This window comes from Xiphophorus couchianus, chromosome 13, assembly GCF_001444195.1.
Source record: "Xiphophorus couchianus chromosome 13, X_couchianus-1.0, whole genome shotgun sequence".
NCBI lineage: Eukaryota > Metazoa > Chordata > Actinopteri > Cyprinodontiformes > Poeciliidae > Xiphophorus > Xiphophorus couchianus.
The window spans coordinates 19,872,737-20,126,116 of NC_040240.1; the positions used below are offsets into that span (position 1 = coordinate 19,872,737).

Genomic DNA, 253,380 nt, shown 5'->3' on the forward strand with positions numbered 1-253,380 from the left:
CCCTGAGGGTGAGTGCGTCTTTGAACAGGATACACCCGGTGGACCAGGAAGCCACTTAGTAACACACACACAAACTCTCCCTCCTCTGTACCTCTTCCTGGAAATGATCACCACCCCCCCCACACACACACGTTAAAACACACACACACTCCCTGCCCTCCACTCGTAACTCTCTTGTTAATGAAAAGACTCATTTGTGTATGTTTCTCTTGTCTGATGAACGAAAGCATCGACTCCAGACAAACACCGGGGGTCAAAGGAAATGCCTCCACTGGGTTTCATCAAATTAATGGTTCAGAAAACTGAAATTAAAGTTTTTTTTCCTTCCTGAAAGTAAGGAAGGAAAAAACGGAAGGATTGGGCGAACGAGTTTGAATCGAACCGAGTTTGATTGGGGATCAAAACGGAAACATTTGTTACATTTTCAGCTGCTGTGGTTCTCTCTCTCACTGCACTGTCCATCCATCCATCCATTTTCTGTTCTTCCTTCGTCCCTAATGGGGTCGGGAGGGTTGCTGGTGCCTATCTCCAGCTACGTTGCAGGCGAGAGGCGGGGTACACCCTGGACAGGTCGCCAGTCTGTCGCAGGGCAACACAAAGACATACAGGACAAACAACCATTCACACATACACTCACCCCTAGGGAGAATTTAGAGAGACCAATTAACCTAACAGTCATGTTTTTGGACTGTGGGAGGAAGCCGGAGTACCCGGAGAGAACCCACGCATGCACAGGGAGAACATGCAAACTCCATGCAGAAAGACCCCGGCCGGGAATCGAACCCAGGACCTTCTTGCTGCAAGGCAACAGTGCTACCAACTGCGCCACTGTGCAGCCCTCACTGCACTGTCAAACAAACCAAATTAATTGAAAAACCTGTTCCCCTCCTTGCCTGTGGGGGCGCTGCACTAACAACCACTGAAGGAAACGACACACAAACCTCAAGAGATGACATGAGCGCAACTTCTTTTGCACTTTGACTATTCCTCAGGACTTGATTTTATTTGTATTAATGGTGAAATTTCAAGAAGGGATTTGAAAATGTTATTTGCACTTTAAATATGAACTATGTTATAATCCTGTCTTTTATGGGAATTTCAACTTATTTCTGAGGCCATATTATGACAAAAGTAAAGCTTAAAAAACCACACAAAAATAACGTTGACCAAAATAAAATATGTTGGCCACAAAAATAGATGCCAAATTTGAAAAAGGTGCCACAAAATCAGTAATTTTAAGCTGCAGAAATCACAACATCTTAGAGGGAGAGGAAGTATGACGGTGCCAAAAACCTCTGAAATTTTCTGATTTAGAAAAGGCTAAAGAATTGCTAAAAAAAAATGTAAAAAATTTTTGTAGAAAAAACTTGGAAATTTTGTAGTTTCAAAAAGTCAAACATTTTGAACTTCTGGAATTTTTCTGATTTTCACGTCAAACATTTTTGTCTGAAATAAAAAAATTTCTTTTTCTAGAAAATTTCTGAAGTTAATCTCAAATTTAATTATTTTCTTCCAGCAAATTTTCAACTTTTGAAAATGTTTTGAATTTCAGGTCAATTTTTTTTTACTTTTAAACTCAGAAATGTAAAAGTTGTTTCTTGAAAATGTCTGAGATTGAACTCAATTTTTGAAATAAATATTCAACTTTTGGAATTTTTCTGATTTTCATGTACATTTTTTTTGCCTTTTGAAATACAAAAAAAATCGTAATTTCTTTTTCTAGAAAATTTCTGAAATTAATCTCACTATTTTTTTCTTCTAGCAAATTTTCAACTTTTGGAAATTTTTTTTTACTTTTAAACTCAGAAATGTAAAAGTCTTTTGTTTTAAATTTTCGAGATTAATCTCAAAATTTCTCCTCTATTTTGCTATCTACAATGACACTAATATTCCATCAGACTGAATGAGTGTCAAGAAATATCAATACATTTTAAAATGTCATTAAATGCATTTTTTCTGTGCAGCTTAGTAATAGAAATCACTTCTTTATGGGTCTGGTGTTGTAAAATAACACATGGAAATGCTTTTCAAGAGCAGTATTTGCTGTGCCATGCAGTCAGAGCTGTACAAAAAGAAGTCATATATAGATTTTATTGTCACTTTTATGGTTATCCCATCAGTGTGGAACATGCTGCATCGTTACTGAAGTAAATGCTAAAGTGGACAAAACATCTTTAAATTAACACTGGAGCTCTTCTGCAAAACCAGCCATCAACACACAGTGCAGACCTTACATTCCTCCCCAGGCGGTTTGATGAGCACGCTCTCACTGATTGATGTGAAAACACCGTCGCAGATTATAGGCGGGTAAGTAAACAGCCCACTGGCTGCAGCGATCCACAGGTGAGTCAGGTGAGAGTGACAAGAGACGTCAATGGTTATTAATGAGTCCAAATACCTGGAATTCCTCACAAGCCTGTTCAAACAGAAGTCAATCTGCTTTGACAAAAAAGCAACAACAAAAACACAGACATACACACACAGACTTGTGGGTATTAAAGTAGTTGTTTCTCAGAGTAATTAATTAACTGTCCATGTCCTTTTAGTTTCTGCTGGTCCACATTTCTTGCGTTCAGTAAGCAAAATATTTGGTTCACTTTGGATAGACACCCAGAACTGTGAGTTTAGTTCGATTTGGGTCCAAAGTTGCAACATTTGTTCCATTTTCAGCTGCTGTTCCCCTCCTCGCCTGTGGTGTCGCTGCACCACAAACCATTGAAGGAAACGACACTGAGAGCAACTTCCATCTTCAAGAAATGTAAATAAAAATGGACGTTGGTCAGATTTTAGCGGTTGTAGGATTCCTCTGTTGTCTTTGGTAAAATACCACCATCCATTTCTCCTGCTAGTGCTAAACTCTCATCTTTGTTCTGGTTGTATTTACCCAGAATGCCCTGCTTTTGGATCGGTCTGATAGGCCTTCACATATACATTCATACCGTCCCATAGTTCACATCAACGACCTAGAGGCACCTGAGTTCACTTTTTTGGTCCAGGTCAGAGTTCACATTAACTGAACTTTCTAGGCAAATGAATTTGAGTTCTATTAAAGCAGATTAAACTGGTGTGATGTGAATGCACCCTTAGACTCCAGGTTTCCCAACATTCATGTGTTTGGACTATAGGGAAAAAGCAAACCTGTATAAATCCCAAACATAAAAAAGAAACCTGCAGCTGATCAGGGATATGAAACAACTGTCTTCCTAGAAAGCAACCATCACTCCTGTTACATTCCTTTAGTTTTTGAGTCTTTTTCTTGTGTTTGATTATTTGATTTTGGGTTATTTATGTTCAATGGGTCTTGCCATATACAGTTAATTTCTGTGGTTATTATTGTTGTCAACGTGTTGCCGTATTAGTTCATTCCTTTGTGTTTAGCTTCATTGTTTCTTCTTCTCTTCTGTGTTTGAATCTATTTTCCTTAGATTGTTGTCAGGCTTTTTGGTTTCTAAAGCCTCCAGTCTTAGTTTAACTTCCTCTGTGTTAATTAGTCTCCTCCCTCGGTTTCCCTGCTTTATCCTCTCCTCAGTTCTATCTCGTTTCCTCTGATTAGCGTTTCTGGTTCTTTTGTCACTTTCCGATGCTGCCGCAGTATTTTAGCTCCTGGTTTTTCATTGTTCATAACTGGATTCTTCCGTTTTTTTTCTCCATTTCAAGCCTGATTCTTGTTCCATTCTCCAACATGGCAGCTCCACCCTTTTCCACGATGATATCAAAATTTGTCATAATACACCTAATTTAATTTAGACAGACAGAATATTGAACATATTGGTCCAAACCAGCGACATTTTTCATATATCCAGAAAGAAAATGTTGTAAATAACAAAGAAATCAAACAAAATCTGTCCAAAAATGAAGTTATGGGTAAAATATGGAAATTACATTTGACAATTTCCAGAAGGGAAAATAAAACTGAATGTATTGGTAAAAATATATTAAAATACTGTGTGGAGAAAATGAAGTAACGACGCCTTAAAGATGTCTCAGATGTCTTTTAGAAATCTGCACATTTTGCTATAAAATATGCCCAGTTTTGCTTTGATTCTATCACTAGATAGGAAAAAAAAATATATATATATATAGTTTTAATTATATAAGGGGTTTAATTACATTTAATTATATTTATAACTCACCCTTGGTATAATCTGACCAGATTATACATTCTCAGTATTTCACTTGTTATCCAAATCTTCCACAGCAAACTTTAATCAAGGGGGCAGATGCTTTTTCTTCAGCAGTGGAGTCTTGTGAGGGAGTGTGAATGGAGGCCGTTGTGGTTTTATGTACTATTTTTTGTTTTACTTTGTTTTTTCCAGTTTTTTTAAAGGTTCCTTCGCAGCAGCAGCTGGGTTTTAGTGACAGAATCGTCCTTTCACGTTTGGATTATGGCTCAGACAGCGATCGTTATATAACTCTGTGCAACACTTCAGTTATAAAAAAGCTTTTTATTGGCCGCCAGTTAATGTTAAACCAGTTTATTTGTACACATGCATGCTTTCTAAAAACAGATGGTATCTAAGCCTCGTTGCACATTTGTTTCTTAATGTGTTCAGAATTTATCAACTAATTTATTCACATTGTGTAGATTATTTGGTTGTTACAAACAGCAAGTGTGAATTTAATGTCACTAGAGAGATTAGACCTAAATTTACTATTTTCTAAACTTATTTTACCTGTAGTATCTCAAAGTTTTATGCGTGTTCTTCAAATATATTCAATTATTTATCACTACAGATCAGAGCTTCCAAGTCAGGATTAGATTCTAAATCTTCCAATTTAATCCAGTCAGAATCAGTAAATTACTGGCTGTAAATGATCCAGTTTAAAAGTTAAAGTTTGTCCGTTTTCTAAAAGAGAAGTAAGCCAGTGATAATAAAGAAAGAGGAGGATGAATCTCTCAAATTAAAGCTGAAATGTTTGTTCATCTGTTCCCAGTTCACTGTGGATAAAGTAAATGTTTAAGTCCACTATAGGCCATCTTCACCTTTGATCACAGAACTAATAATAGATTTATTGTTTATAAACTTAAATGTAATAGTTTATATGATTAGACAATAAGGAAGAAGTGCAGGTTATATGTGGCTCAAAGGTTTGAATCTTCCTCTATGTTTTAAAGGTCCCATTTCAACAGTTCAAGCTTAAAAGCTGTAGTGACATCTGGTGGAAAAACTTTGTTACATCTCTGTTTTTATTTTTTACTGAGCTCTTCAAGTCCAGAAGCTTCCAGATCTTCACATTCAGCAACAGTTAAAGTAAAACCATCACAGAGCCGCTTAAATCCGTAGCAAAGATGCTTACAAGTCAATTTTTCAAGTCTAATTTATGTCTCAAATGACTGTTATTAAAATGTTCTTATCAAATTTATACTAATTTAACACATGAACAACTAACACTTTAAATTATTTTACATTAATTCAACAATTATTTTAAAAAAAATTTAAAAGCGATAATCTAACATGTAAAAAAAATTACAATGTGCTTTGAAAATAATTTTTTTAATGGATTATTATATAGATATGGATTTATGTTCAAATTAAGAAATGATCAAATTAAAAAAGATATCTATAATGTAATCCAAAGCAGTTTCAATAATTTCTATACATTTACAAGTGTAATATTTTATCAATAGTTAAAATTACGAAATGAGAAAAACTTACTGGTCATGTGTACAGATTCAACTTTAATCCATTAAAAACAGCAAATACATGTTTCTCATGTCTTTATTTTGAGATAAAATGTCTTGAAATAAAAAGCAGACTGTAAATTAGTAATAATGTTTTGCACAACTCTTTATTGGTTGTACAAACATAAACAAAACATGTGATGCTACACGTCTCCAGCTGTTTAATTATTTATATATTCAACAATATTTCGATGCAGAAAATGGTGCTCTCAACTTTCCTACTAAAAATACCAAGAAATTTTGTCGAACCTCATTTACAACTTTCTCTCTTTGGTAAAAACTAAATTATAGCAGATCTTTGAAAATAAAGACTGTTTAAATTAATGAAAACACATTTAAGGGCCTTCAAGATAATGTATGAAAACAACTAAAATGTCAAACTCAGTAAAAACTCAGTAAAAGATCAAGTCTGTCATGACTGAAATGCTCAAATTTCATTCAAATAAACTCAGAAAATCAAAAAAAAAAATTCTCCATATGAATGCATTTTGTTTGTTTTTCTGTAAATGTTAAAGGAATAATCTGAAAATAAGATCTTTGTATTCAAAAGGCTAAAAATTTATTATTTGTAAGTCTAGTTCTCCAGTTCTTTCATTTGTTCTGGTTTAAACTTAAACAGTCTTGTCTCTCATGTGATTACTGTTCAACAGGTAATAAGGTCTTATTATAATTTGTTATTTATGAGTTTGAACTAATCTGACTCTCTACAGCTGGATGAAGTCTGTCTGGAGACCCTCCTGCCCTCTGGTTGACTTCCTGCTGTTATGGACCACCTGGTGCACCTTCATGTGAATGTCTCGAGAGCGTTTCTCCTGGTAACTTTTCCCGCATACCTGGCAGCTGAAGGGTTTCTCTCCAGTGTGGGTCAACAGATGCTTCTTCAAGTCATTTTTGGTGACAAAGGCCTTCCAGCACAGGTGGCACCCGAAGGCCAGCTCCTTCCTGTGGAAGCGGATGTGGGTTTCCAGGTATCCTTTGGTGGAGAAGCTTTTGCCACAGAGAGTACAGCTGAATGGCTTCTCTCCCGTGTGCGTTAGCATGTGGACGTTAAGCCCTCCCATCTGCCGGAAGGCTTTCCCACAGATGCGGCAGGGGAATGGCTTCTCGCCAGTGTGGATCCTCCGGTGAACTTCTAGGATTTGGACAGAGGCGAGACTCTTCCCGCAGGTATCGCAGGAGACGCGGCTGACAGTTCGGTTGGTGTTGTGGCTCCTGATGTGCGCCGTCAGAGAGGTGCGCTCGATGAACGTCTTCCCGCAAAATTCGCAGATGTACGGCCTCTCCCCACTGTGGATCCTCTTATGTCTCCTCAGAGCACCGGGTCGAGGAAAGCACTTCCCGCAGATGCTGCAGGAGTATGGTTTGATGCCCGTGTGGGTTTGCATATGGATCTCTATGTGTTGAAAGGTGTTGCCACAGATGTGGCAGACTTTCCCTTTGTCTTTGTGGCCCTGCAAGTGATCGGCCAGCGTTTCAGATGGTAGCAGATCCTCACCGCACACCCCACAGACAGACTCTGAAGCGTGGCTCTTGGCATGTTTTCTTAGATTGCCTTTGCTCTGAAAACTCTCCCCACAGACTTTGCAGCAGGATGACGGACTACCTGACATCTCTGCTTTTTGACCTTCTGTATTCTGGACTTCCTGTTCTCTGTCTAGTGGACGCTTGGCGCTGTGGGTCTTCCTGTGTCGCCTCAGAGCTCCAGATCGGGGAAAGCGTTTGCCACAGACGGGGCATCGGTATGGCTTCAGCCCTGTGTGGATTCGCATGTGCGTCTCCATGTTCTGGAAACTCTTCCCGCAGACGCTGCATGTCCCACCAGCCTCCATGTGAGACTCCAAGTGAGTCTGCAGAACGTCTGATGAATCCAGCTGCTCCCCACACACTCCACACACACATCTGGAGTCGCTGCTGTGTGTTACTGCGTGTTTTCTTAAGAGGCCTCGACTGTGAAAGGAATCTCCACAAACTCTGCAGCAGAGTGAATCATCAGGGAGTGGTTCTACGTTTACTTCCAGTTTAGCCATCTCTGAACTATCATCCTCCCCTTTGCGGTGATCTTCATGTGTCTTCAGATGCTCTAGAAGCATCTGGTTCTCAGCAAATGTCTTTCCACAGATCTGACAGGCGCTCGGTTTGTCTCTGCTGTGGATCTTTTTGTGCCTCTTCAGTGCGTTGGCCCGTGGGAAGCTCTTGCTGCAGAAGTCACAGCTGTACGGTTTTACCCCAGTGTGGCTCCGTACGTGAGTTTCCATGTTCTGAAATGTCTTCCCACAAATCTCACAGAACCTGCTCATGCAAACGGTTTCCCTGTGGGATGCGAGGTGGTCGGATAAATCTCCTGAAGCCTCCAGGTGTTTTCCACAGACTCCACAGAGATTTTCAGGTGAGTCTGCATGAATTTCCGAGTGTCTGATGAGATTTACTTTGTGACGGAAAGTTTTCCCACAGATTAAACATTGATTACTTACAGATTCGTCTCTTTTATCTGCTGTGTTTGTCTCTTTCTTATCTGAGGAGTTTTCAATCCGTTCTTCATCACTTTCAGCAGCAGAAATGTCAGAGGAGGCAGCAGTTACTGCGTCTGAATGCAGCGGGAGGTTTTCATTATCTGTGGTCATCTCTTTGGCAGAGGAGCCGATTGAGACTGACAGAGAAGAAAACATCTTTAGTTCATACAAATATTTCAACTTTTGTTAGTTTTTCACATAAATACCAAATAAAACACAATAATGTCCTTAATAGTAGTAATTGGGCCTGTCGCAAGCAATACATCAATTCATTGCATGAAAAATAAGCCTGATCATTTTTATTTGTGTGATTTATTATTTTTCTCTTTCAAAACCAAAACCTGGATGACAGAAATCTTCAGTCTGGTGCTTTCGTCTCAACTTTTTGTTTTGTTTACAGAAACTAAATAATTTTATTTGTTGCTTTGTTTATTTAACATTTTTTAAATGTTCATTAGAATGTAAGGTTTATTGATCTTTGAAAATGTGTTCTTGCATTATAATACTGTTTTATCACCTGAAAATGGCCTCAAAACAACATTATTATCGCAATAACTTCTGGGACAATTTACCATCCAATGAAATTTGTTATTGTCACAGGCCTAGTAGTAATGTGACAAAACAAAAACGGTTAAAGGGGTGCACATGCTTTCACAAGGCCCAGTTTATTTACTGTTTACATTAAAAAATGGATGGTAAAAATGTTGTATTTATTAAAGGCATTAGAAGACAGACATTCATGAAAGCAATGACGAAATATAATTTAAAATGTAATTCAAGTCAAAAATAATCAAAATCAACCAATTTCCACTTGACTAAAAGGTTATGTGCTGAAAAATCTTATTTTGTTCACTAAATGCAGAAAAACTGAAATATTCCCTCTTAATCTGTCACTTTGTTTAGAGAAAGCTAAATTAGCTCAGGGAGTCATCTTCTGTTCGATTCAGAACTACCTAAAGTACGGAAACTGCAGCTCATTTTTGTTGTGCGTTTAATGTTAGTTTCATTTAATTGCTGAATTAAGATACACTCTACTCATCTGAGCCTATATGGGTCGTAGTTCTTGGAAACATAATGAGACTCTGGGGCTCGGACCTCGAAGAAAACAGGAAATCAGTATCAGTCAGCCATCAGTAATAAAAAACATTTATGCCACAATCTGGGCCAGAAGGCAATGCTGCAGAGAGTTATCGGTGGAGCAAATAAGTTAATTAAGTTGTAATATAAAGCTCCAATTTATTTACTTTGTACAGTAAAATTTAAGTTCTGATTTTCTTATGATAGTCAAATCACTCTGCTGATCAGAATGAAATAACGTACTGATGGTATCACCAAATCTGGGAATATTTTTAACCTTGTTGAAACAACAGATTTCCCAGAAAAAATGAATGACGAGAAGAAAACTAAACATATGAAATCAGATATATGAATAAAAAGACAAATGACCCTTTCCTCTCACTGTAAGATTAAGACCAAACATTTTCCATTCCATTTAATTAAATGGGTTTTTTTTTCAAAGACGGGTCAATATAGCTAATTAGCATTAAATAGAGCAGTGCAGTACTAAAAAATGTTTTTTTAACTTTTATATTTAACTGAAATTTAAAGGGGAAAAGCAGTACACTGGGGGACCTTTATAAAACCATTTTAAACTCTAAACTTGATGGTTGATGCAGGGGCCCAGGAAACTTGGGCCCCATGACAATTTTTTTTGTTGTTGTTGCTTTTTGTGAATAGTCCGGGATTAAAAGAAAATGTCTCTTTCAGGGGATTAAAAAACAAACAAAAAATAGCAAGTGAAGTATTTTTAATTATAATAAAATTGATAATATGTATAATAATTAGTAATATACCCAAAATGTCTACATCAATTTGAATTGCTTCTCTTGTAAATGATCAGCAGGCTGATTCTGATTGGACTCTGGTTGCCTAGCAACAGTCGACCTGGGCTGTAGCTTCAAGCTAGCGGTTCTCACCCGTCCGCTTCAGCAGAACCACCGGGCTCAGTGCGGCCTCCAGCAGCCGGCTCTGCCGCTCCAGTTGCCGCCGGAACTCCTCCACCTCCCGCTCCAGAAGCTGAACAATCAGCTCCGCGGCTGCCGCCATCCCGTCCGTGAGAAGCGGCCGCAGGAGCCGCACCAAGCGGCCCGAGCCTCTGAACGACCCGGCTTCCCCGGCGCGCCTCTCCAGCGTAGCCAGGATCTCCTCGCCGACTTTGGAGAGCAGCTCCGACACCGAGTCGGTCAGTGGCCGGAGCCCGCAGCTCTGGGGACACACAGACAGAGACATCCCGATGCAGAGCTCCGTCCACCGGACTGCAGGAAGGAAAACAGTCCAGATTGTGTTGATCTGTCCGGGTCATTGAGAGGAAGCAGAGAGACGTAGCGCCCCCTGCAGGACCGGAGGAGCACAACATGTCCAATTATTTCTGTGGTCCTGGTTCATTCAACGTTCACTACAGTTAAAAATGAACAAAAGTAATTAAATATAAAAATATATACTTTGCTTTCCATTGATTTTTTTACCCATTTTTTGACGTATTACAGTACATTTAGTCAGTATGAATATGAAACATCAGACATATAGTGCTTTACAAAGGGTTCTCAAAGACGCTTAAAATATGTTTGTATTCTTATTTTTAAAAATCTCTTAGTTTTATGATATTCTTCTGTTTTCTGCTCTACAATATTCTGTTGTATGATGTTTTAATGCTTTCTGAATAGGTAGATGTCAGTAATGAGAATTTGTTCTAAACCTGGTTCAAGGTTAAATAAAGAAGAAATAAACCTTAATTTTAGACAAAAATGAATAGTAAATAGAAGAAAACCATAAGCAGTTTTCAAATGATTGATGACCGTTTATTAAGGGAAAACATAAAACCAAACAGTTTTCCTCTCTCAGTAACACTGTCCACACTGAAGAGTGTTGCTACCACAAACTGGTACCATTTAATTGCATTCACTGGTTGAAAACAAGACAGGATTTTTGAGTTTCCGACTGTCTGATCACCGGTCAGGATGATGAGGCTCAAAATGGGCCCAGAGTAACTTTTAATGTCCAACAACATGTAAAAAAACTTTAACAAATAATCAACATATCACACGACCTGTGACGGCTTTAAACGTCGGTTTTTGGTTAAACCAGGTTCAGAGGAACATTCTGCTGAATTCACGAAGAATCCTTCAGCATTGAGTCTTTAGAAAAAACAGAGACTGCATGCCAAGAAACGAAAAACAAACACTTTCAACTGCTTCTGTTATAAAACCTTCATTAAAAAAAGCAAAAGCTGCATCACAGATTAAGATCAATGCTCAGTATTTTGATTATTTAGAAAAGAAAATTATTTATTTAAGTAGAAATTAATATCTAGTCAGTTTTTTATTTGTTTCAGCTTCCACACTGTAAAAACACTAAATCTTACCAAGTATTTTTGGTTCAGTTTCTTAATATTAATATTAAGTTAATAGTTACTTTATATTAATGAAAACATACAAATTACACTGGGAGATTATTTCACTTCTAACATGGAAAAATGTCTTGTATTAAGTGAAATAACTACTTTTTTAAAATAAAATTAAGGAATTATTTACTTGCCCTGCGACAGACTGGCGACCTGTCCAGGGTGTACCCCGCCTCTCGCCCGGAACGTAGCTGGAGATGGGCACCAGCAACCCTCCCGACCCCATTAGGGACAAGGGTGCACAGAAAATGGATGGATGGATGGAATTATTTACTTAAAACACATTCCTTTATCTTGCTGAAAAATTATTAGTAATTTAGTTTTGTCTTGTTTCAAATGTAGTAAGATGTTTTCACTAGAAACTAGACCAAAAATACCTAATAAGAGTTTGTTTTTACAGTGTAGGTATAATAATTAGCACCAAAGGTCCAATTCATCCAATCTCAACCTAAAACCTAAGGCGATTATAATTAGGAGAGATGAACAAAATCACCAAATTGTAACATTTGACTAATAAAACAGAAATATTTACATCCTGTCTGAAATTGTAAAAAAAAAAATGCATCAACTGTGGGACAAAATGTCAAACAGAAGACTAATAAAATCAGTCTCATGCTTGCAGCTTCTACTGGAAGCTCTTGATGCTCCAAACTGGTTTTACATTAAAATAAAAAAAAAAACTGAACCAACCAGAGAACAGTTTTACTTTCACACCAGTTCCTGCAGATTCAGAACTGATCCTGGTTTTTCTATCCAGGTGATCCAACTGTGAGCTACATTGAGATGGTTTGACTATATGAACCTCATTTGTTATCTTGAGATTTAACACTAGGATTACCTAATCCTATATTATCCTAATATCTTCTCAGGGTTAATTTATCCCTCCACCAATTTGTAGTCCCATATAATCCCAATAAATTAGAATTTGGCAGGATAAATGTACTTAAATCAATGCTTATCAGTTTATTTTGACTTTGCAATCAAATATTTCTACTAATAGCAAAGATAAAATATTTAGAAAACGTTTAACTTTTCTAATTTCTGCGTCCATTTCTTTATTCTCTCGACCTCGTTTGAGTCAGTTTATCGTTACGGTGAAAGTAAAGTAACAGTTACAGGAATGCTGAGATGCTAACGCTAAGCTCAAATTAATGATTTAAATGATTAAACTCACAGTGGAATGGGGATTTGCTTTTTGAATTATTTTTCCACTTCAGGATCTGATCATCAATTTATTCCATGTTTACACTAAAAAATCAGATTCAACAGATTATTGATTATTATTTAGCAGCTCAGTTTCAGTCTTGAGTTGAAAAACTCCTTTTGCTTCATGTTTAGTGTAAGATTTTAATTTCTGCTGCAGCTCTTCATTGTGTGCAGTGGCAAAAAGACTGACTTAAAAACATTTTAAAAAATTATACCAAGTTCAATTTCCAATTTTTCATATTTTTCCACCTTTCTTTGCATTAAAACAAAATTACAAATAATTTTAAAAATCTTGCTTTTATTTCTATTGTCTCTTTTAGGGGATTATCTATTAATTCCTCCATTTCCTGCTGGGCTCAAACCTGCAAACTGTTTTTAAGAACCTACAGCATTTTTCCTGCTTTTATAAGTTTGTAGTTAGAAAAATTAATTACTGTTTATGTCCAGATCAAGAGATGAGACCACAAAGAAATCCAGAAATCTGTTTTCAGAAGAAGAATAAAAGACAGCAAGTTGGATGTTGATTGAATTTTTGGGATTTGAAAGATAAAATGTTTTGGAAAATCTGGATTTTTTTCCATCAATCCACTTTGTGAGTTTCCATAGTTCAGAGTGATGTCAGCATGCCCAGGGCGGCCATCTTGTTTTATTTATTTGGATTTTGAATTCAGGTCAACTCTACAACAGAGTGTTAGCATCAGGCTAAGTCTGGTTTTTGAATCACGAGAATAAAGTTGTAACTTTATGAGAACTCCAACATGAAAAATAACACAAAAAAAAATTAAATGAGGAATATTGAGCATCTAGTAAAATTATTCTTTAGAATAGGTTTTACAGATAATATTTAATGGTAATATAAAAAATTTTAATCAGTAGCAGGACTTTGAAATGATGAGCAAACAACTCAGTCCATTTCGGAAAAAGAACCACATGGACTGAACTGGTCACAACAAATCTTGATAGCTTTATCAAAGCTTTTTTCTTATTAAAATTATGCTTTTCTCTTAATATTCAGATGTTTTGTCTGGTAAAACTGCACCTTTTTGTAACTAAGCTAAAATTCTCGTAGCCTTGCCCTAATTTCTCCTTCATAAAACTCACAGAAGGTATTATCAAAGAAAAGACCCCTTTTTGAAAATGTTTTCTGATATTTGTAAATTGGTTTTTAGAGAAAAAAAGTTTTATAAAATTTGAAATCAGATTGGGTCTGATCATATCAGAGATTTAATTTTTAAGCCGCTTTGTTCAGCCCTAGGTTTAGTTTCTGATCTACAGCTGGAAGGGTCCGGAGAAGAAGCTGTCCATCCTCTGGTTCTCGGTGACGCCCGCCATCCCGCCAGCTTCATGAACCTTTAGGTGACCGTTGAGCGAGCGCCTGGCCTGGAAGCTCTTCCCGCAGACCCTGCACTCGTATGGCTTCTCCCCGGTGTGGACAAGGATGTGCCTCTTCAGGTCCACGTCCTGCATGAAGCCCTTCCCGCACACCTGGCACAGGAAGCGCCTCTCCTTGTTGTGGAAGCGGATGTGCGTGTCCAGGCTGTTCTTCTGGGTGAAGCCCTTCCCACAGATGCTGCAGGAGAAAGCGCGCTCGCCCGTGTGGATCTTCAAGTGCATCTTCAGATTGCCGATCTGGTTGAAGGCCTTGTCGCAGAAGCTACAACTGAAGGGTTTCTCCCCGGTGTGAATCCTCAGGTGCATCAGCAGCGCCGATCGGCCGGGGAAGGATTTCCCGCAGGTTTCGCAGGTCCTGGCGGCAACCCGGTGGAAGCGCAGGTGAGCGTTGAGGCTGTCGATGGAGTCGCACAGATTCCCACAAACGCCGCAGCAGCAATTGGGCTCCTGCGCGTGAGTCCCAGCATGCCTGACTAGCAGGATCTTCCGGTCGAAAGCTTCGCCGCACACCTTGCAGTTGGTCAACATAGATGTGCGGCTTTTATTCGCTTTAGGGACGCTGTCCTTGTGATTGGTCGCCATGTGTTTCCGCAGGTCCTTCCGCTTGCTGAACTCCTGACTGCAGATGCTGCAGGAGAGGATGAGTGCGTTGTTGTGCTCCTCCATGTGGCGCTCCAGCGACGTCATGTGGCAGAAGGCACGTGGGCACTCTTTACATTTGAACGGTTTTTCTGCCGCGTGAACCAGCATGTGAGACATCAGGTTGCTTTTCTGCCGGAACATTCTGCCGCATTCAGGGCATTCATGCGGCTTCTCCCCCGTGTGGATGCGGAAGTGCAGCTCCTGAGCCCTGATGGAAGTGAACGTCTTCTCGCAGACGGAGCACTTCTTTGTGTTCTGCTGGTGAGCCTGCAGGTGAGCCATCAGGCCATCAGCAGAGTCTGAAAGCTCGCCGCAGAAGCCACAGCGCCGGTCCGGATTGCTGCCGCAGACACGCAGCGCATGCTGCAGCAGGAAGCCTTTTCCCGGACAGAGGCGTTCGCAGACATGGCAGCTGAAACGCTCTGTAGGAGGAGTGCGCTTTCGCTTTTTCACAATAATTAAAGGTTCAAGACCAAGAAGTTCTCTCTTCTTTTTGCCCAAAGATCCGAGAGGTCGTCCTCGTTTCTTCTTCCCAGAAGATCCGAGAGGCGGACTTCCTTCCATTTTCTCGACGGATCTGCAAGGCCGACCTCTCTTCTTTTTCCTTTTGCCCTCTGACCTGAGAGACTGACTCTCCGTCCAGTCGTCGTCATCGTCGGTGCACGTAGAGGCCGCCAGGTGGTAGGATGGAGAAGAGGAGATTGGCGACGACGGGCAGGAAGCATCGCTGACGTTCTCAGAATCGAGCGGATTCAGGTCCGCTGAGTCGAACTGGGCTGGCAGGTTAGAGTCGTCCAGCGTCACTACCTTCAGAAGGCCTAGAAACAAAAGCTTCATGTTTAGACTCAAGAGATTAACAGACTTTAAAAAAAACACAGCTCTAAAAACTTGAGTGTTTTTCTGACCTTTTCTAGAATCCAAATGTTTCAGACATTCTCCCCAAAATGACTTTATTTCATGTAGGGGTGGACAATATGGACTTAAAGTTTTATCACAATATTTTGAGACACTATTGCGATGTCAATAAATGTGAAAATAACTATTTATTGCATCTTTTTTAAGTAAGTACGACTGTAACTGTGTGTCACAGCAATCTTAACAAGTTACATCAATAAACAAATTATTCAACAAATTCTTGCTAGAAATCGGTAAAAATTTAGGGTTTGAAATTTAGTCAGAGTGGGACATCTGTGTTAAAAATCTGCTTTGTTATATTGCATTTGTAGAAATATGAGAGAATGTGCGCTCTTAGCAACAAGCTATCTTTGACGTATTTTTTTCCGGTTACCATGTCAACAAGAACTTCGGCAGTTAGTTAGGAGAAAGTAAACGGCTTGTAAACACTTTTTTGGAAGAAGGATGGTGTATTAATGCCATCGTAGATGGAAAAAAAGAGGAATAAATTTCTGCCAAAAAACAAAAACTCAAAAATTATTAGATTAATTTCAGAAATTCTCTAGAAAAAATAAGTAGATTTCTAAGCTCCAAAAGTCAAAAATGCGTTAGAAAAAAATCTGAAATTTTGAGCTTAATCTTTGAGCTTTTCTAGGAAAAAACTTACAAATTTCTGAGTTTCAGGGTATTTTTAGTAGTAGTTTCAGTAGTTTTATATTGATAAAAAAGATATTTGGAAAAGAAATGTCTTCTTAAAACCTATTTATTTGTATATTTGTTCTTCATTTCAATATGTGAAATACCAGAATTTGCACACAACCGTATATTTTTGGCTGTTTGATGACAACATTTTTAAAACAATTAAATCAGATGTTATGATTATTCAGTACTCAAGTGGCTCTTTTTAAGTAAAGTTTTTCTAATTCTGGAGTAACTTCTTAGACAGCGATTTTGTACTTTCACTTGGGTAACAATATGTTGAATAAGTGCCACTGTTAGTTGAGAACATTCTGTTGGTACTAATTTTTATTTCAGGCGTCTTCATCGCACCTGTGTCTTCAACTTCCTCTTCACTCTGATCTGCAGGGCTTTTACTGTGAAGTTGACCGGAACTGGATGAGTAAGCGCTGGCCGCAGCGGCTCCTGCGGCTTTAAAAGCCTCCATTTGCTCCGACCTTTGTAGCCTGACTTCAGGTTTCAGCAGAGCGTCCAGCTGCTTTCTCTGGAGGCATATCTCCTGCTCGGACTGCCGCAGTCTCTCCTCGTACCCCGCTAAAGTTTCCTTAAACAGTCCGAAGATTTCCTCCGCGGTAGCCGTTAGCCGCGCGGTTATCACTGCTCTCTGCGTCCGGAGTTTAGCCGCTTTCTCCCCGTTTTCCAGCTGCTGTAGGACGTCCTCAGCGGCGGCGCTGATCCGCTGGTGCACCGACATCCGCAGCAGCTGAATGGCGCTCATTCTGCCGCAGATTAGCCTCCCAAAGCCACTAAAACACGAGAGAGGATGGGAGCATGTAAACACAATTTTTTAAGGAAATCTGTGGAAAACGCTTCCGTTTAGTGAACGCGAGGCATAAAGAGGAAACGGCGACCTCTGCTGGTCAGGAAGAATCTGTAAATACCTTTATTAACTAACTTAAAAATCCACTTTCAGCTGTTTTTATGTAGGAAAAAACGTTTTATAAGCAACACAATGACAACAAAAACTCTTACTCTAAATTTATCCTACTAAGATAAGAGATAAGATAAGATTTATTGTCATTGTCATCAACAGATTACAACGAGATTGAGATTTGCTCGACTCGAGTTAAGATGCAGGTTATGTGTATATACATAATATACAAAGATAAAGAAATAAATAGTACAAAATGAGAAATAAATAGACATCAGAAGATGGTTGCAGCGCCTGGAGGTGTCGCAACAGAATTTACATTTTTAACAAAGTGGTCTCAAGAGCAGAAGTTCTTATGCCTTTGAATTTAGTGCCATGATTGCCATCGGGTAAAAACTGTTTTTTAGGCGATTTGTCCTGGTTTTTATTGCTCTGTATCTCTTGCCTGATGGCAGCAGCTGGAAGAGACCATGGCCAGGTGTGAAATTAATTAATTAATTAATACATAATAAAATATAATAAACACAAACAATAACCCCCAACTGTAAGTGATTTAGTCTGGAAATGTATCACAAGAACATGTTGGAAATAATGTAATACATTTATAATTGGTAATGTTGACAATACATCTTTGGTTTTCATGGAAATATTGCACATTCAGGCAGAGTACTGGCAATTAGTCTTATTATATTTGGCAAGTTTCATATTTACAAATGTAAATTTTCATAATAACCACCCTTTTTGACACTTTTGGTTAAGGTAATCAAACGATATTTATCCACTATTTCCAAAAGTACAAACAAAAAAAGCTGTAAACACACATGACTGTATTGTTTACAGTTTTACATGTATTTAAAATACAATGTAATATATAACAAAACATAAACTAAGAGGTGGGAGCGCAGTGTTTGCGTTTGTCTATAATGTAAATAAACACGAAAACGCAAAGCTTACATTTACTGTTATGGTGTAACAGCGACCCCTGCTGGGTGAGCAGTGTCTGCTTTCTGTCTCCATGTTTCAGTGATCGATCGATCTGATTCCCCAGTTATTGACGTTTTTCTCCATCTTGATTTGACTCTGCATTTCTACTAACCATTTGTTGCAAGAAAATATCAACATGAAGCCAATAATTACAATCGCCATCAAAATTTTACCAAACCGTTTTTATTTTTTTGAAATTTCACACAGTTTTAGCAGAAGTAACTCAGGATAAAAGACAATCCAGCATCACCACATCATTATACAACTTCAAATAAAAGTTCTGCAAAATAAAAGTTTCCTCTTAAAGTCAAACAAAAAGAGAAAAATACATTAAATTTGCAGAAAAATAAAAACACTAAAAGCTACTACTCAGTCAAAACAATGCAGGGAAAACACAAAAACAATTTTAATGCATTAAACTATTTTACAAGTTTAAATTGAGTTTATAGCAAAGATACGTTTATAAGTGAGCAATAGTCACGTATTTGATCCTCATTTCTTTTCATAACAAAAAAGGGGGGAAAAAGAATCAAGTTTAAATTATTTTACAAGGTTCCTGTACAATAATAAACAATTCAGGAGATTTTTATAAGCTCTAGAAAATATTTTGTCTTGATCTTTTCACCGCTGATTGTTTTGGTTTGAGGCCCAAACTGTTTAAAGAAACTGATTTTAAAAAATTCTTCAAATTTGTGTCCAGGAAATAATAAATTTTGAAATATGAAATTTGTATAAAATATGCTTTTTAAAGCACAAAGATTAAATAAGATTAAAATAGATAAAAATAAAAATGTTAAAATAGTTTGTATCATATGTTGTAAGAGAAACGGTTCTTTTTGGGTATTTTTAGGAATGGAGTCAAGTAATAATAACTGTTAATGAAGTTACAATAGTAATATAATTCACAAATTAATCACTTTAGGTGATATCTAAAGTTTTCTCAGTATTTTGAAAATTGTTTTTAGGATTTATTTTTTAATGTTTTGATGTCAACAAAATTAGTAGCAATAATTATTCTGTCAGCTTTAATAAAGCTTTCAATTAATTTATAAATAACTCCAGTCAACAGCTAAGAGTTACTTAATATTACAGGAATAGTGTAGTTATTTTGCTAGTTTTCTATTCAAAATGTTCTGATCTTTTTTTCCCTATTTCTGGATAAATTACCATAAAAAATGTTTATTATGAAAGTGCAGATGACACAAGTCGACTCTTTGCTTTACAGAAACTCTAAAAACCAGTTAAATCCTCCAAGTTCAGGAACGAAGTTAATTGTACAAATTAAACCCAAATGTGAAATATGTACAGCAGATTACCTTAAAATAGCTATTTGCAGCTCACTTTTGTTTTTTGCACACAATAAAGCACAGAACTGAACTTCTTCAGGGGACCTTTGTACAAAATTCATTCAGAATAAATAATAGCAGTGATAAGAGTGGAAATGGCTCCAATTTGCTGTCAGAAATGTAAAATTATTTACTAAACAGGAGCAATAAAAAGCATTTCTGCTGTGACTAATCATTAACCTTTTAAATCAGAATGAGAGGTGACGTCACACTGTGTGAGAGAGAGAGTTACACAGCTCTGCAATCAAACAGGCTTTGATTGAGGTTTTAAAACAAAGACAAAAATACTACCTAAAATGTATTTTTCAAATTGCCTTTCATATTTTTTATTAGCAATAATTGTGGTTAGCGTTACTGCTAGCGGTTTCTGTGTATTGACACGAACAAAACTTGGAACTTGGACTTTTCAAATGGATACAACTAATCTAAAAACAAAGTCGAAAATAAAATCTTTGAATAAAGTGAGCATTAAAGATCTGCAGAATATTGAAATAACTTCAGGAAAATTAGAAAAGGAATGTTTTAAAGTTTTTCTAAACAATTTGTGAATCTTTAAAAGCAGATTTAAATTATTTGAAACAACTATGACAGTTCTAGTTTGGTCTGAAAAGATTAATCGGAAGAAATAAACTAATTAATTAATTAGTTTGCCTTGAAACGGGGATCACATCCAGAAAAGATTCAATTCAGCTGTTATAAATGTGTTTTTACTCAGAGTTTCTGCTTTCAGACTCTAACTTAGTGAGAGTGAGCTGGATGGAGCTGACCTTTACAGAAAGCATCAGAAACAGGAAGCTCTGTCTCTTAATGTTAGAGCAGACTTCCTGTTTTGGGCCATTTTTCCTATATCAGACAGGAAGGAGCTGAGTCGTTTATATACAAACAGCAGCAGATCACAGCTGAGTGAACTGAGGTTGGACCTCCGCCTCCTGCTGCTTTATGTGTGACATCACAACTGGGTCCTTGGCGGCCTGCTCCCCCGCATGGACCTTCATGTGCGACTCCAGCGAGCGCTTCTCCTGGTAGCTCTTTCCGCAGGCGTGGCAGCTGAAGGGTTTCTCACCGGTGTGCGTCAGCATGTGCCTCTTCAGGTCGATCTTCTGCACGAAGCCCTTCCTGCACACCTGGCAGACAAACGCCTTGTCCTTCTTGTGGAAACGTTCGTGCGTCTCCAGCGAGATTTTCTGGCGGAAGGTTTTCCCGCAGAGGCTGCAGATAAATGGCTTCTCGCCCGTGTGGATCCTCATGTGGGAGTCCAGGTTGCCGATCTGCCTGAAGGTCTTGCCGCAGACCTTGCAGGGGAACGGCTTCTCCCCCGTGTGGATCCTCTTGTGCACGTCCAGATGTTGGCTCATGGTGAACTTCTTGTCACAGGTTTCGCAGGTGTAAATCCGGGGCTTCTCGCCGGTGTGGCTCTTGATGTGCCGCTTGAGGACGGTGCTTTCGATGAAAGTCTTCCCGCAGAACTCGCAGATGTAAGGCCTCTCGCCGGCGTGTAGCTTCAGGTGTCTCTCCAGGGAGCTCTTCCTGGGGAAATCCTTGCAGCAATCTTTACACCTGAAAGGTTTTTGCCCGGAGTGCGTCCTCATGTGGATCTCCATGTCCCTGAAGTTGTCTCCGCAGATGTCGCAGGTCTTGTTCATTTCTCTGTGACTCTGGATGTGGAGCTGCAAGCTCTCGGACGACTCGGCCCGCTCTCCACAGACGCCACACAGGAGGTCGGGGTGATTTAAATGTGTCTCTGTGTGTCGCAGTAAGTTCCCTTTATTGTGGAAAGCGTTCCCACAGACCTTGCAGGAATGAGAAGGAGTCAGACTCGGCTTTCTGCGTTTGCTCTTGTCGGTCGGCTGGTTGTGGCTCCGAGCGTGTCTCCTGAGGTCAGAGGTCGTTAGGAAGTCTGCTCCACAGACTTTGCAGGTGAACGCCGTCTGTTCACTGTCGGTCTTCATGTCTTGCTCTGGTGAAATGCTGTGGACGGAGTCTTCAGAGAGCTTTTCTTCTACATGGGTTTGTAGGTGAGTCATCATGTTGCCCTTCTGGCTGAAGCCTTTGCCACAGTGGCGGCAGCTGAACGGTTTCTCACCGGTGTGCAGCCGCGCGTGCGTCTCCTTAGCTCGGATCGAGGGGAACTTTTTGCTGCAGAAGTCGCAGGTCCAGCAGCTGTCGCGATGCGTCTGAAGATGCCGTTTCAGGTCGGCGCTGGACTCCAAATGTTCCCCACACACACCGCACCGACTCGCCTCTTCCTTGGCATGTTTCTCCACATGTTTGATCAAAAAGCCTTTTGTGTCAAAGGATTTCCCACAAACTTTGCAGCTGGGAGATGTTTCTTCTGCTGCAACTGCATCATCCTCTTCCTCCTCAGCTGCCGTGTCATCGTCTGGAAAAGCCGCCTGCTGGTCGAGTCTGGAAGTGGAACCAGATGGTCTTTGGAAAGGCTGATTCCTAACACCAACAGACAGACACAGTTCTGCAAAGAAAATAAACAACAAATTAATTTGCTGCTGATAATACTAGCTGCAACTGACAATAATAAAAACACAAAATCTTGCATGTCGGTTCAGTTTCTATTGTAAATATCTTAGTAAACTTAAAATAAGACAAAAGTAACTCACAGGTAACTTTTCAGAAAGATATAAGAGCTTGTTTTAAAAAATAATTCATTAAAATTGATGAAATAGTATTAGTTCCACTGGCAGATTGTTTCACTTATAACTTGGGAAAAATGAAATCATCATGTAACACACAAATGAAACACACTGTGATTATAAATGTGACAAAAATGTGAAAAAATTAAATTATATTAATACTTATGCTTTATTAGTGTCAGGTGACTGATTTTCCACTTTATTGCACAAAAAACTGAATTTTATGATCACATAATAAGCAGTAAAAAAAACATGACTAAACAAACAAAAACGCATGAACTTACAACTTACTACATACAAAAATAAAGAAGCTAAAAAAATATTAGAAAAACTGGTATGATTAGAGATATCTAACCTTAAACAATATAATTGCTTCTATCTTACGTGTTTTTATGACAATGAATGTTATTATTATCTGGTGGCTTATTACTCCTATATTGCCCCCATCCAGGGATAAAACCTTAAATCAATCTGTTAATTTTTTGCATATGGCTGAAAGCTCCACTTGTAGTAGGTGGATCATGTTTTTATGAGTTTAATATGATTTTTCTGGTTGTAATTCACTACAGGTGAGCTCACGGACCTTTTGGCTGCTCTCCGCGGCCTCCTCTCCGCCTCTCTCCCGGCTCCAGAGTCCCTCTTTCTGCCGCTCTGCTCGCTTCGAACGCGGTGAGGATGGAGTCCACGGCCGCTGCGATCCGCTTCATCAGCAGCGCCCGCAGCTCCTCCAGCTCCGCCTGGCCGCGCTCCTCCAGCAGGCCGAGGACCCCCGAGGCTGCGGCCGCCAGCTGCTGCTCCACACAGGCCCTCAGGCTGCCGCTCTCTGGTCGCTTTTTGGACATTTTTAAGAGGTTTTTAAACACAACAAAAGGGCGACATGGAAACAGAACGAAGAACTTCCGGCGCGGGCGTGACGTCATCTCGAGGGCAACAAGGAAACAGTTCAACTGACTGATGAGTTGGCGTATCTACCGAAATAGTACTTTGTTATGTAAGTTCAGCGATTCATTTTAACATTTTATCTTTTGTCTAAATACGGTTTTTATTTTTTGGTTGTTATTTGAGTTTAAACACGAAGCTAAAGTGGGTTTGAGATTCGGGAAGTGCCTAAAGGGCTATTCCACCTAATTTTTCACCACCTTCTCTAATCTACTTTAGTTAACAAACTACAAAACATTGACACTTCAAACCTGAAATAGATTATTCTCAACTAATATCAGAATATTTAAAACCATGTTTGTGATTTGTGAAACTTCAACATAGGCCGATTTCAGACCCTTTGTTGCATTTGGATCAAACTAGAACTGCTCTAATTCCCAAGCTAAAACTCCTACACTCTTCAAACCTGGACTGGATTATTCTGCTCCAATAGCAGAACATATAAAACAATGTATGGGATTTGTGAAGCCTTTTTTTAATTTGAGAAACTTTACTAAAATTCAGATTACTATTCACACTTGTTGCATGCAGTTTTCTTCTTTCAAATTCAATTCTAATTCAAAAACACTTTATTAATCCCAAAGGGACATCAAATATCAATGTAACTCATTGAAGCTTCAAAGAGTTATTGTAGATGCTGATGGCTGTTGGATGGGAAGATCTTCTGCAGCAGTCTGTGTTGCACTAAATCTGAAGAAGCCTCTGACTGAAGATACCCTGCCTTCCCAAGACAGTCTTGTGACAGGGGGTTTGCTGAATCAGTGTATAATGGCATCATCAACTCCAACTCCACTGCAATAAACAAACTGCAGGGGGTCTTGATATTTCCTTGTCTGCTTATTCAGGTGGGCTGACAGGAGTCTCTCCAGGACCTTCATGTTGTGGAATGTCAGGGCTACAAGTCGTTGATGACTGATGGGTAATATTCTGCTATTAGAGCAGAATAATCCAGTCCAGGTTTGAAGCGTCAAGGTTTTGTAGTTTTTTAAGCTACAGCAGATTAAATATTCTGAAGGTGGTGAAAACTTAGGTGTAATCGCCCTTTAACCTTTAACCATTTTCCAACTCGGAAGCTGGAATCAGAAACCAACTTCAGCTTCATTGATCCAGACTTTCTTAGAAAAATATTTTGTTTTAATTTAATCATGTGAAGAGCGACATACATTTACAAACATCACCTTACTTTTTTTATACTTAAGAATATCCTCTGGTGAATTCGGCATATTATTTAAAGAGGTTGTTTCAAGTAACCAGGGGTGCCCAAAGTCGGTCCTCGAGGGCCAACTTGCTGCACGTTTTAGTTCTCTCCCTGGTAGAACCAACAACCTTTTCAGCATGTCAATGTTCTTCTTAGGCCTTCTAATGAGCCATCATTGGATCCAGGTGCGTTAAACCAGGGAAAGAACTAAAACATGCAGGATGCCGGCCCTCCAGGACCGACTTTGGGCCCCCCTGTAGCACTGGGAGAAGGCAGAGGAACTCTATCACAGATTATCTGTTTCACACTGTCACAACATTGTGACAGTTTTAACAAATATCTAAAAGAATATTTTTTTTATAAATACTGACATTAAGACTGATATTGCAGCTTTGTGGATCTTTCTGTGTTTCATGTCTTAAAGTGTCAACTGGGAACAGAACCCTCCGAGGCGTAGCGATGTCTCAGCAGCAGCAGCGGAAGAAGAGGAATAAGAAGACGGGCGTTCCTGATGGGTGGCTGGACTACTGTCCGGTTGGATCGAGGATCCCAGGAACCAGGTTCATTCCCTTCAAGGTTCCTCTAAAGGCCACCCTGAATTGCCAACTTCCCGCCTCCCAGTCCTTTGATATGTGGGACCTGCTGGACTCGGTGCGACAGCAGAACCAGGAGCTCGGTCTGATCATCGACCTCACCTTTACGACCAGGTACTACTCAGTGTCAGACATCCCGCAGTGCTGCGCCTACATCAAGATCCCCACCGAGGGTCACCACGTTCCAAACGACGGAGTCATCCTGAGCTTCAAGCGCGTGGTGAGGCACTTCCTGAGGCAGAACCAGGACAACAACAGGCTAATCGGAGTCCACTGCACCCACGGGCTGAACCGCACCGGCTACCTGATCTGCAGGTACCTGATCGATGTGGACGGGTTGGACGCCGCGGCAGCTCTGGAGCTCTTCAACTCCAGCAGAGGTTACCACATGGAGAGGAAGAACTACATTAAAGACCTTCAGCGCGCCGCCAAGAGGAGCAACAGAGGCATCGACCAGCCGGAGAGAAACCCGATCATGGGGCTCGCCGTGGGCAAATAACCAGCAATGCTCATAAAGCACGAGGAGAAGGTGGAGAGCAACACCGCGGCACAGCATGTCAAGGCTTCTGGTGAAAATGCAGAAAATCAGTGAGAAACAGACGAGCCAGAAACAAACCAAACGCAGAGCCCGACTTCGCTCCGAGAACAGGGACAAGAAGCCTGCTCATAGGTCAGCGCAGGGTCGCGACCCCGCCTCTTAGACTTAGCTTAAACAAACTTTATCTTCTTTTACAGTTTCTGGGTGATTATTTATTTCCTGCACCAGAAACACAAAAATGAATTTAAAAGCTGATAAACGATTCCTGCAGATAACAATGAACATAACTCTGATTCTGGATCAGAGTTATGGTTTAGATCGGATGATTAGTTATTATTTATTCCCATTATTGACAGCTGCACTTATTTACTGCAGCATCACAACTGATCTGATTGTCAATATTAATGATTCTAACTCGTTATTATACAAACAAATCTGTTTTAGAAGAAAAAATAACTGTTTAAAATTTTTATTTTTATGAATTGAATTTTAATAAAGTTTGGCACGTGAAAAAACATGTTTTCTCTAATTACAATAAACGTTTTAACTGGATTTCTCAGATTGAGGAAGGTTTAAATTCAATAATCTTTGAGCCACTTCAACTGGTACTAAAGTTTTTAATGTGGAACCAAATTTCTGCATCAAACAATTAATTAAAACTGATCTCATCTGAGACATAACTGATAAAAAACATAACTTTGTGTTTCAGAGTTATGTTCACGATCTCTGGTTCTGAATGGAAACTCCTCTTAAATTAATTTTAAGAGGAGAAGTTCAGAAAAGCAAGTCGCCGTCCTTCCATCTCATCTCTGTTTATCGTCTTTAATCAGAAACATTTTCATGTTTAAGACCTGAAGCTTTTAGGTTTTTCTTCTTCTCTTTATGGTCAAACTTTTCCATCAACCACAGATGCTGTTTGGAGGAGGATTAGGGCCAATGATAAAAAAAAATATGACTTTTCTCACAAGATTAAAGACAGAATTTTGGAAAAAGTCAGAATTTCTCTGGAACTTTTTTCCAGAAAAAAAAAGTACTTTTTAAAAGTAGAAAACCTAATAAACCAAAGATCAGAATAGAAAATCCAGAAGTTAAAGTGAAAACCAAGCTGCAGTCGATATGTGTGGAATAAACTGGATTAAAAGCCGGGATTAGAGGTTTAGAGTTTCCTCTTCCTTTTTTTCAGAACTTTCTGACTGTCTGGGTCTTGGTTGTCGCTCCGAGGCCGACCCCGGTTCCTCTTCTTCAGGCCAGTCCGGTTTGGGTTCTCCTCTTTCTGGGCTTCCGGCTCTTTGACGTCAGGGACCTGCTGGAGCCGCCTGGCTCTTCTCTGGGTTCTGCTTCGGTTCTTCAGAACCTTCTTCCTGCTGTGGGTTTGGAGGTGAAGCTTGAGTACGCGAGGGACCTCAAACTGCTCCCCGCACAGACCGCAGACCGGCGTGGGGTCCTGCAGGTGGCCTCTGACGTGCCTGAACAGAAACCTGCGGGCACTGAAGGCGCGACTGCAGGCCTGGCAGCTGAACCCGTCGCCATGGCGACTCGGCTGTTCCCGAGGGGCTGATCCGGGGTCGGGCGAGCCTTTGCTGTAGTCGTCGCTATCTTCGGTTTCCGACGACAACACAACCGGGACGTCCGGGTCCGGGTCCGGCACGGGGTGGACGCCGTCGCGTAGCCTCGCGGACGGCCGGGAGCTGTAGGTGAACTCGATGATCTCCGCCGCGTCCAGAGGGGGGAGAGTCTCCTCGGGTTTGACCTCAACATGGCAGGAAGGCTCAAGAAGCAGGTTCTGGTCCAGACGGGTCAGGAGCAGGTCGTCTCTGGGATCCAGCAGCTGCTGTGTGAAGACATCTGGGAAAAAATAAAAGTAAATATGAGATTCACTTTGAGTTCAGACAGAGCACATCCATGCAAAACTAGGACTGCAACTAAAAACTACTGCAGTAATCGATTATCGATTATTCTGATGATCAATTGCATAAAAAGTTGACACATTCTGCAGATTTTTCACTTAAGCCTAGTTTGTAAAATATTAAAAAAGAAACATTTTAGTCTTTTTTAAAATAAGAAAATAAACAATTTATTGCTTAAAATGCAATAACATTTCATTCATTTATTGAACTCTTGATCATTTGTAGCAAAGAATCTGCAGATAAAAAAATATTCTAACAACGTGTGAAAAGCTCAAAGTTTCATGTTTGACTTAATACAATGTAGAGATGATCTGTTGATTAATCTTTGGATTAAGAAATCAATAATTGGATTGCAAATTTGTATTTTTACAGTATGTTGAGTTTTCATTTTTAACAAATGACCTTTTTTAAGAGTCTGTATATGACAATTAATGATTAATTGATTACAAGATTAGTTGGGGATTATTTCAATACCCGATTAATCACCATTAATCGTTTCAACCTTATAAAAATTGTCCTTCGTGGTGTGTTAAATGTGTGCTTGTCAGTCTCTGTGTGTGAGCGTTCAGCTGCTTGGTTTTAGCATTTGACAGAAGTTGAAAAGAACTCCGAATTTCAGATTTCTGATGCACTTCACAATATTTCTGTTTTAACTTTCCTGGTGCAGACGCTCTACATACAGAGGTGGATAGAGAAGCCAAAAACTGTTCTCAAATTAAAATACAAAGTAGTAGTACTGAAAAAAGAAATAGAGTCGCCAACATCTTTCTGCCTGGTTTTCTGCCTGGTTTTCTAAAGAGGAGCGGCAGGTGGATCAGAAGTGTTTCCCAACAACCGATGCTGTCATCCGGGACATGTTACTGTGGAATATCGTCTTAGCTGCCCAGAAATTAAGCTTCAGTCAGAGGCTTCTTCAGATTTGTTGCAAGACTGACTGCTACTGCCCACAGCATCTACTGTATGTGAAGATGCTAGAATGACATGGGATTCGACAACATCTAATTTCCTTTTGCGATAAATAAAGAACAATTTAAATAAATTTTATTATAAGTTCCTAAAAAAACTTTCATTCCTTTTTAAAAAGTATAAATTCAAACACCCGCCTCAATTTAGTGTCTTTCAAAGGTACTGAGGAGTACTAACAGCCATTTTACCGGACAACTTGAGCTCCCCCTGCTGGTGGAAGTCTGTCTGCATCGCAGAAGGTTTCATGTCCCAGAATCCCCTGTGGACTGACAAGTGGAGGCTCACCTGCGGCCGGTGCCTCCATCACGGTCTTGTCCAGGGCGCAGAGCAGCGCGTGTTGGCGGGAGATCACCTGCTGGCTGAGGGCGGCTTCCTCTTCGTACTTCACGATGGTTTCCTCAAAAGCCGCCAAAATCTCCTCGACCGCCGCGTTCAGGCGCTGAGTGACGAACAGACGCAACTTCTGGGACCGAGACATGTCGCCTTCCGGGGGGAAAAGGTTGGAGTAACAGGGCTATTCTGGAGAAAAGCCGCTCCGAATGACCGGCTGCTGCTAACGAGCGCTACGGAAGTAAACAGAAGGACTTCCGGAATTCTTCTTCTTCGCTTCTGCGGCTGCTTGGATTTATTTTAATCACTTTTCTGCCCTCTTTTGGTTTTACTAAAACCATTTGACCTGAAATAAACCCGAGTGGAGTCTTTCGGCACTATTATAACATGTTTTCTGATACATCGTGATTTATGTTATAAACTGCGCTGTTCGTGTTTTAAAAGCTGCTGTGACAAAATATTTTCTCTTGTGAGATCAATAAAGTATCTATATTTCTGTTTCTGATTACAGATCAGTATAATAAGCATTATTTTTACAGCATTGTGAAAGTAGCAAATCTAAAATTAGATTTGTTTATTTTCTCCATCGTATGCTCTGACTTACCTGGTTTGGTATTTTCATGATTTAAAATGTATTTTAAAAAGTGCCAAAAATAAATTAAACCATCAGGATTAAAAAACTGAAATTAATTATAATACATTTTCCTTAACTTTAACCACAAATATCCATCCACCCATTAAATCTTAAAACATTAAAAACATTTTATATAGACTTTAAATAAAAATATATATGTAGAAAATAAAAGTCTGTACAATTTGAAAATAGACAATGTTTCAGTATTTGATTTCAGTGGTTTAGTCCTGTTTTTTTTTGTTGCCAGTCTTTAAAGTACAGAAATGAAGTTCCTATTTCTACAGTGATCAGTTTTAAAGTCTAAAATCTACAAACACAAGAGACTGATTGTTTTTCCCCAGCCTGATTTTTGTTGCTTGTCTTTGTAAAACCTTTCCAGACTGTTGAGGAACCCAGTTTTTATGAAGTGCTCCATGGTGTATGAACAGATCACACAAACACAGATGAACTGCACTCAGTTTAATGATACCAGAATGTGAAAACTAAGATGCAAATAACAAGTGAATGGAAAAACATTAAACTGGAACGAAGGTGAAGAGTTTGAGGAAGGACAGATGTTTTCATTCATAAGGATTACTCAGTTTGACCATCTTTTGCCTCATTCTTCACTTCATCTTCTGCCTCATTCTTCTCTTCATTTTCCTCCTCAATCTTCACTTCATCTTCTGCCTCAATCTTCACTTCGTTTTCTGCCTCAGTCTTCACTTCGTTTTCTGCCTCAGTCTTCACTATATCTTCTTCATTCTTTACTTTATCTTCTTCATTCTTCACTTCATCTTCTGCTTCATCATTCATTTCATTTTCATCGCAGGCCTCTTCCTCCTGGAGGAAAGAGTGAAACAGATTATAAAACAGATGTGACCAATAAGAATAATAACCAAAGGATCCTCCGTCTCTCCTCACCTGTGGTGCTGCCGCTCTCCTCTCTTTCTCCCTCTTCCTCATCTCTGTTTCCACCAGGCTGTAGAAGTCGCTCTCAACCTTGGCGAGGAGCTCCTCGGGGTCGTCGTCTCCGTCCTCTCGCCCCGCCTCGTCCTCTCTGCTCTGTTCGGAGCGACTTCTCTCCTTCAGACGGATCTCCCTCTGACGGGCCTCCAGGATCTTCTCTCGCTTCGTCTCTCTCTCAAACATCTGCAGAATAACGCAGGAAAATGTTTTCAGAGAATGCTGGTGGATAAAGTTTATTCCAGTGTGAAACAAAATCTTAAATGCTTTCCTTAAAAACGCAGGAGTTGTTTTAGAATATTTTTACATGGCACTACATTTACTAGTTTATCTTGTTACTAAGTGAAATCTCTGATCAGGAAATGCTTTGTTTTTCTTACAGCAGCCATTAGACTCTTCTCGTTCTTCTGCAGGGTGGACAGTCCAGAGGAGATTTGCAGCAGCGCGGCTTCGCCGCTGTGGGAGCCACACGCCAGCACCTGGCCGTTGTCCTGGATACGGAGGCTGTACAGCGGTTTGTCACTAACCTGGAGACAGAGCAAGCGTCACGGTGATTCTGACTCAGCAGAGGAGACGCTGCTGGGAGTTCTGGTGGGATCGGAGCACCTTGACGCTCAGCGTGGGCTCTCTCTGTTTGAACAGGAGGTCCCAGATGTCCAGCACACCCTCCATCTTCACAGTGAAGAAGACAGAAGGTCTCACTGGGCTCCAGCAGGCATCCATCAGGTAGGACATCTGGTACCTGGAGCGCAAAACCCCAGAGGAATAAAACTGAAGACTGGTATTTAGTAGAGATGCACCGAACAGATATTAATATCTGTATCGGTCACGATATTGGAAAAAAATCTGGATCAGTGACAATGTGCCTGATCTATTCTGTCTAATTCTGTGCTTTGTGCTCTGAGTGGCGTCATGTTTATTATTTATTTCACATTATAGAGAATAATTGTACTTTCTGAGCCATTTGACAGAAGATTTAAACTGAGATGCAGTTTATTCTTTCAGTTCCTTTATTATTTATTTTACATTGGCTGTTATTCTCCTAACTGCACTGATTGAGCAAATTAAAGAATTGTTTTTACATATTTGACCAAGCTTGGTGCAGAGTTATGAAATAGAGTTTTAATTTTAAAAAAGAAATCTTTTACGTCAAACCAGCTGTTTCTCTGTATCAGACTGGCATCGTCTGAAACTACACTGCAAAAACACAAAATCTTAGCAGATATTTTTGATGTGGTTTCTAGTGCAAATATCTTAGCAAACTGGAAATGAGACAAAACTAACTTACAAGAACCTTTTAAGAAATGATTAAAAATAATTCCTTAATATTGATGAAATAGTTTCACTGAGGATTCCTACTTGGTCCACATGATGGAGGACTCCTTGATGTCCTCTGACCAGATGCGGGCCGTCCAGTCCCCAACAGTCAGGAAGTTTTTGGGGAAGAAGGGATTCCTCTGAATGGCGTAGATGGGTCCGTGGTGGCCCTCGTAGGTGCAGACGATCTTCTCGGCTGGAGTCTTCGCCTTCCTGTTGCAGGAGACCACCATGCCTTGCTCTGTGCCCACCATGAACTTCGTTGGCTGAGGGAAACATCAACATGATCAGGATGTTGACATTTAGCTTCCAGCAGACTTACATAAAAAAGCACTAAAAATAAGTCAGTCTTGTTTTTTGTAACTTAAGCTCTAAACATCGATTGATTGCTTGTGCAGAGGTGGATGTATTATTATTATTATTATTATTATTATTTTAATAGATGAAAGGGGAGAAAATAAAGGTAAGGTAGTGAAGTCCAGGTTATTTGAAAAGCACATTTCAGAAACAAGACAGTTTAATGTGCTTTATGTGATAAAAACAAAATAAAAAAGGTAAGATAGTCAGGTTGTTGACAAATAATAATGTCCTAAAATTATAAGAGACACAATTATTGATGAAATTAACTAAAGGCCGGCCTCAAGCTGAAGATGTTTCTTCCTGTTAAGAACATATTTTAAACAGGAACTAACTGCGTTCCTACACAGATTTGGAGGAATCTGGGAGAGGCGGCCATGTTTAACTGGCTGAGCTTAAAAACAATCTGTGATAATTGGTTATTATTTGCTGAGATGCATTATTGGCTAAACTGACCTCAAATACAAAGATTGAACTCATTGCATCAGATTGTAGCTATGGTAACAACAATTAAACTATGAGGACTATTATTTGGAACGTGGCAGTTCCTGTTGACGTTAAATTTTAAACAATTTAAAATGTTTTAATTCATCAATGCTGAAATCATTAAATCTAATTTAATAATGTTCTAATTCTGAATGGATAAATGTTAAAACTGCAGTTTCGGTTTGTGAACAGAACAAAAACAAAGTAACAGAAACAAACAGTCACCATGGTGGGCTCAAACTCCAGAGAGATGGCACCTAAAGCCCGGTCCAGATTCCCCTCCCGGCTCGGGTCCAGAACCAGACGCTCTGTTGGCTCGCTCAGCTTACGAACGTCCCACCACAGAATCTGACAAGAGAAGATAAACCGTCCTCTCAAAGGCTCATTACTTTAACTAGGACATCTCCATTAATCCATCAAATGTCCCTCCATCATTCACTGACCGGTCCGGTTCGGTCTCGTCCAGCCGTCTATGATCTAAAGCAATAACTAACGATCATTTTAGTCATCAGTTATTTTGAATCAGATAAGAACAATTTTTATACAAGCAAAAACATTTAAAAAATGCAAATAAACAAACAATTATTTTTCTTTAAAAAAATGTTTTGTCTGAAATGCAACAAAGTAGCATTTCTTCAGTGAACGTTTGAAAATAAGTAGCAAAGGTTGAACCTGCAGTTAAAAAATATTTCTAACATCAACAGGTGAAAAGCTCAGCCTGACTTATCAATGCGCTGTAGAGCTTACCTTTGGATTAACCAATTAATAATTCGATGGTAAAAGGAGCTCAATGGATTTTATTTTACAGAATTTAAATCAGATGAAGCTAAATCTATGCTACTTGAAGAGTTTTGAATTAAACGTATTAAAAGACAAAGTTTCTTTTGTCTTGAATGCAAAACTTATATATTTTTCTGTACAGTTTTGGCTTAATATCTTAATATCTGGGTTGTTCTTTCAGCAGATGACCTTTTCTTGAGTGCATACCAAAGTTAACAATTAGTAAATTAATTAACAATCATTTAAATAATTGATCAATCGATTCAGTCCCATATTAATCCACCTATAAGACATGATTTCATCTGTGTGGGATTGTTCCACCTGTCCGTCGGTGGAGGCGGAGAAGGCGTCCGTCCCCGTCTTGGACTGCAGCCAGATGATCTTGTAAACCGGGTCTCTGTGGTTGTGCTCCAAAGAAGAATACTCCACAGGCTGGCTTCCTCTCCGGGTGTCCCAGAAGGCTAAAACAAACGCACCCACAGATAAATCTCCACCCTGGGAATGATTTGAATCCTGAATGTGAACGCACCAATCTGCCCGCTGTAGCTGCCCCCCACCAGAGTGTGGGGGTCCTTCGGGTTGTAGTCCAGACAAACCAGTGGAGATTCTGGTTTCAGAGCCATCTCAGGGTAGTTTGGGTTCTCTGGAAGACAAAATATCCAACAAATCTGAGGTTGAGGTGGAAATACGTTTCTACCTTAGAACTGCAAATATCAAAGCTTTATTTTTTGACAGACCAAGAGGAGCTCGGAGCTGTGAAGTGAAAGCAAAATAACGCAAAGTTGATTTTTTAAATAAAATTCTTTGGTCTAATGGTATGTATTTTTTTATATTATATTATATTTTTATATTCACTCATATTTATACAGCCTTTCCCATTTTTAATCTGGTTCTTATTCTATTTTATATTATTTTGTTCTATAGTTTATCCAGCTGGTTTCTGTTTGTGACCTAGCATGCATCTCTGATGTTGTGTTTAATGACACTAAAGATAATCTGAATTCTCAGCTCCTCTCAGTCACCAGATTTACACACCTGGATTCTTAATTTCTGCACGTTTGTTTTAATATCCTGCCCTCTGTCAGACTAGATGGAAACATCTACATCTGAAACTAGAAGTTTACATACACTAAATTAATTTTTTACCCACTGTCTGAAGTTAAATCAGAAACAAACTTCTCCTTAGGGCTGCAACTAATAATTATTTTACGAACCAATTATTCCACCTTTCCATCATCTATAACCACCTTCAATATCCCAGCTGAAGAAGAGCATCCCCACAGCATGATGCTGCCACTACCACTGGAGGTTTTTGGTTATATTGTGTTGAGAAAAACCACAGGAAACTTCACCAGGCCTCTGTGACTGAAGTTCGACCCACCGAGGTCCCAGATGTAGGAGTCGAAGCTCATGTCTGGGGGGCTTTTTTGGAAGTCCAGGCTGCAGTACGCCGCCGCCAACTTCCTGCCACCATCGGGATGCCACGACAGGCCGGTGATGGTACGCTTCACCTTGTTAGGATCTCTGAGGGAGACGTGAAGCATGGAACAAAGTCTGAATCAGTCTGACGTAGGACTGAAACTATTAATCAAATTAATGGTGATGAACTGATTATTGAAATAATCAACTAATTTAATACGAGATTGATAACTGCCGTATACAGACTCTAAAAAGGATCATTTTCTGAAAGAACAACACACTGAGTTGATATTAAGCCAAAATTGTACAAAAAATATATAAATTTTCCATTCAAGGTAAAAAAAAAAATCCCTTCTTCCTTCTAAGAACTCCTCAAGTGGCAATTTTATCTTCACCAGGTTCAAATTCTGTAAATAAATCTCTTATTAAACACCTATTGATATCCAATTAATAATCAGTTAATCCAAAAATAATCACCAGATCATCCCTACACCGTATTGATGTTAAGTCAAGCAGAAAGGTTTAAGCTTTAACATGTTAGAAATATTTTTCAGCTGCAGAAAAAATTCAATGAATTACACCAACATTTAATTTCCCTTCAGGAACAATAAAGTGTTTTTGAAATGAATTGAATCCTTTGGTACAAGCGTTCACTAAAGGAATGCTGCTATTGCACTTTATGCAAGAAAATGTTTATTTTCTTATTAAAAATTGAACTGAATGTCTTGTTTATTTGCAGCATTTAATGTATTTTAATACAATTTAAAAAGGCTGAAGTGGTTATATAAAAAATCTGCATAATGTGGAAATTTTTCCTATTAATCGTCAGAGTAATCGATAGATTAATCAATAACTAAAACAATGGTTAGTTTGAGCCCTGCGCTGATGCTTGGTCAGATTTACCTGAAGACGCACATGGTCTTCGCTGTCGGTAACTCCGGTACTTTCTCCATCGTGTCTTCCTTGAAGTGCTCCTGGTAGATGTCTATGGTGTTGTTCTGCCTGATGCAGTGGTCCATCACCTGGTTGTCATGGTGACAGCAGAGGGACAGCGGTTAGGTAAATCGATAAAACAACATTTTCTGTCTTTACACGATCTTCACCTGAATGGAAAGACTTAAAATCAAATAAATGAAAGCAGCGGTGACTTTCAGTTGCTGATTGGACCAAAGTTGATCTTACGTAGCCCAGGTGCACGAGGCTGTTGACGTAGTTTTCCTCTTTTTCAATCTTCTTCTTGAAGCGGACGGTTTGTTCCAGGTCCCTCGGGTTGATGTCTTTTGGCCACGCACCCTCCATGTGGTTCACGCCAGAATTGTTGGACTCAAAGCGCTCAGTGTTTACCTGAAAACAGCAAACATTTTACCCAGATTAACACGGCTTAATCTTTAGTTGCTGAAAACTTAAAAACGTCAGATAGTTTCACTGTTTCCTCCAGACACTTTTCATACTTTCACAGCTAGGAATAATTTTATTAAGTCCACCAGAATATGCTAAAATTAGACTTTTATCCACTTACATGTCGCTTAAGCAGAAGGCAAAGACAACATGTTTCTCAGAGATGTTGCATCATGTTACCGTAATGTGAAAAACGTTTATTAACTTGGCTCGTTTAAAGTTCATAAATTAACACGACAAAATAAGGTTCAATGTTAGAGGTTGGTCTATAAAGCAACAGTCCAAGATCTAAAAGTATAAAAAGAATATTAATTTACTGTAAACCTGCAATACGCATAAGAATTTAAATTCATTTATGTATAAAATGTTCCCATCTTTAATAGGGTTTCAACTAACTTAAATAAGTAGTTTCTAATTACTAATCAAATGAAAATATGGCATAGAAAGCATGTTTATACACTATATTAAATTATTTTATTAGATGTTTAATTATTTTTTTTAAATTTATCTTAAATGATTTTAGAAAAACTTTGATAATTTTCAATTGTTTGCATATTTCTGTTGCTATATGGAGGGGCTAAGATTTCACACACCTGGTTTGGTTCACCCAGAAGCTACAATTATTTCGACAACATAAATAAAAAAGCAGCTAAACACTAAAAAAAATATTTTCCCCTATTAATGTTAACTTTCTGCTCATAAAAAGAGCCAAAGATATCACAGCATCACAAGCAGAACCACCTGATTGCTCCATCTAGCTACTAAAAAGCTGAACAGGTGTTCAGATTCTGCACTTTATAGTTTTGCATTTATTTTGTAGGTTTCACCTAATTTGCTGATTTGACATTTACAATGATTTATTTTCCCTTCTCCTAAATCTCTTATAATAATAATAACAACCCCACATAATTAAGTAATAATGTCAAATAGGTGATTTACTATGAAACGGTCAGAAAGTGTTGCCAAAAACCGTTATTTAAAAATGAATTTAAAAGGCAAACCGACCGGGTGCTCACACATGTCCACGCAGGCCTGCGTGGCCTGGTCTCTGGGGGTCTTTACGACAAAGTTGGAGATCAGGTTCGGATTCGGCTGGATGTCCACCATCACCGTCTCAGCCCGGTCGGAGAACAGACCCGGACGGCCAAACTCCCGGCGGAACTTCGTGTAAACGTAGGTGATCTCCATGGCTGGCGGGATTCGCCGCGCAGCCGCCGGGGACGAGCGCCGAGAAGCAGGAGGACGGACTCAGAGCAAACCGGGCTAAAAACTTTGCCCAAAGAACCGAAGACGAACTCTAACTGAAAGGGGAAAAAAGACAATGGCGGCGGAGCGGCTTGTCGTATCCTAGCAACGCCGCCATGGCAACAACTTCTTTTAACGGCTAGTTTTCAAAAATAAATAATGTAGTTAATTTCACCAATTATTATTCGGTTTTACCCTATTAAATTGAAAATATGGTATGCGGTAATTATAATTGTAAAAATAATAATAATAATGGTAAAAAGTTGACATTAAGCTTTTAATTGATTTTAAAAGTCCAAATTATAACTCTTTGTCTCGTTATTATTTGTTTGAATCTCTAATATGATATAGACGTTTAATTTTCCAATCTCTTAAGTAGCAGGAAAAGACTCAAAAACACGGCAATATGTATTATAACAATTCCAAACAAAATAATCCAAATTTAAAATGACTAATTTTACATCTTAAAAAGCACAACCTTGGTTAGTTTGAGTTCCAATACGGAGAAAAATGTTCTGCTCTGATGTATTAACTGTCACAAAGATGTCACAATCAAGAGTACGCATTCAAAATGTTGTAAGCATGTTCAAATCTCTAAAACGAAATCTATTTTTTACAACACGAGTCAGTGGCAAGTCAATGCAAAACCCAGATTTAGAAGTAAATATTTTGCATAAATTTAGACAAAGACGTCTTCAATTCAAAATTTACCTGGACCAATACCTGGAAAAATAAAACAAATTTTAAAAAATCACGATGGATTTAAATGACAAGCAGTTGTAAACAAAACACGGAGGTCGCAAATTGGGGCTTTTATTTTGAAAACCCACCCGGAAACCGTTCTTTTGTTTACTCAAATTAAGCAGAAGGATGGTTCGGTTTGGTTCTCTGGTCTAAAACAGCCCAAAAAACGCCAAAGTCTTCAGCTGTAAAGATGTCCAGACTCCAGAGTCTGAAGGTCTTCGTCAGCCAGCGGCTGTCCGCGGCCGTGGAGGAAATCCTGGGACATCTGGAGGAGACGATCCTGGAGTACGAAGAGGAGACGGAGCGACGCCATCGAGACTTTCTGGATGTGATTTTAACGGCTGAAATGAAGCATCGCAAAGCAGGTTTGCATCGACACTAAATTCTCATTTACAAACTCTTAACAGCAACTACAACGTCTGAAGGAATAAAATGCTTTACATTTAGTCAGAAAACAAAAATCTGACGTTTTGTTATGATTAAGAAGTGCTGCATGGTTTTATGTTGGGGGTTTTTTCTGCAGCAGGAATGTGATATAGATAGAGGTCGGTATATAGAGTACCCAAAAATTGTACACAAGTAAGAGTACCTTTACTTCAACGTATTTTTACTTAAGTTAAAGCAAAACGTAGCCATCCAAGAAATTACTCAAGAGTAAAAGACAGCAATGTTAAATGTCTACAAATTAATATTACGGATGGCACAATTTAAGACGGAACTCGGCAAAAAAAAAAAAAGTCATGTTCCTTAAATTTTTCACATTTCACAGCTCAGATGGAAAAAATATTAAATGGATAATTTTTAGATATTTACTCTACAAATCTGACATTTATAAGAGAGAGACAGGAGCAAATGTTGACAGAAAGCCAAATGAAATCTGTTTTATTGTTCTCCAAATCCCACATTTTCCGTTTTTATCATTCTGATGTTCATTTCAACCACATATATCAACCCAAAAAGAAATTTAATCATGGTGCAAATAAATAAGAACAAATAAATAGCTGGAGGTCAAACAATTCATGTTATTCTGAATTGGCTTAATAAGATGTTAAAAAGTGTATTCCTCTATTTTTTTTAATAATTCAAACATTATGTTTTCTACATAATAATGTTTGTCAACATACTAAAATAGATCAGTTATAACCAGTTGTGCTTACAATTAAATTACAACTAGCAAGAAAACAAGGTTTTAATTAACTAAAACTGGCAACATAAAATATTACTGTTGTTAAATTGTAGTGCAGAACTCTTCACAGTAGCAAGAAAATATATTTTTATTACTTACTGGAGAAAACACTTCTGAAACACCGAAATTGAACTATGTTCAATGCTGGAGCTGCTGATGTTAGTAACTATTAGCAAAAATCCCTCCCTTCTTTGTGTTTCTGTGCTTTAGGTCGTTCAGATGTCCAGCAGATGTTGATGAAGCTTCACTCTGAGCAGCAGCAGCTGGAGAAAAGCTCCACAGTCGACCAGGAGGAACCAAAGAGCCTCCAGTTTAAAAAGGAACAAGAGGAAGTTGAAACCACCAACATGTTTAGTGGTTCTGTCCATGTGAAGACAGAAGAACAGGAGGTGGAAGCTCAGTCTTCTGAGCTTCATGACAGCCAGACTGAAGAAATCGTAATCATTCTGGAGGAAGACGACAGTGGAGAACCTGAGACTGGTATTGGTTACACTAATCCAGACTTGATGGCACCAAAAACTGACCCTGGAGATGAGGAGTGTGATGTAATCCAGGATCATGAAAATCCTCTGAACGACATTGGGTCTAATGTTCTGAACTCGTTCCAATGCTCTGAATGTGGGAAAAGATTCAGATCCCTGAGCTATCTGAAGCTGCACATCAGATGCCACACAGGAGACAGACCTTTCCGGTGTCCAGTTTGCAGGAAGTGCTTCTCATGGAGAGGACGTCTCCAGAAGCATATGAGAATCCACACAGGGGAAAAACCTTTCAGGTGCTCGGTGTGCGGAAGAAGGTTCAGCGAGAGCGGCAACCTTAAGGTCCACATGAGAATTCACACAGGAGAGAAACCCTTCAGCTGCACCATTTGTGGAAAGAGCTACGCACAACGAGGGAATCTCAACATGCACATGGCTGTTCACAAAGGTGACAGCATAATCAAATGCAGTCTTCGTCACTCACAGCAGCTTCATCATCACAGCCAGGCAGGGGCGAACAGAAACATTGCGAAAGGACAAGAATTAGCCCCTCAAGAGAATTTAAAAGCAGGACCTAATCTCAAAGTTGATGAAAGTGGATGCGGTAAAGTCCATGTAAACTGTACAGGATGTTCTACCTGTAAGAAACCTCTCAATTGCTCTGTGTGTGGGAAAAGATTTGGCTTTAAGGGTCAACTGAAGGCTCACATGAGATGTCACACGGGGGAAAAGCCCTATAAGTGCCCCATCTGCTGGAAGTGTTTCTCGTGGAACGGCTGCTTGCAGAAACATGTGAAGATCCACACGGGTGAGAAACCCTATGAGTGCACTGTGTGTGGGAAAGGTTTTATTGAAAGTGGGAACCTAAAAGTTCACATGCGGATTCATACAGGAGAAAAGCCCTTCAGCTGTCCGGTGTGTGGGAGAAGATACAGACAGAAAGGAGGTCTGACTAAACATCTGGAAGTCCATCAAGACCAGAAATGAGTTCTAGATGACAAACTTTACATAAAATCGGATGCATCTTATTTACAGCTATTAAAGCTCATACTTTATTGAATATGTGTGATAATATTTTCTCTAATTCCTAATCCTGTAGAATATTATCCTATTTAACCCAAATAACCTTTTTTCTACTATGATACTCGACTCATTGTCTTCAGTTCTTTAACTGCAAATAAGTCTAGGAAATGCTAAAAACCTTGAACTGTCATGGGTATTAAAAATAATTGGTGCATTTTAAATAAAATAAATATGGATGCAAATCATGAAGCAGTGCAATCCGCTTCATTTTTTCTGAACCCCATGCAAGAAGAGGATTGAACTGAACTCAAACGAACCCAAGGCATGCATCAGATCCAATAGCAGCAGCATTTATGCTTCTCTTTTGCAGATACAGACATAATCAAAGCTCCAGGCTCCTGACTTGAAGAACATCTAACTGGAAGAATTGTGTGTAGATGTTTTCGAGGCACTGAAGCAGAATGGAGTGGACCCAACACATCATGTCCTGATCTAAATACTGTAGATTCAAGAAAAGATTAGAAACAGTCATTGACGTCTAGTCTGGGATCCCACTTCCATTCTTCCCAGCAGTGGTCAGCCTAACAAAATTACTCCAAAAGCACATTGACGGCTCATCCAGGATTGGCTTAAAGATAAAAGGTAACGACTGATGTTAAAACTGTATCAGATTGTAAAACGATCATGTGGGGTCCATACAAATATGTCCTGAACTAATTTGTGACATGAGAATAAATAAACACTTGCCTGATCAGATCCTGGTAGCTTCACTTGAAATGTAAGTTTTTTTTTCAAGTGTTGATCAACAGATGTTAATTTATCTGAGTTTCACAATTATAATAATCTTTAATCACAGTTCTGCTTCAAATAAAGAACTTCATGTTTACTAGATTAATTAATCATTTACAGGTCTGTATTACCTTCATGAACAGTGATTTAAAAAAAAAAAGAATTTAACCTGTAAAACTGTGATATAAAATTTAATGCCTGTTGAAAATCTATGTGCAAATAGTCTTTGTGTTGGTGCAACTAAAAAACAAAGCTAGGAAAATGATTTGACCAAAGAAGAAGACAGGTAAAAATGTTACTTAACATTAGGGCCGTTACAGATTGGAGGAGTAATTTTCTGCCAAATAAAATTATACATTTTTATTTTAATTTCTGATATGTGAAAAAACAACTAAGTTTATTATCTGAGGTTCCTTTTTTCCAGTAAATTCTTGACTTTTTACATCAAAGAGTATTAAAGTTTTTTTTTTATTGAAACTGTTAATCTCTTACATTTCTTTTGGTGGAAATTGACTCCGCTATGGCCAGTTATCCACAATATCCTCATTACTACAACATAAAATGTTAATCTGCAAATAAATTAAACAAAAATAACAAAAAGCAACCTTAGCATCGTCCGTGTCGTTTTATTTAACAACAGACCCACTACAACCTTTCATCTGGAAAGGCAGCAGTTTGGACTCATTTCATTGGAATATTAATGATTTAAATTAAAATACAAATTCTAGCCCTGAAACAGAAAATCTGACTCAACCTGTTGCATTAATCAGCACATTTCTAAACCACACAGCCTGACAAACACTTCAGGAAACCTGATTATTTCAGGCAGCCTGACAGAAAACCAATGATCCCTGCTTCTGGAACAGCTTTATGAAGAGATTCTCAGAATAGATTCGCTTTGGTGATTTTTATCCCAAACTTTCAGGATTTCAGGTAAAACAAACACAAATAAATAAAAACAATAGTAAAAAAAAAAGTTTAAACAAATAAAAATACTATTTCATTAGAGTTTTATTCCTGACACAAGTGGAGCTGCAGCTTATTTGGTCATATATCAACTTTAGTATGACAGTATTTCTTATTCCAAGATGCTCTTTATGACAATTTATCTTAATATGATGAGTTTGAAAACTCATCATACTGAGATAAATGTGTAAAACAGTTGAGGGATACAAAACATTGATTTCTCTTGAATCAAACTCATTCTTAGGTTTGAAAATAAAAGACCAGACCAGACTTAGTCTCTGGATTTTTGCAAACCTCAAAAAACTTTAGATACAGCATAGCTGAAGATTATTAAATAAATAATTTTGTAAATTCTTCAGTAAAAATGGTGTTCAGTTGTAGAATCAGATTTCCCTGTAAATCTGCTTCTGGTACTAAACCAGCTCCATAGGATGCAAGAAGACACTTTAACTTGAACTTCATTTATTTTTTTATCAGAAGGTGGCACTACTGAGCTCTTCCTTAAGAAATTAACCATTTCTGAGAATATTTTTCAGTAAAAACCTCACTGTTTCAAGAAGCTTCAGGAAATAACTGACATACAATTTTTCAAACCGAAAAAAATAGTCATTGAAGCAACGTCTGCAGATGAGTCACTTCAGCTGTATAGCGTGTATTGTTTCAGGTTGATGCTCGTGTCCTCCTCGTGTGTTTGTTCCCCTGACGACTCACCAACACACTGATGGTATTTGAGCTCCGTGAACCAGGCAAAGCTTTTCTTACACGTGTCGCAGTTGTACTTCCTTTCCGCATCGTGGATGGACATGTGAGACAGCATGCTTGCCTTGTTTGTGTATTTTTTCCCACAAATCGAGCAGCTGAACGGCTTCTCTCCAGTGTGAGTTCTTATGTGAACCTTGAGGTTCGAGCTGGAGGTGGATTTGTGTCCACAGATGGAACAGAAGTACCTCTCTGTGTGTTGCTTCATGTGGATCTTCAGGTAGGAGCTATAGCGGAAGGCTTTGGCACACTGAGGGCAGCTGTATGGTTTTACGTCCGTCACGTATTTTACTCCTTTCTCCAAAGGCTCTTGTTTCTGCGGGTTTGAACTCAACTGCGGCTTCTTGTAGTCCTTCCAGAAGTCGCTGTCGACGCTGTCGTCGCTCTCGGGTTGCAAAGACTCCGACGGTTTGTTATTGGAGCAGCTGGAAGGATTTCTGTCAGAATCGCTTTCTGAATTTGAACCCGACCCAAGTTTTGTTTTCGGTCTCCAACATTCACTGTCGTCCGTGTCGGGGTCGGAAAACTCTGAGGTTTTTTCCGTCTTACCTGGTTCCCCTTCTTCCACACAGTCTTTATGCTCCTCTGTGGGATGAAGCTGTAAGAACTGAGGCTTCTCTTCGTCTTCTTCGTTCTTCATCGGCACAGGACTGAAAGTGAACCTGCCGATCTCCGTTTCCTCTTCTTCTTCTTTAATCTGCGGACGCCGCAAATCCTCCTCCTTCACCTTCTTCTGTATCCTTGTGATCCTGTAAGTCTCAGAGATGTTATTGGGTCCATTGAGGTTGAAATTTGGCAGAAGTTGACTTGAGTCTGTCCACAAGTCATTTTCAGTTTTAAAAGACGCTGAAACCTCCATGTTGGTCTCTTTTTGCAGATCAGAATCTGTGTTCACCGGGTCTCTTGTGCCAATGTCATCACCCTCAGCCGCCTCCTCGGTCTGTTCCTGAGGAAGCTCTGATGTCTGATGAATAGTCTTGTGTTTAGACAGCAGATAATAGGTACAAAACTCAGCGCCACACACTCTGCAGCGGAACACCTTCTTCCTTTTCCTGTGCACCTCCATGTGTTTGGTGAGGTGCCTCCTCCAGGCGAAGTCCTTCCCGCAGACGTGGCAGGTGAACTGGGTTTGTCTGGTGTGGAGCCTCATGTGCTGAATCAGCGAGTCTTTGTCGCTGCAGCTGATGTTACAGACCGAACAACTGAACAGTTTTCCTCTGGAATGATGCCTGAGGTGCAGGTCGAGGTGTTCGCTCGTGGAGAATCCGTCGCCACACTGAGAGCAGCAGAGCAGCTTGTTGGTTGGAATCTGTTCCTCGGTTTGTTTATGAGGATGCTCAAGAGAGTCGCACTCATGATTAACAAGCTCCGACTCTGAACTGACGGTTTTCTTGCAGATAATGCAGGTCAGCAGCTTCTCTCCTGTATGATCTGAGGTGTGTATCGTCAGCAGGCCTCCTGTTGTGAATTCTGCTGCACAGAAAAAGCAGCTAAGCCGTTTTGTGTCAGAATGACTTTCCGAACCACTCGCCCCTTCTTTTATTTGGCTATTTAAACTCAGCTGTGCAGAGTGGCAGTTTTTAATGTTCTCCATATAGTCTTCACTTGTATGTTTAAAAACATTAGCTTCAGTTAGTCTTTGAGGAGAATGCAGACTGTTTTTCTTATCTTTATAAATCTTGTCCTCCTGGTCCAGTCCAGAGCTATTAATCTGCTGATTCGGTGGAGTCTTTACTTCAAACACCTGCAGGGTAGCTAAAAAACAGAAACAACAAATTTATGTTTGAATTAGTGTCTATACATGAACAACCTGCTCCATTAAGCCTCTCAAAGTTTGATGTTTATAAAGTGCTTTAACAGCCACAGCTGAAACAATGTGCTGAACATCAGTCATAAGGAAATAAGACAAAAGAAAGCATAAAAATAAAGTGACAAAGCTAAACACAAAATAATTAATTAAAAGCTCAATTCAAAACACAATAAAATGATGCAGTTAAACAGACAAATTATTAAGTAAAATTAAGTCTCCTTTGGGTTGAAGGCCAGCGAAACAATAATGTTTCAGACAGGTTTTAAAAATAGACATGGTCTGTCAAATTTAGGGCCAAATTGAATAAATGTTGATCATTAATGGGATGAGTTAGTGATATTTGGCAGTAATTTAAGTTACAATCTATTAGAGTTCACTCACTATATCAGCGAAACTTTCTTGCCATGTTTAAAAATGTATTAGTAGAACACAAAATGGATCTAAGATAATAAAAAACAGGCAAAAGCTGACAGAAAAACATCTAAAGAGACTTTTGTGACACCAGTTCGTGAGCTTTTTTTCCGATTTATTTATTCCACATAAATAACAGTTGTGGGCTGCAGGGTGGTGCCGGTAGCAGCCTTGTTGCCTTGCAGGAAGAAGGATTGTGTTCCAATCCTTATGCATGGAGTTTGCATGTTCTCCTTGTGAGTCTGTGGGTTCCCTGCTGGGAACTCCAGCTTCCTCCCACAAACCGTCCAAAACCTTACTGTCTGGTTAATTAGTCTCTCTAAATCAGAGGCCCACATTTATCATGTGGGCCAAAATTGTCAGTTCACAAGTACTTGTGAGCCTAAAAATAAATGAAAATAGCAACAAAAAAACATCAGCAGACTGAGTCCGCATGTATCAGAAGTAACATTTGTGTGCATAGTTACTTTATGTGCAGTAATTGCACAACAGTTCCCCTCTCGATTAGATTTAGGTACCAACACTATTACACAACCAGTTACAGAAACTGTTGTCTTAGTTGAGTTTTTGTCAATGACAATGAGGTAAATGTTTTACTCTTTGGGTTCTCCTACCATAATTTTCAATCACTTTTAGCAAATAACACAAAGTAGCACAAACTGTTAAAGGGATCTTCAGATTCCCACAAGATCGATGCTATTTTATAATATAATCATTACAATACACAATAAGCATAAAATACAGCGCATTACCGATAGAACTTTTAAAATGTTAATGCATAAGTATAATTAAAACGATATCAGGTGCGAGGTTGTGTTCTAAGAATAGCTTGGCTACCTTTATCTTAGCATCGATTTTAGATATAAACTTCAGAACAAACTGATGAATGTAAAACAAAGAGAAAAACGGAACCGAACCTGTGTGTCCCGATCCAGTAGATGGTCTTTGTTGATATAGATCCATTCTTTAAAAATGGTTAAAACGGCCAAATTTCACTCCGAACGACTTTAACCTACCAACATAAACAAATGCGGAACGGTTGAAAACTACTTTCCGGTAATGATTTTCAAAATAAAACTCAAACTACGGCAATCCTTTTTTATTTTGATCAGGTTTTTTTTTTCAAATTATTAATAATAATAAAAACCATTAAAAAAATTATTTAGATGTAATACAAATCATGGTGGTTGAGCTTATCCTCGATAATTCTGTTTCTGCATGGCAACAGAGAAGTTGTTAATGTTTTATTTAATGAAATAGGTCATAATAATGAATAAAGTCATAAAAACAATGTCTTTTTTAAGAGTCTGTATAAAATATGTAGTTTCAGCTGTACATACATTACATAACCACTAAAGTTTAGCACAAACTAAAACCAACCAAAGTTACGAGAATATCGTTCGTCGTGCGGGTTTACTGTATCCAAATCTGAGCTCTTATTTTGAACTCGCACTGGAGAAAACAAAGAATAACGGAAGTGAGTCCGTCGTTGTCAGCAGCTGCTGCTGTACTGTATTCCCAGTTTCTCCACGTATATCCCATTTAGAGGGAGTTAGTTTGACCAATTAATGTGTCTAAATGTAAGTCCTTCATTGTTTTAACGGTATTTTCTTTTTATTTTTTTCTGGCAGCAGCTAAGCTAATGTTAGCTTAGCATACTGAACGACAGGACGGGACGTTGTCACAGCGACGCTTTGGCGGTGATCAGGCTGTGTTCATGATGGACTTTATGGAGAAGTTCCTCTGATTGTATGAAGATGTCTGAGCTCCAGAGGATGATGAAGTTAGACACCGAGCAACCAGAACCAGCAGCGGAAAGACCGACTGGAAGAAAATCTGGGGAATATCCCCGACTTTCTGGTAAAGTCTCTGCTTTTTCTCTTTGTTTTTAATCTTTTAGTGTCTGATATCGACTTCAAGGACAGCAAATAGTGGGTCATCTTTAAAACCAGACCCATTCTATTCAGTCTAACAGGTGCACAGTAATGTTTTTGAATGACATTATATTGGGTAAGTTTACCTTTACATTCTCTTATATATTTCCCAGTAAGTGAACCAATCTGTATCCACTCATCGTCCCCAAATACAGTAACAAAGTCCTTTTCCCACAGTACAGTTAGGATTTTGCAATCTAAACCAAAAATGTTTTCAGTAACACTTTATTTGACGGGTTGTGAATAAGACTGTCATTAGACCGTCATAAACATGACTTAACACCTGTCATAAACATGAGTAAGTCTTCATAAATATTTATGACTGTTGTCATAAAGTGTCATTCGGTAAATCATAACACTTTTAATACAAAGTTGACATTATTCAAAATGTCTTTGTTATGACAACTTGGTATTAACCAAGAAACCATGATCTGACATAAATTTGTTATAAAAGTATTACTGATTAAACTTTAAAAACTATGCAAAAGTTTAATCAGTAATAGTTTTATAACATTATGTCAGATCATGATTTCTTGGTTAATGTCAAATTGTCATAACGAAGACTCAGTCTTATTCACACCCCGTCAAACAAAGTGTTACCAATGTTCCTTTACTACCAGATTATAGTTCTCCGTTATAAGGCATAAACCCTCTGCAATATTATCATTTATCGCAATAACTTTTGAGACAATTTATTGTCCAGCAAAATTTGTTGTGACAGAAATACACAGAAAGTGCAGTGATGTTTTTGCTGTTGATTGTTGTGTTATAACCAAGAAATGTGTGAGTTCTTTGGTTTCATGCATTTCTTGTACAGCAGATAGTGTCTGGGTCAACTCTGTAGAAAAATAACCCAGGGTGTGTTTCTGTTTTCCTGCAGGCGTCCACCAGGTCAAACAGGAAGTAGTTTCTGAGGAGAAGTGGAGTCTCAAAACAGACCAGGAGGAGCAGAAGCCTCCAGAGATTAAACAGGAACAGGAGGAGAATGAGATTACAGAGTTAACTTTCAGTCCTGTCCTTGTGAAGAATGAAGATGATGAAGAGAAACCCCAGCTCTCAGAGCTTTCTCACTGCAAGACCGAAGAGGATAGAGCTTCTATTGGACCAGAACCAGATCAGTGTGTAGAATCAGACAATGAAGACAACACTTCAGATTCCTCAGAAACCGACGTCAGTGATGGAAACTGGGAGGAAAGCAGCGACTTATTGGATACAAACTCTGTTGGAAGTAATAAAGATTCAGTGGATGGTAAATCAGGAAACGGTGAATTCCACACCTGCGCAGAATGTGGCGAAAAGTTCAGCCTCCAGATTTATTTATTAAGACACCAGAGAATCCACACAGGAGAAAAACCTTTCAGCTGCTCTTCTTGCCGGCAAGCTTTTATATTGAAACATGCCTTAATGAAACATGTGGAAACTCACAGTGACGACAAACCTTTCAGCTGCTCCATCTGTGGCCAGAACTTCAGGAGGAAGGGATGGTTAACTCAGCACATGAGGAGACACACTGGAAGAAAACCTTACAGCTGCTCCATCTGTGACTGTTCTTTTGTGTGCAAGCGTGAATTAGCTGAGCATACAAGGACTCATAGTGGAGAGAAACCTTTCAGCTGCTCTGTCTGCAAGGCACCTTTTTCAAGTGAAAGAACGCTGGTGGTGCACTCAAAAATCCACAGCGGACAGAAACCACACAGCTGCCCTTATTGTCCAACAACTTTTAGAAGAAAAGACAGTTTGAAGCGACACTTAAAAACCCACAGTGGAGAGAAACCGTTCAGCTGCTCTGTCTGCAGCCAAAACTTCAGCGTCAGGGAGAGCCTGAATCGGCACATGAGGCGTCACACAGGAGAAAAACCTTACAAGTGCTCTGTCTGTGAGGCCCGCTTTCAGCTAAAGCAAACTTTAGTGGAGCACATAAGAATTCACACAGGGGAGAAACCGTTCAGCTGCTCTGTCTGTCAGGAAGCCTTCAGGAGAAAACAGGATTTTGTGAACCACACAAAAATTCACAGCAAGGCTACCTGTGAGTTGTGCGGCCAAAGCTTCGACAAAGCTGTTCGCTTGGCTCGGCACATGAGATTTCATGACAGTGAGAGATCTTTCAGCTGCTCCATTTGCGCAGTGGCTTTTATCAGGAAGAATGCCTTAATCCAGCACATGAGAACCCACTCAGAGGAGAGACCGTTCAGCTGCTCCGTGTGCAAGGCCACCTTCAAAAGGAAGGATGGCTTGAAGCTGCACTTGAGGGTTCACACCAGAGAAAAACCGTACAGCTGCAAGGGCTGCAACAAGAAGTTCAGCCAGCTGTCCTGGTCCAAAACGCATCAGAAACGATGTTCAAGCTTACGCAGCAAGCTGAGCTGATGTTGGCTTTCAAGCTACAGATTAATGAAGTTTCATCAAAATTTATCATCATGGCCTCTAACAGAAAGTTTTTGCAGCATGAAGGGGCAATAGGACCATGCTAAGAATTTTTTTTACATTTGAAATAACAGAACAATATCAGAATTACATTGTATTGATATGAGAATAAACTCATAATAATATGAAAATTAAGTAGTAATTTTAAGAGAAATCTGACGTGAAAAATAAAACGTTAAATTGAGGAATGTTGAGCATCTTGTGAAGTTATACTCTATTGGTTGTTAAAAAAAAGAAAAAGAAAATATTTTTAACACATTAGCATCAAATTACTATCAGTAGCATGACTTTAACAGGTTTGTGAAAACGACTTCTCTGTTTTCTCTCGGCTGTGTCTCAGATTAAAGCTCCTCCTGCCTGGACTCAGAGTTTAGGCGGATGGATCACGTCTTGATAAGTTTGTAATTGTGCCTTACTTTTGAATGGGATGTTAAAACAGTAGGATTGTGTTTTTTAACTCCAACTTTCTTAAAATGTATCGACAGCTTCCTCCCTGACCTGTAGCTGTGTTTTTTGGTTTTATGTTCTTGTTTGTTCATAAATCTTCTCAAACAAACTTATGAGGCCTTCAGTGAACAGCTGGATTCATTAAATTACACACAATTTGTGACTTCCATGGGATTTTTACATGGAAACTTGTTCAGACTAAGTATAATTATCCTTCCTTCAGATTCATGCACAATATTTGAACATTCAATGATGTTTGTAGTTATGGCTGCTGCCTTTGAAGGCAGAATCTCTTCACCCCACGGGTCATCTCTGAATGAAAAAAACAGTTGATCTGATGGAAGATTATTAGTTTTATTCATTTTAAAGAGTTTCATTTAGATTAATTTGATTTATCCTAAATCTGGGCTGTTTTACTTGTTATTTATATACTTTTAAATCAGTAATTGATTTAAACAGTTTTGATAATTTCATAATAAATAGTTGTTTGCTAAGCTTTTCTTATCTCTGTTGTTTGTTTTTAAATATATACCTTATTTTAAAACCATTTAAGTTTGATAGTTTTGTGTGGTTTGTGTCCAACCTGGGAGCCAGTCCATTTATTAGCCTTTAGCTAGAAAGCCTGCAGCTCCTTAGATCCTTCACTGTGGACTACAAAATTTAGCAATATTTTAAAAATGTAAAAGTAATTTTAAAATGCTAGCTTCAGCAGTTTTTCCCTGGTGCAACATATGAATAACATTTCAAGAAAGAAGGGTACAAATAGTGTTAGAAATATTTGTTATGAATGGATTTTCTATAAAAAAATAAATGTCTCATTAAAGAAAACTTATTAAATCTAAAAACTAAAATACATTTTGTTTCTTGGACACACTGGCGTTGGTCATTTGGAGAACCTGCATGGAAAAAAAACTTAACTTTGAAGCGTTCAAGTACCATTTATTTCGAGCTTTTATTTTGAAGGCCATTAGAGCCCTCTTATACCGGAAGTGTTTGTCTCCTAGCAGCATAAGCTATCCGAACAACGTTTAGTTTCCTCCTGACAGTGTTGGGGAAATATCCTGGTTAATGTTGCCTTACCCCGTCACTTATACACACATTTTGAAAGTCGCAATGGTTTTAATTATCTTTGACAACTTTGTTTAGTTAAATTTTCTCCCGAAAGCAACAGAAGCTCAGAGTGTTAGCTTAGCTTGTTAGCTTGCAGCAGACAGACAGTGTTTCTGATGGAGTCGAGTGAAAACCTCGGATGTTCAAAGCCTTGGAGAAACGTGAGCTAACAGAGATGGAGGAACCGACACACAGTGAGCGGATGGACTCTCAGCTGGATGGTAATTTAGCGCTTCAGTTCTGTAAATGTTTAGCATTCAGGAAATAACCTGCAAAAACACAAGACAGAAGTGGACAAAATGTCGATGCTTGTTTTCATAAAGCTGAAAGTGGTTTTATAAATAGTGAGACAGACAGAAATTAGCGACAGTCTGAGTCACAGCAGGATCTATTTAACCATAGCCAGGATTATAAAGAAGTAATACTTTTAAAAAAAAGCTATAGATATAATAAAAAATGCAAGTTCTTGCAGTATTTCCTTTTTTTCATGTAATAATTGAATTTTCACAACAGAATGACACTTAAAGTAGCGTCATTGTGTTGACGCTACTTTAAGTGTCTATTTGTTTTTAGATCCATTTTCTGCTCAGGCTGGAAATTTTGATTTTCTTTTTTCTTCCTTTTAATATATAATTTTCCACAAATAACATCCCATTGCAGAAAATGTATCCATCCTCTTATTGCAAAATATTTCTTTAGTTTAAAAATGTAAAAATATAAATAAATTTGTGGATTTTTAAAATAACAAATTTACAATAGAATATATTCCTAACAAAAGCAGTCTTTTTTCAAAAGTCTGTGTGACATTTTTGGCTCTAAATGTGTTTTATCTAGCTGGGCTGAGGGTAAAAATGGCTCTTTGGGTTGTAAAGGCTGCAGGACCCCTGGTTTAATTTATAAGAGTCACAAAGAACAAAAACAATATTTTCCTTTGCAAGTGACGAAATAAGACAATCAAAACTACCACAAAATAAACTAAATACAGCCTCACGCTTTAAGCTGTTCATGAATTTAATCCAAATTTATGGCCAATTTTAAGTAAAATTATTAATGATAATACAAATTCCTTTTATTTAATTTTAACAGTAGTTTTTGCCCTTTTAACTATAAAAACAACAACAGAAACTACCCACTTGATCCTGATTGAAAGTTTACATATCTTAATTCTTCTTATTATGTATTGTCCTCAGCATGAACAGCAGCTTGAGGTCATTTCTGGTAGTTAAAGAAAACTGGATGAGTCTGGATGGGTTTGTAATCAGATGGTAAAGCTTCATGAAAAAAACATTCAGTTTCTATAAATTGTTGGTTTCCTTTGCAGGAGTCTGAGATGGCCAGTTCAGATCTTCTGCTTGGTCCTGTATACTTGATTATAGTTGCATTGGAATGTTACAACTATATATACTAGACAGCTTTTGTACCGATTAGTTACAATACTTCTTTTGATATCATGCTGGCGTCAACCTACCAACTTATTTAATTAAGTTCCCTTTGTCTCTGGAGCTCATATGTCCTCAAAACGTCAATAATCCACCTCCTTGTTGCGTTTATTGTTATGGCTGTAAAGCTTGTTGTAATCTGGATTTGATCTTCCTTTGTATTTTTGTTTTATTTGTGAGCTTCCTGTAACTTTCCTGTGTTTCTGTTTCCTGCAGATGTGCAGAAGGTGTTGGTTTTAAAAGAGGAGCTTCCTGCTGAGGAGGAGAACTGGAGTCACAACCTGGATCAGAAACACTCACAGATCAAACAGGAACAGGAGGAGAATGAGATTACAGAGTTTATATTCAATCCTGTGAAGAGTGAAGACGATGAAGAGAAACCTCAGCTTCACTGCCAATCTGAGAAGAAGAGAGACAGAGGTTCAGAATTAGGTCATGCAGATTCTTCTGAGACAGACGTCAGCGATGGAAACTGGGAGGAGAGCGGTGAAACTCCATCTCATTTAGACTCTTTAGGGAACAATAAATTTCCTGTAAGTGAAAAAGGCAAGCAGCTCCATAGCTGCAGTGAATGTGGGAAAGCATTTAACCAAAAGTCTGATTTGTTGAGGCACAACAGAGTTCACACAGGAGAGAAACCTTTCAGCTGCTCCATCTGCAATGCCTCTTTTACATGGAAACATGTGTTAGTGCAACACCTGAGGACACACAGTGGAGAAAAACCGTTCAGCTGTGTTGTTTGTGGTCAGACATTTAGAAAGAAAGAAACTTTAACTTACCACATGAGGTGTCACAGTGACGAGAAACCTTTTAGCTGCTCTGTTTGTCTGCAAGCCTTCAGCAGGAAGGAGAGCGTAAATCGGCACATGACGTGTCACAGCGAGGACAAACCTTTCAGCTGCTCCATCTGCGGACAAAGGTTCAAAAGGAAGGAAAGTGAAACCCGACATAAGAGATGTCATTCGAAAGATAAACCTTTCAGCTGCTCCGTCTGTCGCAGGAACTTCCAATCCAGGAGAACCTTGAAAGAACACACTAAGATCCACTCAGAGAACAGACCCTCAAATGTTCTGTCTGTGACGCTGCTTTTAAAAAAAAGAGAACATTGTCAGAACACGCAAGAATCCATACAGGAGAAAAGCCTTGCAGCTGTCGGATCTGCGGCCAAAGCCTCAGTTCCAAGTCATACCTAACTGTTCACATGAGAAGTCACACAGGAGAGAAACCTTACAGCTGTTCTGTCTGTAAGGCCACTTTCAAATGGAAAAAAACCTTTGTAAGACACTCAAGGGTCCATTCAGGTCAATAATGAAATCCTTCAGAATGGTAGTGTTCATGTTGGTAGCAGCTTTAATACATCAAAATACTTGAAGAAGTGTTATTTCCGTAAACCTTAGAGGAAATTTCCCCCCAAAAATGATCATGTGAAGCACTTTGAACTGACTTGTTGCTGAAATTTCCTATTTAAATAAACTTGACTTGATTTAAAATTGGTGTTTTAGCAAAACTACAACCCCAAACACACCAGTAAGTGGTTCCACATGTTACAAATTCCAGAAGTTGATCAATTTTGTGTTACACAAATTCAAATCAGTGATCAGTATTTTGTATTAATATTTTTAATGTCTTTATTGAGAGCAAAGTTGAGCCAAAGTCAGATATTTGTTGGTGTGTAAAGTTGTTGAATAAAGCTGATTATTATTATAATGTAACTAAATATTTGCTTGGTTTTATCACAGAGAAGTTAAATATTGTAAAACGTCCAGATTTTACAATAAATGTGAAGAAAAATATTGACTGATGTTTATCTCTCTTCCTGTGTGGACTGAGACGGTTTCTTCATGTTGTGGTTTAGTTTAGAGCATGCCGGTTTCCCAGTGGTTTGAGTGCTTGGAATTAAAAGCAGTATAAGAGTTTTAATCACTTTAAACAATGTGTTTAGAAGTATCTCATATGCAAGCACATAGGACCTTTTCAGGCAAATTGATCAACTTATGAGTTTCTTATTTCCTGCCATTTTCAGGTTTGACCTTATTGACTTGTTTTTTAACAACATTGTTGGAATAGACCAATAACAGATCCGACTTGCTTGGTTAAGTTTTTAAAATAAGTTTTTATGATGTACAGAGGCAACATGTGTCAAAGAGCTAACAAAGTGACCTAGATAGAACATGTCCAAAGAACTTTCCTTTTTTTAGAAGATAAGAAAAAAATTTGGATACAGAATTTTTTGAGCTTCCTTCCCAAGTTCAATTATTGTTAAAGTGACGCCTAAATATGTTAATCAATTAATGATTTCAACCTGCTTAGTATCATTTTGTCTTCTAATACTCTAAAGTAAATAATGTAATTCCTCTGTATGCTGTGATTTGAGTGTAACATCTCGAGAAAAGATGCTTTTATTTATTACTAGAATGTTTGAAATTTCACCAAATTCTGATTAACACTATATAATCCTCATTTTTGTTTATGTTTAAAGAGTTTTCTATAACGCATTATTAGCTCTAAGACCTGTACTGTCACTTTAAAAGAGCGCATTGTTATGACGTCAGTGCTCTTTACCTGAGACGAGGTAAAGTCTCCTTGTTCTTCTTGAGCTCACGTTTTATGTAAATGTGACCACACGCAGTTGTGAGTGTTTATATATGTTAAAACACAAAGAGGAGTCATTTAGCTGACGTCACAAGTACATTTCCCCCTAGTTTACAGCTGATGCTATGCTACAGTTATGGAGTTTCTCCATGTGCTTATCTGTTTACAGGAGGATTCTTGTGTGTGGAAGAGCTGCTTGTTACCGAGCATTTTTATTTCCATTTGTTCAGGCCTCCACCAGCAAATACTGTGGTGCGGGTATTTTCTTCAATATAACACAACGCAGAGCATATAACGATGGCACGTGTCCAGGAGCGTTAGTATACACCGGTTACCCGAGCTTTTATTCTGAAGGTCAATTCGACCCGAAAACAAACGACCGGAAGTGACTTTCCACTATCAGAAGCTACGTGAGCAAGTTTAGTTTCCTTTTTTTCCCCTTCGGTATGTTAAGTCACTTCGTGGAGAAGGCCATACGAGTATAATAGCTTTTCTATTAAAGTTGTTATTAATAGCTTCGATTATGTTTTTAGTGTTTGGTTTAAATGGTTTTAGCTGAAGTTTCTTCCGGAAGTAGCACTGGGTCCGAATGTTAGCTTAGCCCGTTAGCTGGAGACAGACAGCAGCACAGCGAGTCAGAGACACTTTGATAGAGAATAAACTGTTTCTGACGGACTTTAAGGAGATAAAATATTCTTATGCGATTGTATGAAAACATAGGAAGTCCAGAGTGCAGGAGAAAGGAAAGGACGATGGAGGAGCCACCAGATGGTGAGCAGACAGACTCTCAGCTTTATGGTGATTATGTTTACATCTTTCCTTAACTTTAGCATTTTAGGAACAATATATTTCTTTCCAATTATAATGTAATGCATTCAAACACAAACTAACACTTATTAAATGTAAGAAATGTAAACAAAACAAACGGGGAAAAACAATATAACAAACAAGTTTCTGAGCATTGTCAATCACTCACTCACTATTTACATACAACCAAGTTCAAGCAAAATGCTTCACAATTTTTCTATTCAGGAATCCTTTGAAACTCTTGCTGTATAATAACTTTTAACAGAACACGCTCACTGCAGTTTCTCAAATAAATTAAGATAGTAATGTAACGTCTGGTTTTATTTTCTATTGCTTGCAGAATATATGATTCCTGTGGTAATTCTTTCTCTTAACATGATTTGTTCTCTATTTGTAAATGTATGTGTGACGCCGAATGTTTTTTAAAAGGCTACCTTAACAATGATAAGACTTTTTGATAATTGTGCTTGTAGCATGTTTTTCTGTTGGTGCGGTGCTGTGGTCAGATTTTCCCCAAATAGTTTAGTACATTGATTTGTAGTTTTTACTGTCAAAGTTTGATAATAAACACAGTTTTCACTTTATATGAAAACTGATATTACTTGTATTTGTTTGAGTTTCCTGCAGATGTCCAGCAAGTGTTGGTGATCAAAGAGGAGCTGGTTGTTGAGGAGGAGGACTGGAGTCCCAGACCAGACCAGGAGGACCAGAAGCCTCCTCAGATTAAAGAGGAAGAGGAGGAGAATGAGATCACAGAGTTAACTTTCAGTCCTGTTCATGTGAAGAGTGAAGATGAGGAAGAGATACCTCAGCTGTCAGAACTTCTTCCCAGTAAGACTGAGGGGAACAGAGACTCTGAGGAATCAGATAATGACAAAACTTCAAATTGTTCTTCAGAGACGGACGTCAGTGATGGAAACTGGGAGGAAAGTGAAGCTCAGTCAGATTTAGACTATGTGAAAAAAGATGCCGTTCCTGTTGGTGATAGAAAATGTGACAAAAGTAAAAAGTTACACATCTGTCCCGACTGCGGAAAAACATTCAGAAGCAGGCAAGGTTTGTTAGGACACCACAGAATACACACCGGAGAAAATCCTTTCAGCTGCTCCATTTGTAACAAAACCTTTTCCTCAAAAGGAAACTTGCAAAAACACTCAAAGGTCCACACAGGGGAAAGACCATTCAAATGTTCTGTCTGTGGCGTGGCTCTTAAAAGGAAAAACTCACTAATTGAACACACAAGAATCCACACTGGGGAGAAGCCGTTCAGTTGCTCCGTCTGCGGCCGAAGCTTTGGTTTCAGCTCCTATCTAAAAGTTCACATGAAGTGTCACTCTGAAGAAAAACCTTACAGCTGTTCTCTATGTGCAGCTAGTTTCAAAAGGAAAAATACTTTATTGGCACATGTAAAAACTCACACTGGAGAGAAGGCTTACAGTTGCTCAGTATGCGGAAAAATGTTCAAGTGGAAAGAAAGCGAAATCCGACATATGAGGTCTCATACAAAAGAGAAACCATTCAACTGCCCCATCTGTCAAAGGAACTTTCCTTCCAGGAGAACATTGAAAGAACACGCTAAGATCCACTCAGAGAACAGACCTTTCAAATGTTCTGTCTGTGACGCTGCTTTTAAAAAAAAGAGAACTTTGTCAGAACACATAAAAATCCACACGGGAAAAAAGCCTTGCAGCTGTCGGGTCTGCGGCCAGAGTCTCAGTTCCAAGTCATATCTAACTGTTCACATGAGAAGTCACACAGGAGAAAAACCTTACAGCTGTTCTGTCTGTAAGGCCACTTTCAAATGGAAAAAAACTTTTTTAAAACACTCAAAAATCCATGCAGCTCAATAATTAAGTCTGTGAGAATTGGACTGTTCATGTTCAGCTTCAATACATTAAAATACTTGAAATGTTATTTCCATATACCTTAGGGCAGGGGTGTCCAAACTTTTTGCAAAGAGGGCCAGATTTGATCAAGTGAAGATGCCCGGGGGCCAATAGTTTGTTCGGACATTTTTTAACTACAAAAGTTTCACACACTGTTATAAAACAATTTTCATTGTCACAATTATCTTTATTTTTCAAATGACAAAAAAAACAAAAACAAATATAAGCCACTCAGGCAAATGAGAACAACTCTAAAAACCCAAATTCTGCCTTTCTTTCATATCTGGAGAGTCAGATAACATTGAACAAACTGTATGAAATACCTTAAATTTACATGAGTTTAAAAATATCTTTGCCTCAAGAACATTTTAAACAGGAGTTAAAGTAATGCAAAGTTGTCTGTTATTATTAAATCTTAAAACAAGTGAATTTTGCTCGTCATTTACTATATCTACAGGTTCATAACCAAATCTTACTCAAGAGTTTAATAAAAATAAGTGCCATAAATCCAAGTGCATAAATGTTCTTTTGGCTCTTCACTGCTGATAGTGACAGATGTTGCCGTTCAAAACACTCAGTTTCATGTCCTCAACTCTCAGTGCCACACTGTTCTCTCTTGAAAGCGGCGGCCCTCACTGTAAACTTGTTTTCTTTGCAGTGGCCATGGCAGAAATGAGTGGAGAGAGGCAGAGACTGATAGTATTAAAGTGGTGCTGCCACCATTTGGTGAAAGGAGGAATAACAGTTTCAAGTTTTATGATTTATTTATTCTGTTTCACGGTGCAGGCGGGCCATAAATAATACATTATAAAACCCAAGCTGCGGGCCGTATGAAATCTGACCGCGGGCCGTGATTGGCCCCCGGGCCGGACTTTGGACATGCCTGCCTTAGGGGAATCTCCCCCCAGAAATTATCATGTGAAGAGTTTTGTACCACCTTGTTGCTGAAATGTGACATACAAATAAACTTGACTTGATTTAAAATTTATGTTTTACCAAGACAGCGACCCCAAACACCACTGTAACTGAGCAGCATCTTGGTTCCAGAGTATCAAGATTAATGTTACAGATTCCAGAAGTTGATCAACTTCATGTTAAACAGGTTTAAATCAGTGTTTTATATTAATATTTTAAATGCCTTTATTAAGAGCAAAGCGAAGCCAAAGTCAGTTCTTAGTTTGTGTTGTTGAATATAGTTGATTCTGATTGTGATGTAACAAAATATTTGTTTGGTTTATCACAGGGAAACTAAATGTTGAAACATTTTCCAGATTTTTAATAAATGTGAAGATGAATGTTGACCCGTGTTTTTGTTGCTTACAGAGTGAGATGTTTTCGTGTTTTGGTTTAACATAGAATGTGGTTGTTGGAACATGCAAATGAAAGCTATTAAGAATTTCAATCACTTTCTAAAAGACAGCTATTATGATTATAATGAGTTTCTTACTTCCTGCCATTTTCAGATTTGACTTTATTGACTTATTTATACTGACAATGTATTATAAACAAAGTCTATTCCTTTTCCAACTTGCTTGGTTAAGTTTTTTCATGTGTTTTTATCATCTACAGAAGTAATAATTTGTTAAAGCATTAGCCAAGTTGCCTTAATAGAAAATGTCCAAAGAACTTTGCTTGTTTTAAAAGGTAAAAAACTTGAACACAGACTTTCTTTAAAATTTCAAATGTTGTAAAAAGTCGATGATTTCAACCTGTTTACTATTTACCATCACTTTGTCGTCTAATCTCTAAATAAGTCACGACTTCCTCAGTAATGTTGAGATTTATTGCGAGCTTTTATTATGAAGGCCAAACCGGTCCGAAAACTAACGGCCGGAAGTGACCTTCGACTGTCAACAGAAGCTACTCCTGCAAGATTAGTTTCCATTTTCCCTTCGGTGTATGAAGGTACTTCGTTGAGAATGTCCTGCGAGTGTAATGGCTTCCGTTAAAGCTCATTATTAATCTCTGTTGCGTTTTTCGTGTTTTCTTAAATTGTTTATAGCTAAATTTCCTCCCGGAAGTAGCGGTGTTAGCTTAGCTGGTTAGCTGGAGACAGACAGCAGCACAGCGAGTCAGAGACACTTTGATGAAGAAAAAACTGTTTCTGACGGACTTTAAGGAGATAAAATATTCTGCTGCGATTGTATGAAAACATAGGAAGTTCAGGAGAAAGGAAAGGACGATGGAGGAGCCGCCAGATGGTGAGCAGACGGACTCTCAGTTTTATGGTGATTATGTTTACATCTTTCCACAACTGTAACATTTTAGGATCAATACCTTTGTTTGCAATAGTTATTTCACACATTCAAACACAAACTAACGTTAATTAAATTCAAATGGAAACAAAACCGGAGAAAATATGGCGAGCAAGTTTGTGAACATTGTCCTAGAATCACTGATTTATTTACATACAACCAAATTTAAGCAAAATGCTTCACAATTTTTCTAGACAGAAATCAGTTTGAGTATAATATTTATGATATTACAACACAATATAAGTTATTATACATTGATAGCATTATAACATTATTATCTTAAAGAAATTGAGATAATAATGTATAATCTGGTTTTATTACAGGCAAGAATTGCTTCTACAGCTTCTAAAATAAAATGAATCTTGACAGTTATGGTATTTTTTTCTTTTTACATGATTTGTTCTTAATTTACTTTATGCATAAACACAAAAACGTTATAGCACAAATACATGCTAGATTTAGCAGTAGTTTATTTTACAGAATATTGTAATTTTTGCTGTTCGGCTCTCTTTTAGATGAAAAATAACTTACATTATCTAATATTCTCTGGTTGATTTGTTGAGGTTAATTTAACAGACATAATGATTGTAGCTGGCCTAGTGTAGGTTTAAAACATAGTTGCCCTGTTAAGATTGCTGGGCAGTGCTCCTTTTGTCATAAAAATAATATTTTATCTTAATTTTAGGCCTTAAAAATGTCTAACAAAGGAGCAAAATGACTAGCACCCATTATGTTCTTGAAGTTTATGTAAACAAATGGAAAAAGTTGTGTTAAAACAGTGGCAAACATACAACGTGCATTTTAGTTCCCAAGTTATCACTTAAGGCTTTTTTTACACGCACCATGTTTATTTTTATGCTTTAAAAGTAACAGAATGCTGGATGATAGAGTAAAAAATTAAGACAAACTGCCACATTATGCCTATTTCCTATAAAATCAGTTTTATTTTTCCCCAAATTCAGTTGCATTTTTCTGAAGCGGTACACATGGCTACAAAATCTTCAGTAAATGTTTGTCTGACCTTCATTATGGACCTTTAATAGCTGTAGTTTTTTATTTGAGAATGAGATCACAGAGTTAACTTTGTTTTTAGTCTATTGTCAGATTTTGACAGTAACTTGTTTGAGTTTCCTGCAGATGTCCAGCAAGTGTTGGTGATCAAAGAGGAGCTGGTTGTTGAGGAGGAGGACTGGAGTCCCAGACCAGACCAGGAGGACCAGAAGCCTCCTCAGATTAAAGAGGAAGAGGAGGAGAATGAGATCACAGAGTTAACTTTCAGTCCTGTTCATATGAAGAGTGAAGATGAGGAAGAGATACCTCAGCTGTCAGAACTTCTTCCCAGTCAGACTGAGGGGAACAGAGACTCTGAGGAATCAGATAATGACAAAACTTCAAATTGTTCTTCAGAGACGGACGTCAGTGATGGAAACTGGGAGGAAAGTGAAGCTCAGTCAGATTTAGACTCTGTGAAAAAAGATGCCGTTCCTGATGGTGATAGAAAATGTGGCAAAAGTAAAAAGTTACACATCTGTCCCGACTGCGGAAAAACATTCAGAAGCAGGCAAGGTTTGTTAGGACACCACAGAATACACACCGGAGAAAATCCTTTCAGCTGCTCCATTTGTAACAAAACCTTTTCCTCAAAAGGAAACTTGCAAAAACACTCAAAGGTCCACACAGGGGAAAGACCATTCAAATGTTCTGTTTGTGGTACAGCTCTTAAAAGTAAAAATGCATTAATTGAACACACAAGAATCCACACTGGGGAGAAGCCGTTCAGTTGCTCCGTTTGCGGCCAAAGCTTTGGTTTCAGGTCGTATTTAACTGTTCACATGAAGTGTCACTCTGAAGAAAAACCTTACAGCTGTTCTCTCTGTACAGCAGCTTTCAAAAGGAAAAACACCTTATTGGCACATGTAAAAACTCATACTGGAGAGAAGCCTTACAGCTGCTCGGTCTGTGGGAAGAACTTTGCCCACTGTGTAAGTCTAACATGTCATATGAGAAGTCACACAGGAGAGAGACCTTACAGCTGCTCCATTTGTAAGGCGACATTCAAGTGGAAAAATACATTCACACATCATATAAAAATCCATACTGATGAGTAAGCTGCCAAGACTCTGGTCAAAACTTAAGAGATAAGAAAACTGCACACCAGTCCTCAGTTCCAGGCCTCGAGGAACTTTTTTCAACGCACCTCAATAATGACTGAATTACTTATCAAGTGATGCACATTAAGGTATATTTTGTGTTCAAAATAGACAAGTAAGCATGTTTTTAGAGGACGTCTCAAATATTCACAAGCGGTTTTGGTCCCTAACAAAAGCCGTTTTCCACTGTATTGGAATAAGTTGTATTGAATGTTGTGATGAGGTTGAACTCCTTTTACCCGGATATGAACTGGACCTTTTGTGTTGCATAGTGCCTTACATTTGTGAACTGGTGCCAAATTAAATTGATCTCTGTCAGCAGACGATTGGTGGAAAGTGGTGTTTTTTCTTGATGAATCCTCATAATTGTTTGTGGACTTCTAGATATTTTTGTTGCGATGATGTCTGATGCAATCCCCATCAGTTTTTTAGGATGTTAATAAAATAATTTTAATTATCTTTTTGTATGAAATAAAAATGTATTGGAAAAAATCCAAAAACGTTGAAGTGACGAGGCAACTTTTAGCTCTGCAAAAACGTTTGCAGGCAAGACGTTATGAAGTTATGAAGACTTTTCTTCAGTCGTTTGGCCTCCAGGTGGCGCCATAACTCCATGCATTAAACAAGGTTGCAACTTTCCAGGAAACTCGGATTCAACTAACTCTTGAGTCTGTGAACTCTGAGTTCTCTGGTTCCAGAGTGACTGATAAAGGAGCCTCCATATAAAATGACTCCAGTTACACTTATCTGACTGCTCTATTATCTGGTTATCTATACCTTCAGAGGACAAGAATCTGGACAGCAATACAGATATTGACATATTTTAATAGCAGTCATTAAAAATGGGACTGATGGAAATCAGCTTTTAGATAAATCCAGTATATTTATAACAACATTTTACATTCATTAATGTGCTTTATTTGATTGATTTAAATAAAATCAATCAATATATCTTGAGACATTTCAGAGTCCAATCAAGCTATTCCAAGTGACTCTTATGACATATTGGAGTATAAAACATAAGTATTATTAACCACTAAGATAAAGAATTTGACTAAAATACAATTGGCAACACTTTTAGATACTAAAAAAGTATCCATATTGGTAAGGTTACATTAGTGTCAATGACTATCAGAATTATTTTTAAAATGTTTTTATTTAGATGTAGAAAGTATTCCTTTGGGGGTTGGAGGGTAATCTCTTTCTCTCTTTTTTAAATTAAAACTGAAAATCATGTTTGATCTGACATTTTATTTGTATATGAGGTTCATGCGCCTCTCGTTCTCCGTGAATATCTCCATTGTTGTTGTGAAAATGTTCGTGTTTCTTCCATTCCAGTAGGTGGCGGTAATGCATTCTATACCTTTCCTGCAAACCGCAAATACAAATCCAGAAGAAGAAAGTCAAACTTCCGTTTTGAGTCTTGCATCTTGAATCTTGAATCTTGTAAAAGTATCTTTAAGCCTCCTTCTCGTCTTACATTGTTTGTAAGTTTTTCAGGGTTTTCATTTTGTTTTTGCTGAATTTTCCTCTTGGATCAACCGAAGCTCCGAGTGTTTGCTGTTAGTTTAACCTACCAGCTGGAAGCACATCAACCACTGAGGAGCACAGCAAAGATGGCTTCCCAGTTTAATGGTAATTATCATCTTTTACATCCGTTTAAAAAAACCACGAATCTGTTAAAATACCAAGATATGCATAAAACCACGAGTTAAAAGTTTTTCTGCACCTTAATGTGACATAAATTCTGTACAAGTAAGTTTGAAAACTAGCTTTTTGTGAGAGAAATATGTACACCCTTAAACCATATGGAACATCTTTTGACTTAATTTCAGCCTTCAGTCGTTTTCAAGAGATGTAATGACATAATAATGCAAGCACATGTGTTAGTTGATCTTTCTAAAGAACAACCAACGGTTGAACAGCAAGACATTTTAAATATCCAGAATAATTTACCAAAACAATAAATGAAATAGATTATAATGCTTCTGTGAACAAATATGTCCTTCAGAAAATGTTATTCATTAGGCTCAGATAGAAAATAATTAGCAAATCTGTCAAAACTTTTATGAGCGAAAAGTGCAAACTAAAATCAAAACCTCTCCATTTGAATAACAGCTAGTGATTCTCTGGCTTGTTAGTAGGAAAACATGCACATGGAAATTACTGAGGTAATTTTGTTTGTAGTAATAATTGTTACACTGATAACAGCAATCAATTGATCTACAGATTATTAAAAGTAGAGATTAACTGATTAGTTTTTTGCTGATCACTGACCTTTTAAAACCCTGACCTGTGACCTGCTGACTCAGGGTTTTTTTGTGCTACATATAGCAAAGAAGTTGCATGTTGGCAATAGTGAGGTACATGTTAGCAACATGTTGGAGTTCATTCATTTTTGTCTCTGTGTTTCACCCAGGTTCGTTAACCAGCTTCAGAACCCGACCAGAACCCCTGAATGTAAATTACCTTGAGAAATAATGAGATATAAAAACAGGCTTTAATGCCGAAAAATAACGAAATGTTTCAAGTCATACAAATGGATCAGACACAGAGTTACATTCACCATCCGGTGCTGGGGCCACATGTAGCTGGAACCAAGTGAGGCAAAGATTGTAGCGAGTTTAGCTTCTTATTCTTCTCTGCAATCTGCACCCTCCCTAAAGGGTAGTTTAATCAGTTTCTGTCTGTTTATGTATGACTGGCGGCAGTCACACACAAACATGGTTATGTAAGCTGCAGCATGTGTGTAAGCAGATAAAAGAGATAAAGGAAAAGACAGAATCCATAACAGCCATGTAGACGTTGCCTGGTGGACGTGTCGGTCTGTCAGAGCAGAGAAAGGAGACAGCAGCTCATTTTCAGACCTTTGCAGATGTAGATAAGATTGTTTTAATATATCGGCTTCACGTTTAAGTATCAGCTGGTCACTGATCTCATAATGACAGAAATTACAATATTCAATACACAAAATCAGGCAATTAAAATTCGTTATTTAGACATCCTGATAGTTGTACAGTTTTTAAAAATTAAATACACTTATGGTCATTTGCTTTCAGGGAATCTGTACTGTTGGTATGAGAGTTATTGCTAGGGATGCAACGATCCACTTTTTTTGCTTCAGATGCCAATATCTGAGGTTTTACATTGGTCAATGTAAAAGAAAAACAGTGCTGAATTGGCTTAAAATGTTTCTATTTTTAAAATCACAGACATGAATGTAATGGATTACAAATTTGTTTCAGGACTCGGCACCAGTACAGCACATTTCAATAGCATCACAAGCTTGGTCAAGCATGTCTGACCAAGCTTGTTAAAGAAACAACACAACTTTAATATACCGACTAAGTGCAATTAGGAGGAAAGCAGCCAGTGTAAATAGAAGAAGTAACTGAAACTGATAAATTTACTTCAAGCGTAAAAATAAACAACATAAAACCTTTCAAATGGTTCAGAAAGTTCAATTAGGAATCTAAATATAATGTAAAATAAATAATAAAGCAAGACGTTGCTCACAGCACAAATCAGTCACATTGTCACCAATCTAGAACCTGATCTAGAATTTTTTTCTATATCGCAACCGATGCACATAATACTGGATTGGTGGATCTCTAGTTATTATAATAAACTCTATAGACTCAACATATCTATAAATGATCTTAGAAATGTTTCCTACAGCAAGACTTTGTGTTTCCTGCAGACGTCCAGCAGCTGATGGGGATCAAAGAGGAGGAGGCGTGGAGTCCAAGCCTGGACCAGGAGGACCAGAAGCCTCCACAGATTAAAGAGGAGCAGGAGGAGAAAAAGATCACAGAGATACAATTTAGTCCTGTTCCTGTGAAGAATGAAGATGAGGAAGAGAAACCTCAGCTGCCAGAACTGCATCACAACCAGACTGAGAAGAACATGGAGACTGTAAAACCCGATCCAGATGAAAGTTTAGAATCACATGATGAAGATGAAACTTCTCATTCTTCTTCAGAGTTTTTAGAGACGGACGACGGTGATGGAAACTGGGAGGAGAGCAGGGAAGCTCAGTCAGGTTTGGGGTCTGGGAAGAAAAACACCAATCCAGTTGGCAAGAAAGGTAAAAAGTTACACTGCTGCTCCGAGTGTGGGAAGACGTTCAGCCGAAAACCATATTTGTTTGAACACAAAAGAATACACACTGGAGAAAAACCCTTCAGTTGCTCCATCTGTGACAAAAGCTTTACGTGGAAACAATCTTTGACCCAACACATAAAGAAGCACAGCGGAGAAAGACCTTTCAGTTGTTCCATCTGTGACAAAACCTTTACATGGAATCATGTTTTGTCACAACACGTTAAGACACACAGTGAAGAGAAACCTTTCAGCTGCTCCGTCTGTAGCAATGGTTTTTTGACAAAAGTTTATTTAAAAAAACACATGGCAGTTCACACTCAGCATAGACCTTTCAGATGTTCTGTCTGTAACGCAGCTTTTAAATGTAAGAAGGATTTAGTGCGACATATGAGAATTCACACTGGAGAGAAACCTTACAGCTGCTCCGTCTGTAAGGCGGCTTTCCAGAGGAGACACATTTTAGTAGAACACACAAGAACCCACACTGGAGAGAAACCTTACAGCTGCTCTGTTTGTAAGAAAGCTTTCCTGAGAAGATACACTTTAGTAGAACACACAAGAACCCACTCTGGAGAGAAACCTTACATCTGCTCTGTTTGTAAGAGAGCTTTCAAGAGAAGACACACTTTAGTAGAACACACAAAAACCCACTCTGAAGAGAAACCTTACAGCTGCTTGGTCTGTAAGGCAACGTTCAAGTGGAAAACCACATTCGTGAAGCATAAAAGAATCCATATGCCTGAATAACCCTCCAGTTACACAAACTGCAGTTGAAGTTTCAGCCACTTTCACAAGCACCTTAAGGGTCTATTCAAAGTAGGGCTGTAAAGATTCATCGAATGATTCAAGATTCTTGATAATTAAAATTCCTCAAGGCAAATTATCTGCTGTGTAGCTTCATTAAATTATGTTTCATTGTTTAGCGCCATGTGTTCCGACTGGATAATTATTTGTGTCGCGCAACAGTCTCACTTCCACCAATGAATTGTTAATGAGTGCTAAGTGCTGTTAGCATAACATACAGACCAATCATCCTATTTTCCTGTCCACTCGTCACATTCTGTTTGTTGCATCTCCGGGGATTTCAGTCATTGATGAAAATGTCCGGATCCAACAGAATTTATCAGAATTACTGATATGTTTTAGTTCATGACTGACAATCACAGAAGGCAGAAATATCAAACGTTCTGGATTTCAGACACACCAGCCACTAACATTTTTGTCTAGTTTCGTTTCAACACATAAATTCAGACATTCAAATTCAAAAATACTTTATTGATCCCAAAGGGAAATTTATTATCCATCTCATCATGTCTTGGTCATCAAAGAACCATGTCATTTTTGTCATTGTTTCATTATTGTCATGAAATAAAGGTTGTCAACAAAAAAATTAATTTTTTATCGTCAGTGAACTGCGGTGAAGTGCCTGGATGTGCACAGGTGGAATCGGAGACGCATTTAGATCGAGGGAACACGTTGCACTGCTGCAGCTGCACTGAAAAACTGGAAAATAATTTTTTTACCTTCCTGATTGCAGCATAATGAATCTGCTGTTTTATTATTTTTATTGCTAGACTGAATGTAATTTCAAGTTGTGTGTAATTTTTTCAATGAACTTGATTGACTGTGTTGCCTTTGGCTATTACTGGATGCAGCATTGAGAACTTTGCATTGATGCTGTCAGAACTCAATCATTTATTTCCAGGCGGTACGTTTGTTTGCTCGGGATAACAGAGCTCTCATTTACTCAGATTATCTAAATCCACCTCTTTGTATCCAACACCACTAGTAAGGCTGCACAATTTACTGTACATGTATTATTATTGTAATGCCATTGTGATACTATTATAACGGTTTTGATCGAAACATTTGTTCCTTCATGTTAATCAGTTCCTCTCTCCTCAAAAACCTGACAGAATATTCTCTTTGTCCACTAAAATATATTTTTTTAATGTGATCATCCATGAAGTTTTTCAGGAGTTAAATGTTTAGGAGATGATCTATCTGAGGTGCTTTTTAATGTACAGAATCAGTAAATGTGGCTACTTTTGCACCGATTGTAAATGCCAGGTTGATACGTTTGTATGAGCATTGTTAACTAAACTGCTGGTAAGATTGTAGTTTGTTTTTAGGCAGAGCTTGTTCACTATTGTGAATTTTGTTTCTTCTCGTATCTTTATTTTCCTGCATACTCACTTTAGTTTGGCTGTTTTTCAATGTTTTGAGGTCAGAGCTTTTTGTTTCGCCCATTTCCTCCCAGTTTTTCAAAACACCAGAGACTCAGTTGATGAGCAAACAATGACATATTGGTAGTTTCTAAAATGAAGAGATAAACTACCGAAACTTTGAAGTAGTTTGACATTAAGCATGCCAATAATCTGAGGTAAAAGCTGAGTATTTTCTTCATGAAATGTGAGACGACGCTAATATCAATAGGCTTTTTTATTTATTCATAGATTTAAGACAGTAAAATCATGTTTACAATGTAAAATAACATTTTAGAAAGAGCTGACAAATATTTACTGTTACATGTACAAGCTGTATTTTTTGTGCCACTCCAGTATCTTTTGATAAAGTTTTGTAACATCTGGATTGTAAAGTTGAAATCCCTCCACCTTGACAGCAGCATAAATATGTTTACATTTTGATAAGGCCTTGTTCACTCATAGCCAAGTCTTTTTAAAAACCAATATCTCTGCCACATCATTTAAAAATATCGTACACATGGAATCAGTTTCAGAAAAGTTTCCATCCGTATGAGCCCACAACATGCCAAACCCATAGGAGGCAGTGTAGCGCTAAGCTAAAACCTGTCAGCCAATCAGATTGCTTCAGGACAACCATGACTTCCTGTTATGAATTAAACATGGCGCCAGGTGTGGACAAAACTAGTTTTAAGTAGACTTTTAAAGTTAAAACAATGTCAATTGGGAATTGTGTCTAAGAAAGTATGTTATGTTGGTTCATTATTTGACTGCATCTTTATTCCCCCTTTCTGACACCAAACACAAATATGGAGTTTTCTCAGATTTCCACATTTAGTCGTAATGTATTAGTTTCCCAGATATCTGGCTCTGTACAAACATGAACAAACATTAGTTAGAACTTTTGTCCTGTTTTTACAGTGTTGGTTTATGAATAACAGACACCCTGAGCTGCTTTTGCATCGTTTCCACCAATATTTCCTCTCATAAGTGTCTCTATTACAAACATACGCTGCATATTTGTAACTTGCTTGATAAAACCTTTAGATTTGTCTAAGAAAGGACAAATCTAAACATTTTTGGTAACCTTTAGTTATTCTTGGCTGCTGCAGTGAGAACTGTACGTTGATTCAGGTGCTGTTTGTCAATGATAACCAGTTATTTACATGTGGTATGATAGTTTGCATGAGTCAAAATTTACTCAGATTGGGGCGTGCCGTGGTGGCGTAGCGGTTAGCGCGACCCGTATTTGGAGGCCTTGAGTCCTCGATGCGGCCGTCGCGGGTTCGACTCCCGGACCCGACGACGTTTGCCGCATGTTTTCCCCCCTCTCCTTCCCTGTTTCCTGTCAGCCTACTATCATATAAGGGACACTAGAGCCCACAAAAGACCCCCTGGAGGGGTAAAAAAAAAAAATTCACTCAGATTATCCTAATCCAAGATTTTGTAATCCCAACCACAATTAGAGGACTTTACCGGTGACAGCAATTGGTTTTTAATCTTATTTCTTTAAGGTTCAGAAACAAAACTAGAAATAAATACATTTAAGTGATTTATATAAATCAAAATTAGAAGTGATGCAGTCAAACTAAATCACCTTAAAATGTATTAATGAATAGTGACAGTTATGATACTTATTAACCTATAGAAAGACAGTCAGAAACAGAACTACATGTCTCATAAGTAATAATTACAAAGGCATAATCTGAAGCATCAGCAGAGAGTAAAAATCCTCCAAAGTAATCAGAAGATCTTCAGAGAAGTTTTCATGGCCTCTTAATGTGTTTATAATGAACCTGAGATGAGAAAATTAACATTTTACAGTTATTTTCAAACAGTTTTGAACATTAAATTTCATAATTTTGCACAACTTGTCAAAAGAATCTTTGTCAAATCACATTAAACCAGAATTAAAAATAAAAATGAGAAAGATCAGATTATCAGATTACAAACCCAGTTAAGCTTGGCAGATGAAAGGCAAACTCTCGTGGCAGTCTTCATCATCCACCTTCACTTGATCCCGGTCCAAGACAACCTTTCCACAGTGGTTGTTCAGAGGGTCATCAGGAAAGCTGATGTTAAGCTCTGTGGCAAATTTTTTTCCCTTTGACGTCCAGATCCACCCTGAATTGGTTCCAAAGATGGATCTCTCCAGGCCGACCCAGACACCGTTCTGCAGTTCTGCTGCTTTATCTTTCACGATCTTAATCACTGCATCCCGCACTGTTTGGTTGGTGATTTCAACCAAAGTGGAATTTAATGTTTTGCAGAATTGTAAAGCTTCAATCCAAGTTTTGTTGGTCAGAAATATTCCTTTAAAAACAGACAAAAAGATTATTCATATATCTTAATCACTTTTGTTGCATGGAGACATAAGCAGTCAATGAAATGGTAATCTTTGTCCAGAGGGTCTGGGCTCTGCTGATTGGCTAGGTAAAAAGTCTACCAGAGACAATCTGAGTCAAAGGGGGGAAAAACCCAGAGAATCTAATCCTGACACTTTGCCTTCTGCGTGTCATCACAGCAGTACTCCTCCATTAAGCCTTTAACAGCCGTTCTGAGGAGCGTTGGACTGAGAAGCAGGTCATACGATGAGCTCAGCAGATTTCCAGTTCCACCAGGTGTTTGCTAATTGCTGCTGCCGCTAGTCTGGAGGAGCTGAGTGGGTGAGGAATGGGGGAAGGATTAAATGATTGTTCATTTGCAGAACCTCTGCAGAACTTTCTGATATCCTGAAGAAGTTAGACTATTTGAATCAACTGTGTTGGAGCAGAAGCTCAGCTAAACTGTAAGAACTTGAGCTGGACAACCATTCATTAGAGAATTGTTTACCCATTTTTAAAAATATATGTTGCTGTGCATGAAAAAACTCCACAATGTATTGGCAACATATTTTGGAGTTTTTTCAAAATTAATTTCCGTCTAAGCTTTGCGATCACAATAATTTTATGTGGTGAAAATGGAAAATAGATTATGAAATAAAATATTGTGTAACTTTCAGGGTGTCAAACAAAACAAAATCCCTAACCCTACCCTACCCTATCCCTAACCCTAACCCTAACCCCTAACCCTAACGTTTTCCACAGTTGGGTTGCTAATGTAACTTGAAAATGTGAACCAAGATGTAAAATGACAGAATTTAATTTAGAAACATCTCACTTAACTTACTTACTATAGGATCGCTTTGTTTTTCAAAAGCTACTAATGTCAGAGTTGCAGGACAATTTTATCACTTTAAAATACTTACCTGTTTGATTATCAGCACTCCAAAGGTCAAATTTACAGTCAGAACCTTGTAGCTGTAAATTATATGATCCATCAGTTAGTGCAGAGATGGAGTTCTTACTGTGGAAGAAAAATATTTTCTTGAGACCAAGATCAAAAACAATTGTGTAAATATTAGTTTACATTAAACAGAGATGTCCAAACATTTTTGCCACAGTGGCCAAAACTATAAAAATAAAAGTAATGCCAGGCACAAATTTTATCTAAAATTAGATTTAAAAAAAAAAAAATGCAAAAACATGTTTAATAAAAGATGAGCAATTTGTGTTTTGCAGCTTAATAACATTTTAGTTTGTCTCCATCTCTTTTGAAAGGCATCGTCTCAGTGAAAGTAGGATCCCAATTATCATTTTTTAGATTGTATTTGCATTAACCTCCTGGGCTGGTAAACCAAATGCACTTGGGATACAAATCATTCTGTGGGCCACAAATGGACCCCGGGCCACAGCTTAGAGACCACAGATACAGAACTTACTCGTTATCGCAGGAAGGGTGTCCATATTTAATTTTTTTGCAATCTGTGTTGAAGCAATATGTTTCTGGAAATTAAATCACAGAAGGTTGTTAAGGACGTATCTGCACTTTCAAAAACTTCATAAATCTATTTCTTTGAAGTGTGTATGCAGACTTTATTTCTCATAAACATGCAATTTCTGTTATGCTCAGGATGCTGCATGGAACTGTTGGTTATACATTATAGAGTAATTTTCCTATTTAGTAGCTCAAAAATATCAGCAAAGAAAATGTTTCAGTTTACTGAAGGAACAAACCTGGATTGGAGACTTTAAGCTGAAATGTTTTTTTAGGTTTATCTAAACAACTGAAGGACATATTCAAATATCCACCATCTTCCCTGCACTGAAGCTTCCAAATCTTTTCCTTGCAGGTAATTGTCAAAATCGTGGGGCGTCCATTAAGAGTGCAGTTGCTTGTATGCTCAAAATCTTCATCTGCAGCTGCACAGATCAGCAGGGCTTCTGGAAACAACCGAAAACAACCAGATACAGCAAACAAAATGTTTAATTTACAATATGTTTTTCATTTTTCAATTTCCAGTAAGCAAATGGAGAAACTGAGATTGTACAGAAAATGGACGCATACATTAGTTAGTAAAAATAATATAAATTCATGTTCAACATTGGATTATTTGAACACTTACGTAGCAGCAGTGAGAGAAAGATCTGATGCTTCATTGTCTGTAACAAATAAAAGATGAGATTAAGACTAACATGGGAAACGTTCTTTCTAAAACTAAAGTAAAGAAGTCAAATTACTTATGAAGAAAAGGTTTTCATAGCTATGAGCCATAGATTTCACACTGTCAAACTTCATGACATCACTGTCTGTATCAGGTTCCTCTGGTAGTCAAATATCCTCACAGTATATCCTGAACTCTGAACTTATCAAGTCTTATTTGAACGTTGAGGAATCTTCAAAACTATTTATCTTGTTTGTTCCTGTATTGGTAGCATTTAAATTACAGCAAAACTATTGTTACAAATAAAATGTTGAATTTAGTTTTATAAAACATAAAAACTACTGCCTTATTGAAAACAAAGGAATGTTTTCTACATAAAGGATTAATGCAAACACAATTTAGCTAATTCTTTGGTTTCTCATAAATTTACCTTTCTGAAGAGAAGTTGCTGTTTATGTCCAAAATGTGAAAACGACAAGCAGGAGTTTGGATTTTATGAAGCTGCTTTTCCTCCTCCTCTAAACACGCCCACACCTGGACGCTGCTAGACGACAAAAAATAAATAAAATCAGGATCAGGAAAACACCTTTTCACACCCCTGTATTTTTGTAATTTTCTCTTCCTTGTTTGTCCCTTTAGATAAGAATCCCTTGTTTCCAGAAGTCACATTTAAATCCATATTCAACTGAAGTTCAGGTTTTTTTAGGATATGAAGCAAAACAAAATTATACACTTTTACAGAGAGATGAAGGTAGAATTATATTATTTTAGAATCCAAGCTTGTGAGAGATTTTGGTGCTGCGTTTTACAGCTTATCAGGTTTTTTCAGAATATTTTATGGAGATTATATTTTTATCTCCATAATATTTGCATTTCTTTGGCAATTCTTTGTAGTTTAGTTCTCCAGTCAAAAGATAATGGTGACACCAACTGTAATTTTATAAAAACAAAAACTTAAAAGTGAATTGTCTAGATGTGTCTTGAAATTTCTTACTTTTGTATAAAACTTGTTCATAACTCTGACTGTTAGAAACAGACCAGGCTTGTTACCATGGCGATTTCTCTGCTCACATGTCAGAATAAATAATCTGAAGATAAAATGTTTTATTGCTGCCCAGTTCAGAGACGGCTGCACCATTTAAGAAACAAACTTACTGGTTGAATTAAAGTAATTTTAAATCTAAATCTGCAGTTTCATGATTTCCATTCAGATTAACGTCGGGTGCTTTATTGGCCATCAGTTAGTGATATATTAGCTGATAAACATTTGTACAGATAATGGAAAGATTTCTAAACACTTGGTTATATGAATGTATAGAGAAAGATTTCTGGACTTTCTGCCATTTTGCAACTTCCTTTTGTGTAAGATTTTAATTTCCATTTAATTCCAACTTATTACACACATCTTGGTCTATTGACTAATTTGTTTCCTGTGTTTCTTTGGATTTTTACTAATATCTGGTGTGAATTTGATGTACATAGGACCATTAGAAACGGATCTACTGAAGAAAACATTGTTAGGAGTGAGTAAGTGTTTTTGTGCAAAGATATTTTTTGCATCAAATGTTTTTCCATATTGTGGAAATCCTAAAAAGAATAAAATAGCAAACCTGAAAATAATTTAAACAGTAAGAAAAAATGAAAGTAAAACTGACATCAGGCTGGAATCAAAGTTAACTTTCTTTGGCAAATATGGAAAACAAGACAAGCAAACAAGGCTGAGAACCAGGCACAAAAACACAAACAATTATTTAACAGACAAACTCCATTTTGTGTTTTTCTTTTATTTCTGCAGGCCATCAGATCTTATAACTCAGAATTATTTCACAACATTGATGAACTGGATTATTCTTTTCAGTGTTAACAAAATAAGTCATGTACTTATAATTTAATTTAGAGTGCAGTTTGAAATTTTGAAGCAAATGGAATCCATGAAAACTACAAACAGCTGCAGAAAACTTTATTAACAGTTGCTTGTTTCACTTTCATGGTTATCAATGGCATTCATCAAACAGCTGCACCAATATATTTACATATTGACCAGGAAATGATCTGATGAAGGCATGAAAACCAGGAGAAAATTTTCATTTCTTTTTTCTCTGTTCAACAATAACCTGCAAATAGTTTACGTTTTAACAAAAATAATTAAATTAATCATGTCCATAAAATAAAAGAGCATAAAAATATTTTATTTTTTCTGTCAATACAGCAACAAAAATTCTTCATTGCAGTGAAGAATCATTTCTCCATCAGTTTCATCCAATAGTTTGAATATATTCATATTATCATCACATTCAAACTAAGGTACAATGATGTCTGTGTCTAAAAAGTTTGTTCATCAAATATTTGACTGACTGGCCGGTCTGTATTAGTTTAATATTAACTTTTATGTATCAGTGGATCAATGTGTGAACACTGTGTAAGGAAAAATGCGCTGACTCACTTTGCTTATAAGCAAAATCTAGAAGCTGAAAGTAATAAAAATTTAAAATGCAAAGTTTAGTTGGCTTCTCAAGGAATGAAAGTGTTGTAAAACTTGAATGAATATTTAGTAAGCTGTCAGGAATCCGGTGTGTGTGGGGGTGGGGGGTGGGGGGGTGCCTGTGCGTTTGTTTCTAATACCTTGTGGGGACCATTTTCCTGACATATAATACGTTGTGGGGACCCACTGCTGTTTGTGGGGACCGAAGCCTGGGGGGTCGTGTGTGGCTACTCTTCTCCCAGCATCAATACTTTAGATCTCCACCAGGGGGCGTAGCAGAAAGCTGCAGGACTGATATTCTGCAGGTGAATTTCTACACACCTGCATCTCATCTGGCTTGTTACCTGGAGGATTAGAGGAACTGGTTTCCAGTTATTCAAAGCCTCGGTGTTGACCCATGTGGTAAATTCAAGCACCACAGAGCACTCTTTCTCTGCTCCTTCCCCAATCAGCTCCTCCAGACTAGCGGCAGCAGCAGTTAGCAAACACCTGATGGAACCTCACTCTGCTGAGCTCATCATATGATCTCCGTCCAACACTCTTAAGTTGTATACAGCATAATGGAGGAGCATTGTTGCAATTACTTCCTGAAGGTGGAGTGTTGGAAAGAGTAGGAGCTTCTTAAAGAGACGGAGGCCCAATTGTGTTTGTGGCCTCTTTCACAAACAGAGGCCACAATTGCAACTGAAGGTAACATAATTACTTGATTCTGAAATAAAATGTAAATGTGTCTGGAAAATACACCCTACCACTTCTTAAAGAAGTTACCTTTGAATAAATCAGATTAATTTATTCTTAGTAAACATATGTACCACAGGCTTTTAAGGAAGCTGTAATTAAACCTGTACTTAAGAAATCTTCTCTTGATCAAGATGACTAAATACATTACAGACCTGTATCTAATCTTTCTTTCTTATCTAATTCACAGAATGAAACATATTGATGAACTAAACAGTCCAATGTTTTCAAGCTTTTATTTCTCCCTCTGATGCATGAATTATGATCCTTTGTGTCAGAATTTTTTTTCCATTTTTTAAAATTTTTCTTAATGCATAAAAAAGGTAGGAACATTTTTTTGTAAAAATAAATTTTTTTTAATTTTTTTTTTTATGTGATCAATTGTAATTTTGTACAAATACAAAGTTGTTATTTGAAAAATACATCAGTAGTATTGTTCCTTAGGGGTTATCTGATGTCACAATATTTTTTTTACTTGCAAGAGTCGTCTACAGTAGAAGGAGGGACCGGGTCGGTTCTCATGCTTTTTTGTCTGTCGGCCATATTGTATTTAACAAAAATAATTTCTTGCATTTGCAGCTGATGGCCAGTAGTTGATGGTATATTTTATGATGCATTAGTGTCCACTTCAGTGGTCTGTGTGCATTTATAACATAAAAATCCACAGGAAGCACAAGAAAATGGCTTTTAGATAGCTGTCCACTGTAGTGACCACTATGCATGAAAGGGTTAATTGTGATGATTTTCTGCTTACAGCTCATGAAAACATAACATTTAATTTGAGAATATTATTATAAAAGCTCTAGAAATGTTATTACAGAAATGTGGGCTTAATAATAAGCATGTTTAGTGCTTGCTTACAGTTGTTAATTTTAAAAATTGCCTTATATTGGCATAATCCTTGGAGTACTCCGCTTTTGATAACTGCGCATTATGTTTAAGTTAGTAATAAGCTATTCTTAATTTTGTTTGTTGGTTTTTTTATGTTTTTATTTTTATGTTTGTGTGAACCTACACGCCCCGACACTTACAACTTAATTTCCCGACTGTGGCGACAATATTTCTATTATATTCTATATTTTAAAGTGCGGTTCAGACCGTGCTTTTATTTTGAAGGTCATAGTGACGTATTTCCAGCTTGCGTTAGCAAGAAGTTGCGCGCGCATCGTGGAGCAACGGAAGTACATCCCCGGTAGTTTTCAAACACAACAGAAGTATCTAACGCTGAAAATTACCACCACCGGACTCAAAATGTCGGGTTGTTGCGTTTACGGCTGTTCGAACCGGTACTCGCAGGACGGGGTTAAATTCTACCGCATCCCGGGGGGAAACCGGCCGCTTCAGAGCCACCGGAGGCGGCTGTGGCTTCAGGCTATCAATCGGGTGGATTGGACCGAGAAAACTATGAAGAAAGCTCGGGTCTGTGGTGCCCATTTTATATCAGGTAAGGTTATGGGAATATACTTTTAATTCACTAGAAACTCTGGTTGCTCTTATTAAAGAAGGAAATTTATTAGGTTAGCTTAAATTTTGGAAACAGCATGGCTCTCTTTTCCTCCTGTTAGCCGGGTCCCGAGCGGATGCCGTCACGGCTGGAAAAACAGACGGCGAGGCTCAATGACGTCACAGAGATACAGAGTTTAATTCAATAGAAAACACCGTATGAATTTAACAAGAAAACTTCAGAGTACAAAGAAGTACATTCTTTACCTGAGACAAAAGAATTAAAAGAACAAAGGATCCTTTGGAGACAGCTGTTGCTTAAAAGCAGAACAGGGCAGTTGTCTGAATTCTTATTGTTGCGCATTCCCTTTTTCTAGTGAAGGCGTTTCTCTTTGTTAATATATGCAAATAGGGCGTACCTCTGTTTTGACCAACCAAGAGCTACCTTGGAAAAAAACTTAGACCTTCCCCTGAGTTTTAATGACAAATATCAAGAGTCATTTTAGTTATTAAAGTTATAAGTTATTTTCACAAAACCTATCTTGCTCCTCTGCAGTCAGCTTCTCCAAAGATTTGACCCTTTGCTTTATCACAAACAATAATGAGATAGAAGTCTTTTTCAACCTGTAAAACATAACATTTAAATCATTCTCTTTTGATTCCGATATTGTCATAGTTAGTACATTTTCAAATACATTCGATTTACTAGATTAGTACTTGTAGCTTGGGTAATATACTTTAATCTAACACACTATTGCTACCAATATTAAAAAGGTATATCAGAAATTAAACCTTAAGTGTTCCCAAAATTCCTAAGTTGTGATCAACTCCAGATGCAACTCTGAGCTCCTGGGAAACCCCCAACCTCTGACCTGTGAGCCGGGGAAGATATTCTTTATGGCCTACTAATTTAAAGCCTTTCAAGAGCATAGTGTTTTATGGCTGCTCTAAGTTACAGCCTTGCCAGGAGAATGTTTATCTCTGATCGTTTACCTTGCATCAGCTTGTCCAAATAGGAATGTTGATCTACTTAAACGCACATGGCATTAGCTTAACTATATTAAACAATCAAAAATAGCCATATTTCCTTAACACTCTCAACAGCTGTTTGTAAAGCGTCACAATCTACTGGTGCTGCGTCGAGTAATCCAAAAAAATAATTAATTGAGGAACTGGTTCATCAATTTGATTGTGAATTGAAGGGGCAGATATTTAGTGTTACCCTCGTCACATTTTATTGTCTTAGGATATTTTTGCGTGTATGTTTGCAATATGCTTAAGGCTCTCCCCCCTTTTTGTGTTGCAATGAACCCAATTTTCCCACATCTGGCGACATTTTAATTGCTAAATCAAAGATTTGCCCGTAGTAAACACAAATGATCACTTATAATAAACACAGCAGATCCCGTGTTTTAGTTTCTGTGGTTCTAAAGCACAATTTGTGAGGATGAGGTTTTTTTTTAAGGCTATGAAGAATACCTCATCTTTGCTGATGCATTATAAAACGCTGCTACATGGTGGATCAAGCTCACCAAGGTCCCTTTTGAACACAAACATACAGTAACATTTGGGGACCAGAGAATCCCTTGGAATATTGGGAAGGACAGAAAATGTTTTATCCCAACTTCAGTAAATCTGTTGATTCTTTCCTGATAACATCTGCGCTCTATGAAAGCTAATTTTCTATAGCAGATGGAATAATCTCACATCGGAGAAACCGCATGAAGCCAAGCACAATAAAAAAAAGATTATTATTTAAAAGCCAATAGTAACATTTTGTTTCCTGTAACATAAACATGATTAAAGTAACAAAAACCCATTCATATATCAACCCTGTCATCTATTTTATTCCAGTTTTCAGATTAAGAATCATTTGTCTATTCAGTTTAAAGCTTCATACATCAAATTATCATCATCATCATCATGTTTCATCTACTTGATGTCGCAGTGGAGCAAATGAATCATAAGTTGAGCAATTGGATGGAAAGCCTAAGTGCCATTAAATTTGGACATATAATGTTGGCTGGTTGCTAATAAACAAACGTGTGTGTTTTATTTACAGGGGAGGCGTCACTGGACTCGCAAAATCCTGATTTTGTGCCTTCTGTATTTATGTCCACTAAACAAATTCAGAGACCTGGAGCAAAGATGAAAAAGTAAAGATAATTAGTTTGGACTTCTTATTCTTATTTTGTTGGTTTTTTTTCCTCTGCTCCATTGCTATAGTATTTAATGTGCATTGATACAAGCTTTGAAATACTGCTCTGTAGAAAATGTAGATGTAGTTAAAATGTTTATCCACATGAAATCTTACTCTTTATTTTAGGAACCAGAGGAAAAAGGGGAGAGATGACACGGTGCACAAGTCACCAGATCCACCCAGATTTGGCAGTGACACCAACATAGAGCATGGTCCCGGTACAAATACATTTTGTCTTATTACCAACTGATTGTTAGTGATCCTATTACAACTTTTAAACACAATTTATTTTCTGAAAAAGGATAAGACCGAAGGTCTTATTATATATATAGTAGTAATTATATTATATTACTACTACTATATTATATAGTAATTATATTAGGTGGAAAATGAAAACAACAACAACAATAATAATAATAATAATAATACAGACCTTTGGGCACATAAATAACTTAAAAACAACATTATATGTAGGAGAAAACATAAGATACAGAAACCCTTCAGCTGTGAGTTTGACAATGAGGAACAGCAAAAACAAAAACAAGTCTATGATTTTAACTAAAATGTGCAGATTCATCATACTGTGATGATTTAAAAGTGTCTGCCGGAGCTCAAAAGGCCGAAGAACGAGATCGCGGATACAAGCGGCCGAAATGGGTTTTCTCCGTAGGGTGGCTGGGCTCTCCCTTAGAGATAGGGTGAGAAGCTCAGTCATCCGGGAGGGACTCAGAGTAGAGCCGCTGCTCCTTCACATCGAGAGGAGCCAGTTGAGGTGGCTCGGGCATCTGGTCAGGATGCCTCCTGGACGCCTCCCTGGTGAGGTGTTCCGGGCACGTCCCACCGGGAGGAGGCCCCGGGGAAGACCCAGGACACGCTGGAGGGACTATGTCTCTCGGCTGGCCTGGGAACGCCTCGGGATTCCCCCGGAAGAGCTGGAAGAAGTGGCCGGGGAGAGGGAAGTCTGGGCCTCCCTTCTGAAGCTGCTACCCCCGCGACCCGACCTCGGATAAACGGAAGAAGATGGATGGATGGATGGATGGATGGAAAAAGGATAAGAATTAACAGACTGTTTAGTAAAAGTTGTAAACTGCCAGCAGCTTTTGTTTTCACTACCGCTACTCTTGCCTCTCTAGTCTCATACTGTGGTCCAGTTTTCTAATTACTTTACCTTTTAGTGAACTCATCAACTTAGTAATTATATTAGGTGGAATATTTAAAAATTTGCATAGAATAAATCTGTTTTTGTTTTTCTTGTTCAGTGTGTTAACTGGTAGATATTGCCTTGGTTCAGGACAAAGTTCAGGAATGTGAAGGTTGAAAAAGTTTTTTCTTTTTGGTATAGAACTTTTCAGCCACAAGGCATTTCAAAGTGCTTTACATAATAAAGACACAAAAACACAAAGTCATAGAACACACAGACAGCATTACATTTTGTCATCATTACACATCAGATTATTGATTAGTGTTTCAAGATTATGTTTCAAAAGTGACTTTAACCAGGTGGGTTTTTAGTCTAGATTTAAAGGAACTAAGTATTTTGGCTTTTTTGCAGTTTTCTGGAAGTTTGTTCCAGATTCGTGGTGCGTAGAAGCTGAATGCTGCTTCTCCATGTTTAGTTCATTACTATGACATTTCATACGAGAGCTCTGTTCTGTAACTTGTCTGTTTCTGTTTCCCGCAGACGTCCAGCAGCTGATAGGGATGAAAGAGGAGGAGAACTGGAGTCCCAGATCAGACCAGGAGGACCAGAAGTTTTCAGAGATTAAAGAGGAGCAGGAGGAGAAAAACATCACTGAGTTTATATTTGATCCAGTTCCTGTGAAAAGTGAAGATGATGAAGAGAAACCTCAGCTCTCAGAGCTTCATCACAGCCAAACCAAGGAAAACAGAGACTTTTCTGAACCAGAACAATATTTAGAATCAGATGGCAGATATAAAACTTCTGATTCTTCAGAGTCCTCAGAGACGGATGTCAGTGATGGAAACTGGGAGGAGAGCAGTGAAGCTCAGTCAGGTTTGGGGTCTGGAACCAATAACACAGATCCAGTTTGTGAGAAAGACAAAAAGTTACATCGCTGCTCTGAGTGTAGTAAAATATTTAGCTGTAGACAGCATTTGTTAGAACACAACAGGATCCACAGTGGAGAAAAACCATTTAGTTGCTCTGTCTGTGACAAAACCTTTATGTGGAAACCTTCTTTGACTCTACACATGAGGACGCACAATAAGGAAAAAACTTTCAGCTGCTCTGTTTGTGGTAAAACTTTGGCTTCTAAAGCAAACTTTAAAAATCACGCAAAAGTCCACACTCTGCAAAGGCCGTTCAAATGTCCGGTTTGTAATGCAGCTTTTAAATGGAAAAATAATTTAATAGAACATATGAGAATCCACACTGGAGAGAAACGTTACAGCTGTTCTGTCTGTGACCAAACCTTTACATGGAGACGATCTTTGACACAACACATGAAGAAGCACAGCGAAGAAAAACATTTCAGATGCTCTGTTTGTGATGAAACTTTTATTTCGAAAGCTATTTTAAAAAAGCACTCAAAAATACACAAAGAGAAAACTTTTGATTTTTTAAAGTCATCAGAGAAAGATGGCAGTGGTGAAAACTTGGAGGAGAACAGTGAACCTCCGTCAGCTTTGGGGTCTGGGAAGAATAAGACAGATCCAGTTTATAAGAAAGGTAAAAAGTTACATTGCTGCTCTGAGTGCAGTAAAACATTTAGCTGTAGACAATATTTGTTAAAACACAACAGAATCCACACGGGAGAAAAACCATTTAGTTGCTCTGTCTGTGACAAAACCTTTACGTGGAAACCATCTTTGACACTGCACATGAAGAAGCACAGTGAAGAAAAACCTTTCAGATGCTCTGTTTGTGACAAAACATTTACACGGAAACTATCTTTGACACTGCACATAAGGATGCATAGTGAAGAGAAACCTTTCAGCTGCTCTGTTTGTTGTAAAACTTTTGGTTCCAAAGGAAACTTTAAAAATCATGCAAAAGTCCACACTCTGCAAAGGCCTTTCAAATGTCCGGCTTGTAATGCAGCTTTTAAATGGAAAAGCAATTTAATAGAACATATGAGAATCCACACTGGAGAGAAACGTTACAGCTGCTCTGTCTGTGACCAAACCTTTACATGGAGACGATCTCTGACACAACACATGAAGAAGCACAGTGAAGATAAACCTTTCAGCTGCTCTGCTTGTGATGAAACATTTACACAGAAATCATCTTTGACACTGCACATGAAGACGCACAATGATGAAAAACCATTCAGCTGCTCTGTTTGTGGTAAAACTTTTACTTCTAAAGGAAACTGTAAAGATCATGAAAAAGTCCACACTCTGCATAGGCCTTTCAAATGTCTGGCCTGTTATGCAACTTTTAAAAGGAAGAGCAATTTAATAGAACATATGAGAATCCACACTGAAGAGAAACGTTACAGCTGTTCTGTCTGTGACCAAACCTTTACATGGAAACGATCTTTGACACAACACATGAAGAAGCACAGCGAAGAAAAACATTTCAGATGCTCTGTTTGTGATGAAACCTTTATTTCAAAAGCTTATTTAAAAAAGCACTCAAAAATACACAAAGAGAAAACTTTGGATTATTTAAAATCGTCAGAGAAAGATGGCAGTGGTGAAAACTTGGAGGAGAGCAGTGAGCCTCAGTCAGCTTTGGGGTCTGGGAAGAATAAGAGAGATCCAGTTCATAAGAAAGGTAAAAAGTTACATCGCTGCTCTGAGTGCAGTAAAACATTTAGCTGTAGACAATATTTGTTAAAACACAACAGAATCCACACGGGAGAAAAACCATTTAGTTGCTCCAACTGTGACAAAACCTTTACGTGGAAACCATCTTTGACACTGCACATGAAGAAGCACAGTGAAGAAAACCCTTTCAGGTGCTCTGTTTGTGACGAAACATTTACACGGAAACTATCTTTGACACTGCACATGAGGACGCATAGTGAAGAGAAACAAAGTGAAGAGAAACCTTTCAGCTGCTCTGTTTGTAGTAAAACTTTTGGTTCTAAAGCAAACTTTAAAAATCACGCAAAAGTCCACACTCTGCATAGGCCTTTCAAATGTCTGGCCTGTTATGCAACTTTTAAAAGGAAGAGCAATTTAATAGAACATATGAGAAAACACACTGGGGAGAAACGTTACAGCTGTTCTGTCTGTGACCAAACCTTTACATGGAGAAATTGTTTGACCCGACACCTGAAGAAGCACAGTGAAGAAAAACATTTCAGATGCTCTGTTTGTGATGAAACCTTTATTTCACAAGCTAATTTAAAAAAGCACTCTAGAATACACAAAGAGAAAACTTTTGATTCTTTAAAGTCGTCAGAGAAAGATGGCAGTGGTGAAAACTTGGAGAAGCGCAATGAATCTCAGTCAGCTTTGGGGTCTGGGAAGAGTAAGACAGATCCAGTTTATAGGAAAGGTAAAAAGTTGTACCGCTGCTCTAAGTGTAGGAAAATGTTCAGCTGTTTACTTTATTTGGTAGAACACAACAGAATCCACACTGGAGAAAAACCATTTAGTTGCTCTGTCTGTGACGAAACCTTTACATGGAAAACATCTTTGACACTGCACATGAGGATGCATAGTGAAGAGAAACCTTTCAGCTGCTCCGTTTGTGCTAAAACTTTTACTTCAAAAGGAAACTGTAACGATCACTCAAAAGTCCACACTCTTCATAGGCCTTTCAAATGTCAGACTTGTAACTCGGCTTTTAAAAGGAAGAGCAATTTAATAGATCATATGAGAATCCACACTGGAGAGAAACGTTACAGCTGCTCTGTCTGTGACCAAACCTTTACATGGAGACGATCTTTGACACGACACCTGGAGAAGCACAGTGAAGAAAAACCTTTCAGATGCTCTACTAGTGACGAAACTTTTATTTCGAAAGCTAATTTAAAAAAACACTCAAAAATTCACGAAGAGAAAACTTTTGATTCTTTAATGTCCTCAGAGAAAGATGGCAGTGATGAAAACTGGGAGGAGAGCAGTGAACCTGGGTTTGCATGAAATTCAACATAATTAGGTCCAGTTAAAATCAAGATAATCACAAGCAGAGCACCTTCTTTACAAGAGTTTTGTACAATAATGAGGTGTCTTCAGTTGAGATTTATTTTACTAATCCCAGAGGGAAAGTAAATGTAACCCATATTTCACAATTTTCATGAAAGACTTGTACATACTGATGGCTCTGGGCAGGAAGCATCTCATTTATTACTTTTTTTCTGACTCACCACTTTTACTACTATATTAAAATTACAGATGAGTTTGACATGGGTCTTACTAATATTATATAATGCATAATGTAGAAAAAACAACACTAGTTTAAGCCTGTATTTATGTTTAAAATTACTTTTCTTTAAAAGTGATTCGGCCAATGTGTGATCAGTTTATAGAGTCACAGGAAACTGATATCTGTTTAGTGGAAGGAGACGTGTTAAATATGTCCAAAACTTGTTTCATCACAACAGTTCTGCTAAGTGGAGGGAGTTTTCAATGAAGAAGATGACAAACCTAAATCTAGTAACTATCTTTGAATTTAACTTGATTTTTATCAAACTTATTGTTTTTCTTCAGTATGCTGCTGTGAGGTTTTTTTTACTCTAGTTTTATTTTTATGCTTGTATTGCTGTATTTTGAGCTGTGCAATACACTCAGTTTTATGTTTCTAACTAGAATTTGTGTAAGCTTCTGCATTATGTGTGAAAATGGCTAAATAAATGGAAAGTGCAAACTTCATGATGGTGTTTTGATGGCATTGGTCCCTTGCAGGAAGAAGTTTCTGGATTTGAATATCGGTCAGGTGTTTAGTTCTCCCTGTCTGGTTCTCTCTGGGTACTCTGGTTTCCTTCCACAGTCCAGAAGCGTTCATGGCAGGTTATTTTCTCTCTATATTCTGTTATTTATACTGATTTTAGCTTGAAGCTCATGAAAGCAATATTTAAGATGAGAATATTTACATCACACTGAAAAACATTTCAATACAGAAATGTAGACTTAATAAAAACTATGTTTAGCACTTGCTTAAAGGCTGTTATTTTCAAAAAGTGACTAATCTAAGAAATGAGTCGGATAGGAACGCATATTCTAATTTATATCACTGTGGATGCAACTCCTGCGTAGCTAAAAATTGCGGCTCAAAATGAACTTTTATTTTGGAGGCTAATTTCCGATGAGTAGCGTAGCGGAAGTAGTTGTCTCCTAGTAGCAAACGATAGGTGGACAAAAACTTTCGTTTCCTTATTCAATGTGAAATGTTCGTGTTCAGTCAGCTTTCCGGGTATTTATATAGGTATCCTTAAAGCCATTGAGATTTAACGTTAATTATGAAGTTCTGTTTTACTCAAGTTTTTCCTTAATTTCCTCCCAGGTGTGTTAGCTTAGCCTGTTAGCTGGATGCCGACTGGAAAGCAGCGAGTTCAAGACTTCAGCGTTGGAGGAAAGAAACTCAGAGATGGCGGAACCGGTACACAGTGAGTAGATGGACTCTCGGTTTGACGGTCATTATCTTCTGTTTCAACGTTTTTAAAAACGCAACCAACAACGATGCAGGGCAAGGCAAGTTGACTTGTTGAGCACATTTCAGCAACAAGACCACTCAAAGTACTCTACGTGATGAAAACATTAAAAAATGCACTGGCATACTAAAGGAAAGGAAAGTTTCAACAAAGTCTAAAATTTATATTTGTATCATAATGACTTAATAAATAAACAATAGTTATTAATGTAAGTCAGACCCACTGTGTTTAGCCCTTAAAGCTGCAGCATGTAACTTAAAAAAATATGTTTAGTACATATTTGTTTAAACTGTCAGCATGTTGTCATGAGACAGATAATCTGTGAAACGATCCATCTCTTCCTGCCCCCAGTGCTACGATTGCCATCTGAAGAAATGCACCGCTCTCGGTCAAAACAAGGAACCAGAGCCAGTAGGAGGGTCTTAGCGCTGTCAATCATCCTCATATATGCACTACTAAATGTACTAATGGCAGAGAAACAACTTATGGTTCCAGAAAAACTACAAGTTTATCCACCTTTATCGGTGGCCATGCTAACTAGCCTGAACAGTCATGGCAGAATCAGTTGTTGTGAATCAGCTGCAGCATAGCAGGGAGCAAGTGTGCATGAGGATGATTGACAGCGCAAAGACCCTCCTCCTGGCTTGGGGGAAAGCCAGAGAAGCTAAATTTTTTCACAGATTATCTGTCTTATAAAGTAAACTTTACCGACATGATGAGAATTTGATCAAGTATGTAAAAAATATTTCTTGAGAAAGTTACATGCTGTAGCTTTAAATGAATTTTAATTTAGTGTCATATTCAAGCTATTTAAAGGTATCAATGTGTTGGATAAATATTAACATTTATTTATAAGTTTCCTTAAGCAGATTTGTATACATACACTAATGATGTCTGTGACCTCAAAACACTTTGATTAGCAATAAATACCAAAATCAATTGACAGTTCAAACTGTAGGAAGTTACTGTAAAGCTTAACTCAAAAAAAGAAACTCGCATCAGAATCAAAGAAAGTTTGAGAAAAACTTTCTCATAGTTTTTTCTCAAAGTCCTGTAAGCAACAGTAGCGTGGTGTTCACTTAGTCTCCTAACAGATAATGACAATGAAACCAGACCTGTCCAGAAGTAAGTCAGCACCATTGTGAAAAAAGAGTAGGGAACACACAAAGCATCTAAATTAGATGGAAAAAATGTGAAGAATTTGGGAATTAGCAGTAGAATAATTACATGCAAAACTTTAATGTTTCGCTGATGTGAAAAAAAAAACAATTTCACAACAGCTGTGTTTCCGTTAAATAAGAAACGCAATTTAAAATCAGACGTGAACAAGTTTCTTCACACGATCTGATTAAAAAACATACTGTGTCATAATCCTTCATCTACTTCCTGTTATCTTCTCTGTGGTTTGTGCCAGTGGCAGCATCCAGTTGTTGATCGTGTGACGTAAAGTGTTTCCATTGCAGTTTAGCAAAATAATCATCTCATCCAAAAAAAAAGAAAGACATTTGATTGAAAAATTAGCTTTTTTGAAATTGGAGTTTTTCCATTAACCAAATTTAACCTGATAAATTATATGAGTAATGGAAACACAGCATGTGACACTGCCAGTTTCACAAACACTGACTTTGTGTTTCCTGCAGACGTCCAGCAGTTGTTGGAGATCAAAAAGGAGGAGAAGTGGAGTCCGAGACCAGACCAGGAGGACCAGAAGCCTCCGCAGATTAAAGGGGAACAGGAGGAGAATGAAATCACCAGGTTTATATTCAATCCATTTCCTGTGAAAAGTGACGATGATGAAGAGAAACCTCAGCTTCCAGAGCTTCATCACAGCCAAACCAAGGAAAACAGAAAACTTGTTGGACCAAAACCAGATCAAAATTTAGAATCCGGTACTGAAGATACTTCTGATTCTTCGTCAGAGTCCTCTGAGACGGACATCAGTGATGGAAACTGGGACAAGAGCAGTGAAGCTCAGTCAGGTTTGGGGTCTGGAACCAATAACACAGATCCAGTTTGTGAGAAAGGCAAAAAGTTATACCACTGCTCTCAGTGTAGGAAAATATTTGTCCACAGAGGCAATTTGTTAGAACACAGAAGAATCCACACTGGAGACAATCTTTACCACTGCTCAGTTTGTAACAAATCTTTTCCTTCAAAAACTAATTTAATAGATCACACAAAAGTTCACTCTCAGGATAGACCTTTCAAATGTTCTATCTGTAATGCAGCTTTTAAAAGGAAGAACAATTTAAGACAACATTTGATAATCCACACTGGAGAGAAACCCCACAGCTGCTCCATCTGTAGCAAAACATTTGCTTTTGAGGGAAACTTAAAACAACACATGATAATTCACACAAAGAAAAGACCTTACACATGTTCTGTCTGTAGTGCAGATTTTAAAAGTAAAAACGCATTACGAGGACACACAAAAATCCACAAAGAGGAGAAACCGTTCAGCTGTTCGCTCTGCAGCCGAAGCTTCCGCCGTACGTCATATCTAACTGCTCACATGAAAAGTCATTCTGAAGAAAAACCTCACACCTGCTCTGTCTGTGAGGCAGCTTTCAAGAGGAGACGTGGTTTAATGGAACATAAACGAATCCATGGTGATGAGAAACCTTACATCTGCTCTGTTTGTAAGAGAGCTTTCTTGAAGAAACACACTTTAGTAGAACACACAAGAATCCATTCTGGAGAAAAACCTTTCAGCTGTTCGGTCTGTAAGAAGAAGTTCAAGTGGAGAAACACATTAAAGAAACACTCAAGATACCATAAGGATGAATAACTACCAATTGTACAGACTGGTCAAATCTTCAGCCACTTTCACAATTACTTTAAAAGGGCAATGTTATGTATTTTCAGACACATTCTTTCTGACATTTTTTTTGTATTTCTGCTCTATGTATAAAAACTTCTAAATAAAGTAAATTTGCTCCTGGCTTTGAAACCTGGCGAGATGTTTATTTTGCATGTTCTTCCTGTCTGTGTGGGTTCTCTCTGAGTACAGTACTACGGTTTCCTCTAACAGTCCAAAAACATTCACGTTAGGTTAATTGATTTCTTTAAGTTGCCCTTAGTAGAAAGTTTTTGTGTTTGCTGTGCTGTAATGACCTGCTAACCTCTCCAGGGTGAACTTCTCTCTTCCAATTTCCACTGGAGTGACTGAAGGTCCCCGTATGTCAGGGGTAACAGAAAAAGGATGGGTGAATCCTGAGCAAAATATTTGTCACCAGGATGAGAAAACAGACATTCTGTCACAATGAAATAGAAATATGTTATCTGGTAACAGCTTAAAATTTGCGCTGTTAATTTTAAAAAGAAACTGCCTGCTGGTTTTGATGATGCTGATTCCTCTCATTTACATATATTGGTTTATTAGTTGCTTCAACACATTCAGTAAATTAGAATATTTCTGAAGTGTGTTTGAGTAACTTAATTCAAAGAATGAATCACAATAGCGTCTGTAATCAGAACTGACTATAATAATAATAATGGTGGAAGTGGGTTGCGGTTTAAGAGAGAAATTCAAATGATTGACTTTAAATTCATTACATAGATGAATTTAAGACAGATTTCTTTTCAAGCCTTTATTTCTTACAGTTTACAGCTAATCCAAAATTTAAGATGAGATTATGTCACCAGACCAATAAAAACATTTTAGAGCAGAAATGTGGGCTAAATAAAAAAATATGTTTTATTCTTGCTTAAAGGTTATTTCCAAAAAAATATCTAACAAATGAGCATCATCTGAATGCATATTTTAATTTACTGAATACAAATGTAACTGCTGCTACAGTTTAGCTTTAATGAGCGGTTAAGATCGAGCTTTTATTTTGAAATTCAATGTGACCCGACGAATAGCGGAAGTAGTTGTCGCCTAGCAGCAAAAGCTAGGCGAAAACAAAGTTTAGTTCATTTTTGAAGCTAACATGTCTCCGTTCAGTCGGCTTTCTGAGTATTTTGTTACTGGATTTCCTCCCGTTAGTTTCAGTTTAGCTCGTTAGCCAGAAGCAGGCAGGAAAACAGCGAGTCAGAGTCTGGTTGATGTAGAACCGACTGGTTCTGATGTCTGAGGAGAGACGCTTTTATGTTTTTATTTTATAAAAACCTCAGAAGGTCTCAGCGTTAGAGAGAAGACAACTACCAGAGATGGTGGATCCAGCACATGGTGAGAAGACAGACTCTCAGTTTTATTGTGATTATCTGTTCTTTAACATTTAACTAGCAACCAGACAGGGGAGGGATATTAGTTTGTGAAGCACATTTCATAAGTAAGACAATTCAAAAAATTTTTATTCACTCGATAAAGGTTGTTTCAACGTTGCCTTTTAAAGATCTGTAGTGAAAATTTCTCTCAAGTTTGGTTTACTCCGTTAAAATAAGCTCAATGTTTTTAATTGTCAGAAAATACAGTGTTTTGGGGAGGTACTGTTATTTTTTTCCACACAAAGCTATATAAGCACAAGGTATAAGTATGATTACATTAGTAGTTAGGGCTATAGACACTTTTAATAAAGGTAATTGAGTCTAAGATTGCATTAATATTTAGGCAATCACTTTGAATACTCGAACAGAACTGTAAAACGGAAATGTTAAAATCTCACCGAATATTGACCTTATCAGTATTTAACACTAAGTACATTTAAAAAAAAAAAAATTTAAATCTGAGATGTGATCTAAAAATTGAGAGTAACAGCCTTGTGGACGATACAAACAAACAAGCAAGTGGTTTTGATTAAATTTCAATCATTAGAATTTGACCACAAACCACATTGATTCAACGACATCTTTCCAACATCAGTTAATTGTCTAGAATTAGGTGATTGATGGTTGATCCACCGTTAGCAATCGACCTTAACTAAAAATCAACCTTTTTGACCATAATTCAACATTAAATTAACATCTTTTGCTTTCGGGGTCTGTTCTTGTTGGCTATGCGCTGGTAAAGGAGCCTTGGCTACCTGCTGGTTTTGATGCTAAGCTAACTAAGCTAGCGAGCCTGTACCACAACAAGAAAAATTGTGAAACACAAATATTTCCCAAAAGGTAATGTGTGACAGTAGACAATATATTTTATAAGGTGTTTATCCATTAGAATAACTCGGTATGGAAAAATTTGATCAAATCTAGAGTCTGAAACACCAACACATCCGGATATTCCATCAGGAAATGATGCAAAAGACCCACAAAGTCACAGCCTCAAAACAAACAACTTTATACAAACAGTCAGTGAATCAAGTATCAAGTAGATGATGTGGTTCAATGACTAGCAATGCAAGAAGCTGTGAAATATCTAAATAATAATGAAGATGTAAATAAAGTGTGATCAAATATGTTAATGACATGTGCCATTAATTTAAAATTTCAAGTTCAGGAATTTCAGGCTACAAAAAAGTTGGTGACCATCGCCCTACATTACTGTGACATTCTGTTCTTGTGTTTCCTGCAGACGTCCAGCAGCTGCTGGTGATAAAGAAGGAGACATTGAGTCCCATCCTGGATCAGGAGGACCAGAAGCCTCCACAGATTAAAGAGGAACAGGAGGAGAAGGAGATCGTTAAGTTAATATTCAATCCAGTTCCTGCGAAAAGTGAAGATGATGAAGAGAAACCTCGGCTGCCAGAGCTTCATCACAGCCAAACCAAGGAATATGAAGACACTGTGGATCCAGAACCAGATCAATATTTACAGTCAGAAGAAGAAACATTTGATTCTTGTTCAGAGTCCTCAGAGATGGATGTCAGTGATGGAAACTGGGAGGAGAGCAGTGAAGCTCAGTCAGGTTTGGGATCTGGATCCAATAACAGAGATCTAGTTTGTGAGAAAGGTAAAAAGTTACATCGCTGCTCTGAGTGTAATAAAACATTCAGCTGTAGACAATATTTGATAGAACACAACAGAACCCACACTGGAGAAAAACCGTTTAGTTGCTCCATCTGTGACAAAAGCTTTAGTTTAAAAAAAACCCTGAAAAGACACACAATAACACACTCAAGTGAAAGGCCTTTCAGCTGCTCGGTCTGCAGCCGAAGTTTCAAGTATAAGTCACATCTATCTTCCCACACGATTGGTCATACTGGAGAAAAACCTTACAGCTGTTCTGTTTGTAAGGCAGCTTTCCAAAGAAGACAAAGTTTAGTGGAACACACCAGAATCCACACTGGGGAAAAACCTTACAGCTGCTCTGTTTGTAAGGAGGCTTTCCCAACAAGACAGCGCTTAGTGAACCACACAATGGCACATTCTGGAAAAAAACCTTTCAGCTGCTCCATCTGCGACAGAAGTTTTAGAAGGAAAATATCTTTGACACACCACATGAAGACGCACAGTGAAGAAAAGTCTTTCAGCTGCTCCGTCTGCAGCAAAACTTTTATCTCTCGGGGATGCTTACAAAAACACAAAATCATACATGCAGAGGAACGATCTTACATATGTCCTGTGTGTAAAGCAGGTTTCAAAACTAAAAAAAATTTAGTGGAACACACAAGGATCCACTCTGGGGAACGGCCTTTCAGCTGCTCAGTCTGCGGCCGAAGCTTCAAGTGCAGGTCCTATTTATCCTCTCACATGGTCGGTCATACTGGTGTAAGACCTTACAGTTGCACTGTCTGTAAGATGGCTTTCATGAGAAAACGCAATTTAAAGGAACACACAAGAACCCACACTGGAGAGAAACCTTACAGTTGCTCTGTCTGCATGGCTGTTTTCCTGAGGAAACACACGTTAGTGCAGCATGAAAGAGTTCATACTGGGGAGAAACCTTACAGCTGCTCTGTTTGTAAGAAAACATTCAAGTGGAAAAACACATTCAAGAATCATGTAAGACTGCACACAGATCAGTAACACAGACTGAGGTTAAAGCTTCAGCCAGTCTTTGATATTGGATTTGGAGAATGAAGTGTTCACATTTAAGCTCATCTGTCTCAACATCTCTTTAAAGGAAATAAACCTCACAGGACAACACTGGAACTTAAGCTAAAGAGAAGCTGCATAATGTAACTAGTAACATCATATGTTGTTTATGGAACTAAATATTACACTATTGTCTCGGGATAAAGTTGATTGGTTTGAATTGAATCTTGACCCTGTTCAAGAAGGATTCTTTATAAAAACAAGAAAATTACAGACAACCCACAGCATGCTCTTCATGAGACTTACACAACAACAGATTGTTTTTGGCCCTCCAGCCATCAAAGACTGGACTACAGGAAACAAAAACCTGTATAAGAACTATTAATCTCACAGTGGTTTCTTTTTAGCATCCCGCCGACATCAGGAAGACTATGTGCAGCTTTCTCTTCTACTTCGCTGGCGAAGGGAGGTCTGCCCTGGATATAATAGATATACTGTCTACTGTCTGTGCATCCACTGTATGGATTACAGCCATATTTATAATTATGCTAAAGGAATCTTTGAATTATGGAGGGAAGATGAGTCGATGTCACGCTGCGTCAGTATCCGCTGCACTGTGCAGCAGATTTAATTGCCTCTACTTTTACTTGTATAATTTTGTTTTACATTTTAGTAGTTTTACTTTTCACCATTATTTCATCTTTAACTTAGTTTAGTCAAGTGTGGCTAGTTTAGTAAGTTTTTAAATTAAAGTATTTACATTCTGTGTCAACTTCTGCTTCTGTAAGAAAAGGGCTGAATAAATTAAATGCTTACTTCATGTTGGGGTTGTTGGTACCTTGATTTGAATCCAGGTGTTTAGGTCTCCGTGTCTGTGTGGGTTCTCTCTGGGTACTCTGGTTTTCTTACACAGTCCAAAAACATCCTTGTTAGGCTGTAGGTAGCCTACTTATGTACGGGAATTGCTAAATAAATTAAATTTGCCTACTTTATTGTGTCGTCAATGGTCACTTAGTACTTTGAGTATTACTAAGAAGTTTATTTGAGTAACCTCACAGAATGAAACACATTGCATAGATGACTTAATGTTTTCAAGCTGTTATTAATGTAATTTTTTAAAATTAATTTTTACTTACAGCTCATTAAAACATGGTATTTAAGATGAATATATTAAATCAGAGCATTAAAAACAATACTTTTAATCTAAAAAAATTAGCCTCATGGCGACGCATATTAAAATTTATTGAATATAATTACATGATGCTCCTTTGTAGCTTTAAGGTGCCACTCAAGTCGAGCTTTTATTTTGAAGGCCAATGTGACCCGACGAATAGCGGAAGTAGTTCTCTGGTAGCAGCAAAAGCTAAGCGAACAAAGTTTTGTTTCCCTTTGTCCTTCCAATGTGCCTATTCTGTCGGTTTTTCAGCGGAGCCACGGGGTTTTCTTTAAATTGTGTTTGAAAATTTTCTTTTTGACTTTTGTTTATTTTTATTTTTTACATTATTCTTACTTTTCTTTTTCCCCCGACAGCTAAGCCTGTTAGCTAGACGGAAATAGGAAACGGAGTCAGAGGCGGTTTCATGGAGAACAGGCTGTTTCTGACGTTTGAGGACAGAAAAGTTCCTGTTGTGATTTTGTGAAAACCTCAGACGATCTCGACGTTGGGAAGAAGATAACTAGCAAAGATGGAGGAAGCAGCATATGGTGAGTAGAGGGCCTTGCAGATTGATGGTGATTATCTTCTGCTACTTCCGTTCGTTAACATTTTACTAACAACGATACAGACAGGGCATTTGTGGAGCATATTTCAACTACAAGACAATTTAAAGAGATTTAAATGATGAAAACATAAAAAGGAGTGGCGTTAAAAAGGAAAGCAAAGAAAATATGTAACACATACTAAAATTAAGTACGAGTGTTAAATAAATCAGTCGAAAACAACTGAAAACAAATAGGTTTTTAGCCTAAGTTTAAAAGAAGCTCAGGGTTTCATTAGTCTTACATTTTTGTATGCTTGTTCCATAATAGATAAACATAGAAGCTGAATGCTGCTTCTCCATGTTTATTTCTGGTTCTGGGGATGCAAAGCAGAAACAGAAGACCTGAGAGGTCTTGGAAGGTTGCTACGACAACAGCAGCAGATATTTAATGTATTTTAGTGCTAACCTATTCTGTGTTTTATACACTAGCAAACGTATTTTAAAGTCTATTCTCTGAGCTAGAGGGAGCCAGTGTAGAACTGGGGTGATGTGCTCTGTCTTCCTGGTTTTAGTCAGAACAACAGCAGCAGCGCTCTGGATGAGCTCCAGCTGTCTGACATTAGATCTGTGAAGACGCTGTGGTAGCAATTAATGCGACTAAAGACAAATACATGAATGAGTTTCTCTAGATCTCATTTTTATATTAGTCTTTAAATCTTAGAAATGTTCTTCAGGCTGACTTTGTAATTGTCTTCATGCTTTTCTCAAAGTTCAGGTCCATCGTTACACCCAGATGTCAGACCTTAAAGCTGCAGGTTGACTCTTGCTCATCCCTCTTTAGATCCAAATATAATTACTTCCATTTTGTTTCTGCATAGATGAGAAAAGTTATTCCATACCCACGCTTCAGTGATTTATAAGTCATGATATAGAGCTGTGTATCATCTGCAAAGTTAATATTAGCACTGGCACTGCTTGAGTGCCAGTGGTTCACTATGGTTCATCATGGCATGAAGAGAGTGAAGCTATTTCAGAATGCGTGTTCACTGAGCTAGCTGTAGCTTCAATAGCTACCTTAGCTTCATTAGTGTTTAGCCATTGAGAAAACAAGACACTTAGCTTGTTTTTAGGAATATTTTAGGTTGCTTATTGGTAAGACGGTGAAGGAAAGAGCTCATGTTACCAAAGTATTGCTGATTAAACGACTTATTGGAATGGAGTTTGAATCATTAATAGCCTGAGCTTCATTTGGAACAGTTTTAAACATCAACAATGCAAAAGCTCAATAAAATGCCCAATAAAACACTTAAATTGTTTACCGCAGCCTAATTTACCCCTGCCCAGACACAGCATAGTAGTTCAGTTAGGGAATTTTAGGGAAGCTTAGTGAAGCTACAGGAGATTTTCCTAATAGTGGCGCTGGCAGGATACAAACTGCAGCTAAAATCTTTTTCTCAACTCCAGGCTGCTCTCCTGCTGTGGTAACAAATGCAGATATCTTTCAGTTAGCAGCATATTGTTTTGTTGAAGTGATTATCTCATGGCATCTGATGCTCACATGAAACTTCTCTGGTGCTTCATTCACATAGTTCGACCTTCTGTGTTCCCCTGAATATTGTCACCAGGGAACATCAGGATAATTTAGCTTTACATCTTGTTAATCAAATTAGAATAGTCCATGTCTGCCTATTTAAGCATCTTTAAATATATTTCTTGCTCCACCCTTAAGCCATATGTTAATATAACAATTTATATAAGAGCCATTTCCTATAACTTGTCTGTTTTTTTGTTTCTTGCAGATGTACATCAGCTGATAGTGATTAAAGAGGAGGAGAAGTGGAAGTCAGACCAGGAGGACCAGAAGCCTCCACAGGTTAAAGAGGAACAGGAGGGGAAAAAGATCACTGAGTTAATATTTAATCCGGTTCCTGTGAAAAGTGAAGATGAGGAAGAGAAACCTCAGCTCCCAGAGCTTCATCACAACCAAACCAAGGAAATCAGAGACTTTGTTGGACCAGAACCAGATCAACAATTAGAATCAGATGGTGAAGATGAAACTTCTGATTCTTCTTCAGAGTCCTCAGAGACGGACGTCAGTGATGGAAACTGGGAGGACAGCAGTGAAGCTCAGGCAGGTTTGGGCTTTGGAACCAATAACACAGGTCCAGTTTGTGAGAAAGGCAAAGAATTACATCGCTGCTCTGAGTGTAATAAAACATTCATCTGTAGACAGCATTTGTTAGAACACAACAGGATCCACACTGGAGAAAAACCGTTTAGTTGCTCCGTCTGTGACAAAAGCTTTCTTTCAAAAGGAAAACTAAATAAACACAAAATGACACACAGTAGGGAAAGGCCTTACCCCTGCTCAATCTGCAGCCAAAGTTTCAAGTACAGATCAAATCTAGCTGCTCACATGAGCTGTCACTCTGAAGAAAAACCTTATTGCTGTTCTGTCTGTAAGGCAGCTTTCCACAGAAAATATAGTTTTGAGATGCACACAATGACCCACACTGGAGAAAAACCTTTCAGTTGCTCTGTCTGTAAGGTGGCTTTCCTGAGGAAAAACAGTTTAGTGGAGCACACAAAAACCCATACTGGAGAGAAACCTTTCAGTTGCTCTGTGTGTAATGTGGCTTTTGCAAGGAAAAGCAGTTTAGTGGAACATACAAGACTCCATACTGGAGAAAAACCTTTCAGCTGTTCTGTTTGTAAGGCGGCTTTCTACAGGAAACGCGGTTTAGTGAGCCACACAAGAAACCACACTGGAGAGAAACCTTACAGCTGCTCCATCTGTAGCAGAGCTTTTAATACTCAGGGAAACTTACAAAAACACCAAATCATGCACACAGAGAAAAGACCTTACATATGTTCTGTGTGTAATGCAGGATTCAAAACTAAAAGGCATTTAGGAGAACACACAAAAACCCACTCAAACGAATCCCCTCATTGCTGCTCGCTCTGTGGCCAACGCTTCAAGTGTAAGTCCTATCTGTCTACTCACATGAGCCGTCATAAAGGAGAAAAACGACACAGTTGCTCTGTCTGTAAAGCTGAGTTTCTGTTCAAAAACAGTTTAGTGTTGCACACAAGAATCCACACTGGAGAGAAACCTTACAGCTGTTCTGTCTGTAAGGCAACATTCAAGTGGAGACACACATTCAGGAACCACATGAGAACCCACACTGGAGAGAAACCTTACAGCTGTTCTGTCTGTAAGGCAACATTCAAGTGGAGACACACATTCAGGAACCACACAAGAATATGTGTAAAGGCTAGCTGAGTGAAGTTTGTTGTAACTGAGTGTTCATTGTAACTACTGTTAAGGTTATGTGCTTTTATTTTAGTAATTTTGCCCAGGTTCTTATTAACAATGAGGTTTTTACCTTAATTTAACTGCCCACTCAAATGTTTAGCACATTTTGGGTCTCTATATCTCAATATAAGGAGTGCCTAACTTAGCTTAACCTGATTGAGCCATCTCTGCCGCTTGGTTGAGGTACAATATGCTAAAGAAATCCACTAGAGGGCACTGTTTCTTTAAATAGTATTCTTCTTCTTCCCCTCTCCAACCAGGAAGTCAGAAACACAAAAATCTGTCACAAATATCGACTGGTTGTGGTAAAACTTTGAAAGGTAGAAATAGTTTTCTGGCATATGATAGTGTTATAGATCTTACTAAACAGAATTATGTTACTTGATACCACCTAAAAAGCTAAATTAAAGGTCTAATAATTTTTTTAAAATATGCTTGGCCAAACGGTTGATTTGTCACTTTATGGTAAATGTAGCAAATTAAGCTAATGTGGTTAACATTACATTTTTTTGCTATATAATCAAAAGTCATTTTCATCTATTGGTGTAAATATGAAACAATAAGTGTTATTACAATGTTATACACTAAGAATAATTATAACATTATCTTACAAAATAATTTTTGTGACTTTCTGAGTTGATATTAGCAAATATGGTAAAATTTTAGAATAAATGTGGGGAAATCATAATTTTTACAACTACTAACTAATTTTAACTTTTCAACCACCACTAGATGGACGCTAAATCCTTCTATGGTGTGAGGCCACGCACTCTTCTCGCCCTTGTACCAGAAAATCCTCAAGAATCTGATGGTGATCTGAGCAATGATGACCAAATAGAAGATCCTGATTATCAGCCCACACAAGCAGATGATACTGGAGACAGCTCTTTTGAATCCCTGGTTGAAGAGGAGGCTCCCTCAAAAAGCAGATCTTCTACACAGCCACCTCGTAAAAAGAGCAGGAAAGGGAAACGCACACTAAAAACTGTTCCCTTGGAGCAGCCAAATGACAACGCCGACCCAAGTTCCACCCCAGGTCCCAACAAAAGCACAAGAAGAATCTGGAAGCAGGAAGACATTGATGAGTTCCAGGTTCTTAATTCAAAATTTGAACCCCCTGAAGCTGTACCCTCACCCTTCCAGTATTTCAAAATGCTCTTCACTGATGAGATGATTGAACATATTGCACATCACACCAATTTGTACTCTGCTCAAGAGTTGGGGGATCCAATCAAGACTAGCCCTGAAGAGATAGAGCATTTCCTAGCGATCCTTCTTTTTATGGGTGTTTTCAATTTCCCGTCACTGGAGGACTACTGGCACCATGAATCACGCTTCGACCTGATCACTGACATCATGCCAAGGAGGAGATTCCAGCTGTTACGGCGATACATTCATTTCAATGATAATCAGCAGTGCAGTGAGAGTCGGGACAGATTTTACAAAATCCGTCCCCTTTTTGAAATGCTTCGTGAGCAGTGTCTCCTGATACCATCCACTCACAAGCACAGTGTCGATGAGGTCATGGTAGCATATAAAGGCACAAGAGCTGGTACCCTCCGCCAGTACATCGCCAACAAGCCAGACAAGTGGGGCTTTAAATTATTCTGTAGAGCAAGTTCATCCGGCATCATCCACGACTTGCTGCTTTATCAAGGGGCATCCACGTTCTTCAATGTTGCTCTCAGTGAAGAGGAGCAGGCCCTGCCTCTGGGAGCAAAAGTGGTGACAACGCTCTGCAAAACCATAAAAGAGCCCCAGATGTCTGTTGTCTTTTGTGACCACTTCTTTACAAGTTTCAACTTGGTTCAGTACCTGCACACTGCCCTTGGTGTCAAGTGCATCGGCACCGTACGACCAAACCGCACTGGTGGAGCTCCATTGATGACAGACAAAGACCTGATTAAAAGGGGGCGTGGGGCCTGTGACTTTAGGGCTGCTGAAGGGGTTCTTGCAGTGAAGTGGTTCGATAACAAATGTGTCAACTTGCTTAGTAATGCCTGTGGGATCATGCCCTTTTCAACAGTGAAACGCTGGAGCAAAGAGTCCCGCGCAAAGATCACCATCCCGTGCCCATCACTCATCTCTGCCTACAATGAGCATATGGGAGGAATCGATCTGTCTGACATGCTAGTACACCTGTACAAGACCCCGGCCAAGTCAAGGAGATGGTATTTTCCCCTGTTTGGATACATCCTGGACCTCTGCATTGCAAATTCCTGGCTACTCTACAAAAGGGACAGCAGCCTCCTGAATGAGAAACCCATGTCTCTCAAACGGTTCCGCCTCGCAGTTGCCCACAGTTTGAACCAGTTCAATAAGCCAGCATCCAAAGTTGGCCGACCATCTTCCAGCTCTCCACCACCTGAGAAGACAGGCTACATCCCAAGACCATCACGACCAAAACCACAAACAGATGTGCGCTATGACAACGTGGGACACTGGCCTCTTCACTGTGAAAAGCGAGGGAGATGCAATCTGTGTCCAAAGGGAGTGTCCAGGTGGAAATGTGAGAAATGCAATGTCTTCCTGTGTTTGAATGCAAACCAGGAGTGCTTTAAGTTTTATCACCAGAGGTAAAGTGCATCTAATGCACAAAAAGAATGCTGTTCTGCAAACACATAGATGAGGTTGGAAATGTGATGTTTTAATATGTTTGGTAATATTTTTCTGTGTTTGCCATGTTTTTTCAAAGTTTAAATGAAAACAAGTAACACTAGTTCAATCAATCCTCCAGACACGTGACACTTGTGTCCCAAAATACATGATGTTGCACCAAAACAGAAAAGGTGTGCTGAGATATAAAAGCAACAAATGTTTCTATTGTTCTGCAGTATTTTCTTTTCCATTTTGAATGTAAAAATTGATATTTTGCACTGTTGCCTATAATCAGAAGTGGATTGAATGTGAGAATTTTGTGCTGTTGCACTTTAATACAGATACAGTCAAGATGGGAAAATTAAAAATGCAATATTTCCTTGTTCGACGCAATGTTTTCCTTGGTTGAAATTAAAACCAGTGTTTTGTGGCATTTTGACAGAAATAAACTGTATCCAATGCCCCAGACATTTTTTGTTGGTTATTTCTTTATAAATTAGCATTTTATTTTAATTTATCTACTGTACTTGGTATTTTTATTACGTCATGTACTTAAACCATTAAGTGACATCTCAACTGTTTGGTAGAGATCAATATTTTAAAAACCACAGTTGGAAAAAAAATTTGATTGTGTATATGAGTCACCCCAGGGTAAAAGAAATGCAAAGAAATAAATGTTCACAGGTTTTTTTCTTGGTGTGGTTGTTAAAGGGTTAAAGGAAATTTTTTTAAAAAGTTCTTGTTAAGGTAGCCATGGTAACGGAAAAGGTTAACCGCAAAACTGAAAAAGGATAAAAGGAAACTAAATTTTTGTTTGTCGATAAGGAACAATGTCAGTAACTTTGATTTTAGTTTGAACAATTTGAGATTTTTAAAGAAAAATCTGTGATTCCTGTTTTAATGGAAATAATTCTACTAATGTAATGAGTTATTCAGAACAAGAGACAGAGAAACTATTACTTGTTCTTTTCTAGCCTTTGTGTTGGTAGATGAATGATTTCAATAAATAATTTAACCATCATTTCAGGCCTCACGATTGGCTGGATGCTACATTATAACTATTCTCTGAATTTCTTCTCACACTAGTTTGTTTTTGTAATTTTGTTTTTGCTTAGAGTGGGTCTAAAACTCTGTTGTAGACTGTTGGCTTCCACATATTTTAAAATAAATCTTTATTGCCACAATAGAAAGAGCAGAGAGGAGACATTAGAGACCATCAGCAGGATGATGGTCTCCTCTGGTAAGGAAAGATTATAACTGAGAAAAAGATAAAAGATCAAGCGCAGGGAGTGTATAGTGTAGTCTACATTTAGACATTTAAAAAAATAAAATTCTGATGTTATTTGAGCACTGTGTTATTTATGATCGTAAAGGCAGCACATATAGTCTATTCAGTAGTTATCTTAATTTAGCTTTTGTTTATTTCCATGGCGTCGCTTTCTATGATGTGTCTAATTACCCTGTTACTTTGTCACTTCTATTTCATTTTGTGTGCCAAGCTGCAGTGATGTTAGCAATGTATTACTTGGTAATGTGCTACTAAACCAACCCCTTGTTTTTGTAATGAGTAATATGACACGTTAATATTTTCAATACCGACTTAAAGTCACTGTGCGTGACCATTTTTGTCATTTTATCATAGTAAATAATATATATTTAATTTTCATCTTGAATATAGATTAATGCAAGTCTTGTGTAAGATTAAAGTGCGGTTCTAATCAAGCTTTTATTTTGAAGCCCAATGTGACGAATAACGGAAGTAGTTGTCTCCTAGCCTCAAACTTCAGTTGGTCTTCGGAGGCGCCGACGTGGTTTTAAATTGTTTATGTTGCAGCAACGTTCTTGCGTTCCTCTGTAGTCCGCTAATTCCGGGAATAAATTGAATCGTCTTTAATTCAAGTGTAAAAGTTGTTTTCCCTGTTGCTTTTCACATACAGTATTTAAAAAAACAAATCTTTATTGATACAATAGAAAGAACAAAGTCGGAACAGGGTTTTTACAGAAATTTAAAAATTACTCTCATCCCCACTCCAAAATATTTTTGTTCGCTTTGTAGAGAGAATAGGGAGACCATCTGTAGCTTAGATTTAGACATTTTTTAGTTTTTTTTTCTTTTCGGATATGATTTGACTTTAATGTTATTTGTGTTTGTAAATGCAGCAGATATAGGTCATTCAATGTTTATGTTGATTAATTTGGCACATTTGACTTGTGTTTATGCCATCAAATTAAGGCTTATTTCCTTTTGAAAATAATTTATTGACAAATGTTTATCCAGATTTCAAAGTAAATCTGGTAATTACCATCTTAAAAGTGAAGCAACTCAACTTGAACTTTTGTCAAACCAATTGGCTGGTTTTAAGTAAACTGTGAATTTTTTACTTTCTAGTTTTCTTTTCTTGTATTGCTGTATTGCTTTGTTTTAAGGATTTTTAAAATTGCTTAATGATTTTTACTGCCATTTTGTGTAGACTTTTGCTTTTTGTATGAAAATAAATTTTATACAAATAAATAAAATACATAAATGAAATTTACTTATTTTATGGCGGGGTCATTGGTAACCTCATAGGAACACACAATCTCATTTATTGAATAAAACTTTAAATACTGAGTAGCTTTAAGATGCTTTAAATTTATAAAATAGACGTGTTAAGCCACATTCCGTACCAGTAGGTGGCGGTATTGCTTAATAAATGTTTCTTTCCATCCGCCAATAAAAATAAAGAAAAAAAGCTTTTATTTTGAATGCCTCCGTGACCCGACGAATAGCGGAAGTAGTTGTCTCCTAGCAGCGAGTTTTGATTCCTTTCATTATTTTTAATGTACAATTTTCTTGTGTTGGCTTCCCGATTATATTAAAACGCATCATTAAGTCCACCGTGAATTTATATTAGTTGTGAAGTTTTGCTTTAGTTTTATCTATTTCCTCCCCGTAGGTTTAGCCTAGCCTGTTAGCTGGAAGGACACGGGAATGCAGCGAGTCAGAGAAAGTTTGGTGATTTATAAAGAGAGAAACGTTTCTAGTTTTATTTTGTGAAAATCTCAGAAGGTCTCAGCGTCGGAGAGAAAACGATTAACAAATGGAGGAACCAGCACATGGTGAGTAGATGGACTCAGTTCGGTGGTGATTATCTTCTGCTGCACCGTTTACTACCAATGATTCAGGTGTTTGTGGAGCACATTTCATTACATTTGCTTAAAAATGTTCCACAAACACCTGAATCATTGTTAGTAAGTGCTTTACATTATGAAAACATAAAAAAGAGCACATTAGAGTGGAATAATAAAGACTAAAATTCATATTAGTGTCATAAATAGAGCAATTAATTGCATTTGAAGCAAATTGTGTTGTTAGCCTTGATTTAAATTAATCCAGGGTTTCAGTTTTCTGGAACTTTGTTCCACATTTATAGAGCATAAAAAAACTGAGTGTTGCTTCTTCTGGTTCTAGTGATTTAGAGAGACTAGAATATAGTTGATTTGTGGAGCACATTTCAGCAACAACACAATTCCACGTTCTTTGCATGATGAAAACATAAAAAACTGAGTAAATAAAAGTTTAAATACATGGTAAAATGAAGTATTAATGCATCATGGATGTTGAAGAATTTTCTGATTGCATATGATTCTCACAAGCTGTGCAGGAGCAATGTTTACAAGTTCAAACTTCTCTATTTCTCAAAGTTATGTCACAAGTGAACATTAAAAAAAATCAAGTTTTAACTTTTGAGTTAGAATATTCCATGCCTGCATCTCAATACATCGTCATAAATAGTCTTTTCCCCACCCTGAGGCCCTACATTTGATATGAGAGCCATTTTCTGTAGGTTCTCTGTTTGTGTTTCCTGTAGACGTCCAGCAGCTGGTGGGGATCAAAGAGGAGGAGAACTGGAGTCCCAAACCAGACCAGGAGGACCAGAAGCCTCCACAGATTAAAGAAGAGCAGGAGGAGAATGACATCACCGAGTTAAAATTCAATCCAGTTCCTGTGAAAAGTGAAGATGATGAAGAGAAACCTCGGATCCCAGAGCTTCATCACAGCCAAACTGAGAAAAACAGAGACCTTGTAGGACCAGAACCAGATCAATGTTTAAAATCAGTTTGTAGCAAAGCTGTTACTTTAAAAAGTTATTTACAAAAACACACAAAAATACATGCAGAGGAAAAACTTTGCACATGTTCTGTATGTAATGCAGGTTTTAAAACTAAAAACATTTTAGTAGAACACACAATAACTCATGTTAGCGAAAGGCCTTTCAGCTGCTCAGTCTGCAGCCAAAGCTTCAAATGCAGGTCACATCTATCTGCTCAAATGCGTGGTAATACCGGAAACAAGCCTTACAGCTGCTTGGTCTGTGGAAAGACCTTTGCTTACCTTACAAGCCTAAAATGTCACCTCAGACGTCACACAGGAGAAAATCCGTAGAGCTGCTCCGTCTGTACAGCGAAGTTCATATGGAAAAACATTTCAGAACCACGCAAGAATACATATGGATGAAAACCGTCCAGTTGCACGGACTGCGGTCAAAGACTCAGCTAGACTGATGTGAAGAATAAGCTGTCCACTTTTCAGCTTCTCTGTCTAAAATGTTTCTTTACTCCCAGGAAAACACTGGACCTTCAGCTGAAGAGAAGCTGTGTAACTATAAAACATTTATTGTAATAGGAACTAAAGATGATGACATGATTTGATTGTCTTGGTTTGAATTTAATCTTCACTCAATTGGACCCAGTATAAGGAAATTTTAAAAGTAAAATCAAGAACATAATGGTCAGCCCTGAGCATCCTCTTTATGACACTGCGATACAACAACGGAGTCTCTTCAATTAAAAAATACTTCATTAACCCCAGACAGAAAGCAAATGGCTTTTTAAAAAAATCACTCCTGGAAGGTTAAGGAAGATAAAAACCTCTAATCTGGCAACTGCTATTTATAAATTGAAACAGCTCAACTTGAGTTTCTCTTAATTATTTGTTTTCTTTTAAAGGACCCAATGAAGTCCATTAATTTTTTTGTGAGAAGACTTTTTTTTTTTTACTCCTTTCTTTCTTTTTTTGTCTTAATTTTGATGACTTTGGGTATAATAACATTTGTCTAGAATAAAAACATAATTAATTTAGAGTTGGAGAATAATTGCTCCCAAAAAGTAAATTCAATGTTTATAATACAGGGTCATTCTAAGATGCTGTGGATTCGTTTTTTTACTCAGTAGTTTATTTTTCATGTTTCATTTATTTCAGTACTTTAATTCACAGAAAAAAACACATATAGAAAAAATAAACATAAAATGTTTTCAACCTTTATTTCTTTTATAATTTTTAGAACAATGAAAACATTTTAAGACAGAAATGTGGGTTTATTAAGTTGATTGCTTTATACTTCCGTAAAGGTTATTTTCGAGAGGTATCTTTAATCTAACAGCTCCTGCGTATCTTTAAAGTGCGGTTCAGATCGAGCTTTTATTCTGAAGGCCAACATCATCCGACGAACAGCGGAAGTAGTTGTCTCCTAGCAGCAGAAGCTAGGCGAACGAATCTTGTTTCCTTTTCCAGTGTAAAATGTAACTTCATTCGTTTTTACGAGAATATTTAAATGTATCCTTAAAGCCGAGGTGATTTTACATCAACTGTGAAGTTTTATATATTTTTTTGTTTTATCTGAATTTCCTACCGGTAGTTTTAGCTTAGCTTGTTAGCTGGAAGCAGATAGGAAAACAGCGAGTCAGAGGAAGTTTGATGGAGAACAGACTGATTGTTATGATTATGGAGAGAAACGTTTCTGTTGTGTTTTTATAAAATAAAAAAACATCTCAGAAGACAACTGACAGAGATGGAGGAAGCAGTTTATGGTGAGTAGGTGGACTATCAGTTTGACTGTGATTACCTTCGTCTGTTCCCGTTTTAACATTTTACTAAAAGCCACACAAGACAAAACATGTTAATTTGTGGAGAACATTTCAGCAACAAGACGACTCAAAGTGCTTTAAATGATTAAAACATAAAAATAAGTATATTACAGTGACATAATTACAGCTAAGTAAAGAGAGGTTTGAATAAAGATAAAAGTGTTATAAATAGATAATGAAAGGCAACTGTAAACATGTTTCAGCCTCCATTTATAGGAACTCAGTGTTTTACAGTTTTCTGGAAGTTTGTCATATTATCCACCCATCAGTTTATGACATAAAAATCAGGCACATTTTTGTTGCTACACATAAGATCATGCACAGCTGCAGTGATATAAGAATCAATGCACCAACAATTGGAGCTAATTTTCCTGCCTGTTTTATCTTCGGTCTCCATGTAGTGCGTGTGGATCGCTGTATCACATCTCCAATGTGGGATGATAAAGCCCTGGTTCTTTGTGATTCTGGTTGTTGATCTTTTACAATAGTTGTAGGTCACAAGTGAACACCTGGATGATCGAGTTTTACATGTTATCAGAATAGTTCATGCCTGCATTTTGATGCATTTTTACATATAATTTCACATTACATTATTACTATGACATTTATTTTGAGAGAGATGTGTCTTTTACAGACGTCCAGGATCTGATGGTGATCAAAGAGGAGAAGAACTGGAGTCCCAGACCAGACCAGGAGGACCAGAAGTCTCCACAGATTAAAGAGGAACAGGAGGAGGATGACATCACTGAGTTTATATTCAATCCTGTGAAGAGTGAAGATGATGAAGAGAAACCTCAAGTTCACCTTCCAGAGCTTCATCATAACCAAACTGAGGAAAGCGAAGACTTTGTTGGACCAGAACCAGATCAACATTTAGAATCAGATGTTGAAGATAAAACTTCTGATTCTTCTTCAGAGTCCTCAGAGACGGATGTCAGTGATGGAAACTGGGAGGAAAGCAGTGAAGCTCAGTATGGTTTGGGGTCTGGAACCAATAACACAGATTCAGTTTGTGAGAGAGATAAAAAGTTACATCGCTGCTCTGAGTGCAGTAAAACGTTCAGTCGCAGACGATATTTGTTAGAACACAAAAGAATCCACACTGGAGAAAAACCCTACAGCTGCTCTATCTGTGACAAAACCTTTACATGGAAACAATCTTTGACTCTACACATGAGGACACACAGTGAAGAAAAACCTTTCAGCTGCTTTGTTTGTACCAAAGCTTTTACTTCCAAAGCTAATTTAAAAGAACATACAAAAGTCCACACTCAGCATAGACCTTGCAGATGTCCTATTTGTAACGCAGCTTTTAAAAGGAAGAACAATTTAATCGAACATATAAGAATCCACACTGGAGAGAAGCCTTACAGCTGTCCTGTCTGTAGCAAAGCTTTTACTTCTAAGGGAAATTTACAAAAGCACACAAAAATACATGCAGAAGAAAGACCTTACATATGTTCCGTGTGTAATGCAGGTTTTAAGAGTAAAAACACTTTAGTAGAACACACAAGAACGCACACTGGGGAGAAGCCTTTCAGTTGCTCGGTCTGCGGCCGAAGCTTTAGTTGTAGGTCACATCTAACTTTTCACATTAGAGGTCATACAGAAGAAAAACCTTACAGCTGCTCGGTCTGTAAGGCGGCTTTCAAAAGGAAACGCACTTTAGTGGAACACACAAGAACCCACACTGGAGAGAAACCTTACACCTGCTCAGTGTGTGGTAAGAGCTTCGCTCACTGTTTAAGTCTAACATGTCACATGAGACGTCACACAGGAGAAAAACCGTACAGCTGCTCCGTCTGTAAGGCATCATACATGTGGAAAAGTGCGTTTGTAAAACACACAAAAACACACACAGGTGAGCAACCTCTCAGCTCCACAGACTGTGGTTGAAGTGGAGTGAAGCAGTGGGACAGACAAACTCCTCTAACAAAATGTTATAAACTGATTCAGTGGACTGGATGGAAGTGATTCAAAGTTAATCTCTCATGAATCCACCTGATTCTTTGCTGCTTCTGGAAAATTATGTCCTGGAAAGAATGAAGATTCTTGATGTAGTGAATCATTGACAACTGAGCAATTTTTTAAAAAATGCTAAATTTAAGTGTCTTTGTATTTGTTTATTTATGTGTAAAAATTATGAGAAATGGGGAAAAGTTGTGAAGTATGCATTAGCAAAGCAAAATATTTTATTTAAAAAAATAACAGCAATCTCATTTCATGTTACTTTGTGAAGTGAAAGAAAAGAGGGGGAAAAGCTGCAACTGCACTGGAGCAAGAAAAGCAATTTATAAACTCAGCCTTGCATTGGGACTCGTTGAAGTATATTTTAAATTTAATCTATTAAAAGAAAAATTCATTATGATTTTTTTACAAGTTCTTGTTTTCTGTTTTTATTCATTTAAACGTAATGCTAACACATTGCTTCTAAAGTCAAACTCTAATTATAGTGTTCATGTGTAAAATTTAACAGTTCCATCAGCTACACAAATCATTATAACAAATGTTTCATTACTAAACTATTGGAAAATGTATTTAAGAGAAATCTCTGCATGATCAATTATTCACCCTCTTGGCCTCAAGATGGCGCTGTGACATCATCATATGTCTCCACACTATCATCATTTTTTTTGTTTGGGATTCCTCCTTATATAAACATTTTAGTTTTTCAAATAAAGCTAACTTTAGTTTCAGGCTATTTAAGAAAGTTGTGGACATTTTGTACATGGTGCCTTTACTATTTAGGTTTTTAAATATATTGAAAAGAAATCCAATAATGTTTGTTCAATAGACGTTTCTTTAAAAATTACAGTTGGATAAAATTGATCCTGTATAAGTAGACATGAACTGGACCTTTTGGGCTTTTTAAATGCATTAAGATAACATTTGTTGAGAATTTGTGCTATGTGAATGTGGCTGCATCTAATGAAATTAGACGATTATCAAAACAATAATTCACGAGGAGTAGAAAGGATGCTTTATGGATGCAGAGGACCACAGAGAGAGGAAGAGGAAGTTCAAGCTGTCTCTCCCATCAGTCATAATGAGCAAGGATCAGAACTTCAACATCTAATCAGACAGACATTTAAAGAAAAGCGACAAAAGCAAACAAAGTGGATTAGCACAACTTGACAACAACAGATGGTGTCATCCAGAACATGCTACTGTGGAATATCGTCTCCTCAGTGGAGAAATAGAGCTGTTGACACATCATGACCGTCATGAAACTCTTATTCAGCAACAATGTCTTCAGTCAGAGGCTTCTTCAGATTTGCTGCAAGCCTGACAGCTACCAGAGATCCTTTCTGCCAAAAGCATCACCATCCACAACTCTCTGAAGATGCCTGGATGATAAGAGTTAATGCAGTATTTAATTGTTCTTTTGGATGAAAAAAGCATTTTTTAATTGAATTGAAACGGGTCATATTTATCACCCTTTATCAAAGAAACAGTTGGGGTCAAAAAACGCTCCTTTCTATATGTTATATGTTGATTCCCGTTAGACTCGGCTTCAACTGATATGTCTGCGTATAATTATAGGTGGTCCATGTAACATTACGTGAAATGGAAAGTGAGTTTTAATTTCTAATTCAGATCAAGCTTTTATTTTGAAGTCCAGTACGACCTGAAATCCAACGGAAGTGATTGCCTCCTAGCAACATGGCCTCCGTCATCAACGTTTCGTTTCCCCTCTTTTAATAAGTGACAATTACACTTTAGTAGTCTGTCGAGTATAATATAAACATTTCATAGTATTAAAACTTTTTCACCGCCGATATGAGAGATTTTTGCTGTTAATTTTCCACACAGAAGTACTGGAAGCGTCAAGCGTTAGCTTAGCATGTTAGCCGGAAACGGACGTATTTTTTTTCTGAAGTAGTTTAAGAAAAGTTTTAACTTCGATTGTGTGAAAACCTTAGAAAGTCTCGACTTTGGAGAAAACACAGAAGATACGGAGGAACCGACCCAGAGTGAGGAGACGGACTTTAGGTGTGAAGGTGATTTTCTTCCTTGCCGTTCTTTAAATGTTTACATGCCGCCAATGACTGGTTTACTCCTCAACAAAACAAAAAAAACACCAGTTACCTTTAAAACTGAAATAAAGTAACGCTCACTGTAAAATCCCGATCTGGAATTGGTTGCATAGATAAAATAATCGTTATAAAATGCAGATTTTAAAAACTGCACACAGGTTAGTCCGGTTTCCCGAGTTGTTAAGCGCGACAAAAGGAAAATATTACAACTTCCTTAATTTGGTTGTGCAATAATGTGAAAGTTCCTTCAGATCTTCAAAATTAGATCAGCTACAGTGAATGTGTTTGTGATGCAACATAATCAAAGGTGGGTAGTAAATAATTAAATTTGCTCAATTACATTTATTTGAGTAACATTTTGTAATAAATAAATGAATAAACTCTTTTTGGTGTAGTTTTACTACACCATACTTTTTACTTTTATTTGGGTAGTGTTATTGTGAAGTATCACTACTCACACTTGAGTGAAATTGTCTGAATACTTTACTCACTGTAAGTAACTTCACTTAATGAAAGATAAAGATTTTAACCAATAATGCAGCAGATACGAAACTGTTTGTTGAAGTGAGACCTCCTGTTTGTAGACAAGCTTTGTTTTTCCATCGTTATTTATCTGCTGAGCCTTTCGTAGATCATGAAGATACACTAAAAACTTTATACTATCAATGGAAATATTTAACATATATACATTACTTATCGGAAGTATTAGTTGAAGTAGTTTATATTGAAAAGATTTGATTAGAGAAACGGTACCTTCAGTCAGAGGCTTCTTCAGATTTGCTGCAACACAGACCTCTACAAGAGATCTCTCCTGCCAACAGCCACCACTATCTACAACAACTCTTGTATGTGTTTAAATTAATTTGAGTTACAGCAACATTTAATTTCCTTTTGGGATCCATAAAGCATTTTTGAATTTGAATTTATACCTTTTGCATATTTGTTTGCAATTATGTTATTGAAATTTTTTTTTCATTTTATTCTATAAATATCAGAATTTGCACATAACTATGAAATTATTTTCAAATATTTAATCAGATGTTATGGTCAGTTACTTAATATCCAAGTTTCCTTTTTATGAAATAGTTTTTTACAGTTACTTTAGTGACTTCTCTGATGTCTAAGTTTTACTTGAGTACAAATGGGGTGAAGTAGTGCTACTCTTAGTGAAGTACAATTTTTCGGTACTGAATCCATTATGTGTTTTCTGCAGACGTCCAGCAGCTGATGGAGACTAAAGAGGAGGAGAACTGGAGTCAGGACCTGGAGGACCAAAAACCTCCACAGATTAAAGAGGAGCAGGAGGAGAATGAGATCACTCAGACAACATTCAGTCCTGTTCCCATGAAGAGTGAAGAAGATGATGAGAAGCCTCAGTTCTCAGAGCTTCATCACAACCAAAATGAGAAAAACAGACACTCTGTGAAACCAGATGAATGTTTGAAGTCTGACGACAAAGACAGAGATTCCTCAGAGACGGACATAAGTGATGGAAACTGGGAGGAGAGCGGTGAAGCTCAGTCAGGTTTGGGGTCTGGGCCAAATAAAACGCTTGGTGCTTCTGGAAAGATTAAAGATGATGAAAATCACAGTCAAACTGTGAAGAACAGAAACTCTGTAGAACCCAATGAATGTTCAAAATCAGATGTTGAAGATGAAACTTCTGATTCTTCTTCAGAGTCTTCAGAGACGGACGTCAGTGATGGAAACTGGGAAGAGAGCAGTGAAGCCCAGTCAGGTTTAAACTCCACTACCAATAGGGAGTCCTGTGGACGTTTCAGCTGCTCTGAATGTAGTAAAACCTTCACTCGGAGACAGTATTTATCAGAACACCAGAGAATCCACACAGGAGTGAAACCCTTCAGCTGCTCCGTCTGCAGCAGAGCTTTTAGATGGAAAAATGGGTTAGTGCGACACATGAAATCCCACAGTGGAGAAAAACCTTTTAGCTGCTCAGACTGTGACAAAACTTTTTCTTCTAAGAAGAATTTGATGGAACACACCAAGGTTCACTCAGGGGAAAAACCTTACACCTGCTCTGTCTGTAATGCATCTTTTAAGAGATCACACACCTTAAAGGAACACAAAACAACCCACACTGGAGAGAAACCTTACAAATGCTCAATCTGCAACCAAAGCTTCAGGTACCGGTCCTACCTAATCGTTCACGTGAGAAATCACAAAGAAGAAAAACCGTTCAGCTGTTCCACCTGTAAAGCAACATTCAAACGGAAACTCACTTTAGAGGAACACATCAGAACCCACACTGGAGAGAAACCTTACAGCTGCTCGCTGTGCAGTAACAGCTATGTCCGCTATATAAGCCTGTCTCGCCACATGAGGTGTCACACAGGAGAGAAACCATACAGCTGCTCCACCTGTCAGGCCACGTTCAGGTGGAGACAAGCGTTCGTGGCCCACACAAAGATCCATCCAGTGATTTAACCTTTTACCTGCTCAGGGCGTTTTGGCCCATCTGAGCCTCCCAAAACACAATCAGGGCTCTTTAATCTGTTGAAATATTGTATTTTTATTGTTGGGGCATTTGATAGTCATGTGTGCGGTGCCGATAAGCCAATGGCAACTTACCTTTTAAACCATGATGATGTTGATACTAGTTGAGTGGTTTATTGATCATGAGCCTGTTTTATTTTACGTTTTTCTTCTATCAAAGTTGACATTGCTGTTGTTCAAAGTTGCTTATTTAACTCTTTCACTTCTCTGTCGATTTTAATTGGAGCTAGAAGCTCACAGAAGAGTTTAAGTTATGGTTTTACTTAATTTTCCAAACTGTTTTGGACTCCATGGACCTTCTTTAAGATTCAGCAAACATTATCCACCTTTCCACCATTTTTTGTCTACCTCAAAACACAGAAATGTAACAATTTTACCTTATTGTTAAGGTAAAAACATAAAAATGTTTGTACCTTAACAATAAGGTAAAAACAATATCATGTTGGCTGCATAAAAATGGGCCAACATGAGTCAATTAAATAGAAAATTTAACTCAGCAACTTGTACGATTATTTATTTTTTTAAACAAAAATGTATGTTTTTTCTCTATAGGTCAGTTCAACAGAAACTTACTTCTGTTATTTAAAGTATTAAGTGGCAGATGAGAGAATAAAATCCTAATAGTAACAGGGATGGCAGGCTAAACTCGTTCATTTAGTCCAAAAACTGAGGAGGAAAAGACTCAAAAACTGCAGCTGAGTAACTAGAATTTAGCTTCTATGCACCGCAGATCTGGAACAAACTTCCAGAAAACTATGAAGCAGCCGAAACACTGCATTCCTTTAAATCAAGATTAAAACAGAGTGATGGATTATTCTAACGATGGCACTTGAAAAAATGTTATGTCTGTTTTTTGGTTTTCAAAACTGTTGGCTGTATGATGTGTTTATTATGTTTTTATGACTGAACTGCTGTGCTGCTGCAATGCGCTCCGCAAATAAACTTGATTGATTAAGGTATGAATAGAGCATCTTCTCTATGAGGTGGTGTTTATGAATGTTTTATTGTTAAAACATACCCAGTGTAGACATGAAAAAGTAATTTAAATTTGCCTCCATCTGAAATTGAGCTGACAGTTTCATACTTAGTGTCAATATAGTTGCATTTGTTTAAGTAAATCTGCAACACAGATGTAACTTCAGTCAATTTAAAAAACAGTAAATAAAAATCAAATAAGTCAAAAAGATATGATATCAGTAACAAAACCTGAGGATACCATGAAGAATAAAATAGGTTTAAGTGAAATAAAATTTTCTACTAAAGGTCAATAGAAACAAAAATTGGTGCTTTACCGCCACCTTGTGGTTGCAGGCTTGCATTACATCCACTTGGAAGTACTTCTTGTGTTTGGAAAGTTTATATACTGTATATATATATAACTATAACTAAAATGTAAAATTGCGGTATTTGTAGAGAAGATAAAGCACTTAAGCAACTAAAGTGGACTCAGGGTTGGAGACTCGTGGGCAAAAGTATTCAGGATGGGATAATATAGGATGAAGTGTCATGTTCATATTTTAAGTCTTTATTATGACTAGGTCCGTCATGTCTCATTCTTTTTAAACTGGCCAACATTGTTGTACTTTGACGTGAATCTGTATTAAAAATGTCACACTAATTAGACACTTCTGATCCTCTGGTCCACACGGGCTTCAGATCTATAAATAAATTAGATTATAGAAAAGTTAATTTATTTTACTAACACAATTTATTTAATATTTAGATACATACCTTAAAATCTTAATTAGGAAACCAATTCCTTTGCGTATATATTTTCAAAATGACATTTTAATTTGACAAATGAGCCTCATATAATCGTATATTATAATTTATTGAATAAGACTGTAGAGAATGTTTACTTTGTCTCATTACATTCTCCTTAAACTGACCCAAAATTTTATACTCTGGCATAAATCTACAGTATATCATAGGTTCGCGTTTATATGTAGTTCGTAGCTACCTTTATTTTGAAGCACGAAGTCACTACCGGAAGTGGCAGAAGCTATGTAAACAATGTGCAGCTTATTTAGCGTCTCTCGTGAATCGGGGTTGGGCCAATCGTCGGAATATCCTAACTATGCCTTGTTTACGTTATTTATTTTTTCATCTTCTTTGCGAAGTTTTGTTTGAGCTGAATTTTCCTCCCGGAAATAACGGAAACGTCGAGTGTTAGCTTAGCCTGTTAGCTTTACACAGATAGTATTACAGAGCGCAGCGAGTCAGAGACGGATGAACAGACTGTTTCTGAAGGAGTTTACGGAGATAATAGTTTCTGCTGTGATTGAGTGAAAACCGCAGCTTTGGAGAAAATACGACTAACAGAGATGGAGGAAACGACACAGAGTGAGCAGATGGACTCTGACTGTGATGGTGATTATCTTCTTCTGCGGCTCTTTAAATGTTTGCATTCCACCAATGAAAACAGCACAAATAGAAAAGATGATTTTCCACCGTTTCGGATCGCTCAGAGTGACGTCATAACCTGCATCTGGATGCATAAATAAGATAACGTAATAAGACATTGATTTACAAATGTGTGCATCCAGTCAGATGGGGCGGTAAAGATGACTAAATCAGTTTTAGATCCCATTTTAAAACATCACTATGACTAGAAAAAAAAACAATCACACGTTTTTACATTGACTTTTTAAAAATCACAATCAGTGATTTACTTGGAGCCTATTATAAAAGAAATGTACTAATAATCTTGGCAGATTTAATTTTGGAATGACCCAGAAGTTTCCCAAAAGATAAATGACAGGAGTATTTAATGTAAAATAATGAACAACCTTTCAACATTTTTAAGCCTAACTGCTTCTGAATAAACAAATGAAACATAATACAATTAATCTATTTTATTAGTGTAAGAAAAGGTAATTAAAGCTGCAGCATGTAATGTTTATTGTTTTTTTTTTTTACATATTTATCACAATGTTGTGACAATATAACATGAGATAGATAATCAATTGCTTCCTGAGCATCTTTTGCCATCTGAAGAAATCTAGCGCTCCTGACCAAAAACAACCAATTAAAATCAGGAGGAGGGACTTAGTCCTGTCAATCAAGCTCAGGTACTTGGTGCTCAATCTACTAATGGTGGAGAAACAACTGACAGTTTCAGGAAAACCATTTATCTGCCATCATCGGTGGCTATGCTAACTAGCCTTAATATGCATGACAGGTTCTACTAGCTTCAGCAGAGTGCAAGGGAGAGGGAGATTAGCAGCACCACACAGGTGTTGATTGACAGCACTAAGACCCTCCTCCTGGTTCTGATTGGTTGTTTCTAGTTAGCACAGGGAGAAAGCAAAGACAAATTTTTCAAAGATTATCTGTCTCATGCTATAGTGTCATCACTGATAGTTTCAACAAATATGTTAAAAAAAGTTTTTTTTATAAAAGTTACATTCTGCAGCTTTAACTGCATTTACCTTTGCAAGAAGTGACCAGGATTCTAATAATAGAATATTGCAGGTATCATGCTGCATTGAGACCAAAGGTGACATATTGGTGGTTTGATCAGTAACATAATTAACCATGATGGAAAATAGCTCCTCTACAGAACTTCAAAACTAGATTAGTTGTGGAATCAGAGGTTGAGGGCCGTTTCCTGTAACTTGTTTTGTTTCTTGCAGATGTCCAGAAGGTGGTGGTGATCAAAGAGGAGCTTTCTGCTGAGGAGGAGATCTGGAGTCCCAGACTGAATCAGGAGGAAAAGAAGCCTCTGCAGATTAAAGAGGAGCAGGAGGAGAATGAGATTATAAAGTTTATATTCAATCCTCTCACTGCGAAGAGTGAAGATGAAGAGAAACCTCTGCTCTTAGAGCTTCATCACAGCCAAACTGAGGGGAACAGAGACTCTGTTGGACCAGAACCAGACCAATATGTAGAATCAGATGTTGAAGATAAAAATGTGGGTTTGTCTTCAGATTCCTCAGAGATGGAGGTCAGTGATGAAAACGGGGAGGAGATCAGTGAAACTCAGGCAGGTTTTGGATCTGGGAAAATTAAAAAAGTTCTCGTTGGTGAAAGAGGTTTCAGCCCTGGTCCTCTGGAGAGTGAAGATGATGAAGAGAAAGCTCAGCTTCATCATGGCAAAACCGAGGAGAACAGAGAGTCTGTGGAACCAGATGAATGTTTAGAATCAGATCCTGAAGACAAAACTTCTGATTCAGAGACCGACGTCAGTGATGGACACTGGGAGGAGAGTGTTCAAACACAATTAGTGACCAATAGTGAGTCCTCTGGTCGTTTCAGCTGCTCTGAATGTAGTAAAACCTTCACTCGCAGACGATATTTATCAGAACACCAGAGAATCCACACAGGAGTGAAACCCTTCAGCTGCTCCGTCTGCAGCAGAGCTTTTAGATGGAAAAATGGATTAGTGAGACACATGAAATCTCACAGTGGAGAAAAACCTTTTAGCTGCTCAGACTGTGACAAAACTTTTTCTTCTAAGAAGAATTTGATGGAACACACAAAGGTTCACTCAGGGGAAAAACCTTACACTTGTTCCATCTGTAACACATCTTTTAAGAGAGCACACACCTTAAAAGACCACATCAGAACGCACACTGGAGAGAGACCTCATAAGTGCTCGATCTGCAACCAAAGCTTCAGATACCGGTCTTATCTAGTTGTTCATATAAGAGGTCATGCAGAAGAAAAACTGTTCAGCTGTCCTACCTGTAAAGCAACGTTCAAACGGAAAATCACTTTAGAGGAACACATCAGAACCCACACTGGAGAGAAACCTTACAGCTGCTCACTGTGCAGTAAAAGCTACGTCCGCTATATAAGCCTGTCTCGCCACATGAGGTGTCACACAGGGGAGAAACCGTACAGCTGCTCCACCTGTCAGGCCACGTTCAGGTGGAGACATGCCTTCGTGAATCACACAAAGATCCATCCAGCGATTTAACCTCTCAGCTGCAAAGCGTCAGTCGGTCTCTGACATTGGAGATGTGAAAAACGAAGAACACCTTCCAGCTGGTCTGTTGGCAAAACAGCTTTTCAAAGAACCTAAACTCTGTAGGACAACATTGAAAGTAAATATAAAGAGAAGCTGTTCAATTGTAAAAACTTTTTGTATACAAATCTAGTTATAAAAATGTAGTTGTATTGCAATGAATTAAATTGTTCTGGACTGAATGTAACTCTTAAAATTGTTGTGAATTGGCGCCATTTAAAGCAACTGAATTGTTCTCACTGTTCTGTAGCTAAAGAAAATCTGCTGAGATGTTTGGAGATCTTCCTGGGTTCAAACTCATTAATTCTTGTTAGTAAAAATCAGTAATGCAGAAAGGAAAACCACGTCTACTATATATGTCATGTGTGACTTAGTTGTATGCATTAAATATATAGCCTACAATAAACATTTGTGTTCTGAATCTCATGTTTGATTTTAAGAACATAAAACATGTTCAGATTTGAAGTCTTCAAGGCACAGTCAAAATATTTCTATAAGTTCCAGTAATAAAGGGCTGAAGATCACAGGGTGAACTTTCTTTACTGGATTAAAATTCAACAGCTTTCCGGCCTTGTGCTAACAGGAATGGCAGTTTCCAAGCTAAGAAAACATTCAGAGATGTTTCTCATGCATATATGTGTGTGTGTGTTATTATGTATTATTTTTTCTTTATTGTTATTATTGGATTCGTTTATATAACTGTGTCAGTGTGCCATCCTAAAATATTCATTGGCCCATCTCTCCAACCCATGTAAATTTTCTGGAGGCACTTACAGCAAATAAAAATACAACACTTAAAATTATAATTATATGTCATAACAAACATTTTAACAGATAAATGTGGGCTAAATTAAAAGTGCATACCCGTTTATAAGTTATTTTGGAAAGGTACCCAGAGCGTAATCAGAGCACATATTATTCTAACCGTAAATGTAACCGTTGACGCACAAGCTTTTATTTTGAAGGACTCAATCACTACCGGAAGTGACGGTAGCTATGTAAACAAATTGGAGCTCATTCAGCAAGTCTTGCGAATCGGTGTTGAACAACCATTTTGCGTGTCCGAAAATATACTAGTAATGAGTTTATGTTGTTTTTATCCTCGTCGTGATGTTTTGTTTTATCAGATTTTTTTTCTCCCGGAAGCAGCAGAAGCGCGTAGAGTTAGCCTAGCCTAGCCTGCTAGCTGGAAACAGTGAGTCACACACATTGATGAAGAACAGATTATTTTTCTGATGGAGGTTAGGGAGAGAAAAGGTCTCAGAAAGTCTCAGCGTCGGAGAAAAGACAGTTAACAGAAATGGAGGAACCGACGCGCAGTGACGGTAATACTATTACACATATCTCTCTTTGACTGGAAATACTAGAAAATAACACTAACTTAACTAACAATACTTTTAGATTTTTGAAATGATCGCCAGGTGATTCATGTAGTTAAAAATAATAATAAAAAAGAGCTTCAGCATTTTAAATATCTGGCAACGGATTGAATTTATTGAGTGCTTTTGTAATCATACTGAACACTAAAAGCGGCTTTAAAGAGCCACATTCACCCAGCTTCACTCCCAAAACTGCATCAAAATGCACATTGACAGGCTTTGATGCCAGCAGGTTTCCTTTTTTCTAATGTAAATATCTTTTAATGTCCCACCAGTGGCGACATTCAGGTGCACAGCAGCCAGTCAAAATAAGATACATGTGTTTTCACACAAATGTAAAGAAAGAAAAAATAAAAATAAGTAAGGAAAAATTTACGATATAAGACAAATAATAAGGCACAGCTATAAAGTTAAGATTATGCATCCAATTATTGTTTTTAAAATTCAACATAAAATAACTTAATATGACATTCATTCATATGATGACTGCATGTAACAGCAACAATGTGTCACTGGAATGACATCCATCCATTTATTTATCCATCCATCCATTGTTCATGTGTATTTTTTTCATATGTAAAATGATGAGTATATATTTTTGCCAAATATCTACAAACTGATTTCTGCACCTTTAGGTCTGTTTCCTTCAGCCTCTCATTGTTTGTGTTTCCCACAGACGTCCAGCAGGATGACCCAGAGATTAAACAGGAACAGGATGAGGCTGAGGTCACAGAGTTTGTATTCAATCCTGTCAAAAATGAGGATGAGGAAGACTTTTCTCAGCCTTTGGAGCTTCATCTCATCCAGACTGAGAACAGAAACCTTGTGGGACCAGAATCGCTCTCATCTGAACCTCCAGAGGCTTCAGAGAAAAACTGCAGAGAAAGCAATGGGTCTTCATTAGGTGATATGAGTGCGAAAAAGTTCTACAGCTGCTCTGAATGTGGGAAAACCTTCAACAGCCGACCATGTCTGGTAAGACACAACAGAATCCACTCTGAAGAAAAACCCTTCAGTTGCTCTTTCTGTGACCAGAAGTTCAGCAGGAGGGAAAGCGTAACTCGCCACATGAGGTGTCACACCGAGGAAAAACCTTTTAGCTGCTCGGTTTGTGAACAAAAGTTCAGCCGAAAGGAGAGTCTGACGTATCACATGACCTACCACACTAAAGAAAAACCTCACAGCTGCTCCATCTGCAACAAAGCTTTCACTTCAAAACGAAATCTGATGGAGCACGGGAGAATCCACACGAATGAAAGGCCGTTCAGCTGCTCTATCTGCAAGGCCACTTTCAAGCGGAAATACACGCTGGTGGAGCACACTAGGAGCCACACCGGACAGAAACCGTACCAATGCTCAATGTGCGGCCAGAACTTCAGTCATGGCATCAGCCTCACCCGTCACATGAGGTGTCACACAGGACAGAAACCCTACAGTTGTCCCATCTGTAAGGCTGCTTTCAAACTGAAGAACGCCTTGATGGAGCACACCAGGATTCACACAGGAGAGAAACCATTCAGCTGCACCGTCTGTAAGGCTGCATTCAGGAGGAACCAGGACGTTGTGAAGCACACCAAGATCCATGCAGGTTTTTCTGTCTCTCTTTCTTTTTTTCCCTTCTTTTCACTCGTTCTTTCTGGCATTCTTTCTTTCCTTCTTCTTACAATAAATTCATATGTCAGTGTATATTCATTGAAAAAATAAATCCATCCATCCATCCATCCATCTTCTTCCGCTTATCCGAGGTCGGGTCGCGGGGGTAGCAGCTTCAGAAGGGAGGCCCAGACTTCCCTCTCCCCGGCCACTTCTTCTAGCTCTTCCGGGGGAATCCCGAGGCGTTCCCAGGCCAGCCGAGAGACATAGTCTCTCCAGCGTGTCCTGGGTCTTCCTCGGGGCCTCCTCCCGGTGGGACGTGCCCGGAACACCTCACCAGGGAGGCGTCCAGGAGGCATCCTGACCGGATGCCCAAGCCACCTCAACTGGCTCCTCTTGATGTGAAGGAGCAGCGGCTCTACTCTGAGTCCCTCCCGGATGACTGAGCTTCTCACCCTATCTCTAAGGGAGAGCCCAGCCACCCTACGGAGAAAACCCATTTCGGCCGCTTGTATCCGCGATCTCGTTCTTTCTGTCATGACCCAAAGCTCATGACCATAGATGAGGGTGGGAACGTAGATCGACCGGTAAATCGAGAGCTTTGCTTTTTGGCTCAGCTCTCTCTTCACCACGACGGACCGGTACAGCGCCCGCTTGACAGCAGACGCTGCGCCAATCCGCCTGTCGATCTCCCGCTCCCTTCTTCCCCCATTCATGAACAAGATCCCGAGATACTTAAACTCCTCCACTTGGGGCAGGACACCCCCCCTGACCCAGAGAAGGCACTCTACCCTTTTCCGGCTCAAGACCATGGCCTCAGATTTGGAGGCACTGATCCCCATCCCGGCCGCTTCACACTCGGCTGCGAACCGCTCCAGCGAGAGCTGCAGATCACGATCTGATGAAGCCAAAAGGACCACATCGTCTGCGAAAAGCAGAGATGAGATCCTAAGGCCACCAAATCGGATCCCCTCAACACCTTGGCTGCGCCTAGAAATTCTGTCCATGAAAGTGATGAACAGAATCGGTGACAAAGGGCAGCCCTGGCGGAGTCCAACTCTCACCGGAAACGAGCCCGACTTACTGCCGGCAATGCGGACCAGACTCTGACACCGGTCATACAGGGACCTGACAGCCCGTATCAAAGGGCCCGGTACCCCATACTCCCGGAGAACCCCCCACAGGGCTCCCCGAGGGACACGGTCGAACGCCTTCTCCAAGTCCACAAAACACATGTAGACTGGTTGGGCGAACTCCCATGCACCCTCCAGGACCCTGCCGAGGGTGTAGAGCTGGTCCAGTGTTCCACGACCAGGACGAAAACCACACTGCTCTTCCTGAATCCGAGGTTCGACTATCCGACGGACCCTCCTCTCCAGGACCCCTGAATAGACCTTGCCAGGGAGGCTTAAGAGTGTGACCCCTCTATAATTGGAGCACACCCTCCGGCCCCCCTTTTTGAACAGGGGGACCACCACCCCAGTCTGCCAATCCAGGGGAACTGCCCCCGATGTCCATGCGATATTGCAGAGTCGCGTCAACCAACACAACCCTACAACATCCAGAGCCTTAAGGAACTCCGGGCGGATCTCATCCACCCCCGGGGCCTTGCCACCGAGGAGCTTTTTAACCACCTCGGCGACCTCGTCCCCAGAGATTGGAGAGCCCAACCCAGAGTCCCCAGGCTCCGCTTCCTCAGTGGAAGGCATGTTGGTGGGATTGAGGAGGTCTTCGAAGTACTTTGCCCACCGGCCCACAACGTCCCGAGTAGAGGTCAGCAGCACACCATCCCCACTATAAACAGTATTGGTGCTGCACCGCTTCCCCCCCCTGAGACGCCGGATGGTGGACCAGAATCGCCTCGAAGCCGTACGGAAGTCTTTCTCCATGGCCTCTCCAAACTCCTCCCACGCCCGAGTTTTTGCCTCAGCAACCGCCCGAGCCGCATGCCGCTTCGCCCGCCGGTACCCATCAGCTGCTTCCGGAGTCCCACAGGCCAAAAAGGCCCGATAGGACTCCTTCTTCAGCCTGACGGCATCCCTCACCGAAGGTGTCCACCAGCGGGTTCGAGGGTTGCCGCCGCGACAGGCACCGACAACCTTGCGGCCACAGCTCCGATCGGCCGCCTCGACAATGGAGGCACGGAACATGGTCCACTCAGACTCCATGTCCCCCACCTCCCCCGGGACGTGTTCGAAGTTTTGCCGGAGATGGGAGTTAAAGCTCCGTCTCACAGGGGATTCCGCCAGACGTTCCCAGCAGACCCTCACAACACGTTTGGGCCTGCCAGGTCTGACCGGCTTTCGCCCCCACCACCGGAGCCAACTCACCACCAGGTAGTGGTCAGTGGACAGCTCCGCACCTCTTTTCACCCGAGTGTCCAAGACATACGGCCGCAGATCCGATGAAACGATGACAAAGTCGATCATCGAACTGCGGCCTAGGGTGTCCTGGTGCCAAGTGCACATATGGACACCCTTATGCTTGAACATGGTGTTCGTTATGGACAATCCATGGCGAGCACAGAAGTCCAGCAACAGAACACCGCTCGAGTTCAGGTCGGGCGGGCCGTTCCTCCCAACCACGCCCCTCCAGGTCTCACTGTCGCTGCCCACGTGAGCGTTGAAGTCCCCCAGCAGAACAAGGGAGTCCCCAGGAGGAGCACTCTCCAGTACCCCCTCTAAGGACTCCAAAAAGGGTGGGTAATCTGAACTGTCGTTCGGCCCGTAAGCACAAACGACAGTCAGAACCCGTCCCCCCACCCGTAGGCGGAGGGATGCTACCCTCTCGTTCACCGGGGTAAACCCCAACGTACAGGCGCCGAGATGGGGAGCAACAAGTATGCCCACTCCTGCCCTACGCCTCTCACCTTGGGCAACTCCAGAGTGGAAGTATGTCCAGCCCCTCTCAAGGAGACTGGTTCCAGAACCAGAGCCGTGCGTCGAGGTGAGACCGACTATTTCTAGCCGGAACCTCTCGACCTCATGCACTAGCTCCGGCTCCTTCCCCACCAGAGAGGTGACATTCCACGTCCCAAGAGCCAGTTTCTGCAACCGAGGATCGGACCGCCAGGGTCCCCTCCCTCTGCTGCCACCCATCCCACACTGCACCCGACCCCCTGAAAAAATAAATGTGTTGTAAAAATTAAAAATAAACTCTTTCTTTAATTTTCTTCTCTTTTCTTTTCCTTGTTTCTGAAGGTGTCCAGCAGCTGTTGGTAATTAAAGTGGAGCCTTTGCATCAGGAGAGCAGCTCTAGTCCCAAACTGGTCCAGGAACAGCCTAACCCTCCACAGATTAAGGAGGAAGATGAGGAGGCTGAGATTACACAACTCAGATTACCTGCTGTCCCGATGAAGAGCAGAGATGTTCAAAACAAATCTCTGTCGTCACAAATTCTTCCCAGCCAAGCTGAGGAGAGCAGATATTCTGAGAGCCTGGAGCCGAGTCTAGATCAGCATTTACAGTCATCCTTCGACAAGGAGTCGGGTTTAGACTCTCTGCAGAACAGCCCAGTTAGCAAAACTGCCTGCGAGAGCAGAAAGAAGCTCCACAGCTGCTCCGAGTGCAGTAAAACTTTTAACCACCGGGCAGATCTGTCGAGACACAACCGAGTCCACACAGGAGAGCGACCCTTCAAATGTTCAGTTTGTAACGCAGCGTTTAGAAGAAAATTCACGCTAGCAGAGCACATGAGGACACACACTGGCGAGAAACCGTACAGCTGCTCCCTTTGTGAGCAAAGCTTTGGCCGTAAGTCCAGTCTCACCTGCCACATGAGTTGTCACAGCGCAGAAAAACCTCTCCAATGTTTGCTTTGTAAGGCCAAGTTTAGGGATAAACAATTTCTTGTGGAACACACAAAAACTCACACAGGTAAATAACTGTTGGGTTGTACAGTCCGGGGTCAAAGGTTCACATGGTTGCATGCAGTGCATGCTCAAAGAGGAAACAATTTCAGTTCTGTTTGTAAAAACACAAGAGGCAGAGATGAGCAGTTATCACAATAAATTAATTTATTAGGAATAAAAACTGCAAACCCAGATTCACTCTTGGTTTCATAACAGCAGAAACTGAATCAGTATTTATGAAAATATCCTCTATTGCAATTAATGTGTTGGTTAGCTGTACAATTGCACAAATGTTTACAACTGTTGCACTACAGCAGGGGTCCCCAAACCTTCTCCTGTGAGGGCCACATAACTTGTCCCTTCTCTGATGGGGGGCCGGGGTCAGTTTGTAACAGAAAAAGTGTGACGATTGTAAGAGTGCTAAACATAAAAATGTATTGTTTTTCAGAAAGCACAATCAAATAACCTTTTCTGGATTCTTCAGAGAACAAAAGTCAGGAAATAACACTATTTATGAAATAAATAATAACCAAATAACACTGGGTTCTCCACATAAAAAAAAGGGTTAGGGTCAATTATATGCATGTATAAAATAGTTACTAACTAATAGTTAATAATAAATAAAGTTCATTACTAAGGAACATTTTATTGCAAAAGTCCAACTTATCAAATAAAAATGCACATATATGAAAATACTCTGGTATTGTTCAGGGGGCCGGACCAAATGTGGAGGTGGGCCGCATCTGGCCCGCGGGCCGTAGTTTGGGGACCACTGCACTACAGTAATCATGTTAAAAAATGAAAATCTTTCTTCAAAATGACCATCTCTCTGGATTAAAATGTTTTCTTTTTCTTGCATTGGTGTGATGTAATAATGTCATATTAAATATTTGTTTTCATGGGATGTATGAAGAAAATCAACATAATTAGAAATAAATATGGAAAAGGATTAAGGTCGGTGAAATGAGACTTTTCTCAGCTTTTTCCACAAAATTCACTTTTCTTCCTTAAAAGTTTGACTTTTTTCTCAGAATTGCGACTTTTCTAAGAATTTTTACTTATTAATTTGGACTTTTTTTCTCTATATTTCTGACTTTCTTAGAACGTTTAGTTGTTCTTAGAAATCTATTTATTGGAAATTTTGACTTATAATTATAATACTTGTACTTTTTTCCTTAGAATTCTGACGTTTTTTCTTAAAATTCTTACTTTTTTAGAATTCTGACTTCAGAAAAGTAAGTTGTGTCGAAATAAATCCAACTTTCTGGAGGAAAATGTCAGATTTAGGTGATTTTGTTTTTATGTGTCAGAGGATGTCAGAATTCTGAGGGAAAAAAAGTATTTTTTTGAGTGGCTGTAATCCTCTTTCATAAAGACTTGGAAACATCAGTCGATGTGTAATTAATCTAAATGATGTTTCACTTTGTGAATAAAAAATTAACTTTTCAATGGTTTCCTAATTTATTGGTATATATGTTTACTTATGATAGTGGGGTCCTGACTTGAACATTTTTTGTTTCCTCAGGTTGAGAAATTGCTTGTTTTATGTTTTACTTTATTTTGTTTACAACCAAATATGAAAAGGATCTAAAGAATATATCTTTGGCACTTTTTAAGCATGTCTGTCCACTTACACAGTGGTGCAGCTGGTGGCACTGAAGCCTTACAGCAAGAAGGTTGTCGGTTCAATTCCCAGTCCAAGGTCTTTCTCCAGGGGGTTTGCAGGTTGTCTTTGATTTCTCTAAATTCTCCGTTGGGTGTGTGTGCATGCATCAATTACAAATTAAAAAACAAATAATGAGAATAGTTAAAAACCACTGCTGAAGCAATAACTTTAACATGTTTTCAATCAAATATGTGTCTAGATATAAAACAAAATAGCAAAAAAAACAACTTATCTAGTCAGCAGGGATGTAATGGTGTGTATTTTTCATATAGTTTAAATAATTCTCACATCAGAAAAAGGTGTTCAGATGTTTTTATTGTCATGTCTTAAGTGTCATCAAGAGTCCAGTTAAAGTTACACTGGATCACCATGATTTATGTTTATCCAATGAGCAGAACTGGAAAAATGTTCAGGTGCATCTCATTTAGAATAATCACCAAAAAGTTAAAGTTTTTCAGTAAAACAATAAAAAAAAAGTAAAGAGTGATGCATAAATGTTTATATTTATGAATGGTGATGATTAATACTTAGCGCTAATAAACCCCTCAAAAATCTGCTTCTCCAATTTAGAATATTTCAAATGAAAAAAATATTAACAAAAATCCATGAATGGACAGTTTTCCAGCTGACTGTCAATAGTTGCTTTTCCATTAACTATGAAATTGCAATTATGCAAAATAAATGTACTTAATGGAAACACGCCAATTTTGGAAAAAACACATTTTTCAATAAAGTTTTAGATTAAGTGATTTTCGGACTTATCAAAATTTATGTATTTCACAAAACTGCAGTGGAAACACTTTTCTTCCACATCATATGAATCATGTGATTAAGTTACTTTTATTTATTGTAACTGCCGATAAGGCTATGTACTTTTAATTAGGTCATTCACCTCTCGAGGTTGCTACGGTAACAAAACACAGTTCTACCTGAGATGCTTAGCTACAAACAAACAGAAAAGTCAACAGGAAGCAGGATAAAAAGCAACTCAATTTTAGCTTTAGGCGTTAGTTACTTACAGGGTTAGTAACTGGGATTTAAGTTTATTTGAGCATCTTGAAAATAACTTTTTGATGATATCCTGAAGAGCTAAATCTTTTTCACTGTTTTGTAGGAACCACTAATCACCTTAGATTGACACCAACAAGCTGCTGCAGCTTCTGAACCAATCACTGTGAGCAAACATGCAGCACAGTTACTCTTTTCTTTAAAAAAATGAAAACATCTAGTAACTGTGTTTGTGTGACTTATGGGTTTCTCAAATTGCAGAATAAAATGTAAATTATTTTTACTCAGACAGACAAGGCACAAATTTCCAGTTAACACATCAACAGATCTGTGCAGCTGAAAATTTATTTCTGTGTGTGGATTTTTTTGTGTCTCAGGAAAGTTTTTTCCCATTTGAACGTTTCCTTACAGATGGAGCAACTAAGAGGTTTTTCTCTTGAGTGACTTCTCATGTGGCGCCTCAGACTCACACAGTGCATGAAGCTCCTGCCACAGTCCAAGCAGCTGTAAGGTCTCTCTCTGGTGTGGGTCCTTGTGTGTTCGGTTAAGGTGTACCTCCTCTTAAAAGCTGCATTACAGACAGAGCAGGTGTAAGGTTTCTCTTCTGCGTGATCTCTCATGTGGACGGTTAGATATGACCTGTGAGCAAAGCTTCGGCTGCAGATGGAGCAGCTGTACGGCCTCTCCTTCGTGTGGGTTCTGGTGTGTTCTGTTAACGTGTACCTCCTTTTAAAAGCTGCATTACAGATGGAACATCTAAAAGGTTTCTCCTCTGTGTGGATCCTGATGTGTTCCATTAAAGTTACTTCCAAAGTAAAGGATTTGTCACAGAAAGAGCAGCTGTAGGGTTTTTTTTCAGTGTGACGTCTGATGTGGTAAGTTACGCTTTCCTTCCTTTTGAATGTTTTCCCACAAACAGAGCAGCTGAAAGGCTTTTCTGCAGAGTGCCGCCTCATATGGGAGGTGACGTCTTCCTTTCTTTTGAACATCTGACCACAGACAGAGCAGCTAAAAGGTTTCTCTTCACTGTGCAGGCTCATGTGCTGGACTAATCCATGTTTCCATGTGAAAGCTTTGTTGCAGATGGAGCAGCTGAACGGTTTCTCTCCTGTGTGGATTCTGTTGTGTCTTATTAAATATGATCTGCTATTAAATGTTTTTTTACACTCAGCGCAGCTGTGCAACTTTTCTCCCCCATCACATATCATATTAACTTCAGAGACTTTCCTTTTTCTCATAGAGTTCAAACCTGACTGAGATTTCTTGTTATCCCAGTCCCCATCACTGACATCCGTCTCTGAACCAGAAGTTTTATATTTACTGTCTGATTCAAAACATTCATCTAGTTCTGGTCCAACAGAGTTCTCTGTGGGTTTGTTGTGAAGATGTTCTGAGAGCTGAGGTTTCTCCTCATCATTCTCACTCTTCGTAGATACAGGATCAAATATAAACTTAATGATCTCATTCTCCTCCTGTTCCTCTTTGATCTGGGGAGGCTTCTGGTCCTCCTGGTTTGGACTTTCACTCCAGTTCTCAGCAGGAAGTTCCTCTTTGATCACCACCAGCTGCTGGACGTCTACAGGGAAAAGAAGCGAGAGCAAAGACAAAAAACTGTCTTAATGTCAATCGTATACATTTAATTACACAATTAATCCAACTTTACACCTTCAAACGAAAAAGCAATGGCTGTTTCATTTTAAAGTCTTAATGGAGAAATAACATCAATAAAATAACATATTGAGATTAAAACATCTGTTTCATTCCTTAAGTGCCTAATGGATCTAATTTGCATCATACCTAAATTTACACATTGTTCAAATTGTTAACCTTTGATTAATTTAACATTTGATTGACAGAAAAACAGAATAACACTTTTGAATAATTGGATATAAATCCGTGTAAATCCATCTATTTGGTTATTAAAATACTCAAGCAGAAGCAAAAAGTGTGGGGCTTTAAAAGTATTCTGTTTTAAAGCTACTCAAGTACATGTAACTAATTACTACCCACACTTTAATTTATGCATATACAATTAATACACATATTTTTATATTTGTAATGAAACTACAATTGATCTTTGTAACAATATACATTTATAGAACTACATAAAATAATAATTACCTTTAAAATTAGATTCTTTCTGGTCACTCAGTGCTGCTTCCTCCATCTCTGTTGTCTTTTCTTTAACGCTCTTAACCGGTGAGGTTTTCACACAACCACAGCAGAACCTTTTCTCCCATTAACCTCCATCATAAGGAGTCTGTTCACCAAACTGTATCTCTGACTCGGTCCTGGCGGTTTGCTTCCAGCTAACAAGCTAAGCTAACACTTCGGCTGCTTCCGGAAGGAAATTCAGATAAAATAATAACTTCAACAGGATAAATCTGATCGTCGGCTTTTAAGGCGTGTTTATCAAATAAAACGAAGCGCAACACATCGTGGGAATTTACATTAAATAAACCGATATGCTGTTTTTGTTCGCACAGCCTTCATTGTTACTGCTAGCAGAAAGCAACTTCCGTTTGTGTTGAGTTCGTTTCAAAATAAAAGCGCGAAGTGAGAGAAACGGAATAAGTCCGTTTCTCTCACTTATTCTTTATTGGAGACAGTAATCAGGAAGAAAATATTTTTTATTTCATATTGATAATTGTTAAGTCACTGAAAAATGAAAACTATAAATATGATGATTTAATCCACTTTAATCTTCCTTTATTTCGCATTAGGTTTCTCGATCTCTGGTGAATTTACTGTGTTCTCTCTGACACCAAAATTGTTTTACTGTAGACAATCACATGCAAAAAATCTCTCCACAGAAAAAGAGCATTTTTTTATGATGCCACAGCTTGTTCAAGTAGTGCTTCACTTTTATTAAACTCCCTAATATTACTTTACTTTGCAGAGATTTCAACATATGCATCTCTAGAGCTGTAAACTAAAATTGCTGCACTGTACTGTTGTATGAATTGCTGCATTTTGATCTAAAATGTATTAAATGTGTTTATATTAAATCATTTTAAAGACATAAATCACTCATGGGCATCAGACATGCAGCAGAGTTTATTTAATTCTACACATCAATTAAAGAGTCACAACAAAATCCAAACAGGGCAAACTGTTACACTTTGCATAAAAAATATTCACACCCCTGAATTTTTCACATTTTTGTCACTTTGAAACCACAAACATCTGTTTTTTCTTGCATTTTATGTAAAGTAAAAATGAGTCTTTATGGTTAAACAATAAAGCTCATCTCTGTAAGATTGGACAGAGAATCTCAATTTTCACCACACATTCTCAGTTAACCTTATGTCTGAATTTTCACTGGGGCACTTTGAAACATTACAACAATTTAAAGCCTTTACAACTCTAGCGTTTGTGTTTTGCTGTCCTGCAAATTTTTGGCTACATTCCTGCAACAACACCACTGAATCAAAAAGCTAACCGTGCAGAGTTAGAGATTTTGTTGCTACATTTAGCTACTTTTCAGACAACAGAAATTGGCATCGGCTAAAATTGGTAATCAGCCATAAAACTGCCTATTTACTATGAGGCTTGTCTGTCAGATTAAAGTATGCTTTGAAAACAACCTTTAATCCGAAGTTAAACATAATTTGTTATAACATTTCTGTTTTAAAAGTGTTTTTTGTTAATTTAATATAGTATTTTAATCTGAAATGCTGCATTTCCTTTGGTTTAAAGTTAAAAATCATTCTAATTAAGAAATAAAAGTTTAAAAACATCTGTTTGTGTGTAATTAATTTATATAATGTGTTTCATTTAAAGTTAAGTCACTGAAATGAACTTTTTAAATAACATTCAGATTTACTGAGCGATGCACCTTCAACCCACGCCCACATTTTTTGTCCATCCATCTTCCAAACATCATCTGCTACAGATTTAATAAAAATCTAATCACTGCTTGTTCCACCCATAGTAGCAATGAATACCATCAACCGATTGCAATAACTGATAAAATGATATTGAAAAACAATCATTCTCTTCCCACCACACCATTATTCACTATTTTTTGTTGGTTTAATGAAAACCCTGGACTGCTGTTTGTTGTTGTAGCATTAGAAAATGTGGGAAATTTTAATGGGTATGAATACATTTGCAAGACACTGCATCTCTACTTCACTGGTTATTCACCTGTGTGATTTTTTACGTGTTTTACGCAAGCACTTTTCCATTTGAATGTTGCTTGACAGATGGGGCAGCTGAAAGGTTTTTCTTCTGTGTGACTTCTCATGTGGCGCTTCAGGCTGTTAGACTGACGAAAGCTTCGGCTGCAGACTGAACAGCTGAAAGGTTTCTCTCCAGTGTGAATTTTTTGGTGCTCTGTCAGATAGGCTTTTCTTTTAAAAGCAGTTTTACAGACAGAGCAGCTGAATGGTCTGTCCTCTGTGTGAAATCTTGTATGTTCCATCAAAGTTACTTTCAGAGTAAAAGCTTTGTTACAGACAGAACAGCTGTAGGGTTTCTCCGTAGTGTGATGCGTCATGTGATAGCTTAAACTTTCCCTCCTGCCAAACTTTTGTCCACAAATGGAGCAACTGAACGGCTTTTCTTCAGTGTGGCATCTCATGTGCCGAAGAACATTTTCCTTCCTGTTGAACTTTTTCCCACAAATGGAACAGCTGAAAGGTTTTTCTGATGAGTGACATCTCATGTGAGAGGTCACAGACTCCTTTCTTGAGAACCTTTGACCACAGACCGAGCAGCTGAAAGGTTTTTCTCCGCTGTGCGTTCTCATATGTATAACCAAGCCTCGTTTCCATGTGAACAATTTGCTACAGATGGAACAGCTGAAGGGTTTCTCTCCTGTGTGGATTCTGTTGTGTCGTACCAAACATGATCTGCGTTTGAATGCTTTACTACATTCACCACAGATGTGAAGCTTGTCATCTCTCTCACAGTTTCCATCACTTACAGGAGATTTGTTGTTTCTCAGAGAGTCTGAACCGGATTCAGCTTCGCTGCTCTCCTCCCAGTTCCCATCACTGACGTCCGTCTCTGAAGAACCCGATGCTTTGTCTTCCTCGTCAGTTTCCAAACATTCATCTGGTTCTGCTCCTGTATCTTCTCTGTTCAGCTCCGTCTGGTTGTGATGAAGCTCTGAGAGCTGAGGTTTCTCTTCATCGTCTTCATTTTTTATAGATACAGGATCAAATATGAACTCTGTGATCTCATTCTCCTCCTGCTCCTCTTTAATCTGTGGAGACTTCTGGTCCTCCTGGTCTGGTCTGGGACTGCAGTTCTCCTCCTCAAGAGGAAGCTCTTCTTTAACCACCGTCAGCTGCTGGATGTCTGCAGGAAACACACACAGCTTAAAAAACAGTTCCCATATTAAAAATCAAATCAGTCCTCTTTGGTGTGTTTCCACTGTAGTACAATTTTTGCTTTTATTTTACTTCTGTCTTTAGTTTTGAGTCTTTCAGGAGAAATTAGTTGTGGCTGACTTTGGGTCAAGTTCACCCCTTTACCATTTCACTGCTACATTTTTCTTCCTATTTCTATTTTAAACCTGTAAACAAACCCCATAATACCCATATACTTATTTCATGTCATCAGGTATTTTCACAAGCAATGGGAAAAATGTATAAAAATGCAAAAACTCACATATAATGTAGTTAATTTGTCTATAATCTGAAAAAATTGCATATAATTGTTGTGGAAAAAAGCTATTTACCAAACACTGTCAGGTGAAATCACTCAATCAGGTTTATTGATATATTGTATGAATACAATACAATACAGAGAGCTTGTAAGACAATCAATAATGAAGCAGGTCTGGGTGAAAAGTTCTGCCAGGCAGAGACAACACATGAGTTTTATACCAAGGACAACGGATCTAAAACAAGAGGAGAGACAGTCTGGTTCTGATGCAGCTCCCAGCCTTGTACATGTAACCCAAATAGTTCTTTTGGTGAGAGTTCACAAGCATTTCATGACATGATCAGCAGAATAATAACTTAGAATAATTTTCCACTACAATTTCAGTCATTTTGATTATAAGTAAATATGTAATATTTACTATTAATCACACGTCAAATTTTATTCCATCCCCACTGATTACGTAAAAGAAAATGTATAACATTTTTATGGTGAGAAGTGAAAATCCTCTATATGTTTTGTCATCTTTAAGGAAACGTCAAAAGGAGAAATTTGAAATAATGTATTTGGAAGTAAAATACCAGTGGAATACCAAACCGTTTTGTAAGTAATATTTCTAATTGCTTTAATAAGTAATTATTTTAATCCCAAATTCTTCCCTGCAAAATAAGTGCATGCATTTCAATCATTAGACCTCCCTAGCACATAATATTTATGAATTATTTCATTTTATGTTGCTTATGTTAATGAAAATGAAGGTTTTCCACCACACTCTCCATCCATATTTTTATTCTAATTTCTATTGGGGTTTATTATGGAGTCTGATAAACCAAAATAACAAAGTGACCAACTGCATTTATTTCTTTATGTTGATAAATATTATTTATGTGGAATATAAAAAACATTTACTTATAGTAGCCTATACATATATTACACAAAATTATATACATTTTATTAAAACAGGCACAGCTTCCAAACTGGTTAAAACTACAGTCTTCTTGTATCTAAAGCATTATTATTATTATTATTACTATTATTATTATTATTATTTTAAACACATATATGTTCAATTTGTAAAGGTATACTTTATTTTAGTATAGTTGTACATTTTAGGATTAACATTTCCTGTAATACAGTTTTTCCATTTGTAATTTTTGTCTACAGATCAGTTAATTATTTTGTGTTGGTGTATTTCTGTTCGATAACTTTACTGCTGAAACTGAGAAACAACTAAGGGATTATTCTCTTCAGTTGCTTTAGTTTATGTTATTTTTTATTTCTTCAAACAATCTGCTTTTCCAGCTACAGCAATAGTTTTACAATTTAGGAAACTCAGTCCAGGTATAACAAAATAAAGATTTCAACTCCATTTAACCTCAACAAAGATTTATAAACAACATGTTTGCTTATATACGCAATTTTATACAAAAGATTTTATCCTGAATAGTTCTTTATAATTTAATTTGTGTAAATTGAGAAGTATTGCTGCAAATTTGCCTCGTTTTACTTCTACCTCCTGTTTTCAGTTGGGTTTATTTTTGTTAACTAAATATCAACACGATAATAGAGCTTTAGAAAAAGCCAAATTAATTACCATGAGAGTCGGAGTCCATCTGCTCTCTGTGTGTCGGTTCCTCCATTGTTTCGCTTCATTTTTTTGGGTTTCACCCGGCCACAGCAGAAACCTTCCCCTCCTCACACTCCACCAGAAACGGTCTGTTCTCCACCAAAGCGTCTCTGAATCGCTGACTGTCTGTTTCCAGCTAACGGAAGATGCTAACACTCCGAGGAAACCAAGAGAAACAACAACAAAAATATTTACTCCTCACAGACGATTAAACCCTCTGTGGTTTTCAAAGCATGTTTGAAAGACTCTAAAAGGTTGACAACACATGAAAACGTAAAATGGGTAAAGGAAACAATACTTTTATCGCTCACTAGCAACTGCTGCTAGGAGACAATAACTTCCGGTAGCGAGCGGGTCATATTAGCCTTCAAAATAAAAGCTCGATCTGTATCCCGCCGGACGAAACCTGTAAAAGGCGCTTCAGTGTCTGTACATTTAACATTAGGCTACAATTCTACACATAAAAATTAAATTATTTAATCACAATATTCAAAGAGATTTTAAGTAAATTACATTTGAGGTTCATACTAAGTGAAAGAACACCAATACCACTGTATGGTTGGATGGAAATTAATTCATGAAATGCTTAAAATACATAGTTGTTCTGTTATTCTTTAAACTCTATTTTGACTGAAAATATCACAAAGCTCCCCAATAGGTTTTGGAGACAGTAACGTGCCAGCTTTGTTTTTTAGATTGAGTTACGCTGCCATCTAGTGGTCAAATAACCAAAGTAGATCTATCATCATCCTTGGAGAACTTTATTTTTGTTGAAAACATTGAAAGTTTTACCTGCGCTATGTTAAGATATATATGTTGGTTTAATAATCTTAATATGTTTCATCATCTGTACCACAAAGTCTTTAAGAATATCTAGATCAGGGGAGCTCAAGTCCAGTCCTCGAGAAATACCATCCTGCAACGTTCAGGTGCTTCCCTGCTCCAACACACCCGAATCAAATGAATGGCTGGTCAGCAGGTCTGTTCAGAGCTGATCCTGGTCTGTTGGAGTAAGGATGCATCTAACAAAGGGAACATTTTAAATATGCTAAAAACATTATTTAATTACAAACTTCCAACTCTTTCATTTTAGGACAAAAACAACCTGCAATTAAACAAGAATCTGTTCTATTTATATTTTTTACATAGATTTGTTGCATCACATCATGTATTAATTTCGCATGAAATTGTCAAACTCAGACGGCGAGGCTATTGCTGCTACAGATAATGTGATTGGTCTGCAGTTAAGGGGTTGGGCAGGAGTATTGTAGATGCTTCAGGTACCAAAGTTGAATGCTTAAATAATGTCAGAATGAAGCAAAATAAATTACAATAATTAAAATCTACAACAAACATGTATGATTTGAATTCAAAATAAAAACAAATTTTAGTTACACAAACTTTTAACAGTTGGGTAGATCAAAAATTGATACATTATTATTTTTTAATTTAATTAAAATTAAGCTAATTTTAATTAAAATTAATACATATATAAATACTCACCAAACTTAACTGACTGGCACACATGGAAAAGTTTTAATTAGTTTATTTTTTGTCTGTTCTTTTGATATAAATGACATGATTTTTTCTGTGGTATTTCAATATTAAACACGGCAGATTCAACGTGAGTTCATCTGCCACAGAAAACATGACCAGACTTTGTCTAACCTTCGTGGATATTTAGAGTCTGTTCACAGGATGAAAATTATTCACCACAGTGTATTTTTATGTGTGTCAGAAAAGTCTGTTTCCATTTGAACGTCTTGTTGCAGGTGGAGCAGCAGTAAGGTTTTTCTCCCGTGTGACCCCTCATATGACGAGTTAGACTGATAAGTTGAACAAAACTTTGTCCACAAACAGAGCAACTGTAAGGTCTCTCTCCAGTGTGGATTTTTGTGTGTTCTGCTAAAGTATATTTTCTTTTAAAAGCTGCACCACAGACTGAACAGTTGAATCGTCTTTCCTCTGAATGGATTCTCGTGTGCTCCATTAAAGTTATTTTCAAAGTAAAAGCTTTGTTACAGACGGAGCAGCTGTACGGTTTTTCTTCAGTGTGATGAGTCATGTGATAGGTCAGACTTTCCTTCCTGCCAAACTCTTGCCCACAAACAGAGCAGCTGAAAGGTTTTTCTTCAGTGTGACGTCTCATGTGCCGCGTCACACTTTCTCTCCGGCTGAACTTTTGTCCACAAATGGAGCAGGTGAAAGGTTTCTCTGTAGTATGACTTCTCATATGAGATGTGACATGTATCTTCCTTCCAAACCGCTGACCACAGATGGAGCAGCTGAAGGGTTTTTCTCCACTGTGCGTTCTCATGTGTTGGGCCAAGACGTGCTTCCAAGAAAAAGTTGCATTGCAGATGGAGCAAATGAAAGGTTTTTCTCCTGTGTGAATTCTGCTGTGCCTCAAAACATCTGACTTTTGGTTAAAAGTTTTACCGCATTCAGTGCAGCTGTGTAGCTTCTTACCTGTGTCATACACAATATCAGTGACAGATAATATATTTATAACAGGGTCCAATCCTGGCTTAGCTCTATCGCTCTCCTCCCAGTTTCCATCACTGACATCTGTTTCTGAAGAACCTGAAGTTTTGTCTTTATCATCTGATTCTAAACATTCGTCTGGTTCTGGCGAGTTTCTGATTTCCTCAGTGTGACAGTCAGGAAGCTCTGAGAGATGAGGTTTCTCCTCCTCATTCTCGCTCTTCACAAAGACAGGGTCGAATATGAACTCTAGAATCTTCGTCTCTTCCTGTTCCTCTTTAATTTCAGGGCTGTTCTGGTTCTGGTCTGGTGAGGGAGTCCAGTTCTCCTCCTCAGCAGGAAGTTCCTCTTTTGTCAGCATCAGTTGCTGGATGTCTACAGGAAAACAAACAGGTTAAAGCACACGGCTCTCATCTGAAGTATCATATGAAGAGCACAGGCTGCGCTTCCACCGTAAGAACCTTTTCTAGTTTTGGGGTCATCGCCTCAACCAGTTATAGGGATTTCATATCTTGCACTTCATCCTGGACAAGTCTGCATGAAAAGCTGAGGTCAAACATGCATAAAGTCTTAATTCTGTGCATAAACCTAAACATCTTTCCTTTCCTACATTAGCTCAATCACTTAACTCCCCCCCAGGGCATCACTGTAAGCAGATTCTGCAGCAATAAGAAGCAAAACAACAAACTCAGGTTACTCTGAAATTATAGGTCATTCCAAAAAAATGAAAAACAGGTTTTATTTACAAAAGTTTAGTGGTGTGTTTAATTGAGAAATAAAGACCGAGTCAGACTTGTTTATAGGAATTACAATTTGAATTTAAATATTAAAACTAAACCCACACTCAAATACAAGAGCTTCTTCATTTTAAAAGACAATCCCTGCACATTTTTTCTTTTATTTTAGTTTGGCTCAACTTTGCATGCGCTGATGCAAATTACATCAAATGTTGGCCAGGTTGTGTATTTTGGGGTGAACTTTAGTTTTCATCCTATAATGTACCAGTCATCTCAAATCATCTTGTAAAGATTTCGGATCAATGTTTGAATTTTTTTTTTTGTGGTTTTGTAATCACATCTTTTCAGACTTCAATGTAAATTGAGGGACATAAATTAACTCAGAATTTAAGCTTTAAAAAGAGCAATTACATTTTTAACCTACATACTCGATGTTGCCATCATTTAAACATTTTAATGTCGCTAAAGGGGAATGAAATGAAGCTGCAACTCTTTAACTTTTATCAACATTTTGTAGCGAGGCCTTTGCAGCTGATTCATGCTAGAAACTTTTCCCATGTAGCTGAATTAAAACAAATACTTGATCTCAACAAGTTAAGGTAACAGTTTTTTCCTCTGAGAAATCATTATAAACTTCACATTAGTTTCATGATTTTGAAAAATTAAGTGAGGAATAAATAAGAAAACAAATAGAGAATTATCCAATCACATCCTGGTTTAGTTTAGTGTGGGTTTAGTTTTAACGCCAGAATAAAATATATCATTTTTAAATGCATAACATGTCAAGTCTTGAAAATGATGGGCTACAACAGAAAAATGCAACAACAAAAAAATGCACAACAAATCGTACAATGACAACATTTAGTGCGTTAGAAAACAACGTAATGAAAACAGCAACGAGGCTTGTTTATTGTTATTTTATCACTTTCTGCCTGTTACCTTGAAACCGAGGGTCCGTCTGCTCTCCGCGTGTCCGTTCCTCCATCTTTGTTTTCTGATGTTTTCACACCAACACGGCAGAAACCTTTCTCCCCGTTAACTCCACCAGATTTCCAGTCTGTCCTCCAAAGCGGCTCTCTCTTCCTCTGTGTGACTGTTTTGGTTCCAGCTAACAGGCTAAGCTAATACCTGAAGCTGCTGTTGTTTCCGGGAATAAACGGCCTTTCAAAACTAAGAGAAAACTGCAAGAAGCGTTGTAGTTTGCAAGGGCATGTTTACAACACATAAGGATGATTAAATCAACTCAGAAATGTGAAAACCTAACAATAAACAAGAGGTTTACATGGATTCTACTGCTAGCAGGAAGTTGTATCCGCTGGTTCTTGTTTGTATTTAATAGCGGATCACAAACCACTTTAGGATGCACACCGCCACCTATCGTCCCGGAGAACATATGACAGGATATACACCGTGTTCAAATTGTAGAGAATCCCAAAGGGAAATTAAATGTTGTTGTGATTTTGTCTAATAAATCTATATAATTTTCTTTCTGGACTTCCTGAAATAAATTCATTTTTAAATAATCTAATTTAGTGAATAGGTCTGTGGATTTGAGGCTTTTAGTTTGAAGGCCACCAGGATGTATAGTGGTGCATCACCGGAAGTGGTTCACTCTAAGCAGTGAATTGACGGTTGCTCTATTATCCCTTAGTTATCGTTGTGTTCCCACTGAGTAGGTACCTACAGTATATCATCGTGTTTTGATTGTCACGTTTTACTCATATTGTTTTTAAAATATTTTTTTCTCCTGATTTAGCGTCAGTTAGGCTGCTTAGCTGCCGACGTTAGCTTGACCATCTGTTAGCTTGAAGCAGTCAGGATGATGAAGATAAATAACCGAAGGAGAGAAACGGATTGACGGGAGCAGGCTGGGTGTGTTTGTGTCTGAAGTAGCAGCTAAAATGTCATCGCTGGAGGACCTGAGATTAAAACCCTCCGTTGAATCAACCAAAGCTAACGGTAATCATAGGTTTTTTTTTAAAATTGAAGTTAAATCACTTTCAGTTTGGATATTATTTATGAACATAATATGGGAGGTAGTGGCATAAACTTGAGTTTTTATTTATGTTTGTTTTCAGAAGAAACATTAAACATATCAGTGTATTAAAAATGTGGGAATTTAACATAAATGGGATAATGAATCATTCAGATATCTAATGTGGGAACAATTGGCAAAAATATAATTTTGTATACATGCACTGCCGTCCAAAAGTATTTATGTCTTTAACTTTTCCAGTTTGTCAGCTGACAATGTCTAACTTTAGTGTAGTTATTATGATTTTTAACAAATAAACCAACAGAAATCAGTGCATTCAATGCACTGATTTTTCTGTTTCCCCCGCCCTGTTTTCCTTATTTGCAAAAAATGAAAGGAAAAAGACAGAACTGTCTGACTGTATGATTCCAAATAAATACATTGATTGGCTGGATGGAATAAAATGTGAATATTTTAGTAAGGCACAAGCATAAAAAAGATCCCGTTTCAATTCAGGAGGTTTACATTTATTTTATGTTCACTTCTGTTCTAGATGTATTCAATATGTGCTTTTCTCATTTTGTTGCTTGGTACCACAGTGAGTGTTAAATACGTTGTATTTAAACCAGGTGTATATACTTAACGCTGAGGCGCTTTTGTGATCTGTTTTGTTTCCTGCAGACGTCCAGCAGCTGAAAGTAATCAAAGAGGAGCAGGCCCACAGTCCCAAACTGGACCAGGATGACCAGAACCACCCACAGATTAAAGAAGAGCAGGAGGAAGCTGAGATTTTTGAGTTCCAATTTAATACCGTCAAGAGTGAAGAGGATGAAGAGAAATCTGAGTCTACAAAGCTTCATCAAACCCTGACTGAAGAGAATGGAGACTTTATGGGACCAGAACCAGATGAATGTTCAGAATCAGATCATGAAGAAAAAAGTTCTGGTTCTTCAGAGACGGATGTCAGCGATGGAAACTGGGAGGAGAGCGGTGAACCACAGCCAAGTTTAAAGTCAGGTGATATATTCTGTGACATCGAGTATAAACTACACACTTGTAGTGATTGCGGGAAAGCGTTCAGCCGCAGGGAACGTCTGTTGAGACACAGAAAAGTCCACACAGGAGGGAGACCCTTCAGCTGCTCTTTTTGTGATGCGACTTTTAAAAGAAAGTATACTTTAGTGCAACACCTGAGAACCCACACAGGCGAGAAACCATTTAGCTGCTCCATCTGTGGCCAAAGCTACCGACACAGTGTGGGACTGAGCCGCCACATGAGGAGCCACACAGGGGGAAAACCATACACCTGCTCCTTCTGTAAGGCCACCTTCAGATGGAAAAACACTTTCCTGGAGCACACGAGGATCCACACGGGGGAAAAACCCTTCAGTTGTGCCGTCTGTAACGCAACATTCACATGGAAGAATTCCTATGTGGAACACATGAGAATTCATACGGGAGAGAGACCCTACGGCTGCACCCTGTGTGATGCATCCTTCAAAAGAAAATATACTCTAAAGCAGCACATGAGAACCCACACGGGTGAGAAACCTTTCATCTGCTCCATATGCAGTCAGAGTTATCGACACAACGCGGGTTTGAACCGTCATATGAGGAGTCACACAGGGGAGAAACCTTACACCTGCACCGTGTGCAAGGCTGCTTTTAAATGGAAGAACGCTCTGATGGAGCACACAAGAATCCACACAGGAGAAAAACCTTTCAACTGCTCTGTCTGTGCAGCAGCTTTTAGGAGGAAACAGGATTTTGTGAACCACACACGAGTTCACAGCGGAGAAAAAGCCTTTAGTTGTTCCGTTTGTGGTCAAGGATTCAGCAAAACCTTATATTTAAATTCTCACATGAGAATTCATGAAGGACAGGAACCGTTGTGCTCTGCTGTCTGATTACTAAAAAAATTACCTTAAATGTGTTCGAAGCAGGAGATGAGACTATTTAAAAGGTAAAAAACCTAAAAAAAATTTGCTTTAACATTGTAGAAAGAAGCAAAACCACTGGCTGTGGGGACTTTATTAAAGTGGCATGGATTTATTGATGTTCATAAAAAAATTCAACTTTTTTGGTATTTGGATGTAGTGAGTTTTAAAAAAATTAAATCTCGATCAGGGATATGAAACTCCAGTCCTTCAGCTAAGGTACTTTTTTTAACACCCTTATCACATAATTAAATTGTTAGCTGGACTCTGTAGAACTGGAAGATGACAGATGTTCCCTCAAACTGGACATTAAACATACAGGAATTAGGATGCAATTCCTTCTTGTGAAAGTTTTTCTCATTCAGTTTCAATTCATAGCTTAGCTTCATCCTAATTTATCAAATTAGAATAAAAAGTTATTTTAGACTAAAACATGATTCAATAAGCTGTACTGAATCATGAGCTTTGTTGGGCCCCGATGATTCAGTGCATTGACTTGCACCAGATCATTGCCTTCTCTGTGTGAAATCACTGATGTGCTATTTGTTGAAGCATCGCATCGTTCCAAGTTCATCAGTTTTACTTCATGTTTGTGCCAAGAACAAAACTGTGGAACGCATTTCTAATGTGAAATAAACCGGAGCTTTATATTGCGAACATTTGAGTTAATGTAATGTTTTTAAGCTACTTTTAAGTCTTTTTTAAGGAGGTAAATCAATGACGAAAACCACCACAAGAAGTCACCTTTATAAGCTGCCTCAAAGCATGTAGAGAGCACAACAAAGGTGAAAGATTAAGGTGTTCTGGTCTTTTTTTACCAGAACTTTTCTTTTACCTGCAGTCAACAGTATGTATGGAGGAAAACTACGGCTACTTCTCTGAAAACTAAGATCCATGTGGTGGAAAATGGTGGTGGGATCATCATGCTGTTGGGGAGCTTTTCATCAGCAGGAAGATGACTAGAGCTAAGTACAGATTTATGATTTATTTTATTTAAAACAGGGACAGTATTAACCACTGCAGCAGGTTACAGCCCTAAGTGCCAATTTCCGCCTGTAGTCACGGATCCAGCTGATACAATTTCTAAAAAGAAAAAAAATACGTGAAAACATCTGGATGCTATTCAGTTTATATCAGAAGGATGTTGTACAGTACTGCAGGAAATCCGGTTAGAAGCCGCAAACGATTAAAGACTGAGAACCAACCTCCTTTGGCCCAGTCAAAGTCCAGTTCTGAAACAAGTAATGCTTTAAATCTAATGTTAGGAGACGTCTATTAATCTGACTGAGCTGGATCTAGTCTGCAAACATGAATCCGCAAAACTTTCGTTTCTTGATGTGGAAGCTGGTAAAAAAAAAAACATATTAAGGGAATGTAGTGAAAACTTTGACTCAGTGGAGCTAAACCAGATGCTAGGTACTCTTTGGATTATTTCATTAAAATAACCAAATACATTGAAATATTTTTAAAATTATGCTAACTTTGTGTTGGTTTATCAAATAAAAATTACAATACATTGACATTTGCAGTAATAACAATGGGTGTGAAAACCTTTGAAATGCCCTGAATGTGTGAATGTGTGTCAGCATCGGCCTGCTTCCTATTGCAGCTCTAGCAGCGCTGCAGATGCTGGATCCAGTAATTACTCCATCTTATCTTTGAGGGCTGGAAGCTGGGAGCTAAATGCCATCCTGTTCCTGATTCTGGCTGATAAATCTACGCCCGCCTGAATGACATGTTAAAGGTTTACTTAGTCAGACCTGGCCCGCTGTGATTGGACGATTCAGGTAATGGAAACTCAGCTGGAGGTGAATATTTCTCACTAGACAGGAAGCAAAAAACACAAACATGCACAGAGAGGAAAATTACAAAGCAAGTTTATTCTAGGAATGTAAAAACTAAAAATTTTACCAAGTATTTTGATCTAGTGTCTAGCAAAAATCTCTTAGTACATTTGAAATACGACTAACTTACAAGTAACTTTTCAGCAAAAATATCTATATAAAAAATGTTCTAGTTTTATTGGCAGATTATTTCACTTGTAATGTGAGAACATGTTTTGTTGTAAGTGGAATAATCTGCCAATGAAACTAGAACTTTTTCATCAATACTAAGGAGTTATACATTGCTGAAAAGTTGCTTGTGAGTCAGTTTTGTCTTATTTCAAGTGCACTAAAATATTTGCACAAGAAACTAGATCAAAAATACGTTGGTAAGATTTTGTGTTTTGCAGTGAGAAAAGTCAACCATAGTTGGATTTCTTTAGCACAATAGTAAATGTCTTACTAGAAAGGAAAATTAAATGTTCTTAACAGAAGCTTCAGATTTCTCTCCTGTTGTCCCCAATTTGTGAAGCGGAATGAATGGAAGCAGCTGAAAGTCTCACTTTTCTACATATTTCCAGTGGATGTTTTAATCAAACTCTACAAATCACTGTTAGTTTTCACACAACAAAACTTGTAATTTCAAGCTAATGCTTTTGGGAGAAGAGAAGCTGATTACACTTCCATTATTGATTTTGAAATATCACTCAGGAAAAGGTCAACGGAAACCTCAAAATGTTTGGAAAAACATTTTTTACTCTCTAGGTGTTTTTACGAGAAAGAGTTAATGTACAAAATTTGTTTGACCTGCTACATGAAGTAAAGTAACAAAGCTGCTCAGATCCGGAGCAGAACTTACAATCCACCATTTTGTCTCGTTGCAGACCCACTGGGTAAAGAAATGTCTGCATGTTTCACCATTCTGTTGGTCTCAATCTGTTGATCCATGACAATATTCCTAAATAAATATGGATTATTGAATGCAAAAATAAACAGAAGATTTTATCACTGCTTTATTATTGGGTGTTGTGTTACGTATTGAAACATGAAAGTTGTGCTTCACTAACTTGTTGGATTTAATAATTTTTTTCAAACACATTTTTTGTTAATATTGTAAAAACCACATTGTCTGGATTTCAGCCATGTTTATAAAGGGTAATGATGCATATTTTTCTTATTCAAAGCTGCCATATGTTACATTTGCAGTTCCTTAGGAGTTAAATCTGTTTTATGTTCCTTTTTCTCTTAACTTTAGTGGAATAAATAAGGAGTTTAAATGCAGAATCCATTTGTGTTTTATTTTTCTTCAGTATTGTTTCCTAACACCAATAAACAACCATCCAGCAGAGCTTCATCTGCATGTAAATTTAAATTACATTTTAATGCGACACAAAACGGTGAAGAAAAGCAGAGGTCTTTGTACTGAGCTCTGTGGTACACCACCATTTATTTAATTGCAAAAAAGATAAAGGTTCACAGACAAAAATATACAAATAGGCAGATAAAGAATATCTATAACATCTGTTTCAAATAACTTTATATACCAGAAAACACACAATATACTTAAAGTAAACATTGAATTTCAGATACTTTAAAAATAATTGACAACAAACAGAAAGACAAACAACCTGAACTAAATGTTTACAGCTTTAAGAATGAATACAATAATCCACATTTATGTTACAGAAATATTTAAAATTTATCTGACGACAAAAGTTTGTTTGACAAATTACATAAGAAAATCATAAAATCATTTCCATAACGCAGCTTTGTGAAAAATCTTTACTAACAAAAACAAATGAATCTGAATTACAGACAGAAACTTTAAAACAAAAACACTGAGACGAACAGGAGAGAGTGTCGGCGCGTACTTCTATCTGTGAGGACCGGTTCTGTTTGACCCGATTATAGATTAACGATTAGATTTCACCTCCTCACAGGATAAAAGTGACGATCAGTAGCAGCGCAGGAAGAAGGTGTTGCAGGCCGTTCCTCTCAGGCAGTCGCAGAGCCGGCCGATCCGAGGTCCGTGTTTCATCGCACAGCGCTCGCCCACATCACACTGACAGGACACACAGCAGGATTAATTCAATCTGATTTAATCTAATCTGATTTAATGTTTATTTAATTTAGTTTAATTTTATTTAATTTTGTTTATTATAGTTGTATTTTAATTTAATCTAATCTAGTTTCATTTATTTTAATTGAATTGAATTTACTTTAATTTAATTTGGTTTTATTTTATTCTGATGTAGTTTAATCTAATCTCATTTAATTTATTTCAATTTAATGTAATTTTATTTAATCTAATTTGATTTAATAAAATTTCAATCTAATCTGATTTAATTTTATTTAATTTCATTTAATTTAATTTTTTATTTCAATTTATTTTAATTGAATTTACTTTAATTTGATCTGATTTAATATAATTTTAATCTAATCTGATTTAATTAGATTTAATTTAGTTTAATTTTATTTAATTTTGTTTATTACAGTTGTATTTTAATTTAATCTAATCTGGTTGAATTTATTTAAATTTGGTTTAATTGGATTGAATTTACTTTAGTTTAATTTAATTTGGTTTTATTTTATTCTAATGTAGTTTAATCTAATCTCATTTAATTTATTTTAATTTAATTGTATTTATCTATTGATCCTCATTAGTCTGCACCACAGTGGAGGTGATTCTTCCTTATGCAATAAATTTATATTTTTACAAAAAAACATAATGAAATACCATAAGAGACACAAAAACTAAACCAAATCACAAAATTCAAATCAGCCGCCTCAGTAATTTTATTATTTTACAGAAATTATAACAAAATACCTGAAAACACAAAATTCACTTTGTTAAACCAAATTAATGTTGTGAATAACAATCTTCACTAAATTTCCTCATTACATCAATTCAGTTTTATTTGATTATTTATTTAAGGTTGTTTTTAAAATTAATCAATAATTAACTTAATTACAGAAGGCAACTTGTTCCAGTAACAAATTACTCCTTTAATCTGAGGATTTTTAATCTGAGGCAGAGACATTAAAATACGATTCAATAAATAAAAATATCAACTACTCACTATTTTCAACAAGAATTACATGAAAATATTAAAAATGCTACAGATTTATCCTGTTTTTACCTAATGATTTAGGATTTATCTTCTTTATTTGCTTTCAGGTTTACTCTTATATTTACTAGCATTTTTAAAACTAAGTTGACATTTTATTGAGTTAATTGAATCACAATGATTTCCTGTGTTTTTAGTGTTTGCTGCAAACAGATTGCAGACATTGTTAGAAGGAAAAATTAATTCGACAATTCACTGGATTTCCTTTTAAACATTAATTAGACCAACAGACCAAAACTAAAGGGGAAATTATTCTTTTAGGCAAAGTCATCAAGCCTTTTAAGTTTATAAAAAATCTGAATTGTTTTGAGACTTTTTTACTATATTGGCCAACATACATAATATGATATGTACTCATGTTTTTCATGTAAATGTAATATTTGTTCTCAAATCTGTGTTTTTTGTGACTTTTTGTATTTGTGTATTCATGAACTTTGAACCAACTGGATGCTGAAATGTGCTGCACGAATAAATGTGATTGATATTCTGATGAATAAAATCAGATTTTTCACCTCAGAAAATAACATCAAACAAAGTCTTGGTTGTAAAATGAACCAACAGTCGTGCTCAGTGATGCTAATGTTGGTGGCAGCAGCTGCCGTGTGAGGTTTGAAAGCCGTCAGTCATGTTCTCACCCTGGGGATGACGCTGGCCTTCTTCTCCACAGAGAGGCCGACTCTGCTGTCAGCTTCGTCCAGGAGACCCTGCAGAGCTTCAGCCTGCTCACGCAAACGAGACACAAACACGCTGTCAGCGACACAAATAAGACGTTCACACAAATAAGACGTTCACACAAATAAGACGTTCACACAAATAAGACGTTCACACAAATAAGACGTTCACACACAAATAAGACGTTCACACAAATAAGACGTTCACACCTGCAGCCTGGCGGTTTCTGACCACATGGCAGCTCAGAGTGAGTCTGTTGGCAGGATAACTCTGCTAATGGAGGCTTTTACAGTCATTTATTGTCAAAAACTGTAAGATTAGATGAGAATTTCTGCTTTATTTTGTTATATTTCTTTATATTATGTTTCTTTTGGACAATTTATATTTATTTTCCAACTTAGTAACACAAAAATCGTGCTAGTTTTAAGGTGTGTAATTAAATACTACAGTTAGTAGTAGTAGTAGTAGTAGTAGTAGTAGTAGTGGTAGTAGTTAACCGCTACCTATCTCATTTTCATTTTCTAAGAGCTGGAGTTGGTAGTTAGCTTAACTGCTGGAAACTTACATGTTAAAATTGTAACTATTACTTAGCATTTATTTGCCAGAACTGTTAACAGCTTAACATTTAGCCTATGCTAACCAGTATGCCAGTGCTAGCAGTTAGCTCAATTTAACTGCTAACACTTAGCCAACTGCTAGAGTTTGTAGTTTGTTTCAGCAATGATTAACTGCTAACAAACTCACAGTTACGTGTTTAAATTAGAAGTTACTTTAGGCCAAATACTGACAGAAAATTGTCTTTTTATGATGTAAAGCACTTTGAACTGCCAGGTTGCTGAAATGTGCTATATGAATAAATTTAATTGATTGATCGATTGATTGATTGATTGATTGATTGATTGTAATTCTTCCTGTCCAAGTTATTTAGCTCAAGCCAACTGCTAACACTTAGCATGCAAACAGTTATATTCTTGAATTACAAGTTAGTTTAGCTACTATTGAGCCAACTGACAAATCACCAGAATTAGCAGTTATCTCAAGCTAAAGTTGACAGTTTGTTAGCTTGTTAGCAGCTAATTTATTAAGCAGTTACCTAAGCTAACTACCACCTCCATGACTTAAAAATGGAAACTTAGCTAGTTAGCAGGTGTTTTAAACTAATAACTGACTCCCTGCTGACTGCTGGAGCCGACAGTTTGCTTAATAAACTGTTAGCTTATAACCATCTAGCAACAATTTGAGGTAACTACTAGCGAGCTAACTAATAACTCAAACTACAAGAGGCTGGTTGTAATGGCTAAAACTCAAGAGTAAATCATGAACAGTTTGTTTGAAAGATTTTATTTTATTATACAAACATTAAATCTACCATTTCCATCCCTTTAGGATTAATATTTCTTTGATCTTGCTAAGGCTTAACTTTTCCAAATATGACGCACTTTAAAAGTGAAAGTTTGTTCTTGTTTGTCAATTGATATTCTTCTATGGTGTTAAATAAAGAAGATAAATATGCATTAAACCTAATGAATCCATTTCTGTAGAATCAGTTGATATTTGAATTTAGTTAATGGAGCTTGAAGAATATTAGTTGATTTAAGAGACTTGATAGCAAATTGTAGTAAAATAAAACGATTTGTTTAAGTTGAGCAAAAAAAAAAAAAAACTAAAGAAAATTAATATAACTGAAAGTATATGTATTTTGTCAAACTAACACAAAAAGTATAGTTAATTTATCTAACTTTTGTTTTATCTACCTGAAGTTATTTTCAGTAGGTTTAGAAAATGTAACATAAACAAATAAAGAAAATGTGTGAGTGAAATAGTGAGCAGTTTATATAAAACAAACCACAGAAAGACGCATTTTCCCTATAAATGATAACCAGAATAAAATAGACCAAACCATAATGGGATTTTGTTTTCCTCTCAGTGTCTCTGAGTTTTCCTGCGTCATCCGAACGCACCACCATGACCGTTTAATAACATTTCCTGGCCTTATCATCAGGATTGAATAAACATTTCTGAAACTAATAAACCATCAGTTTTAAATCTTGGTCTGAATCTTTATGATCTTTAATTCAGTTTAACTTATTGAACATAAAATAAGTTAATTGTGTTTTTAGTCTAAATCTCCTGATATCCTGAAATAATCAAATATTTAGCACCAATTTCAAATTCTGTCACTAAGTTCATACAAATATTTATTTATTATTGACTATTTATTTATACCATGTTTACTTATTTGATCGAAAGTCACTGTTTCACAATTTTGTCACAGTTATTTACTTTAATTATATTCATTTTATTTATATTTACCTCAATTTTTCAATGGAGCAACAGAATCCTCCATTTTCTCTTTCATATATTTTAACTTGTACATATGACAGCTGATTATTTAGAAACATTTTACAGATTCTTATGTAGTTTGAACTTAAACATACATTATTTTATGTGTTTCAATATTTAAATATAATAAATAAGCAATAATTTTAACATAATTTTACTCAGAATAAGTTTGAATGTTTTCATAAATGCTATATTTATGTAGATGTTGCAACAAATATCACATGCAGCTTGATTATTTACTTTAAAAAGCTTTGCTACAATAAACTGGAGCTTTCGATATTTACTTATATTTTATTATATTAAAAATATGTATCAGTGAATTTGACTTTTTCTACTAAAACAACTTTATTCAACTTTGATGCACATTTTCCCAACCTTTATAAAACCTCCTGAGCGAAACACTCACCAGTTCAAATCCAAAGGTCGGCTCATCCGGTGCCGACGGCAGCTGACCCTCAGTTGACCTTTCACCCTGACAAACGGATGACATCACTGAGAGGAAGATGGACAGGTAGACGACCGCTCGCAGGCTCTCCATCTCCAGAGTTAGAACACCTAAAAAAAAATCAAAAACTGAAATGAAAACCTTCAAACTACCAAACTTTCAAATAAGGCAGGAATTTACTTTAAATGTGGAAAATAATTAAAATCTGATGAGAAAAATGTTCGTCTGCGGCTCCGCTGTGGTTATACGGTGTTTTGTCTTCAAGTTTTCTGCGTGAGCTCCAGCTTCTCCTGCTCCTTTATTTATACCGCCTCTTCCTCCTCCTCTTCTTCCTCTTCCTCCTCCTCTTCCTCCTCTGCTGCTCCTCACTCAGATTATTCATGTATTCGGCTCATCAGATAAACCGTGACCCTGTGTTGTCCTGTGATTGATGGTCTGCAGCTTTTCTGAGTTACTATTAAACATCTTGATCTGATGTATATGTGGAGGTCAAAGGTCAGCTGATGACGAGAACCAGCAGAAATGGCTCAGCTGAAACATTTCTGTGTTGATTTGTTCATGTGATGTGGAGGCCACCTGAGTTTTATTGAGAATGTTCTGGTATTTTAAAGCTCTCACTGTTCTCCAAAAACAAGCCCACAGCATCATAGTTCCTTCACCAGGCTTTAAAAAAAATTTTTTTAAGTGTTTGTTGCTGAAAAGTTTAATCACACACTGCAAAAACACAAAATATTACCAAGTATTTCTGCCTAGTTTCTTGTGTAAATATCTTACTTCACTTTAAATAAATCAAAATTAACCTACAAGTGATTTTTCAACAAAATATAGAAGCTTGTTTAAGTGAATAATTTAGTAGTTATTGATAAAAACAAATGCTAGTTCCACAGGCAGTTTATTTAATTTATAACATGGGAAAAATGTCCTTTTATAAGTGAAATAATCTGCCAGTGGAACTAGAACTGGGTTGCTAGGTAACAGGCTGGGCGTGGCTGGGGTTGCTAGGTAACAGGCTCAACACCCCTTGCCAGTGGAACAAAATTCTTTATTAATACTAAGGAGTTATTTACTTTAAACAAGCTCTTATTTTACTGAAAAGTTGTTTAGTTTTGTCTTATTTAAAGTTTATTAAGATATTTTTACTAGAAACTCAACCAGAAGCTTTCTAAGAGTATTTATTTTAGTTTTTGATTATTTTGTGTCCTTTATGTCTTTCTTCTTTTTTTTGGGTGAGAATTAATCTGTCTTATTTCTGTTCCTACTTGGTTTCTGTAATTATAAATTAGTTAATTATAATTTATGTTTTTTGCTGCTAGTGTTGCTTTTATTTGTAATCTTTTGTTTATTTTCTGTCCGTGGCGATCAGTTTTATATCTTTTATTTTCTCGATCTATTTGTTCATCACAATGCTTTGCTTCTTGTAGTTGTTTTTTATGCTTTGCTGTTTTACGTGTCATTTCACCAGCTCTGAACTGGTCATTTCACCAGCCAACTGCTGGTGAAATGACGTCAATAATTATTGACGTTATTTTGTCACTTTAAATGTTTCTAGACCACAATTAAACACAAATACGTTTTTTGTTTGTGAAAAAGGGTTGAAAAGATTAATTAAAAGCTGTAGTAATCCTCTGAGGGATCGGTCTAATACCTGGAAACAACCAGAGAAATCCCTCTGTCTCCACCTGCTCATTAAACAAAGGCAGCAGGTCAAAGGTCAGCAGCCTCAGGAGTTTCTGTTAATCATCCGAATGCTGCGTATCGATAAAGTCGCATCCTGCAGCCCTGCTAATAGCAGCTGGTTCGATCCGGCTGCCCTCGGGTCAGCTCTGAGCTTAATAATGACGCAGGAGGAAAAGCTTTGTGCCCTTTCCTTCGTCTGATTTGCATCGTGCTGCGACCTGCAGCTCGACTGCTCCGGTCTCTGCTTTCATCTCGGCTTTCATTAACAGCTAAATGTCATAGCAGCTCCTATCTCAGCCGCTCCACATCCGACGGCGAGTCCAGAGAAAGACGAACCAAAACCATTCAGCTTAAGGCAACAATAACAGCATTGAACACGGGGAGTTCACTCTAGATTAAATGGGAAATAACATCTTGAATCTGCATTTCTGCAGCAGCGATTTGTGACTTTCACTTTCAAAGATAAATGTTTTAAAAGTGACAGAAAACTGGATGACTGTCAGCAGATTGAACAAACTAAACAGATTTAGTGAGGAAACCCAACAAAATGTTATGAGCCTGAGAAAAAAGCAAAAGATTTGAACAACAATCTGGGAAATGTTAGAAAACTCAAAGTAAAAGTTTGATTTGCTCTATTTTGTATAAAAGACTCCCAATGAAAAGTTTCTCATGTCATGTAAGTTTTTTAGGATTTCAGTTTAAAGATGTACAGATTATTTTGGTTTGATTCTGCAGCTAATGAATCAAAAATGACCGGAAGACGAGATTATTTATACGGATTAACACTGAAATGTTGGTGTGAGTTTTAACTCTAAATCACGGTGAAGAATTAGTTTGCTAAAAAAAATTAATTCTATTTTAATCAACAATCTCAGTTCAATCTGGAAAGACTCAGACGGAGATAAGACGACAATTAGAAGAGTTTATTGACAAACAGAATTTAAAGTCTTTGGCGCTCGGGCCCCGGCTGGGGATAACGGTTATCGCAGCGTTAGCGATGGGCTTCGGATGAGCATCCCCGATGCTGTTAGGAATGTCATCCCCCAGGGCCCGGCACTGGTGGTGGAGGTTGAAGAAGGGTGCGGGCCTCAGGACCGGGCGAATGGAGGAGAAGGGGTGGTGGTGGGTTGAGCTCGGCTGGAGAGCGAAGGACGCCATGAATGAAGGTCCTTATCAGCTGGGACTTGGTCGATGATTGGACGTGACGTGGCTTGGTCCGGCATTGATAGGTCGACGATTGTGGGCAGGTCGCTTCAATTAACGGGTCCCGGTGGGGATAAAAGAGTCTTCCAGTTTGAATTTGCGCCTAGGCTTCATTATATAAATATATATATATATATATATATATATATATATATATATATATATATATATATATATATATATATATACATTTTTCCTCAGAATTCTAACTTTAATTTCTGAGTTTTTACTTTTTTTCCTCACAAAATTTTGACTTTAATTTCAGAATTCTTTTATTTCTCCACAAAGTCCCAAATTTAATTTCAAAATTTGCTTTGTGCATTTTTTTCCTCAGAATATTGACTTTAGTCTCAAAATTGTTACTTTTTTTCACAATTAAATTATTTAAAAAAAAATTTTAAATAATTTTTCTGAATTTAATCTAAACTTTTTTGTCTTTTTTTTCCCTCAAGATTCTGGGGAAAAGTCAGTATCGCAAGAGCGAAGTAAGAATTTTGAGATTAAAATTACCTAATAGTAAATAAACAAAAATAACAATCATGAGAAAAAAGTCAAAATTCTGACTTTTTTAATTCACTATAGTCATTTTTAATTTTCGTTTTAATCTCAGTCCTGACATTGTCCAAATAAATCTGAGATTGATGTCAGAATTAAATTCTTTAGAGGCACTATTCTTCTTCCGTACTAAATAGCATAAAGCACGCTATTACTTTATGCTATTATGTTTTGTTTAAATAACTGTGGCTGATTTATCACTGCAGCCATGTTGGATTGTGAGATCAGGGTTGATTCCATGGAAACAGAAACTCAAGATGAAAAATAAGTTTCAATGTTTTATTTCGTCCACTGTTGGCTAATGAGAATTACTGCCAACAGAAACTAAGAAATAATGAATGTAGGGAAGTATTTTCTTCAAAATTAATTTTCTAGATTCGGTTATTTATTTGTATTTTGAGAATATTCACTTCTTATCCAGCCGTGGATCCACATCAGGTATAGAGAAACTGTGACAAAGTTTGTTTTTCTGTTTGTTTTTGTTCAGTTTTTTCATCTGAATTAGTATAAAACCAGCAGCCGGAGATAAATCTGCGCCTGACAGCGGAGGCTGAAGTTGACGTCACCAACGCGCTGATTATTCAGAGGACGCTGCGACCTCCAGCTGCAGCTTGTGTCGCCTTCAGAAGAAAAATGAGCCGCAGCTGCAGAAGAAACCCAACAAACCGCAGCAGCACTGGATTTACTAAAAAATAAATAAAACGAGAACTTTAAGAGCCATTTGAGATCTAAAACCAATTAGTCTTAATAAGAACGATTCAGATTATGTGACTACATGTGGAGTTGGGTTTATAATCTCAAGATTTGATCAGGGTTATAATAGATTTTAACTTTTTATTAGTTTAGTTTTATTTTCTTTATTTAGCTTTAAGTGTGCTTTCTAGTTTTTATTAGTGAAGTATTAAGTTCAGTTTTAATTAATTGTGGTAGTAATTTTAGTTTTTAAATAATTAACAAACTTTTCAAAATGGATTTAATTATCATAAAACAACTTTTGCCGTCGCCATTTTAACGTAATCAACGCCAGGATTATGGAGTGCCGTAATTTGCCGGCAGCTGACGTAAACTGCTTATGTGGAGAAAAAATACATTTCACTTCAGTCTGAAAGGCTATAAATATTTAATAAACACAAAAAGGATATTATATCTATAAGTTACGTATGTTTCAGTTAGTTTTATAAACAGATATTATAGTTTTTCCCCATTAATTACAGTTCTATTCAGTTGTTTTCTCATTTATTATTAATTCGTGTTTAATTATTAATTTTTCTTATTAGTTTTAGTTAACTATAATAACTATTGCTCTGATGTGCTCAGGTCATTATTTTGCCTTCAGCAAAGCATTTATTAATGAATGGAAAAATATCCAGTAGAAGGAACAAGGTGGTTTCCAGTGGCTTATTGGGAACATCTATGTGATGAACTGGGTCTTTGTCCAGGTTTATTTGTTTCAGTCTAATTACAACTCAGAACAACAATTTCCCCCAAATGTCACCTGAAGATGCTTCACAAGACAAACTCGTCCAATTCAACATCAAATCAATATGCAATCACTGAAGATCGATAAAAAGCAGGTCAATACTTTTCGACCTTTGCCCCAGATTTAGTTTTTTTTTGCAGGATTTCTTCCAGTATTGACTCGTTTATAACTGACTCCAACATCTTTGTGTTTTCCGGTAGATTCGGTTCAGTTTGGGAACAAAATGGCAACATCTGTTACAATTTTAGCTGCTGTGGTTCGCTTTCACTCTGCATCAAATGATCAAAACTAATTGGAAAACCTGTTCCCCTCCTCGCCTGTGGGGGCGCTGCACCCAGAACCACTGAAGGAAACGTCTCAAACATGACATTGATTCTTCACAAAATGTAAACAAAAATGGAGTAGCGTCAGACTTTAGCGTCTTTTGTCTTTGTTTAAAAAAAAAACACAAGTAATTTCACCCGCTGGTGCTAGATTATTGTTTATTGAAATTTAGAGTAATTATTTTTTCACACAGAGTGTTTACGTTTTGTTCAAAAAGGTCTTTGTTGGTCTCATTAGACCAGATCACGTTCTTCTACTGTGAGTCTTTTTATTTCATTTTATTTAACTCATTTTATTATTAACCCTTTATTTATATGGTAATATAAAGGACAATGAAATTTGTTTAAACTCACTGTCTTATTTACAAAAGAGACCTGCTACATACATAAGCAATGTTGTTACTTTTATAGTTATATTCCATTTCATTTTAATTTATTTTATTTAACTTTTGTCGTCGGGATTTCTGATTATCTGTGCTTGTTTAATTGAATTTAATTTGATGCTCTTATTGTAAGGTTTTATTTCATTTAACTTTTTTTATTTTATCTTATATTATCATTGTAATTTTGTCTGCTTTAATTATTTTTATTTTATCTTCTGCTTCTTATTTTTATGTAACTTTCTTAAATTTTAGCCATTGAGTCATCTGCTTTAATTTTATAAAATGTTATTTTGTCCTCTACTTCATTTTAATTTTATTTAATTTAATTTAAAAATGTGAGTTAATTTTATTTTATATTCTGCTTCTGTGACTTAATTTAATCTTATATTAAGTAATTTTATTATAATTTATTCACCTTCTCTTGTACTTTTACTTGATAAAGCTCTGCTTCTATGTCTTTATTTTTTGTTTTACTTTTGCATCAGGTGTTTTATTGTCTGACAGAAACAGGCTCATTTTATTAAAGGCTGACTTTAATTTCATGCAGAATTTTAAATATTTCTCCTGGTTGACGTAAAATCTGAATTGTTTTCCTCTGGGATGACGTGTCGGTTCGCTGCTGCCATCACGCCTGTCGTCTCGATCAGAAGAATCCGTCATCGCTGCTGGAACTTTGGGTTCGTTTTCTGCGTCTGGAAATGAAGCTGATGTTTAATCTGCTGACGGCCGAGTTTCACTGAAGGTCAGAGATGACCAAAAGCTTCAAACGGACCTTTCATCCTCTGGTCAGAGCTGCTGGATGGTTTATTTCTGAGTCTGGAGGTCAAAACTGCACCTTAACATCAATTTAGGAAATAAAATCTTTATTTTTGTTAGTAACGAGCTGAAGGCTCGTTCATACGTTTCCCTCCTGAATGTAAACAGGTTCTGTAAAACTCATTAAATCCAGATTAAAATCTGACATTTTCGAGGTACAGTATGTTTTCTTTTTTTTTTCTTGTCGTGCAAATTTCTGCTGGACTGAAATATCCGCTCGGCCCTGAGGCGTCCATCACTTCCTGCTCTCTTTTTAAGCAACATTTGCTGCCAGATTTTGACAGTGATGGACTTTTCCTCGTTAGAAGACGCCTCAGATCACGATCAAACATTTCAACGTACCAGAGACCAGAAATAAACTGTTAGCGTGAGAAGCAGCAGGGCTCCAAGCAGGCAGGGAGTCACAATCAGTTTAAAATGTCAAAACGTGATTTAAATAGAAAAAGTTTATTTACTGAGTTTTCTGATTCAGTTGATAGAAAACCGTCTGATCAGCAATAATTGAATCCAGCTCACATCCAGTTTTATAAAAATGTCTTCATGTTTGTTCAAAGGGCCAATATTATGTCAAATTGACTTTTTTAAACTTTACATCATGTTATTTTTTAATTCATTCATCAGGAACATGTTGCTTTGATTCTTTGATGCATGTTTGAGAAATCATTTAATCTCCATGGCAACCACCCAGCTGTGAATAACACCTGGGTGGACCTAGCCCCGCCTTCCAGGATGAAGCTCCGCCTCCGCCTGAAACTTTGGGTTAATTTTTATTGTGTAGAAGTTCCTTCAGACAACAGGTTTTGGATTTGTTTTCATTATCTAACCTTCTATACTATAGAAATTGTGGAGAAAGAAAGATCTTTTGTGTCAAAACATCTTGTACGTAACGCACATCTGTGTGAGTTTGTGGGGGTCAAAGGGCACGCCAAAGCCCAAAGGTTATTGGTCAGATTTTTTTTTATTTGGCGGCTTGGCGCCAAATAAAGTGTGGTCGTTTGGATCACGCCTGAGCTTTTTACTGTGTGCGCGGTTCTGGTGTGGTCGCCGGTTTAACAGCTTTCTTGTGGTTTTGCAAACTGAAGATCTGACGGGTCACACGGCTGGCCGACTGCGACATCTGCTGCTCTCTTCCTGAGCATCATGCTAACACTGAGGGTTAAAAGGTTAAATCTAGTTAGAACTCTGCCAAAAAGAGGAGAAATTAATCAACCATTGTTGCTTCACCTTCTCCTCCTCTGGACGTCTGACACACCACCAGAACCTGGGAATCTCCATCCTACTCCTCCCGTGGATCACAAGGGTTGGCTTTGCTTTCATGTCTTTATTATTTAGCATAATTTGTATAAAAATGTTTTTTAAAAAGGTCTGCTGTTGCAGTTCACATTACTCGCATGAGTCCTGTATTTGTGTGGTTTGGTTTGTGCTGGTTTTGTGTGGTTCTGCTCTTGTGGGTCCTGTGCAGCGATAGTTAACATCCTGCTGGCGCCCCTGGTGGGAAGGAGGGTTGGGAACCCTCAGCGTTAGTGAGCCAGTGTCTCATCACAAAAAGCTGACTATTATTTAAATCATAGAAGATGTTAATACCAAAATAGTTAGCTGTAATGTCTTGAGCAGAATATGGTGGAATATACAGAGGTATTTAAGTGACAAAAAGTGTAAAGAAAAAAAAAATCGTACAAATTAAAAGTCACAATTTACCCACAAGAAATGAAGAAAGTCTGTTAACTATGGGATATAGTTTATATTTTTACTTAAAGCTGAAACCTAAATCAAGTTCAGAAACTTCTGATATCCAGATGTTGGACTATTTTTTTCACATGATGACAGTTTCATATATACATACATATAAAAGTGGCATCCTGGATATTTTCTCTGGCGCCGTCACTCATCGCTGCGTCAGCCTCCAGAACGAGGTCATGCAGCGACCTTGGCCAGATTAATCCACAACGTTTACTCAGTTTTACTTCCCTTGGTCACAATTTGGAGTTAAAAACAGGAACAAGGTGCTTCGGGACGGTGTGGATTGGCCACACCATTCATCTAAAACCTCCCAGAACATTTTAAACCCAAAATGATGAAGTGGAAAAGATAAGACGCCTTTATTTATGGAAGCTGTAAGTAACTGCAGCCATACTAAACAGTCTGAACCCGATTTCCCTTTAGGTTTCTGCTTTAGGTTGGAAGATTTATCCACTTTTTAAAAGAAAATCTTTGATTATTATTTCTCCTGCTTGGACATATGCAAAAAAAATGTATCCCATTGATAATCCATATAAAATAAATGTAATGAAAAATAGTTTTTAGATTTTATCTTGTTAACTTGATCAGGCAGAAAATAAAAATGAAAAATAAGAGACATTTTCATGCATTAATCTTTCTGAATCAGTAAAGAAAGCAGCTTCTTGTTTAATCTGACTGATATTTACAGTCACAGCAGCAGCTGAAGCATTTAAATTAAAACCAATAATAATAATTCCAGTGACTGTAGAGGGCGCTGTGGTTCTCCTTCAAACGAAACGACTCACTTTTATTAAAAAAACAAGTGTCTTTATTTCACATTCTGCAGAAATACATTTACTTTTTACTCTCATTAAAAAGTAAATGTATTTATTTATTTTTATTTTTTTTTGCAGTGCAAACAAAGTGAAAATCTTTATTTAGATGAAAGGTTAGAGATCAGACCTGTGCAGGTGTGCGAAGCTTCATAATGAGAGGGGAAAACAGCGACTACAGACGTTCTTGCTGCTGTGCTCGTATTTATGGTCTGATGCATTTGGCTCCTGAATTAAGACATCATAACAAAAATTCACATTAAGATGCAATTAAAAAAGCTCTTTGGATATTTTCTGTTTTTTTATGTTAGTGACCTTGTTTCCGTATTTGTGAAATTACTCTGAGAACATTTCTGCTGCACCTTTTCTACAGCATTTTGCTTTTTTAACACTTGAAACAGTTTGATGGGAACATTTTACCACAACAAAGGCTTTTATTGTAAGTGTTTATATTTTTGTGGGGCATATTAAAATATAACTTTGGGTTCTTAATCATGAAACTGTGGTGTTTGGGGTTAAACTGGATGGAAAACTGTAAAATAAAGTATTTTAGAGGAAAATAATCTCAATGGTTCTCCATTTGGTATTATATTAAAAATAAATTCCAGATGTTTTCACTTAAAAATAGACATTTTGTTTAGTTATAATTTCATTTCTAGAGGAAGTTAACGCAGCCAATTCTGGCAGACATCCATACTTTAAATATTTCCATAATAAATTTCAAAATGTCCCCTCAAAGAGGAAATGTTGCGCTCCCAAAATGAGGCGGATTCCCTTTGAAAGGATTCAGGGTGTGACGCAGTTCAGTCTGTTTGGAGTCGAGTTCAGAGTCTGGCTTGGCAGGCGTCCAATCAGAGCGAAGGGCAGCCATGTTTGGACCAGTCAGGGCGGCTCAGCCTCCGCCGACTTCAAACGGACCCAACCCGCTGCGCTTCAGGTGATTCAGCAGACCCGCCAAGACCTGGAAGAGACAAACAGTCCATCAGAAAACCGTCAGCTGGAGTTTCAGCCAAGTTCACAGCAGCTCAACCTCATTTAGACAAACTTATGAACTTAAGGAGTCATGCACTGAGTATTTTCCACAAACTTAAGCTAATATGGTTCACTAGTTTGTCAAAAATACTCAATTGAGGACATGGCTGTCGCTAGCTTGCTCGAGTTACCGTATTTATCTTAAACATTAGCGGACCGATGTCTGAGCGTTGAGGATCGCCAGATCTGAATTTTGTTTAGTCTGGAAATATTTAGCTTGTCTTACTTGCATGCTGTATTTTGAGTGGACCCCAGTATTTACAGGGTTTTAGAGTTACAGCCTCTTAAACCTGAAATACCTGAGATTCCCTTTAAAACCACTATAACTGCAGATTTTAATGAATTAAATATGCCTTAATGCGCTCAGTGAAACCGTCTTAGCACTACCACAAATGCTAACATCTACTTATCTTCACATTTTGGGGTACAGCTAATCAGAACCAAGGAAAAACTCCTGGATTGTATCAAGTAGTACTGCATCTACATAGTTTAGCTTCCCAAGGTGCAAAAATTCACAGATAGGCTACGTTTCCATGGATAATTTGGATGTGATTTTTGTTATTAGCTTACAAGCTACTTAGTTTTTAAGCCAATAACAAAAATTTCACTAATTAAAAACTAATTCGTTTTTAAGCTAATAACAAAAAAATACATATTTTAAAAGTTTATTTTTGTTATTAGCTTAAAAACTAATTAGCTTTTGAGCTAATAACATAAATCACAGCATAATAACAGCGTTTTATGATGTAGGACCTGAGCTGGAAGGTGAGATAATGAGTTGAATCGAACATCAGCCACATGTCTCGTTTCTCGTGGCTGCAGACAAACTTTTGTTTGAGTCTCATTTCATGCAGCAGCTTGAATCTGATAGTTTTTTTCTCTAAATGTCGAGAAAAGCATCGTTTTTTGTTCAAAAAGGGAATCTGTCTGCTCAAAATGGTAACTCCATCATGAACTAATTAGATGCAGAGAAACATTTAGTCATTTAGACTTTTCATCTATAAAGTGACTTTTTGTTATCTGACGACCTCCTCTGGTTCAGTGACTTAGCTTCATGCAGATATCGATGTTCAAATGTTTATTTTTTAATTAATGCTGAGTTCCTGTGGATGATGGGAGGTATATGATACAGCTTGTAGGTTAACCATTGGTGCCGAAAATGTCATTTAAAAGGCTAAATTATGTTTTGATGTTTGAACTAATTGTTTCCAGAGAAATGTTTGTGGAATTAAAGTGTCTGCTTCTCTCCGGGTTGCTTCATGTTGAGTGGGAGAGCATTTCCCTTTGGGAGACTGGAAAAGTTTTTGAAACAAAGCAGAATAACTGTGGGAACACATTTGCTCTTCATAATGAATTCATCCTGGAGCTCCAGAGGTAAATTATAATCTATAAATAAAGTCTGTCATGAGTCATTTAAATCTGAAATTCATGTTTCTTCTTCTGTTGTGGAAAAAATAGATGAAAACCAGAATGTAAATACAGCTACTTATGAAAACAGAAAAACACGATTCAGCAAAACTTTGAGGATGCGATCTTATTTACAATAGTATTAAATTTCCTAATTTCTTTTGTTCTCATCATGTTGAAATGTGAGTGAAAAGTAGCTCATAAATTTGCCACAATTTCTTTATTTGAAAAAAACATTGGAAAAATGTTATGTTTTAACTCTAGTAAGATGATTCCTGAGTTATTGTCCCCAAACACATCACATTTAAGATACGATCTGGGATACAGGCCTTGTCTTAGGGGTTTCTGTTCCTTTACATTTATTCTTTGGTTTTCCTGTGATTCATTTCCCATTACAGCACTGGACACAAAAGGATTTAAAAAGTTAAACTGGAGAAAGTTGATGAAAACGTCTGTAAGTTTGCCGGTTTCAGATCAAACTGTTTAAAAATACCAAAGGGGGTTAAAAACTTATGCACAATGCTTGTCGTGTCCGTCTCATGTTTGTGTTTCACCTGGACGTTTACGTTTCCTCCGTCAGTTTGTGTCACAGCTGCTGAAAGTTCAGAACCACGAGGATCATCGACGTCCAGAGCAGCTTCCTGAGTTCCTGCAGACAGTAAACGCATCATCAGCAAAACCCAAAAACAATCATGAGGTGGAAACTTAGCCCAACAAATACAGTAACATAGTAAAATGTGGGTATAGAGTCCCTAAATTAGGATAATGGAGCATCACTTGCAGATTTTCTGACTTAACTGAGAACCTATAGTAAAAATGTCACTTTTTGCACATTTTTGTATTTCCATTTGTGTCTCCACTGCTTCTAAAATCAGTTCAAGCGATTAAAAACACACCCAGCTGGTTTTTGGGACCAGCTGGGTGAGCCGTTTCAAGAACCTTCTGAATGTTTAGTCACATTCGAAAGTTTGTGACTACGCCGTCGCCTAGCAACCCCAGACGAGCCCAGCCCGTCGCCTAGCAACCCTACCAAAGTTCCAGCACGTTTGGTTACTTTTCTGTGATTTGTTCAAAAGCTGGTGGAAAACACAAGTGCTTTGTTGTTGACTTTCCTTCCAGAAACCTCTTTCTGCATTCCTGTTGGTGGCAGGAAGCTCTACCAATGCCACTTCCTGTCCCAGTGTAAACGTGGAGTTGGGGGGCGTGGCCAACAGAAACTTATTTGGATTTAAAGTGACAAGACGCCCTAAAAACATCTCATTCTGAATGAGCTCAAAATAATCATGACTGACCAAATAATCAGTTAATAACTGACCATCTTTTAATGATCAGACATTAAAAGATGTAATGAACATGTTTTGTACATCCTGACCTGTATAAGGAAGAGTAATATGTCACTTTTAATGTCAGCAGTATGTTCACAGTCTGCCCCCTGCTGGCCGCCTCAGGAATGTCTCAAACTGTGAGTTAAATGCAGCAGTGAGAAATGTCTTTAAAGTATGTAAACACATTCTTAACCCCCATCAACACTGGGTTTATATTGAGTCTTCATCAGCTTCTATATACAAAACTGAAATGGTTCTATGATTGCTTCAGTCCAGATTTACAGGCTGCAGGAGGTAAAACCACTTAGACGAGACAAAACTCTGTCTTTTGTTGAGAGGAAAAGTATAATTAAATTGGTCTGAGGTTTTAAAAACTGTCCCTGAACTCCATTTTTCTGCCTCTGTGGTGCAGACGACAGCGTGTAGATGTTTATGCCGGTTCTTAAGCTGAACAATGAGAACCGTTTCCCCTGAGACGACACCGAACCCCACACTGATTCAACCCAGAAGAACTTCGGACTCAATCAGGGTCACTTATACTTAAAACAAACAGCAACGTTTCCATCTCCTTCATCCTGCTTGTTCTTTTCAGCCCCGATCCTCCGTGTTGGGCTGAACCCACTCGGCTGTATTTGTTTGGCCGGTCCAGAGGAGTGTTGTGTTTGTTGATGCTGCCAGAGATCGGATCCACTCTCACAGAAAGCAGATGGACTCTCCGTGTTAACAGAAGCCACCTGCACGCGGCTGCTGAATCAGCACTTTAAAGAATAACATCAGACGGATCGCAGCTTTGATCCGGATCGTCTGCTGCTGAGCTTCGTGTTTGTCTTTGCTGCTGGATTCAAGAAAATAAAGAAAAACTATTGAGAGGAAACAAAAAGCTCGAGTGGAGACTGAGGTTTGAATCAGAATCAGCATCTTCAGAAAGTTCAGAAGATCAGTTTCCATTAAAGTGAACAAATTTACTTTAATATTTTATATGCAGAATATTTTTCTGAGGGTTTTTTAGCCAGACTACATGGTTTTTATGTTGGTTTGCTGGTAGTCGAGTTTATAGGATGACGATATTTTTCTGAAATGTTGTTAGTTTTACACCAGTGCATTAACGTACATTTGGTGATTTAAAAACATTTAAGTGGAACCAAACAAAACTCAGACTGATTTCTTACCAGACAAACAGGAAGAGAGGCGCTGCTACCAAGATCGCCCCCACTTGACCCGCCTCGCTCCTTCTTGCTCCTCTCTGTGGTTTCCCTGGGTGTAGCTGCTGTAGTGAAAGACACTTCTTCTTCTTCTTCTACTTCCTCCTCCTCGTCGTTGTCGACCTCTATCATCCCACCGATGAACTTTTCCAGCTCCTCCACGCTGCTGTTACCTGGGATTAGAACAGCCATTAGCAGGGGTTTCATTTCTCCACCTGAGCTGCTATTTACGTCCTAAAATCAGTCCGTTGAAGCAATTTGAGATGGAGAAACCACACGGTTGAGAGTGCGGGACTCACTGAAGAAGCTGTATTCGATGGTGGAGTTGTAGTCGGAGTCGTACTCTGAAGGCGTCGTGGAGTCGCTGTAGTACTCAGCCTCACAAACTGGAAACACATTAGAACGTTAAACAGGCTGCTGCTGCCATCAGCGTTCTGTAACGGGGTCAGAGGTCAATGAACTCAGAGCTCAACAAACTCAGAGGTCAACAAACTCAGAGGTCAACATTAAATCTCTACTTTCTGTCTCATAGTTAGTGGAACAATTATCTCAATATTAAAATTATTAACTAATAAAACATTCATCCAATCAACTAATCTACATTCATGTTTATTCATCCATCCATCCATCCATCCATCCAACCATTTATCTGTTGCATTTATCTCTTGACATTTTTGGATAAAGAACTTGTTTAAGCATTTATAGATGAACTTTTACCACCAGAGATGATCTATTAATGTTTTCTCTTGTTTCTTTTAGTTTTCTATATGTGCATGTGTATAAGCTATTTTCCAGCAGCCTGCAGCAGAGTCTGTGGGGAGTTTGTGAATTCTTTGGCTTCACATAAACTCTGTGCATGTTTCCATTTTATTGTAAAACAGAGTTACTGCTGTTGTCTGAGAGAGACGGGTAAAAAGAAATCCCGCTAGACCAACAGCCCAGATAAACAGACCGAGTGATTCTTGGTTTTAACTCCTTTAGTTTTCATTTGCTTTTGCTTCAACTGAGGCTAAACTAAATTAGTTTTGTGTCACCCAGAGATTTTCCAAAGCCACACATGTAACCAATCTGCTTTGGCAGATTTTCTAAAAATCCTTCTTGCACACATTTCATGCAGCATTTTTCTCCTCCTATGCCCTTCACTCATTTCTCTCTTTCTAAAATTTCAAACAGAGAAAAAGTGAAACAGTGGCATTTTCAACTTAAGCGCACATTGTTCTGGCCCACAACTGAGTAGATAAAACAGTTTAAAGCTGATGTTTTGAACAACTGCACCATTTTCTCATTGATATCACATCAGACTAAACCTTTCTTGTCCTACGACTACCAACGATTTTTATAATTGAAGGAGAAAATCTTCTTGAAAACCCTCAAATTCAGATTAGGGCTGAATATGGCAGAAAAACGTATCTTGATATAAACATTTCATATCAGTGAATATCAATAATTGTTTAGTTTTTTGTTTTAAATATCTGAAGTATTTCCAAACTGGTGGCGCTACCTTCCCTGTTTTATCCAGTTTTCACTCCACGCCGCTGTTTTGTTATTCTTAAGCAGTTATGAGCAATAGTTATGAACTACTGTGAAAGTTACTCAACAGGTCGTTGCTAGGTAACCAAAGGGTGCGAGAGTTGCTAGGTAACCACAGAATGAATGAGTTGATTCCACCAACCGAGCTTAACTGACTACAGACGTATTATTGATCCATTGCGATATCTATTGCTATTGATTTATTGTCCAGCCCTCATTAAGAAGTTTACAAACATTTAATTATATCTCAGGTTTGGTGAGCTTCTCACAGGTTAATGAGTTCTAGTTAAATGAAGATACAGAGTTAAAACTTTAACGACAGAAACAGTCCTGAAAGCCTCTCTCTGTTTTCTAATGTGTGGTCCAGATTGGTACAGACATGCGTAGCGTCAACATTTGATGAAGTTAAGTTTTGGGTTGCCTGGTTGAAACCAGTCAAGGTTGACCTGCCATAATAATTAATCACATGATCAATTAAAACAAACTCAATAATCTCCTTTTGAGTGATTTAACATTTTGCTCTTTTCTCTCCAAAAAATTGGATGATAAAAATCTTCAGTCTGCTGTTTTGATCTCAACCAGCTGAATCTTTAAGGAAAATTTTGTTCATAATCTATTTTATTTATTGTTTCTGTTTTGTTTATTTAGTTTGGATATTTAAAATGTCTTCCAGTGTCAGTTTTAAATGTTCATTAGAATTTAAAGTTTATTGATCTTTGAGTTGTTGAATTATTTATGCCAATACCATTATAGTACTTGAAAATGGTTCCAAACAATATTATTGATTATCGCAATGACTTCTGTAACAATGTCATTGTGACAGGCCTAGTAGATGTAAACATGCCTAAACTTCACTTTTTCTCTTTTTTATAACATTTTAAAAGTTTTCTCACATTTTGCATGACATTTGGAAGGAATCGTAGCAATTAAAAACTGTGATTTCAGCATCATCAGATCAAAATGCTAGCAGATGTAAGTCCAGTGGAAGGCGGTTCTCCAGAGTATGAAGGCGAAGCGTTATTTTCTCTTCCATGTCTCAGTTATGGATTAGTTTGTGTTGTTTGGCCACCAAAAGCCCAGTAAACATAAATTAAAGCCCGTTTCCTCCCACTGTTGCTGGTTGCATCAGAGCGGATGAACAGCAGGTGGCGCTGATTCTCCAGTGGAAAGGCACTGGAGCAGGTGGGTGAAAAACCACAGATCACCCACAGATCATTAACAGAGATGTTTTAGGAGTGAACACACAGAGAGGGACAGTGATGAGAAAACCCTTCAGCTTGAGTCTGATGGGAAAGCTGCTCCCTCAGGACCCTCCTCATCCTCCCTCACATCCATCAGCCGCTCCAGAGACCCTCAGAGACGTTCCTGGGAAAAAGATTCCTCTCTTCGTCGGAGCTTCACATCATAACTCTAGTGAATTAAGCCCACGGTAGTGACTGATAAGGCCTCAGAGAGGCAGTTAAAAGTGTTCCCCCTCCTGACAAACAGGATTTATTCAGCTTTTATCTGGATTTTACTGTCCATTAATGTGAATAAACAAAACATTTTGTTGCTGCTGGCTCTTTTAATGGTGAAAATAAAGGTTCAGGAACTGCATTAGATGTGGAAACATTTACGTGTGTGATTCATTGTGACAGTTTTAAAAGGTGCATTTGAAGGGTCAGTTTATTAGTCAGCCGGTGATTAACCTTAAAGGGCAAAAATTCACATTTTGCACGTTTTCGTACTTCCATTTTGGTCTCTACTGCTTATATTAAAAAAAAGGCCAAGAGCTCAGAAATCCATCCAGTCGTTTTATGGAAATAAATTAATGTCTTTTGGTGTCTGGAAAACAACAAAAACAGTTTTAGGATGATATTTCTAGAACAAGTTTATATAAAATGTAAAATATACAATACAAAGAATTTCATAGACCAATAAAATAGAATGTAATTGACTCAAATGTATAATAAATGTAGACATTAAAAGAAAATGTCATACTAATGTTGGTTTCATTTAAATGTAACTTATTTTATTTATTGTTGTGTGAATAAATATTGTTTTCATATTTTTGATTGGAGGGAAAAAGCTCATTTTCAACTTCAGTGCAAAAGAATTTGACTCCCTTGTTCTGTTCTATGCAGATGATCTGATGATCATCCAGGATGTTTTGCTGTTTGCTACACTGACGCCTGTTCATCCTCTGACTCTTCTGCTACTTTTACCATCTGACTCAAGCGTAAAAACAGCTGCAGGCTCTGCAGGTGAGTCCTGACTCTGCTTCCTGCTGCCTTTTCTTCCATCTCTTTCCTGTTTCCTCCTGTACAACACAAACACACGCAGAGGACTCGGACCCCAGAGCGTAAAGCCTCAGCCCTTTGAAGCTCTGTCCCTGAATGAGGACTGGAATGAGCATCAGGAATGTCCCACCTTTCCAACAACACGCTCTCAATCCTCTCATCCATCTTCCTGCCCTTATCTCTGGGGCTCAGTGGGGAATGGAGCATTGATCCATGAACTCCCTCCTCCAGGCCTTTTCTTCCAGCTCTGTGGGGGGGATTTTGATGTTCCCAAGCTGGCCATGAGATATGATCTCTCCTGGCGCTCCGGGCCTCCTCCTATGGAGGACATCTGGAAGGCATCCCCACCAGATGCCTAAATTACCTTGGCTGGTTCTTTTCTCGCACCACTTCTAATCTGAGCGGCTCACCTTTTCCCTCAAGGCTGAACAGAGCGAACTCTTTACAGAGAAGATATTTTGGCTGCAGTTGTTCCGGATAAAAGAGCAAAGTTTTTCCCAGGATGCTCACTGACTCAACCATAACACGGACATAACAACACCGTCAGCTGTTTTTAAACATGAAGGTTAAACACATTTAGTATTTATTCAGCTTACTCCGCATTTTATACCCCTGACTGAAGCATTACACTCTACAGGAAGTTCCTAAAGATGATGCAACTATTAATGTAAATTCACTCATCATTTGCAAATTTGAGTGAACTTTTCCCCAACTTTTCCCCTTAGAGCAGTGGTGTCCAAACGTTTTTGCACCAATGGCCAAAATCCCCTATATGAAAATCCTCAGCGGCCAAAATTAGCTTTTTCTCCCCAATTAAAAGCATAAAAGTAAAAATATTACAAATGACGGGTAATATTTTGATAAAACAGATACTAATACGAGGTTTGCCTCAATGTTTGCAGTAATTTAACATCTTGGGACAATTATTTCCTACTTTGTTAATCTATAAAAGGTTTGTTTTTCACTTCCAGCAACATTAATATGAATTATCTTCTAAAACCTTTGCTGTGTTTTTACCTTTTTTGTGAGACCTTGTCATTGCAAAGAAAAGAGCAACTTTGACCACAACTTTTTGAAAGGTGCAACAAAATCAGCAATTTATGCCGCAACAATCACAAAAAAAAAAACACTGCAACATCCTGGAGGGACAAATTAAATATATTTTCCAGGATAATTTAATGAAATGATTTAAAAATTGTTAAAATAAATCAATATTTCACAGTGGCAACATGTAAAAAACACATAAAAATTTAACAAAATGACCAAACACAGAGCGTAGTCAAGCTTCTTTTTAAATATGGAGCCTGAAACCCAAACTGATACTCACAAACGTACAAGAGCGACTCAGCAAATGAGGTCAAACGTCCGTAATCTGCCATCCTTAATCCGTCAAATCTGATCTGGTTTGTTGTCGGCCAACATTTCCCACCTGCTCTTTTACATGGAATCAAAGATGCTATTTCCCCAAATTATCCTGAACAGAAACAATCAGAAACATCCCGCTGGATGACGTAGTTTGGAGTGAATATTTTGGTTTTTGTGTTGGATGGACTCTAACAGGACTCCTGCTGTGTTACTGTTTCTGTGAGACTTTCTAAACCAACCATCACTGGTTGTCAGCAGCGCTGACATGAAGCAACCCCAGCTCGTAAACCTCGGTCTGACCTGGCAAAGTGGGACGTGTTTGGTTGTTTTAAAGTCCCCACTGGGATATCAAAACACACGGCTGACTGAAGGGCTGCTAATAATGATTAAAAAGGAAGTGTGTCGTCTCTGACCGCCTGTCAGTCACACAGCTTCATCAGAGCCGAGGAAATGAAAACCAGCTGACCCACACACACAGAAACACACCGTATGACATCAGCTGTCAATCAACAGGGCTGGGATCAATACTAATATGGGCAACATGGGCAGCTGCCCAGGGCGGCTTCTCGTCTTGGGCGGCAGGAACTTTGTTGTTTGCTTTTAGGATGACAAATTTGGATTTCAGAATAAAATATTGCAGTTTTAAATATTTAAATTCTTGTCAAAGTAAACTACAAGATAATAAAGTAAAACTATTACTTATGAAAACAATAATGGCAATGGAGGTGTTGCATGATGAGATATATGTAGTTGTGTTTGTTTTCGTCTTAGTTTTTTGCTATGTCAGTACAACAACCCCTTAAAGTTGATCTATTATGCTTCCTTGAGCAGGTTAGTATAGGTTTATGGCCTATACTAAGGGATCAATAAAGTATATTCTATTGTATTCTATTCTATTCTATACAAAACATGTTCTTTACATTTTTTGCACACAATTATTCTTAAATAATGAGATTTGAGTTTGGTCAGTTCTGCCTATTTTGAGCTGTTTTAGGGCCTCGTGTCACTTTAAATCCAAATAAGCTGCTGCTTTCCACGCCCCCCCCCAACTCCACACATGCTGGAGCTCCACTTGGGTTGCTAGGTGACGGGCTGGGCTTTGCTGTGGTTGCTAGGTAACGGGGCAGTGCCTGTTGATTTGTTACATTCCAAAGTTTTTGACACCAAAAAACATTAACTGATTGCCAAAATCTGTCTGTGTGGTTTTATTTAAACACTTGTCTGTTTAAGAAGCAGTTGAGGCTTTTTGAGGAACTACAAAAATTCACAAAATGTAAATTTTACATAATCCATCCCCTTTAATTAATTCACATTAGTTGGGAAAGTTATGTTAGTCTGCTGTAATCAATCTATTGTATAAGGATACTTCTTAAAAACTATTTTATAACCTATTAAATAGGAATGAACTGATATAAAAATCTGAATTGATATTAATACCACTGCTATCGCCAATAACTAGTATTTACAAATATCATGTAAGGTATGTTTTCTTACACTTTTAACGCTGTATCACACTTCCACGTTTTTCAAACGAGATATTAAAAGAAATTTTAAGTGTGTTTGTGTTGGCAAATATTAATTTAAATGATGAATTTTGGTTGGTTGAAAAAGCAGGAAGGGGGCGCTGAATGTTGTTCGCCCAGGGCGCCCGACATGCTAGGACCGCCCCTGGTGGGGACGAGTCCTCTTTGGGAATTAAACTAAACAATGCAAGAGAAAAGAGAGAAGAATCAGATGACAAAGAGGAGGAGGAACGGAGAAAGAAACAGGATTGGATGGTAAACCAAATGGGAAGTCATAAACCAAGCGAGGACGATGATTAAGGAAGATGATTGGAGACTGAATTTAGCTGAAAGGAAAAAAGGGGGAGGAGGTTGACAGGAAGTCAGGAAAATAAAAGCCTGCACGGGGTCTGTAAGAGTGTGGGGGTGTTTGTTGGCAAAGTCACATGATCCTGAGAGAAACTTTACCAAAACCAGCTGCACAACACAAACTCTCTGACGCCCACGCACCTTCAGCTTGGTTGAAATTAAATGAAACTCAAGCTGAACGTGTGCACTTTAAGGACCGTCGGATCTTTCTGCTCCGCTTAAAAAGCAGACGTTAGGCGGACAGCTGTTCGTATCTGTCCCGCACAGTCACCGCTGATCCCGTAACCATGACGACTGCAATTTCTCTGGCCCCTGAGGAGGAGAGGGGTCAACCATGTGGGAGGAAGCGGCTTATTAAGCCACATTTGGACATCAGAGCAATTTGATGGATTGTTGCCGTTGAGAAGAAGCATGAATGAATAAATTTAAAAAATGCTGCTCTGACCAATAGACGATGAAGCCTTTGTTACTTAAATCTGACTGAGCACATGTTGGATTCACTCACTCCAACGCTCTCAGGGTGAGCATGAGCGCCCCGCTGTGGTCCCTGAGGAGTACAGCAACTAAACGCCACAGCAACGTTACACAGGCAGGTGAAAAATGGAAATAGTAAACAATTTTGACAGCGTTTTATAAAGGAGGATAAACAACAAAATGTAATCAAGTTTGCACTTGTTGTTCATGTCTGTGTAAGCACCAGCTGTAGCACATTTAGCTACAGGAAGTTTCAATTAAAAATCATTTGGGAACAAAACTTTATATGTTGGATATTTCATCACCAGTTTTTCCATTGTCAAAAAAGGCAGAGAAAAACACAAAGAAGTAAACATAAAACCAAGTTTGTTTCAGTTTGCGTAACATGCTGCTCTTTCTGTTGCACTATTGCATCTTTTCCCCTGTTTTTTCCTCTTAAACAGTTATTATGATGCGTCACCGTGGCAACAAGGTATTGTTTTTGCAACGAGGAGCAGATGATTAGCATCTCAAAAGCTTAACTTAACTAAGACGCTAAATCCATCATAATAAACAAGGATCATATAACGACTCCAAGGTCTCTGCCTGGTTTTCTAACCCCATGACCAGCCAGACGGTTAAAGGGGAGCAGCAAAAGCAAATGAGGTGGATTAGCAGTGGCAACGATGCCATCCAGGACATGTTACTGGAAAATATCATATCTCCTGCCTGGAAATTAAGCTGTTAGCATGTCAGGACTGTCATGTGGTAGTCATACAACAACAGTCTTCAGTCAGAGAGCTCTTCAGAACAGCTGCAAAACTGACTGCTGTCAGAGGTCTTTCCTGTCCCCAACAACTCTTTAGAGATGCTAATATGATCTGAGTTAAAACTAAATTTAATGGAGCACCACATGTGCCAAATGTTGTTAGCCAGAACGGACATTAATTCAAAGTTGACTTAAGTGAAAACCCATTTTAATCTAAAGAAGGCTAAAATGAAACATTTAATAATCTAAAATTAGCCTTAGTTTTCTTATTAGTATCTGTGAAGTAAGCATTAAAATAAATACAAAGTTAGCTTCTAAAAGCTACATGCTAATGAACTGTTTCCAAGCATCTCACAAAACAGCAGTTCAAAAAACAAGAGGGTAAAATGGTATTAGCGAGAACTGCCCCCATTGCCACAAAGAGGGGTAAAAATCCTCACAATACAAAGTTGCCACTTTTAAAAGCTGCTTGCTTTTTGGTAGCTGCTAACAAAACACTTGCTACTGTTTAAACAAAGCTATCACTAGCAATATAACCCAGTTAGCATCTACTGGATGTTAGCAAAAGCAACTGCTTAAAAAAATCACAATTTATTTAAATATAATGCATTATTTATGCTTTCTGTGTTGTCATAAAAAGAGAAAAGAAATTTAAAATGAATCTTACAGCTAATCTATAGTTGTTCCAGTTTGTGTACAAGCTAACATGGCATTGCAGCACATTAATTTCTAGATGCTAACAAAAATGTTCTCTCCAACTGTTATAGAGGAGAATATAAATTATCCTCCGAGAGGGTATAACAGAGGAAACGGATAAAAGCAAAGTTTAAACCTCTTATAAGCTTTTTATTACAAGTTAGCATTAAAATAGCAGTAAAGCTAGCTGCTAATTGTTGGACATTACAAAAACTGTTACTCCCTGCAGGCCTGTAGAGGAAAACAAAAATAAAATGGTTACATCTGAATTAAAAAATAACAAGTTTGAAAATTATTTTTTACTTTTTATTCTTATTTACAAACAAAAAGTGTTAGCGCTAGCTGCTACATACAGGTGAAAAGTAGCCCTTTCAAGTACTTATTCAAAACTTATTAAATAGTTTATGAGCTGTTTGTTTATGACATGTTGAAGTCATTAAGGTGTACACACTGCAGTAATTATTCAATTAAATGTTGGTGTTGCTGAGATAATTGATTTAATATTTATAACAGCAGTGATAAAGTTTAGTTTGATCACTTCAGTAGTCGTTAGATTACTGTGACCATCTTCATCTAGTTAGAAAACTTCTCCCAAGTTCACGCACAACCATCCTGGGTGACTAATCTGAACGAGTAAAACAGCCTTAACAATCATGATAAACTTCTTGTTTTTGCTACACCTGCACTAATGAACTGTTTCCAAGCATCTAACAAAAGTTGACATATAAATTATCTGCAAATGAAAAATAAATAGAAAACAAAAGCAGAATTATTAGCATGTTATATCTCCACCTAAACTCAGCCTATGTCTGCAGTGAGACGTTTGCAACCTTCACAACTATCATCTTATTTCCCTTTTTATTGTTTATAACGCAGACTGTTGTTCCTATTTTTAATAATTTTTAATTAATTTTTTTAAACTCTTGTTGCTTCACATTTGGTCAATACTGAGGATGTAATCTGATTTCCTCCACTTAAACTCTCTGAAAGTCACCAAAGTTAACTTTGGTTAATTAGATTATAAGTGGAAGCAAACAAGCCTGTGAGGAGAGCAAACACTTCAACATTTCTCCCACAACCATCCAGTCTGAGACGCTGGTGTGAAATCTGCAACTTCAATCAGGCGGGTTTAATTAGAAATCACCAGCAGTGAAAGTAGTGCACTGCAAAAACCCAAAATCTTACCAAGTATTTTTGGTTTAGTTTCTAATCCTAATATTTTAATACACTTGAAATAAGACAAAACTAGTTTACAAGTAACTTTTCAGCGAGATATAGGAGCTTGTTTTACTTTAAAAAAGTCAATAATCCTGAAAAAGTGTTTATTCCACTGGCAGATAATTTCATTTTTAATATGGGAAAAAATCCTGTTATAAGTTAAATAACCTGTCAGTGGAACTAGTGCATTTTTTAAAATTAGTATTAAGAAATTATCCCCTTTAAACAAACTTGCATTTCTTGCTGAAAAGTTACATGTAAGTTATTTTGTCTTACTTCAAGTGAACTAAGATATTTGTTCTATCAGCTTTACTAAAATTACTTGGTAAGAATTCATGTTGTTGCAGTGAAAAATGTTACATTTGTGAATTTTACAGCTTTTCTCTTGTATTTTCACTACAAAAACAAAAATCTTACCAAGTCCTTTTGGTCTAGTTTCTAGTGCAAATATCTTAGCATTCTTGAAATGAGACAAAAACTAATTTACATGCAACTTTTAAGGAAAACATAGGAGCCTGTTGTTAGTCAATAATTTTTTAAAATTTATGAAAAAGTTAATCATTTCATTTATAGCATTGGATAATGTCTTATTAGTGAAATAATTTACTTTAAACTAGATCCTACTGCGTAAAAGTTAGTTTAGTCTTATTTCAAGAACACTAAGAGATTTGCACTAGAAACTAAGTGTTGCTACTTATCACTTAAGGAAAAATATTAATAGAATGAGCAGATTAGTCAGTTTCTTTTTGCATGAAAAGTTGCTTACTAAACAGATTTTATTCAACCCAAATGTTCATTTCTTGCAAACATCCTTGGATTGACATGGATTTAATTAAATGGTGTAAAAAAAACACAAAGTCTAAAGTAAACATGCATCTGTCATCCTAACAAAGAGGAAGACCTCTGGTGGCTTCAGCAGGAGGAAGAGGAGGAGAAGAGGGGGTCTAACATGTCAGATTACAGTTCAGGAGTGAAATAAGTTCAGCTGAACAGGAAGTCGAACAGCTGCAACATTCAGACAGTTAAAAGACTCACCAGCCGTCAGCAGCAACAGCAGCAGCAGCAGCACAGAGCCTCCATGGACGGACAGAAACCTGAGACTGGACATTGTTCACATGGAGGGACAGAGAGGCGGACAACCAGAAGACAAAAGGACGGAGAGGTGTGATGATCTGAGCGCCTGAGCTCTGAATGAACATGATCACATCTAGAGAAAAGGGGGAGGAGAGAGAGGCAGAGAGGGGGAGGAGAGGATGAGGAGGGGATCGGGCTGCAACGGTTTTCCTGCCAAGTTTATCCCCAGCCTGCCAAAAATGAAGAAAAGAGACCTTCACCCACCGAGATCTGCAGAAACAAAGAGATAAAACACTCTGTTTTCTGATGTTCCCTTATAAGGAATCAGTTTCCTCCTAAGTTTACTTAAAGTCAGAGGAAAATCCCAGTTTAACCTCAAACTGGTGTATTTACCTCCAGCTATTGTGTCTGTGTGAGTCATGCAAAACATGCACTCACCACCTTTGCTGCAGGGATCCGAGGCATATGGGGGGGAAAGTACAAGCTAGTACAAGAAAAGTGAATGTCACAATGAAACCCACATGTGTGCAGAACAACATTAGTTTTCCATTAAAAAGTGTCGTATAAATCTTAAAAAGAGGGATTAGTTGTAACGCTACACCTTCGGCTCATTTAAAATGAGAAGATCTGAGATTATGCAAACGGGCTGCAGCTGCACAGCGTTCCCTTGATCAATATTCAGCCTCATTTAGAGCCTTTCACCACCGAAATTAGCGCCTCGATGTTCAGCTTAGACAACTGCTGACCATCAAAGGCAACACATGTAATATTTCAGGCTGCAAAGTGAGTTTCTGAGGAACATAATTTATTCAGACAGGCTAGAAATACAGTTCTAGACCTTTCATCCTGCAGAACAGCATTCACATATGGGGCCCACATGGGCCTGAGATTAATAGTCTACAGGTTGGATTGCGGCTCATATAGATTGCAGGTTTGATGCAGGACTTCTCGATAAACAGTAGCTGTGTTTACATTACAAATGTGCACAAGATTTTCTTTATATTCCACTAATGACGTAAAAACAAAAAGCACAAGGTTGCAACTGCTGAGTTCCCATTAAGTAAGAAACGTAATTAAAATCACACATGAATAAGTTTGTTCACATGATAAATCATCTTCCTCTTTGCGGTTTCCGCCTGTTGCAACATCCGGTGGTTGATCATCTGATTCATGTGGAAAATGTTTCACATTGATGTTTTGTGAAATAAACCAATTTTCATACAGAAAAAAACCCCAAACTGCCTCATGCTACCGCCAAATGTTTTTGTCAAAAAGTGAGTTTTTCACAATTAAGCTAATTTATTTTCAAAATGTCAAGTTGCGCAACAACATGATCAATGTGAAACACACTCGGTTACATTCACACAGCGGGTGTTGATGCCCAATTCTGACATCACATTAATTTGAAAGGGACGTAATATACAAAATTCACATTTTTGTACATCTGTTATGGTTTCTACTGCGCTTAAAAAACCAGCCAGTTGTTTTCTGGCAATAAGTTAATGTTTCTTGGTGTCTGGAAAAAGAGCCATTTCAAAAACCTTCCAAATGTAGCGTCACAAATTCAGCAGCCCACCCCGTTACCTAGCAACCACAGTGGAGCTCTGCCCGTAACCTAGCAACCACAGCAGAGTTCCAACACGTTTGGAACTTGTTTTCAATTCAATTCAATAAAAAAATACTTTAAAAATGTCATTGTTAATTAACTGAAATAAAATCAGTAATTAATGGGGAAAAAATTTAACTATCTAAAACATGCTGAAATTATAGATTTAATATCCTTCGTTTCTGTTTTTATGAATCTATGTATTAGCCATTCAAACTGATCTGAAATTTATTTATTTTTTCTCCACACTGTGGTCGAAGTACGGTCGTCCATAATTATCCTTATGCTAGTCAGTAAAATGGCGGAAGAAAACACCACAGTCAGTTGGTTATTCAACAATAACTGAAATCATTTTTTGAAAATGGTATCTTATGTTTAGTATTCATTACCTAATTGATGTTTTCAAAATCACAATATTTCTGCATATAAAAATTAACCAAAGTATGAAAAAGCTAAAACTGCTACTGTAATTAATTAATAATTACTAATAAAAACTACCAAACACTACATACTACTTAAAACTGAATGAATCAGACAAACAAAAAGTCACAATGAAATTAAACTAAACTATAATGAAAAACCCAAAATGATCATAACCCTGATTCTGAAAGGAGCTCAAATTAGGCAGAATTGACCAAACTAAAGTCTCCTGATCCAGAAGGATTCTGTGCAAAAAATGTAATGAAAGAGTTTTGACCTAAGCTATCCTGTTCAAGGTCACCTTTGACCGTCATGTTTTTGGCCTGTTGCAGGGAGCTGGAGTACAGAAAACATGTTAGCTGTTATTTCTGAGACTGAAAACTGATCGTTTCTCCTGAGCTCCTGCAGCAGCATCAGATCCAGAGAACTTCAGGCTGAATTCCCGCGCTACTCCGGAGGTTTTTTATCTGATTAGATTTTTCCTGTCTGGTCTTGCCACCCCCTCCACCTCATCGCATTGTCTTGGCGGGGCAGGAAAACTCAAAGCTGCAGCCGCTCCACTCCAAACACACAGCAGTACAACGCTCCAGCGCCGACGCAGGAACGCCGCAGGTTCAGTCAGGCCGAGACACCAGCAGCTTCTGAGTCGTTAAACTGATCCGGCCGGTTAGAGCTGAGATAAAATAACCCTGCTCACAAAATCTGCTGTGTGGCCTTTCAAAGCGTAATAAAAGCTCATTGTTTCGTCGCTCACAGCTGGATGCTGAACAATGGACTCAGGTCGGTTCTCAGGGAAATCCACCGCAGGGTGACCTCACTAATGATGTCACCGCTGTCCACTTGAGGACATCTGAATGTTTGCTCAGTGGGAAAGCATGTACAACTTTTGGGTCTCCATCCTGTTTCAGCCCACTGGTTACAAACACGTCAGAGCAACTGGTCCAACTGGTTCTGCACCAGTTCAAAGTATTAAAAAAGACTCAACTTTATCCTTTTTAATTCGTGACTAGAGTTTCCTCCATCTAAATATCTCAGTGCACTTAAAATAGCAAATAACTAACTTACAAGTAACTTTTAATCAAGATATAAGAGACTGTATTGCATAAATAATTCCTTAATTTTGATTAAGAAGTAACTGTCAAATGCAAACATTTTCTCCTGTCAGGTTTGGGCAGGAAAATATCATGAACTGCCAGGATTTATCAGAAAACTCAGTTTTCAGCGATTATCATAAATTTATTAGAAATTATCAGAATACATGTTAAAATTTTCTGAAATATTAAGACATTGTGGTTTCCTGGCATTTGAAACAGCCAAAGTAGTGTCCCTAACGGTTATGATGTCCAAACTCTGCAAAAACACAAAATCTTTTGTGTTTTTGGTCTATTTTCTAGAGTAAATATCTTCGTACACTTGAAAAAACACAAAACTAACTTACAAGTAACTTTTCAGCAAGATATAGGAGCTTGTTTTAAGTCAATAATTCATTAATATTTATGAAAAAAGTGCTAGTTTCTCACTGAGTCGTTACCTAGCAACCCACGCCAAGCCCAGCCCGTCGCCTAGCAACCAGTTCTAGTCCCATTGGAAGATTATTCCACTTATTACAAGGGAAAATGTCTTGTTGTAAGTGAAATAATCTGCCAGTGGAACTAGTACTTTAAAAAAATCAACATTAAGCAATTATTAGCTTAAAACCAGCTCTTATTTCTTAGTGAGAAGTTATTTGTTACTTAAAGAACAGGCTCAAGTTTTAGGTTTAGGTACACATAGTCTGACCTGAATGAACAACATGATTTCTGGATCACACTAACAATAAAGCACGGTGGTGTAGGAGTGATGATTTGGGTTTATTTTGAGTAGACCGTTAACCTCCATATTTATCAACATATTTAATGGTTCCTCACCAGTAGTTAGTGTCATATTGTGAGAATCCCATTAAATTCCTGCTTGTCTCTGTCTCTCGCTGTTCCCCCTCTAAAGCTCCAATCAGTTCAGACATTAATCTGGAATGAGAGCTGGATTAACTCAGATTAAATTCAGGCTTCTTATTTGTCACACACAGCACAGAGAGGCTTGCTCAGACGACGCAGCAGCAGAGAGAACAACCCAGTGTTTTAATTTTTCCCTTTTTTCCAGCTCAAACAGACAGATGAGTTGTGCAGACATTTCCTCCGTAATTATCCCAGATTAAAAAGGTTTTATCTTTGATCAGGCAGCAGCGATGATCAGATTAAAGCATGGAGCAACTCTACATGTAGCTCAGATGTTTGATCGACATTTTGCTGCGGCTGACATGTAAACTAGTGAGGAGCAGCTCAGGATAAACTGAGTCAGAACATCAAAGCTGCTGTAATCGACTCTGAAACGGTTGATTTTTCTGCTCTGATCCTCCTGCTGGACTCCTTTAACCTCAGACTGCACGCTGGGCAACAGTTTAACATGCTAATGCTGCTCAGAGGGAGGCTAACAGATGCTAATGAATGCTAATCGGCCTTCTGATAAATACACAGTTTCCAGATGTGCCGGTTAGAGGTCAGAGTTCACGATGACATTTGACATTTTTTCTGTTTTTGTCTCCCAAGAAAAGCTGAAAAAACAAAACAAAAAAGTTGACTGAATAAAAAACAAAATGTATCAATGGGACAATAATAAATCTGAAAAACCAACATTAGGATTTGAGCTAAAGTAAGAGAATAGAGTTTTTAAACAGTTTGCTCATTTTATTGCCCTGTAGAGGACGGTGAGGGGAGCTGCAATACCCATTGGAGTGTTTCTTAAACTAGACTAAAAACACTGGGTAAGATTTTGTGTTTTAAAACCCGAATAAGAAAGATAATAAAGTCTCAAGAGCTATTAATGAAGAACACTTTAAAAAGTTAGCAGAAAATGTGGATCATTGAGAGGAAATCTTAAAGAAAGGAGAGCTGGTTTGAGATTTTTGCACAGCTCTGCACATTCTGACCATGTTAGAAGCTTTTTTTCTTGGACCCGTGGGTTCGGCCCGAGTGGGATTTACAAGGTCTGGTCTTTGTCCTAAATCTAAATTTACACAGAGGACAGTCAAGGTCCTGAAATCCTGCATCCCCCCGCTGATCAGAGCCGTCCTTGGGGGTGAAGGGGTGCGAAGCGCTGGTGCTGGTGGACATGCTGGGAAACGGGTTCTGTTCTCATGGTTCTATATTTAAGCACCAATAGGGATGATGGACGCTTTCACAACAAAAATCTAACGGATTTGAGTTCATTTAAATTAACCTCAGTGTACAACTGAGTGTGTAAAACCAAAGATTATACAAGGTTTCTATATGTTTCACCAACTCAAAGCGCAAGTTTAAAACCATTTAACCACATATATTCATACAATTTAGATCTTGTCACATTCTTACCTAATTGAAGTCTGTCGCCATCATAGCTGCATCTTTTGACTTCTCTTTCCTTTCTTCCTTCTTCTCTGTATCTCCCTCCATATTAACGACTTTCTTGAAATGAAAAAAAAAATAGTGCTTGACTACTGAGTTTAAAATCCACTAAACCTCCGATTTAAGAGTTTATGTCGTTCTTAGGCCAGTGCTAATCGTAGTAGCAACGGCGACTATTTTCTGGGGAGCTTTAGCCACTCAAGGAGATCAAAAGTGACATTTCTGAGGTTTGTTTGTGGCCCTTGGTAACATCTTTGTGCTTTGCACATAATAAATGTCTTTCTTACGGGTTTATCAACAGAAATAATACAATGGATAACGTCGTCCAGCCAATTGGCGATACATTTGCCCACAGCTAAAGCAAAACAGATAGCTAGCTAGCAGCTAGTTAATCGTAGCTAGCTGCTAGCTCAACCACTTCGACTCGCAGAACGCAATGCATGCTTCTACGCATGCGCGCGATTCAACCGCTTGCCTGACAGAAGAACCCAGGGAGAAAAAGTCCCTACAGATTACACGAGATTAAATAGTCCTGTCACGACAAAATGTAATACGGTTAAAGAACGTAATATTAAATACATAAGATTAAGACTTTTTAAGTTTTCACTGACACCTTATATAAATTCTCATTCATTTCTGAACGATTTATTGAGTCAGTGACATCAATTTGGACATAACTTCCTTTATTTTACTAGAAAAAACATCACATAATTCATGTCACAGTAAAAAAGTAACAAAAACAAGATTTCTTTTACAAAGCAGCAGTGAGAAACAATCCCAGGAGAGTTACAACTTTACATTGGTAATAATTATGCAGTGAAAAGACTCATGTTTCCATTCTGAGTTTCAGAATAAATATTAGGTTCTTTTTCATGATTTATTATGTTTCTGATCATTACTGGTTTTTTACTTTTCAATGTCAATGATCTATAAAGTTTTTTCCACCTTAAAAACACACAGTATTTCCTGTTTTCCTTCGATTAGCTTTGTATCAGTAGCATTTATTAGTGTCTCTAAAACGTATCAGAGGCTCCGGGTGCAGCAGTTTGTTTATACGATGTGTGGTGCAGAATCAGACGTCGGCGAAGCCGTGAAACGATTCAGCGTCGCTCTCACTGTTGAACACCTGCCGCAGGGCGGACAGGCTGCCGACCTCCGCCTGCTTCTCCTCTTCATCCCAACCGTTTGTCTTCTCCTCCTTGATCACCAGCAGCGGCGGCGTCCGTTCCAGTAAACGCTCTTGTTTTGGTCTGGTTTCTGGTGATCCAGAGTCGAGCGGCTGGGTCAGCACTTCGGTCAGAGCTGTGATCATCCTCGCCGCCTCTCCCTGGTTCTCCAGGTGCTGCAGGCTGCATGCTAACGTGAACGACCTTGAAGGAGGTCGAAGAAGTGAGGTCGTGAGTAAAATGTCAGGGTTCTGTAAAGGTTTTCACACTTTTAAATTTGTTCACATTTTGTGAAAAGATTACACTTACATGTATTTTAAGTGATAAAGTAAAAACAAAATGCATTAAAAACTCTTAAAATCTGAAAAGTGTGGCGTACATTTGAATTTTTTCCTGTTGCATTTGAGGCTACAAATATTTTTCTTATTTAAAAAAAGGTATTTAATTATGTGATTATTTGCATCTTTAAATGTATTCCTAATAGGTATGGGTATTTGTCATGTCACTTATTTATTATAATAAATTTCCTCATGATAAAAATGAATTTGATGAATTGTTTTCATAATAAATTCCAATTAATAGTTTTTTAAAACTGTCCATATTGGGGCGTGCCGTGGTGGCGTAGCAGTTAGTGCGACCCGTATTTGGAGGCCTTGAGTCCTCGACGCGGCTGTCGCGGGTTCGACTCCCAGACCCGACGACATTTGCCGCATGTCTTCGCCCCTCTCCTTCCCCGTTTCCTGTCAGCCTACTATCATATAAGGGACACTAGAGCCCACAAAAGACCCCCTGGAGGGGTAAAAAAACAAAAAAAACAACAACAAAAAAACTGTCCATATTGTTATTTTTACTATTTTCTTCACTGTTTATTCATTGAGAGTATCAATAAATACATTTGAAAATATGATTAAATGTAATTACTGCGACAATTGGTGAGAATAGTCCAAAAACAACAATATTATTGTTTATCGCAGTAATTTATGAGATAATTTATTGTCCAGTAATATTTGTTATCGTTTATCAAATTGAAACGCATGCCACACTTATCAAATATTTATTTGTATCGGAAAAATACAATCACGCATCGTCTTTTAGACGTCTTTTGGTCAATCCCATAAAATCCAATTAAAGACGTTTAAAATGGCCTTTAAATAACTGTGATGTCATCATTAGGTGTTCTCACCTGCGCAGGACGTCGGTCTGCGCGTTCAGAGTGGAGCAGACTTCACTGAGCCAGCAGGCCAACGTCAGAGCCAGCTGGTCCAGTCCAAGCCCGTCCAGACCTCCATCAGCAACCAGCTGGGACCACCGGGCCTGGAGACAGGACCGCCAATCAGAACATCACAGATCCATACACTGAGACAGGAAGGAAGGAAAGAAGCTCCGCCTCCACCGCCGCGTACCTGCAGAAAATCCCGCAGCACCTGCGTCACGCAGATCTCGAGCGGCTGGAGGCGGCAGCTGCATCCTGCGGGGATGAAGGCGATGCGGGAGTTGACGGCGGACAGACAGTCCCTGAACGCATCGCTGAGGTGACCGCGGTGGACGTCCATCACCAGCAGAGACCTGTCGCCGGATCTGGAGGTCACGTAAGGGCGCCACACCTGCAGCGGAGAGGAGGGACGGCGCCAAACACAGACCGGTTAAAGATCAAGACTGACCCGGAGGAAAACGACCTGGTTTCTATGGCAACGGACGGTCAAGTTTAAATACAAAGACAAAAAAATCCCAGAGCAATGAGAGACGAACGGTTGAAGAGATGAATGGATGAGTTTGATATGTGGAAGGAAGGAATAGACAGAGGAAAGAAATACACACTGATGGAGGAAGGAAGGAAGGAAGAAAAGAAGAGATGGAAGGAAGGAAGGAAGGAAGGAAGAAAAGAAGAGATGGAAGAAAAAAGAAAGGAAGAAATGAAAAAAAGAAAAGCTGACAAATTCAGAAATGAGGAAGGAAGGAAGGATGAAGGGAATAAAAAAGGAAAGGTTTGATGAAAGAAAGGGAGGATGAAGGAAAGAAAGAAAAGAAGATAAAAGAGAAGGAAGGAAGGAAAATTTTGATGTAAGGAAAAAGGGAGGAAGGAAGAATGACAAAAGGAAGAATGGATGAAAGTGAAGAAGGATGTAAACACTGATCGTAGATGAATGAAAGGTCACTGATGGAAATGGATGGACAGACTGACAGATGAATGAATTAAGGAAAGAAACGGACTGATAGACGGGACAGCAGTAACTAAACAGAGACGGTCAAATGATAAATGAAGAGATAAAATGATCTGATGTAGATAAATATTTATTATTTCTATAAATGTTTTTTTTTTTTTTAAATCGACGTCTAACGCCAAACACTTTCCCGTTGCCATGGAGCCGCTGACCTTATCGACCCAGATCCGCAGGCGCTCCTCGTCCCTGAACCCGCCTTCCCGGGCCTCCAGCAGAACGTTGTCGGGGAAACCGTCCGGGATGCTGGACGCAGTTCCTCTGAAGAACAGCAGGGGGGGCAGGAGGTGGCCGTCCGACAGCGCAGACAGGACGACGTCAAAGACGGGCTTGTCCTCAGGCGACCCGAACAGCTGGAAGGCGGACGCCAGCTGCTTGGAGAACAGGTCCGAGTTGATGAAGACGGGAAGCTCGTCCATGCAGCCCCAGCAGTGGAGAGGCAGCGCCCCCTTCTGGACCTGGAGAACATTTAAAAACCTAGTCAGTCATGACCCAATGGGCATCAGGAATGTTTTCACACCCTCCACCCAAACTGAAATAATACTTAATAATTTAAGGGTACAAACCGCTGGGACCAGCGTTCTGTGATCCGATTATCAGAACAGAGTAATAAATGGAGTATCGGCCGATACTAAACCTCAGATATCGATATCGGAGGTGAAAGACGTAGATCAGTGCATCTCTAGTTTTTAGACTTAAACCTTTTTAAAACTGTAAATGTTCATCACTAAATAGGCTTCATATATTTCCTGGTCTTTTTCAGTGAGCTACAGTTACTTGCTTACAATGATGAAATAATTTTTGTTTTGTTTTTAATACGAGAATAAAGTCGTAATTTAATGATTTAATGATAATCATTTGAACACTGCTGCCACCTAGTGGTTGGAGGGTGGTCTTCCAGTCCAGCATGAATAAAAACAATAATAGATCTTGTTATTTGAGAAGTTCTGGTTTAAATAACGTTAAGCAGACTTTCCAGGTTTTCTACCGACCTGTGAGTAGATAGACTGGATGAAGCTGCTGCTGTTCTCCCGGATGCTCTTCAGCCGGTTGTTGTTGGTGGTCTGCAGGCCCAGGTCGTGCCTCAGCATGAAGTCTATGGTCCAGCTGTAGCAGTCCTCCACCTGGGTGCTCTCGCCCAGCGTGGCCCGGGCCGTCAGCAGCAGAACCGTCTCAGTCACGCTCAGTTGCTGCTCCCTGCGGTTCAGGACCCACTCCGCCATCTTGTCCGTTTTCCAGCCCCACCTCCTCTGCGCCAGGCCGCGCTGCTGCAACGCGATCCAGGACCGGATCGTGGTGGGGGACACGTTGGTAAGGCGAGCTGTCTCGTTTATACCGTGACACAAAGAGGAGAGGACGACGCAGAGCTGGTCGTGGGACAGAGGACCTACCCTCTGGAGAGGAGGAAAGACAAAATACACCACATTAACACAAAATACTACAATATTTTAGTCTAGCTATGGCTGTAGACATCTTAATACACTTGAAACAAGACAAAACAAGTAACTATTCAGCAAGATAAAGGAACTCGTTTTAAGTTAATAATTCCTTAATGTTGATGATAAAATACTAGTTCCACTCAGGTGTGTACCAATCCACTTTTTCATTCTGATACCAACGCAGATATCTGAGGTTTCTGAGCCGATAATTATCCAATATACTGAAGCAGTGCTGAATTGACTTAAAACATTTATTTTCTAAAACACAGGCATAAATATACTAAATCACAAATATATTTGATAACTCTGCACCAGTACAACACAATTAAATACAGCTATAGCTTCACAAGCTTGGTCAAAGGTGTTAAAAACAACTTTAATTTGTTCAGTCAATGAAATTAGGAGTGTAACAGCCAATGTAGAATAAATAATAAAGAAACTGAAACCAGCAAAAACAACAGGTTGACTACCTTGTAAAAACAAACTGCAACAAACTTTCCTTCAAATGATTCAGGAAAGTACAGATAGAAATTCTAAATATAATGTAAAATAAATAATGTAGAATGACATAGCTGAGAATAAATCTGCCATTATGAATCAGGCACAAAGTCACCAATTTAGAATATTTTAAAAATATTGGGGCTGATACAGATACTAATAGCGGCTCGTTGCATCTCTAGTTCCACTGGCAGATTATTTCATTTATAACATGGGAAATATAGCTTGTTAATAGTGAAATAATCCACCAGTGGAACTAGAACTGGGTTGCTAGGTGACGAGCTGGGCTTGGCTGGCGTTGCTAGGTAACGGCTCAGTGCCAGTTGATTGTGGAACTAGTATTTTTTTTCATAATTAAGGACTAATTGACTTAAAACAAGCTATTTTATCTTACCGAAGTTACATGTAAGTTAGGTTTGTCTTATTTCAAGAGTACCCAGATATTTACACAAGAAACTAGGCCAAAATACTTGGTAAGATTTTTCCAAAGAGAAATTAAATAAATGTAATTATTCGGTCCTCAGCTTCACTGCAGGATTTCGTCTCACCTTTCCAACCCCCATGATCTTGATGGTCATGGCGGGTCTGAAAGGCGGAGAGGAAGCGTCGCTGAGAGCCTTGACGGACAGCTGAGGGGACGTCTGTCCATTTTGGACGAGTTGAATCGGGACGAAGACGCCATTACGATTTCTGAGTTTCTTACTGACAGGGGTGCTAAAACAAAAACGAGATTAAAAAAGGATTCAAATAAAGATAAAAAAGAAACTGTTCATAGAATTGTAGCCCAAAGGATTTATCAAATTATTTTGTTTTCTTTGTCTCAGTTTGGTAGAAAACAAATAATCAGAAGGTGTATTTATTTCAGAAAATCAAGTCAAAAGTACAACAGGTAAATTCATTATTGAATGTAAAGACCAAGTGAGAAAAGTTACCTTTGTTTATTGTACCTACTGAAAAATTAGGTACAACAAACAATAACACTCAGGTTGGTACATTTAAAGCAATTATTTCAGTTAACTTTAATGATTATAGGTAAAATCACATGAAAGCAATGAAAGAAAGAAATTTCATAATAATGTCGCATGAAATGAATGTTATTTTGCCATCAAATTTGATCTTTCTTTGTTTTCACAAATTGGACATTAACAAATCCAAATAAAGCCTAAAATTAGATCAATATTATTAATAGAATTACAATATATTGTCTAATCGTGAGGTTTTGTTCAGTGTTGTGTGTTTACCTCTCAGACACTTTATTCCTGGACGTTTGATTCACAGACGTTTGATTCCCGTACGTCGACGTCTGGGAATCAGACGTCGATGTTTTATTCCCAGACGTCGATGTTTGATTCTCAGACGTTTGATTCTCAGGTTGTTTCGAACTTCTCTCTGTGTGGAAAAAAGTAAAACGTCTAAATTAAAGTTGGGTTGTCACTACAAAAATGCCACCAAGATGGAACAACACAGAAATGTTCAGCTGTGGCGCCATCTGGTGGTCATACAATGTACCTCAAGTAAAATATGTTTTAAAAATGTCAAAATTTCAGTATTGACATCAAATTCACACCAAGTGTCCAAAACAACACAAATAACACACACATATGCATTACTATGCAATGAGTGCACAAAAATAAACAAATTATGTTTTAGTTAAATAAGTTGGAAATAACAGGAGCAAAGTGAAGCCAAGTGATTTTTTGTTATACCTTCGTCTGTTAACATGATGCAAACATGATCCGGTTTCTGCGTCACGTGATTGGCCATCGCGTCCCCGTTGAAGGTGGAAAACGTACAAGAATCACATTTTAAAGCTTGGGGCAACCTGAAATGAAAACAACCAGGGAATTTAACAGGACTGCACCCTCAGTCAGGTGAGGCTCATTTATACGGGTCAGATTCTCATCGCTCACCTTGGGTTCAACTGGAAGATGGCTGGGAACTGAGGGTCTTTCCATGTGGTGTGATTACTGGAGAAAAAAAACCATGCAGAATAAGTCAACAAAATAACACATTTACACTGAAATTTAAAAAAAAAAATCTTACCACGTATTTTTGGCTAGTTTAAATGAGAAAATAAACTTGCATACAACTTTTTACCAAGATACAGGAGCTTGTTTTACATTATTAATTCCTTCATATTGATGAAAAAGTTCTACTGGCAAATGATTTCACTTACAACTTGGCAAAAATGTCTTGTTATAAGTGAAATAATCTGCCAGCGGAACTAGAACTGGTTGCTAGGTGACAGTCTGGGCTTGGCTGGGGATGCTAGGTAACAGCACAATGCCAGTTAGTTGTGAAGTAAGGGAAATTATCTATAGTGAAACTAGTACTTTTTCATCCATATTAAGGATTTATTTACTTAAAACTACCTTCTGTTTCTTTCTGAAAAATTACTGGTAAGTTAGTTTTGTCTTATTTTAAGTGTACTAAAATATTCCCACAAGGGACTCAACTAAATTATTTTAGTAATTGATTGTTCTACCAATTATTTTGACAATTAATCAGATCAAAAACTTTCACATTCTGCAGATTTTTCATTTAACCACCTAATAATATTAAAAATCCATTAAACAATGCAAATAAACAATTCCTTTCTTTAAATAAGAAAATAAATTCAATTGCCAAAATGCAATAACATAGCATTTTATCTTTGTAAATAGCACTTATTTACAAAGATATTTTCATCTTAAATACAAAGTTTATATATTTGAGTGTTACTTTTCAGCAAATTGTCTCTTTTAATGGTAAATCACTTACTAAATTAGTTGGTGACTATTATAATAATCGTTCACCACAAAACAAGAAACTAGCTTTTGTGCAAAGTTACACAAAAGCTGCAAAAAAGCTTTTGTGTTTTTTGCAGTGTAGAGAAAATCTGACAAAATAAGTGCAGAAGAGTTTTGTCCCTTTATTGCTCGTTTGACCAAATTACGCCTCAAACGTTGCACTAACACCTCAGGTGTCGACTTGTGAAAGGATTTGAGCGTTTGTCCTCTGAAGAATGAATGCTGGATGGGGTCAGAGGTGAAGTGCACACATACTTGATCATGTGGTTGGCGTAGGAGTTGGAGCAACATGTGGCGAACTTGCAGAAGGAGCAGTGAACTCGTGTTGGGAAATGGATCTCCAGGTCCAGTACTGTCTTCAGGCACTCGATGCAGCGCTGAGACGGGTCAAAGTCGCTGAAACAGAGACAAAAAAGACGATTCTGAGCTTCGCTTCAGTCTGGTTCTAAATTAATCTATTTCAGCTCAATGTATTCAAATGTTCACTTCAAACGTTCAAACTAAATAATTTTATATTACAGCAGATTTCAGCATCAATATTGACAGATTCAGTAGTTAATTACTAATATGGCTGTTTGTCCAGGGCGCCACTGTGACAGGGGGGCGGCAAAACTGCTAAAAAAACAAAACTATTTTTCAGTTGCTTTTTGAACATGCTTTTATAGCTTATTGTCCTTTTCCACCAAGCAAACGGTAAGGCACCTCCTCTGTGCTTATAGTGTAACAGTTGGGGAAAAAACATGGCCGCCCGCCCAAGCAGGTATCCGATTTCAGTTTGCTGCTACATGAAAGGAACACTAAACTGATTTTTAAAGATTCTGGACTTAATTTGATCATTTTATCACCTGAAAAGAAAAAAAAGATATTTATTCTTTCTGCAAAAACACTCCCAAGAAAAATCCCTTCTTCTTTTGTTTGACAGAGACAAGCAGGTAAACAGAGGAGACCGAATCCGTTGTAAGAACTGAGTCTTCAAAACACTGGCTGGGTTTGTGAAACGAGTGGAGGAAAAAAAACAAAGGTTTATTCTGTTGCATTAAGTTTTTATTCCATTCAAGTGATCCATGTGGACATTAAAACAAACTTAATTTCTCAGTAGTTGACATAAGCTTTAGGAGCTGGGAGACCTTAAAATAGAAAACTATATATACAATTCCAACATCCGCGCTTCAGTGTGTGGAATAAAAACAATAAAACACAAATCAAACTTTGTGTATTTTATCTTGTTCTGCAGGGATGTAAATTAAAACAGTGTTTATAAACCCAACAAGAACATTCCACAGTTATTAATCACAGGTTTGTGTTGTTTACGTTGGGAGCAGTTCATCATTAAGTTGAGAAATGTAAACGTTGCAGCTGCTGGGGGATTTTAAAGACAACAACACTCTGTGGACCCGGGAAGATGTTGGACTTCACACGGGAATGAGTCAAAAGATTCGTGTGATTTAAAAAAATACTGATAGAAGGAAGACGATTGGCTCCTTTAAACAACTTCCCGCTTTTTGACTGTTTTATAATAATCAAAAGATGCATCGATTCAAGGCCTATTTTATTCACAAAATGCAGTTTAAGGCCTTAAAATTAAAGCTACAAAAAACAAACCCTAATAACTACAAGGAACTCTTTACAGGATTAAAGGAAATGTTATGTTTTGATTACTTTAATGTTTCTGAATCATTTACAGCCCCATTTTAGTCTCTATGTTGTTAGGACAAATACAATGTCACAGTGGCTAAAAAACAAAATCAGATTAAAACCAAATGAGGACAAATCAATAAAAGTTTCCGTCAGGAAAATAAATCAAGATGCAACTCTGAGTTGTTATTTTGGTGAAACAAATAAATCACAATTCAATTTATTTTACATTGTTGAATCCAGATTTTCTGTTGTTTGATTTGTTTTTACTTTGTCTTAAAGAAGAGATGGAGGTTCATAATCCTACCTGTCGGCGCTCAAACCAGACAGAAGCGAACCCAAAGGCTCAACCGGCCTCTGTTTGGTGCCTTCCAGTTCGAGGAGAGGAGGAGCCACATCGACCACCTGAAAAACAAATATTAAAGTAAAGATGGCAGAAAAACTGCTGCATGTGATGGATGGCCTTTGAATAAATATCTAACCTTTGAGGGAATATAAACTTTGTCCAGTTCCTCCTTCCTCTCAGATCCAATTATAGAATACATCCTGACTGTTACCTACAGGAAGAACCGAAACGTCATGGTACAAAGTTTAATTCAAGAAGAAATATTCAACAACCTTAAAACTAACAAACTGTGGGGCGTGCCGTGGTGGCGTAGCGGTTAGCGCGACCCGTATTTGGAGGCCTTGAGTCCTCGATGCGGCCGTCGCGGGTTCGACTCCCGGACCCGACGACATTTGCCGCATGTCTTCCCCCCTCTCCTTCCCTGTTTCCTGTCAGCCTACTGTCGTATAAGGGACACTAGAGCCCACAAAAAGACCCCCTGGAGGGGTTTTAAAAAAAAAACTAACAAACTGCAAACTCAATTTAGAGAATTTTTAGCGAAAATCATAAACATTAAACTTGCTGCTCCATCAGACTCTCAGTGTGACACATTTAGGCTGTAAAATGTTTTTGTTCAGCTGTGCCAAATCATCCAGTGGGTTCCAAATGTTTTCCAAACTTTTCCAGATTATTATCAAGATTTCTACAATTTTTATGGCCTGTTTTTAAAGTACCACCACAAAACTTTTATTGCCAATTTATTTGAGATATTTCTACAGCTGAATTTAAATTGGAAGCTTAAAACTTTGATGACTTTGCAGTTGAAGGAACAGACATGTATTGATAAATGTACGAAAGGACAAACAGACGGACGGACGGATCAGTGGGCTCACATGTCACCTGAACTGATGATGGACTGACGTTTGGTCAGCTGGTTTTACTGCTGTATGCGCTGTTAACCACTTGCTGAATTGTTGGTTGTTGTGCAGGAGGCTCCACTAATGCTTTTCAAAGATGCGTCAGATGCATAATTTGTACCTGTTTGCAGCAATTTTCAGGTATGAGTGTAAACATTGACTGGGGGAGGCGCAGCCAGCAGCAGCTTATTAGAATTTAAAGTGACAGAGGCCCTGATATTCTGAAAGGAGCTCAAAATAGGCAGAACTGAGCAGACTGAAATCTCATTATCTAAGAATCATTTTGTGCAAAAACTGCAATGTTTTCTATTGGTCATAGAGATATGCTAACATGTTCAAGGAAGCATAACAGGTCAACATTAATGCAAAAAATTCATTTGCAAACCAATTTATGGGAAGAACTTAAATGTTTTTAGTTGAGAAAAATGTAAATATGAGGTTTTTATTTAAATTAAATGTTGTTGAAATTACTCTAGAGCTGAAAGTTTTCTGTCAAGGTGCTTCAGAGCAAACTGATGACACAGGGAAACCCAGACTCACAGCCATTCATTTATTTATTTTATTTCTCTTTGGGATTAAAAAGGTATTTTTGAATTTTAATTTAATTTCGTTCTCTCCTTTTGAATGTTGATTTGACCGATTCAGAGCAGACTGTGCAGACATGAGGCCTACCTTGGTTCCAGGTTTGAGTCCGCTCAGCTGGGGCGGAGTGACGTGAGTTTTATGATGCAGCGCTTTGTGCTCGGCGCGCTCTCTAACGTACAGGAAGTGAAGGCGACACTTATCACAGCTGAGTGTCTGTTTCTTCTGTAGACAAACGCAGGATTATTTAATCCGTTCTCCAGGTTGCACAGCGTTAATCAGCTGCAGTGCAGCGGTGTACCTGATGGCGGGCAACGTGCTGCTGGTAGCAGCTGTTGCTGTGCAGAACTCTGAGGCAGTACTGACACAGCAGCTCCCTGGTGTCACAGTGAACCTCTCTGAAGTGAGACCAGGCCTCGGAGTAGAAGGACGACCGAAACTCACACACCTGCAGACACAAAGCAGAGATCAGATTTACCTGGCAGATGAAGGGAGGCGGATGAAGAGGAGTCTGAGCAGAAAAACACCTGGCAGGCGTAGGGCATCTCTCCTGGTTTGTGGGTGCTCTTCATGTGACAGAGGAGGGCAGGTTCGTTGTCGAACGCCAGCTCACAGATCTTACATATCACTGCAGCAGGAAACAAATCATCACAAAGAGTCAATAGATGTTCTTCTCAAGAACAACAGCAGGTTAGGAAACCGTTCTTGCAACCCGACAGCTTATTTTGGATTTTCGAGATCTGCTCCTTATTACTGCAATTAAGAAACAAAATTTTACAAAGTTTTTTTGGCTAGTTTCTAGAGAAAATATCTTAGTACACTTGAAATAAGACAAAACTAACTTAGAACTAACTTTTTAGAAAGGAATAGGAGCTTGTTTTAAGTCAATAATCCATTAATATTAATAAAAGAGAAGTACTAGTTCCATTGGATCAACTGCCAATGAGCCGTTACCTAGCAACCCCAGCCCGTTACCTAGCAACCCAGTTAAGAGTTCCACTAGCAGATTAATTCACTAATAACAAGACATTTTCCCAATGTTGCAATCTGCCAGTGGAACTAATACTTTTTCATTAATATTGAGAATGATCACCTATATCTTGCTGAAAAGTTACTTGTAAATTATTTTTGTCTTACTTCAAGTCTATTAAGATATTTCCACTAGAAACCAGACAAAAATACTTTTTAAGACTTTGTGTTTTTGAAGTGTAAACCAACCAAGGTACCTGGAGAAGGTGGATTTTGTTTACCCATGTTTTCTTAGCGACTCTGGAAATCATTTTTCTCTACAAGCTGTGGCAAATTGAGCTATGTTTTATCAAGGTTCAAACACATTTAAGGTAAAAATAACACTTAACATGTTCAAATTTCCAGACTTATCAGTTCCTTTTGGACACATTTTAACCTAAAAGTGTTCATAAAAAATCTTTTAAAAACACAACAACTTTGGTTGATCAACAGTCTGAGCTGCCAGTTTTCCGATTGACTGAGTTCTGATTTGATTGGTTCACTGCAAAAACACAAAATCTGCTTAAATCTTTAAGTATTTTTGTTTAGTTTCTGGTTCAAACATTTGAAATGAGACAAAACTAACTTGAAAGTGACCTTTACAGCCACATGTAATGTTTATTGGATTGGAATAATCTAATATCAAGTCATTTCAACAATACAATGTAGCTGGAAAAATAAAGGATATAATAATAAAAATGAGTCAAACATGTGAAGCAAACATGAGCTAACAATAGGAATACATCAGAAAACTTCAACAAGTCTGAAAAAGAAAAGACTCAATGACAACACAGTTACTCCAAAACTATCTACAATAACTTTGAAGAATATGAATAAATATGAGTCAAATATAAATGCATGCCAGAACAATAAAGCAGAAAAATATATATAAATATCTGTAGTTATAATAGCAGACCTGCTGAGTCGCTCTGGGTGTGAACGTCTTTTATGTGGCTCTCCAAGCTGAACGGAGACGGATAATGACGGAAACAGTGGGGGCAGGTGGACACACTGTCAACATGTCCGTCTTCCTGAGACAACATGGAGACGTGTTGCTGCATGTGGTCCATCAACCTGCAACACAAACAGCAAAGCAATGAGAATTAGCGTTTTATTCAGCGAAACCGAATCGACTCAAAGTGAAAAGTCTCACTGGATGTTGTTGCTGAGAACGGCTGAGCAGTGGATGCAGTGGAAAACCCCGCCAAACTTCTCGTCCAGGCTGTCTTTATCTGTGCTGCATCCAGGGGCGCGACCATAGAAGAAGTCCTCCACCATTATCACCAGTTTACTGGGAGGATAATCTGCTGGGAGGAACTTCTCCAGCGTTGGGGGGCTGAGGGTTGGAGACGTGGGGCTGCTGAGCTCCTCGGACTGGACGTCTCCAGAATATTTAGGAATCCTCCGCGGAGGAGTGATGGCTTTAATCTTCAGGAGACAAAACGAAGAAAGTTATCGCTGGATAAATTAAAACGAGGTCATGATTTATCGTTTTTCTCTTTTTCTATCCAAAATAACACACACCTGTAACAATAAAAAATTTTGCTAGATAATTAATAGTCCGGCTGCACAGTGGCGCAGTTGGTAGCACTGTTGCCTTGCAGCAAGAAGGTCCTGGGTTCGATTCCCGGCCGGGGTCTTTCTGCATGGAGTTTGCATGTTCTCCCTGTGCATGCGTGGGTTCTCTCCGGGTACTCCGGCTTCCTCCCACAGTCCAAAAACATGACTGTCAGGTCAATTGGTTTCTCTAAATTCTCCCTAGGTGTGAGTGTGTGTGTGCATGGTTGTTTGTCCTGTATGTCTCTGTGTTGCCCTGCGACAGACTGGCGACCTGTCCAGGGTGAACCCCGCCTCTCGCCCGGAACGTAGCTGGAGATGGGCACCAGCACCTCCCGACCCCATTAGGGACAAGGGTGAACAGAAAATGGATGGATGGATGGATGGATGAATAGTCCCAGAAGTGATTTCAATAAATTATTATATTGTTGTTTTGAGACAATTTTCAAGTATTATTCTGGTAATTGTATAATAATGCAAGAACACATTCTCAAAGATCAATAAACTTTAAAGTCTAATTAGTCATGTCCAGTCATGTTGGTTCAGAAGTCAGAAGGGATTTAAACTGGGATTGAAGTTTAAACTCACAGGAGACAGAACTGGTTGCACCGGAGAGTCTCTGTGGAAAACCGGAGGCGCTTTGCTGAGCTTCCAGGCTTTTCTTCGTTCTCTCTCCCTCCTGCGGCGTTTGATCCTCTGCCTTCTCAGATTGATCAGAGCTTCAGCGATTGCACGGTTGCACATCTGCAGCAGCAGGAAGAGGAGGAATGCCGTCGGTTAGATCAGGGCAGGTAGAATGACGTATAGAGTGTGATAACGTCGTTACTTACACACATGAAGCCTCGCAGCTCGGTAATGAGTTTGTACTGAGATTTACAAATCTGACAGTCGGGCGGAGTGGCAGCACCAATCTCACCTGAGGAGAGAAAATAACAAAAAATTTTTTTTAAAAAGAGTCACGACTTCATCAAAGGAGACAGAGCTTTGTTTCGATTAGAGCCGGAACTAATGATTATTTTATGAATCAATTATTCTGACGATTAATCAGATAAAAAAATTTGGTCCATTCTGCTAATTTTTCACTTAGCTACTTAAGCCTTTTATATACAATATTAGGAATATGTTAAAAGATGCAAATAAATAAATAATAATTGATTATTTGTGATTAATTGATTATTGAAATAATGGTAAACTAATTTAGTAATGAATTAGTTGTTAACTCTAATACTCCAAAGAAATGTCATTTGCTGAAAGAAAAACATATTCAGAGCTGTAATTAAACAAAAACTGTACAAAAATATTTACATTTTTCATTTAAGATAATAAAAAAACATCTTAGTCCATAAATGTGTTTTCCTTAACTGGTGTTTTTAGCTTCACCTGGTTCAGATTCTGTAAAAAAAAATCTCCTATTAAGCACCTTTTGCTGTCCAATTATTGATTGGTTAATCAAATAAATCATCGCTACACTGTATTGATAAGTGAAGCAGAAAGGGCAGAGCTTTAGAAATGTTGATGCTGGAAGTATTTTTTTTGTTGCAGATGCATCCTCTGCAACAAATAATCAAGAGTTCACTTAAGGAATTATACGTTGTTACATTTTAGATAATTAAATGTTTCTATTCCGATTTAAAGATTAATTGAATTATTTGTATTTTTAATACTGTACAAAAAAGGTTTATATGAGAAATATGCAGAATGTGCCAATTTTTCTATCTAATTAATTATCAGAATAATCAATATACTAACTGATAGCTAAATTAATCGTTGTTAATCGTTATCTGCAGCCTGACATGAACACTGCAGCAGCAGAAACAAACAGCAAAAGGTGAAAATAAATATTGAACCGATGCAAATATGTTAAAAAATGACTGACATAGGCCGATTCCGACGTTAGTGCTGAATTCTCTCGCTAACAGTTCAATAAGCCACTGATAAATCTGAGTGACAGGAGCAGATGATCAACGCAGAAGTAGAAAAAAGTAGAAGTCCTGAAACAAGCTCCGGATGAGGCGGAGTGGAACCTTTTCGCAGCAGCTTGTCGGGCGCTGCGATCCTGCTGGGTCGGGGTTTCTTTGGTTTCGGGGCCCCAGCAGCCGGCGGAGCTTTTTTTGTCTTCTTAGAGCTGGAGTTGAGCCTCACGCTGTGGTCATTCAGAACCTTCTGGGCCGCCTCACCCGAGACAATACCTGCACCAGAGAAGACAGTCATGTCAAATGTCAAACACAGCCAGGTGAGTCCAGACGTGGCTGAAGTGAGAACCTGTGATGATGGGGATGGGTTCAAGCGCTGAGAGAGACGAAGCAGCAGCAGCAGGAGGAGCGGAGGAGGATGAAGAGGTGGAGGAAGAGGAGGCCGTCAGGGAGGCTGAGGTGGAAATGTAGCGAGTCCCCAGAGGACTGCTGAGGGTCAGAGTGACGGGGATCTGGATCGAAGTGAAGCCGCTGGCTGAGCCTCCAGGGTGAGAGTGAAGCTTCAGCTCTGCACCGCCACCTGCAGGACAGACAGAACAGTTTTAGTGAATAAAGGAGGTGAGCTGCACTACTAACTGTGTTTTCTGCTGGTCTGGTGGATTTGGTTTGATTGGGAATAAAAATTTCAACATTTGTTACATTTTCAGCTCCTGCAGTGCGTCAAACAAACCAAACAAATTGATTAACCTGTTCCCCTCCTCGCCTGTGCTTACCACTGAAGGAAATTACATGAAAACCTCAGAAGAAGACATGAGTGCAACTTCCTTCTTCAAAAAATGTAAACAAAAACAATTGAGTTGCATCAGATTTTAGTGGTTGTAGGATTCCCCTTTTCTTTTTGGTAAAAGACCACGAGCCATTTCTCCTGGTAACACTAGATTTGAGTGTTTGTTTTGGTTGTAATTACCCAGAATTACTTGTCCTCTTCCTGTTTTTGGAGAACAGAGCTTTACATATGTTGATGTTAGATGTATCTTGTTAGCTGCAGATACATACTTTGCTACAAATAATCAAGTGTTCACTAAAGGGATGCTCTGTTGTTGCATTTCAGAAAATAAAATGTTTGATTTCCTAAAAATAATTAATTGATTCAATGGGTCCAGGTTGACTTTTTTGGTCCACATCAGAGTTTCAAACTTTCTAGATAATCAAATTAGAGTTTAATTAAAGTGGACTAAACAAGGCTAATGTGAATGAACTGTTAATTTGTATATTTCTATGTTTAAAAGTCAATGATGTAGGAAAACAAAGAAAAGTAGGTCAGGGAACATTGTCTACATTTAAAGCTGGTTATAGTATTTTCTGTTGAGTATTTATTATCCAATCATTGCATACATAATCATAACTTTTTAATTCTGCACTTAAAAATTAACCACAGAAATAAAAAGTTAATAACTACAACTAAAACTTACACAAACTGAAGTAAACAATATTTAACTAATAAAAACTAGGAAACACACTTTTAAAGACTAAATAAAACTAACTGAACTAGACAAACAAAAAGTCAAAATGAAATAAAACTAAACTGTAATGGAATAATGTAAAACCCTGAACCAGTGTGACCCGGTCAGACTGACCTCCAGGCGGCAGGTGGATCGGCCGACCATTGACCGTGAAGCCCAAAGTCGATCTTGCAGGCTGAAGACATGAACTGGGTCATTACAGCAACTTACAACTGAACAACAGTTCAACATCGAGTCGGTGTCAGTGACGTAATTATGCAAATATCTCATTACCTTCACGGTCTTGATGGGAGCGGAGGTTGTGGTGACTGGTTGGGCTGGGATGTGGATGATCCTCACTGGTTCAGGGCTTTTCTCCCACTCATGATTCGCCGCAGTGGATGAAGCACACACTGCTGCCAACGAGACCAGATTTATTAAAGATTAACAACATATTTTCTGCACCACAAATTTTACAATTCCTAGAAAAAAAGCCAAATCTACATCCAGTCCTACAATTATTGGCACAACCGTTAGAAAAAACAACTTCCTAAAGCTGCACAGTTTGTAGTTTTTATTTAAAAAATAAATTAAAAGTTTTTTTTTTTTACATATTTGTTGAAACTGTCACCATGGTGTGACAGTTTAATATAAGGTAAATTATCTGTGAAAAAATGTCTGCTTTCTCCCAGTGCTCCCAGTACAAACTGCAGGAATATACTACTCAGTTAGACACAACCAATTAGAGCCTGGAGGAGGGTTTCAGCGCTGTCAATCACTCTTATGCTCACCCTCCCACCTTCTTTGCTCTGTTGCTGTTTCACCACAACATAGCCTGTCGTGATGCTAACGCTGTTTAGCATTTCCACGAATGACAGCGGATAAACAGTTTTCCTGTAACTGTAAGTTGTTTGTCCAACATTAGCACATTCAGCAGAGAGTACATGTGATTGATTGACAGCACTAAGACCCTCCTTCTGACTCTGATTGGTTATTTCTGTCCGGGAGCGATGTGTTTCTTCAGACGACAGTAGTAACTCAGGGAGGAGGTGGAGGAGATTAATCTTTTCACAGATTATCTGCCTCATATTAAACTGTCACAACATAGTCACAGTTTTAAAAAATAAAATGAAAAAACTATTTTTTTAATAAAAGCTACAGACTGCAGATTTATTACAGGTAGTAATATTACATTTCCTGCACCACAAATTTTAAAAATCTTAGAAAAAAATTTGACTTTCCACAGAAAAAAAGAGACAACAAATCTCCATCCAGTCCTTATTGGTGTCACTGTTAGAAACTTTGAACAATATGTTGTTTTATGATGACTCTCTGAACTCTGACCTTTAACCATTTGCTCCTTCTTTTCTTTTAGCTTCACTGGAGAGAAGTTTTCCAGCTGATCCTCAGACTCCATCAGATGATCGTCATCACTTCCTGCCGCAGTCTCCACCTCCATCATCTTCCACTCCTCACCTGCAAACAAAACAACACCCACATTTATTTTAGGCTCCAGGCGAAATAAATAGCAACTGTGTAAAATACTGGAATATCAGGCACCTCAGAAACTCCAAACGTACAAATTAAATTATTCAATGTTCTGATTTTTAGTTTTTAGATTAAAAGACAATATAAAGGTATAAATAGATTAAACAAATCCAGTCCCGCAAGTTTTATTTGTTTCCCTGATTTCACACAACCAATATAAATGGATTATTTGCAGAACTCTGTGACAAACTGAAGAGCTAATTTAACCTTTTAATTCATCTAAATTAGCAACACACCATTATTTGGAGGTTTGAAGTGTAGTTCAAAAATGTCAGATTAGCAATTTTAAGTTTCTTTATTTTTTATATTATTCTTTATATTTCTTTATTATTTACTTTTATCATATTGTTTATCATTTACTGTAATAAAGTTCTATTGATAATATTTGATCTATAGTATTGATAAATTTTAATTTATAATAGTTATAAGCAAACTAAATTATTTACTGGAGAGACATTTGCACAACACCCTGAATAATCTAAAAGCATTAAAAGAAGTCATCAGATGTCAAACAGCATCTTCAATGACTCTGTAGTGAGTACAAACCCAGCGCCGTAAAACTCCAGTATCTAAAAGAATCTGAGTCAAAAAGTATAAATATATTTAGTAACAAAGGGACAAAATCTGAACTCTTTGTTTCATTTAGGATTTCTAGATACTTTTTAAAATTCTAAATAATTAGTCAGCAGTAAAAAAGAAAAAAAAATTTATTATGTCAGCTATATAAATCTGTTATTTGAAATCAACACACACAAAATAAATACCGTATAAATCAAATCTTAACCGAATTACACGTTAACACTGTGAGGAGAAAACAAGAATATGTGAGTGATCAGAAACAAAACAGATTCTATATGTACTATTCAACTACTGAATCGCCAAACTTAAATAATTTTCACCTCAACTGTAAACCAGAAAAGTTAATTTCACACCTACCGTCCGTACGGTACGAGGAGTGTTAGCTCCATGCTACTAATGCTACTTCAAACACTGTTGTCCATTTGTAACTTTTTATCGTTCATTTAAATTTGCATACTCTATTAAATGATCGCATCTAATGCTGTTTAAAATTAATATTACTGACATGTTATACTGATGTACTACCTCTTTAAGACTTAGCTTTTCAATTAGCTAGATGAGCTAACCGACTAATGTACCGTTCAAAAACAGTACAAAAGACGCTACCTCGACATTAACAACCATAAAGCGTGCTAACTGCTAAAGTTAATGACTTTACACTTACTTTCAGTCTAATAATCCTGACGTGCGGTTTTGAAAATCACTGGCAATGTTGTGTTTTGCAGCAGACGCGTAGGGCTCTCCCTGCATGCACGATCTTGCCCCCACCTTCCTGAGCCAGTTCGGGGTTGAGGTAACGAAGCTAAAAGCTAGCCGAACAGCTAAGTCTTTCACTTCATAAACTCTGTGTGATATACGTTTAACAAGAATATTTCGCGTGCACTTACCTTCTCTTTGCTTTTAGTATGATAACTATTTGTTTATTCCATTAAAATTGAAACCACCAAACGTCTAGATTTTAAAAAATGAAGACTGAATATATGAACTACAGAGAATTTCTGCTGTTAGCATTTAGCACCAAGAACACGTTTGAGGCTGGTTGTGTGTTGTGAGAGCGCAGCCGTATCCCTCCGCCCTCTGTGCTTTTACTACGTTCAGACGAGGCGGAGTGATATATATCTGTAGGAATACAGAAACCCAAATATTCTGAACGACTGAAAATTAGTTTGAAAAGTTCAGTTTTTCCCCTCACTATGTTCTCATCGATATAAAACTATTCAATATTCAATAAACTCTTGCTCAGTTCTTTCCTTCAATGGTGTGTATGAAGGTTTAATGTATGCTATGCATGCTAGCAGGGATTAGCATGCACCTTCTCATAAAATTGTAAAAATTACAGTATTACATTAAGCGATTCCCTGATTGCGTTATATGTAATTTTTCAGAAAGCAGAACATTTATTAGACCACAATGAAACACATTGCAGATCAACAATTTACGGTAGTAATTGGCGAGAGCTTCATGCATGCTATGCATGCTAACTGGATAGCAGGCATCTGGTTCTTGCAAGGGAGTAACCGATAACCCGAAAGATCCTGTCATTTTCCGATTATTTTAAATTTTTTTGGAATGTTCAGACGCAGTTAAATCGTTTTCTTTATAAATATACAAAAGTTAAAGTATGTATGTTTTTAGAAATAGAAAGCATCCTCCATGACACGCATGCTTTCAGGAATTAGCATGTGCTAACGTTTTGTAACAAATACTACATCCAGAGATTTCTTTGTTGCATTAGATGCAGTTTTCTCCCATAGTCCTTACAATCCAATATAGCTGATTATTTATAAATTTCACAATACAGCTGAGCTGTTTAACCAATAATTACCTAAATTAAGCAGAACTGCTTATGGGTTTAATAAAACATATTTTGAATTTCTGTTTTAAACAGCTGCTATGTTCAATATGATAATGACCTACAAATTCTATGTTCATTTGTTGTGTAAATAATTTAATTTAAGTAGCCATTAAAGCAGCTGAACACACAAGCAGTATATAAGATGATTACAATTACCACCCCAACCCCGGGAACTGTTAGCAAAATGAGCTAATTCATTAAAAACATTTACACTGGTCAAATTAAATGGAAACATCTGCATTCAAATGTTCTCTTACGATCACTTCCAACACTTATAATTTCTCTGAAACAAAACATTTGCAGTCTTGTTTGATTGACACATGGAGACAAAGAATCCACTGTTAGATCGCTACACACTTGTTAAAAGCAGAGAGACTTTTTATTAATGGAAAAAAACATTTGAAATTATAAGAGTAATCATGGTCTTTATGCACAATGTTGGATGTTACATATAACATGGAAACAACATGTAACCTTCAGGATTACAAGGACATTTCTGATGCTTTGAGACTCTAGCAAACCAAGTGAAAGTCATTAATTAAAATGAAAACAAGCATAAAACAGTGATATGCTTTTCCAGGAGTGACCGGCCAAAGTTACTCCATCAGTATCACTGACTCGTCTAGGAGGTCATGAAAGACCCCAGAACATAAACATCACTTAAATAAGTGTTTGGGATTCAAGTTTGAGGAAGAAACTGGGCAAAAATGGCAACCATGAGAGAGTTCCAATGGCAAGACCAAAATGTCCAAAAAACATCTTGATCTGGTCCCCAAGAAAAATACTCAGTGGACTGATGAGACAAAAACCTTTTCTGGAATATGTACGTTTTAACATATCTGGTGTAAAACTAGCAAATCAAATTCTGATTGACTAAATAAATATATATAAAAGAAAATTGAGAAAAATAATGATAAAAAGTAATAAATGATCAATAAATAATAATTTAAAATAAGTTTTATATTCAGTTGAGTTTTTATCACAAGTTTTCCCAAAGAAAGTCGTGCTTTACTTTCGTTCAATAACTTTCGTCCGCGTTTTCCATCACTGCCGTATCTGTCAACAATGAGATACGTAGTACGTAATGACGTCAGAGACCCGGAAGAAGATTGCATCGGTGCTCGGAGCTCAAGAGCTCAGCTGATAGATCTTCACAACAACAACAAAACAGGCATACAGAGCTGCCATAACGGGCGCTGCTGGCATTTTACCGCCGGTTTAGACTTTGTTTGTTTGTTTTTGTCGCAGTTGTGTCTCAGCGTCGCCATCATGAACGTGACGCTCGCGGTGAAGCAGTACATCTCCAAAATGATTGAAAACAGCGGGCCCGGGATGAAGGTTCTGCTCATGGATAAGGAGACGGTGAGAACCTGCTGGCTGATGTGGTACCGTCTGAGCTTTGGGGACTAAAACAGTCCGGTATCTGTTGTTACTGTGTGTACCTGCAGGATTACTGTGTAAATCTAGAGTCCTAGTGTTGCAGTGAAGCAACTGTATAGCATCGGTTCTGGTTCTGTGTGGTGATCCTGTTGATCTTTTTTAGTGTGTGTGAATGTTTTTTTTTATTTTGGATGTCAAAGAGTGCATTGAGGTGTAGAAAGTATCTTACAATATTTAGCACTTAGCTCAGCTGTGGATGTTGATAGTGTTATCTGAGATTCCTTCATCTGTCTAGATTTAATTTCTGATAGTTTAATCTGTTTCAAAAATCAATTTAAAAAAATGCTTTTCCCAAATGATTTATTCATAGTGCTTTGGAAAGCTTTCACATCCCATTGAACTTTCCCTCATTTTATCTTGTTTCAAATGCTCCAGTATGTTATATTAGAGATTTGTGTGAGCAAAATCTGAGGATGTGTATTTATTCAGCTTCTCTAAGACAATAACCTTTCTTCAAAATTAGACGATTGTTTCTGTGAGTTCAGGGTTTTTTAGATTGGCTTCAACTGAGATATGAAAATATTTGTTGCTATTAGAGCTGCAACTAACGATTATTTTATCATTTGATCATTCTATCGATTATTCAGACAATTAGAAAAATTAGCACATTCTGCAGATTTTTCATTTTACCACTTAAGCCGTTTTATATTATACATGCAAATGAACAGAAAATGCAAAAACATATTTTTTCTTTTAGCGATTGCTCGATCATTTATAGGAAATTTAGGTTAAAAAACCTTTAATATCAACATGTGAGAACCTCAGCCCTTTCTGCTTGACTTAACATCAGTACAGTGTAGTGCTGATCTGTTGACTGATTAGTAATTTGATAGCAAAAGGTGCTTAGTAAGAGATTGTTTTAATACAGAATTTGAACAAGGTGAAGTTAAAAGTGCCACTTGAGGAGTTTTGGGTCAAACATATTTACAGACAAAGGTCATTTTTATCTTAAATGCAAAATGTATTTATTTTTTGCGCAGTTTTGGCCTTATATCTTCTCTGAATATGTTTCTATTATTTCAGGAAATTGCCTTTTTTTGAGTCTGTTTACCCAAATTAAGAATTAATCAATTATAAAATTAGCTGACAAGTACTCTGATTAATCATTTCAGCCCTTGTTTGTCCACCTTGTTTATTCTGGCTGCATCAGAGTAAAACATGTTTGTGTGTTTCCAGACCAGCATAGTGAGTGTGGTTTACACCCAGTCTGAAATCCTGCAGAAGGAGGTTTACCTGTTCGAACGGATCGACTCTCAGAGCAGAGACAGCATGAAGCACCTGAAGGCCATCTGCTTCCTTCGTCCAACCAAGGTACACAAACCGGAGACGTTTCCACCAATCTGAGCAAACACTCTTTAAAGCTGCATTATCTAACTTTTATAAATAATATGTTTTTGTTAAACTTTCACTACATGACAGTTAGACCTATCATAATAAGTAATAAATCAATTAATCAATTGATAATTTAAAACAAACTCAATAATTTCCATTTGTATGATTTATTGTTTTTATTTTTATTTTCTCTTTCTACCAAAAACTGGATGATAAAATTCTTCAATCTGGTGTTTTCATCACCTCTACCCCTTTTTTTGAAGGATAATTTTGTTTACAGAGACTTCACAATTCATTTTATTTGTTGTTTTGTTTTTTATTATAAATATTTAAAGTGTCTTCCAGTTGCAGTGTTAAATATTCATTAGGAATTAAGGTTAATTGATTTTTGAGAATTTGTTTTTGCATTATATTATTTGAAAATGGTCTCAAAACAGCAATATTATCATTTATCACAATAACTACTGGAGCAATTTATCATCCAGTAAAATTTGTTATTGTGACAGTGCAATATGACACAGATGATCTGTGGCGCGCACACGGGCTTGATTGACAGCAATAAGACCCGCCTTCTGGCTCTGATTGGTTGTTACTAGTTAGAACTGGAAGAGGAGCTCATCATCTCATACCATACTGTAAAGACAAAGTGGCAGTTTCAACAAAAATGTAGAAAACATAACAGCTGTATACTGCAACATTAAATGAAAAAAGGGAGATTAACATTAGTTTTTGTTTTTGCTGCAGGAGAACGTGCAGCATCTAATCCAGGAGCTAAGAAGACCAAAGTACAGCGTTTACTTCATCTGTACGTCAGCCGATGGTTTTACTGAGACGGTTTAGGCTGATTATGATGAGACAAAGATGCTTGTTTTACTAGTTTCCTGTAAATCAAAGCTGCTGTTCCTTTAAGGTTTGTGGTTGTGTCCGTTTCAGACTTCAGTAATGTGATCAGTAAGAGTGAGATCAAAGCTCTGGCTGAGGCAGATGAACAGGAAGTGGTGGCTGAAGTCCAGGTGAGAGCTGAAATATGTTAGCTTTACTCTAATGTTTATAAACTTACATCTTACCCACAGACATAAAAGATGCTGCAGCTACAGACTATAAATGAGATTTTATAAATGGTCTATTGAGTTTGTAGCTTGCTAAAAATATTTTAAAATGAAAATGTTTTTCAGAAATAAACAGTTTCTAAATGAATTCTGGACTGTAGTTGTCTTCAGAAATTGCAATAATTTAGTGTTTGTGTTCATTTCCTCATAGTCTCATATCTATATAATTGGGTGTGTATATTTATATACTTATCTGTATGTATCTGTATTTTATTGAATAAATATATTGATGTATTTATATTTTTACACAGTATTGTTTTTTTATCTTGTTGTATTTCATTTGTTGCTCTTTTGTTCCATTTTCTGCCATGACAGCTTAAATTTCATACTTCTTAATTAGATTATGTATTTTTTATTTTTGCACTATTTGACATTAAACTTTTTTTTTTACATGAAAGTGGTTTTACTAAGACGATTTATAAGAAAAGGATTATCTTTTCTTGTGATATCTAATCTTACCATCTGTTTCACAGCAGCTCTCTTCCATTTATGTTTTTTTTTCTTGGTGCAAACAAATTTTTTTTACATGTTCTCATGTGGAAATTTTGGTTTGTGGAATCATTTATCTGAAAATGCTGTTTTTGAGCAGTAAAAATCAAATTACTGAGTGTGTGTTTGTGTTTTTCTGCAGGAGTTTTATGGAGATTTCATCGCTGTGAATCCTCACCTGTTTTCTCTCAACCTGCAGGGAGTTTCCCGGGTAAGAAAGATGGAAGCTCTTATATTTTATATAAATAGACAAGTAAAAGCAAAACAAAGAGAAAAAATGTAGCATTTATTAGGTAAAACCTAAACAATATTAGTCATTTATTGATCTGTTTTTTGTTTAGAAAGCATGAGCAAATATTGTTTTTATTTTTTGTTGGGATTGAAATCCCTGAACCGTGGAGCATTTAGTGCCACAAGTTCAAGTGATCAAATAGAAAAGACGTTTTTATTTTACCTGAAATGTTAGTTCTGGTTCAGATAGACGGCGGTCAGAACTCCTGTTGGATCACAGTTTGTGTCCATGTTGCCCATGACATAAAAACTGGATCATTTAGCAATTAAAATTCATGTTGTCTTTTTGGGTCGGTGTGAGGCAGTTAAGATGAACAAAAATGGATTTCTGAGAGTACAAAGAATTTTTTAGGACTGATATATTGTGATTGTGGTTAATACGTATTTGAAATAATCGTCAACTAATTTAGTAATCAATTAATCATTAATTGAAGTATTCAGATTTAAAAAAGGCTATTTATTAAAAGAACAACACATTCAGAGCATTGATTAGCCAACACTGTACAAAAATGTGTATGTTGCATTTAGGATAAAAAGAACAAACTTTTTCTGTAAATATGTTCTACCTAGATCTCCTCAGGTGGCAGTTTTAGCTTCACCTGGTTTTAATTCTGTAAAAATAAAATTTCATGTTGATGTTAAAAGTATTTTTTTAGCTGCAGATGCATCTTTTACTACAAATGACCAAATGCTCACCAGAGGAATGCTGTTACTGCATTTGAGACAATGAAATCTTTATTTTTCTATTTAAAATAGGAATTGAAATATTTGCATCTTTTAGTGTATTTTTAATCTAAAAAGGAATAGACAGTTATAAGAAAAATCTTCAGAATGTGGCATTTCTTTTTATCCCAAAGCTCTTCAGAATAATCTTCCCTGGAAGTTTTATACTTTAATTAAATTGTTGGAAAGTGTGAGTCCATCCATTTATTTTAAAGTTGTTTGTCATGTTCACATTCGCCATCTTTGTTTCTCGACCAGAGATGCACCGATCAGGTTTTATCTGGCCGAAACCGTTTCCCGGTAGGTGAGAGCTGCTGATTCTGATTTAAAAACGTTTTGATGAGAACCAGCAAACTGCTGCTGCTAGCTCTTTGCTAGCTCTATGCTAGCAGCAGCAGTTTGAATCAAACCTTCATCTGATTTTTATGAACCTCGGGAGAAAGGTCATCAAAGTACCTGCTGGTGGTGGTTGATTCTTCTTGACAGTGAAAATGGTTCTAACATTTGATTTGTTTAATAAACTGGGTGAAACAGATCGGTTCTGATTGATGGGCGTCTCTCTGTTGGTTGGTGTCGTTACAGTCCGGCGCCTCTCTGAGAACCTGTTTGTGTTTCAGGGTCGGACCTGGGAACCCTCCATGTTGTCGCGCTGCACGCAGGGTTTGACCTCCGTCCTGCTCGCTCTGAAGAAATGTCCAATGATCCGCTACCAGCTGTCCTCTGACATGGCCAAACGCCTCGCAGAAAGCGTCAAGGTTTCCACCACAACAGCGTTTTACGTTCCATGTTACATTTTCCCTTTTTTTTCTCCTATTCCACCTGTACAACATTTAACTTTGCTCTTAATTAGTCATAATTTCAGTGCCTATAAAACTTATTCACCCTCTTGGATTGTTTTACTGTTTATTGTTTTTATAAATCATCTTTGATAAACAAAATTAGCATTTTCTGACAAAAAAACTCTGTAATGTCAAAGTGAAAACTGATTTCTACAGAATGTTGACTTTATTTAGCACATTTTAAAACAACCACAGTTGAGCAAATTGCCCATTGAAAGTGTGGAATTAGATTTTTTTAACTTAAAAGTTTGTAAAAGTACAGAAAACAAAAAATCTGGTATAAATATGTTTTAGTTTCCAGATTTCTTTCCTTTTCATTCATCTAAAAGAACTAATTCACAACCAAATAAAGGCCTTTAATGTTGATTTGGTTAAAAAAAAAAAAGCACTTTACCTTTTGATTTTAATTTTGTATTGATAACAGAGAACCAAAAGTTCATTCAGTGAAAAATAAAGCAAAGAAACATTTTATGTTTTTTCTTTTTTACTCTATATCATCTTGTGCAGGTTATTAACAAATGTACAAGCAATAAAATATGACACACTGCATAAACACAAAATCTAGACCAAAGTATTTTTGGTCCAGTTTCTCGTGCAAATATTTTGGTGTACTTGAAACACAACAAAACTAACTTACAAGTAACTTTTCAGTAAAATATGAGCTGTTTTTAAGTCAATAATTCTTTAATATTGATACTGGCAGATTATTTAGCTTATAACACGAGAAAAATATCATAAGTGAAATAGTCTGCCAGTGGAACTAGAACTGGTTGCTAGGTGACGGACTGGGCGTGGCTGTGGTTGCTGGGTAACGGCTTTAGTGCCCTTTGATTCTGAAATAAGTGAAGTAATCTACCAGTGGATCTAGTACTTTTTAATCAATATTAAGAACTTAAAATAAGCAAGTTTTTTTTGTTTTCTCATGGATTTTGAATAACATAGAAAATACACTCTGCTCTTTGTCTTTTTCATTGAAATTGTGAGCTTAACGTATTTTGGATCATTAAATTTTGTTTGTCTGCTTTCAGCAAATCATCACGAAGGAATACGAGCTGTTTGACTTCAGGAAGACTGAAGTTCCTCCTCTGCTGCTGATCCTCGACCGCAGCGACGACGCCATCACACCGCTGCTCAACCAGGTGACCAGAACACAGATATATGTTCCTTATAATAATTAGCTTTTATTTAATTATATTTAAGTTTTTTTTTTTTTAAACTTGTCTCAAGAAACAAGGGTTTTTAATTTTGGAGGATTTTTACTTATACTTTATTCTGTTTCTGAATCCCATCTTTGAAATTAAATGAAACCCAGTTAACAACAAGTTTAATTCTTAATTATTACTGTAAATATGAAATCTAAATAAAAATGTCTCTAAAAGCTGATTTTTTTTGTATGACTATATGACATAATTTTGTTCATTATGGGATATTTTTGATTTGGAAAGTGATCAAGATAGCAGTTAAGTATTTTTTTGAAATAATTTACATTTGGGTTTACTTTGAACTTGTAAACAATTACAAAGTAATTATTTATTTGTTCAATTAAGGATCCTCTTTAGTCTCTTATCATAGTAGAGATTTTTCTTCCTGGTATCCACACCACAAACATTATAATAAAATTAAACTTTTACACATGTTACAAAAGAGAAATACCTTAAGACAAACAAAATCAAAACATAAAATTAAAATCCACTGCCTCAACAATTTTAACATTTTACAAACATTAAAAAAGGACAAAATGAGAAACTTTAAAACACAAAATTTCAACTGTGTCAAAGATAGATTAAAAACAATCTAACACTCTTCACTTAAAGTATAAATTCCACCAATTCAATATTATTTTATGATTTATTATTGAATTTTTTTAAGGTTCTTTTTAAAATTTACATGATTTTATTAACTCTTGTATGTATAAATGTGTTGAATCCCCTTGTTACTTTGAGAAAATAGAAATAGTGGCGATGAACTGTGCTGCTGGGATGTTTGTTTTTGTGTGAAATGTCCCCCCTGCTGACGAGACGCGGTCGGTGTGTCACAGTGGACGTACCAGGCGATGGTCCATGAGCTGCTGGGTCTGAACAACAACCGGATCGACCTGTCCAGAGTCCCGGGGATCAGCAAAGACCTGAGGGAAGTGGTGCTGTCTGCCGAGAACGACGAGTTTTATGCCAACGTGAGTCCTGAAACAAAAACATGACGGCTTCCTGTTTACGCTCAACTATTTCTGAGTTCTCAGACCTACAAGCTGATTAAATTTAAATCTGGTTTACAAAACAAAAGTAACACAGTGTGACTGAAAATCTGAGAGTTTCTGTTGTTTATCGTGTTGCTTTGGTTGTTTAAAGGCAACTTCTACACCTGTATTGTCATTTAGGTTTCTCTTATACAATGGAGTATTAGGTCCAGGCTAAGAAAAAAAGAGAGTAAAGTAATAATAATATTTGTCACTTCCCTTTAAATTCTTTGAGTTGGGAAGATATTCCTACTGAGTCTCTGTCGGGTTTTAATGGTTTAACTAGAGATCCTTATTATTAAACATCATGTGAAATTTTCAAATAACTTTTTGTTCTGTTCCATGTTTCTGTTTTCAGAACTTGTACCTGAATTTCGGGGAGATCGGCACCAACATAAAGAACCTGATGGAAGATTTCCAGAAAAAGAAACCCAAAGACCAACAGAAGCTGGAGTCCATTTCTGACATGAAGGTTGGGATTTATTGAGTTGAATTTATTAGTGTTGATTTATTGAGTTGAAAAAACTAAAATAAAACAATTTAATCCAATTTTTTTATTTTTTTATTGGGGCTAATGTAGATAGAAAACAAACAAACAGAAAGGAAGATTAAATTTCCACCGAGTTTCAAAAGTTAAACATTTTAAATTTTTCGTACTGAAAAATTTCTCTGTTTTTTTTCTAGAAAATTTCTGAAATTAATCTCAAAATCTCAGACTTTTTTCTAGCAAATTTTCTAAAAACTCCCAGCCAGTTTTTGGCAACAAATTAATGTTTTTTGGTGTCTGGAAATTGAGCCGTTTCAAAAACATTTAGAATGTAACACCACAAATCAGCTTCCTCAGCGCCGTCACCTAGCAACCCCAGTAGAGCCCAACCCATTACCTAGCAACCCAAGCTGGGCTCCGGTAACTTAAAATTCAAAAATACTTTATTGATGCCAAAGGGAAATTCAATGTTGTTGTAACTCATATTAATTAAAAATTCTTGACCATCCAGAGCCTCAAGTTCCCAGGCTTCTATAATCTGTTTACATTTGGCCAGCTGGTTTTCCTGCTGTATGTGCTGTACAATGGCTGCTGGAAAAGACAAGTGTTTTGTTGTTGACTTGCTGCATTCTTGTTGGATGTGCAGGAGGCTCTACTTCTGCTTTTCAAAGCTGTACAGTTGTATAATTGCCCATCTGTTTGCAGCCATTTTCAGTTGTGAGTGTAAACACTGAGTTGGGGGCGTGACCAACAGCTTGTTAGGATTTAAAGTGACAAGAGGCCTTAAAACAGCTCATTCTGAGAGGAGATAAAATTTAGACAAATCTAACCTGACTGAAATCTCATCATCTACGAATGATTTTTTTCGTCCCTCCAGGCGTTTGTGGACAACTACCCTCAGTTTAAGAAGATGTCGGGAACCGTGTCGAAGCACGTCACGGTGGTGGGGGAGCTGTCCCGGCTGGTGTCTGAGCGGCAGCTGATGGAGGTGTCGGAGGTGGAGCAGGAGCTGGCCTGTCAGAATGACCATTCTAACGCTCAGCAGGTAACGCTCTTCATCATCTCACCTCAGTCTTTAATCAGAAACCTAAAGAACAGCAGAAGATTAAATGCATAATTCACATTTGGAACATTTTGATCTCAACTGTTTCTAAAAACAACTCAAGCTCTTTAAAGTTTTTTTTTAAGATTTTTTGACAATAAGTTAATGATTTTTGGTGTCTGGCAATAAGCCTGGTTGTAGTAGCTCTGTTGTTTATTGAGTTTTTTTTTCTGTTTTTGGACAACCGTTCCTTCTTGTTTTGGATTCACTGTATCTGTACTGATTTTTGCCAATTCTTTTTACACTTTGCTGTTTTTGTTATGATGCGTAACCTTATTTACTTTCCCTTTGGGATCAATAAAGTATTTTTGTATTGAACTGTTTTGCCATTCAGAAAACACTTCCTGTTTTCTCGTTGGCTGTGCAGGAGGCTTTACTAATGCTTTTCTAAAACAGCTCATTCCAAAGGGATCTTGAAATAGGCAGAACTGATCAGACTAAAGTCTTATTATCTAAGAATGATTGTGTGCAGAAGATGCAACGAACATGTTTTTAGAAGTGTAGGTCACCTTTAAGACATCTTTTCTGTCAGAGCGTTCGGCGGCTGCTGCAGAATCCTCGGGTCTCGGAGCTGGACGCCGTCCGTCTCGTCATGCTCTACGCTTTGAGGTATGAGCGCCACAGCAGCAGCATCCTCCCGTCGCTGATGGAGGAGCTGAGCAGGAAGGGAGTTTCTGAACGCTACCGCAGGGTAATCACAGCCTTTTGGTTTTAGTTTTACGTAGGCATGTATTTACTGATTTTGGCCTCTGGATGGCAGATTGAAGCTTTACGATGTGCTTTCTTGCTACAGATGGTTCAGTCGGTTGTGGAGTACGGTGGGAAGAGAATCAGAGGGAGTGACCTCATCACACCGACGGATGCTGTCGCCATCACCAAACAATTCTTCAAAGGACTAAAGGTAAAAACAAACACATCTGATCTTAATATTTGTTTAAATATTACTTACTTAATCAGATAAGCCTGAGGAAGCATGTACCTTACTGCAGGTTTCACAGAAAAAACAGCATTTTATTGTGTATTTTGATGAATTTCTCAGGGCGTAGAGAATGTGTATACACAGCATCAGCCTCTGCTGCACGACACTCTGGATAAGCTGATTAAAGGTCGACTCAAAGACAGTCAGTTCCCGTACCTGGGAGCCAGCAGCCTGAGAGACAGGTAACACACCTGTGGGAATCCTTACAGAAATTACTCTCAAAGATAGAAATTCACATATTTAATTTTTCTTTTTTTTTTTCTTTTTTTTACATCTGTAAGAGTTTAGAGCAGGGGAATGAAAATACACCTTTATAAAATTCAACAGATACACAGATATTTTTCTCCAGAAAGTCACGTTTTGAAAACATGTTTCAGGCCTCAGGACATTATGGTGTTCCTGATCGGTGGAGCAACGTATGAAGAAGCTTTGACTGTTTACAACCTGAATCGTAACACTCCGGGGGTTCGGATTGTGCTGGGAGGAAGCGCCATCCACAACACTAAGAGGTGTCGAATTCTCAAACTCTGATTTTTATTTTTTTTATTAGTTAGATTCACTTCACTACATATAAAAAAAGTCAAACAAAAGAGGACTCAAGGACTCATCCTTGTGGAACTCCATATCTAAGTGTAGTTATAAAGAAGTATAAACAGACAACCTTTTGATTTTGCCATTTTAGATATATAGTTTATTGGACAGGAAAATTTTTGGAGGACATTTTGTTTCAGTTGTTTTGGCCCGAAGAAAGGTGAAATATTTTCAGTGCTAAAAATGTCTGAATCTGGATCTCAGCTTAGATCATTTTACTGTTATTATATATATGAAACTGTTCTTTGATCATCTCAGGTCCAGCAGATTGACTTTACAACAGACACAGTCAGATTCACTGTGTTTATTCAAATAATTAAGTTAGTTAATGTTAATTCAACAGATTCTGCCCCACAGTTACACGGCAACAGAGAAAAAAGGGGGCGGAGCTGTCAGTTACTGGTTGCTATGGTAACCACCAACTGCCAAGAGCAGCAGGAGAAAAAGAAATTTAACTTGGCAAATAAATCAACCGATTTTGACCTATAATATTGTTCAAATAAAACGTTGCTACATATAAACAGATTTTTATTTTTATTTGGAGTTACAGTGAGCACATAAATTACACATTCATACATATTCAGTTTAATTTTAGCTTTTAAAAAAAAACATTTTTCTTTTTTTCTCCAGTTTCCTTGAAGAGGTGATCCTGGCGACGGGTCACAGCGGCGACAGAGCACAGGGAAGTGGACGCCACTCCACCAGGCGATGAACACTAACTCTCGTTCTGACTCTTGTATAATAAACTTCATCTCTCCCTCCGCTTGTTTACGTCTGTAGTTAGAGGAGCTTCCAGAGATCTGTGAATTGCCTGGATGTCCTTTTCAAATACCAACGGGTTTGTGTTTAACAAACACCCATTACAGGCAAATTAACAGCTACTCAATCAGGAAAAATGTAGCATTTGGAAACAGTCTTGTTTTCAGGTCTGTAACTGTACACTCTGGTCATGGTTGAATATCCATCTCATTGTCAGAGTCTTGATTCAGCTCATTGAAAGTGAATAAATTCATGAATAATAACATTGACTTTAATAAATGTAGGTTAAAATATATGACACGGGAAAAGAAAAGGATACAGAGAGGCCTCTTAATTCTTGCTGCAGTCTAAGCTTTTAAAATAATAACCTTTAAAAGTTTATGATGCTGTTGGAAAACTAATAAACACAAAGCAAGAACTTTTATATTTGCGTTTGTTAACCCCTGGTATTACAGCAACATTCTCAAAGGCTAACTACTGAACACACACTGATTGTCTTACTAAAGTGTTGCCACAGGAAAGGCAACTTTTCATGAGCCTTCAACTGCTACTTTTCTGACTTCCTGTTGCAACAAGCTGTGCTGCAATTCTAACACTTAGCTTGTAGCAGTAACAGCATGTAAAGATTCAGTTTCAGATTGGTTATTTTTTGTTTTGACTCTTCTCTTTATTTCTAGGACCATTTTATGAGCATCTCAGCAATTTCCAACTGAAAACTTTAAAAACGCTCTTTTTCTTATTTCTTGTAGGCACTAGCTTGACTGCTGTAACACCTTTTGAAAATTAAATTTTATGTTTATTTTTTATTTTGCGGCCTGTTGTTGCATGATGAAAGCTACAAATCTACAAATATCTAAAAAAATTTCCAACATACCAGGCAGTCGCTCATTCGTAACTGCTACTTTTTTAGCTTCCTGCAGCAGATAGCTCAGTGCTAGCTCTACATTACATATTAACAGCATGTATTTTTATTATTATTACTTGTCTTTTGTAGTAGCTCTGCAATTTATAATATTTTTATTAGGATCTTAACAATCCTACAATGTCTGAGGAAATGGCTTCTGAGAGCTTTGTAGTTAGCTAGAGGTGCTGCAGTGCTAATGCTAGCTTATTTGTAAAACATACCAGCTCATTAAGATTTCATTTCAGATATACTATTTATTTCTTTAACAGCAGGCCTTTTGCTATAGATATTTCTTTAAGGATCTTAATAACCTAAAGACAAACTGCTTAAACATTTCAACTGTGTAAATGAGACTTACTTCCTGTAGCAACTAGCTCTGCTTTCATAACATGTGATGATTCAGTTTCATTTTCACATAAAACACAAAAAATAAAACATTTTTCTTTATTTGTTCTGTAACAGAGTCATAACTATGAAGCTATGATTTATTTTGTAAACATATTAAGAATCCTAGAACTCATGAGGCAATAGCTAGCTATAGTTTTAAACGGCTATTGTTTTTAGCTTTGTGTAGCAGATAGCTTTGCTTCCATGCTGCTAACCCAAGCTTATTCATAAACAACATGTTTATTTTTCTATCTTCTATGGTCTACTGCTGATAATATTTTATTAGTATCTAAACAGTGCTGCAACCTCTGAGGAAATGCTTGTGGGTTTTCAAACTCTTTGCTACCTGTGCTGCTGTGCTAATGCTAACTAGCATATCAAAAGTAATAGTGTCAATATTCTACCTACATCTGAAATATTTTTCTTGGCATCAAGGTTAAAATAAAAATAAAAATGTTTGCTCTAACCTCTTTCTTTTCCAGAGCAGAGGTTTTTGTTTCTAAAGTAACTCAAGCACTCGCTCTACAGTTTGTGCTGTATCTTAGCTGCCAGGACTTGACATTGTGTACTGTAACAGACCAGAAAACTGAAATTATCTTCAAATTTAATTAGGATATAATCAACTGACATAGTCTTATCAAAATTTTCAAAGCAATGGTTGTTTAATTAGGGTTCTTGGTGCTTTCTGTCCTCGATTTAAAGTGCAGTTTTTCATCTGTTTGGTTTAAGGAACATTATTTTGCTTCTGTCATGCAGTGATTCTCTTGTTACATCCTTTAATTTTTCCCTTTACATGTTTCTGACTGAATGTGAATTTGAAAGGATTACTATTAAAAAGAAAAAACAGAGTTGAAACTGTGTTTGGGATCTGAATCTGTATCACACAGAAATGAATTGAAATATGTGTAATACCGGTGAATATATTAAAATGTATTTTAAAATATATTTGTTTAACTTTGGTTTAATTTGGTTTTAAAGTTGGATGAGGTGTATTGCAACCAGGAAACTCTTTGTTGTTTCCACCACATATCAAATATTTATTATTATTAATAATTATTAGTATTAATTTATGTGATTGAGGTATTATGCAAAAAAAAGTTCATTTGCCTTCTCTGCTGTAAAGTATTTTGTTTTTCTAAAATCAGGAAATATATTTTTTAAGTAATTTTTTTACATTTATATTTACAAACTTGATTAATTTTTTCAACAATAGTAAGAGATGTTAGATTATATATTTAAATATACACTGTAAGAACAATGTAATTATTATATTTGATCCCTTTAAGAATATGTCCCAAATATCTGAATACATTCTTCAATATATTTTAAAATATATGTACTATATTTCCTTATGTTTAAATCTAGTATAACCCATAAATAATTGTGTTAATTTAGAAAATAGAGGGTGTTACAAAAAATAAACATGTAAAGCTTTAATTTTACCCCATGTGGCTGTTAAAGGATCCTAAACAATTTATTTACAGTTTCAACAACAGGTTCTGACCTGATTTAAATTTGTTTAGTCGCCATAAATCCGTCAGGGAAAATAATGTTCAGTAACCGTATGTCCATTTCTCATCTTCCTGTTAATAAGCCATTTAAGTTTACTTTGAGTAGTAAGAATACCGTCCTAAATGATTTAAAAACAAAAAATATCGATCTATTCACATATTTACCATGCGATGTGAACCTTGGAGTTTAGATAAGAAGCACTAAAGTTCAGGAATCCACCGGAAAATGACTGAAAGGAGGTCAAAGGTGAAGGGACTGAGTGAAAATTAAGCAACTGAATTAAATGGACGAAATGTGAAATAAAGAATGAAGAGATTTCCTGTCAGTTTAGATGCAGTAATTGCAAGATTAAAAATATTACAACTGGTTATATTGGAAACTGTTTTAAATACTTTAAATAATTAACAAAATAACCCAAAGAAATGAAAAAAAAAAACTATATAAAATCACAGGAAAGTTCAAGACAGCTGTATATTTAATCCAGTATATAAGAATAAACAAAAGATAGAAAAAACTTTAGGAACACATAAAAGTGTTCAAAAAATAACAAAATTAAGTGAAATGCTAACAAGATTAAAAAATGGGTAAAATGTTAAAAGAAATTATTAACTATATTTATTACAATAATTTAGACAATTTTCCTGACTTGAATAAAATTCAATAAAAACTTTGTGTTTTTCATTTAGATCCCAAACATAATTCATAAAATTCACATTTTAAGGTTTTTTAAAAAATTAAGTGAAAAAAATTAACATTACAAATCCGACTCAGAAATTAGTTCAGTTATAAAAATAAAACCTTGATTTTACAATGTAGAAACTCAATAAAATAAGTAGGGGCAACTTTTTAAAAAGTGTATTTTAACTAATCATTTTTAGTTTAATGTAACTGGTAAAAACAGTTAATGAAATGTTGTAACAATAGAAATTAAGTATTTTGAATTTAACAATTAAAGTTCATGCAACTTATCTGAGTCACAGCAACAAGGAACCAAGAGTCAAGTTGAATCAGTAAATTATTTTTTACAGTGTAGAATGAGGAAAGCTATAATAAAAATAAAAATCTGAAGGACTGGAACCAGAAAATGTTTTCCCGGAGTTCAATGATGCAGCAGTGACATAGAAGTATCCACCTATATTGGCAGTAAAAGAATGTATTGATCGGTTCTGTCACCGGTGGGAGTGAGCGGGTCAATTGATCGGTTCTGTGATCGGTAGAAGTGAGCGGGTCAATTGACCGGTTCTGTGACCGGTGAGAGTGAGCGGGTCAATTGATCGGTTCTGTGACTGCTGGAAGTGAGCGGGTCAATTGATCGGTTCTGTGACCGCTGGGAGTGAGCGGGTTAATTGATCGGTTCTGTGACTGCTGGGAGTGAGCGGGTTAATTGATCGGTTCTGTGATCGGTAGAAGTGAGCGGGTCAATTGATCGGTTCTGTGATCGGTAGAAGTGAGCGGGTCAATTGATCGGTTCTGTGACTGCTGGAAGTGAGCGGGTCAATTGATCGGTTCTGTGACTGCTGGAAGTGAGCGGGTCAATTGATCGGTTCTGTGACCGCTGGGAGTGAGCGGGTTAATTGATCGGTTCTGTGACTGCTGGGAGTGAGCGGGTTAATTGATCGGTTCTGTGACTGCTGGGAGTGAGCGGGTTAATTGATCGGTTCTGTGACCGCTGGGAGTGAGCGGGTCAGAGTGTTTGCCTGCTTCTCTTAAACAAAGAGCAAACACTCGTGTTGAACTTGCTGTAGTTCCAGCTTTATAACCAGACGGCTCTCAGGCAGTCAGTTCTTTCCGGTTTCCTGAACCATGAAGCTTCACGCCACTGGACCTCTGCTGGTTCTGATGCTGGTTCTGATGCTGCTCAGCTGCAGCGCTGCTGAAGAATGCAACCTGCCACCAAAGCTGCAACGACAGGACTTACACAAGGTGAGATCACAAACCAGAACGCCTTGACCCATCAGACGTCTTAGCAGAGTTCCTGATTGGTTATTTGTTCTGGTCCCAGTTGTCAGAGGCCCGGTGGGTTCTGGTTCAGGCGATAGCCGATTATCCAGCAGGCGAGGAGCTGATGAAGAACGCCAACAGCTCCATCATGGAGCTGAAGCCCAAAGAAAACAAAGAGAGCTTCCTGTTTGTTGAGCGGAACGTCGTGTGAGTTTAATCCGGGCTCAACTGGACCGGGTAACTTTTTGTCTTTATTACACTGTAAAAACACAAAACCCTACCAAGTATTTTCAGTTGAGTTTCTACTGCAAACTTCTTAGTACACTCAAAATAAGACAAAACAAGCTTACAAGTAACTTTTCAGCACAATGTAGGATAGGAGCTTGTTGCCTTAAGAAAGAAACTGATTCCATGGACAGATTATTTCACTTAAGACAGTTTGTCTCGTTAAGTGAAATAATCCGTCAATAGATTATTTGTGTTTTTCATCAATATTAAGGATTTATTTACTTTAAACAAGCTCATAATGTTTGCCAAAATGTAACTTTTAGGGTTTTGTCTTATTTCAAGTGTATTAAGATGTTTGTACTAAAAACTAGGCCAAAAATACTTGGTGAGATTTTGTGTTTTTGCAGTGTAGAGATTATATATGACGGCCTTTAGGAATAGAAAAAAGAAGAAAAAGCTCAGACAAAAAAAAAATCTGAAAATTTTGGATCAATCTTTTCTAGAAAAAACAATGAAGTTTCTGAGTTTCAACAGTTGAGCAATTTTTGAATTTTCTAGGAAAAAACCAGGAAATTTTCTGAGATTAATCTCAAAATGTCTGACTTTTTTTTTTTTTTTTTAGCAATTTTCATCACAGCTCCAAAACCTTTTAGAAAAAAAAACAGAGTTCTTTTAAATTAGTTTCTTTCCATTTAGCAAATTTATTTTCAAAATGTCAGCTTGCATATGGTTAATGGAAACACAGCTAGTGGGGCCCACGTTGCATGTCATATTAACTTATCGGGGACATTTTTAACGATTTTTTTTTGTTCTTCCATTTGGGTTTTTACAGCTTCTAAAAAACAACCCAAGCACTTACAAAACACACCCAGACGTTTTTGGCAGTAAGTTATTGTTTTCTGGTGTCTGGAAATTGAGCTGTTTCAAAAACCTTTTGAATGTAACGTCAGAAATCAGAAGGCGCAGCACCGTTACCTAGCAACCCCAGTAGAGCCCTGTCTGCTACCTAGGAACCCAGGCCCATCCATCCATCCATCTTCTTCCGCTTATCCGAGGTCGGGTCGCGGGGGTAGCAGCTTCAGAAGGGAGGCCCAGACTTCCCTCTCCCCAGCCACTTCTTCTAGCTCCTCCGGGGGAATCCCGAGGCGTTCCCAGGCCAGCCGAGAGACATAGACCCTCCAGCGTGTCCTGGGTCTTCCCCGGGGCCTCCTCCCGGTGGGACGTGCCCGGAACACCTCACCAGGGAGGCGTCCAGGAGGCATCCTGACCAGATGCCCAAGCCACCTCAACTGGCTCCTCTCGATGTGAAGGAGCAGCGGCTCTACTCTGAGTCCCTCCCGGATGACTGAGCTTCTCACCCTATCTCTAAGGGAGAGCCCAGCCACCCTACGGAGAAAACCCATTTCGGCCGCTTGTATCCGCGATCTCGTTCTTTCGGTCATGACCCAAAGCTCATGACCATAGATGAGGGTGGGAACGTAGATTGACCGGTAAATCGAGAGCTTCGCTTTTTGGCTCAGCTCTCTCTTCACCACGACGGACCGGTACAGCGCCCGCTTGACAGCAGACGCTGCGCCAATCCGCCTGTCGATCTCCCGCTCCCTTCTTCCCCCATTCGTGAACAAGATCCCGAGATACTTAAACTCCTCCACTTGGGGCAGGACACCCCCCCTGACCTGGAGAAGGCACTCTACCCTTTTCCGGCTCAAGACCATGGCCTCGGATTTGGAGGCACTGATCCCCATCCCGGCCGCTTCACACTCGGCTGCGAACCGATCCAGCGAGAGCTGCAGATCACGATCTGATGAAGCCAAAAGGACCACATCGTCTGCGAAAAGCAGAGATGAGATCCTAAGGCCACCAAATTGGATCCCCTCAACACCTTGGCTGCGCCTAGAAATTCTGTCCATGAAAGTGATGAACAGAATCGGTGACAAAGGGCAGCCCTGGCGGAGTCCAACTCTCACCGGAAACGAGCCCGACTTACTGCCGGCAATGCGGACCAGACTCTGACACATACAGGGACCTGACAGCCCGTATCAAAGGGCCCGGTACCCCATACTCCCGGAGAACCCCCCACAGGGCTCCCCGAGGGACACGGTCGAACGCCTTCTCCAAGTCCACAAAACACATGTAGACTGGTTGGGCGAACTCCCATGCACCCTCCAGGACCCTGCCGAGGATGTAGAGCTGGTCCAGTTTCCACGACCAGGACGAAAACCACACTGCTCTTCCTGAATCCGAGGTTCGACTATCCGACGGACCCTCCTCTCCAGGACCCCTGAATAGACCTTGCCAGGGAGGCTTAAGAGTGTGACCCCTCTATAATTGGAGCACACCCTCCGGTCCCCCTTTTTGAACAGGGGGACCACCCCAGTCTGCCAATCCAGGGGAACTGCCCCCGATGTCCATGCGATATTGCAGAGTCGCGTCAACCAACACAACCCTACAACATTCAGAGCCTTAAGGAACTCCGGGTGGATCTCATCCACCCCCGGGGCCTTGCCACCGAGGAGCTTTTTAACCACCTCGGCGACCTTGCCCCCAGAGATTGGAGAGCCCAACCCAGAGTCCCCAGGCTCCGCTTCCTCGGTGGAAGGCATGTTGGTGGGATTGAGGAGGTCTTCGAAGTACTCTGCCCACCGGCCCACAACGTCCCGAGTAGAGGTCAGCAGCACACCATCCCCACTATAAACAGTGTTGGTGCTGCACCGCTTCCCCCCCCTGAGACGCCGGATGGTGGACCAGAATCGCCTCGAAGCCGTGCGGAAGTCTTTCTCCATGGCCTCTCCAAACTCCTCCCACGCCCGAGTTTTTGCCTCAGCAACCGCCCGAGCCACATGCCGCTTCGCCCGCCGGTACCCATCAGCTGCTTCCGGAGTCCCACAGGCCAAAAAGGCTCGATAGGACTCCTTCTTCAGCCTGACGGCATCCCTCACCGAAGGTGTCCACCAACGGGTTCGAGGGTTGCCGCCGCGACAGGCACCGACAACCTTGCGGCCACAGCTCCGATCGGCCGTCTCGACAATGGAGGCACGGAACACAGTCCACTCAGACTCCATGTCCTCCACCTCCCCCGGGACGTGTTCGAAGTTTTGCCGGAGATGGGAGTTAAAGCTCCGTCTCACAGGGGATTCCGCCAGACGTTCCCAGCAGACCCTCACAACACGTTTGGGCCTGCCAGGTCTGACCAGCTTTCGCCCCCACCACCGGAGCCAACTCACCACCAGGTAGTGGTCAGTGGACAGCTCCGCACCTCTCTTCACCCGAGTGTCCAAGACATACGGCCGCAGATCCGATGAAACGATGACAAAGTCGATCATCGAACTGCGGCCTAGGGTGTCCTGGTGCCAAGTGCACATATGGACACCCTTATGCTTGAACATGGTGTTCGTTATGGACAATCCATGGCGAGCACAGAAGTCCAGCAACAGAACACCGCTCGAGTTCAGGTCGGGCGGGCCGTTCCTCCCAACCACGCCCCTCCAGGTCTCACTGTCGTTGCCCACGTGAGCGTTGAAGTCCCCCAGCAGAACAAGGGAGTCCCCAGGAGGAGCACTCTCCAGTACCCCCTCTAAGGACTCCAAAAAGGGTGGGTAATCTGAACTGTCGTTCGGCCCGTAAGCACAAACGACAGTCAGAACCCGTCCCCCCACCCGTAGGCGGAGGGATCCTACCCTCTCGTTCACCGGGGTGAACCCCAACATACAGGCGCCGAGATGGGGAGCAACAAGTATGCCCACTCCTGCCCGACGTCTCTCTCCCTGGGCAACTCCAGAGTGGAAGTATGTCCAGCCCCTCTCAAGGAGACTGGTTCCAGAACCAGAGCCATGCGTCGAGGTGAGACCGACTATTTCTAGCCGGAACCTCTCGACCTCACGCACTAGCTCCGGCTCCTTCCCCACCAGAGAGGTGACATTCCACGTCCCAAGAGCCAGTTTCTGCAACCGAGGATCGGACCGCCAGGGTCCCCTCCCTTGGCCGCCACCCATCACACAGTGCACCCGACCCCTTTGGCCCCTCCCACGGGTGGTGGGCCCATGGGAGAGGGGGCCCATGTTTCCTCTTCGGGCTGAGCCCGGCCGGGCTCCATGGGTAAAAGCCCGGCCACCAGACGCTCGCCATCGTGCCCCCCCTCCAGGCCTGGCTCCAGAGTGGGGCCCCGGTGACCCGCGTCCGGGCGATGGAACACCAAGTCCAAGGTTTTCCTTCATCATTGGGGTCTTCGGGCTGCACTTTGTCTGGTCCCTCACCTAGGACCTGTCTGCCTTGGGTGACCCTACCAGGGGCATGAAGCCCCAGACAGCATAGCTCCTAGGATCATTGGGACACTCAAACCCCTCCACCACGATAAGGTGGCAGCCCATGGAGGAGCGAGGTTTAGGCCCAGTAAATCCAAATTAAAATTCAAAAATACTTTATTGATACCAAAGGGAAAGTAAATGTTATAACTCATATTAATAAAAAAATTCTTATCTTACCATCCAGAGCTTATTGAACCTCCAGATCCCGGGTTTCTACAATCTGCTTTCTGTAACTTTCTAAGGTTTGGTTATTTGGCTCAAACGTAATTTTGTTCTGTTTTTCCAGAGCTGGAAACTGTCTCATCTTCCGTGGGAAACTGTCTGTCCCAGATCCTGAGACATCCAACCATACGCTCCTTCTGGATGCTGATGGTGAGTGTTAGACAAGATCTAATTTTATACTTATTATCTCAGTTTTCTCTTTTAAGTTAGTATCTCAATGACGACTGCAGTAGTTTGATAGAAAACAGTTTTATAAACACTCAGTCTTTTCACAGATTATCAGTCTCGTACTAAACTGTCACGACATAGTGCCAGTTTCAATAAATATGCAAAAATTTGCAAAATTTTAATAAAAGTTACATCAAGGGTGTCAAAGGTGTGGCTCGGGGGCCATTTGTAGCCCTTAAAATTATTGTGTTTGGCCCCAGAATACAAGTCGAAAATGGTAAAAACAATTTATAACACAAAATTTGGAAATGTTCTGTTTTTCTTCTAATAAGGCAACAGTCCAAACCCATTTTTATGTTATGTTAAATTTATTTTTAAGCAGGTGAAACAAACAAAAAAATTGCAATAAATTAAATTTGCCTTTTAAATTTAATGAATCTTGTGGTTTGCCAGTAGTTAAAATTTTCCAGTTTTGGCCCCCAGGACTAAAAGTTTGGACACCGCTGAGTTACATATTGAATATTTAAAGGAAATCAGGAGAAATCTGATCAGCACAGAGAGGGAACGGTTGATGGGATTTTATTGTTGCTGATTCCTTGAAGGCGAGCGGGAGTTTGGTGGTGTGGTGACGCCATACGATGATAAAGGTCGAGCGGACGTCCACCAGGCCTGTCCGAACTGCCTGCTTGTCGTCCACCACGGAGTGTTTGAGGGAACGCCGGGGAGGATGCTGCTCATTTACAGTCAGGAAAACACTGAACATTCATTTTGACACGAGATTAAAACTGATCTGATCTGCAAAAACTCCATACTGAATAGAAATAGAAATATAGAATATAGAAATAAGACAAAATTATCAGTTGTTTGAAGGCATGATGTGTTTGCTCTGTTAGAACTAATATAATCAGATTACAGCATATAGTTTATAGAAAGTTTTGGAAACCAATAAAATGGGTTGTCTTGTTTTTTTTTGTCTGTTTAATTACTTATGCCTGGAATGTTTTTTGAAGTGTGTAAACGTAAATAAAAAATTCTAAAAAATAAATAAATAAAATTAATTTAGTTCACTTATATTGCACAAATTATGACAAATGTAATAAGGCAATTGATAAACAAGTAAAAATTGAATCCAATCCAATCATACTGATATGCCCCACACTGTAAAATAAAAAAAAATTTCTACTTCACAGTGAAATACCAGCAGGTTGCCAGAATTGCTTATAAATACGGTAAAATCCATATTTTATCTGTGGTTGCCAGAATTTCACTGTATTAATGGTAAAATTATGTCAACATGGTAAAACTCTGGCAACCTTAGCTGCTGGTATTTACCGTAAGTTAGAGACGCAAGTCAATTACAACCATTCTAAATTGTAAATTTTTTATTTTTTGGAATTTTTGGAGCTCAGAAATGTCCTTGTTTTGTCTAGAAATAATCTTAGAAAATATTGGGGGATTTTTTGGCAAAGAAATTCTGAAATACTTTTCCCCAAAAAATGTGCCAAAAAAATTTCAGAATTTATGGCAAAATTTCCCTTTCTTTATTCTATCTACCACCGTCCTAATACACCGTGATCCGCATTGCTCCTTCCAGGCTCCTTATTGTCAAACCCAGGATTTAAAGCTCACTGTTAGAAAACCACAACAAAACAAACAATATTTTTAATTAAAAAACTAAACAAAGCAGAACATTGCAAGTCTCTAATATCTTCTTTACAAAGTGTTTATTTTCTGTCTGCAGAGAGGATGCTGACTTCCTGTCATTTTTTGTGAAACAGGAAGTGAGGGGAAACACCTGGATGCTGAGGAGCTGAAAGCTGCTGAGAGCGAACACAGGAGGATGGCCGAGTGCCTGAAGTTCAACGTCAGGACGAGTTTCCGCTACGACGGGAAGGCAGGTCAGGAAAATGACTAAAGAAACTGTCCGACGTTGTAAAACTGGGCAACAGACTTCAAATCTCATGTTTTAGTTGTTATAGAAACCAAATAACAGCCAAACATTTGTGACGTTGTTTTATGTAACTGGTGACAGAATATTCTCCAAATAAACCCCAAATTATCAGGATCCTAGAACATCTTAAACTCTGTTTTCTTTCATATTAAATTACAAAAACAAGCAACACGCATGTTCATTCACAGACATGAATCTCTATATTCTGTAAATTTAACCTCCATTTCAGCCATTATTTGGGTCATAAAGCAGATTATTTTTAAGAAAATGTGCTTTGTTTCTCTGCAGATTTTTGCCTGGAAAAGAAGGAAGAAACAGAAGCCTGACACAACATGTAGGGTTTAATAAAGATATATTTAATATGATGATGACTAAAGTTGTTTCATTCATTCTCAGGTGTCTCGATTAGTTGCAGAGTGCTGACGGAAATCTATGCTAATTCACTCTGGCAAAAGTAGTAAACATAAGTTACTATAACAAAACAAGTAAAGAAGTAAGAAAATGTGCTAAAATCTGCTTTGTGTTCGTCTATAAAATAAGATCTCAACGAAATACAACTTTTGCAAAGCACTGTAAAACTTTTAATGAAATCAATTTGTGCCATAACCTGACAGGAAATATCGGCAGAAATTATAATTCATATTTTTATATTTTAAAAATGAAATATATTATTATTTTATTTATTTATTTATTTCTCGCTCTTTTGCTGCTTAAGTTTTCGATCAAATAAACATTTTCAGGCGTGTTTCTTCTGTTGTTCCCCTCTGGTGCCGCTGGGTGTCGCTGTCGCGCTCCTTTTTAATTCGCTGAAAAGAAACCCGCCGTGCGCAGAGCGCGCGTGCTCGAAGCCAAAGAGCATCAGCTTCAAAGCGGTCCGCGCACGCGCAGGAGGAAAAGATGCAGCCTGTGTTCAGACAACAGCCGCGGCTCTGAGGAGGAGACACAACCGGCGTGGACCCGAGTGGACGCGGCGGCACCGACACCAGGACCTCACCGGGGACCGGAGCGACCAGAGTCCGGGCTGCAGCTCCCTCCGGGCCGGACCGAACCTCCTCCTTCTTCCCCAGCGCTCCGACTGAGCGGTTCCCCCCGGGAGTGAAGAGGAGGGAGGATGAAGAAAAGCAACCAAAGCAGACGGGTCAGTCAGACACGTTTTATTCTTTATTTTATTTTTTTAGCTTTGGAGTCAGTTTTAAACATTCATCCGGGATTAAGCTGTTTAAATGTTTAATTTGGCAGAAAGCAGAGTATAAATGTGAAAATAAATCCCTCAGATTTCTGATCAGGTTCGTTATTTATCAATATTCATCACGCTGCTCCATTGAAATTTCTAATCACTGCCACGTTTCCGTCAATAACTTTAACTTAATCTACATCTCATTGATGAATTAATGAATAAACATATTTTTTACATTTTTATTATTCATCTATTGTGTAAATAAATTAAGTTTAATTATATTTTATTCAACCTTTTTTGTTTTTATGTTTTCACCCAGGTTCTGTTTTCTGGTCAGTTAAACATTTAAATCTTGAGTGCGTATTTCATGACATTTCACCATCATTTAGGTTTTGGGATCCTCAGATTAACGCTTCACACACATTCTGAGGTGGAAATTTATTTTTTCTTTTTACTAAACTAATTTAAAGATGGAGTCAAAAATTGGGGGATAAATGTTCAAAATGTTCTTCTTCTTCTTCTTCTTTCCCTCCAGATAAATAACTGGAATCCTGAAACCTGTTATTGTCAGATCAGAGGATAAAACATCCCGAACCACTTTGAGCTCAACTTTCATGTCTGTTTTTGTTGTTTCTTTGAATTTTCCCCTTTGAAAGTTTTTCCCCATCAGGTCCTATTGCTTCTCTCCTCCTGGTTGGTTTTATTTCGTCTCTTTCTCTCTGCAGCTCTTCGCTCAGCTTTCTTTTTCCTCTTACTTCTGTCGGAGTCGGGCTGTTATGCAATTAAAGTAGGTCAGACTGACGGAGAGCAGTGAGATCATGACAAACACGATCATCGTGAAGATTTGCACTCCTCCATCAGTCACACGTTATTCCTCCTCTTCTACTCTCAGATCAAAGCTTTACCTTTTAACTTTGTTTTTTTTTCTAATTTTTTTATCTGCTTTCATCTGGTTTTTCCAGTCATTCCTAATTTTTAAACCGAAAAATAAGATTAATTGATCTTCTTATGAGTTAATGTTAATCCTTTTTTCGTTTGTTTGTGAAATTAAAATATTTTTTTTCCTTTTATGCTCCTTCTTTTCCTCGTTTATGCAATAATCACATTAATAACACTAATTAATTATTTCTAAAGCTGCAACTCAGTTATTTTGGTAATCAAATAATCTATCGATTAGTATGATGATTAGTCAATTAACTGGATACAAAATTGCCACATTCTGCTGATTTTAAATTTAAACCTTTTTATACAATATTAGAAATACATTAAAAGATACAAATAAACAAACAATAACATTTTATTGCCTAAAATACAATAACACAGCATTCCTTTGTTGAACACCTGACCATTTGTGAAATAAAAATACTTCAACCCTTTCTGCTTAACGTATCAATACAATTTAGGATTGATCTGTTGATTATATTTTGGATTAACTGACTAATAATTGGATTAATAGATTTAATTTTACAGAATTTGAACCAGGTGAAGCTAACTTTGTTAGAGCCGAACAGAACTAACAGAACCTCTCTCAGCAGAAACACACACTTTATTCCTGACTCTTAATTTGATAATCGATTAATCTGATCAGCCTTCCTTCTTTCTATAATTATTTAATTTGTTGGTGACATGTTGGCTGTGAACTCGTGGTTTCTCTTGTTTTGTTGCTGTTTTCTTTTTATCTTCTTCTTCTTCTGTTTCAGGGCTTCCAGGACTCCGGTCCGCTCGCCGTCCAGCAGCCGGAGAAGGCGGGTTGGATCAGGAAGTTCTGCGGTCGAGGGATTTTCAGGGAGCTGTGGCGGAGCCGGTACCTGGTGCTGAAAGGAGATCACCTCTACATCTCAGACAAGGAGGTGAGGAACAAGCGAAACGGAAACAATGGGACGGCACTGGGAGGACTGGGAGTCATTTTGCCTGATGTGTTCTGGGCCTGGAGCTTCAGCAGCTGTTTGGTGTCAGCGACATCACTGTGGGTTAGTGTCAGAGAGAGACGGAGACGGTTTGTGTCCTGGAGCGGCAGCGGAGATTAGCAGCAGCGACTGACTCAGGAATCAGATGTTGGAGAGTGAAAAAGAAACTCTGTCTCCCAGAGTTTGTGTTCCTCTAACGGCGACCGATCCCTGAACAGGTTGGGATGGTCAGTGGTCCAAACACGTTCGTTACAGATTTTTCACAAAATAATTTTTAGATTAAGAGATTTCAGTCTTCTGTTTTGAGCTCCTTTCAGAATGAGCTGTTTTAGGGCGCTGTCACTTTAAATCCAAATGAGCTGCTGCTGGCCACGCCCCCCACTCAGCGTTTACATTCTTATGTGAAAATGGCTGCATTTTTCCCAGCAGCCATCGTAGAGCGCACACTGCGCTTAAACCAGATGACCACCAAATGTGCTGGAGTTCCACTTGGGTTGCTAGGTAACGGGCTGGGCTTGGCTGAGTTTGCTAGGTAACGGCATAAAGCCCGGTAAGTGCTTGTTTTTAGAAGCAGCTGAGAATAGATTAAAAACATCCATAAAACAACACTGATACACCAAAATCAAGAATAAAGACAACCAGGAAAGTAATTAAAACAGTTAAGAGATTTGAAAGGACTATAATTTTTGGACTGTGCTAAATAACTTGACTTATGGCAACAGCTACTAGTTAAACAGTCCAATAAAATATGGATATAGTTGATGAATATTAGCATCCTGGGTAAATTACACGGGTCAAACATTTGTGATGTTGATTTAAATCTTGATAAATCTAAGAATCTCCAGGTTTCCAGTAAAGTCAGGATGTGACTTTGTTTGTTTAGATGTTTCATGAAGTCAGTTGATGTAAAATGGATGTTTTATTGAGTCGAGGGAGGAACAATGTGTTGTAATCTGTGTTTACCTCCAGCTCAGACGATGGCCGGTCGGCTCTGAAACTTTTCACATGAAACGCCGTCATCAAGTTCCTGTTCTATGAAAATCCAACATCCTCTTTAGAGAAACTGCTTCACATCAGTTTGAATCTTTTTGTTGCTCTGTGGTAGACACATTTATTAATGTTAACGGTGACATATTATGCTTCCTTTAACAGGTTAGGATAAATCTACAGACTGTACAAAACATTGATTAAATTTTTTTCACAAAATCATTCCTAATTAGTGAGATTTTAGTTTGGTCAGTTCTGCCTATTTTGAGCTGTTTTAGGGCGTCTTGTCTCTTTAAATCTAAATAAGTTGCTGCTGGCCACGCCTCCAACTCAACATTTACACTTTCACATAAAAATGGCTGCAAACAGAAGCACAATTTTACAACGACACATCTTTGAAAAGCAGAAGTAAAGCCTCCCTCACAACCAACAAGAATGCAGCAAGTGGTAAATCAACAACAAATCACTTGTCTTTTCCAGCAGCCATTGTACAGCAGAAAAACCAGCTGACCAAACATGCTGGAACTCCAGCTTGGTTGCTAGGTAACGGGCTTGGCTTGGCTGGGGTTGCTAGGTAACGGTAATGGTTTTTGAAATGGCTCTTTTTCCAGACACCAAAAGTCTTTAACTTGTTCCCAAAAACTGTCTGTGCTGGGCTTTTTTTAAGCTCTTGGGTTGTTTTTAGAAGCAGTCGAGACCCAAATGAAAGTACAAAAACCTGAACAATGTGAATTTAACATAACTGGTCCCCTTTAATGCTGCGTGGTTTGACTGCAGGCCGTTTGTTCGTGTCGGGAATCAGATGAGCCTTCCTGTCAGTGAGGCAGTTTGGATCCTAAGTGCTGAGTGTTCACACTGATTCTGTTTTTGCTCCAGCATTACGTAACTGTCCTTTATGCAGCTCTACACACAGGACGCTGAGTCAGACTTTCTCAAACACTTTCTTCTGAGTTTTGCATCTCAGCTGGTTTTATCTCCACAGAGTGCAGGCAGGCAGGCGGGTCTGAGACGGTGGAGGCCGTCTGTCGGCGAATAGTTTGAACAATAAAAATGGCTTCAACAGTTGGTCAATTTGTTTTTGTTGTTTTGTTTTTTCCCTGCATAAGAAGGAGCAGTTTGTACCGACCATTCATTAGTTTATACTCACTTTAAATGATTTATATCACGTGTCAAACTACAGGCCCAGGGGCCAAAAATGGCCCGCTGTAGCTTTTTATGTGGCCCTCTAGACTCCAAACGACATCAATAAGTCCTTTCAGTTCTTTACAAATATGCAAAATTCACAAAATCAACAGATCCCCACATTTGTTTCTGATTTTACTGCAATTATTTCTCAAAATTGGTCAAAAACATGTAGTTTAAGTGACTCAGCATTACTTGATGTCAAGTCATAGTCTGTGATTGATACGGCGATTAATAAAAAGTCACATTTAGCATAATTTAGTGCAAATATAATAAAAATTCCTTAGAAATATTTCTAATTCAGCACCACAAAATCTGTGATTCTGATTGCAAAAGAAAAGGACAAAATCCTGGATGGGCTGATCAGCGTGAAAATATGTTTAATGTTATTTAATTTTAAGAAACACTTATCGAATGCTGAAACAAACAGATATTGATATTTTAGGAGATATTTTAGTGGGTTTTATAGATTATAGATCAATAGATTCTGGCTCAACCGGCCCTTTAAGAGCAACTTTAAGAGTTAAATGATTGAACACTGGAACTGGAGGACATTTTAAAAATCCAAAATAAATAAATAAAACAACAGAAACAACAAATAAAATTAATCATAAAGTCTCTGCAAACAAATTGTTCTTGAAAAAAAGTTTATTTGAGACCAAAACACAACAGTGAAGAGTTTAGTCATCCAGGTTTTGGTAGAAATAGAGAAAATAGAGAAAATTAATAAATAAGGCAAAGGGAAATTATTGAGCTTGTTTTGATTTATCATGTGACTTATTGATTTATTGCTTAATTGCGACAGGCCTGATCAACCCTCAACTAAAAGCAGAAACTGTTAAAACCTGATTTAAGGGGACAAAGAAGTGGAAAGATTACAGAGAGTAAGATAAAACCAGAAAGAAGAAAATCACAAACTGGTTACAAACACAAACTCTGCAGAAATAACTAAATTACTGAAAACATCTTTCATAAAACCAGAATCCGTTCGCCAGCTTCCCATTTACGCTTCTTTAAAAATAGACATTTCCAGCTCCATGCGGATGCAGAGTCAGGAATAAAGTGCGTGTTTCTGCTGAGAGAGGTTCTGTTCGTTCTGTTCGGCTCTATTTTAGCTGCAGAAACTCGTTCCTGTTATTGTTGCTGCCGCCGAGGTCGGCCGAACGAACCGAGCGGCGTCATAATGACTCACCCTAACCCAGTTAGTGCTGCTAGCTCATGCTGCGGGGAGTTTGATCTTATTATTTACATCATAAATCATTAGATTTCTGGGTAACGACGCGCTCAAGGGTGAGAAGAAAACAAGTCTGAGGCTTAAGTGAGAATCTGTAAATCACTGCAATCTGCTGTGAAGCGATGAAAAAAGCCTGTGTGTGTTTCCTGTAATTACATATTTATTTCACTGTGAGTCTCGGGGATTCGTCCTGTTTCTGTGTCTCAGAATGACCCGGGTCCGCTAACTACTGCAGCCAGAGGCGCTGTGTGTTTGTGTGTGTGTGTGTGTGTGTGTGTGTTGGATTTCTATTTTTAAAAGTAGCAGTTTTACTCTGAAACTAAAGCAGAGAAGACATTCCTCCTTCATGCAGATATTTCTCATAAAAAATGCAGATAATTGATCGTCCGGACACCCAAAGCTCCTTTTTTTGTCTCGTATTTTCTGAAACGTCTCCATGTCGGCGGTGCTGAGGCTCAGGCTCCATGTAAATAGTATAGATTGTGGTATTGATCATGGTATTGATGGCTGCTCAACATGTGACTTCCACAAACCCTGCAGCCATTAAACACACCATATGACAGAGGAATGTTAAATTATCCTTATTATGATCAAAATATGGAACAATTTTATACATTTAAAGGTTTCTGAGTGTTTATGAAGCGACTTTTAGTCATTTGTATTACAGTCTTGTATTACTATTAGCTCATAAAACGTCTCAAGTTCAACAAACTCGTTTTAAATTAATCCATATCACATTTAAATGGAATATTGCCAATATTTCATTAACATTCATCATCCCAGACAAACTAAACATACTTCTAACATTATGATACTAAAGCACAAACATATAGAGATATATATTTATTATTTTAAGCCACTAAAAAAAGCTGCTTTAGGCTTTTTTAGATTGTTTTGTTTGGAGCAAAAAAATATCCTGAAATTAATGATTAAATAAGATTTTCTCTATTTTTGTTAAAAGGGAAACAAAGTGTTTCTCACATATGTCACAGTAGTTATGTTTCTGGGTGATTAAAAGTCCCAGAAGTTGCTGAAATAAACGATAATATTGTTGTGTAATATAATGATAATCATTCAATAATGTGAGATTCTCAAAGATCAATAAACTTTCAATTCTAATGAATATTTAACACTGGAACTGGAAGGCATTTTACATATTCCAAATAAATAAACTAAGCAACTGAAATAACAAATACAATTAATTATAAAGTCTCTGTAAACAGAATTATCCTTTAAAAAAAGTGGCTAGTTGAGATAAAATCACCAGACTGGAGACTTTTACCATCCAGTTTTTAGTAGAAAGAGAACAAAAGAGAAAACAACAGTAAATCACACAGATAGAAATTATTAGGCTCATTTAATTTATATGCAATTAACTGATTTATTGCTTATTGTGACAGAACTGCTCTCATATATTTACTTTGTCTATTTTACTTGAATTTAACTTTTCTTCTTCATTTATTGCATTTTATGTTTTTCTGATTATATATTTTTAGTTTTTCTAATTTAATTTTCTGAATTTTTAATGCTTCTTTTGTTTTGCAGCCTTTGGTTCTAACACCAGCTGTGGTAGAAAACCCAGTCTCTAATCGATTAAAGATGCAGCCGTGTTCTCCACGACTCGTTTCAGCTGCAAATGCAAATCAGCGACTGCATGGATGCAGCATGAGCATCATGCAGCATCCACGCGACGACTGGAACTACGATGTTTGATTTGATTCTTTCTTATTTATTCTTGTGAGACCTGCTGGACAGAGAAAGAAGAACTGAGTTTTATAGACGTTCTGTATTTCCTCGTTTCCACTGAGCGGTTCGCGGTTTTATGGTTAGGAGAGAGTTCCCATTTGGACTCAAACTGGAACCAAATGCTTAACGTGGCGTCACCAGTGTGATAAAAACGTGATGCAACTGAATCTCGTTGTTCTGTCTCCCGATCATTGAGCTGTTATGTAATCGCCCAAACGTAACAAATGTAGAAAAAATGGGTAAATGGCACCAACTAACCCATTTATGAATCAATGAAGCTTCATTGTTCAGCCATTGTTTTTTTTGGTGAAAATTGTAAGATATATAAAACATGTTTATTAGCCAGTTACCAACAACAATAAATCAAACAAAAGGCCAGTTACTCATAGAGGTTGTCAAGCAGATGGGTCATGAATCTGGAACATCTCCAGAATTGTCTCCGTACGCGCAGCTTTCTTGATATTTGACTCACCACTAAGAAGTTCTTGGAGGAAGCATCCCGTTGGAGTTTGACCTTTGGCTTCATGAATGTGATATTGTGAGCAGCAACTGACCAAACGCAGGAGTTCCGCTAGGGGTTGCTAGGTAACGGGCTGGGGTTGCTAATTTGTAACCTAAATCCTGGGATCCTTCTTATTTAATATTTATATTCTCTCTGTCACAGCATTATCTGGTTCATTTGAATAAATAATTATGGATTATTCTTAAAACGTGACAAAGTGTAACATATTTATTTATGTTATGAGAGGACCTATTTTTCTACACAGTTTTATAATTCTCTTAATGAATAATAACACTCATAATTTAGTTCAAATATTATCAGGACTTGCAGGACTGTAAGATATTTTTGCGACAAAATAACATTTGCTTTTATAATAATCACAACTTTTAGCCTTATTGGTTATTACTCTCTTTACGTTTACTTCACTTTTTTTCAGCAAAATGCGGGTAAACCGTTTTTATCTTCATTTCTTGTTATTCTCTTTAAATCATATATTCTTTTTATGATTACACTGAAATATAAAAATAAAAAAAATTGATAAAAATACTCTCCCTGGAAGTACTTCTACTAGCGCATATGTGAATTAGCTGATGGTACGGATTGTGCAGTGACTAGCTCAGGGTATAACAGGTAAAAATAGTTAAGGTTTTTTAAATATAGCATTGGAAAAATAAAAATAAACAAAGTTAAATAAACAAAGAAATGTAAAAATAAACAGTGGTTCGGTTAGATAAAGTTCCCTTTTCCTGACTCATTTTTCGTTAAATCAACAGATTCATCGTCTGCGCATATAAATTTAATAAATAAATTTAACAAAAATAACACTGTAAAACATCCATATTTATTCTAATAAATGCAGTGTCCCACCATTGACTTAATGCAGTAAAGATTTTCTTCTTTACACCTGGAACAGATGGTATCATATTTATGTATCTGAACGAAACGAGTCAAAATCTTCAAGCTAATGAGCCAGATGTTCGACCTGAATGTGAAAAATACGAACTGGAATGAAAACAGCTGCTCTTATTTGTGTAAAATGATCAATAATTCAGTTTTAAAAAGCTGTTTTCAATATTATTTATTATTATTAAACATTATAGAAGATTGGGTCATGGGTCAAATAACCACCTATATTTTAAAGAACATCATTAGATTAAACACAACAATAAAAAAAAAATCTCCCAAACTGTATAAAAGGTCCAATAATAGCGGAGCCACAAGGTGGAGGTTTGGATCGGTCCTTTGGTTTCAGGTTTCTTCATGGAATCGGTGAGCAGCTGGGTGGAACCAGATGGTACAATCTGTGGTACAAACACAAGCTTATTTCTGTGTCATTGACTCTGTGCTAAACGAGCAGCAGAGACAGATGTGGACGAGTTTGTTAAGCATTTCTAAATCAGGGAGAAATGCTTTAAAACACCACATATTGGCGATTTTTACCTTTTTTTAAGGGGACGTTCACAAAATTCAAATGTTTGTACTTCAATTTGGATTTCTGCTGTTTCAAAAAAAACAATCCAAGTGTTTAAAAAATACACCCAGACATTTTTTGGTAATAAGTTAATGTTTTTTGGTGTCTGGAATGAACCGTTTTATAAATGTCCAATTTATTGAGTCACATTTAACGGATGCTGCACCGTTACCTAGCAACCCAAGCTGGGCTCCAGCATGTTTGGTGAGCTGGTTTTACCGTTCTATGCGCTGTACAATGGCTACTGGAAAAGACCAGTGTATAGTTGTTGACTTACCCTGAGTAACCACTTGCTGGATTCTTGTTGGCTGTGCATGAGGCTCCACTTATGCTCTTCAAAGATCTACGGTTTGCAGATTCAGTACATGAGCTTGATTGACAGCGCTAAGACCCTCCTCCTGGCTCTGATTGGTTGCTTTTAATAGAAGACAACCAATCAGGAAATTGATCTTTTCACTGATTATTGGTTTCATATCAAACTGTCACAACATGGCGACAGTTTGAACAAATATGGAAAAAACACATTTTGTAAAAACTACTTACTGCAGCTTTAATATTATGACTGTATTCTTGAAACATTGTAAGTTTTATTTTTCTAAATAAAAAAAAGAATCCTACCCTCACCCTTATATTTTGTCATAGAGTTGACCTGGTTTCAAAGTCTAAATAAAAACTGAATTGAAACTGAAAAAAACGCTCATCAAACAAGATGGTGGCCTTGGAGGCGCTGATGTCACACTGAACTATGGAAACCCAACGACTGCACGTGACAAAAATGAATGTAATCTTCTAAAACCAAAACTTTGATTAATCAATATAGTTGATTTTTCGTCCAGTCCTTAGGTTTAGCTAAATTTTTGAGTGTTTATTTTTTAGTGAAAGTCTCATCACCACTCAGTGTCTCGCTCTGAATTTTAAACTTTACATGGTTCCTTCAATCACAGATTGTGCTGCCCCAGCAGAAAGCTGCTGCCAAGCATCTGGATTATAAGCAGTTGTGATGTAATCTGAGTGATTTTTTTCTGTGTTGGTGTTTGCAGGTTAAAGACGAGCGTAAAGCCCAGGAAGTGTTTGACCTGGCTGATTACGAGCGTTCAGAGGAGCTGAGGAAGGCGAAGAGTCGAAGCAAGAAGAACCACAGTCGCTTCACGTTGCTGCGCTGCAAGCAGCGAGGAAACACAGTGAGTTCTGCCTGCAGCCACCTGATAGTCTGAAAGACTCATTGGGGACAAAATCTGCAACATTTGTTACATTTTCAGCTGCTGTGGTTCACTTTCACACTGCACTGTGTTAAACAAACAATAACGTCTGAAAAACCTGTTCCCCTCCTCACCTGTGGGGGTGCTGCACCAAGAACCACTGAAGGAAATGAGACAAAAACATCTAAAGAAGACACTGGGTGTAACAACTTTCTTCACAAAGTGTAAACAAAAATGGAGTGGCGTCAGGATTTCTCTTTTGTCTCTTGGTAAAAAACTACGAGTCATTTCTTCTGCTGGCGCTGAACTCTTGCAATTGTTTTGGTTGTATTTACCCAGAATGCTCTCCGTTATAGTCCACTTCCTACTTTGAAGTGGTCTCCAAAAAACATGAAGGGGGTTTTGGCTTGGATTTAATGAGAGCCACTGATCAACCTGCTTCGGAGGCCCCGACATTAATTAGCACAGCTTAACACACTGCAGAAACAAAATATCACCAAGTATTTTTGTTCTAGAATAAAGTGCAAATATTGTAGTACACTTGAAGTAATTTAAAACTATTTCAAAAACAACTTTTAAGAAAGATATAGAAGCTTGTTTTAATTCCTAAATATTTATTTTAAAGAAGTATTCAGTTCACTGGCAGATTATTTTAGTTATAAAACATTTTTCCATATATCTAGTATCGATATTTCTATTTTAAAAGAACTAGTATTTTTTCAGGTTCAGAGAGCCTGAAAATAGGCTCCTATATTTTGCTTACTTGTAAGTTAGTTTTATTTTATTTCAAGACATTTGCACCAGAAACTACTGTAGACTGAAAATATTTGGTAAAAAATTGTGTTTTTATAGTGTAAATCCACTCTTCAAATTTTACTTAAACCTACACTGTAAAACAAATTCTCTAATTTACACATAAATATGGTAAAATTAGTATTTATACGGTAAAATTCTGGAAACTACAGCTGCTGGTATTTTACCGTAAATAAGAAATGTTTTTTTTTACAGTGCAGAAAACCCATTAATAACATTTCTAATAATGAAAGTCAGAACTCAATGTGCTGCTTCGGTTATATTCATTCAGGTGGATCTCAGTAAATAGCTGAAAAATTAACTTATGGAATTTCATTAACTCCATTCTAACAGTGAACGGATATTTAACCGAACACCAAATCGATTAGTTTTTGTTTTTCCGTGTGAGAAAAGTTTTTTTTCAGCTGTAGCTTTGATGAGGTCATGCAGACCCAAATCCACCAGACCATAATTCAGAGCAGAGAGGAGGCTTACATGCAGATCTCATGATGTCGCCATGTCAACGCTGCACAGCTGTAATCGTCCGGTTTTAGCCGACCGGTTTCTTCTACTCAGATTATCTATTGAAAAGGCTTATGAGGGAAATCCACAGGGTTTACTTTGACTTTAAACTCCAGCTGAAATGATTGGAAGATGTTTTTTGTTCCTTATGTATGACCGGGTATATGTTCATCTGTCACTTCCTGATGTCTCCAGTATTTACCAAGCAGCTTTGAAAGTTTTTATTTTAGTTTTTTATGTTAATTTTATTTTAGGTAACTTTAAGTTTCCTGGAATGTTTTGATTTCTTTCTTCTTTGCATGAAAAGCACCAAACATGATCAGAAATCTTGATTTCAGATCCAACAGATTCCCATTAACCTGCACTTAATGGCTGCTGAATTGCAGAATAATTTACTTCCTGTTTCTGCTCTTCATTTTTTTTTTATTGTTTCCTGGTCACTAGGCCCGTGTTGTTTTTCTTCCACCCTTGTCCTCCACTTTCTGTCCAGTTTCACAATGTTTTAGTTGCACAATCTGGTCAGGAACCGGAAAGACCTGTCCACAGAGAGATATGTGAGAATGTTACATCAACTATTTTATGGGCGGTTAGACTGCATTTATCCTCTCTGAACTTCCTACGGTTAGTCCTTTCCATGTGTCTCTGCTTGTCTCCGTCTGTCCTCTGCTTCCGGAGATTATGCCGTCCCAACTGTCCAACGAAGACGCCCCATTGGAGCATTTCCTCCGTCAGGATTGGTGGATCTAAACGTTTATTTTCTCCCACACGCCCTGAGAGGCTCTGACTGGCCGAGCCCTGATGGTTTTTTCTTTACCCCCTGAAAAAGCTTAATCTGCAGAATCCCATTAGTCCGTGAGTTACAGCAGAATAATCCCTGAAACACTTTCACATGCCAGTCTTCCTGCTTACTCTTTCTTACAGTCGTGCAAACTCTGAGGAAGAGAAATCGTGACTGAAACGGCTTTCTCGTGTGTGGTAGATTATGTCCGCTTTCGTTAAAGATTAATATTCTGGAAGGTTTTCTAAAAAGTCGCTAAATGTCAAAGTTTTAACTTGTTTATTATTAAAACAGCTAACCATAAGTAAACATGGATGTGTGTAGTTTTAACTCAGCATTTGATATTTTTATTATCTAAATATTTGCAGCATTTCTGATGAACTGCAGGAAAAAACCTTCTGGAAAACTGGATGTAGCAGTATTAACACCACTTAAAATTTTCTATTTTTTAAATTTTCAGGTATTTTCCTAAATGATAGACCAATATGAAGGAATACATTTAGATAGACTGGGAGGAAACGCATCCTTAGTTTTTATTTTGTTGTTTTTAATGAAGTCTGCGTTCACAATCATCCCCATTTACTTAAATAAAACTCAACCAAGGGGAAAGTTGTAGGGAAATTTAAAGCAGAGTTTTGGTTGTAAAACTATTTCCCAAGCTTTAAAGATCTCACAGAAAACATGATTGTATTTTTATATCCCAGCTGACAACACAGAGAAAAGTCACTAGATTTATCACTTGTTTGAAAGTTTAAAGTGGATTTAAACTTTCTGAAAGGAACTAAAATCTCATTATCTAAGAATGATTTTGTGGAAAAAATGTAATGAAAATGTTTTGTCTGCTAACATAACACATAGTTTTCATGATGTCCCACTTGCGTAAACTTTGTAACTGATTGGTGTCGTGGCAGGTTGTTGCTATGGAGTTGCTATGACAACAATAAATAAGCCACAAACTTAGAACCAGATCTCGCCTCATTCCTGTGTAACTTATTAAAAATATAACTACTTGAGTAGTCTACCCAACTGTGTGTAAATACTGAGATAAATGTCAGTGATATTTACTGTAGTACATACAGTTGAGCTAGCAAAATTAGCTTAGCTAATGTAGCTTTAATCTACTAGCTAAGACGGACATGTAGCCTACGTGTTTGTTACTACATGTACTTACTCTGCCAGTCACCAGAACCTTGATATTCACACGAAGAGTTCGTACGTTCTTTATAAATCCGTTTAAATATTGATTGTGAGTTCATAGATTTCAGGTTGTGAATCTCCTCCATGTCGTACAAACTCTTCCTGTTCACTAAGCAGTTATTAACTATATCATAGTTTGAGATCGGAGGCAGCTTGTCCACATCGTCTGAAATATTTTCCTTCTTCTCATACGGGTTGATCCTGACAGCAGCCATTTTGTTCATGTACCTTTCTCTTGTACATTGGTGAAGAGTGTTTTCTGTTTGTTGGTCTCAAAGCCTTTGGTCCGCTATGCATTGTTCTCGCCTACTAAGATGGTGTGGAATGCTTCCAGTTCAGACTGGTGGGAACTATGTGCAGGTCACCTTTAAAATATTGGTCAGAAAAGATTAAATGTCGTCTTTTTCAGGTTCCTAACCTGGTGTTTCTGGCTGTGAGTCCGGAGGAGAAGGAGTCCTGGATCAACACGCTGAACGTGGCTGTAATCAAGGCTAAGAACAGAGTTCTCGATGAGGTCTGACCTGGTTTCTTTGCAGGTTTATAAGGGCTTGAGGTGGAAATGTTGATGTCTTTCCAATGGGCTTTCAGGTGACCATTGAGGAGGACAGTGCTCTGGATCATCTGACCAGAGATCGGCCGAAGATCCCTCACAGCCGCCGGCTGCCGACCAGAGGACACCTCATGGCCGTGGTACAAACATCCCCCATTCCTCCTTCCTGTTATTCTGGATTACCACCTTTCATGAGATCGTCTCTGAAACCTCAGGCCTCCACCTCCTCCCACGCCATGCTGACCCTTGACCTGGTTGCCGAGGAGGACGGTTTCTGCCTCGAATATGACGACGACGAATCCTGGGAGGACAGCTTCCGGGTCGACCTGCAGAAAGATGACTCTGGAGGCGGGGTCGGGGGTCGTCAGCGGGCGGGAACTGACGTCTCGAAGCTGCGGGTGACGACTAAAGAGCCCAAAGTGAAGACAGGGAGCCTACCGAGAGGCAGCGAGCGCTCCTGGGGCAAACAGCCTCACCTGGACGCCTCGAAAGTCCAAAAGAACCAGCAAGTCCAGGTGAGACACTCACTATGTTTCCATCCAACTGTCATGAGGTTTTTGAGCAAACTCTGAAAATGTGGTAAAAAGAAAATGTGAGTTTGATTTGGTTCCATCTACTGGTTTTTAGAAGGCCTGGATGATAAATAAATAGCAATAAATATCGCAATAAATATGTGATCAATATCAATAAATAACACATCAGATAGAAATCTCAATATTCTATATATAGAATATTCACTGAGCTCTGATCCAGAACTGCACAGCATTCTGGGAGATGTAGGCACAGAGAAGACATTAGCCACTTAATCTCTCATGACCAGCCAAGCAATGTTGGTGCACTGCAAAAACACAAAATCTTACAAAGTAATTTTTGTTAAGTTTTTAGAGCAAATATCTTAATACACCTGAAATAAGACAAAACTAACGTACAAGTAACTTGTCAGCAAGATACATGAGGTTGTTTTAAGTAAATAATTCCTTAATATTGATGAAAAAGTTCTCGTCTTATTGGCATAACAAGACATTTTCCACGTTATAAGTGAAATAATCTTCCAATGGAACTGGAACTTTTACCTGGTAAGGTTTTGTGTTTTTGCAGTGTGGAATCAACTCTCTCACTCTTTGGTTACCTAGCAACTCACTCATTCTTTGGTTACCTAGCAACGACCTGCTGAGTAACTGACACAGTAGCAGTTTCAGGTTTCTTCTCCACTGTGTTTCATAACTAGTTAAAAATAAAAAACAACGCTGTGGAGTGAAATCTGTGGATGAATCACCAGCTTGGCAGGATTTCAGATATTTAAAACAAAAAACATAGACAATTATCAATATTCATGCATGTTGTTTGGAGCAAATCAACCAGGCTAGCAGGTTGATTTGCTACGCATGGATGTAAAAAACAGAAAATAGACGTTTCAAACCAGCATGAACCATCTCACCTGGAAAAACAAGATTTTTTTTTTTAATTGGTATGTTTCCATTGAGCTAATTTATTGTTTTTATTCCTATTTGTGCGATTTTATGGTCAGTGGATCATTATCTGTGAACCCGTTAGGCCACAAACTGCTCATCTGACCTTTGCCCCTTCAGGTCCTTCAGGCCCAGTCTCGAACGCCGCAGCCAGGGAAGAGGTTCAGCATGCAGGGGCGGAGTCGCTGCGCCTCCATGGATGAAGTCCTGTCCTCCAGGTGAAACATCCACAGACCACAGATTAACCTCTTAATCTGGCTGGAAATTACTAGATTATCATCTTGAAGTGGTTCTTTTGACTGGGGAGAGGCTCTGGAACAAATATTCTGGTAATTTCATTTGATCCACTTTTACAGTAACCTAGAGAAATGGCAGGTTTTAAAATCAATCCTTCATCTGCACCGTAATCTGGAGGACAAGCTGAACCTCTGAAAAATTCTAAGATTAAAGGTGAAATTCTGACTTTAATCTCAGAATTCTGACTTCAATTTTTGAAGTCTGGCTTTAATCTCAGTCGTCCTAATCCTCTTCTGTTCCAAATATGTCAGATTTAATAAATTACAGTCACGCTGATTTTTTTTCTTTTACATCTAAATATATTAATCGTTATGCTATCAGGAAGGATATTAGAGACTATCAATTAAATTTTACGGGCACTTTAACAAATCCTGTGTTTTTGGACAATCAGACAATTTAACTCGTGCAGGAACTGTGAAATATGAGCACTGAATCTGAAAATGTGTTCACTTGTAAAAAATCATGGCTCGTCAAAGCATCAAAAACTGTGAGCACAAATTTGATTCTTGTGCTTTTAACTCTGGACTTGTGTTGGTTGTAAATAAGAGAGAGATGCATTTCTGCCTCTTTCCTATTTGAATCCCAACTGAGGCGCTTCTGTTTGGATTTTGCATATTCTCATTTTGCATGTACAGTGAACCCTCGCTGTAACGCGGTTCACCTTTCACGGCCTCGCAGGTTTTTTTGTGCAGTTTTTTTTCACAGTGCATTGTGTTCTGAGTCCTGATTGGCTAAACAGTCTCCGCGCTTCTTCTCTACCTGTGTGCCAATAACATTACGGTATTTAAATATACAGCTTGGCAAATTTTGGCAAATATTTTTGCCCAGAAGAAAAAAGAGCGACAACAACTATCGATAACTACGTTCTTCTCTCGAAAAAACTCACCTGCACCACAGGCTTCAGGAGAAAAAGCCAGTAGAGAGCGGAGTCAGGCCGCAGCGTCACAGTCAGAGGAACAGTGAAATACAATGTGTCCTACTGTACTTTGTATTGATGATCAAAATGATTATTTTACTGTAGTTATTTGTAAGAAAGCGTTATATTTGTTAAGAAACGCTTAGGCCTGAAAACAGGTTTTGTTCTTTGGTTTCAATGTAGAGTATTTAATTATTCTGTATAATAAGTGTAAAAAAATAAAGGTAACTACTTCACGGATTTCGCCTATCAGGGTTCTTTTCAGAAAACAACCCCAGTGAGAAACAGGGTTCACTGTATTGGGATTTTCACCAGTTATTCTGGTTTACTGTCAGAACCACATGTTAGTGAGTCAGTGACTCTGACCTGCTTGTTCATGGTTGGTCTGTTGACTTAACCTGGATGTTCCTGTAGTTAGAGCTACTGGATGCATTGATGGGATTTCTCTAATTGGCTTGTGTACTTACTCTTAATTTTATTGTTATTTATCAGATTGACACAGAAACTTTTTCACCTTTCCTAAGTTAGAACAGAATCACCATTATTAATGAAGTTACAGCAGAAAGTCTTTACTGAGGTTTGTTTTTATTGCAAAAGCACAAAATCTTCCCGAGTATTTTTAGTGTAATTTCTAGTGTAAATACCTTGAAAAAAGATCAAATTTACTTAAAATAAACTTTTCAGTAACATATTGGAGCTTGTTTTATGTAAATAATTCCTTAATATTGATGAAAATGTACTAGTTGTAATGAACAGACAGATTATTTTACTTAAAACATGGGAAAAATGTTTTGTTATAAGTGAACTGCCTGTGGAACTAGAACGTTGTTGCTAGGTTACTGGCTGGGCTTGGCTGGGGTTGCTAGGTAACGGTACAGTGCCAGTTGATTGCACTGTTTTAGCGATATTAAGGAATTATAGCCTTAAAACAAGCTCCTATATCTTGATGAAAAGGTTTTTTGTAAATTAGTTTTGTCTTATTTTCAGTCTATTCCAGATATTTTCACTAGAAACTACACCAAAAATACTTGGTAAAATTTTGTTTTTGAAGTGTACATTTCAACCTAATGACCAGAAAAGTAGACTTATCATAAATTGAAAGTGAACTGATGGGATTCTGGTGCTCTGAACGCACAGAAGCTGATAATAAAATGAACTTGAAAATGATTTAATACTCAATCTGTTTTTCCAGACCAGCAATGATTCGGTCAGAGTTTCGTTCGGCTCTTCGTCGCTGTCCGACCGAAGAAGAGGCGGGCAGCGGCTCTTCCGCCCAGCCTGTCGGCCAGCTGCAGAGCCTCATCGCCCAGAGGATGCAGAGAGCCCAGGAGCTGCTGGAGGAAATGAGGCTGCAGGTCGGACTTCCTCAGGAACCTCTGTCCCTCCGACTGTAAGCTGTGAAAATGATGGTAAATGTCGCCGTTTATAGGAGCTGCAGAAGGCCAAAGCGGAGAGAGAACGAGGCGGCAGCTCAACGTACCTGAAGGGGATCAACTCCCCTCGGCTTCACCACCTCAAGGGCTCAGACTCTCCACACTCCAGGTTGGTCTCATCACATTCTGTTACAACTAAAGATTACTTTATTCTGACGATTAATCGATTAATCATTTATTCTGATGATTAATCAAATAAACAAATTGGTATATTCTACAAATTTTTCATTTAAACACTTGTGCCTTTTCTATACAATATTAGAAATACATTACATTATGCAAATAAACAATTCAGTTACTTTTTAAATTAGGAAAATAAATGTTTTATTGCCTAAAATTCAATCTTTAGTGAATTTTAACCAGGTGAATATAACAAAATGCCACTTCGGGAGTTTTGGGCAAAACATATTTATAGACAAAGGTGTTTTTATTTTACTGGCAAATATTTTGTACAGTTTGGTTAAATGACTGCTCTGAGTTTGTTGGTGTTTCTTCCAGCAAATGTCCTTTTTTGAGTCTGCATACTCTAGTTTACGATCAATTGATTACTAAGTTAGTTGACAATTATTTCAATAATCAATTTATCATGATTAATCCAATTAACGCAAACTGTTTATATATTTTGTCCAGCTTGGTTAAATTATTACTCTGAATAGGTTGTTTTTTTTCCAACATCTAATTTTTTTGAGTCTGCATAGTGTAGTTAATGATTAATTGATGATTAAATTAGTTGACGATTATTTTTAAAAAATCGACGAATCTGATTAATCGTTTCAGTCCTAGCTGACAGTTTCCTCTCGCCATCAGTAGATCGTCGGGGTCTCCGAGGAGCAGGAGCAGCGACTCGCCTCGCCTCCGGGGCAAAGACTCGCCTCGCCTCAGAGGAAGAGAGTCTCCTCGATCCAAAGCCAAGAAGAACCGCTCCAAAGCTGCCGACTCGCCTCGCTCCAGAGGGTCTCACTCTCCTGCAGCTAAAGTTGCCGAATCCCCTCGCCTGAAGGAGCCGAGTGGCTCTCCTCGATCAAAGAGCTCCGACGCTCCAAAACTGAAGGGGTCATTGGGTTCCAGCTCCAACAGAAAGGATCATTCTCCTCCACAGAAGACTCCCGAGACACCGCCATGTTTGAATAGATCCAACTCCTGTCAGGCGGACGGATCCGGTTCGTTGCAGGGCAGCGAAACTGACTCCCCTCATCTGGGCATCATTAAGGAGAACCAGCAGAACCAAAACTCCCCAGGTCTGCACAGATCCTTCGACTCCGCCCTGCCCAAAACCCCCGACAAACTCCGCCTTTCCCCTCCGGCTCCGGATCAGCCCGGAGAGGATCAGGAGGTGGAGAGGCGGCGCGCCGAGGCCGAGCGGCTGCTGGAGGAGGCGGTGTCGTCCTGGAAAGAGGCGCAGGAGGTCCTGCAGGAGGTGAAGGAGCTGCAGAGCCAGACGCTGAGGCGGCAGCGCAGGAGGACCTACGAGAAGATGACGACAGCGGCGGCGGCGGCGGCTTTACAGCCCGCGGCGACCGCGGCAACCGCAGCCGGAGAGGAGGACGACACTCCGACCTCCCCGACGTCACCGGAGGACGAGGAGGAGTCCGAGACGCCATGACGAGAACAAACATCCAGCAGCGCTGCTCTGCATGCTTACACTGCAAAAAAACTAAATCTCACCAAATTGTTTGGTCTAGTTTTTGCAAAAACCTTAGTGCTCTTGAAATAAGACAAAACTAACTTAAATGTAACAATTCTGCTAGAAATAGAGGCTTGTTTTAAGTAAATAATTCCTTATAGTTGACCTACTATGCTTCTTTGAACAGAATAGGATAGATCTATGGGTTATACAAAAAGTTCATTACATGTTTTGCATAACATAATTATCAGATAATTAGATTTCAGACTGGTACGTTTAGCCTATTTAGAGTTCCTTTCAGTTGTTTCAGGGAATTTTGTCACTTTAAATCCCAATAAGCTGCTGCTGGCCATGCCCCCAAATCAGTGTTTACATTCTCACTTTAAAATGGCTGCAAACAGATACGCAACCATACAGCTTTGAAAAGCAGAAGTAGAGCCTCCTGCACAACCAACAAGAACGCAGCAAGTGGTTTCTGGATGGTAAGTCAAGAACAAAACACTTGTCTATTCCAGCAGCCATTGTACAGCACATAGAGCAATAAAAACAGCAGACTAAACATCCTTGACCTCAGATTGAGTTGCTAAGCAACGGGCAGTGATCACTGATTTGTGAGGTTACATTTGGATGTTTTTTGAAATTACTAATTTTCCAGTCACCAGAAATCACTATTTTTTAAGCATTTTGGCTGTTTTTAGAAACAGTAAATATCCAAATTTAAGTAAAAAAAATACGTCCCCCTTAATATTAACAAAAAAGTACTAATTCCACAGATTATTTAACTTATAACAAGACATTTTCCTACATTATCAGTAAAAATAATCTGTCAGTTGAACTAGAACTTTTCTATCAATATTATGGAATTATTTACATAAAAAAGCTACTATTTCTTGCTGAAAAGTTACTTGTAATTTAGTTTTGTCTTATTTCAAGTGTAAGAAGATATTTGCTCTAGAAACTGCACCAAAAATACTTGGTAAGATTTTCTGTGTTTGCACTGTATGCACAAAAAACTAACAACGTTTACACAATTTTTACATTGTTGATCGTATTTCCCAAAACATTTCCAAATTTTCATTGATTAAGGCAACAAGATGCACGTGACGATAAATGGATTATTTAAAAACCAGGGATACGTTTCGTTCCAGGGGATTTATTGACTTTAATCCTGTCTGGCGCTCCGTCGTCACCAAGCAGAAACCCCCTCTCTGCTGTCAGGAGACCTCCATCTGTGGCGAGAGCTCCACATTTAATTTTAATTAATGCAGCTTTAATGGAGAGGAGCTCCTCTTCACCTTCTCTCACGATGCTGCACGGCTTCCTTTGTCTCTGAAGAGAAAATCCTCTCCGTTCATTTTAAAACCAAGATGTCAAACCTTTTTATGACAGTCAATGAAGAGCACAAAATGACTCTTTTTTTTTAAAGAAACGAAATGAACTTCCGATTTCTGCACTGATTTAAAACTTTAACCTGCTTGTTTGCTGATTTATCACTGAATCTTCTTTGTAGCATTTCTTTCAAAAAACGTCTTTGACATCACTTGATCGCCCGATTTAGTTGTAGCTTAAAGGTGACCTATTATGCTTACTTGAACAGTTTAGGATAGTTTTATAGCTAAAACCAGCTAACCAATCGTCCTGGAGCTCCACTTGGGTTGCTAGGTGATGGGCGGAACTCGGCTGCGGTTGCTAGGTAACGGCGCAGTGCCCATGGAATGTGGCTCAACAACAGAGAGATTTTTGAAACGGCTCTTTTGCCAAATACCAAAAGACATTAACTTCTTACCAGAAAATGGCTTGGTGGTTTTTTTTAAGCGCTTGGTGTTTTTTAGCAGAAAGTCAAATGGAAGTATAAAAATGTATAATAGGTCTCCTTTAATGAGCAGCAGATCTGCTGAAGTTTCCTTCCAGCTTATTATTGATTTTCACATAATCTCAGTCTTTTCAAGCTACATCCAAAATCAGGGAGTTTGAAGTTGTAAAAGATGAGCAAAAAAAAGAGAAAAGAAGCAATAATTGAATTTTGTATTATTATTTGTTTGTAATTTCAGGCTGAAAAAAAGCCGCAGACCAGCTCAGATATTATAAACTCTGCACTATGAACTGAACTTCTTTGTAACAATATTGCTGCAACCAGCTTTTACTGTATGATTGAAATCAGGATTTTATTTGCACATTTGCTGAATATTTGAGGCTGATAGTTGACTTTTTATTAAATCCTCACATAATGTTAGATTTTTTAAAATAATTAATTTGTTCCTTTAAATTATTTCCCATCAGAACATTAACAAATGTGCTTCTGTTATATAAAAGATCATCCATTAGATTTCGATATCAAGAAAAAATCAACCGAGTAGACACGAAATCTTGTATCATAAAGATACTTTCAAGAAAATTCAAAAATCTTATGATTATGCAACTCATTACTACTGAAAACTAACTATGATGCTTGAACTATTATGTCGCAATTTTAAATGTTACACTATTGATATTTAATAACGCTTGTTTAGGGATGGAAAACTGGGTTGTCTACTAGTTCTCAATTTTTTCCTTCTGAATAATAAGGTATTTTCATACTTAATTTGTAATTTTTATGATGCAGTTGAAGTTAACCCGTCTATAAACCACCCACGGAAATTTTCAAAAACGTAGAGGCCTTGGCGACATGAAAACAATCTTTATATTTGTTGATGTTTCGAAAAACGGTTGTTGTCTACGCTGTTGTTTCCAGATGTTTCTTCATCCACACAAAAACTCTGAATATAACACAAAATGCTGTAGTAACTACTCCAGGCCTGTGTGTGGCGCTGTGACGCCACCGCAGAAATACACCAAAGCAGAGAAGAAAGTGTCGTTCAGTAAACTGGGCTACAACGTCAAAAAACAACTCATAAAACATGGTTATAGCTGCACTAAAAGATCATTTTCGCACATGAAATGTTGCATTAAAGCCAGTTCACAAACCAGAAACAATAAAAAAATACATGTATGTTTTTTATGGTTGCATGTAGACGGCACCAAAAACAGGTAACATTAGCAACGGTTAGCTAGCTAGCTCAAATCATCCGTTCGGTTGAAACTTTAGCTAGCTTGCTAGCTAACGGCCATTAATCACATGAGGGCCGCTTCACATTAATTTTATTTAGCTGTTACAACATTGATCGAACACTTATCTTAAAGGACGAATTGAAAAATGTCAGCTAATATACAATTTGGCTAAATAACTACTATTCCTGATCACTTCTTGATTATTTAATGATACAATCGATAAGTCAATTAAAATCTGAACGTACATTTTACAAATTTACAGCAGAATAAATGCCACAACTTTAAAAGTTCAGTTTTCATTCGGAACATGAAGGATGTTAAGAGCTGCTAACGTTCTGTTAAGGTTGAATATTGTCTTTGTAAAAAGTCAAATTTTGTAAGATATAACTTTCTTATTTAAGTTTGCAGTGTTGCAATGTTTGAAAAAACTTTTCTCCAGTTTGTGAGTTTTTGCACATTTGTCATAAATACCGAGAGCATGGATAAAAAAGCACTGATGCTGACAGAGCTAAATCACATTGTGAGTTATCTGTACTGTGAGATTTTGAGAGGACGTGAATCAACTGCATTCATTTGTAATTTATTTATATGTTTATGCACATTGAAAAAAAAGCATTTTCTAGACAGAATCCAATGCTGTAATCACTGTTTATATAGAAATATGAGTTCCTGCGTGGTTTGCTGATTTTACTTGACTTCAGATATATCTGTTCATGTTTTTTATGCATTGTGGGAGCACCAAAACAAAAGCACTGCTGATTTTCTGTGCAACTACTGCTAATGCAAACTATAATAAGCTAAACTGCTGGTAAGGTGAGCAGCTTCCCCTGCTTTGTTTTGCTTTAGGTTAGTTTCAACACCATGACGGGTTTATAGAAAACTTCTGAGTCAAACTGACTCAAAGCAGGTCGATTCATCTCACCTTATCAGCTGATGATTTTTATTTCTTGTTTAAATAACAATATAAAAAAACAAGGTTGTTGGACTATTATGTGGATGGTGATGTATGTATATGCATTTTGCATTAACTTGTATGAACTTACAGCTCCAAATACACAATGCAACTGCAAAGTTGTGAAATAAAATAAAGAAGACTTTGACATTTAATTAAATGATGCCAAAATTCAGATGAACTACTTTTTTCTGGCGTTAAAAATAGTTGCATAAAAATATTTATTTCTAATCTCTTTATAAAATAGTTCAAAGATGTTCTCGTATATTAAGGACAGAGTCGTTATGTGTTTTCAACATTATATTCTTACCTAAATGTAAGAGTTTAACTGTTGAGTTTTTTCATAAGACTCTTTGTTACACTGCAGCTAGCATACCATGTTGTGAATGCTAAAGCTAGTTAGCATAGCCACCGATGACAATGGATAAACAGTTTTTCTGTAATGGTAAGTTGTTTTGTAGCTATTTGCACATTTATTAGAGTACATGAGTATGATTGGCAGCACTAAGACCCTCCTCCGGGCTCTGATTGGTTGTTTTTGGGCAGGAGCCGCCCATAATAGCAGCTCAGGGAGGAGGAGGGTGAGAGAAGTTTTTACAGGTTATTTATCTCAAACTGTCACGACATGGTGACAGTTTTAACAAATAAGATATTTTATAAAAGTTACTCAAACTGTTAAGTTACTGCAGCTTTGGTTTTAACTTTTAGAAAACTGCTGGATCTGAATTATAGCAAAAATACCATGATGCTAATTCAAACATAAGTGCACAACATTAATTATTCCTGTGCAGCCTGAAATTATTAATAATTAAAAAGCATTTAGCTATCACAGACTGTAAAAAATTTGATCATAGAAAAAAAACACTGACAGTGCCTTTATATTTCTAAGACGTTGCATGAAATTGTCATCTTTTTGTGCCCATGAGGTTGTTGAATCCTCATTATGTGACTTCTCATCTCATCATCAACACAAACACCCAGAATGGGTCACTGAGCTGCGTGGATGGATGAGCAGATGTAGGGCAGGACAAAGAGCATCGCTCCATTACGCAGCTCCACCTCCATCTACAACACACACCAACATCGCTACGAGTGTGTGTGTGTGTGTTGGTGATCATGTATGCATGCATGAACATTTCCTGATGACTAATCTGCTGCCATTATGGGCGCTGCATTCGTGTGTCGC

General features: G+C 38.0%; 30 protein-coding genes and 1 long non-coding RNA gene across 42 annotated transcripts; 19 read left to right on the forward strand and 12 right to left on the reverse strand.

Annotated features, from left to right (window-relative positions):
* Positions 1 to 5,660: 5,660 nt before the first annotated feature.
* Positions 5,661 to 10,665, reverse strand: LOC114155765 (gastrula zinc finger protein XlCGF58.1-like). The gene is made up of 2 exons (XM_028035835.1): positions 10,170 to 10,665; positions 5,661 to 8,330 (listed from the first exon to the last, which is right to left on the reverse strand). Exons 1-2 carry the CDS (start codon positions 10,480 to 10,482, stop codon positions 6,388 to 6,390), a joined length of 2,256 nt encoding a protein of 751 aa, XP_027891636.1. The 5' UTR covers positions 10,483 to 10,665; the 3' UTR covers positions 5,661 to 6,387.
* A 1,277-nt stretch (positions 10,666 to 11,942) lies between these two features.
* Positions 11,943 to 17,352, reverse strand: LOC114156664 (zinc finger protein 879-like). The gene is made up of 2 exons (XM_028037227.1): positions 16,838 to 17,352; positions 11,943 to 15,711 (listed from the first exon to the last, which is right to left on the reverse strand). The coding sequence occupies exons 1-2, from the start codon at positions 17,241 to 17,243 to the stop codon at positions 14,129 to 14,131; spliced, it is 1,989 nt and encodes a 662-aa protein (XP_027893028.1). The 5' UTR covers positions 17,244 to 17,352; the 3' UTR covers positions 11,943 to 14,128.
* Positions 17,353 to 18,541: 1,189 nt separating this feature from the next.
* On the reverse strand, positions 18,542 to 23,310 carry LOC114155660 (gastrula zinc finger protein XlCGF57.1-like). The gene is made up of 2 exons (XM_028035651.1): positions 22,958 to 23,310; positions 18,542 to 22,196 (listed from the first exon to the last, which is right to left on the reverse strand). Exons 1-2 carry the CDS (start codon positions 23,292 to 23,294, stop codon positions 20,620 to 20,622), a joined length of 1,914 nt encoding a protein of 637 aa, XP_027891452.1. The 5' UTR covers positions 23,295 to 23,310; the 3' UTR covers positions 18,542 to 20,619.
* LOC114155675 (RNA/RNP complex-1-interacting phosphatase-like) lies at positions 23,238 to 25,917 on the forward strand. The gene is given in 3 exon segments (XM_028035671.1): positions 23,238 to 23,365; positions 24,936 to 25,692; positions 25,694 to 25,917. Coding segments are annotated over 3 exon segments (906 nt in total). The 5' UTR covers positions 23,238 to 23,328; the 3' UTR covers positions 25,806 to 25,917.
* Positions 25,918 to 26,239: 322 nt separating this feature from the next.
* On the reverse strand, positions 26,240 to 29,319 carry LOC114155676 (zinc finger protein 219-like). The gene is made up of 2 exons (XM_028035672.1): positions 28,801 to 29,319; positions 26,240 to 27,487 (listed from the first exon to the last, which is right to left on the reverse strand). Exons 1-2 carry the CDS (start codon positions 28,991 to 28,993, stop codon positions 26,799 to 26,801), a joined length of 882 nt encoding a protein of 293 aa, XP_027891473.1. The 5' UTR covers positions 28,994 to 29,319; the 3' UTR covers positions 26,240 to 26,798.
* Positions 29,320 to 29,923: 604 nt separating this feature from the next.
* On the reverse strand, positions 29,924 to 37,547 carry LOC114155658 (dynein intermediate chain 3, ciliary). The gene is made up of 12 exons (XM_028035649.1): positions 37,187 to 37,547; positions 35,966 to 36,127; positions 35,687 to 35,805; positions 34,746 to 34,888; positions 33,894 to 34,007; positions 33,686 to 33,825; positions 32,810 to 32,932; positions 31,784 to 32,007; positions 31,031 to 31,166; positions 30,805 to 30,951; positions 30,383 to 30,610; positions 29,924 to 30,301 (listed from the first exon to the last, which is right to left on the reverse strand). Exons 1-12 carry the CDS (start codon positions 37,367 to 37,369, stop codon positions 30,053 to 30,055), a joined length of 1,968 nt encoding a protein of 655 aa, XP_027891450.1. The 5' UTR covers positions 37,370 to 37,547; the 3' UTR covers positions 29,924 to 30,052.
* Positions 37,548 to 37,752: 205 nt separating this feature from the next.
* LOC114156213 (zinc finger protein 197-like) lies at positions 37,753 to 50,892 on the forward strand. The gene is made up of 8 exons (XM_028036503.1): positions 37,753 to 38,535; positions 39,567 to 40,819; positions 43,723 to 43,780; positions 44,021 to 44,123; positions 44,250 to 44,310; positions 44,451 to 44,691; positions 47,313 to 47,453; positions 48,408 to 50,892. The coding sequence occupies exons 1-8, from the start codon at positions 38,361 to 38,363 to the stop codon at positions 49,892 to 49,894; spliced, it is 3,519 nt and encodes a 1,172-aa protein (XP_027892304.1). The 5' UTR covers positions 37,753 to 38,360; the 3' UTR covers positions 49,895 to 50,892.
* On the reverse strand, positions 41,929 to 46,640 carry LOC114155659 (gastrula zinc finger protein xFG20-1-like). The gene is made up of 2 exons (XM_028035650.1): positions 46,511 to 46,640; positions 41,929 to 45,127 (listed from the first exon to the last, which is right to left on the reverse strand). The coding sequence occupies exons 1-2, from the start codon at positions 46,554 to 46,556 to the stop codon at positions 43,251 to 43,253; spliced, it is 1,923 nt and encodes a 640-aa protein (XP_027891451.1). The 5' UTR covers positions 46,557 to 46,640; the 3' UTR covers positions 41,929 to 43,250.
* Positions 50,893 to 51,388: 496 nt separating the features above from the next.
* Positions 51,389 to 54,160, forward strand: LOC114155673 (zinc finger protein 90 homolog). Its single transcript, XM_028035667.1, has 2 exons — positions 51,389 to 51,729; positions 53,164 to 54,160. The coding sequence occupies exons 1-2, from the start codon at positions 51,648 to 51,650 to the stop codon at positions 54,138 to 54,140; spliced, it is 1,059 nt and encodes a 352-aa protein (XP_027891468.1). The 5' UTR covers positions 51,389 to 51,647; the 3' UTR covers positions 54,141 to 54,160.
* Positions 54,161 to 55,696: 1,536 nt separating this feature from the next.
* LOC114155665 (gastrula zinc finger protein XlCGF52.1-like) lies at positions 55,697 to 58,272 on the forward strand. 4 transcript variants are annotated; one of them, XM_028035659.1, is made up of 3 exons: positions 55,697 to 55,983; positions 56,260 to 56,310; positions 56,974 to 58,272. In XM_028035659.1, the coding sequence occupies exons 2-3, from the start codon at positions 56,292 to 56,294 to the stop codon at positions 58,194 to 58,196; spliced, it is 1,242 nt and encodes a 413-aa protein (XP_027891460.1). In that variant the 5' UTR covers positions 55,697 to 55,983; positions 56,260 to 56,291; the 3' UTR covers positions 58,197 to 58,272. The 4 variants fall into 4 exon arrangements, with proteins under 4 accessions (XP_027891460.1, XP_027891458.1, XP_027891459.1 ...); XM_028035658.1 differs by having other exon boundaries at positions 55,701 to 55,983; positions 56,260 to 56,337; XM_028035657.1 differs by having other exon boundaries at positions 55,700 to 56,310.
* Positions 58,273 to 60,047: 1,775 nt separating this feature from the next.
* On the forward strand, positions 60,048 to 62,960 carry LOC114155674 (gastrula zinc finger protein XlCGF8.2DB-like). 2 transcript variants are annotated; one of them, XM_028035669.1, is made up of 2 exons: positions 60,048 to 60,460; positions 61,625 to 62,960. In XM_028035669.1, the coding sequence occupies exons 1-2, from the start codon at positions 60,415 to 60,417 to the stop codon at positions 62,593 to 62,595; spliced, it is 1,017 nt and encodes a 338-aa protein (XP_027891470.1). In that variant the 5' UTR covers positions 60,048 to 60,414; the 3' UTR covers positions 62,596 to 62,960. The 2 variants fall into 2 exon arrangements, with proteins under 2 accessions (XP_027891470.1, XP_027891471.1); XM_028035670.1 differs by having other exon boundaries at positions 60,048 to 60,433.
* A 100-nt stretch (positions 62,961 to 63,060) lies between these two features.
* On the forward strand, positions 63,061 to 67,624 carry LOC114155670 (gastrula zinc finger protein XlCGF8.2DB-like). The gene is made up of 2 exons (XM_028035664.1): positions 63,061 to 64,272; positions 66,338 to 67,624. Exons 1-2 carry the CDS (start codon positions 64,254 to 64,256, stop codon positions 67,486 to 67,488), a joined length of 1,170 nt encoding a protein of 389 aa, XP_027891465.1. The 5' UTR covers positions 63,061 to 64,253; the 3' UTR covers positions 67,489 to 67,624.
* A 2,800-nt stretch (positions 67,625 to 70,424) lies between these two features.
* On the reverse strand, positions 70,425 to 73,972 carry LOC114155677 (regenerating islet-derived protein 3-gamma-like). Its single transcript, XM_028035673.1, has 7 exons — positions 73,859 to 73,972; positions 73,390 to 73,426; positions 73,001 to 73,207; positions 72,706 to 72,769; positions 72,193 to 72,290; positions 70,899 to 71,258; positions 70,425 to 70,741 (listed from the first exon to the last, which is right to left on the reverse strand). The coding sequence occupies exons 2-6, from the start codon at positions 73,421 to 73,423 to the stop codon at positions 70,903 to 70,905; spliced, it is 759 nt and encodes a 252-aa protein (XP_027891474.1). The 5' UTR covers positions 73,424 to 73,426; positions 73,859 to 73,972; the 3' UTR covers positions 70,425 to 70,741; positions 70,899 to 70,902.
* Positions 73,973 to 77,793: 3,821 nt separating this feature from the next.
* On the forward strand, positions 77,794 to 86,078 carry LOC114155656 (zinc finger protein 721-like). The gene is made up of 4 exons (XM_028035647.1): positions 77,794 to 78,092; positions 80,154 to 80,247; positions 80,418 to 80,509; positions 81,973 to 86,078. Exons 1-4 carry the CDS (start codon positions 77,900 to 77,902, stop codon positions 85,347 to 85,349), a joined length of 3,756 nt encoding a protein of 1,251 aa, XP_027891448.1. The 5' UTR covers positions 77,794 to 77,899; the 3' UTR covers positions 85,350 to 86,078.
* Positions 86,079 to 86,464: 386 nt separating this feature from the next.
* LOC114155672 (gastrula zinc finger protein XlCGF8.2DB-like) lies at positions 86,465 to 89,807 on the forward strand. 2 transcript variants are annotated; one of them, XM_028035665.1, is made up of 3 exons: positions 86,465 to 86,619; positions 86,710 to 86,812; positions 88,498 to 89,807. In XM_028035665.1, the coding sequence occupies exons 2-3, from the start codon at positions 86,794 to 86,796 to the stop codon at positions 89,643 to 89,645; spliced, it is 1,167 nt and encodes a 388-aa protein (XP_027891466.1). In that variant the 5' UTR covers positions 86,465 to 86,619; positions 86,710 to 86,793; the 3' UTR covers positions 89,646 to 89,807. The 2 variants fall into 2 exon arrangements, with proteins under 2 accessions (XP_027891466.1, XP_027891467.1); XM_028035666.1 differs by having other exon boundaries at positions 86,530 to 86,631.
* A 926-nt stretch (positions 89,808 to 90,733) lies between these two features.
* Positions 90,734 to 94,699, forward strand: LOC114155663 (zinc finger protein OZF-like). Its single transcript, XM_028035653.1, has 2 exons — positions 90,734 to 91,028; positions 92,310 to 94,699. Exons 1-2 carry the CDS (start codon positions 91,010 to 91,012, stop codon positions 93,701 to 93,703), a joined length of 1,413 nt encoding a protein of 470 aa, XP_027891454.1. The 5' UTR covers positions 90,734 to 91,009; the 3' UTR covers positions 93,704 to 94,699.
* Positions 94,700 to 95,042: 343 nt separating this feature from the next.
* LOC114155657 (piggyBac transposable element-derived protein 2-like) lies at positions 95,043 to 103,220 on the forward strand. Its single transcript, XM_028035648.1, has 3 exons — positions 95,043 to 95,416; positions 97,212 to 97,543; positions 99,461 to 103,220. The coding sequence occupies exons 1-3, from the start codon at positions 95,398 to 95,400 to the stop codon at positions 101,306 to 101,308; spliced, it is 2,199 nt and encodes a 732-aa protein (XP_027891449.1). The 5' UTR covers positions 95,043 to 95,397; the 3' UTR covers positions 101,309 to 103,220.
* Positions 103,221 to 106,621: 3,401 nt separating this feature from the next.
* On the forward strand, positions 106,622 to 110,024 carry LOC114155666 (zinc finger protein OZF-like). The gene is made up of 2 exons (XM_028035660.1): positions 106,622 to 107,176; positions 107,868 to 110,024. The coding sequence occupies exons 1-2, from the start codon at positions 107,158 to 107,160 to the stop codon at positions 109,127 to 109,129; spliced, it is 1,281 nt and encodes a 426-aa protein (XP_027891461.1). The 5' UTR covers positions 106,622 to 107,157; the 3' UTR covers positions 109,130 to 110,024.
* Positions 110,025 to 110,896: 872 nt separating this feature from the next.
* On the forward strand, positions 110,897 to 114,747 carry LOC114156214 (zinc finger protein 80-like). The gene is made up of 3 exons (XM_028036504.1): positions 110,897 to 110,914; positions 111,117 to 111,234; positions 112,484 to 114,747. Exons 1-3 carry the CDS (start codon positions 110,897 to 110,899, stop codon positions 113,713 to 113,715), a joined length of 1,368 nt encoding a protein of 455 aa, XP_027892305.1. The 3' UTR covers positions 113,716 to 114,747.
* Positions 114,748 to 115,776: 1,029 nt separating this feature from the next.
* LOC114155664 (zinc finger protein 32-like) lies at positions 115,777 to 119,174 on the forward strand. Its single transcript, XM_028035654.1, has 2 exons — positions 115,777 to 116,154; positions 117,420 to 119,174. Exons 1-2 carry the CDS (start codon positions 116,109 to 116,111, stop codon positions 118,703 to 118,705), a joined length of 1,332 nt encoding a protein of 443 aa, XP_027891455.1. The 5' UTR covers positions 115,777 to 116,108; the 3' UTR covers positions 118,706 to 119,174.
* A 555-nt stretch (positions 119,175 to 119,729) lies between these two features.
* LOC114155661 (zinc finger protein 84-like) lies at positions 119,730 to 125,883 on the forward strand. Its single transcript, XM_028035652.1, has 3 exons — positions 119,730 to 120,078; positions 120,809 to 121,720; positions 124,926 to 125,883. Exons 1-3 carry the CDS (start codon positions 120,054 to 120,056, stop codon positions 125,606 to 125,608), a joined length of 1,620 nt encoding a protein of 539 aa, XP_027891453.1. The 5' UTR covers positions 119,730 to 120,053; the 3' UTR covers positions 125,609 to 125,883.
* Positions 125,884 to 127,536: 1,653 nt separating this feature from the next.
* LOC114155667 (zinc finger protein OZF-like) lies at positions 127,537 to 130,793 on the reverse strand. The gene is made up of 2 exons (XM_028035661.1): positions 130,371 to 130,793; positions 127,537 to 129,825 (listed from the first exon to the last, which is right to left on the reverse strand). The coding sequence occupies exons 1-2, from the start codon at positions 130,414 to 130,416 to the stop codon at positions 128,594 to 128,596; spliced, it is 1,278 nt and encodes a 425-aa protein (XP_027891462.1). The 5' UTR covers positions 130,417 to 130,793; the 3' UTR covers positions 127,537 to 128,593.
* Positions 130,794 to 131,288: 495 nt separating this feature from the next.
* LOC114155668 (oocyte zinc finger protein XlCOF6.1-like) lies at positions 131,289 to 136,909 on the reverse strand. The gene is made up of 2 exons (XM_028035662.1): positions 135,457 to 136,909; positions 131,289 to 133,556 (listed from the first exon to the last, which is right to left on the reverse strand). The coding sequence occupies exons 1-2, from the start codon at positions 135,500 to 135,502 to the stop codon at positions 132,391 to 132,393; spliced, it is 1,212 nt and encodes a 403-aa protein (XP_027891463.1). The 5' UTR covers positions 135,503 to 136,909; the 3' UTR covers positions 131,289 to 132,390.
* Positions 136,910 to 137,019: 110 nt separating this feature from the next.
* On the reverse strand, positions 137,020 to 140,053 carry LOC114155669 (zinc finger protein OZF-like). Its single transcript, XM_028035663.1, has 2 exons — positions 139,650 to 140,053; positions 137,020 to 138,348 (listed from the first exon to the last, which is right to left on the reverse strand). The coding sequence occupies exons 1-2, from the start codon at positions 139,693 to 139,695 to the stop codon at positions 137,195 to 137,197; spliced, it is 1,200 nt and encodes a 399-aa protein (XP_027891464.1). The 5' UTR covers positions 139,696 to 140,053; the 3' UTR covers positions 137,020 to 137,194.
* Positions 140,054 to 140,309: 256 nt separating this feature from the next.
* On the forward strand, positions 140,310 to 145,722 carry LOC114156661 (zinc finger protein 37 homolog). Of its 3 annotated transcripts, none has more exons than XR_003597989.1 (3): positions 140,310 to 140,669; positions 141,367 to 144,409; positions 145,330 to 145,722. XR_003597989.1 is itself a non-coding variant. In XM_028037224.1 (3 exons), exons 1-3 carry the CDS (start codon positions 140,612 to 140,614, stop codon positions 143,502 to 143,504), a joined length of 960 nt encoding a protein of 319 aa, XP_027893025.1. In that variant the 5' UTR covers positions 140,310 to 140,611; the 3' UTR covers positions 143,505 to 144,010. The 3 variants fall into 3 exon arrangements, 1 of the variants encoding a protein (XP_027893025.1); XR_003597990.1 differs by lacking the exon at positions 145,330 to 145,722 and having other exon boundaries at positions 141,367 to 142,648; positions 143,464 to 144,010; XM_028037224.1 differs by lacking the exon at positions 145,330 to 145,722 and having other exon boundaries at positions 141,367 to 142,227; positions 143,464 to 144,010.
* A 146-nt stretch (positions 145,723 to 145,868) lies between these two features.
* Positions 145,869 to 151,316, reverse strand: cart4 (cocaine- and amphetamine-regulated transcript 4). The gene is made up of 4 exons (XM_028037225.1): positions 151,214 to 151,316; positions 150,995 to 151,143; positions 148,209 to 148,292; positions 145,869 to 146,507 (listed from the first exon to the last, which is right to left on the reverse strand). The coding sequence occupies exons 2-4, from the start codon at positions 151,124 to 151,126 to the stop codon at positions 146,400 to 146,402; spliced, it is 324 nt and encodes a 107-aa protein (XP_027893026.1). The 5' UTR covers positions 151,127 to 151,143; positions 151,214 to 151,316; the 3' UTR covers positions 145,869 to 146,399.
* A 14,027-nt stretch (positions 151,317 to 165,343) lies between these two features.
* Positions 165,344 to 165,552, forward strand: LOC114156540 (uncharacterized). The gene is made up of 2 exons (XR_003597960.1): positions 165,344 to 165,439; positions 165,472 to 165,552. It is a non-coding gene; the product is annotated as an uncharacterized LOC114156540 (long non-coding RNA).
* A 16,798-nt stretch (positions 165,553 to 182,350) lies between these two features.
* Positions 182,351 to 204,077, reverse strand: pogza (pogo transposable element derived with ZNF domain a). 4 transcript variants are annotated; one of them, XM_028035703.1, is made up of 25 exons: positions 202,253 to 204,077; positions 200,583 to 200,714; positions 199,533 to 199,651; positions 199,374 to 199,434; positions 198,086 to 198,316; positions 197,848 to 198,012; positions 196,654 to 196,739; positions 196,412 to 196,567; positions 195,420 to 195,694; positions 195,183 to 195,340; positions 193,786 to 193,886; positions 193,560 to 193,706; positions 193,349 to 193,483; positions 191,917 to 191,991; positions 191,742 to 191,839; positions 190,055 to 190,195; positions 188,921 to 188,977; positions 188,717 to 188,832; positions 188,252 to 188,399; positions 187,559 to 187,724; positions 186,066 to 186,467; positions 185,229 to 185,531; positions 184,258 to 184,458; positions 184,038 to 184,168; positions 182,351 to 183,058 (listed from the first exon to the last, which is right to left on the reverse strand). In XM_028035703.1, exons 2-25 carry the CDS (start codon positions 200,698 to 200,700, stop codon positions 182,761 to 182,763), a joined length of 3,888 nt encoding a protein of 1,295 aa, XP_027891504.1. In that variant the 5' UTR covers positions 200,701 to 200,714; positions 202,253 to 204,077; the 3' UTR covers positions 182,351 to 182,760. The 4 variants fall into 4 exon arrangements, with proteins under 4 accessions (XP_027891504.1, XP_027891505.1, XP_027891502.1 ...); XM_028035704.1 differs by having other exon boundaries at positions 193,349 to 193,480; positions 199,533 to 199,654; XM_028035701.1 differs by having other exon boundaries at positions 199,533 to 199,654.
* A 98-nt stretch (positions 204,078 to 204,175) lies between these two features.
* Positions 204,176 to 217,828, forward strand: vps45 (vacuolar protein sorting 45 homolog). Of its 2 annotated transcripts, XM_028035705.1 has the most exons (16): positions 204,176 to 204,582; positions 205,837 to 205,971; positions 206,737 to 206,797; positions 206,926 to 207,005; positions 207,733 to 207,801; positions 208,863 to 208,904; positions 209,222 to 209,359; positions 210,472 to 210,582; positions 211,482 to 211,616; positions 212,035 to 212,148; positions 213,041 to 213,208; positions 213,798 to 213,956; positions 214,059 to 214,166; positions 214,305 to 214,426; positions 214,622 to 214,753; positions 215,466 to 217,828. In XM_028035705.1, the coding sequence occupies exons 1-16, from the start codon at positions 204,286 to 204,288 to the stop codon at positions 215,545 to 215,547; spliced, it is 1,953 nt and encodes a 650-aa protein (XP_027891506.1). In that variant the 5' UTR covers positions 204,176 to 204,285; the 3' UTR covers positions 215,548 to 217,828. The 2 variants fall into 2 exon arrangements, with proteins under 2 accessions (XP_027891506.1, XP_027891508.1); XM_028035707.1 differs by lacking the exon at positions 208,863 to 208,904 and having other exon boundaries at positions 204,178 to 204,582.
* A 2,261-nt stretch (positions 217,829 to 220,089) lies between these two features.
* LOC114155385 (saxitoxin and tetrodotoxin-binding protein 1-like) lies at positions 220,090 to 227,576 on the forward strand. The gene is made up of 6 exons (XM_028035247.1): positions 220,090 to 220,320; positions 220,400 to 220,545; positions 225,157 to 225,242; positions 225,863 to 226,003; positions 227,039 to 227,158; positions 227,500 to 227,576. The coding sequence occupies exons 1-6, from the start codon at positions 220,201 to 220,203 to the stop codon at positions 227,535 to 227,537; spliced, it is 651 nt and encodes a 216-aa protein (XP_027891048.1). The 5' UTR covers positions 220,090 to 220,200; the 3' UTR covers positions 227,538 to 227,576.
* A 453-nt stretch (positions 227,577 to 228,029) lies between these two features.
* On the forward strand, positions 228,030 to 248,950 carry plekho1a (pleckstrin homology domain containing, family O member 1a). The gene is made up of 10 exons (XM_028035098.1): positions 228,030 to 228,349; positions 230,089 to 230,238; positions 238,458 to 238,598; positions 242,315 to 242,419; positions 242,494 to 242,595; positions 242,671 to 242,970; positions 244,045 to 244,142; positions 246,330 to 246,492; positions 246,567 to 246,679; positions 247,378 to 248,950. The coding sequence occupies exons 1-10, from the start codon at positions 228,323 to 228,325 to the stop codon at positions 248,171 to 248,173; spliced, it is 1,995 nt and encodes a 664-aa protein (XP_027890899.1). The 5' UTR covers positions 228,030 to 228,322; the 3' UTR covers positions 248,174 to 248,950.
* The last annotated feature ends 4,430 nt before the right edge of the window (positions 248,951 to 253,380 follow it).

Bases quoted from the DNA above. Each gene is read 5' to 3' on its own strand.
- LOC114155668 (XM_028035662.1), bottom strand. From the start codon at position 135,502: ATGGAGGAACCGACACACAGAGAGCAGATGGACTCCGACTCTCATG. The intron at 133,557-135,456 runs GTAATTAATTTG...TGTTTCCTGCAG, and splicing joins GATGGACTCCGACTCTCATG to ACATCCAGCAGCTGACGGTG.
- LOC114155673 (XM_028035667.1), top strand. From the start codon at position 51,648: ATGTTCAAAGCCTTGGAGAAACGTGAGCTAACAGAGATGGAGGAACCG. The intron at 51,730-53,163 runs GTAATTTAGCGC...TGTTTCCTGCAG, and splicing joins GATGGACTCTCAGCTGGATG to ATGTGCAGAAGGTGTTGGTT.
- LOC114155765 (XM_028035835.1), bottom strand. From the start codon at position 10,482: ATGTCTCTGTCTGTGTGTCCCCAGAGCTGCGGGCTCCGGCCACTGACC. The intron at 8,331-10,169 runs GTGAGAACCGCT...CTTCTCTGTCAG, and splicing joins GGTTCTGCTGAAGCGGACGG to TCTCAATCGGCTCCTCTGCC.
- LOC114155658 (XM_028035649.1), bottom strand. From the start codon at position 37,369: ATGGAGATCACCTACGTTTACACGAAGTTCCGCCGGGAGTTTGGCCGT. The intron at 36,128-37,186 runs GTCGGTTTGCCT...TGCTGTTTTCAG, and splicing joins TGGACATGTGTGAGCACCCG to GTAAACACTGAGCGCTTTGA. The intron at 30,302-30,382 runs GTGAGGAGAGAC...TCTTTCCTCCAG, and splicing joins GGAGAGCGGCAGCACCACAG to GAGGAAGAGGCCTGCGATGA.
- cart4 (XM_028037225.1), bottom strand. From the start codon at position 151,126: ATGGAGAGCCTGCGAGCGGTCGTCTACCTGTCCATCTTCCTCTCAGTG. The intron at 148,293-150,994 runs GTGAGTGTTTCG...TTGCGTGAGCAG, and splicing joins CGACCTTTGGATTTGAACTG to GCTGAAGCTCTGCAGGGTCT. The intron at 146,508-148,208 runs GTGAGAACATGA...GTGTCCTGTCAG, and splicing joins AGGCCAGCGTCATCCCCAGG to TGTGATGTGGGCGAGCGCTG.
- LOC114155677 (XM_028035673.1), bottom strand. From the start codon at position 73,423: ATGAAGCATCAGATCTTTCTCTCACTGCTGCTAC. The intron at 72,770-73,000 runs GTTTGTTCCTTC...TTTAATTTCCAG, and splicing joins GCTTAAAGTCTCCAATCCAG to AAACATATTGCTTCAACACA. The intron at 71,259-72,192 runs GTAAGTATTTTA...CTGTTTTTAAAG, and splicing joins GAGTGCTGATAATCAAACAG to GAATATTTCTGACCAACAAA.
- LOC114155659 (XM_028035650.1), bottom strand. From the start codon at position 46,556: ATGGATCTATATCAACAAAGACCATCTACTGGATCGGGACACACAG. The intron at 45,128-46,510 runs GTTCGGTTCCGT...TCTGTTTTTTAG, and splicing joins TACTGGATCGGGACACACAG to CTACCCTGCAGGTGTTTGAA.
- LOC114156661 (XM_028037224.1), top strand. From the start codon at position 140,612: ATGTCATCGCTGGAGGACCTGAGATTAAAACCCTCCGTTGAATCAACC. The intron at 140,670-141,366 runs GTAATCATAGGT...TGTTTCCTGCAG, and splicing joins TGAATCAACCAAAGCTAACG to ACGTCCAGCAGCTGAAAGTA. The intron at 142,228-143,463 runs GTGAGAAACCTT...TTTTACCTGCAG, and splicing joins GCACATGAGAACCCACACGG to TCAACAGTATGTATGGAGGA.
- LOC114155667 (XM_028035661.1), bottom strand. From the start codon at position 130,416: ATGGAGGAAGCAGCACTGAGTGACCAGAAAGAATCTAATTTTAAAG. The intron at 129,826-130,370 runs GTAATTATTATT...TTTTCCCTGTAG, and splicing joins GAAAGAATCTAATTTTAAAG to ACGTCCAGCAGCTGGTGGTG.
- plekho1a (XM_028035098.1), top strand. From the start codon at position 228,323: ATGAAGAAAAGCAACCAAAGCAGACGG. The intron at 228,350-230,088 runs GTCAGTCAGACA...CTTCTGTTTCAG, and splicing joins AAAGCAACCAAAGCAGACGG to GGCTTCCAGGACTCCGGTCC. The intron at 238,599-242,314 runs GTGAGTTCTGCC...CGTCTTTTTCAG, and splicing joins GCAAGCAGCGAGGAAACACA to GTTCCTAACCTGGTGTTTCT.
- LOC114155665 (XM_028035655.1), top strand. From the start codon at position 56,238: ATGCGATTGTATGAAAACATAGGAAGTCCAGAGTGCAGGAGAAAGGAA. The intron at 56,338-56,973 runs GTGATTATGTTT...AGTTTCCTGCAG, and splicing joins GACAGACTCTCAGCTTTATG to ATGTCCAGCAAGTGTTGGTG.
- LOC114156664 (XM_028037227.1), bottom strand. From the start codon at position 17,243: ATGAGCGCCATTCAGCTGCTGCGGATGTCGGTGCACCAGCGGATCAGC. The intron at 15,712-16,837 runs GTGCGATGAAGA...TTTTGTTTCTAG, and splicing joins AGAGGAAGTTGAAGACACAG to GCCTTCTGAAGGTAGTGACG.
- LOC114155657 (XM_028035648.1), top strand. The intron at 97,544-99,460 runs GCAGGTTTGGGC...AACCACCACTAG, and splicing joins AGGACAGCAGTGAAGCTCAG to ATGGACGCTAAATCCTTCTA.
- LOC114155660 (XM_028035651.1), bottom strand. From the start codon at position 23,294: ATGACGTCACGCCCGCGCCGGAAGTTCTTCGTTCTGTTTCCATGTCGC. The intron at 22,197-22,957 runs GTCCGTGAGCTC...TTTTCTTTGCAG, and splicing joins CCGCGGAGAGCAGCCAAAAG to AACTGTGTCTGTCTGTTGGT.
- LOC114155669 (XM_028035663.1), bottom strand. From the start codon at position 139,695: ATGGAGGAACGGACACGCGGAGAGCAGACGGACCCTCGGTTTCAAG. The intron at 138,349-139,649 runs GTAACAGGCAGA...GTTTTCCTGTAG, and splicing joins GACGGACCCTCGGTTTCAAG to ACATCCAGCAACTGATGCTG.
- LOC114155664 (XM_028035654.1), top strand. From the start codon at position 116,109: ATGGAGGAAACGACACAGAGTGAGCAGATGGACTCTGACTGTGATG. The intron at 116,155-117,419 runs GTGATTATCTTC...TGTTTCTTGCAG, and splicing joins GATGGACTCTGACTGTGATG to ATGTCCAGAAGGTGGTGGTG.
- vps45 (XM_028035705.1), top strand. From the start codon at position 204,286: ATGAGATACGTAGTACGTAATGACGTCAGAGACCCGGAAGAAGATTGC. The intron at 206,798-206,925 runs GTACGTCAGCCG...TGTCCGTTTCAG, and splicing joins GTACAGCGTTTACTTCATCT to ACTTCAGTAATGTGATCAGT. The intron at 213,957-214,058 runs GTAATCACAGCC...TTCTTGCTACAG, and splicing joins TTTCTGAACGCTACCGCAGG to ATGGTTCAGTCGGTTGTGGA.
- LOC114156214 (XM_028036504.1), top strand. The intron at 111,235-112,483 runs GTGATTTTCTTC...TGTTTTCTGCAG, and splicing joins GACGGACTTTAGGTGTGAAG to ACGTCCAGCAGCTGATGGAG.
- LOC114156213 (XM_028036503.1), top strand. From the start codon at position 38,361: ATGTCCAGACTCCAGAGTCTGAAGGTCTTCGTCAGCCAGCGGCTGTCC. The intron at 38,536-39,566 runs GTTTGCATCGAC...TCTGTGCTTTAG, and splicing joins AATGAAGCATCGCAAAGCAG to GTCGTTCAGATGTCCAGCAG. The intron at 44,124-44,249 runs GTAAGTCTCAGA...CTCTTTTTGCAG, and splicing joins TTCTGTATCCTTGTGATCCT to ATCAGAATCTGTGTTCACCG.
- LOC114155676 (XM_028035672.1), bottom strand. From the start codon at position 28,993: ATGTCTCGGTCCCAGAAGTTGCGTCTGTTCGTCACTCAGCGCCTGAAC. The intron at 27,488-28,800 runs GTGAGCCTCCAC...ATTTTTTCCCAG, and splicing joins GATGGAGGCACCGGCCGCAG to ATGTCTTCACACAGCAGCTG.
- LOC114155661 (XM_028035652.1), top strand. From the start codon at position 120,054: ATGGAGGAACCGACGCGCAGTGACG. The intron at 120,079-120,808 runs GTAATACTATTA...TGTTTCCCACAG, and splicing joins GGAACCGACGCGCAGTGACG to ACGTCCAGCAGGATGACCCA. The intron at 121,721-124,925 runs GTTTTTCTGTCT...TTGTTTCTGAAG, and splicing joins GCACACCAAGATCCATGCAG to GTGTCCAGCAGCTGTTGGTA.
- LOC114155656 (XM_028035647.1), top strand. From the start codon at position 77,900: ATGTCGGGTTGTTGCGTTTACGGCTGTTCGAACCGGTACTCGCAGGAC. The intron at 80,248-80,417 runs GTAAAGATAATT...TCTTTATTTTAG, and splicing joins CCTGGAGCAAAGATGAAAAA to GAACCAGAGGAAAAAGGGGA. The intron at 80,510-81,972 runs GTACAAATACAT...TGTTTCCCGCAG, and splicing joins CAACATAGAGCATGGTCCCG to ACGTCCAGCAGCTGATAGGG.
- LOC114155674 (XM_028035669.1), top strand. From the start codon at position 60,415: ATGGAGGAGCCGCCAGATGGTGAGCAGACGGACTCTCAGTTTTATG. The intron at 60,461-61,624 runs GTGATTATGTTT...AGTTTCCTGCAG, and splicing joins GACGGACTCTCAGTTTTATG to ATGTCCAGCAAGTGTTGGTG.
- pogza (XM_028035701.1), bottom strand. From the start codon at position 200,700: ATGATGGAGGTGGAGACTGCGGCAGGAAGTGATGACGATCATCTGATG. The intron at 199,435-199,532 runs GTAATGAGATAT...TCATGTCTTCAG, and splicing joins CTCCCATCAAGACCGTGAAG to CCTGCAAGATCGACTTTGGG. The intron at 195,695-196,411 runs GTGAGTTTAAAC...TGTCTCCTGAAG, and splicing joins TGCAACCAGTTCTGTCTCCT to ATTAAAGCCATCACTCCTCC.
- LOC114155385 (XM_028035247.1), top strand. From the start codon at position 220,201: ATGAAGCTTCACGCCACTGGACCTCTGCTGGTTCTGATGCTGGTTCTG. The intron at 220,321-220,399 runs GTGAGATCACAA...TTCTGGTCCCAG, and splicing joins AACGACAGGACTTACACAAG to TTGTCAGAGGCCCGGTGGGT. The intron at 220,546-225,156 runs GTGAGTTTAATC...CTGTTTTTCCAG, and splicing joins TTTGTTGAGCGGAACGTCGT to AGCTGGAAACTGTCTCATCT.